Genomic DNA, 254,603 nt, shown 5'->3' on the forward strand with positions numbered 1-254,603 from the left:
AATAATATGCCTCACTGAATTAAGCATATGTAAATGGTTAAAAAGCGCTAGTGTATTCATTGTACTCGTATATAATCTACATAAATACAAATATTCCTACCACGCTTGAAGGTGTGAATCTATTTTTAAAAGAAAACTGGTGGTTTCAGTTATAGTTTTTTCCTTACTTTTCTAAGTTCTATATTATAATTTCAGTTTAATTATTCTTTTACTGAATTATTTTTCTTGCAGAAATTGATATTGATAATTCCAAATTTTTGTATATTTACATTTTGTGGTGAAACTGAAAGTTCGAATAAGATAAAATTATCGTTAAACAATGCCACGTGAATTTGAACTTTTGCAATCTGATAATATTTCAGGAAGTTATCAATATTTTTACTGAGAAATGAGTTTTTACACAAATCACATACTGAACCTTTCCATAACAAGGAAGGAAATTAATTCTTTAGAAAGTGTTCGTCTCCTTTCTTTTCTTAATCGAGTATTTTCAATTCTCTGTAACGAAACTGCGACTAAAAACATGTTAATCATTTTGGCCAAAAATCTAGTAAACTACTGTACTAAAATAAGTAATTTATCTTATCTCCTTTGCCACTCAATATACTGTATTTTAGGAGGTCGAAACGTATTGCTAATTACCGAATGCAATTAGCATAATTAAAAATCAATTAACACGCTTTTGTTAATTCATGTGTCATTAGACCTATCTCAAATTTTATTTTAAGCTTACTGCTTCGTATTAAGTGAGTAGAAATTAATTTGCTTTTTAAAATTCTGTACTTCAGAATACTTTCTAAATTTTCAAGTTTTTTCTTAAGTTATGCTTCAATGAACCGCAACTATCTGGCTATAATACTCTATATTATAAAAAGCAGTAGTAAAACTTAAACTATGATAAAAATATTTACCTTTTATCTTTTCTAATATATCTAGTTGTTAGTTATTGATTTAATAGAGCATAAATAATCAATAAATAGAACATATCAATTTTAATATAAATTTTAAAAATAAAATAAAATCTAATAAATTCAAAGGAGGAAATGACAAAATTAAAACTAAATATATTTAAGATCTTATATTCTAGCGAAACTTTCATCGATAAACAAGTTTTCAATGCGCTGATTCGTAAACACTGGCGATGACACATCGCTTTTGTTTACTACACGTTAGTAAACAAAATTAAGTATCATTAAAATATAAATAAATAATTCAAATAATATTTGATGGCGGCTTGAATAATAAATAATAAAAATTAAATAAATAAAATAACAGCATCCAATATTAATATCTAAGTGGCGTCAATTTGAAATATTTAGATAAGATTACTATCCCACGCTCACAAATTCCTGATAAAATAAAATATTTTCCATCGATTTAGATAAATAAATTGCATATTTTATGGCGTTAAATAATGTCCTTTTAAACGGAAATTAATCCACAATATCGTAGTCGTAGTTCTATTCAAGTAAAAATTTGAATATTAAAATATATAAGACTATATATATGATTTTATCAATTTTTTATGATTAATATTATTTTTCGTAATTATTATCGGTATTATAAAATGTTGCAGCTATACGAATGACAATAATTTATCAACAATTTCGAATCAGACCAATGTGAATCACATCTAGGGAAACTTATGATGATGATTCAACTTTCCGCTCGCTTCTCGCCCGGTTCTATTTGTCTTACAGTTATCTCGTCCGAACTGGTACGTACACGAAGAAAATAGATAAAAAGACTTCTATTTCTTAAAATCCTTAAAAGAAAATACAACTAACAGCCGTTGTGTCATATAACCTAAGGCGCTTCTGACAGTTCAATTTAGTGTACACCTATGGAGTGAGAATGAATCCACTTATATTCTAAATCTGCATAAATTCCTTAGTCATCTATTGACAGTTATTATGATGAATAATAGATTTACTGAAGAAACCACAAAAGGATATAAAATCCTCCCTGATTCGGTTATTTTCAATAACAGAAAAATATTAAATAAATAAATAAAAACCCCATCGTGAGATAGAATATTGCAAATTTAGGACGAATCAGCACTTTTTAAAAACCGCAAAATATTTCCTTAATATTTGTAAATAAAATGCCATTCAATAGAAAATTTGTTTAGGATTTACAGGTTATTCGTTTGCATTTTTAAAAATGGACAGAAATATTCCAAATTTTTTAAATAATTTAGGCTAAAACACGAAAACTAATACGTTACAACTCATTAAGCAATAGTGTATATATATATATACTATGCCATACTGTGATAATTATTAGTTCGTCATATGGTATATTTTTTATCATTACTTGTGAACCATAATTTAATAATTTATTTTAGTATTTAGATGTTAAACATATTTTATTTTGATAATATATCGTTCTTATCTGAGAAACATATTAAATAAACTTTTATCTGTAAACAATCTGTGTAGATATTACACATATTATCAACCTATGTAGTGCTATAAGTATTTATAGGCTTGCTCTGTTAGCGTTTCTGTGCTTAATCACCTGACTCGTCTGAGATGCTATACTCATTCGTAATGGGTTACAGAAGCCGTTACTATGATAAATTATGCGCATCGTGATAAGCAGAGATCTTATCGGATATAACACTATTTATTTACCGCTATTACGTGATAATAATACAAAATTGTCGATTGTGGAGGGGGGAAAGTATAAACTACGATACTATCGAAATTTAATGTTGTCCGAAGAGCGACGGTAGCATGAGTCAAGTATAAAAATCGATGTACTGATCCAGAAAATGTCACCAAGGTCGAGTGACGATCACGAGCTGCTCGGTGGGACTATGCGCATGACATCACACAAACGATAAGATCCAGTGTGAGGCAACTTGGTCGAGCCAGTCAGACGTCGTCATGAAGTGCTTCCTACTGGTGTTCTCCGTCCTCAGCAGCGTTTTGGCTCGGGACACGTGCCATCAAGACAGGACGCTAGATCCTATTTCTAAGACTTACCTGTCACCCGTCGTTTTTTTAGGTAAACTAACAAATGTTGTTCGACACGAAAATATGATGCGTACCAGGTTTCACGTGAAAAAAGTGCTAAAGAACGTTGGAATGCAGTCGAAACAGAAGAAGAGGGTACGCCTGGAATATAGGAACTCTACTTTCTGTGAACTGCCCAGAGATATGGAGTTGACGAAGGAGTATTTAGTATTTATACGCGTAAATTATTCCGAGGTTGAACCGTTGTTCCTACCGGAGCCGAGTAATCCCAAGATGATCAGAAATGTTAGGAAGATCGCATGCCGAAAGTGTGGTAAGCACGAGTTTATTTATATTTCATTTTTTCGACACAAATACTCATCTGCAACTCCAAAGATTCTTGAACATTCGTCAAAAGACACAAAACTTGTTCAAGAGCGTTTCGAGTTGTTACTTTTTAAAAGAACTTACAGAACAGTAATGGAGGGATCTTCAGAAATATTATTATGGAAGCTGATAATTCAATGAAAATAATTGTAACATATGAATTAAATCTGTATATAAATATGAAAGTAGTTTTAGAGATATTATAACTCTAAGCTATTAAAATACTGTATTATAGATATTCTATATATAATAATCCTTAATATTAAATTCGAATGAAACGAAGTGAAAAAACCTTCGCACTTTCAATATTAAAAGGCATTAAAGATAGTCAAGCCGGTATCTTCAAATGAAAAATTTTTGAAACACAAAACTGCGAACTGTGTCAAATAATTTAATTATTCACAAACAAGCATTCTGACATTGATTCTTAACCTCATTTAGATGTAACTAATTGCGATGTTATAATTACTCGACAAAATAAGGTCAGCCTATTATTAAAGAAACGTATTCTAACTGTATTCAAGGATTTTAACGGATATGGTACACGAGAAAACAGACAAGTACTATTATAAGTATTATGATACATGAGAATCTCGTCTATACACCCGAATTTCTGATGAGATCACTTAAGAAGTACATTTCACGTTCGCAAGCTTGGTTAAATTGCAGGAAAATCTAGGAATTTTATAAAACAAAACTGATAAATTCTTTATATCTCGGACTCTTAAATTCGAATCCCCTTTAACTCCTATTGCATCATTTCCCATACGGTGCCAGTTAGCTGCATTAGCAAAGCGCAAACAACCTTTAGAAAGGTTATAAGCTATCTTTAAACTTACATAAGCTATTTTTTGCTTCTCTCCTCATCCTCTGCATCTTTTTTAAATATCATTAACAGCGAAACTGACCACAAAACTTCTTCTCGTGAATAAGAACTGCCATTAACAAATTAGATTTTGTATCTCAAACTGTATTTTTCACGTTCCAATTTATAAAATGGAACATCAAAAATATAATTCGAGAATTCGTTTACTTCGATAATTTTCAGTTCGAGTGTCCACGTTGAAATTTGACTTGTCGTGAGTTTTAGATTATAAATTTTAGGACACGTTTTATGCATTTCCAGTCCTCATTCCAAAACGAGGACTGAAAATACATAAAATTAATGTTTTTCTTTCTGTATATTTTGATAACTGAATCGTTTGTTTTCTTTGGCAACTGAAAATACAATACACATGGGCAGCAGCGATATGTAACTTTAAATAGTTTCAGACAAAATTCAATATATGCGATGTAAATTCATTTCCGTTCTCCGGTCGTAATTATAGTAGTAAAAACTGTTCCTAAAACTTTCTGCACAGTAAAACTCTTCTCAAAACTCCGAAAAGTCTGCTGAACCATACAAAAAGATTCATTACAACTCGATAAGATCAGATTCACAAGATTCTATTAAAATCCTCTTAATTATTCCTAATCATTAGATCCGACTAAAAGGCAAGTTTTGTGAACAATTTGTTCATAAAACTTGTCGAATATCCTTTACAGAAAATAACTTTTCACATGTTAAATTAGTTAAAATTCATTTCCAGATGCAGAAATTATCCCTGCACAAACCCGAAACTCATATTTTTCCAGTATAAATATTCGAATCTCTTAGAAGGATGACCATTTACACGTCCTAAATATTAATGGGTTGCTATTAATTGTTGTTCTATTTATCAAGTTTCAACTGGGAGAGAGGTTAAAAAATTTAGGACATTCCGCATTATAAATATTAGCGAATATCAAAAATGGAAACGAAAATATCAGAGAGTAATTCTAGTATACAGATAAGATATTGTGTAATTCGTGGCATTCTAAACAAAACTATTAAACCGCATATTTGTTTAGCGCCGAATTTGGTCCACGTGACTAAACGAGACAAAAAATTAATTAGAGATTTAATTAGCATCAGTGTGTAGTGGTTCTAATGTGAAACGGTTGACTGCTCTCTACTCACGGTCACTAACAATATTTGGCCTTGCACTTTACACTACTATTTTTTTAGGCCTATGAGAGCGAAAGTTCGATCGTCTGCAACGCAATAAAACTTACTTAAGGAGGTTAAGCATCCTCAATTAATCGAAGGATCGTCTCCCCATCTTCTCTTCGAACTCAAAACAAACTGTTTATTCGATTTCCCTGATAGTAATGTGAAAGAATTTATTTGAGAACGTTACATAATGAAATTTTAAACCAACGATTATCGGTACTCACTGAGTCTGATGATAAACTTATCATTAGCGAAATTTCCACCTAAAAATATAATTTTAAAGGCTCGCTATTATTGTTTTCAGTAAAATGATCTCGACACCTGGGACGAGACGAGATAAATTTTTAACGAGATATATACCTGGGATGCTTTGTCGATCGGTATCTTTGCCAAACCGTCTAAGAATTTTGGAAGTAGTTCAAGGGAACGTGTCTGGCCACATACCAATATGGCTCCTATACAAAAATAGATTTTTAAAAACGCCATTATGATTCCGACTTCCGTCTTTTCTCCGATCACTGTTTTCCTTTTATCGGGAATCCTCCTCGTTATCTTCTACTGATCCAAATTTTTATACGACTTCTTACGTCCTACAACATGGAAATTTCCGTTTCCTAACCAAAACCTAACGTTTTAAATATAAAATAAGCAAAAAAAAAATCAGATATCGACTCGACTGTTTCGTTTATTTTTATATAGGTTAATTGCATATAAACTAGCAATATTGTCATTAAAGCGAGACATTTTCTGAACCATTAGTGATCTATTCCACGTGACAAAGACATTCATCGTTGCATCATATCCTTCGATATGTCACATTCTGCTAAATGAAAGTGACCTCGAAAGAAGTCTTTTCCCTTTACAACTAATTGATTAAGTCTACTAGTTTTATTGTCTTTCGAAATGGCGACGAATGGCAGAGTGATTTTTTTAAATCAAATCGACTTCGCGCAACATACATTACTATCATCTTACAAACTTCAAACTTTATAGTATACGATTGTAAAATGCTTCGTGAGTAAACGTTACAAGATAGGTAAATGCTCCGACACACCTTACTCGGAGTCACGCAGTCTGCAGTTATGACGAACTATAAATATACTGGTTGCGAAGTGTCTGGACTGGAACAAAAATAGATTTGTCAGCCACTGACATCTGTTGTCTCAATGGTGCCGACAGCACTGTCGACTAACCAAAAAAAAAAAATGCCAGAAGTTAAGACAGCATTTGTTGACCCACGTGGTCTGGACGAGTTCTGCAACTCCAACTTTTATCGACAGCGATATAAAGAGGTCGTAAGAGCAATAAACATCGTCGCGACCATCCGAGAGGAAAATATCACAGTCTAGGAATCACTGTATCATCATCCCTCCAAAGTATCGCGAGTAATAATGGCGAATCGCGCTTTAATTACAGTTTAAGCAGTCGATTCGCGCTTAAATGAAGCGTGAACCTTATTAGAAAGAGAGACAGACAGAGAGAGAGAGAGAGAGAGAGAGAGCACTGCGAGTGGGAATGGGGTTCTTCACCTTCTCGAAAGATTTATTTAGTAAATGTGATATAAGCTAGGCGGCACCCAAATAAGGTGAACCCAGAAAATAAATATCGTCTTTCGCTTTAATGGGAATTGTGTCATACGATAGTCGATAAGAAAAATATAGAAGCTCGCTTATAAATGCTCATATATAGGTTGCAGATGTGCACTAACGTGTTTCCCAATTGCAATGTTTTCCATTATTAGAAGATCTTAAACTAACAATTTTACTTTAAAGTTAACGTCAATAACAGGCTAATTTAATGATCGAAATTTATAAAGATGGATCATTCGTGTTAAAATGATCGAAGTAGTCGCTTAAGTGCAAAATATTTATTTATAACAGCAATAAAAAAAAGGTTATATTTTAATAATATATAATAGCTTTATATCTCGTTTAATTAAAAGAGTTACACAAGTTCGAAGACCTGCAATGGTTAAATGCAATGTAACAAAAAAACAGGGGAAAAAATGATCCGTAAGCCAATTTTTCAAAACTTGTTTTTAAATAGAATTATAATTTTTTCCACTTTAATATTTAAATATTGCGAAATTATAATTCAAATCTAAATGTACTATAAGCAATAATTATCTATAATAATTCTTTACTTACCTGTATTGTTAATCATGTACAGTAGTTTACTAGTTGATAATTATAAGAAAAGTATAAAAATATTACACACAATGTAATTCAATGCTATATTTATCTAATAGTATTGTATTTTACGAGTTTATTATTGTTTTCGTCTGCAATTCTCGGTAAGTGCGGTAGTTTTATTACACTTAGCTAGCAAAATAATAAATCTTTTATTTGCATTCACTGATTTCTTTTTAATAAGAAAAATTTACACTTTAACATATATATTACGTATTTTTTCTTGAAACTTTAATGCTTTTTTTTCAAAATTTTAATTAATGAATATTACAAGATACATTTCTGTACAGAAATGTCTTAGTTTTTAATTCATTTTATGGTAAATTTTCAGAATTTTTTGTGTTTTTTGTTTGTTTTTTTTATGCGCAAGTGGCTTAAATCAAACACTTCCTGCTTAAATAGTGTTATTTAAAACTTTTTGAGAATTTCTTTTTCTCTCCCTCTTTACCCATTACGTCCTGTGTTTTTATATAACACTGGTTGAAAACTTCTAGGACAAAATGGAAATGAATATTTCCTGCAACTTGCGGTGTTTTTATTTAGTCATATTGTCCTAAAAATTTATCTGATATGAATTTCCAACCAATTTTTCGGGTTTTTCTATTATTTCTTTATCTACAAGGCAATTTTCTATTTTCTGAGCTTTGACAGTCCAAACAACTTTTTTCTTTCTACGCCGATTTGTGCTAAAAATTTATCTAATACCTTTGATTTTTTTTAAATTTTATCATAATTTTCATCTTTTGTCCTAAATGTTTATTAGATTTATTATTATTATTAAAAACATATTTCCCTTAAATTTAATTGTTTAAGGGATTTTTCGATACTCCCATTAAAGTTATTTCCCTAAAATTACATTTAAAAAAATAAATTTCCCTAAAATGTAATTTTCAGGGAAATAACTTTAAAGAGAGTATCGAAAATCCCTTAAACCAGCGATTCCCAACTCGGGGTACGCGATAGGTTGTTTAGGGTACAGGAAAAAGTTAGTTATTATGGCAGAAAAAATAATATATTATGTACCACAAATTAATAGTATTAAAAAATTATTAGGTAAAAAATGTTCCTTGCAACAATCACAAACTTTATTATACATTTCAAAATGCAAAAATAGAAATAAAAACTTATGCCGCCGATTATACAATGCAACAGATGAATAAATGTTGCGCAGTCGGTCATTGATAGTGGGGATACCATTATGCATGATTAGTGATTATGCTACGGACTTTTGACGGTGGGGTGTGTTGTTGTTATTATTATTATCTCTCAACAATATCCCCACGTGTTGTTTGAAAAAAGTATTTTTTTTTCTTGTTTATAAAAAGTATTTTATATTGTTAGCAAGGACGTTGCTAGTTTCTCCAGATTTTCTCTACAAGCGGTAATTTTTTTCATTATTTATTCAGTATTTTTATTAATTTTTTCTTCACAAGACTATGTCTTGTTTATAAAATCGTACTGCCTGCTGTGTTACCAGCTTAGAGATATGAAGGAGTACATGCCAGAAGTTGCAATTTGGCACAGAGTATTAGGTGCCCAAATCATGCGCGAATAAAAAAAAACCAGACTTGTAGGTACTCAAGGGACCGAGAACCGAGTCAAAATAAAATTCAAAATTGCGACACTTTCTACAAACAGGCAGTGCGAGATTTGCGCATGCGTTGTTCATTGGGAAATTGGAAATGCCCTGGGTAAGCTAATGAAAAAAAGGAACCGTTCCTTAGACTATTAAATTTAAGAAAAATATGTTTCTAATGATAATAATAATAATAATAATAACATTTCACATTTTAAGGAAATTTATTTTTTTAAATGTAATTTTTAGGGAAATAAACTTAAGAGAATACCAATGTTTATAATTAAAAATAATAATTTTTTTCATTATTTTTCATCTATTTTGTTATAATAATATATAAGTTTTAAATAATGAAAACCGATATTTTCATTAATTTCGGAAAGAATTATAAATCTTAACCCTAACATCCATAGAGTTAAGCTTACAAAATATTGTTCAGATGTTTACGTTTTAGTTTATTTTCTGTATTTTCTCAAATAGGTATAGTTTTACTTTTCTTTCTTATTTAAGTGGAAAAAAATGTTTTGAATTTTATTTGCATTCTCCTGTAATTCAAAACTTTTTTTTTTCAATGTCCGTCTGCAGCGAAACCCCCGACTGTCGGACGCTTAAATGACGTCACTCTAAAACCGGGCGGACGTCTAAAGCTGAACTGTAAAATCGGCGGAAATCCTTTGCCGAGAGTCGAATGGTACAAAAACGGGAAAATAATCGAAGGAAGAAGCAGGATTAAAATAAAAAATAAAAGGTAAGCCTCTTTGTAAACTTCCATTTTCAAATTCTACGAAAATAAACGTTATTAAATAAGATGACGTCATTATCTACGGAAATGACGTTGCCAGTAGAAATACTAGCAATATTTTTTTTTTTTTTAATTACTTTGACGAGATCGAAATAATAATAAAAGTAATCTAAAATTATTATATTAAGAACGAAACTCATTAACTAGCGTTTGGTATAACGAACTTTTTTAATTAAAATTAATTTAATTTGGTGAGTCATACGCCCGAAAACGTTTATATCCTGTTTAATTGAGGTGTATAACTTTTAATAATTTTCTATAATTTAATTAATAAACTACAGTAAATTAACCAGTCATTAGATAACATATTTTAAGAAATTATTTCGAATTAACCAATCGGCGTTAAAGTCGGCGATTCTGATTGGCGGATATTTTTTCAAAAAAATATATATATACGTATGACGTAATCGAGTCTGGCATCACATTTATATTCTCGATAAGGTGTGTAACTTCAGTGTGATGTCATATCTTATTACAAAATAGCGTTAACTATTGTTTAATAGGAAATTTGAATAAATTATGCAAATATTAGCATTCTTTGTGTGTATATAAATATATTTCTAGTTATTTTGAATGTGTTAAAATCTACAAAATATTTAAAATATGTAAACTTTACACAATTTGAATTTCTTTTTAAAAAATAAAAAAATAATAATAATAAAATCTATTTGAAAACTTTCAAAATTTTCTATCTTTAACATCTTTATATAATAAAACTTCTCTTTCTTTCACTAGTAACATGAATCAGCCATGATTTATGATGGAAAAATATTTATAAATTCTGTAATCAGGATAAATATTGTTATTTTTATCTATGATAATCATTAAAATAAATCACATTAAACAAACACCTTGTTAGTGTTAACCTTAATTTATGTATAAATATACACTACATTTCTCTTTTGTTAGTATTGCGAAACGTTTAAAAATACATTAGCACGAAAGATTTTCAGAGTTATAAAAGAGAATAAGATTTTAAAAAGAAACTTTTCTAAATAAATATTAATAAAAATAAAACTTTTCGGCTGTTTCTCGACCTTTAAACAGTCTTCTAGAAGAGATTTTATATATATAACCCCAAACAATTTTTTACACTCACTTTTAGCCTATAAAAAGTCTTCAAAGAACTGCCTCCGTATATTCAACAAGCAATAATTATAAAAAAATAAACACATCTTCAGTCACAGTTTGATTTTTAAACGCAAAAAAGTAAAGAAAATTTCTCAAGAACTCTTTCGAAACTCTAAAAAATAAGAGAAAAACCAAAAGGATTATTTATAGATGAGTCAATAATATAAATTTTATAATAAAGTTTGTATATAATAAAGTTATATAATGTAATATAAAGTTGCTTCTGCAGCCTTTGAAATGGTGTGTAAACTAAAACCGAATTAAAAAAGAAAATCACGATAATTTACAAGGATTTTCTATTATATAAAGTATTTATTATGATTATTAATTATTAAGCACTTAGTTTATTTTTCCAACTGTCTCTCATCACTTTTTAACAAGCAACGTATCATTGTACTTAAACTCCTGCACATTAATGAATAATAATTACAGTGTAATAAACCAACGAATTATTCAATATATCCTAACGAATTTAAAGCAAGTAATTTAAATTTCAATTATATATTTAATTACTTTTTCAGGAAACAGTCAAACTTGATTATTAAGTCGGTAAATTATAAAGACATTGGTGAATATGAATGTCGAGTGAGTAACATCGTTCAACAGGAAGCGGTTTCCTCCAAAGCAAAAGTGATGATTAAAGCTTTTCAGACGACTACCTCCTCCTCAAGTAAGCTTCCAAATATTTGTTTAAAGCAATAATTTAGTATTGTAAATACTTTTAAAGCATTTTAATATATATATTTTTCTTCTTTTTTAGCAGAAAGTATCTTCGAGTTTGAAGGCTCTCCGTGTCCTATGGACACGTTTTGTTTAAATGGAGGCAACTGTACTTTTTACGAAATATTTGGAGAATATGTTTGCAAGTAAGTAATAATTTTACTGTCCTAAAGATACTTTTTATTTTAACAATTTATTTAGCTTTAAATTCTATAAGTAAATTAAATGAATAAATATTTTAAATGTATTATTTTAACATTTTTCTTGCATGTTGCATTATTAGTTTTTATTTATTTATTTGTTTGTACAGATATCTTTCCGTATATAAAATATGTGTTCTAACAGTATTTTTCAGCATGTAAACCTTTACTAATCTTTAATAATCTCTTTTAAAATTAACTTAGTTTCTATGTACAAATGCGAATTTTTGCCACTTTAACAAATTCTGGGTATATGAGCACTCCTTTTTGGTATCGATCATATTCTGACTTTGTTTGTTTAAATAATATTAATTCTTAAATAAATAATGTAAAAAAAAGCGTAAATTATGAGCTGCTGCAAGCTTTAGTTACTGGCTGCTCTGGCTCATTAATATCATTAATTTGTGGTCCTTGAAGGATATAGTAGTGTTAACATGTAGTTCAGTAAGGTGATGGCCTATGAATGCATGCAAGCAACATTCTTTAACTTGGTCTAACTACAAGCGGTAAGAGAAAGACGGTAAATGGTTGAAAGTGTATTCCTTGTCTCTATAGATGTTCCGAAGGTTATAGGGGTCGACGATGTGCAAGTAAAGACATCTCAGCAGCTTCCAGTACGTATGAAAATTGCATTAGTTTGGTATTGGTAGCTTAGCGACCTTTGCCACTGATGGTCACTTTGCTGCTACACATCAGAGTTAGTAGGAGATGCTATTTTTACAGTAAATAAAATAATTTATTAATTTATCGATGTATAATTTATCTAGTCTTATACTTCAAACAGGTATGTAACGTTTTTCAGGTATTTTTTTTTAACTTTTTACTGTCTTTCAATATTGCTTTCCACGTTTTATTCCAATAGATTGAAGTATTTTATTATAATTTCTGATTATATATTTTTTATTTTGCATGAAAATGCATTTGCTATTTTTTAAAATAGGTCTAACAATTTAACAGTTTGTATCAACTGCGGTTATTGAACTTAAGACTGTCTGGATTTGTTCCAAAAAACATAAACTAGATTATGAAGTACTAAAAATCCTGGCTTGGTTTTAGCTGAATAAGCAAACAGAATTAATTAATAAGTAGAGTTATAAGTTTTACATGTAATATTTTGTAATTTTTACGCTAGCCAAAATTCGACTTTAAGCTGTTGTGTCAAAGGAATTATGTGACAGTTCGTGTTAAACAAGAAATTTTGGAGCAGCAAGGACTCTATAATTCAGCAATGAGTTATATTTTTGTCATCTATACGAATAAAAGTCCAACGGCGGTCATCTTTTTTTTTTCATTTCTCAGGCTGACATTAATGCCACTACAGGCGCGCTCTTTACATTCTCGAATAGTCTCATGTTTATTTATTTATTTATCGATTTATTATCTTTTTTTATATAAACAGAATTTAATATTTAAAAAACCTAAAACATATGAATATTAAAAATTTCGAATGCTATCTTGAAACCTTTAATCGCCGAAGGCCCATGGCCGAGGCGGTTATGCTCTGGGGTCATCGAATCCGGGCGAACAATCCATCCCAGGAATTTTTCGGGAGATGGTTTGTTCCGGATGTGTCAGGGCTCGTCTCTTACGCCCAGGCCACCTACAATGCGAGCATGACCGAACTCGTGATGATATAATTTTAAAAAGGGCATAGTGCCCAGAAGGCGCAAAGAATATTTAAAAAAAGCACTTATTTGCTATTGAATAGCTTCAAGTTTAGCAGATTTTTATTTAATAAGAATGTAAAGGTAAGAATGTAACTTTAAGGCATAGTTAATCTTTTTCTAAATGCAATAAGGTCTAAATAATTTTTCATTTATTCAATGGCATCGAACTGGATAAGATTTATAGCTAAAGTAATTTTTAAATTCATATAGATTTTTCAAATAAAATTGAATAACTTGTTACTATTCAATATAACTAGTCCAAAACATATTTTGAAACAACATCACAGGCTGCCTGAAACCACTAAATTGGATAGTAAAATTCAATTTAATTCGATCTAACTTATTTCCACTACTATATTGTACAGTACCTCCTGATTCTTCGATTTGTTTAAATCTAAACGTAATTATTTAATTCCCATCATCGTGATGGGCTGATCATCTACATTACAAGTTCTGATGATATTAAATCTGACAACGCAATGTTTTTAAAAAAATTGCAATTGGATGCTGGTGATTCAAGAATCCCGTCGTATACTTTCCTGCCTATATTTACATAAACTAGAATATCACTCTAGGTTCCGATTTCCTTTCAAAGTAATGTAATTAGAAGTATGCAGCGAAGACTAAATTTCATACTTTAGTCAGTCATTCTTTTTTTTCATTTGTTTATTTAGTTCTGTTGGCTTTCATTCATATATTTATTAATAAATGGATTGGTATTTATATAATGCGGAGTTTCTTGTCATTTTACGACGGGCCAATACACCAGTATATAATAGTTGAAAATAGTTCTTGATTGAAACAAACATGGCAGCCTCTCAGAACTGTTTATTTACACATTGTTATTTATCGAAAGGTTGAGTTTTCAATGTCCAAAATTGGTTTATTCTAGCTAATAAACATTAGAAACAGTTTCGCCTTTTCTAATAAAATATTCAACGAAATTTTACCACATATTGAGGATTCGTTTAGAATAATTATTGTTATACAAATATAATTGAAATGCTTTAAATTTTATTTGCTTATATCTAATTAAATTTTTTGTAGATGTGCAGAAGGATACATTGGACAAAGATGCGACCACAAGAGTGTTTCAGTCATTTTGGGGCAGGTAATGAACCGTAAGTAAATAATTCTTTACTTTAACATTGTGTAAATCCTTTGTAATCTTTTGCAATAAAAAAGCATTAATTTCAGCCCATCTTAGGCATGTTACAGGATCCGTACCTTGGTAAGTTTGAGTAAAGAAAAAAGTGAATATGCGTACTAACACTACTAACACTGCATGCTGTCAACGTGGTCTTTGAATTAACCATTTCATTTAATATACTTTAGCGTAAAATAAGTACGCATGTTTTAAAATATTAGTTACTGCTTGCCCGTTCAATTGCATGCTATTATTATTTTATATTCTGTAAATTGTTAATAATTATGTTCTATTTTTATTTGTTTATTTATTTATTTATTTTATATATGTGTACTAGAGAGTGAGGGGAAGCAAGGAAGTTTGTCTTACGTTATCACTGCCCTTTTTGGGGCCTCGATATGGATAATAGTGATTCTGATGGTGATCATCGTCTTTTCTTGCAGGTAAACATACGAATTAATATATGATGATTATGTTGTATTGTCTATATTCAATTTTAATATTTAGTGAGTATTAAATTAAAAAAACAAGTTCTCACCGAATATGTTCTTTAGCTAATTTTATAACGTAAAATGAAGTGTAATTAAATTATTAAAATAATAATAATAAATGTCTTAATTATTGTATTATTTTTTAATTTAATAATTTAAAATTTATAAATATAAAAATGCATTCTTTAACGGCTAAAACTTAAAATTTTGGTATGGTTTGATGGAATAAGGCAACGAGACACAAGACCAAGAATGATGCTTCTCGAGAGAACCTTCTATGAGAAAATGGCCTCTGTTTAGGTTTTAGACTCGTTCGGAAAACCCGAAAAATTCCACGCAGTTATCCCATTGGTCAAGTGCGAACCCATCACTAACTTCCAGTGTTCAAGGCATCGCTGTATTCGTGCCAGGGCGGGTCCGATACTTTTTTAAGAAGGATGAAACCCTTCTACTTTGTGAACATCTAGATTGGACTTTAGACTTTGTACGGCAAAAAAATAGAAAATTACTTCTTGCACAATTTTTTACGCTGATTATTAATATTTAAGTCATTTTTGGCACATTTAAGCCGTTTTGCACCCTAATTCAAGGGTTTTATTCATTTGGTCCCGTTAAAATTTTGGGTATGTTTTCTATTCACTGATATATTATCAGTATATACAGTATATATATTTTTTCCAAATTTTCTTCACATTGAAAATTTCAAAAAAATAAAACAAATTGGTTGTTGTTATATGAAAGAACATTTGTCTTTTTAATATATTTTTTTCTTTTTTGGAATTCGTAATTATCTTTAAACTTAGAACGTATGTATCTGAATCAAAGGAATTTGTATATACAGCTCAATAATAATATATCAGAGCATAGAGCTTGGAAAGCTTGGAAAGCACCACCATTCACTACAAACTCAAATTCACCAAAAGCATAACGAATTTGAGTTTGTCATGTGGCCTGGCTGAGGACATTAGTGACGTAACTCCGAAAATGCCGTTTTGAGATAATTACATTCATAGCTTTGTCGAAACTTTAATCTTTCATTCCTATTCAACTATTCGAGTAATTTAGTTGATTTTTTTCCTTTGTAGTTAGAACACCTTCAAGTAACACAGGATGGCTTTTTTCCACTTTCAAGTTAGTACCTAATTTTTTATTTTAGTTTCGGCACTAAAGCGTTAACATTTGGATAAGTTTTGAAGATTTGTGGCAAGACACTGATATGACACATACTTTTAACTATAAATGATTCGGGGTCTCGTGATGCATGTAACTGAAAACTGGCAATTTCGGAGTCATGTCACTAATGTTCTCAGCTGGCAATATTTGCTTCTCGCAATAAAAATAAAAGTAAACTATTTTCCTAATTGCCTTTGTCGATTTCAAATCGATATCCGAATGACCTATTGATGTACGTTGTTAAGTAACTCTCCTTTTCCTCTCTGTCTTCGAGTATATACCAAATCTTCAAAAGATATTATTTAGAAAATTTCATATAATTTTCAAAGCATAGTGGGGGAAAAAAGACAGATCGACCGGACAAACATTTATGAAGACCACTAGCATGTCGAGTAATTTAGCATGTAAATCAGACCGACCGAAATCGAACCCATATCCATCAGGGCAATAGACACGTTGTTTTAGCCGCACTGGTATAGATTCCCCGTCCCTGTTCCTTAAAGTTATGTAAATAAGATTAAGCATTTCGTTAAACAATATATACTGTATAATTTAAGACAAGAATCAGTATCTTTGTTTTTCTATGTTTTATAGATATTAATCAATGTTTTTTTCTACCTTCAGAAAACTCTTAAGGTCCCGAAAAATTTTAAACTTTCTCAAACAGTTCAGTTAGTGAAAAAGAAGAGTGATAACGAAAATAAAGTTTACGTAAGTCATCCTTACAATTAACAATATAAAACAAATACCAAAAAAAAAGAAAGAAAAAAAACAAGAAACGTTTAAAATATTTCATGCTTATTTTAGAATGAAGATAAAACTTAACATATCAAGTATCTACCTCATTTAAAGCATTTTGAACTGTCTAACAAGTTCTCGTTGTCCAAAAGTGTCTTGGACCAAATTTGTGAGATGTGTATTTATTATTTTTTATAATCAATTAAAAGTATTGGCAGCTTTGCACTTTATTTCTGTAGCTTTTAGATTGTAAATATCATCAAATGCTACTTTTCCTTTTAATTTGTATTTATTTGAGAATAAAAATGAATTTTATAATATAAATGTTGATAATTATTTAATTCATACAATAGTAAAGTACGGTTATCAAAATAACATTTATTTTTTAATATATATTCTGTAGAATAAATCTTTGTTTCTTATAGGAAACTGGCTAAAAAATAAAACTTGTTATTATCAACTTAGCAATATGTGTCACTAGATGTTTTCTTCCTGAAAGAGTTATCTTCTTTTCAAGTTATTTCCTTTCTTTCAAGGATGTTCTGAACAGAAATATATATATCTCATGTTTACTTCTTATCAACTAGTGATGATAACTTATGCATGGCTCTCTACAACAAGATAAAACATTCATTACAAAAACTGTGTTCACAGAAGTTTACAATATAATCATATCCCATTATAAATATATATATATAATATATAATTTTCTATAATATTCATTTTTATGCCTTTCTATTAAAAAGAAAATTATCTTTCTACATCAAACTAATCAAGAACTGATAAAAGATCTCTGCAGATTTTTAAATAATATAAACACACAAAAATATTTTAAACAATTTATGGTGGTTTTCTAATGCATTTCTACTCCATTTCAGACTTTAATTTATAAGCAAATTATAAATTGAAAAATAATTACAACCAACAATTATTTATTGAGATTGTCACAATACTGGGCTGCAATTTTTAATGATATTTTTAATTTAAAATATATGCTCTCTTCCTCAGATTAGAAGTATCTTGCCCCTGTACATCATACTTTTCCTTTAACAATGGAGCCCTGCCAATCATCTATTAACTGCTTTCAGGGAAAACTTTTAAATTGAAATAACATGGTTTCTGGTGCAAATCCTAAGTTCTTATATAGTCAATCAGGGCCTCCTGTCCCTAAGGTTTCCACATCTGGTCTCGGATTTCATCTATCTAAATCCGTTCTGGAGATTAAGGAAAGACGGATGGACGGACCATACAATTTTTTTCAAATTGCAACAAAATAGACAAATTAACATGTAGATGGCTATTTTGTGTGGCAATCTTAGAGCTTCCATCATTGTTTTATATAGCAAGATATATTTTCATTTTTTTTCATTCAACAAAAATATTGAATTTGAAGGAATACTTCATCATGAATTAAGCTGTATAAGAATCAAAATGCTTAATTATATTTTGGCTGATTATACGATAAAGTTTATTTCATAATTTATCATTCAAACTTTACAGATGTTGAGGGATATTGAGTGGCTAAGATTTATTCACATTCAAGTTCAGTCTGTATATTTATCTTACGATGGAGTTTTTCATAACAGCAGGAATATCTTTAATATCAAGTCAGATGTACTAATGAAGTGACTGATTTATTGTGCCAATCAATCTCCTATGGAAGTGTGTATACTTACATATATATACTCCTCTTAAAATGTAAAAGTGTAAACTTAAATAATGCAATTTAAAAAAGAATAATCTAATCAACAACATGGCTATTTTTGACTTGTATATATATTTTATGAGTATTACTTCATTAGAATTGAAGGAAGCCATACTTTTTCCTTCTACGTAATCTTTCGCTATAGTATTACTGTCTGGTGAAGAAATAATTCCACTTAATTCTATAATATAAATAACAAGTTTATTTCACAGAGATAGAGAATCATTGCCCACAATTACTGTATAAATGAGAAAAAAGACTTGTACTGACTCAATGGTTCTCACAACAAAGAAAAAACAACCCATTCCTTGTATTCAGTGTCCTGGGGTCCTGAACCTTGAACCCTCCTTAAAAAACGTCATATGGGCCAAGCCAGTGGTGCACTCACAATATACTACTTACTCTTTAATTAAATGTAAATATACTTTTGAGGGGAACCGAGTTGAATGGATAAAAAAATTTTTTATGTAAATTTAATAAAATTCCCACCTTATGTGACTGCTAATTCATTAATAGTATAGAAATAGAAGATAGCAACAAGCCTAACAGTTTGAAAACATTAGTGATAAACTGTATTATTCACAGAACACACCAGAAACAGGTTCTGGATAAGATGTTGAAATAGAAGACACCACAGAATATAAATAAAAAAATAAATTTTGATTGCAAAAAAATTTCTGGAAAATTTTCTACTGTTTGTTTTATTTTTTCTTTGGAGGGGGTCAAGCCATATACCCATCTGATAGTAGTGGACCCCTCAAATTAAATTTATAAACAATCTTTATCATATTATATTTTCATATTCACAAAACCTTTTTCTCTCTTCTATCTTCTTTAAAGAAAATTATTCTTGTAAATTACAAACTTACTACAACACCTAAACATTTGCTGAGAGAATTTTTATTAACAAACTCTTGTAAAGTTTTGTCTACAATGAAATCACTAATTTTTTTTATTAATGTATTTAATTAATATTGAAATATATAGATAGGTCATAGGATGCTTTTAAAATAATTTTTAACAAACTTAACAGAAATTATGAAAGATACAGAGAAATACTAAGAAATAAATTCAAAAAGGAATAATACACAACATTTAATAAAATTGTGATAACTTTTTTAATGCTAATTAATAAATTTAAATTGCTCTTTTAATTTCAGGTGAATTATTTCAGTTACAATTACAAAATAATCATCATCAGATTGTAGTAAAATAAATAGATCTGTTAATTGATAGAATGCTGTTAATTGTTTGAAAGCAGTTTCTGTATTAGAAATAAAGAAAACATTAAACCATTATTTTTTTTTATTATAGAAAATAGCAATTTTAACCTGTGTTCAGACAGCACTGAGGTAGAGTCATTATCATTGAAAATATACAGAAAATTGTTTAAATTTATTCATTTGTTTTTTCATCAAACATTTTATGAAATAATTGGATATTTTACTCTGATTCTAATTATATATGATGTGATTTTATGTTATCTGTCTTGAAGATTTGGATTAGGTTGATTCAAGATAGTTGAGCTTCTGACTGCTATGCAATGCAGTTAGTTCTTATAGTGTTGGATTTTCCTTTATACAACTTACAATCTTCACTTACTCTGACATTCACTCAACTCTTTTCAAATAATTATCTGGAGATAGCTGTTGAACCAGACCCTTCTACTCTTTCTTGTCAATGACTGTATATTAGTGGGATTTTATATACTGTCCACTCTAAGTACTGTAGTTCTGATAAATGAATTTGTACTGTACTTCATTTTTATTTTATCTGAACAATTTTAAAATATTCATTTTGAAGACTATACAAGTATATGCAACATGAACTGGAACATAAGCTTGTTTTATATTGCAAAAATTTTAATTATTATTTCATTAATACTCTATGTATGTAATATATATATAATCATACCCTAAATATACATGTGTACTGGCCATAAAACAAAGCTGCAAAGTTGTATGAAGATTCAGATCATAAATAATCTGGCCTGAATAGGTTAAACCTCATTTAGTACTGCCTTAATTAATAATAGAATATTTTTTAAAAATTTAGAAAACACATATAACAACAATAAATAATCATATAATAAAATAATCATTTACTATTATACTGTCAAATTTTTTAAACTCTTTTTGTCCTGTAGGCACTAAAGAGGGCTTTTTTAAGTGAACCCACTATGAGTTCAATCAAGCCCACAATGGGGTGCAGGTGGTGAGGGATTGTGCCTAAGACATCCAGACCGACCATCCCCTAAAAATTTCTTGGGGCTTTTCAACCCATCTAGGTTTGATCCAGATCCTCCAGAATGATAGGCTATCACCTTAACTGCTTGGCCATGCAACTGCAACCTGTCAAGTTTAAGTTGTACCATAATCTTAAGCAGTCATAAACTGGGCATTAGATGTAATTTATTTTCTTGAATGTACCTCCACGTCATTATGACAAAAGACACCTCACAGCATGCAGTGCTGTATGGGCCCACCATCAAAGTGTTTTAGCATGGGGTAGTATTTGCAGAGATTCATCCATCATGGCACAAGATGCAATTGGAATTTGCCCAAAAATATAATGTAATGCCAATCATCTTAAGGACATTATCAGTAGCAGGATGTTTGTTTGCTTGTTTGTTTGAAGTTATGGCAATGCAACACTTGGGCAATCTGCCTAGGGAGGATGCCTTCTGGGAGGCCTTTTTAAGGAAACTGGCCCCTATTTAGGTGTTACAAACATGGAGAAAACCCAGGGGGAAAAACTCCACTTGGCCAGCCCATCCAAGCAAGGCACAATCCCCATGACCAAACTCCCAGTGTTCAGGGAACAAAGACCGCTTGGCCACTGGTGGGCCATCAGTAGCAGAATGGCGACTTGAATTAACAATAGCTAAAGCAACAAGCAGCAAGTGAGAAGGCCTACTGCAAACAGCATCAAACAGGGTGCATTTACACCCACTGATACATAACAAACCCACCACTGTTAGACTAGGATCAATAATATGATATGGTTCAGTCCATCACTGTCACATGCATGAGATGTCTGTCCTATTTGTTTGTTCATTAGGGAGCCCTGATTTCAATAGATCTGACTCTTCTATCCACAAATGCCATATTCTCATCACTGTGCTCACATTCCAACATGAACAATGTCCCAAATGGATAATCCACATTCGTTTGCTCAAAGTCAAAAGTTAAACATATGGCACTCTTCCTCATCACCAGGACACGTTTAGTTCCTAACAGTAGATCACAGTATCCTATAGTACTGGGACTGCTAGAAGTCATTGAATATAAAGTCTAGAAATCTGCTCTTTGCAATTGTCTTTTGTACCCAGTGTGGAGAGTCCAGATAAATCTGATTGTACCTAATGCAATTATATAATTTAATTTACTTATCTTTTTGATTTGTTTTTTGTGTATTGTCCTGTTTGTGTTTGTGTATGTGTATAGCCTTGGGATGGATTTTTGGGAGAGGCAGTAGCTTCTATATAGATAGGTACAATTATTTCCATAAGATTTTTATTGCAAACAGAAGCTTCATTATTTCTTTAAAATACTATTCATGTTTTAAAACTTTTATAATTTCTATTCAATTTTTTTACATTTTTTGTTAACTTTATATAGTTTATTTTAAGAAATTATTAAAGCTATTTTATACATTTATTTTATTACAAGAATTAAAAATTTCTACCTAAGATTTGCTCTTGGATCAATCTTTGATCACATTATATATAATCAATTTTTCATATTTATAGATGTTTATAAATGTGAAAAATTTTGCAACTAATAATTTAATATATTCTAACAAGTAAAACAGGCAAGGCTGATTTTTGGGACAAGACTATGTCTCAGAAACTCAGTGCTCGATGCAATCGTTCAAACTTCAGCAGCCTTGGCCATGATGCATTTTCGGTGGAATCAACCTATCCAATGTTGAAATTTCTGTCCATTGCATGTCGCACTGGGTTGAATTTTTGTCGACGCCTAATGAAAATTTCCTGTTTTTGAAAAAGATAATCATGGCTATTGTAGCATTCAAAATTATTTTTTTATTTTGCACAAACAAAATAAATATATTAGTAAATGTAAAACAAAAAAAAAATTATATTTCGGAAGTTACTTTTAATATAAAATTATAATGACTAGTGCCACCTAGTTTCAAAAACGTTCCGATGCTGAAACGAGATATCTCGGGTCAACTAGTCAAGGTCAGCAGGTCGTGACCAGATAGGTAAATTGATTTTTTCAAAGATTCGTTTATCAAAATTCGATTTTACAATGTTTGCATTTCCAACTTCCCAACAATATATGCATGCGCAAATCTCGCACTCTTGCCTGTTTGTAGAAAGATGTTGTCATTTTGTAATTTATTTTGACTTGGTTCTCAGTCCCCTGAGTACCTACAAGTCTGATTATTTTATGTGCACATGACTTGGGACCTAATACTCTGTGCCAAATTGCAACTCCTGACATGTTCCCCTTATACCTCTAAGGTGTGTACCTGTAACGGCACTGCAATTTTATAAACAAGACATAGTCTTGACAATAATATAAACAGGGATGGGCCAAATCTTATCATGACAGAAACCATATATTGACTATTACACTACATAACAGTCAGCAAACTTACAGAATTATTACATATAGGTTATGGTATAAAAAAATACAGGTTAATAATATGTTTATAAAAAAAATTATAAGTTTATGTAAACCACAATAAGGTCTAAAAGAGCCATATCGCACCCAGGCAAGAAAAGTGACATAACTCAAAGATCTCATCTATATTCACCTGATAACACCTCACATTCGATGAGAGCAGAGCTACAGATCCATAATTACTATACTATAGAATATAATAGAATTTACCGCCATAAATTCTTACCAGAAATTTAAAAGAAGCATATACTATTTCAATATAAATTTTAAAGTATTCTTTAAGTAGATTTTTCTCAAATACTGCATTTTTGAGTTGTGTCACTTTTCTAGCAGAGGTGCGATATGTGGCTTCTATGCAGGACCACTAAATATATTTTAAAAAATTAATTACTATCTACTGTTTTTCAAAAATGCAAACTTAACACCCAAAAAAAGCATTTTGTCTTAATTTCAAATTAAAATGTTTTTTGTTTTCTTTCTTTGTTATATTTGAATTTGTGATTTGAAAATCACTTTTTCAGATTTACAAAGTCTAATGCTCTTTTAATTTTTGAAAACTTTGTTTTTCAAATATATTAATATATTTATTTAAATATGTTAGGGAAATGATTATTTTAAAATGCAAAGAAAATCAACTTTATTATAAGATATTAATAATTTATTCAAATCTATTATACAGAGAAAAAATAATTATATACACCAAATAAAATAAAATGAAATATTTATAATTTTATTATAACTGAGAAGGTAATTTTAACTAATTATAAACATACAGACTATTATTAGTGATATCAAATTTAACCACGTCAATGTTTTCTAAGAAAACTTCAGGAAAATAAAAAATTGTTTATCTTGTTATACAATACAGAAAATTCACTACTACCAGTAACAGAATTCTACTTCAAGAAAATATTGATCCTATACATAGTTTGAAATGTTAAATTTACAAAAATTCTAAATTTAAAATAGTATTTTCTAAACATTTGCCAAAAGAAGGAAATAGTAATTGAGCATAAATGCATTCTATTATTACTAATTATTAAAGTTAATAAGAAGAAAAAGTTATATTTGCTACATTTAATTTATAAAATATTTTATATGAATTAAAATATGTAGTTCCCAAATTCACATATATAAAACACCAATTTAGTTAATGACATGTTGAAGTATTTAACAAATATTTCATATAAGAAATTCCATCTTATCTTTTCTGTAGAAGTTTAAACCTGGCTTCTGTAATAAAAAATATAAACATAAGTCTTAATAAGCAATTTATAAATAATAAATGCACTAAATACTGGATAATATTCAAAACACACAACCAAATATCCAGCTCACAAAATACAACAATGGAGCAAAATTAAGGATGATTGCTAAAAGCAATTGAAAACATCGTTTTTCTCCGTTGTTATGTTTCACAAGCTGGATTTTTGTTGTAATTTTTAACAAAAGTAATGTAAAAATTCCAATGACAAAGTTAAAAAAAGCATCATTTAATTTGTCTAAAACCATTTTCTGTATTCAAATAAATACATTTAGGACTATATAATTTTCAAATTTAAATTTATGTTGCAAAAGTGATTTGGTCTTAGGTGACTTTTCAACATCACATAAGAGGGAGACATCACACTTTTCAACACGCATCAACTTTATATATATATAGCCAATTCTGGCTATTAACCTGGTCGGTTAGTAGAACATGCTGTGTATGTATTAGGACAAAACATTCAAGAACAGAATCAAATCCTATAACGCAAAGCATAATTTACTTTACCTATTGGCCCCGAAATGCCACTTAGTAGCCCTATTGGCAAAGTATTTTTTTTTTTAGAAAACTAAACAAAAGAGACACAAATTTGGATACTTTTGGCTTTTCCATATGCGACCTCAGTCTGGTTTTCTTTATCAGCTGTCAATCATGGAAAGAGAATCTTTCCATTTTCTAGATTGTAATGCAATGAGTTTTTTTGTACAGAAATAATTTCTCGTCATTAAAACGGTTTTATTGCACTCAGATGTTTGTTTTATTGGTGAGAACACACATTGATATAGCTTTTTAACATAACTTGTTATATCATATATCAATTGCATAACTTATTGGGATGTTTGTATATATATAAAGTTTGTGTGTGTGTGTGTGTGTGTGTGTGTGTGTGTGTGTGTGTTTTTTCTCTCAATGGATTAATAAATGTTGTCCAACTAGGCCCTGTTGTCTATCGTAATAAACATAAATTAAGCTTTATCCACTTTAATATTTTGTTATATCTATCCATTTTACAGTAAAAAAATTGTTGGCAAGTAACAGCTTTTCAATGCAAATTTAATTTGAATAAAAGGTTATAACCTACAAAAATGTACTATCTCTAATCTCTTTTGAAATGATCAGAAGTATCAATTTATGTTCATAAAGGAAAGAAAAGTCAGTCAGAAATTACTGTAATTTTGCCTTTTAAAGTACAAACAATAAGTGAATCTTTATTGCATTTTCCTTAGAACTAAGTTTATATGGATTACCATTCAAATGCTTTAAAGGGTTCAAGTGTAAAAAGTGGTGTTGTCTTGCATATATATATATATATATATGTGTGCAAAAAAACAAAACAAAACACAGTTCAATTCAATAATTTATTGGTCTAGTTATTAGTTATTAAAACATTAGTCTAAACATCTCTGTGTTACTTAATTGGCAACATCAGTAATGTATTACCCTATAGACTATTGCATTTAATATACAGCATTAACTTTATTAAACAAGTTGTTGTCAAATATATTATATGATTGTGTGTGTGAATAAATAATCTATTTGTGTTATTTTAAACCATGTAGTCCATACATTTGTTTGTTTAATCACAATTCTAGATATTTACAATTCTAATATAATTGACTCAGTTTGGGGCTAAATTATTAGATGCTAGATCCAAAATGAATGAATATTAAATAAATAAATATGAAAAATTTTATTATTTTTGTAAACTCAGTATTGATTTTTAAATATTAAAAAAAACATTAAAATATAAATATATTATAAAATATTTAAGCTAATATAAATATCTTAGGTATTTTATGCTATTTACATTTTGCTGTTACATTAATGTTAAGCTGAAAATGATAAAAAGACTGATAAGAAGTATCTTTTGTGTTTGGAATCATTGTATACACAAATAAATTATAGTAAATTTTAAACAGAAATGTATATATTTTATGATAAGAACTACTGATAAAATGATGTTTTATTTATCTTTTAAAGTCTTATTAATATTTTTCATTTCCTTAATCTAATATCAATTTAAATGAAGTCAGAAGAGTGTTTTGCTTTGTTTACATAACCTGTTTTATTTAATGAAATAGTGTAAAAAGAGATGATTCAATAAGAGTTGACATAGTCATATTAACATTCCTTTTTTTTAATATGATACTGCTATGGCTCTGCTATCCCTTATTAAATCAATGTGAGAAACATTATTCCAGTGTGCAATATTGCAACTAAACTTTATCTCTAAATTTGCAACTAAAGTTAAACATTTTTTAAAGGCTAGAATAAGTGACAAAGAATTTTTGTGCTAATAGGATGGTGCATTTAGAAAGCACTGGATTATGCATGCTTTCATTCATTCTTTTCTCTAAATCATTTTTTGCACAATTTGAGTTTTTTAAATGCATTCCCCTTTTATATTTCAGTTGCAGTACAAAACTGTTCTTTATAAATATCATAATTAACAATTTTAATGGTAATGAGATTAAAAATGAAAGTAATCACAATAATGAAAAACTTGGCTTTAAGAAAATGGAACACATTGTTCAAATAGTTAACTGCTTTATCTGTTCGAACTGAAGTTGTACGAGGTAATAACTAATGTCTTTATTTTTTTAAAAGACTATAAAATACAATTTATATTCCTTTATATATTGGGTCAGATTATTTACACTATATATAACATTTAAGATAAAACAATTGCTATCTATTTTTTCTTTCCAACTCTTTGTCTGAAGTTAAGCTTATTAAGATCAACAGTAAACAATTTTTTAAATAAAATATAAAAAAATCATTACTTATACTATTATCTTTACTGCTCTTATAAATGCATTTCGAATTTAAGATCCTCTTCAATATAATATCACACTTAATAAGACAATTTTTCTAAAAAATACAAAAAAAAACAAAAAATAAACAATATTACAGTAAATTAAAATCAAACAATGTACAGAAAATGTATAGTTATCGGCCTATGAGCTTTGAACATTCAAAGTTCTAATTCTAATTCAAGACATTAAAAATAATGACAGTGATAAATCAAACATCAAGAATGAAATTATTAAAAATTTACATAAGGTAAAACAAAAAAAGAAAGGTGAGACATATATACTGCAAATCATATAATCAAGAAGTATGAATATTTAGATGAAAAAATAGTTAATAAGTTTTTAATAAAAATAATTTATCAATTATTCAAGCAGATAAAATGAAACAATTAATAATTGTTACTAACCAATGGTTAAAACGAAAAAAAAAAAAACAAATGAGAAGTTGTAGAAACAGGTAACTGTGAGATGTTAATGAAAGATCCTGCAGAAAAGATTAAAAAGAAAATAACAAAGAAGATTATGGAAATTTACAAAAAAGAAAATATAACAGTAAATAAAAAAAGTAAGATTTTAGATCTGAATAATAAAATCCCTAAATTAAATTTAAAAAGAAAAACATGTAAGTCAGGAGATAAAGTAAGACCTTTAATAAACAGTAAATTTAATTCGTTTTATAATTTAGAAAAAATTTTAAAATAAAATGTATTAAAAAGGTTACAGTATTCAAAATATAGTATAGAAAGTATAGATATGTTAATTAATAAATTAAGTAAATATCAACAATGTTTCAATTTGAATTCATAGGACTTGATATAACTGTCAAGTCCTATGAATCCTTCAATAATGAGAATGATGATTTACGAAGCAATAAAAAAAGAAAAAAATGGAAGAATGGGAAATAAACCTAATAAAATTGGTCTTGGAAAATAATTATTTTCAAGATGGTTATTTATAGTAATTTCTACACCCAAACAGATGGAATAAACATGGGCATTATCATAGGATCAAAATTGGAAGAGATAGTTACAAAACTGATTAACGAAGAAATAAATAAAATTAAAGATATTATCCATTATTCAAACTATGTACATGATATAATAATACTACTGTATGATAGTGAATTAATTAAAGAGATAAATATATTAAAAAAGGTAAATAAAATAAATTAGAATATTAAATCTGAACTTGAAAAAAAAAAAGGATGTTTCAATAAATTATTTGGATATTAATATAAAAAGACAAGATTTTAGTTTAATATTTAAAACATATAAAAAAAGATTGCAATCTAGAAATAACTATAAATTATTATTTATATTATCCAATATGAATAATTTTTTTATTTTTATAATAATAATAATATTTTTAATTTAATAATAATTTTTATTAAAAAAAACTTTTTAATTTAATAATAATTTTTATTAAAAAAAACTTTTTATATTTTTAACTATTATAAAATGGTAAGAAGCTTCATTTTGAGGGTATGGATGAATTTTACAAAAAACTGTAAACACTAATAAGTAAAATCATCATTAAGTCTGACCCTAATGGAGATATACATGACCCCATTTATCTTCCCACCCCTTGACCTTTAATCACCAAGATTTAATAGCATCAATCTATCTAATAAACAAACCTCTCTGAAAAATTTCAAGAATTTTTGACAAAAAGAACAAGTTATTAAGCTTCAAAAAAAGCAAACAAAACTAACACACTAACTCTAAACTTACAGAAAAAAAACAAACTTTTTTGCATTTCCTGACATTTCAAGGTTTTAAATCAAGATATAGCAAAAGATATTAAAAGAATATATAATTAAGTATTTACTTAATAATTATCCTAAAATTATCCTTAAAAATGGCACAAGGAATATGAAAATAATAAATAGGATATTAAAATAGATATATAGATATTAAAAAATAAATAAATAAAAACTTATTAAAGATAAATTTTACAGATTCCCATATATTAAAGGTTTATTTGAAATACAAAAAGTTTAAACAGGTAGGACTTCAGTACCAATATTTATCAATAAATTAAAATTTACAGCTAATAAAACTAATAAAAAGGAAAAACAAAGGAAAGAAAATGAATTTGACAAAAATGGTATATGAATTAGGATGTAGTTTATAATAATAAAAGATTTTATGTAGGCAAAATGGGATGACAACTGAAAACCAGAGTAAAAGAACATGTGACAGCATGAATGTTAAAACATCAGTGATGTTACTCGTGAAAGAGAACTTTGTTCAAAGCCTGTAAGCCAATAATTGTAAGCTTACCGTACATTATCAGATTTTAATCTTAATTTACTGTAATAATTTTTTTGTATTTTTTAGAAAAATTATCTTATTAAGTGTAATAATATTATACTTAAGAAGATCTTAAGGTCAAAATGCATATGTAAGAGCAATAAAGACAATAGTATAAGTAATGATATTTTATATTTTATATAAGCTAGCATCGGTACAAGAGTTGGAAAAAATAAGTAAATAGTAATTGTTTTATTCTAAAAGTTATATATATAGTGTAACTAATGCCTGTTGAAAGCTAAAATTTGTTTCAAGAATCAAGGAAATACCATTCCATTTTAAAAGAAATAAGATGGCTACTTTGAATTAAAAAGAAAAAATTAAAACATTTGCTAAATTAAAGATAATAGTAATTTCAATGCAAGATGATAGATAAATAATAAAACCTAATACAACTTAACATTTCTCTTCAAATTTAAAATAATCAAGAATTATTCAGCAAAATATTTTATTTTATTATATTTTTTCATTAAAACATTCAAATTATTATTAAATGCAACGTGACCTCAATTTACAATATATCCCATCCTTGAAAATCTCTTAAATATGGCAAGCTTTTATAAAAATTATTTTTAGTCAAAATCTTATTTTAACATAACCTAATCAACTTAATTACATTTCCCAAAGAGCAACAAAATGCTCCAAAAAATAAGTTTATACGCCACCCAATAATTCTAAATAAATAAAATGTAACTGTTAATTAGGTTATTCACCAATATGAAATAAGAGAAGCAAATATAACATAGGAGAACAAATGTGTAAGTTACCATTAAATAAAAAAATCTGATAAGAAAATAGTTAGTTAGGCAAGTAGAAAACAAAATAAAGTTGTTGTTTAATTAATGACATTGTAAATGCCAATAGAAAATGAGATAATTGTTTAGAGTAGCAAAATGGTTGTTACAAGTCTTTGTTAAAGGTAAGTAATCTATTATTCTGTGAACAAAGACACAATATGAATGAAACAAAGAAAATTAAGACTAGAATCTACAAGTCATCTGATTGGAGAGTATAAGAATTTCAAATCTTGTCACACTCATAATTAGAATATTTTTTTTTTCATTAGTATCAGTTGGGGCTTGTATGAATGTTTCTTCTAAATGAGAGAGATATAAAAGAAAACAACTTGTATCAATTCTTTTCAATAAAATACTTGTAAATCAATGACCTATTGTATTCTAAAGTAGCATACTTTATATTTGTATTATAATTTGAAGAAATAAGTATTGTTAATTTGATTATTTTAATGTTTAATATTTTGTACTATACAAGTTAGTGTAAGAATATTATAACTACACTAATATTAATGGAATAGTATTTTTAAATAAATAGGACAATTATTACAGAAACAAATGTTAAAGCTGATTAATTATATTTAAATACTTTTATTTAACATGTTTTGAATGTTCTCAAATCTTGGAACTCAAATTTCACCCACTTCCAATTAAGAGAGAGGGCTTTGAAAACATACAAGTCCAATGACAATACATTTTAATGATGTTTTAGGAATGATCCCATCCACAGTACCCTTCCTTTTCCACAACCTGATAAATATAACCAAATGCAGAATTTAGTTGTGTGTGTATATGAGAAGCTTTATAGTGATGTAAATAGTAGGGTTTGGGCCACTCTATACCAAAAACAATGACCAATAAAAGCAAAAATTTTTTAACATAAATTAAAAGTTTATTTTCTAAATTTGATTGTTGGAAGATGATTTCTAGACATTTTGTATGAGATATTTAGTTTTTAAAGATCTCTTGCAAAATCTAAAAATTATCAAATGAATCTAGAATACTGCTAAAGTCAAAACTCTAAACTATGCTAACTAAAAACTTATAGCTACGATAAAATCTAGTAAAAATTCTTAAGTCTATAAACTATATATAATAAAAAGCTAAACTGTTACTCGGATTATAAGATAGGAGAGTCATGGAGTCAAGTATCTAGGCAAGGGCTAGAAGGTGATAGATTGGTCATGATGGGTAGATATTGTCAGCTGAGATGAGAATGTGAACTATGAGTGAGAGTTGCTGGTTAGATATTTTGGAGGCATGTGATCATCGAGCCTGTGTTGTGGGGTAGATGGGGAGGCAGGTGCTTGTTTGCATAAGGGTGTGGAGATTATAAGAAGAAGCATGGGAATTGTGATCTAAGAGAGTAAATCTAACTGAAAAAAAAGAACTACTAAATCTATAAATAACTATCTATCCTAACTTCAAAACACCAAAGAGCCTTGGGATTCTATCTTTCACAGTAAGTCTAACTATCCTTTGTTTTTCCCCCCTTCTGACCCTAATAATCTCTACTAAAGTTTAGTCGAGTGGCTAAAAACTGACAACTTTTGATAGAAGAGTCTACCTTATGGGTCATATGCATATATAATATAGGTTTGAATTGGGAAAAAACTAAATAAAAAATCTACGAACCTCAAAAGAATCATCTGACGATCTAAACTGATATTAATTACTTATCTACCTCTTAAATCTATCTAAACTAAAAAAAATAGAGAATTAATATCAGAACTAACTACTACTTAAAAAAAAATCTATCTCTTATCTATCATATACTACTAGTATAATAACTAACTATCTATGGCTAAAAAAAGGCAGTGAACAATGTTAAGAGAGCAGGGCATCTAACTAATAATCTAATAAATCTACTGGCTAAGTAGTAAACTCTTCTTAGAATCACTAACTACTAAAAAACTAGCTCTAAAATAAATAAAGTAAAACAACTATTACTCTAAAAAACTAACTACTAAATACTATAGCTTAACTCACTTGTCTCAAATATACTATTACTACTTAACTAAATCTCTTCTTAAGATCTTAAAAAATCTAGTCTCTACTCTTGAATCTAGAATCTATACTAGAAGCTTTAAAAACTTCTTTATAAAATCTAAACTCTAAAAAAAAGGATAAACTAATCTACTAAATATTAAACTATAAAATAATTCTATAAATCTTAATCTAAAAAGGCTATTAAAAAAAAAGAAAAAAAAAAAAAAAAAAAAAAAAAAAATTATTTTCTAAATTTGATTGTTGGAAGATGATTTCTAGACATTTTGTATGAGATATTTAGTTTTTAAAGATCTCTTGCAAAATCTAAAAATTATCAAATGAATCTAGAATTACATCATAAAATTTATATATTTGTAGAAAATTATTTAAGTTGTTATAATTAAATGTTTTAATATAATAACTACCATTTTCAATTGATAAAAATTCAAGTTCCAGGCTTACAAGGAAAAAATTCTTTAAAACATTCAAATAATAAATAAGCATCATTTAAAATATAACATTTTTTAAAGCATTGAAAATATTGGTTTTGGCATCATATGCATACATTGAATTTAAATTTAAAATTTTAAAAATTTGATTTACATAATTACATAACTATTTAATTAGAAATATAATAAGAAAATTTTATATTTGACTTTATTATGTAAATAACAAATTTACTTAAAAAAATCATACTAGCAACAAGAATTTCTCTAACTTTCCACACCTATGGACAATAAGTAGTCATTCCTGGTGGTAGTATGGCTAATTTTTTACTTTCTCTATTTCTTGAAAAATAACAAATTCGGAATTATAATGCATGGAAAATCTGTTAATTAAAAGAGTAAAGAGCATAATGTTTTTGGCACTCTACTACATGAGAATCTAGCATAAGCTGTAAGAATTTTTTGAGAAATAACTTTAAATTTTGTATTGTTGTTATGGATTAAGTGATTAATATGAACATTATTCATAATGCCCAGTCATTATAAATAATGACAAACAAAACCAGACATTAATAAATTTCAGGTTTATCATCATAATTTATCAGATTGACTGGTCACTCTGAATGCTGCTATCACCTGGTCGGGCAAAGTGATGATAATACCTTGAGGAGTAATCATCCTTACACTAGCCAATCAGCACTCGCGATTGATTTGCAAGTGCAAATTACATTTACTATCAAATTTTAAAATTCATGCAAGACTTTAATTTTACTTTTGCCTCTTAAAACAGTGTTTTCTTCTTTGAAAAAGTGACGATCATGAAGCAATCCTTAAATGATAAGAATAACTGCTTCAACAACTGAATAAAAGTTAATAGTATCAAAAGGTCAGAACAGTCAAATTCTGAACAAAATCAGCATATTTAACAATCATACAAAAAATGAAAGTGACTTTGAAGTTACCAGAAGCATATGCATTTACATAGATATGATGTATCTATCAGAAAAATAGGAAAATTAATTGTGTCTGATTAAATATTACATTCACACTGAAGAAATATTTCAGACATTGAAAAATTGGGCAATTTTTCAATGTCTGAAATTACTATTGGCTATGGCAAATAAATGAAATATAAAAATATTACAAAGGAGATGATCATAATTTACTTGAACTTATGCAAAATCAGTCAGAAAAAAACAGAATGTTCCTTTCTTGTGAAAAAATCTAACTATGCTGATTTCCAAAAACCAGTATGTGATTAGTACTACAGAGTCAATGAAGAAGGAATAACAGTTGATTCAAAAATAGAAGAAAAAATAAGAAATTTGTCTAAAACAAGGGAAATGACATTGTCTAATCTTAAAAAGCAAGCAGAAAAAAATTATTGATACATGGAATCCCAAATACCCAATAACTAATGTTGGTGGCAGAGTAAGGATTTGTGTACCAGATATACAGGATGTCCACCATGAACCTGACACATTTGAAACTGTAGTAAAAAATCTACTGTTCAGGAAGGATGTAAAGTAATGCACATTTTATGATGAAAAACTCAAAAAGTTTTATTAAAAAAATCAGTGAACCTCTACATGAGCTCCTTTTATTGCACGTAGAACATTGAGTCTATACTCCATTTCCTGCCAGGTTCTTTCAAGCATCTCAGGTGTGATGGCAGCAACAGCATCTTGAATGCACACACAAAGATGTTGAAGGTCACGAATTTTGACACCGGTGTAAACCTTGTCCTTGACAAATCCCTAAAAGAAAAAGTCTAAGGGCGTAATATCCAGCAATCGAGGAGGCCACTTCTTGGCCTCCTTGATCGCCACTTCTTGACAATCCCTTCGTCAAGAAGTGTTGTTTCCATAACTTGAGAGTGGTTCTTCAAGGATGGCTCCTTGCCAAATACACAACGAAAGTTCCGTTGCACTTGAATCACAGAATTTGTTTCAGCATACCACCACACAGCTTTTGAGAAGCCATTTTGCATTTGACTACTGCCACGCCACATACAGTCACTTTGGCAAGTTTTCAAAATTACCTATACAACTTCCACAGTTTCTCCACCTAATAGAATGCATGACATTTGATTACTGCCTTGCACTTCAATGTGGCAGTCGAAACAAATGTGTCAGGTTCATGGTGAACACCCTGTATATGGAGACTGCGGTGATGGTAAAAATATTTTAGGTGTCATTGTTGCAGTTGAAGATAAAAACCTTTACAAACTGGATACCAAACATGGCATATTAAATCTATTATATTCCAGAAACCAATTTACTGTTTGTAAAGAAAACTTCATTTCTGTTGGAGATGTACCAAGTGCAGAAACTTTTCTTAGAGAATGTGCAAGAATGTCATCACTTTCTAAAAGCCATGGCTATAGTTGATGCTGCTGAAAAATTGGCTACAAATCTAATAGATACAAATTCTATACAGAAAAATATATTATGTATATCCAAGTGTCATCAAAATCTTAACTGCTCGAATAAATAAATTTAAACATAATTAATTTTTTACATAATTTATACCAAAACCTGACATTTCAAAAGTTTCCTTTAAGTTGATTTTTTAAATTGAAGTATAAATTTGTTAGTAATACCTTTTGTTGACACTAGTTTAACTGATACTAATAACAGTTATTTTTAAAAGATTCCATGTTGTTTTTAAAATACATTAAAATAATTTGCAAAAAATAAATAATTTTTAATGAAAAAGTGGTTTTTTTTTAAAATCAAATTGCACAAAGGGAATGTAACTGTATTTATAATGTCTGGTCAATTTAATAAATTAATCAATATTTAACAGGCTGCATGGCCATTTTATCATTATTCATAATGACTGGGCATTATAAATAATGCCCTATTAGTCACTTGGTCCATAATATTGTAATTCAAATTCTCTACTGTATAGTTAATTTCTTCAAATATTGAATTAATAAACAAATAAACCAATTATTCACCCCTTCTCAAATTAAGTCATTAATAATTTATCTAAAATTCTTGCCTGTATCTTATAGCATGTGTTATTTATTTCATTATTTTATGACATGCGTGATGAATGAGTTTGAATCCATACTAAACTTTGATGAAATTTGATTTCAGACATTGCTTAACATGATCATTTTTGAAATACAAGTCTGGTTGATTGAACTGCATCATTAACCACTTATTCATTAAGCATGAAGAATTCTGTGCCCAATGCTTTCAGAAATATCACTTTTATCAAGTTCTATGCACTCTTTATCAACTAATTTAATTCTAGAATTCTGAATCTTCACAATTCTAGAATTATTAGAGTTTTTATTTTTTGCTCTAACACCATACAATAAAGAAGTTTTAGATTATTTCTCATCATTAGTACTTAACAGCCAGATGTCAGTTACCTTAAGAATTTTTCAAGAATGGACTGTCCCAAATATGTTGGGTCCCATTCTTCACTACCACCTACCTGCTCCATTGTGCACCTGCACATGATGAGTGTGAAAAAAACTCTCTTATTGCCCACAAATGGTAATAATAAAACAATCATTAATAATTAATAGATATTGTTAGAATTTGGTAAAATTACATCTTTTAAATTTGTAAACATTTTTGTGTTTTTTTTAAATATATAACATAAAGCATTTATTTTCACATTTAGTCTCACAACAGCATTTGAATAAGATGGGTTTGAAGAGAATTTGAATCAATGAGTTGGATAGAATCTATATTTTGGATATTATAAAAGTTCTTTTAAAAATTAATGTCAAAAATGCTCCTCAAGCAGTGTTCATTTTGTTTAGTCCTACATGAAGTGATATAAACTGCAGATATGTTGAGAACTCTAGTACATTAGTTTGTAGAATAAACTGTTGTTTTGTGTTTTTATACAATTAACTTACATAAATCAGAATAGAACTTGTTGAAGTTTATCAGAACTGGAAGACAAAGTAACCTAGAAAAGAACATCCAAACTTAACTGATATCTAAAACATTAAAAAAAAGAGAGAAAAACAATTTATTCAATTCACAAACTGTTTTTAATTGTCATATTTTTCTGTGAAAACAGAACATATCAGTCCAAAATATTAAACTCTGCAAATCTCTTATATGATAAGAGCTGCTCATTATGAGGCCAAACAAAGAATTAAGTATAATTTTTCAAAATAAACTATCTTAATAATTGAGGAAATGTTTTGTATTTCGTAACTATCATTAAAAAATATCTGTAAATAGTAAACTCAGTAAAATAAAACATTATTATTATTATTATCCAACTCCTCCTACTTTTTGTTTCCATTATATCTGTTGGAAACAAAAAGTATGGAGAAAGAGTTCAATAATAATAATAACAACAATGTTTTAATCAAATCCACTAACATTTCTAGCTAATAACTCCTAATGTATGGTTAGCTTACTAAACAAGTTCTTTTCTACATTCTGCTCTTATACCATGTAAAAAAGAGAGATTCTAGAGTATTTATTGATATTTAAAAACTTTTAAAAATAAAATATAGTAGTAATAATTTATTTTAAAATGTTTTATTGAATATCAAACATCTTATTTTTCAACAGCAGATTAAAATAAAATTAATATTGAATCATCTCTTTGAAACATTTTTTATTGTTTGTACTTCTGGTAATATTTGGCTTTTTATATAGGTGTGTAAATAAATATGTATATATATGCAATTTTATTATATTAAATGAATAAAATTCAGATTATTTACTTCAATCATACAGATAAGATTTTCATATAAAATTAACAGGCTATTTGAATTTCTGTAATTTTCTTTTAACCAATAAAAATTAAAATTCTGTTTTTATGTTATTGTCAAAAGAAATATCTTGTTTAAATTTATTGAATTTATTTGAGTTTGATGCTTCCTAAAAGCATTAGCTTTTGTTTGTAATCAAACCGAAATCACTATATTAAAAAATGTTTTTAAAATTAAAGGTATAACAAAATATTAAAAATATGTACTGATAATTGTGTGTGTGTGTGTGTGTGTGTGTGTGTGTGTGTATTTCATATAAAAGCTCTCTAAATGAATAGTAAAAAGTTTGTTTGGCAAGATATTAATTAATCAGCAGTGTTTCATTTGAATCCAATTCTTTAATAATAGACATTTCAGTTTGTTTTATCAGGCTTTTCTTATAAGACTCTAAAGACAAATTTCAATTTAGTACAGAATTTATACATATTATATGATATAAAAATTCACAATTTCATATAATAAATTAATGCTTTTAAAAAATGTTTGAATAATGCCAATTTTAAAAATGTACAAAGGCAACTAATTACAGTTCAAAAAAAAATTTTAAACTAATTTGTTTACAAAAATTTCTTTCAAATTAACTTTCTCAATGTTCAAATAATTTGGCTTTTATAAAAGCCAAATTATTTCTGAATTATATTGGGCTATATTACTGCTATTATTATTAATTAATTAAATGCTAAGTAATTTGGCATTAGATGCAGACATTAGGTGCCATCTCTTGCTAAATTTAATAATTATAATTAAGTTAATATTTTAATAATTAATTTAGAAGGTTCTGAAAAAAAAGAATTGGCCTGAGCAGAACTTGAACCCACAACCCAGTGCTGCCAGTTGTACTAGCAGACCTTCATCCAATCCTCACTTCCAGACCTAATTTAGTCTAAATTTAGGGCCCTGCTTCAGGCTGAATCTTTTCTTCCAGAACCTTCTTTATTATTAAAATATTAATTTAATTACACTTATTACATTTAGCAAGAAATGGTGTCTAATGTCTGCCTCTAATGCCAAATTACTTAGCATTTAATTAATAATAGTAGTAATATAGCCCAATATAATTTGCAGTCATTTGGCTTTAATATATAAGTATCAGGTTTGGATGTTTATATTTGTTAAATTGTATTTTGACAGAAAAAAATATTCAGCAATTTCAGTTCATAAATTCTGAAATTTTATAATACTTACCTAATCTTTTGGAATAAGCATCTAGCTTATATGCAACTTGTTCTAATTTAGTAACACTTTCTTCCACTTGATCTATTTGTTCTAAATAAGGCTTCAAACATTTATCTAAAATTTATATGATAATATTTTTTAAAATAAAGTTATTTCATTTTATTAAATATTTATTCAAATACTATAAAATATACTTATTATTATTTACATTTTTAAAACTAAGATTAATCTGAAATATAACTATTGATAACTGTATAATTATAACACCTTGAATATGAGTTGCAGCACATTTTTAAATACAATATCAATAATTAAAATATTAAGAAAAACTTTCTAACTATTTGTAAAACAATATCAACAAAGTTGTTTTTGAGTATTTTATTTATTCTGAAATTTGATAAATTTTAAACTTTCATATAAACAACCACATTTCTACAGTATAAAATTTAAAAACAAAAATGTCTTTTAAAATCTCATTATCAGTTCACAATATTTACACTAAAAGAAATTTAGTTTAAAATTTTTTCAATATAAATTTTAATTTATTGCATACGTACTACAAAAAGTAATAATGAAATGAATTTTAAAAATTAATAAAATAAAAATCATAATATAATATAAATGTTTTTCAACTTATTTTCACTTATAAGTAATCTCTATTATAATAATTTCAACTAACAGACATTCTGCTATTTTAAAAGAATAAAATAAGAATAAACTTCACACAATTTCCATTTATAACTTTGTCATTAAAACAATGTCATCGTAACCCAAGAAATATCTGTGTTTTAAATTAAAATTCAATATTAAATATATGTAATGTACAAATACAAACATTTTATTTGAATTGTAAACTTCTAAATTTAAAATGTCAAAACAAATACAAAGCAGATCAAAGAACAAGACTCAGTAATTTATAATATCGGAAATATTTTTGAATCTCTTATTGCATCAATAACTGCTTTCTTATAGGACAGTTTTCTAATCAGATAAAACACTTAATTTGCTTAGTTTGAAATCTGTCCTGTTGGAAAGCAGATGATGCTGTATTGGAAAGTTTAAAAATGCAGTGTAATATGCATTCTGCAATCTTAGTCATGCTTATTGCTGCCATTCATTTAATGTTATCAGAATTAGTATTTTTCCAAAATATATAATGTAAAATATACTTACAATATTTTGTTTACTGTAATCACAGTTTGGTTATTACCATTAGAGAGGTTGCAGCCAAAGTTTTCATCGTGAAAACGCAAATGTCGAATGTTCGGTGGCGCCATCCTGTAAGCCTAGAAGTTTGACAATGGTGTTTGAAACATCAGTGGAATCAAGCTCAACATTCCAAATGCTATTGTCAAACTTCTAGGCTTACAGTATGGCGGTGCTAAACGCCCGACGTTCACGTTTTCACGATAGAAACTTCGGCCACCACCTCTCTATTATCTTCAAGTAAAGGAGCAAAAGTTTTTTGCATTATATGCCTCCACACAACTAATAACACAATCACTATGTGAGGTAGCAAGAGGGAAATTTTTATTTATATGGTTCTTATATTTAGTTACTTATATTAATTATTTTTCATTTTGTTTCAGTTAGTTTGAGTTATGGAATTATGTTAAACCTCAACTGCTATCTCAACACTTCTAAGCTAGAGCCTATCTGTACATTTTCATAGTAACATTTGAATAACCAATGGAATTCCATCTCACTAATTAAGAATCTAAATATGACTAAAATATTGAACAACATTTTTACTACATTTTTGTAACCAGACACACAGATTAAGCTAAGCTAAATTTCTTTTTTTTTTATCAGCATGTTCAGTACCTTACAAAATTTAATGCATAGAAGTATCACAAAAGTGTCTTCTTTTTAATTAATGTTTTAATTGTATAGCATGTCAGTATGGAAGTCACAATGTATAAAAGACCATTATCAAACTGACATAGCAAGCTATCCTTAATTTCTACTGGTCAATTTACAGTTGTTAAATTGTAAGATTGATTAGTACTAATTTAAGAATTTTTTTCTGTTGGGTTCTTTTCCCTAATCAAATTGTTTGAAATTTTGAGTAATTGTAATTTTATAAATTATATTAATAGACAATTTTATTGTTGTAAATACTGAACTGAAATTTGTAATATTCAAGTTTTATACTAATTATTGTTGTTGTAATATATTTGATTTTGTAGTCTACGTCCAGTACTGACATAATATCTTCTAGTACCAATGAACACCATTACTTAACCTTTAATTGTGATAAGGCACAGATACAGAAGGGACCTAATTTCTGGTTTAGCAGGTGTCTTCTCCAACCAACAGGCCAGACACAGCACCAGCACCCCTACTACCCAAAGGACTACCAAAGGAACTTGGAATCACAACCCTAACTATAGACACATCGTAATAAAATACAACCAACACTTACATACCTTGTATAAGAAAATAGCAGGCAGAACAGGTACAAAAGATCCCAATTGACATACACTTTATTAAGAAATTTCAAGATCATCTAAGATCATCAGGTTTGTCAAAGGACAAACCAGATGATGTTAGAGCCCCTGGTGTGTACAGTGTTCCGGTGTGGGATGACAGATTCCAGAGGGATTTGGTGTACATTGGTTCCACAAACATTCCATTCAAAATAGGGTGCAGGAACACAAGTATGATATTGACAACAAAAGGCACACCACCACCCTATCCACTTATGCCACGGACCCAGAAGTGCGTGTAGACTTACCTAACACTAGGCTAATAAAACGGTCCTTTCATACTGACCACATTAACCCCCTGGAGGCCCTAGAAATATACAAGGTCAGCCTGACAGGCAAGTGCATCAATTTTAAGGACAGTAATATGATATCGTATGCCTGACAACACTTGTGTGAGGACCGCAACAACACTAACAATTAAACAACTCATATCATTTACAGTTATGCAAGATCCTCAAATAATAAGTACATATGGGTGGCCTTATATGTATATATTGAATTTGCATAAATGCCATCATTAGGTTTAATTTTGATTTATATGTTCCAAAATTTTAAAAATTTAATGTATTTAAAAAACATTCAATTCTAAGCATTCTGTTTTTGGAATACAATTGGTTTAAGAACCTGAAGCAGACCTTAGGTATGGTCAAAAGCTTTAGTTCAATATTGCATTAAACACTATGTATGTTACTGGAATTAAAGGTTAAGTAATTGTATCCAGTACTGACATTTATACTTTATTAAATTATTATTATTTTTTATGAACTCTTTGCAATGGTTGTTTATACACTTTACAAGTAACTTATATAAGAATATTTGTATGAGAAGTCTTATGTTTACATATATTATTACTCATATGAGTAAAGTATTCTTAAATGAGAAAAAGACTTACTCCTAGAGAAAAATAGAATTTATATTAACATTATCAATCTTAACAAATACTTTACACATTAAACATTAATTTTTCGCAACACAATAATTTAAATTGTTTGGCATTTCTTATTTCAGTTATACCATAGCTATTTTTAAAAACACAATATTGCAAAAATTACCAAGCAAAAACAAATCATGAAGCCTGCAATTTGATTAACCTGATTATAGGTTAATCATGTCAAGGTCATCAAAAAATTTATGTATTACAATGCAATTTAAATTTGCATATTTGAAAAGGCTAGCTGTGCATTCTTTTATTTTAGCTTTTAAAGTAGATTTCTACTGTTTCTTTATCACTCTTTTCAGCATTTTTTGGATTTCTTCTTTCTATTTTACTTATTAAATTTCGTAAATTATATAAATCATTGAATTAGAATTCTTTATTTTGAATGTTTTAAGAATATTTTTCTTTTATAGTAAACGTCTGATTTGCTATAAAATGTTTACTACTGTAGTTAAAATATAGTTTTGTCCATAATTTAACTTTGACTAAGTTTTATCACAAAATTTATAAGAATAATGATAAAAATCCATTAATTTTTAAAATGCATCTATTTAAGAAAAAAAATATAATAATATTTTGTATGTAGAATTCAAATTTTTTTAAGTACAAATTTTTGGAAGGTTACTATACAAGACGGTATCACATTGCATATGGTAGTGGTCTTTCGTGGCTTCAAATTTTCAACATGTTCTTAATAAACCACACATTTAAATGTTCTCAAAACCACATGGATTAAGATCCTAAGAATGAAGTGGCCAGCAGGAAACCACTAATATTATTGGTGAAATCTTGTCACAAAAACTGCTGTACACAACATCCAATTTTATATATATATATATATAGACAGTCCATCTTGCATGAAAGTGGTTGATTCAAGGGTGTTGCAATTGCATTTCAAGTGTGACAAAAGCACTGAGCATCTCTGAGTATCTCTGGGCTGATATAGATCCACAGCAATATAAATATGGCTGTGGATCTATATCAGTCTAATTTTAAATGAATGCAGTGGAATCTGTTAGAAAGGAGACTTTTTTTGTGGTCCAAATGTGACAGTTATCAGTGTTCACTGTCCTACAGGATCTTCCATGGTCACAACATATCCTCTTACATCATGGTGAAAATGATCAACACAAGTCAGTTGGGTTTTCCTATCAACAGCAAGCAACTGCTGATTGTGGCTTATTTCATAAAAATAAGAATTAACCAATTTTCTCAGTATCTTCCACACTGTGCCATATGATTCACTCAACTACAATGACATTGCACATGCAGTATTGAAACCTGCAACATTATTCATTGACTGTTCAACAATAGCTGCAGTAACAACAACTTGTGAAGTGATAGGTTTATGCTCTCAACCAGGCTGAACTTTGAGATCTCCAATTTCCTCAAATCAATTGATCATTCTTCTGAGTTAGTGGAGTTAATGGTCCTTCATGTAAATTCTTACAGTGGCAAAATTTCCAAAGTGCAGCTACAACATTACTATTATTTTCTTAAAACAGCCTCATAATGCACATTTTTGTAAGATGATAGCCATTGTAGCTGATAGGAATGACATCCAATAATTGAAGTTATTTTTATATCCTAAACTTGGCTGCAATATGTGTGCTTACATATTTTCATTCATTTACAGCAAAAAAACTTTTTCATTGCTTGCAGCACCAAAACTGCCATAGCAGTAAGTTTTGGTATTAATTCTTTTTATAGAAGTGTCTTCCATATGTTCTAAAATGTCATCATACCTGTTGAATATCTGCTAAACTACTAAATATCTCTCCAGGCAGCACTAAATAGAGATACTTTAATTATGATCGTTCAATACATATGTTATGGTAAAAGTGATTAATCCAGTGATTATGCAGAAATTTGGTAAATGTGATAAATTTCTTTCATATATTTCAAATTAATCACATTTACCAGTCATTATGCATATTTGCCAGTTCTTAGTGGTAAATACAATAAGCTCTACTTAATTAACCAAATTTACAAGACATTAGACATAACCACCAGTCTAGGATGGTAAATTTGAAAAATAATGCATTCTGGTTGAGTAACTCTTGATTAAAAAGTAACCAAACCCAGCACTGAACTGAAAGATTATGATATAGGTATCTTGTGAAGAATAGATCATATCATCAAGGCATTAAATGTAGTCCTTATGAAGCCATATGTGGTTCATCATTAAAAGTTAGGCTGAAGACATCATCCCTTCATAATGATGCTGTAACAGATATTTGCACCAAAGAGGTGCTACAAGAAATAATTGAATCACTACTTAAAATCAATAACAATTAGAAGAATCCAATGAAAAACTTTCAGAAAAATATTGAAAATGAACAGCCATCACTTAACCAACCTAATGTGAATATCCCTAATTCTTCAAAGTACAGTCTACTATGGAAGTGATCAGTTTTTCTACAATCAAAAACAAAAAGAAAGAAGTTAAGAAGAAGCGAGCGAGTGCAAAGGCAGGTTTAGAAGCTCAAGCAAAGAAGATTTTAAAAAATATCAGAGCTAAAGTTTGCTGTAGCCAAAGCAGGAGATACAGGCAAGCTAAGAATACCAGATGTGGACAGGGCAAGAAGTGATCCATGGAACATGGCAGTAACATTAGCTACTGAAGATAAAAAAAATACTATCACTTAGAAACAAAGGAAAACGTTTATCATAATTGTATACCAGAAACTAGTTTGTTTTGTGATGAATAATTTCTTAGACTGTTAGGCTTAGAGAATGTACCAAATATCATTTTGACTCTTATGAATTGCACAAGGAAAACATCAATTTTGGGAGGTGAGGGGTACCGAAGGTGCTCTTGCAAAGGAAAGTGTAATTCAACTAAATGCAAATGCAAGAAAACTGAAAAATCATGTAACTCAAAATGTCATTATAGTTTGCCATGTTTGAATAACCAGTAACAATTATTAGAATTCTATAGTTTTTTGATATTTTTGTGGTAATTACATAATTACACCCATAATTACAATATTAATTAAGATGAAATACATTTTTTAGTTTCTTCATATTCACTATATCATTCTAATATTAATAAAACAAAAAAAATGCATTTTTGATTCAGTTTATTAAAATTTGTTTAAATCCATGAGTTACTTTATTAAAGCAACGAGGAAATTTCATGATATTTATAAAATTTATGAACTACATTTTGGAAATTGTGCAAAAATCACTTTAAAAGTAATATATTCAATGATATCTATCAAATTTACCATATTCACTTCAGAATTATACATAATCACTGGTAAAATTTATCAAACTGCACCAAGATGATTGGTGATTATGCATAACTAGCAGGTAGGCCCGGCGTTGCTCGGGCAGAAGTAACGATAACGAAGATTAAGATTATTACGTTATAGTCACAAAAGAAAGAGAGTAATTTCATCAACAAACTAAGTATTTCTAAAGAAAGATCGAATTTGAAAATCGAATATTGTAATATTGTTCGATTTTCACGAAGTGTTCTCATTATATCGTTCGATTTTCATCAAATGTTCTAAAGAAGAAAAGTCGAGAAAAACCGAACTAATCTGTTTAAATTTGAAAATAGAATATGTTCTAACATATTACTCTTTTTCTTTTTTTTTCTCCAGCGCCCGTTTTTTCTCCATCTGCGTCTTGCACGTCGCTTTCTCTTAACACTTTTATTGTTACTTAACACTTCCATTGTTGATGGAAGTGTTAAGCTTTAATCCTGTCCCTCTCCCCCGTGGAGAAGAATTTCGAAAAATCCCTTCTTAGTGTGCGTTTTCGTGATGTACCCTAACTGTGTACCAAATTTCAACTTTCAACTCCTAACTGTTTGGGCTCTGCGTTGATGATGATGATGATTATTATTATTATTATTATTATTATTATCAACTCGTCTCGATTATATATATAGATAAGCAGCTATGATGTATAATTGCCAGTTAATCACTTTTACCGTAATTTTGATGTGATATATTATAGTATGTATTTATGAATATATACTATAATAAATCACATTGAAATTAAATATGGTAATCATGTTTAGTATATTTTAAAATATATGTAAAATTAGTCTTTATTGAAGTGATCTTGATTTTCTAGTATGCTAATACAGTTTGATAAATCCCATATATCTCCACCAATTAGTAGTTTCAGATAATTACTTAATTAATTTTTCATTCATATATAAGATATTTCAAGTTAATGGAGAAAGTTAGAATGACTACATATATCATAAAAATGTTTTTAAATGATACAATCTAGTTTAGAAACACTAATAACTTTTTATATATAGTTTTATTTAAAATATAATTTATCATAGAGTTTAAGCATTGAGTATTCAAATAAAATAAGATTAACATATTTTATTTATAAGTTAACTGTTAGGCTTATTAATATTTCATGTAATTTCAAAAACAATTTATCATAAAATATTTATCAACTTACATTTTTCATTCAGATCTTTTAATGCCTTACTAACATTTGCAGCAATCTGTTTCATGTCTGAATATTTAGTTATGGTCACTCGATTCATTTCTTCTAATAATCTGTAGTCATCAAGTGTAGCTTAATAAGGAAAATAAAGAAAATAATAAAGTTAATGCTTCTCCAAAATAAATTGCATGATAAATTTTAATCGAAACTCTGTAATTGAAGAGTTCAAATCTGGAGAGCCATCAAATCCAGAAACTATACATTAAACCAGGGATGGGCAACCCGCAGCCCGTGTGGCATAAAATATGAATAAATATATCAATTTCCCAGCTTAATGAGATATTCAACAAAAATTCAAATGTTATTTTCTACAACTTATATTTGTGAATAGTTTTTTCACAATGAATTTAGTAAAAATTAAAACAAGAAACCGGCTAACGGACACATCGAAACTAATTTAAAACTAGCAGTGACTAATATTTAACCAAATATTTCCGATATATTACGTTTAAATTGGTGCCAGAAGCTATATTAAGTATACCTATGCTAATTTATAATTATATATGAATAAAGAATTGTGATTTACCGACAGTTCCCCCTCTTTTCTCTCGTGTGCGGCCCGTGTTGGTTCAAAAGTTTTGAAATGCGGCCCTTACGTAGAAAAAGGTTGCCCATCCCTGCACTAAACCAGTGGTGTGGTCTGAAGACCACGTGTTCTGTTGCCTAACCGGCTCGTAACCAACCCCTTGGGTGGTTCACGGTGTAAAGAAGGGAGAAGTCCTCATAGCATAAAAGCTTCCTGTTGTAAAAGTTAATGGGAGAAGGGGAGATATGTGGTCCAGAGATCATGTGTTCTATTGTGTGATCCTTGGGTGGGCCGCAGGGTAAAGAAAGGATGGGCCGCATTTTCGGAAGAAAAAGAGAGGGGGAGGGAGATCGCGCATGCTCAACGGAAGAAGAGAAACTTTTTCGGAAGAAAGAATAGAGAGTAGACGTGTAGACGATAGAGTCGCGAGATTGTTTTTTTGTGTGTGTTGTTTCTTTTGTTTTAGTGTCTGTTATAGCAAAGGGACAGAGTAGTGATTGGAAGGACTAAAATAAACTTTAAGTTCCTTGCATTGGAGTCATAGAGTGTGTGATTTATTTCATTGAAGTTTCTTTTTGTTTTGTTCCTGCATGGGGAATACTCTAAAGATCGAGTACTTCTCCACAGTGGTATTCAATCTATGGGTTGTGACCCCAAATGCGGTCATGGAAAATTACCTTAGGGTTGCACTGTTAAAATGTTTGAATACCATTGCCCTACACCATTGGTTCCCAAAGTGGGTGTTACCACCCCATGGGTGGTAAATCTAAGGGGACAAAAAGAGGGCACTGCAGACAAATTACTGAACAGTAACCATAGAAAGTTGGATCACTGACAACCTTTCCCTTTCCTCCGTTAAAACAAGTAAGATGAAACAATGTTCAAAGTAAACCTGATGAAAAACACAAAATAATTTGAAAATTAAAATATTCTAAAATCTATGGGCAAATTTAAGACATGCATGCATGCTTACTTGAATAAAAAGTATCAAATAACAAAGTTTACACTTGAAAATTGTGAAATTTTGTATGGAGTATTTCCAAAATGATGTTAGAGCAAAACAGGAAGTCGTGTTGTACATGTAGATATCTCCAATTTTCAAACCGTGTTAGAATGAAACAGTGTTGTACAAGGGATACCTGTAATTATTATTAATACTGTATAAGATGATACAAAATAATTTAAATATTTTTTTATACTTATTAGAAATAGTTTTTAAATTAATATAGGAATATCTAGAGAGAAGATTAAATGTGAGATAAAAGCATTTAATAATTATAATCCAGGCAAATATTCCATCAAATTATATTAATGAATTAAAATTTCTAAAAAAAGCCAAGTCAGAAAAATCTAGCAGCATTTGATTACTGTATATCTGCAGTTAATGCTCAAATTACAAAATCCCATAAATAATTATGATTTTATTCTGGTTAAATGTATTTCAATTTTTTAATGAACATTGATTCTATTCATTTACGAAATACTTGACAAACATTATATAGATTATAATCTATATACGTGACATTAATAATTATTATTATTATTTATATAGAAATAAATTTTAGCTTTCCAAATAATAATGATAAATGATTTAAATATTAATAAATACGTGCATAGATAAAATACAGAAAAAAATATAAAAAACTTCAGAATTTCCTATATTACTACTAAGCCACATACATGCATATAAGATCTGTATTAAACATTTAATAGGATTCAGTACAGTAGTCCAATTACAGTTATGTATGTAAATGTTTTCATAATTCTACTTAAATAACCACCTCACTTGGATGGCCATAAATTATATATCCTCTAAACTGGCTACATAAATGAGGTTTTACTATATTTTTTCCCTCTAATTTACATTATATTATTAATGTAATTATTCTTTATCCTTATTTGTAAAATTTTTGATATAAAATTACATCATAAAGTTTATATTTAAATAGAAATTTTCAAATATAATGTAATTATCTGATATAACAACATTCAAAACAAAAAATCCTACAAAATATTTGATGAAATCATTTGGTATACATATACCACCACAATCCCTAGATTACAGTCTGCTTTTACTATCTACAAAAATGTTATATACAGCAGAAAAAAATTGATTTTAATAAATAATACAGGTATAATTTCCCATTTTTAGATAAATATATTAGCCACAATCATCTAGTATGTTCTGCACAACAACTGCACAAGTAAACTGAAACTATACATGAACAGAATAATACCCAAACAAATTTCCAGCAAAAAAAACCACCACCTAAAGCAAATTTTCAATGACCGAAAACATTCGAACATTAAATATTTGTGTATTTATTTGCTGGAAATTTGTGTTTAGGTGTTATTCTGTTCTAGTGTATTCTATATGATGATTATCAAATGGTTGGGTTCAATGAAATATTAGGAACAGCCCTGTTTTTATTATTTGATTATAGAATCAATGTTTGAATAGAGTAATTTTATTAACATAGCAATAAAATATCACCAATTTATAGATCAATTAATAAATTTTAAAAAGTAACTGAATTCTAATCAGTTTTAGATCCCAATTTCACTCATTCTATTGGATTGTAAATGATATGGTCTGCTTGCTGATGATTCAAGATACAACAGATATATAATCTATAAAATATGATTTATTTTTACTAACAAAAGAAGCTAACGCTCAGTAAGTAATAAAATTAGCTATATTTTGACTATTGTTTACTATCACATGTATAATTTGTAATATGCTATCTTTGATTATTCAACAGTATCTATTATTGTTTAACAGTCTCTTCTTGTTGAAGTTTACAAGTGTTGCTTTCATGTTAAGTAAACTTATTACAAAAACCAATGATAAAACCAAAATTTAATACATGCTACTCTTAAATTCTTAAAATGAAAACTTCAGTTAATGTCTAGTTATTTTTGAGAAATCGAAAAGCATTTGTCTACTAGAAAAATTTTTTGCGTGTACACGCAATTCGAAAAACGTAGATTCATATTTAACACGCAATTTTTATACCTTCCACGTGGTAGTTTTTCAGTTTCGAAATTAAGTATTCAATTACTTCTTGTTTCCTATTAAAATTTAACCATGCTTGAATAATATATTTCTTTCGAGAGATTTTGACTTAAATTCGCGACGCCTTTGTTTCAACTCTTCGTTCATTTCGGCAAATTTACCTGCTAATTCTTCGTGAAGATATTCTCCTGTTCTCTCGAACATTATAGTTGCTAATTCGTTCAAATTAGCTTGTTCCGAAGCACATTCTGTACTCTCCATCTTGTATAAAATTCTCTACTAATACCTCACAGCAGCTTGTTACTCTACATTTCATACAGCGCCCTCTCACCGAAACGACTTTCGAAAATATTTTCACGAATAAATTTTTCATAAAATTTTATTACGAATTCATTTCTATTTACATTTGAAACAACTTTTTTGGAACACTTACACGATTAATTTCAACAGCATTCGAGATTTAACCTCTCTCACTACTTTCATCGTTAACACCAGTAGGTGGCGTTGCTCCAATCTACGTTGCATCATCGGAATTCACCTTATATCGATTATATCCATTGCATTAAATATTGGCTCAATCGTAATGGTAGCACTAAATACCATTTTATATTCCAGGAAGTTCTGGAAGACGACGCGAACACATTTATGCAAAAATAACCTTTAAATCTTAAATACATTTCGACATACGGTTTTTATTTTAAACCGATAGTGAACATCTTTTCCATTTAAAACAATGGTTATTTTTACATTGGTAATTTATTCGAAACTGTGCAAAAACTATTCTACAACTACTCTCTTGCATGTGTATAATTTTTTTTGGTGAATTTTTATATAAATTTGCGTAAAATAAAAAATCGGGGAAAGAATGCCTCCCTGAATATCCAGATTGAAATAATAGATATTGAGGGGGAAAACTAAATTTCCTATTTCATAATGCAAAATCTAAAATTATCTGACAGTAGAAACCTAGATCAACATTTTTAATTTTGGACAAGTTAATAAACCCTACATCAATTTAAAATATGCAGTGAAAGTAACATTTATCAGTAGTAATGATTTTTAAATGATTTGGAGGTTATTCAAAAACCATCCAAACAATCGACAGTACAAACCATGATGCCACGGACCACAAAACCAATCTCACAATATATTTTTTTAAGCTGAATAGTGTAGAGTATACGTTACAATGGTGTTTCGTCACAATTTTTTTTTATCTCCTCATTTATCTGGTTATGTAGAATGTTATCTGTTATATAAACATTGTTCCAGACTTCTCTTCAGAAAAACATGAATAAAAGAAAGTCACAACATAGAAATAAAAAGTTTTTTGACATTTCAAATACTATATACATGAAATTGAATTTGAGATGATGATACAGAAATGTTTATGATAAATGTGGACTTTCACATTTACACACACGCACTGCGAGAATCACAATGACTTAACGATTATATGGATGATATCCGGCTGCTGCACTGGCAGCGGTGCCTCCTCTTCTGGTTTTCCCGTAATTGCTCTGTTGTTGACTGTAGCCTCCACTTCCGTACCCACTTTGGCCATAGTTCCAGCCGCTGTAGTCGTATCCGTAGCCGGCACCGTATCCGGCTCCGTAACCGCTGTAGTCGTAGCCGCTGTAGTTACCGTAACCGTAGCCTTGGTTGTACCCTCCGTAACCTTGGTTGTAACCACTGTATCCTTGTGTTCCCCATCCTCCTTGGCTCTGTCCATAGCCACCTGGAAGCAAAACAAAAACTGTGATATAATATAGGTATCTTACCTAATGAAGAATAGCATAACTTAACTGTATCTGTCACTTCCGTCTTTACGTGACGAGCTGTTTAAATAAAGTTCAAACCCACCCCTCATAGATCTCGGATCAGGCTTTGGCGTGGCCTTTTTGATGTCGCATTCCTTATTTCCAATCTTCTGCTTTGCCTGCTTGCATACTTCTTCGACAGCATCTTCCGATTCGAATGTTATAAAACAGAACTGACGTCTCTGATTTTTCACTTTGTCAAATGGCAATTCAATTGTTTCAATCTGTTTAATATAGCACACGTGAAATTGGGCAAACATTTGTAAATACAAATATAAAAAAGAATTTAATTTACCTTCCCAAATTTTTCAAAATAAGACCTGATATCTGCTTCTGGAATGTCAGCTTCTAATCCTCCTACAAATATTTTTTTAATACCAGGTCTTGCCTTGGCTCTTTTAGGATCAACTTGTTTGCCTTTGACAGTATGTGGTCCATCTTTAAGTACCTGAAAACAATTTATAAATTTTGCACTGTTGAAATTAAGATCATTGAATTCTAAAATTTTATATCAAATAATTTTGCTTGTAACACTTATTAAATATGATTATAATAAAGTTACAAAAGGAAAAAAAACTATTGTACAATCAAGATCCAATTATTACAGCTAAGCTTAATATTTTGCAAACTGGAATCTAAACTTCTCAATATATATGATCAGACTTATTCTCTACACATGAAGAAAAATGCTGAACATACTTCTAAAACTGCACAATGGAAAAATTACTACCAATAATTTTAACACAATATTTTCATTGTTAAAAAGGTAGTCATGATGAAATTATTCTCTTATCAGCTGATAACTAAAATACCAATACTTATTGAACTGTCAAGGTACCATATGTTTTTACATAAGTTAACAAATTATAAACACATTCATTTTAGTTTTCTGAGGTGAGCAGATTTAAATATTGTATCAGAACATTTTTAACAAATTTGCCTATTATTTATAATCAAATGTTCATCGTGATTTTTATACTAAATATTAATTTAACAGTTCTTAAAAAATTTTAAATTTAGATTTTTCTTAAGTGTATTATAAAATGCCAAAAATTTAGTAGATAGATCAATCTTTTTACTTGCTATAGCAAGTAAAATTGATAACATTTCTTAAAAATATTTACCAGGACAGAAAATTGGATTCTCCTAGAAAGTTTTATTCTATAAATTCTTTAAGGAGTCCAGATACATAAAGATTTAGTAACAATTTTATATGATATATGAATTTTCACAAAGAAATATTGGCACATAGTATACATTTAACAACGTTAAAACTTCAGATAATAGAATACAGTAGAGCGTCGTTTATCCGAAAGCCGGTCAACTGAAACGTTGATTAACCAAAAGCTTTCCAGTCGAACTGTGCCGTGCTGAATCGAACGTTTTTGATACTAGATTAACTTCTAAGGTATAATTTTTTTGTTTTTATATTTTTCAATATATTTATTTTGTGTACAAAATAAAGAAATAATTTTTAATGATACAATAGCCTCGATTATTATTATAAAAATTTTCGTTAGGCTTAAAATTGACGAAAATTCAACATGAAGCAACATGTGATGGAGAAAAATTTCTACATCAGATAGGTTAATATATTTTTTTGTACATAATCGGTTATCTGAACAACCCCAGTCCCCAATTGATTCAGACAAACGACACTCTACTGTATTTGATTCTGAAAATATAATACAAATGATGTCAAGATATCAAATAAAACTAATTTGTGATTTTTTAATTAAAAAAATTTTTTATTTAGAAAGCTCAAATTACTTTTTTCATTAATGATAATTTTCTTCACCTTCCATATCTACTATAAACCATTATCCACAAAGTTTAAAGTTTAAGCCAGATTTAGTTTTCTGCAATTATTAGATTATTCAGAAACAAATGAAATCAGTATTCAGCTTATGATTTAAATTAAAATGTATTTAATTTACATTATATGTAAAATCACATTTCAATCATCATATTAAATACTTAATTTCTTACATTATGGCTGTCAAGTTCTTAATTTTTATATTTAGTTTAATAAAATTTTGTGCACTTGCTTAACAAGATCAAGACTAAATATGAATGGATTAAGACTTTCTAAGCTGTTACATCAGCTATTAGAGAGAATCATTCTTCTTGCAATAAAATACATACAATCTGTGTTCAAATTCACAGTTAACTTAGAATTCTTATAATTTTAATAAACTTTGTAAAAATATCTTTTTATGTAAAACTCTATTTTAATTTATAGTTTTCAGATATATTGTTTAATATTGCTTTGTTAGTATATAAATATACTTTTAAAAAACTTACAGCTTCAACAGCATCTTGTGTACTGAAGGTTATAAATCCAAATCCTCTACATTTCCCAGTATTAGGATCAGTTTTAATATTAACATCAGTTACTTCACCAAATTTACCAAAATATTCCTTAAGATCCTCTGAAAAATTACAAAGCAAAAGTTTTACAAACTGATCTCAAAATTTTATCTTTAGCTTTTAGTAAAGTAAATTAGTAAGAATTAACATTTGTGAAACTGTTGTGATGTGCTTTTCTCTGATTTGAGATCCTCTTCTTCCTCATATTTATATCTATAATCATGTAAATTTGTTGATTTAGCGATCATTTTTGACAATAGATTGATTGACCTTTAAAGGTCATAGAAAAAAATTGCTAAATCTATTGCAATATGATGAGGAATTTTATGGCATTTTTGTAGGCCAATATCCTCAAAAACTATACTAACATCAATTTTCTTGACTAAAGACAAAGTTTGTAAACTACTGCTTATCAATTTGGACAATGACTGCCCTCCTCCATACTAAACAAAGTACATTTCCTTCCAAACAAATTTTGCCATCTACCATATACTAATAATGCTGAAAACATCCTAAGACTGGACATTGTAATGTTTAGGATTAGGATGCTAATCCTAAACATTGCAAGAGTCAGACAGATTACATGATTTCAAAGAAAGAGTCAAATACTTCCATCATATTTTAACTTTTATTTTAATAACATAATATCCAATTATTGGCTCAAACTGAAAGTTCCTTCCAGGAAAACAATCACTATCATGTCTACATACTCCTTTTTATTGATTATTGCTATCTCATAGATCTCTCACCATTCCATCGATTACACATCTCCCATTGAACATCACCTTTATCACGACTTTACCAAATACAAACATTTATGCCAACAATTTCTATGTAATATGTGATTTTGTTTTGTCCTTAATCATTTTGCCTCTCTCTTTTTTTTTTATATATTTCTTCTTATTGTATAATTTTTGTTGTTTTTATTTCTGTTCTTAATTTTAATAGTATTTTATCATAATCTTGAGTAATTTTGTTATATGTGGGGTTGAAATCTATTGTCATCAACAGTTCCAATTAAATGTAAAATAAAATAATAAAGTAAAAGAATGTTCAAGCACACGATTTCAATTTTAGAGAGGTTTTTAAATTTACTTACTAGATTCGGTATCCCAGCTGATTCCTCCAACAAACAGTTTTCTGAAAATACATACTTGATCTTATTTGTAGTATTCAAGACAAGACTTCACTACATACTAAGCCCTACGGTTCCACTTTACTTACGTTACCAATTATAATAATCAAACAATTTATAATGAAATGACACCATTTAATACTAAGATGACCTCTTAAAAATTATTAAGATGACCACTGAAAATTAAAATATCTTGGGAGAAAAATCTTATTAGTATAACGAAGCGATCACTGAAAACCCAATAACATTAATTAATTAAAGCAGGGATAGCTTTTAAATTTAGGAATAAAAATTTATCTCCATTATTTTTATGTACTACGGTTAATAAGTAGTACACTATGGTCACAAAAATCCCCTCACATGTATTTTTGCTTTCAGCTTGACGGAGATCCTATGGGGGAGAGCATGATCGGAAAACCTGTTGGAAATAAAGTCAAGATTAGACATTGCATTACATCTAGACTTATTAACAGGACTAATGATAGGATTTAGTCCGCTTCCACTATGGTAATTATGTCATTATTCGACTTGACATTATCAGCTTACGGCGGAGAACATGCTGCACTGATTCCGGAGGCCTATATCTGCAAAAATCATTAATGTAGAAGTTAATCGGCAAAAAAATTTACTTTATCCTTGGTGTTTAACGGTTAATTTTAATTTAAACTTCAGTCAGTTACCTTTAATGCACAATGGCCTCTGAAATTTAAATAAACAAAGTGTATGACATAGCATACTTTGCAGCCAAACAAACTCCAGCCAATAGTCTTTACTACATTAATCTTATTCTTTAACTTTAAGAGACTACATTTACCTTAAACTAACTTACTTCACTACCCAACCAACTGTTTGTTTTAAAATAACTTGTTTACTGCTTGTGCAAACTATTAAAAATGCTTCATAATTAAAAAAAACTATAGAAAAAGTTAAACAAAACCATTGAAATACTATAAAATTATTTCATCAAATTTGAAATCAAAACATGTTAATAAAAAGAAAACTACATATGATTCATCTCCAACAGTTATAATTACTTGAAAAATTATACTAAATAATTCCAACTCAAAAGAAATGTAAATGTATTTATTAATGTAACTTTTGATTATACTCACTGTTAAAACTTACATAAATTTTTATCTGTAAAGTTTACGGAAGGAAGTTACACCTATGAAGAGACATTAGTCCATAGTTTTGAAATAATTCATATTTACCTGTTACTCTGCTTATTTAATTGCAAGTAATACTAAATTAGAATTCAGTTACATTTTCAAATCATTGCAATATTTAAATTACACACAATTACCCATATCCTCTAAATTTAATTATAAAAACAAACAATACAGTCTTGTCCCAGACATTACACATTGCTAAAAAATGTTAATTGCTTTTTCTTGCAGCTGAACATCATTTCACACCAGATAACAGCAACAATATAAAAAAATTGGCATTATTTACATATAACAACTCAAAGGGTAGCAAGAAGTAATTTTATCATTAACTTTTCAATGTAATGAACTAAAATTTTTAATTTTGTCAATGTTTTATATGATATTAAATATAAAAACAAAACTAATTACATAATTTTAAGTTATCTGTGACCAATTTCAATGAACAGATATATCTGATATATTTAAAATAATGATGTAGCACATTGAATATCTTAATGATTAAAAATAACAGATAAAAAAATTACTTAGAATTATTTTATAATTTTAAAGTGTTTATTAAATACAGATTTAATGAATTATATTAAAATTTTAGATATAAATCCTTAATTTATTTTGTAATCTACTCCTATCATTTGTATAATGTAAAAAGTATATTGTTTGATTCAAACAAATTTGAATAGTACCAACAAAATGCAATAATAAAATATACAATTCATTAGTGTAGCAATTCTAATATTACTTGCAAAATGTCTAGCAATATTGGAAAACCAAATTTCAATAAGTTATCCCAGACTAATTTTAGCTAGTCTGATTGTCAAACATTTCTTTTGATTAGTTAAAAAATGTTAATTTTATTTCACAGTTTTAAAGATAATCATACTACAAAAAAGTATACAATTTAAGTGTTTACAGCAGTGTTTCTCAACTCTTTTTTTGGCCATGCCCAACTGAGTAGAAAATCACCAAGGAATTGCTAAATAATAATATGAAGTGATATGAAAAAACAGCAAATAAAGTTTCAGAATATATATATATATAGAACTGAAGTGCATAAATTAATACAAAATAATTTTGATTGGAGTTTTTCATGAAGTTTTAGTTTTCTGATTTTTTTTTCCATTTTATAAGTGAACCCCCACTTCAACGCTTCAAAAATCTCCATGCTCCTATCAATTTTTATAGTTGACAAATTCTGAAAAAAATTGATGGCAGCTTCAAATAAAAAATGCACATAATCAATACTATTTTAAATTTATTATTACATAAGTAAATATGTATGTCATGTTACACGTACAACTCTAAAGAAAACATGTAAATTAGTATGATCCTTGTGCTTGATGTGTGCTGCAAAGTTTTTGTGAGAGGTAATAATTTGGTCAATTTTAGTCTTAAATCTCCATAGTTTGTGATATCCAGACAATTTCTTTTTTCAATAACAAATCATTTAGTGCTAAACCCACATTCAACTAAATATGACAACGGGAATGGCAACAGTAATTTTCATGCTAAACTTGTTGGGTATTTTGTTTGTCTCGATACATAGCCATGCCATTGTATTTTTTACGTTGAATAGTGTTTTAAAAGATTCATCATTTTGCAATTCTAAGAGTTGTTCTTGATACTGCATGGACATATCAGTTATATCTACTAACATAAGTTGAGTTATCGAAGGTGAGAAAGCAATTTCTTTTAAATCTATCATTTAAGTCATCCAAATGATCAACAATAACAAGCATAGCAGAATCAATCACCTCACACTTATTTACCCAATAAAATTGTTCAAATTTTTGTCTAAAACATTTTTTTTAATACAATTTCAGAAGTCCAATGAAGCCAAATATCTTGAATTTAGCGTCAATAAGGGTCTTGTTTGCTCCTTGCAATTGTTTATTTAATATATTTAATTTTTCAAAGATGTCTGTCAAATAACTCAGAAATGCTTGACCAGTAACTGATTTTAAGTGTGTCATTTCAGGTGTCATTCAAAAACTCACCAAGAATATCAAATAGCTCCACTAATCTCTTCAGACAATTCCTGTTACAACCATCTTATATCGATATGAAGCAATAGCCTGTTGTGTTCAGCATTTTTATCCTCACAAAACTGTTTGAAGAGACATTGACATTCACTTTGATAAAGCCGATACATTTTATAACTGAATATATTATTTCATTTAGGGCAGGTGAAAGCTTTTTAGAAACTAAATTTTCTCTGTGAATAACACAATGTACAAGCAACATCTCTGAGTTGTCATCTTTCCATTAATTTTAAATAATAACATTTCTTGCCCATCATAGCAGAAGCACCATCTACAGCACATGGTATTATATTTTTCATTGGTATTTGAGTTTTATCTAAATATATTTTTAGCTTATTGTATATATCAATGGCAGTAGTTGTGGCTTTCAATATTTCACAGATCATCTCCTCTTCATTGAATTCATCACTGTCAATATATCTTACACAAGTCATCAATACAGCCTCACTCTCTCTTAAAGTTGATTCATCCATCTGTATTGAAAATTTTCTTGCTCTCAACTTTTCAATTAGTCGCATTTCTACATCCTTAGCCATCTTATCTATTCTCTTACTAACAGTGCTATTGCTTAGTGACATTTCTTTCACAACTTTGTCATCTTTTTCCAGAACTTTGAGAAAAACTGATATAGCTGGCTTAATTAAATCCTCCCCTACATTATGACTTTTTCCAGTATTCCAGTCAGTATTCTCAATCTTTTTTCAAATTTCTCCTTTAAATTCTTAAATTGATTCAAATCATAGTTAACACAAGTACTGTGTTTCGTCTTCAAATCTGCTTCAAGACAACCGTTTTTCATAGATTTGTTGGTCAAACAGTGTTTGCACAACAGACAAAATGGTAAATGAGCATCCTGAGTAGCTGGTATGAAACCAAGAAATTCAAATACTCATCTGAATACTGATAAACCTTTTTCTTGCTTTCACTACTCACATAAATCAAACGAAACCAAATATCATAAGCAAATACACCAATAACTGCCGTAAATGATTGGGCTAATTTTGGATAAATGATTAGATTAGAAATAAATTTGGTACTAGAGTTAGGCATTAGATGCCACCTCTTATTAAAATTAATAATTATAATATTTAATTAATTTAGATTAAACTGGAAGATTAATTTTAATAAGATATAGCACCTAACGCCAGTGCCGAATTTATTTCTAATCTATAATCATTTATCCAAAATTTTGCCCAATCATTTACAGCAGTTGTTGGTGTATTTCACTACTCATTTTATGCACAGGATTGGGAACAAAATTAAAATAAATTTATAAACATGAATTTAAATGAACACCCACAAACACACGAATTAACTGTAACCTTAACATGCACATGTTGGCATTTGCACTAGTTGCAAGCAGAGTTTAAAATCTGCTATTCATTAGCACCCCTTCCCATTAACTCCACATCTGAAATTGTTAAGAATTCAGAGAACTGAGGGGTCACGAAGGGGAAGGAATTGGAATAGCTTGGCCTGAGGATAGAGGAGAGAAAGGTTGCCACCTTTCACCCGAGACACATTTCTGGGAATGGACATAAAATTCATTTGCTTGTGTGGTCACCTTCCTTTTTAGTTTAGTCATTGTATTCCTAACTTTTGGTGATATTACACTAGTGTTGCTATCATTCTCTCAGAAAGTCAGAGTTGACATATCAAAAAAATATTTTCAACAAATGCAAGTTTTTAACAAAAAAAAATTTAACAAATATTAATCATTTGTGCTTTGCCCTCTGGTGGGACGAGTGCTCCACATTGAGAAATTTACAGTAAAAGTATTGTTTTTGCCAACTAAAGTTTGCAAGGAAATCTGCAGCAGCTGCCAGATATTGGAGACTGACCATTAAAATTTTTTTTACTGAGATATATTAATCATTTTTATAATAATAATGTTATATTCATCTAAGCAAGCCATAAATCTCATGAGCAAATTCTGGACCATTAAGCTTATATGTATTACACACAACTTTACAATTGTCAAGCTGCATAGCATACTTTCTTCAGATATTTTAATTAAACATTAAATACTACACACTGCACTACTGTCCACTATTAGGATGTTTATAATTCTTGAAGATTTAATTACCTTTCAGCTTTATGTCCCCTCTTTAAATAATCCAAATGGCATCTTACAAATGCAAAAACACAATCATGACTCTTATGTACATATTGATGATAATTCTGGAATCCCAGAGACCCTGATCAATTATAAATCCTAAACTCATCAGCTTAATCCCTGATACACGAAAAGCCTAATTCATCATATTTAAATAGAAATCTTTTTTTCACTCATGTTTTATTTCTGAATTAACAAGAATTCACTAGAATTCTCAAAATAAAAATTCAATTTTATAAATATATAAAAGTTTGCAAAGATTTAAGATCAAAGGCCCCTCCCTCTAATCCATATTAGTTTGATAATTTATGGCAACACATTCTGCTAAGAGAATGCCTCTTAGAACTTTGTGGGAAACTGGCCTCACTCTAGATTTTTTACACAAAAAACTCCATGTGACCAGCCCACTGTCAGGCTCAAATCTGTGTTCAGCAGTTTTATCCAGTTAATTCTAATTAATCTATTTATATGATCATAATTTGTATTAGAAACTGATGGAGTATTTCATGTAAATTAAATTTTTTATTGTTTGATTTGCCCATGAAATGTTAACCAAATCATTTACATTAACACAATACTGAAAATAACTTTATAAATGTAAATGAAATTAAAAACAAGACATTCATTTTTTAAACAATGTTAAATTTAAACATTTTTATTTCCTTAGATTTATTCATTAACAAATTAAAACTTTGAAATTCTATAAGTGACATAAATTCCAATATATATATATATATATATATTGGAATTTATATTATTGAATATATATATATATATTCAATTCTTTTATATGTAAAAGTTCACAGAATTCTTATATATTTCTGGAGTAAATATTTTAATTTCACTTTATTATACCCAATTACTTCAATGTATCTAAAAAAGGAAGTATATTTTCAGATAGAATTTTAATCTACAAATGTTCAAAAACAAGTTGAAAATTTGGAAAAAGATAAATTTTAAAAGTAATTACTTCACAGAATAGAATCAAAAATTCAATTTATAGGAGTCAAATTTCATAAACAGTAATTAATTTTAGAAAAAATTTGTCATACAACTAAATCTCTCATGATTTTCCCCTCCTTTACAAATTAAACTGAATAAATTGTATCTATTGAAATAAAATCCATCTGTAAGTCTTCAAATAATTTTCTATATTGGCATTTAAAATATTCATTCATTTAAAATTTTCTAGACAAGTTCATGAATGATGCCGTGTATAGACACTAATTTTAAGGAGTTCAGTTATCTTAATTTTATTTTTTTTCCTATCAATTAACTTTGCATCTGTGTAACTAAAATAACTTCCATAGAACTTTAAATTGCAAATTAATTAATACATAAAAATCAATGATCATAGAACATCTGTTGTAAACTTTAAATTGAAAATAGAATGTTGTCATATATACATTCAGGATATGAAGTTTTCATGAAAACAGGGATTTCAAAGGTTGAAAATCACAACTATGTTAACATTGATTGTTTAATTAATTGCCACTTTTACTATATGTATTTATTATAAATATTCTATCAACAACATTTTAATAAAATTATTAAAATGACTTTAGTGAAATGATCAGTTTATAATTTCAACCTTCTTAAAGAATAGTCAAAAACAAAATATTCCTTATTTTTACATTGAATTTCTCTGGTGTTCAAGAAAAATAAATAAATTCTCACCAAAACACATGCACATACATTATTTATATATATAAATAATCAGATAAATATTCCAATTACAATCAAAATATAAATTTCAGTAATCTTAGTAGTTTAAATCAGTAAAATTTGAATTAAAAAATCCTATTTAAAAAATTTTTACTAAAAAATTATTAATAATTAATAGTGTAGGATCAAGCAAAAAACACTTTCAATTTTATAAATATTTATATTTTTTAGAAATCAAATTTAAATCTAAATTAAAGACTATTTTGAGGTTTTGAAATTTCTGACACAAACATTAAAGAAAATTTTAATAAGAAAAAAAATCATCTATTATTAATAAACACCAAGTACAGATAAATCCTTTCACAACTAAGCAATTTACAATTTCTATATTAGACTTTAGGCATTATTTCTCTATTCAGCTTCAAACAAAATTACTTTTTGAAAGTAATTAGTAAGCAATTTTGCAAAAATAAATCAAAGCAGTATAGTAATTTTGTAAAAATAACCATACTGCCTTGATTTTATATGATTAATCCACTTTTATTTTTCCAAAGAATGGATGCATTTTGAATCAACAGCTACAGTTGCACTCTAATAATTGAGTCACTGCAAATAAGGTACTACTGTATAAGGTGCATTATGTCTAAATAGACATTTTCAAATATATTGATCAACATTTGTCAGTTCAAGTGTATAAAAGAATTCAAAATGAACTCTAATTTTTAAAATTCTTTCAAGACCTTACAATGTTGTATTAAAATGAGGTGTAGCAGAATAATATATAAAATTAAGCTACTGCATATTGGCATTTTTATTCTTGGGCAGAGTAATACATAACTATAAATTTGGTTATAACTTAAATAGATAATGGGAGATTAATAATTTATTATTTATATATAAAATAGAACAGTCATCCATCTTCTATAGCACTTGACTGATATACATCCATATTTTACCAACCTTCTTAGGTAAAATACAAATTGAATGTCTGTTGCATTTGAACCAAACAAAAATTTTGAAAACATACTAGAATAAATATTCAAATGTTGATAACAAGACTTTTAAAATTACAAATAAATGAAAATATAAAGATACATGTGTAAAATACTGAAAAAATAAAAATATAAAAACATAACTGGTATAAAAGTTACCCCCAAAATGACACGCTACAAGTCATAAGTTTCAATTTAGGTTACATCAGTTCTCATCTTGTCCTGCAAGACCAAGGTTCAAGTCTGATGTTTATTTCAAATTTTTAAATGAGGTATGTGGAGGTGTTACACATCTATAAAACACTACTATTACCTATTACAATATCTTATTCTTTATAAATTTTTTGTAGTAAGTGATCTAATGGGTCAAGGGTGGTATAATTTATAAATAATTTTAAGTGTTAACTTTTCTATTTTGTTTTGTCGAAACCATGTCCTCTTTTTCTTGTTTTGTTTGGTGTCACGACTTGGTGAATTTATACACACTTGGCAAATTCATCTATTTAATCCATAATGTTTACAGAGACGTTAACTTTTCATTTTAACAAATATAAATGATTATATTTAAAAATTATATTTGGCACTTTGTCTAATATTTCAAATTATTCATATAAAAATAGTATTAAAAAATCATCAGAAATGGTAATACTTAATTCCATCATTGCAATTTATTTATATATATATTCTGTATGTTAGGATAGTACTAAAAGCTGTTGCTACAATTCTTTAATTTCTGACATGAATTAACTTAACCCTGTTTAACTTCAAATTCAAAATGCACAGCCAAATAATTGTTACTAAATATTTCTACAATTAAAATTATTTAATCCAATTTCAAACAAATTAATACAACTTATTTTCAACTGTTAATGTAACTGACATAACAGTATAGTGCATATAAATATTTCAATTCACTGATTGATTAGGCTTCCTTACTCTACACATCCAAAAAAAATCTTGAATCCTAATTTAGTGGGGAATTCAATTATTCTCAACTTGCTATTTGACTAACACTTTTCTTTAGAAAGTCCCATTCTTTATATCAATATTTAATCTCAATAGAAAACAATAGAAATTTTTATGGTCAATCCAAAAAAGAATGATCTTTCAAAAAGCAAAGCATAACAATATACCATATTTCTTCATTCTAAAATGCATTGTTACTTCTACAAAATAAAGATGCATCTTAACATATTCTGTTCAAAAATGACATTCAGCAGTCAAGAGTGAATGTTTGGTGCCTAATGCATTGACTTTATGCAATAATAGATAATTTTGGCTGAACTATAGTCATGTTAGTTTAAATAAGCATCATTGGTAACAATATTTAAACTCCTTTTGTAAAGTTTAAAACATCTTCAGGATTCTGTTGTAATTCGGCATTAAAAGTTATATTATATGCAAGCAGAAGAGCATTGAAATACATCTGTCAATTATATTGTTAATTATTGCCAAATATTGTTTCAGTATACTTATGTTATATTTAACAAAATGATTTTAAAATGTTTCCATCCATAAAAAAAATTTAAAATTGATTTCAAAATCATAATGCATCTTAAGCACTTACTATATTACATGATAAATCTAAAAAATATAGTACATCAATAATTTAACTGTTGACTGGTTAACTTACATTAATAAGTGTTCTGTCATATCATTTGATCAAAACCATGTTTTCAAATAAATTCTCAAACAAAGTTATTATTAAATATAGTTAAGAATACTATATAGTCAATTTAATAACTAATGAAATTTAATTTTAAAAAAATAAATCAAAATACTTTTCATCTTAAAGAACACTTTCCATCTAAAACAGTCCTACTTGTCTGTTAAGCCACACAGAATGTTCAATATTGAGCACAAAATGCCACTATGGAGAAAATCTTGCACAGTCTGACATACAGGATATGTTTTTGTTGACAAATTACATATACAAATTAGGAAACTAATGCAAAATCTAGAGCAAGAAAACATTTTTCTAAAAGACTATTAGAAAATTGTTGTTGCAGACATCTGCAACTGAATTTAGTAGAGGACTCTATATTTTACATTTATACATATATCATTTATTTCTTGTTTTATATTAGTCTAAAACATTTCATTCATACATTTAAACTCATTACTGAGTTTGATTTGTGTATGTCATTTCCTTTGTGATAGTTATCACAATATTCTTTTGAAAAACACTCAATTTCTAAAATTCTTAGTTCTATTCTTAAACTCTTCATACATCTAGAAAGAAATGGTGTAAAATTCACTGCCATTTGTACTCTCTCTTAGAGAAAAGATTAGTTTTAGCTTATTGGTTGTGTGATCACAATAAGAAAAATTTATGAAGGCATTTCAGTTTTGAATAGGCACTTTGGAATTTTACTATTTATAAGATATGTGAATCATGTCTACTGAACCACTGAGACTATGAAATAATATCTGCAAGTAAAAACACAGTAATATTTTATATGATAAAAAGCTAAACATTGAAACTATTCATTAAAAGCTGCAAAACTAAGTTTGTCATAAAAATTAAATTTTGTTGTTTTTCCTGATGTATCTTGATTTATATTTCAATTTTACATTATTTTAGTAAAATCCCTTGAGATATGACCGAACACAGAGAAGCATCAATCTCGTGTTGTGTGCATACAATTCTTTCAATATTGTGTGCAAAGCCACCACATAACTAAATACTACATCATACAATAATACAAGGATATCAATGCTATGTAAACAATTGTTGATATTATTAAATAACTTTTGTGAAAGCATTTCAAAAATATACCATGAAATATACTGGACTTTCAAAAACTACTTTTAAAATCTTTTTTTAATGCTTTTCAATCTCATATTCATACATACAGCTATGTTTTAATTCAATTGGTTATTATAAAATTTGTCATGCATCATCCACTTTTATATAATTCCTATACACTGCCATGAATGTAAATTTGTCTTTGATATTAAAATCACATTATTAAACAACAATTTTGCATTCTTGTCTAAGATACATTACTTTTTACGATTATAATTTGAAACTAAACTATATTTGGATAATCATTTTTCATCTTATCACATTTCCTATTAGAGAATCCATTTTTCAACATAACATTTTTAATAAATAAAATGTTTGGTGTACAAAGCATCTTCAAGGGTTGTTCTTACTAGGAGCAAACTAAGTCGAAAATTTATTATCTTGTTTAATTAGTTTTAAAAATTTTTGGTAAGTATTCTTAGGTCATTTATAATTTTAAATACAAAAACTTGCTGTTTTAATTATGACAATTTTATAAATTCTGAATATTGATGGTTAAATATGCTAAAACCAATTATTACTGTATATTTAAAATAAGTGCGTAAATGTTAACACAATGTGTATACATTTGTAATTGTCTGCATCTATACATTGACTTAAAAATCAGTACAAAAATTATATAAATATTTAGCTTAATTGCAACAGTATTTTTTAAATTAATGAAAAATCCTTTTACAAAGTAACAAAGGGTGACACACAATATGAATATTTTGTACTTTAATTGTACATTATATTCATTTATTTTTAATTGTGTTGAATTTTATATTTTCATTTTAAAAATTGTTATAAAACTTGATGGTGCCTAAAAACGTTTCAGAATTAAACCAAAACTTCTTATATAAGGGATCTGTTATAGTTCTAAAAAAATTGTTTTAAAATGATTAGTAATTATGAAAAATTTCAGTTGGAAGTCTCCACATTTTCTCAATTTAATCAGCTTTTGAACAAACTGAATTTGTTTTAATTAAAAAAAGAAAAACCAAAGTGTAACCAATAATATATAACAGCCAATTTAGCATATATTTCGAATGAACGAACAAAGAAAAAACTGATCTCAATCAGTTTTTAAGCAGAAACTGACTCAAGGTGAACCACTTTCCACTCAAGACAAGTCTACCTTTTTCCTTCATCTAAAGTTCTACTTTCTAACCTATTATATAAAACCTAAAATTAACAGTTTATTTAGAAATTTATATTCAAATTTAATTACAAAGTGACCAAAACCAGAAATATTGCTTACATTTAATAAGCACAATTTAAATAATTTAAGCCAAAACACAAAGGCGATCATTTTAAATTCGAAAAAACAACTTTTCAAATTAATAAATTTGAATCTCAAACCTTTTCGGAGCAAAAACGTTAAAATTTCTGCCAATCCGCCGTATGAGCAATTACACCGTAGAGCATTGCTAATGGTTGGCACAAAGTAAACAAGAATGGTTATTTAAGCCAAACTATAAATAACGTTCGCGTAATCCATCGAAATTAAACGCGAATCTTTCATTTCGGCACGTTTTTAATCGTTTAGTTTGTAGATGTGAACGGATTAAAAACGTACCGCGTTTCATCAAACAAAGAAGCCGCCATTTTGCCCGCCATCTTTTTAATGGAGATCACCCTCCCCAGGTAAACGAAACCCGAGCTTTGTTTGAATGTATCTCACCGTGTTCAGCGGATATTACGTTCCCAACGACATGCTTTAAACTATACCTTTCATCATCACTACTTTTAGTTGTTTGACCATTTGTAGTTTCCGAGGTTTGCATTTCGTTTCCGCCATGTTGGTTAGAATCCACTCCTTCCATTCCTTCTGTCATCTCTCCATCTTGTTGAAACTGTTCTTGATTATAATTTCCTTCGTTAAATTCTTCGTACTGCTGTTGATTTTGTTGGTTTTGTTGCTGTTGATTTTGTTGATTCTGCTGTTGCTGTTGGTTTTGCTGCTGCTGTTGTTGAGGTTGTTCAGTGTAACCACCGTCTACATACTGTTGCTGTTCTTCCGTCATTTTTTCGGCTAAATTTTAGATTATAAGCACAACTCACGTTGGAACGTCTATGGCGAAAGGTTAGCGGCTACTGATGACGACATTTATATACATCTACGTCATGTGACTAAACCTGCTCTATTATTGGCTATTCCAACTGAAATTTCACGCTTCTTCGCTATGATTGGTGAAAATTTTACTAAAGATTTGCGCTCCCTACAATTTTAGAATATTTTTAAAAATAGCCAAATTTCCACGTTATTTAAAATAATTTTTGTAAATTTTTATACAGAGATTATTATAAACTTTATGAAAATTTTATGGAAAAAATTTACAGAAATTCCTTATCAATTTTTTTAAAATTTCATATACTAACGATTGCCGTGTCAAATAAGCGGTTTTTGTAAAAATTAAAAATCGTTAAAAAAATCACTAGACATGAAAGTGCTATCAAATGAACTGAATCTTCCTTTAGAAACATTTTAAAATAATAGCACAATTAATCAAATAGTAATTAAATAGTAGAATTAATTTTGTATTAATCAAAGCGAGTATAGCCGTGCAATAAAAATTTTATGTCACGGGTTTCGCAAACACTGTGTTTATACATGATTTTGAGTTCCATAAGTATACTATTTTATATGTAGTCAACCACAAATATTATTATAAATATATAAAACAAGCAAAAGAAGAAATAAATGATGTAACGGATAACTGAAAATTTCTTTTTCCACTATGGCATAGGTTAAAATACTACTCACTTTTATTAACTACACTAACTTACCAATGTTTCGACATTTTTCTCCATTCATGCTTAGCTCTTTTAAAATTTATTTTTATATATTTTATATACATCCTACTAAGTTGCCCATTAAGAATGACGGATTATATAATACGAAGTATATATATATATATTTTTTTTAAACTTTTGCAAGCATTAAGAGGGCCATTTTAGCAAGTCTATTATGGGTTCAGCCAGGCCCACAATAGTGCGGCGGATGGGAGGGATGCGGCCGACATATACAGAGTGACCACCAGGTTCGATTGGATTCCGAGTTCCCCGAGCAGTAGGCTACCGCCTTATCCGCTCCTGATTATCCTGAATCCAAGAATAGTTTATCATGATTAGTTTTCTTAATGGCTCGTCCAAAATTCTTTACAGTTCTTTCAGGCCGACAATTTAATGTAAGAGAAAGACTTGAAAGATCACTTGTTAAATGCAAAGAAAACAATTTAAATGTTTATCTAAAGTAGCTATTTAACAAAGTACTAAACCATATGGGTCACTGTTGTTACAACAATGTAGATATTATAGATATTGTAGATCGCATATCGTGCTAGCAAGAGTCCATTCAAATATGACGTTCACCCTGGAGAGTGAAGATATAAACTGTACAAGGGAGAGACTATCCGCTGTTTCGACGTGATAATTAAATTTTCTTTTGTTTTTAGGTGGGTGTAGTTTATATACAGGGTGATTCAAAACTCACAGAAATTTTAAAAAATTAATAACTCAGAAACTATTTATAGTAAGATGATGCGGTTTTCACGGAAATGCTTAGAAAGAAGCGCGATTTTTTTAGGTGTAATAAAAATGTTAGTACCAAAATAGTTACATTTTTTGCCATAGATGGCGCCGTAGGAAACAGAGCATTTGTAATTTGTTAAAATAAGAATAAAAAATAAAAATATTCTTAGTGTAAACTCTAGTAATAACTACAAAAATTATGTAATCTTATCAAACGCCATCTATGGCAAGAAATGTAACTATTTTGATACTAAACTTCGTTTGGGAAACGGAGGGTTTTTTTTTTTTTTTTTTTTTTTTTTTTTTAACTCTTTCCGCCCTGTGGGCACTAAGAGGGCCTCTTTTAGTAGGCCCATTATGGGTTCGGCCAGGCCCACAATGGGGCGACCGGGTGGTGAGGGACGGGGCCCGACATATCCGAACGGACCACCCCCCGAAAAATTCCTGGGGATTATTCGACCCGTTCGGATTCGATCCCGGGTCCCCCAGAGCGGTAGGCTGCCACCTTTACCGCTCGGCCATCCGGCCGTCGGAAACGGAGGGTTATAGTCACGTAACAAAAGACAATGTTAACTAAATTGTGATTGGTTAAAGCGTAAGAGCTATCGATAGCATGGAACCCAGACCATCTCAATCGATTACCCGTGTGAAACCCACGTAACGTGAGCAGAGAACACTGATCCGTCTAAGGTTCGTTAACTGCCTTTCGCTAAAGAAACTTATGATAACTCAACGAATACATTCGATAAGGGTGCGACTATGCAGCGCGATAAATATCAAAACCTGTCAGATATGTGCGAGAACTAGAAATTCGCTCTCGCCAGCGTTATATCTCGCTTCTCGCTTGTTCATGGTGTTCCTTTGCGAAAACTAAAAAATCGTTCGCAACCTCTCGTTCGTTCTAAATTCGCGTCTGCATAGTCGCATCCTTATTGAATGTCACGTATATCGTATTCGTTGAGTTATCGGAAGAGCTCAGAATAGGTTGCCTATTCTTCAAGATGTTCTGTCTGGGTCATAGTGTTAGACTTAATGTTGCTTGACGGAGATTGGTAAAAACTGGTCGGACTCGCGTAACTGGTTATGTAACAAAGAAACAAAGAATACACAAAGATTACACTGTCTTGACTCACGGAAGGTCAGCGCTTAAAAGGGGGAAAGTGAAACGAGGTCACCGTCACCAACGGCTCCCCGAGAGGTCAACAGCACCATCAACCTTTTATTACGTAACGGAAAAATGTTTACAAAACATCACCGCGACACAATGCGTTGTACAGTACGTAACGGTCTCATATACCATTTAACAATAGTGGCCGGATGGCCGAGCGGTCAAGGTTAGCAGCCTGCCGCCTGGAGGACGGGTCGAAAAATCCCCAGGAATTTTTCGGGGGTGGTGCATCCGGATATGTCGGTACCCGTCCTTCACCACCCGGCCGTCCCATTATGGGGCTGGCCGAACCCATAATGGCCTTGCTATTAGAGGCCCTCTTAGTGCCCACAGGGCGAAAAGAGTTTAAAAAAAAAAAAAACATTTAACAATAATTTCAATCCCTAATTCCAGCACATGGAATTTTAAACGTCCCGTTCGAATGTCATTTCATAGCATATGGCGATCGACGTGATTTGGAATATATGCGCTTTTAAAGACAGCCAATTAATTCATATAATTTCTTATACCAATTCGAACTTTTTATACCAGCAAATATTGACGGTCGAGCGGTCGAGGTGTAGCCTACAGCTCTGGGGACTCGGAATCGGATCAGGACAGATCGAAAAATCCCCAGGGAATTCCTTTTTGGGGGGGGTGATCCGACCTGATATATCGGCCCTCTTCCTCGCCATTCAGCTGCCTTGCTAAAAGAGGTCTTAGTGCCCATAGGGTGGAGAGAGCGAAGAAGAAGAAAAAAACAGTAAATATTGCGCTGGATGCCTGAGTGGTTAACTCTTTCCGCCCTGTGGGCACTAAGAGGGCCTCTTTTAGTAAGCCCATTATGGGTTTGGCCAGGCCCACAATGGGGCGACCGGGTGGTGAGGGACGGGGCCCGACACATCCGAACGGACCACCCCCCGAAAAATTCCTGGGGATTTCTCGACCCGTTCGGATTTGATCCCGGGTCCCCCAGAGCGGTAGGCTGCCACCTTGACCGCTCGGCCATCCGGCCGCTACCGAAAAAGGACCTCTTAGTGGCCACAATTCGGAAAGAGTTAAAAGTATTTGGCCTGTATATTGTAGTGATGAACGGAGTTAAAAATAAAAAACTTTCGGTACCCATTAAATAAAATGTTGACATCAATCAATTCAATTGGTTAATTGGTGAATAAACTATAGAATTAATAATTTCTGTTTTTAAATTCAATGAAATGAATATAAGATTCCGAGATTCATTTTCTTCCTTGCATCTGAATGGAATAGTAAATTTATTAAAGATTAAATTTCACATTCATTTAAATTATATTTTATTTTTATCTAATATAAATCTATAATAATAATAATAGGATGTAAATATTAAACTTCATAAAATATAGACGATCTTAACATATTCTAAACCGTCAAAATCAATTAGTTAAGAAATACAGGGTGGGCCAACGAAAACGAAACGGTAGAATTATCGTGTTCGTCCAAGCAAATCGCTCGGACAGGTCGATTTTATTCTCAAGGGGGACATCTTTTTAAATAAAGTTTTTGCGATTCTGAATACAACAGACAACAAAAAATTTTAAAAACTCATTTATTTTTTATTAACTAAACAAACATTTATTTCAAATAAAGTAACAAACATAAGAAAGAGTTATCAAGTATTCAATAAATGTTCGAATTGAGCACCACTAGCCTTCATACAATAATACAAACTGTACTCAAAACCAGTGGCGTGCCGTCATTGGAAGCGGTGGAAGCGCCGCTTCCACCTTCCAATGACCTTCCCTTTTATTTTCTAAAATTAAATTTTCATATTCTAACGTACTTTGAATTAATTAAAATTAATATTTTATTATAACCGCATTATGTATCTTATTAAAAAATACTATACTATATGTGAAAAAAAACGATAAGATTGCTATTGTATATTCGAATGTCAGTGGCGGAATGGAAGCGCTTACGAGACAGCTTTCACGGCCAGAATAACTGAATGGTGTAAAGCAGCCAGAGGGCATTGGCGCATGCGCTTTACAGAGCACCAACCTCGGCCGGTTTAGCTGGTGGAAACTACACACGTGTAACGCTTCCAACGGTTCTATTCCTTAGCCACTGTGTAGGGAGTTATCTGACTAAGTGAATTGTTTAAGATTTAAAAAGTAAAGAGTATTCAATGTTATTTCTATGTACGTTTTTTTGCAAAGTTATATTTAATTACAGTATAGTTAAAAGAAAATTATAATTATATTGACAGATTTTCAGACATAAAATCTTTAGAATTTTTATTACTTTTAGATGTTTTTCATAATGTTAAAATTATTAACAATGTTTCCAAGCGTGTTTTTAATTCTTTAAATTAAGTAAATTTTATGGGAAATTTTTTGATTTATCTAAATTACGTAGCGAATCGCAATATTTATATTTGTGTCAGGACTATATTGACAAGTAACTCTTAGACATAGAAAGTAGTATTATAATTAATGTCGATCCGAACGAAGACGTAATAAAAGAATTATATGATTTAATATCGTTAATTTTTGCGGTACCATCTACCAGTGGGTCTTATGAGTGCAGTTTTTCGACTACGGAGCGAATTCATACATTGGCCAGGAACACTCGGTCGGAGGAAAGATTGTCGTCGCTAGCGTTGCTTGATAGAAAAAGTTCTTTTAAATACGTTGATGGAGTCGACGACCAGCGACTTTTATGATAAAGTAATTAACGACTTTGCGGAAAAATCGCCTAATAGAATTAGTTTATAAAAAATTAAAAAAACAAGTTTTTCTATCATTGTTTGTATCGTATCAATTTGTATTATGTATGTATTATTTGTATTTTAGATTTAAAATACATAAATTGTTTATTTTTGTCATTTCCAGTATTTGTTTAAAACTTTTATGGAAATGTCTTTCGTGGCGGGTCAAACCCGTCCGTATCGGACGGGTCTGACCCGCCACGAAAGACTCGAAAAAACGGTTAATTTAGAGAAAAATGTATTAGTTTAAAAAAACATAGGTAAAAGTCGTTTATAGTCGGATACCCATTGTTTATATCAAACTGCCAGGCAGAAACCATAAATCGTGGAAGAAAGTCGTCCTAGGATCGGTGGAAGATCGAATTCGTCTTCGATTTTGATTTTTCTCACTCTCCAGGTAAGATTCTCGTTACGTTTAGTAACGAGGGATCAACCACTCGGGAAGCGTGATTGAGGGAGAACGACCAATCAAAATGGATGAAAAAAAAACGGAGATTGATATAATCTCCGACAATCGAGGATACCTGGCACTCGGTTAACGTTCCGAATAACCAAAACACCGTGTGTCGACGCGCAAAAAAACAGTTCCTCGTCTATTGTGCCAACCTGTAACCCGTGCCACTTCGGACTTAGACCGCGTCCCCGACGCCAACGGACGAAGTCTCCCCGTACCTTACGGACTTGTCAACGCCACTGTCCCGGAGCCACCTTCGATCGACCATCGAAGAACCACATCGACTCTCAGGACGTCTGAACGGCTGATTGTTCTAAAGCAAACTATTTTGTACATAGTATATGTTTATTTTATGTTAAAATAAACGTTTTTTGTCAGATACTTGTCGTCTTTGTCTCTACAGCCACCACCCATGTACGAATGGACCCTAGACCATTACTGACGCGCAGTTAACTGATTGCCCCTGGAAGTCGGCTTCTTACAGAAACACAGCTTCCCTATTATCAAATGTCACGGCACGCCACTGCTCAAAACGGTTTCTTACACTTCGAAAAGTTTCGGGTGTTATTTGACAACACTCATCTATAATTCGTTGTCGTAATTCTTCAAGAGATACTGGTTCGGTTGCATAGATCTTACTTTATAAATGTCCCCAAAGAAAAAAATTAAGAGGACTAAGATCCGGGGATCTAGCCGGCCATTCTCTAAAGGACCTCTACGTCCGATCCAATGCCCATAAAAATCCGTGTTCAAAAACTCTGTAACTGGTCTTGCATAATGCGGGGGGCTCCATCCAGTGGCGTAGCGTAGTGGGGCGGCACTTTTAGGGAGGCATTTTTTCACAATAAATAATAATATCTTGTAAAAATTTGAACCATTTCATTTCATTTTTATCGCACCTACGACCGATTGAAATGGGCCGTTCGGATATGTCGGGCCACGTCCCTCACCACCCGGTCGCCCCATTGTGGGCCTGGCCGAACCCATAATGGGCCTTCTAAAAGAGGCCCTCTTAGTGCCCCAGGGCGGAAAGAGTTTTAAAAAAATGACCGATTGAAATGAGCGCGGAATTTTTCATTACTTATTCTGTGACGAAACTGGGGAATCCTCTTTCTTTAAATGAATGTATAATAACGACATCTTGCTCGATGTAGCGACTGACAACACCGTCTGTACTGACTTGTAGGGATTCCCCGTATTTTATTTAAGAGGGGGGCGAAATTTTTCTCCGCCCCGGGCGGCTGACACCCACGCTACGCCACTGGCTCCATCTTGTTGGAAAGTAAGGCGGTCTTCTAAGTATCGGTCGTCAACAAGTAATGGATGTACAGTACAGTACAACACTTCCAAGTAAATCTAAATAACTTTCTCCCGTGTGATTACCATCTAGGAAAATGGGGCGATTTCCAAAGATTCCGCCCCACACATTTAGCCTTTGCGGAGTTTGGCTATGAACTTCATGAAATATGCTTGGGTTATTATCTGACCAATATCGACAATTATGACGATTGAGTTTAAAAAAACTATTACTAATTTTTTTTGCTTGCATATGCGGTCTAGCTTAAAAGATTTTTTTAATGTTTGTTAATAGTTTGTGTTACTTTATTTGAAATGTTTGTTTAGTTAATAAAAAATAAATGAGTTTTTAAAATTTTTTGTTGTCTGTTGTATTCAGAGTCCCAAAAACTTTGTTGCAAAAGATGAGAATAAAATCGACATCAACCTGTCCGAGCGATTTGCTTGGACGAACACGATAACTCTACCGTTTCGTTTTCGTTGGCCCACTCTGTATAGAAAATTTTAAATTCAACAAATTGGAACAATCCAACGATTGATTCCATCTAAGAATGGCTTGAAATCAGCAAAGGGACAACAAATCGTGTAAATAATGAAAATTAAAGATGTTTTCAGAGGATTTCAAGAGCGTGTAAAGTAAATTTAAAACATTTTTATCATTAATTATCGATTTTCTTTCAATAAAATATATCCATAAAAACAAAATATCTAATTTATAATATTTTTATCTTATGTTTATTTGTTTGTTTGGTTGGTTGCTGTTTTTTGGCGCGCGAGCCAAAAAATGCATTAGTATTTACATGATAAAATTTAAATTATAAATATCAGAATAAAGTAATACTGTATAAGATTTGATTTTGTTTAATGGAAGAACAAAAGGCGTCAAGACAATTGAGACAAAAGTGTGATTTTGTATTATTACTGTTATATTTATTTATTAAATACGCGAAACAAAGTGAACTGTTTTAATCTTGGTCTCTGTTATTTATGCCTAATTAAGAAAGACATGATAGATATTACTAGTCTCACTATTGGAAGAAGAAACCTTATAACATTTTATAGTTTTAATTATTATTGAATGGCAAAAAGCTTAATTTTGAAAATAGTGATGAATTCAAAAAAAAAAAAAAAAAAATTTTAAGTGTTAGTAACGAATGACATCATTCTTCTACATCTCTCGAGATATGGCACATGACAACTTTCTATCTCCTCACCTCTTTAACAGTGACGGCCGGTGGCCGAACGGTCAAGGTAGTAGCCTACTGCTCTTGGGGACCAGGGATCTAATCCGTACGGGTCGAAAGATCCACAGGAATTATCCGAGAGATGGCCCGACCAGATATGTCGGCCCCGTCCTTCACCAATCGGCCGCCCCACTGTGGGCCTGGCTAAACCCATAATGGGCTTGCTAAAAGAGGCAGTCTTAGTGCCCACAGGGCAGAAAAAGCAAAAATTCCGCTTTAATATTAATGAGCTATGATACTTTTTCTTACTTACTATTTCTGGGGCTGACATGTCTTGTCGGACCACCCCCCAAAAAATTACTGGGGCTTTTTCGACCCGTCCGAATTCGATCCCAGTAGTCGGCTGTTTTACCTTGATCGCTCGGCCATTCGGCCAGAGCTATAATGCTATTAAATAATAAGCATCAATTCTCCTTATACACACGCTATTATGTTAAATTTCGTTTCTTAGACCCCAACACACACAAACATGGAATATTTTCTCCTTTTTGGGGGAGATTTAGGAAGTCTCAAAACGTGGAGATTTTCTAAAAACTATGAAGGTCAAATTTGACATGATTCAAATGTTTTCCCTTGTTATGTATATACAACAGCGGGGAAAGTAAAATTAAGAATGTTTAGAAATGCATTTAACTTATCGCTACAGAATATTTTGTCTTGTTTAGAAACGTCTAAATAAAGGGTTAAAGAAAGAAATGTCTTCTTATTTACTTTCAAAATTTAAAAAAAAAATAAGTAGGGTCATTTCGTCTTGCGCCATCTTAGTTAAGGGTTAAAACTCTTTCCTTTGCACACTTTAACACAAGTTTGAATATTATATCTCGTTCCCTTTACACAAATGCCACGCTTCTTGACTAAAAGGAAAATGACGGATTTTCCTCAAACATGGCGTCCACTCTATGTAGTATATTCTAGCTCGTCCTATTCTGTATGAAGAATAGTAAATATCTCCAGTTTAAAATTGAACTGCATTAATGAAATTATGATCCACAAAATGTATCTGTGCTTGATAATGATAGATATTGCTATATTACTAATGGCTAATTCTGGTGAATGCTCTAGAGCAGCGGTCGGCAACCTTTCTGACCTCACGGACCACTAAATTCAAAACTTTGACCATTATCATGAATTTTTTTAAACGATGCAAAATCTGTAAAATAATGACCATAAAAGTTCAATTTTATTAATACTATAATAATATGAAACTCGCGTGTTTAATTATAACAAATTAATGCAAGCATAAAGTTCATTGCTGCTTGTTTGAAATAAGTTTATGGATTCTTAGCGCTTTTCCACAAAGGACGACAACCGCACTCACAATATTGTTTATTGTTCATTATTTATTGATAACAATCACTTCGTATTTGGTTTTAGTTGTTGTTGTTTGTTAAGTTATGGCAACGCAACACTTAGGCGATCTGCCTAGGGGGGATGCCTTCCGGGAGGTCACTTAAAAGGGAAACTGACCCCTATTTAGGCGTTACACACGTGGAGAAAACCCGGAAAACTCCACTGGCCAGCCCGTCCGAGCGAGGCGCGAACCTACGACCGAAAATCCAGAACCCGAAATCCCAGTGTTCGGGGTACGAAGACCGCTTGGCCACTGGAGGGCCATTTGGTTTTAGATTCGAATAAAAACCCCTAATAAGTGAAAAAAAACCAACTACGCGTTTTCCATTTCTTTCGTAATACTTCGCGTAACCTTCAGTTGATCAATGTCTAAATTTCTCCACGGACCACCCAAATTTTCTCGCGGACCACGGACTACCGGTTGCCAACCGCTGCTCTAGAGCAGTGATTCTTAACAGGGGGGCGGCGGCCCCCTGGGGGTCCGTAAGAAGTTTGCCGGGAGCCGCCAAATTATGCAAAATTTCCTTCAGAATATAATAAAAAGAAAATTGATGTATAACCGAATATCGTATTGAAAAGTGAAATAAGAAAGATAAAGTTTTCCAATTTAGTTTTTTTTTATTTACTTTGTATTTCTTCCTACAAACAACTTTGTTAGTACAGAAGAAATAAATGCAAATATGCTACTTAACCCCAGTATTTACTTCTTTTATTCCAAACAATTCTAAGAAACTATTAAGGCTTGGAATTTTAAAGATAATTAGGAAAAATAGTAGGCTTTGAAAATTTAAATATTTTTTCAAAAGATATGCAAAATCTTTATCACAAGTTTAGTTTTAGCATCGACTTTGGATCGATTTATCGACATGTTTCTTATTTTATTTTCTGTTAAAAATTAATGAGTTTTTATGTTTAATTGTGAAGAGTTTGAATGTTATTTAAACGGATAATGAAATAATAAAGTTATGATTTACATTTATTATATAAAAAATAAAGCAATAATAAAAAAATCAATTTATTATAGATAATTTAACAAATATAAATTATTATTAAAAAAATGGGGGTCACAAAAAAATATGAAATATTTAGTGGGCCGCGAGTATAAAAAAGTTAAGAACCACTGCTCTAGAGCATTCATGGAGTGCTCTGCTTGCTTTCAGAGTTTGACTGGTCAGAGTAGAACAGCAAAGTATTCTACTCTTTATTCGAATCGTTGAGAGTAATTGCACTCGGAGTACTTTTTCTCTTATGGCAGAAAAACAGAAGTAGCCACTGCTCTAAATATGGCGTCGCTCATTGAAGAATGTTTGGGGAGAACATAAAACTCTTGTGTTGCTATTAGATTTTCTCAATTCATCTGAAGAATCATCTTCAAATGACAAGAAAGACTGTTGATTTATTTCAATAACTCAACAATGATCCAAACTCATTGATAGTCTTGTCGGCGTCAGAGATTAAAAGATTTAACGACCATTTAATTACCGATCATAATTTTCATTGGTTCTAATTGATTCCATTTCTGTAAGTCAATAAAATTGTTAAGAAAAATAAATTATAACAATAATACGTAAAATACTCGTATGATTAATTACGACAGTCGGTAACAAAGAAAGTTTGCCACGTGGTAAACTGACCTTAATTATATTCGGAAGAAAAGATTTAATCTTAATTTTTGGAAGATTTTAAACCACGATAAGAAGATAAATCGTAAATTCCAAAGAAACGAATTTTTCTGTACAATATGAAAATGCATATTATGCATTTTTAAAATAACTGTGTCTATTTTATACCTGCATCTAGTTAAACTGACATAAAAAATGACAAATGCCTAATTTTTGTTTATTGTCCTCAGATCCGTCGTATAAAACACGTCTCGCTAAATCGGCTAGAAGGACATTTCCCTGTTACGTCATTCTGAAGGATCCAGGTTATTACAACTATTTCAAAAGAAATCCATTTCTTGTTTACAATTGGATAATACGATCAGCTGATTTCACGTCGTAAATGACGTAGAAATTAGTTGTCGGTTTCAACATCCACATTGACTGAGGTATGGCACGTAAGATAGACACGATTCATCCTATACGTTTATAGATTTTTTTTATTATTATTAATATAATTAATTTCGATCTACTTAAATTGATTTTTCTATTAAATAAGTAATGTCAATCAATGTTACATATATATATTTTTTAGATAAATGATGCTATCCTTTTCCTATATCTTGAACGAAATCATGTCAAGATTATATATAGCAGTTGCTACTGCAGTGGCTGGCTTTGCTGTTTATTGTAACCTACCTGCTACCTGGTTACTTCCTGCAGAAAAAGCTACTTTGGAATATTTATCGGGTGCAAAACTTCAGAAATTAGATGGATCCAAGAAAACCTTTCCGGTTAGTATATGATTACGTAATCTTGAAAGTTCTGCATTAACAATAGTTTCTTGATGTTTTTGTTTATTATTAGTCATCCGAACTGTGGAAAGATAATGGAGCAGTTATTATGGCAGTTCGAAGACCAGGATGCTTCTTCTGTAGAGAGGTATTATGTCGTAGAAAAATATTGATATTTTTTGGTTATTGAGTATTATATAACGTACGTTGGATTAATTGTATATATTTGTGCTCTTGATGTAGTTATATTCTGGATTCATTTTTCTCCATTGTAGAACTATCATATAAGAGATTTTTATAATTTTTTAATCTTTATTTAAGAGAAGTGGATTGCACTGAACAGAATAAAACAGTAAGAAGATTTACTGTTCTAATCTTTTTCTGATTCATATGATTTTAATAATCTAGCAGGTTTATTATTAATAACTAAGAATTAATATTTTTTACATAATAAATAAGTATCATAAAATATAGCTCAAAGTTATTTGGGATGGAATAAGCTGCGAATAAAAAAATGTTAACTGAAACAACTCAAACTAACTAAAACTATCCCACTAGGCAAGTTGATATATCTGTGATGCATGTTGATGCGACTCTTAATAACTTGACATATTAACATGACACTGAATAGAAAACTGTTATCGGTCAAAACATATTATTTTAGTTCTGTTGATCTACAGAGGAAAATTAATACAGTTGAAACATAGAACATTTTTTATTTGGATCTTGGATACTTGGTCTTATTACTTCAATTTCTACATGAAACATTAAAGAATTAATCACTTTCACTGTTACAGCAAGACAAACTCTGAGTAGTAATTAATGCAGACATAATAAACAGTTGAGACTGGCATTTAAACATTGAACTGTTTGAATGCCAGTTTTATCTATATTCCAGATATCTTTGTTAGAAAATCCATTTTTGTGTATAGATGTTCTTATAAATTTAGCATCAACCTTGGTAAAATTTAGCATCAATCTTGTTAAAACTTGTTGTATGGCCCAAGCTGGATGATTCAAGAGACCTTAAGGAGAGTGTAAGGTATCTTTCCGTATAACCACTAAACCACCCAGCTAATGCAATTTTAGAATTCTTCAAAATGATCAGAACCAGAACATGGTTGGCAGCAGCAAATTTTATGCTAGACTTCAGACATTTTTAGGAGTTAAGCCATAATAGATTTTTGAAGAATGAAGAATTTATTCCTTTAGTTGACATTCTAAATTGTTGTTTAGGATTTGACAATATTTCTTCAAATGCATACTTTTTGTTAATAAATTTTAGCAAATCCATTTTATCAATATTGTACAAATTTGCAGTTTGTCTCAACAACAATGAACCTTTTTTCATTACAGCATAAGCATTTCCAAACACATCTTATGAGATTTTACCTCATCTTGTTTATATATATATATATATATATATATATATATATATATATATATATATATATATATAATTTCTGACCATTTTAGTGCAAAGAACAGAAAATTCAGTTAAAAATAGTCTATAGCATTATATCCATTATATCAATGTGCCCAAAAGAAAACATGTCAACTTACTCCACATGACACTATTATAAAAAAGCAATTTCGCAAAGAAAAGTTAAATATATAAACAGTCTAAAACAGTATGGTTGCCTTACCTTTAATTGCATTAACATAAAATTAAGCTAATTCAGAATTCAAAGTTTCATACAGCATCTCCAAACAACTTCAACAACCAACATAAAGATTTACTTTTCACTATAGAAAACTGAAATAATTTAATAACTTCTGCTAATTCATAAGCTTGCACATATGCTCACAGTTGTATTGAAGACTTCAGCAAGTAAATACACAGCTGGACCAAAATGCCTCAATGCCTTTTGCAAAATGCAAAAAGCAGAGTGAGCCTCCTTCAATAGACAGGGATAGTTCAGCCACTCCTATCTATTGAATGATGAAATTCTGTTTGTAAATTTAAGTAAAAAATATAAACAATGAATTTTTTAACATCTAAATTTTGAATACTTTTTTCTATTTTGTACATGTACATACATTATTTAATTGTACTATATTATATTATGTTTCAAAAGTTTTCTGATAGTGAGCCCATGACTCACTTTTTTTTTCTGTGCCTCCAGACCCTCCCAGTAAGGACATCCATTATGTACTAGAACCACCCCTATTTTATTTGGTCTAGTTATGCCCTCCCTCATTCTGGTCAAGCTGTGCATATACAGTGCCAAATAAATGTCTGTATCAAGCTGTTCCTGTAACAACTTGTGCTGGTCTTCCCTTTGTATTGAATAGTGCTTGAATGATATAGTTTTCTGTTTATTAAAATCATTCTGTTATTAATTAAAGCAAACAGTTTTACTTTATTTTTATTATTATTAAAGATCGTAAAGTATAATCTATGAGTACATTTAATGGTCTAAAGCAATGTTTTTCAACTGCTGGTCCATAAAAAAATCTTACTGGTCACAGAAAAATATTTGACTGTACAGTTGATTTCAGATGATATTTAAATAAAAATTTAGTGTTACTGTACATTCTTTGTTATGTACAGTAACTCTAAATAAGCATATGTAAGCTTCATAAATACAGTAAGCATAATTTAAAATTGCATATAATTACTTGGTCCATATAAAATCATCCATAATTTTATCAGTCTGCAACAAGAAAGAGGTTGAAAACACTGATCTAAAGTATCTGATCTAAAAGAGTTGAAAGTATTTGGATTTTGTCTGTCTTTTCTCTATTATCATTCTTTGGCTTGCTATCATAATAATTGAAAGACAGGCAATATAATGTCTTCAGCAAACTGTCAAGTATATAATAGTTTTCTAATCTCTAATTCCTCTTAAAAAAGATAAAAAAAAATATCCATCTAATAAATACATATTTTAAATTAAGATGAATAGTTATTTACTAATGAATTGACAAAAAATTTCTTTAATCAAGGAAGCTGCCAAAATATCTACCCTGCATCCAGAGTTAAAAGACATGGGCATTCCACTTTATGCTGTGGTACATGAAGAACTTGGAGTAAAGAAATTTCAGCCATATTTCAAAGGAGAAGTATTTTTGGATGTAAATGTAAGTAAACAGATTTTCATAAAATTAGATCCTTTAACCACTCAGCAGTGAGGGACGTATATATACGTCGAGGGCGATCGTGTGGCAGTGGTGAGGGACGTATATATACGTTAAATTCTTTTGGGGGTATCACCAAAATCTAGCCAAAATCTACCGCAAAAAAAAAATTCACATAAAAAATGAATTATGTAACAATAAAAAAAGACTTTTCTTTACTAGACATAACTGTTTACAAATACTTTTTCTAAAACGGAAACGAGAAAAATTGCGTGAAAAAATACTTTAAAAATTTTTCGGGTATATTCTCCACTACTAAGGGATAGAACCATACCTGACTCTCCCACTGCTGAAAGGTTAATAAAAAGTTGTCTAATTCTTAAGTTTTTTAGTATTTTTTTTTTTTTTAATGGAAAGAACTGTTGAGTTAAAATCTTTAAAGTTAATAAATTCTAATCAAAATAAACAAGAATAAAGTTGTTTTCCGAGTTAAATATGTCCTGTTAAAATTGGTTATAGATAAGGTTCTGATTAAATGAGTATAACTTAAAAGAATTTTAAAAAGTTAATAAACTTCAACAAATTTATTATTGTATTTTCTATTATTTGTTCATATAGTTGTTAAGAATATACATTGCTCTTCTAAAAAAAGTACTGTTGATATGCATGTAAGGTGACTGAACATATAACATTGTTTTTACTAAGCAACTACTAGTACTACATACAAAATACTGATATTTTTTCACACTATCTATCAATATGACATATTGGTTCATTCTGGCTGAAAAATAGACCATGAGAAATGTATATATTATTGACCCTAAAAATGTATATATTATACAGTAACTGTATAATATATACATTTTCCCCTCATTTCCAAATGTTGCTGAAGTTTATACGAGGTGCTAAGCAGTCGCATGCCATCCATGGAAGCTGTGGAAGCATTGTTTCCCTTGTATTTTCTAAAATATAAATATATATTGTGCAATTATTTTTATATTTTAACATACTTTGAATTAATTAAAATTAATATTTTATTATAATCACATTATGTATCTTATTACAAATTTCTGTACTATATATGAAAAACAATGATAAGATTGCTATTGTATATTTGAATATAAATTTGTATATGCATATTCCCAATGGAAGCGCTGTCAAATACAGGACAGCTTTCTCGGTGAAAATATCTGAATCTTGTAAAGCAGTCAGATTTCTATTCACGCATGTGCTTTACAGAGTACCAACCTCTGGCAATTTAGCTGGAAGATGCTACACACCAAAATATAATGCTTCCAATGATTCTATCCAAGACTGTACAGTTTCCCTATCATCAAATGTCATTGCATGCCACTTGTGCTAAAAAAGCATTTGGCATTTATGAGGTAGATAGTGCATTAGTTAAAACCTTAGTAAATAGGTCAAAACTCAACTGTTTTTAAAATAAATAACCTAATTAAGTACAGTAGTACCTCTGTACTTGACCAAACAATCACCACTCACTTAAACAAATTTTCCATTAATAACAAATAAATTTTAATAAATGAAAATAGCAAATTCACTGATACCATATTTGCTGAGAAAACATCTATGTTAAGTAAAGATGGCTGTTAAAGCTGCATTAATTAAAACTTCTGCCACATATAAAAAAAGGATTGCCACAATTTATTTCACACCTTACTCTATTCCCATATTAAGCAAGGGATACCTGTATTAACATGTGCATAACAATTGTACAGGTATACCTCACTTACATTGATAATTGGTTCCAGGAGAGGTGACTTAAGTTGAATTTACTTGTCACTAGGCTAAACCACAAATAACTATTCCCAGTTCTGTATTTAATTTATAAATGCATTTTTAATAATATATGGTTAATAAGAATCTATTTTAAGCTTACAAACAAATTACTTTTTTTTTCTGTGCTATATTAAAAACTAAAATTTATCTAAATTTACAAATACATGTACAGTACATACATACTTGTAAATGTACATGTTTACAATTTGTCGATGTTTACAGTACATCGTGGACTCTATTTGTTAATGTGGTTCGCTCTAAGACATTATAAAATAAAATGATCTTGTAAGGTTAAATATCAAATACAGTTATTAAAATTATTTTGCGATAGTAGAAAATAAGCTTATTTATGTTATATTTACCAATAAAGACCGCTAAATAAGACGACAACACAGAGTCACAGATGTTTTTATATTTCATTCTCTAGGATTTATGATGTACAGTATTAACATTTACTGTAAATGTATGTATTTTAATATGATTTTATATACTTTTATTCTTATTTATTGTATAGTAACATGATTTTATGTGCTTCTGACGCTTTTCTAGTGATATTACGACTTCAATATTTGTGGTGTACAGACATAAAGTTGAATAAAATGACTTAAACTTGATTTTTATATGTTCATATATATTTTTTGACAAACGGCATATAAACAAGAATGACTTAACTCAAAACGACGTAACCTGAGATTTACCTGTATTGCATATAGCCTGATAAACCATATTTGCCATCATAAATGTTTTTAAAAACTACACTTTGAAGTTTGAACAAATAAATTTTATTTTACTTTTTTGTATCAGTGGTTCCCAAGGTTTTGTGACTTGTGCCTTGTCCTTAATCTGCTATCATCTGGTGGTGGCTTTCAATATATTTGGAGGGGTAAACCCAGCTTAGATACTGCTCTTTCTGTCTAAGAGTAATTGGTATGTTGCTATTATAATTAAATGATATAAACAAATGGTTAATGTAACCCTTGGTGCCAAGATGGCAGCTTATCATTGATTTCAGCAAAGAAACAGTGAGATACATGTTCTAACCTAACCTAATCTATTTTAATAATTTGGTTGCTAATAATTATGGTAATTTATTAGAATAGGTTAGGTTAGGTTAGAATGTGCGTCCCACTGTTTCCTTGCTGGAATCAATGACGAGCCGCCATCTTGGCACCAGGGGTTACATTAACCAAACATACAAAGGAAAATAATAGGCCTTGAGCAAAGAATAAATACTGTATTTATATTATATAAAATGTATTTAATACATTTTTTTCATATTAGGTGGTTTTGCTCCCTCAGTCACTCGACAGACTTTATTCACTTATTCAAAAATTCTGTGATGATTTATTAATTCTCAATGTCACTGTTTCTATTTATTTTATTTTAGATAAGAAAACTGTTACGATGATTTTAAGCTAAGTATTTTATATATTATGAGTATAGCTAGATAAGCAGCTAATTCTAAATTTTTTGGTTTTTCAGTAATAGACATGTTCAATTTGGTACCATAAGCAGATATGTAAAATTCCAAATGATTACGTAAAATAGCAGCAAAGTTTTGGTTGGTCCAATTTTCAAATTCTGTTTCCTGAAAATTACAGTTTTACAAGAACATAACATAATTTTAAAAAAAAGCTTGTATTTGTTAAAGTTCCAGTGAGACCAATCTCAAGATACACAATTAAGCAGACATAAAAAACTGCACTGTATAATTGCTGTCAAAGCATAACTAATAACTAAAATAGTGGCTAATCTGGCACAGTTTGAGAACCATTGGTTTAAACCCAAATAGCTCTCTTTGGATCTACCCTTTTTTAGAATCAAAAAATTTCGAATGTAAATTATGGAAAGACATAAATATCTTAATGATTCCTAATAAATCATCCATAAAATGTCTATCTATAGTAAATGATAAAACTTTTTAATTAATGTTACATCATTGTTATAATTCTTTCATCATATGGAACACAGATATTCACTTGCATTTTTTGTGTGAGATTCTAGTGCATTTAAAATTAAATGTTTAAAAACTCTATTAAAAGAATATCTAAAATTGAACATTATGTGGAAAATTTCAGTTGTTAAAGTTTTTGACTGATCTCTAAGTGGTGAATTTTATTTAATACTGAGGGCTTTTTTCCCTATGTGAGCTGAAGCCTGAAAACACTTAGGAATTAATATTTGTTTTAGGTTTTGCAATTTTTGTATATTTTTTGGGAATGTTAATAAATAAAATATGGTTTTGTCTTTTAAAGAAAAATTTACAACTACCAGTGGTGTAACTATCATTTGTGCAACCTGTGTGATTGCACAGGGGCCCAAAGCAGCTATGGCCTTTGGCATCTCTCATTACCAACATAGTTGTTATATCATAGATGAGAATCATTCTTGCAATGATGTGATGCATGATTGACCAATGCTCAGAGTAGAGTGCTTTAAGGAGGGGGAGACTTACAGTGTGCAGCTCAAAGAACTTTATAAAAGAATGAGTATTTTCACTAATTGTCCACAATAAAAGGAGATTATGTATGGTGTTCGGACTCTAATGGTTTCCATGTGATCAAAATAATATGCAAATTATATAAATTCTGAGCAAATTTGAATTTCTTATTTATTTTGTTGCTGTTATGTATAGTAAAATAAAAACACTAATTTTTTTAGTAGGTACTGTACGTTTATCTTTTATAAATAGGAAAATTATTTTTCAGTAATTTGTATGTATTTTTTTAATGATTTAGTAGGAAATACTTCTCATTGTGAGAGTTTGAAAAATGAATGTAAAATATGGTTAATATGTCACAACATTAATGTTGACATGCTTAAGAAATATACACTAAAATGTTCTTGTCGAAAGTAAAATTTGCAATGATAATTTCACAAGCATTGTCTGAAAATATATTTTCTCAAAATATTGGATATTTTCATTATATCCAATTTTCAGATAATTTTTGTGCTTAATGGTCAAAGAGACGAAGCAGTTTACTATTACATTATATCAAAAATTTAGAAACAAGAAAACTGGACTATATTTGTTGCAGTAGTCCAGGAAAAATCTAGAAGGCCAATGTTCATTGCAAAGTAAATAGGCCCATAGTGTACTAATGTGTTCATGTATTCTTAAGATATCTTCTTAATTACTTATCACTATACTTTTATGTATATTAGGCTGTATTGCAAAAATATTACAGGAAGTCCATGGGGCCTGTTTTGGAAATGTTGCACAGGACTCATTCATTTGTAGTTATGCCATTGACAAGTACTGTATGTTTCCATGTAATAATACACAAATTATAATTTTCAGGTGTTTAGAATAAAATGGAAAAGGAACATATGCAATGTCTACTGTATTTAAATTTATATTTGATTTTTATATATAATTTTGTATAGAGAGTAAGCTGGACTTGAATAATAGACAGAACACTTCACAGACAATTTGGAAAAGATTCAAAGACAAGTTTAGAGTTATCTTATTTGTTTTGCATTTTAAGAGGAAGACTTACTGCATTGTGATCCTATTCAGTGATGAAATTCAAAAATTTCAGCAGCGTTTCTCATCATTCCTATCATTTAAAAAATAAAAAGAATATGTTTTGGAATAATTTATTTTAACTTTAATTTAACTTTAAATATTTCCAGATTGAAAGTTGTTTATTATCATAATTTTTTAATTTTTTCTTGATTTAACCTGGTATCATCAATTGTGTGTTTGTTTCTATGCCAACCAGGAAGCTAATATTGATTGTTATTAAACTTAATATATTCTGAATTGTATTTCTTTTAATATAATATATAATATTCATGCAAGAAAACCTCTTTCTGATTTCACAGAACTAAGAACAATAGTGTTATTTGTTGTCTTCTCTATAACTTCTGAAATTTCATGACATTGGGACTACGTAAAACATTTTCTACATAGCAACAAGAAACGTTGTTGATTTTGTGGTAAAAACTTTTAGAAATCAATCAGTTTTTCTTTGGCATACTTTCAAGGATCAGTATTCCATGAATCTGGTTTGAGTATTTACAATTCATGAATTCTAATTTAACTATTTTGTACATTTTTCCTCAACTTTAGTGGTTACAACTCATCAGTCTGGTTTTCATATTTTTTATGATTACACCCAGTAGTTTTGACAAAGAAGGTCATTGTATTTTTTCTACAAATTCAATTGTGAAGCTTCGGAAATGGGTGTAGACTTTGTGCGAAAAGAGGAAAAGAAATTTTTTTCCCATTGTTTTGGAGTAGAAGCCAATAATAATATAATAAATTTATGTTGAAAAAAACCCTCAACAAGAAAAAACGGGAAAACGAAAAATGAATGTTTTATGTCCATAAAAGGGCATGTCTGTAGAGATTTCCAAGAAAGTCGGACTTCTCAGGTTAAAACAATAGATGAATTTGAGTACTTAGATGAAACATCTTCGATAGGAATCGAATTGTCAGTCGATGTTGACTCATCCAACGACCTGGGTTCCGATCTCGTTACAATTCGTAGCGAAGGGGGGGACCAATTAGAGAGCGGAGGCAAGTCGGCATTGGCCTATCGGAATGTTCGATCTGGGACTCAAGGAAAAGTTATAAAACCCGAAGAAAAAGAGGAGATGACGTTCTCGGTTATTAGTTCTCTCAGTTCTTGGTTCGTCCTATCTTGGACGTGTGTACTTCCGTAAAATTAGGAGGAACTTTTCGGACATTGTGGAAACAACCCCTCTGTCGTGTCGCCTAGTGCCATCCAGGTTCCTGGGAGAAAAATCACCTGAAGTCGTGCCCAACGCCTTCGGGGTCTACGATCATTTCACCGTCCACGCCGAACTGTAGGAAAAGAAATCCCGAACATTCGAACTTTATTTGGACTTAATTCTCGTGCTTTGTGCTGTGTTACCCCTTTGTTCAAGGAAATATTGTAAGAAATTTTTATTTTATTAAACGGTTGTGAGATGGAAAACCTGTCTCCGTGAAATCCTTCCACTCTCACACGGCAGTGTTGACCGCTCGACTGTCGCGACATCTTTTCACCCAATCGGCTAACCTCACACAATATTTTTAACGCATCAGAAATTATTGGTGAAAACTTGAGTTAATTTTATCCAGAATGTCTTTGTTCATCCATTTTATTTCCATGAAAACATCACTTAAAGCAAGTTTCAGACGATGATTTAAATAATACCAAAATTATGATGTTAGAAAAATCTTTGGAAAATCTAGTGTTCATCCCAGATTCACAATCAAGCATGACACTTGCTCCATCAGAAAAAAATACAGCTAAATTTTTCTTTTAGTAGTTATCAAATCCAACATCACACAAACTTTTTAATAATCCTTTATGCTTCTTTGCATCTTGTGCTTCCAACCTGACTAAATTACAAAAAATCATTGGTGATAGATAAAAATCTTCAGTTTTTTTAAAAGATTACAATAACTGATTTCTTTTAGATATGATTGAAGCTTCATCAATAATCACAGCAATTTTTACAGTTTTTTTTTTTATTACTTCAATAAATATTTCGTAGTTTGATTATGGATAGATAAACAGATATCAGAAACAAGCCACATACATGGAGGACTCCAAAAATAACAGAAATAATTTTGTGGCACATGGTAGATTTGTAGTACATGTATCTGCCGCTAGATGTCAGTAGACAGAATTCTTTGGAGTCAGTATGCGAAGCAGTGTCGACATGTCAAGACTTGTTGACCGCCAATCAGAAAAGCAATCACTTGGCAGCTTGTCAGGCTTTGAAAGAACATTTGGAAAATGATCCAGACTTGTTTTCTAAGGTGATAACTGGTGATGAATCGTGGTGTTATGTTTACGATTCAGAAACTAGATGTCAATCCAGTCAATGGTAAACATTGGGATCTCCCATCCCAAAAAGCAAGACAAGTGAAGTCGTGAGTAAAAACCGTGTGAATCTGTTTTTTTTGATATGAAAGGAATTGTTCATTTTAAATTCATCCATTCAGGCCAAACAGTTAATTGACATTTTTACCTGGAAGTCCTCAAAAAACTTTGATGCTGTGAGAAGGAAAATAAGGGACTTGTGGTGAATGGGGGATTGGTTTTTCTTAAAAAGTAGTATGGTCAATATTTGTTCAAATTGTGGTGTTAAGTTTTGTGAATCATAAAGCTTGCCCTGATTATTTTGGATAATTAATACTCATGTCTGTATTTAAAAATTTTAATTTCTTAAGTAATTCAATTGTTAAATTTTTAATTCTGAATCAACAGTGTTTATTGCTCTACTGTATTTGATTCTGAGACACGTGTTTTGAAATCAAAATAAGATTTTCCTATTCCCATAGAGATAAGAATTTAAAATAATCAGCTTTATTAAGTTTTGTTAGATAAACAAGTTAGAAAACAATACAAATTCCATAAAATAGGTAATGCTTTGCAGTTCTTTCCAAGCCCTTCTATTTATACAAAAACTATTTGTTTACATTCTGCATCATAATGTCATTTTGAAGTCTTTTTCAATATTAAAAAGTTTAAATGTTATTTATTATCAGCAAATTTTATTTGAGTTTATGTGATCATTTAATGGTAGAGCCAAAAAGGTCTACTGGTGAATAATAAATGTACCATGCCTGTTTTTGATAACTTTTGATTTTTGCTTTGGACAGCCAAAAATAGGTTTAACAATGCATATTGAAATTGAAGAAATTTGATAATTTTTTTCATATACAACACAGACAGGTGAAAATTTTTGTATAATACAGTAAAACTTCATTTTGTGGCACCTTGCTTATGTGTCACTCCTGAAATTTTCCTGTAAAACTGCTTAAGTTTTAATATAGATCAAATTCCATCCTGGTGGCCAAGATAGGTGTGTCCTAAAGTGACATTTATTCCTTTTTAAGTGGCCATATGAAAATCCCCACATTCCTATGTATTATTTAAACAGTTTTACATGGAATTTAGTTTTGTTGCTATAGTTTTGCAATAGTCTGCCAATATCCTTCTGATAGACAGTGTTCAAATAAAATAACTCTTTACACTCAACAAATTAAAGTTATCTCCAGAATTTGATAAGAAAAAAGACAATTACATATTTTTCAACAATTTTATACAAAATCTGATTGTATTTATAAAAATATAACTATAAATCAGCAATGATCTGTCTACATCACTGATAAGTCACTCATAACATTCAATTAAGAAAAATAACAATGAGCCTGATTAAAATTTGGTTTAATTATTAACATTTTTTTCCCAACACTTCACTTACTCATTAGACCCTTCTGTATATTTAGTGATTCCCAATAACTTTTTCTGAATTCTGTTAAAATACAGGGTTTATATAAAACCTTTATCATCATTTTATAAACATATTGATCTCTATGGAGTATTGATTTTATATATGGATATTAAAAAATTCTGTTTATTATTTTACTGTACAATATTTGAATGAACCTTACTGCAAACAGCTTGTGTTCACTTTACATGTAATCTGTATTTTAATATTTTATTATTTAGTGTTAATATACTGCTCTCTATGAAAGTTTGAATTATTGTATATTACAAATGATGTACAGTATAGTTCAGTCAGGTTACACCTGCCTATTGCTAGCATTTTGCCAACTCCCTTGGATTCATCTTGGAGGAGAAGTAGGCATGGACAAATGGGACTTGTTCAAGCAGTGCCTGGAATGTAAGGACCAGTGTCTCTGGAAATTTTTTGATTTTCCTATGGTGCCACTTGCAGTAAGCAGATTTTTACCATGTTATTGGTTACTGAAATTAGTGAGTCTTAACTGTAGCAGCAAATATTCAACATGTTTGAATTTTCCTTAGTGATATAGTGAGCAGCTGTAGAATGGTTTGTGGAATTGTTTTCATAGTAACTGTCACCAATTCTTACCACTGCTGATTACTAATATGTTTAATGTTTTTAATGTAAGATTTTGCATATATTAATATCATGTTTTTTCTTGTAATAAATTTTAATTCTTTTTCTTTCTGTTAACAATATCAATTTTAAATATTTCATTACAATAAATGAAAGTATAAAAAGATTTTTGCGCTCAAGATTTATTTCTTGTTGTTGTTATTACTGAAGAAGTTTGTTATTAATAATTTGTAAACATTTTATCTCGTTAAAGATACATCAAATATCATTTAATCAAACTTTTTCTTCTGTAACAAAATGATTTACTTGATTACTCTAATATTTTTAAAATTAAAGCTTAATCTTCTGCAGTTAAATCACAGCAAATATTTAGAAAAATTTGCTTTTAAAACTATGTATTTCAATACTTAAAAGAAATTGTTAAACCAGTTTTTTCCTGAATGGTTAGTGCCAATTTGATTTTGCATAGAAGGCATCATGTCCAGCCCAGTTATGTCGAGTCAAATCAAGGCTGACTGTGACTTATCTTAGTCAAGATTTTTAGATCAGTCTTGGTCAGTCAGTCAGGAAAAGGTGTATTTTGTGTTCTTTTAAAACTAGAGTTACCATATGTCATGTTTAGCCTGGACAGTCCTGGAATCATGCAACATCTGGGATTATGTCCAGAAATGAAAAAGTCCAAGATTTTTTTTGTTTGTGGAAGGAACAAAAAATAAATAAATTATTTATAGCTGCAGCAATAATTTGATTTTCAGTGTGTCTCACAAGAGCTCAATATATGTAAAGTAATCAAAGTAACATATTACAGTACAGATAGAATTTTAAAATACTTAAAAATGTGTTTGCAAAAGGATTTTTAAGCAGCTTAGTGCAAGCTTATAAAACTTTAGTATAATTGTTCTGGCAATGTTGCTCTTTCCGGTAATAGTAGTAGTAGCATGAAAAACATTGTTAATTGAATTTGATGTGTTTACTCGAGACATCAGCTATTAGACAGGATCTTTCCATTATGAACAATATTTTTTGCTTATGAAAGGTGTTGGTTACAAATGTCAACAGTAAAATACCTATTAAATTGAATTTTAAATATTCTTGCAGTGACTTTTATGACCATATAATCTAATAAACAATTTTTAAAAAAGTATTATCTAGTAAAAAATGCAATGTAATTGATCTAAAACAAGAACAATCATTTTCATCACTTACATAGTATGCCTAATTTTTTAAATTTTTCTTTAATCTGTAGATTAAATGTGCCTTTTTCTATAATTTGTATTTTGATCTTTCATCTTACACTTTTATAATTATAAACACCAACCAAAACCTAATGCATAGCAAATAGACACCCACAACTGCTGTAAATAATTGGGCTATAATTTGGAAATAATAATTATTTCCAAATTATAGCCTAACCCGATTATTTACGGCAGTTGCGGGTGTCTATACACTTTTATAGGAAAGGATTAAAGCATATATATTCATAACATTAAATTTTATTCATTTTTCTAAAGAATAAGTGTTCATAAGTGTCCCAGATGTACTGTATTCTTATCCATAATTAATGTAAATGTCCAGGATTGCTCTTCCAAACTTATGGTAATCCTATTGAAAACAGGAGTATGGAAGATTTAATTTTAATAGTGGAGGATAATGAAGTAATGTATCTATACTCTTAAGCTATTCAGCTTCCAAATTTATTCACACAAGATTTCTTAATTTAAGAAATAAATGTAGGATCATTTGAAACTATTGTAGTTGAAAAATTTGTTTGGATCCTTTAATAAATCCAGAAATAAATGACTGAAAGACCCAAAACAAGTCTTCTGGTATTTATAGGATGAATACAAAATAATTCTCTTTGTTGCCTTTTTTTTTTATATCTTTTCTCTTCTCTTTTCTTCTTTCTAATCTTTCTCTTCTTAAATTTTTTAAGAATTATCATCATAAAGTAGATTAAAGAACTTTAGAAAGAGATATGTATTTCATAAAACTGTTAACGATGGTAAAAAAATTGAATTATAAAGATGTTTTAACTGATAAAAGTGAAATTATTTAAAATAGTATTATTCTAGAATGAGCAAAAATGGAATAAAATAATCCAAATTATACATTTTACTTTTTAGCGAATATTTTATGGACCCAAAGAAAGAAGGACCTTATTGCTAGGATTACTTCGTATTTCTGTTTGGCAAAATGCATACAGAACTTGGAAGAACGGTTACAAAGGCAATTTGAAAGGCGACGGATCACTTTTAGGAGGTAAATTTATATTTTAAATACTTTTCAGGAATATGTAAAGTATTTTAACGTAATAAAGATAGAATAATTACATTTTAATATTTTCAATGAATAATTGAATGAACGAAATATTTTATCTTCAAGAGAAAAATAGACAATTTGAATTAAACACAATTTTATTTTATGATGTAAGCTGAAATCTTGTTATAGAATCAAATGTCATATCTTACATTCTCACATACATTTCTTATATTATTTTCCTTCTGTAAATGAGTGAATATCTGTTGAAAATGTTAGTCATTTTTTATACAGTGTTTTGTGTTTGATTTTTTTAATTTTCTGATTATATATATATTTTTAAATCTCATAAAATATGTGTTAGCTGATAAGAAATATATTAAAACAGTACAAGGAACTAAATATTATTTGAAAAACTTAATTACAAAGAAAATAAATTATCACAAAGTTTTAGAAGTAATTTGAATTTTTTTATATTCATCTTTTGATATTAATGAAGTGTCAAATAATAATTTTCATATAGTTTATATAGAAAGCAATTCTTTTATTATTTATTTTTTACATGCCACTAACTTTAATTATGTATATTTATTCTTGATATGGATTATATCAATACAATTAAATAAATAAAAACTGTACACTGTAATAATCTTTACAAAATATTATTATAATATATATACCATCATAAAATTAATTATTGATAGTGCAAAGCATTCAACAGATTGACTTTTATTCCTGTCATAAATGAAGTTTTTATGACATCTTGTTTCATAAATCATATTGTAATTTGTTCATGTAAGTTGATAGCAGTTCTAATTTCACATTCAAACTGTTATGAATAAAATGTAATATGGCTCTCTCTCTCAACCTATAGGAATGTGGGAAAAAACAAAACAAAAAAAAACAATTGAGTTATAAAGCTTTCCTGTCTTAGGCAAGCAGTTTTACCACTTGGTAAGGTCTCTTTTTTAACAGTCCATTAGGCTATTCAATTCTTGGTCTTCCATGGCTCTTTTCTCCCTCTACCTACCTTCCAGTAATGTGTTCATCCAAGAAGAATTTCTGATGAGGTGTCCAATCAAATTGTTCCTTCTCCTTTCTATTGTTGCCAAAAATAGTCTTTCTTCTCATGACATCATCAAAATGTCTTCGTTTCTCCTCTGATCTGTCCATGATATGTGTAGCATTCGTCTCCGGCACCAGAACTCGGATGCCACCGATGCCACCAGTTTGTTTTTCTACCTCCTGAAGTGTCCGGGTTTCCGAGCCAAACAATGCTATACTCTGCACGAAGCTTTTCATAAAACAATAATATTGCTATAGAATATAATTATCAATACAATCAAACCCAAACCATAGCAAAATATTAAGGAGTTTTTACATTGTGTAATTATTCACATTAAGCAGCATGATAAAACTTTGTTTATTTTAAAACTATTAACGTGAAAACTAAAAAGAAGTACACAGAAATAAAAATTCAAATCACGAGAGAATGAGAAATTCACTTCTGTTTAAGATTGCTGAGTACAAATTATTGTTTACCAAGCACAAGATAGGCAAGCTGTTAAACATGGTAAAAGATAGATTATATTGAATGTTTATAACACTTTCTGTATTGCTTATCGTGAATAACTTCATAATGTAATGACTCCTGTAAATGAACTTTTTGATGGAACTATGTTGTGTTTAAGAATATTAGTGTTCTTCAGTAGTTTCACAGTGATATTTGTGACATCATTTCGTCTCCAGTACATACATCACTATCAACTTGGTTAAGATAGAGTATGGATTTAACTTAGATCTTCTTGACCATTTTGTATGCTGTTTTTGACAATAGAAAGTTTGAATCAGCTAAAAACAGAATGTATTCAAATATAAATTTCTGAAAAGAAAATCAATAGTGATTAGGATATGCAAAGAAAAATCATGAAGTATGAAATCATCAGAAAATAATATCTGGCATTACAGGAGTTCATCTAATTTAAGACAGGATCTATGTACTCCTAAGGAGTGTTAACACTGCTACTAGGTGCATAATATACAATACATAAGAAAAATCAGGAGTCAAGTCAGTCCATTTTTACTGACTCCTCTAGCAAATTTGTTTCTGACTCAGACTCCACATTCTTTTATTTAATAAAACTGTTGCAATATGATCAGTCTGAAATAATTAAGTAGCGGTAGCAATTCGTGTATCTAATATGGAGGTACTGTCGCAGGAGGGTGCATAGCATACAACAGCAATAAAATTGTTATTTTGTATAATGTTTTTATCAAAATCAACACAGATCAAAATTTTACACAAAATCAAAACAGTACCATTAGAATTTGTGCTGTATAGCCTCCTGCTACAACACCCAGTTATAATGCCACAAGCCACTATGTTCCTTAGTCTACATATTGGATACACAAAGATATGACAAATGTCTCGATCTTCACAGTGATTATGTCGAAAAGTAATCTTGTTTGTACCTAACTTGTGGTAATAAATTCATTTTGTTATTTACATTTGTCTTTGTTTGATGGACCATTGGAAGTTGAAAAAGAAACAGCCTTCATAATTTAAATTAAAAATATAGTAAATAATATATGATAAGCATTGTCAGGAAAAGTTATCTGAATAAAAATAAATTCAGAATTCTCTTGATATTTCATTTTTGAAAATTGTATAAAATTTTTGAATATATTATAATTAATTAATTTGTTAATATGTATTTATATACATGATAATACATATTTTTAGTTCTTTTAATGCTTTATATTTATTATCATCATCATTTAGTACCTTTCATTATTTACATAAACTTATTTATTCCAATTAAGTGTATATAAATAAATAGAAAATCAATGTAAATTAATTGTGCAATGTGATACTAAGAGATTCTCAAGATTTTAAATGAATAATTGCCAGCCAACAATGTTGAATGAATCATTTATATTGTTTCTTATAAATAGGAAGAGCAGATCAACACAAAATTAGTTTTATCATTACTCCATGTTGAAGTATAATTCTCAAGTACTGTCATTAAAACTCAGTTCCGTCTTTCTAGATTATACGTAAATGATAAGATTGATCAAATATATTCTGTTTAAGGTTTATTCCATTCTATTATAGCAACATGAGTTTCTTCAAGTGTCTAACACGTAAATAGGTGCCAGTTTTGCAAAGGATTATCTCGGAATCATCACTCGGGTTACATATTTATCATTATTGCATCATTTAGAATACCTATCATTCTGACTGAATTGGTCAAACTGGTCATTCCTTATAGATGTTTACATTATGAAGTAAACTTTTTGTTCATGTTTTGATTTGTGATTCATATTTATCCGGAAAACAGTCAAAACTCTCAATATCTTATAAATTTAGATATTATGATCTCAAGAATTCTTAATGCTTTGATCTGTTTAAAATCTGATTTCTTAAAAACATTCTGGCCTGATTTTATAGCAATTTTTGCTTAGCAGAGTTGTATTTGTTAATATTAGCTTACTTAATTTAATTGTTTAGATTTAGCGTTTTTACTTTAAAATATCTATAATAATATGAAAATGTTATGGCTATGTAAGGACACTGATATCTTAAAGCTTACATATTTTTAAAATATTCATTATTTTTTTATTCCTTATATTCTACATTCAGTTTTCTTGATAAATTACAGTAGAGTGTCGTTTATCCGAATCGATTGGGGACCGGGGTTGTTCGGATAACTGATTATGTACGAAAAAATATATTAACCTATCCCACATTGAAATTTTTCTCCGTTACGTGTTGCTACACGTCGAATTTTTGTCGATGTTAAGCCTAACATAAATTTTTTTAAATAATAATCGTGGCTATTGTATTGTTAAAAATTATTTCTTTATTTTGTACAAACAAAATAAATATATTAATCTAGTATCAAAAACGTTCGATTCAGCACGACACAATCCGACTCGAACGCTTTCGGATAAATGACGCTGTACTGTACTGATTTCTTAGTATCAATTTCCAAGAAAAAATTAGATATTCAAATGTCAAATGTCGGAATTATGTAGCAATGACGTTTCTAAAATTTGGTGTATAAATTGAACAAGAACTGCTTTCAGTACTAATATTCAATATTCAATATATATATACATACATACACATACATATATATTTGTATGTTTTTCTTAAACTTGTACCGGTATTATCATTAAAAAGTACTTACAAATATAACAAAACAAGAATTAAATTTATTTGCATTTAATGAAATTTTAGCATAAGATCATGTATATGTTAATGTTTTATTTCGAATTATTTTTATACCAAATCTTTAAATCTTACTATATTTATAATTTACATATTTTTAGTTACTACTTTGGTGTAGTGTATGGTACAGTTCATTCTCATCACTAATGGATGCTGTCAATTGCTATATAAATAAATGCATTTTAACAAGTGATACAAAACTTTTTGAAATGCTAAATTTCAGAGATTATCATCTTACATAAATTTCTTCATTCATATAACTTTTCATAATAATTAAATTCTAAGAAATAATATCGAAGAATTTCTTATTTTTAATCTTTTCTAATTCTTGTTTTTTAGATTCGTCAAGCTTTTAACATTATTTTGTAGTTTGAATTTAAATATTTATTTTTCTAAAACACAAAATTAATCAATTAAATAGAATAAACAATGTCTTTATATTTTATTGAATATTTTTCATTACCGTCGTCCTGGCCATTTTTGAATTTTGATTTACATCCGATTTGAAGCCGTTTTTACTTTTTTAATCAAAGTATTTATTAATTTTTGATTTCTTTGAATAATTTTAACAAAAAAGAATGCCAATAAATCTGTAAATGCACAATATCATTCTACATAACAAATTTGAATGTATTTTATCATTAATAAATCTCAATCTTCATACTCATTCAATTACCTCTGGATTTCTTTAAAACAATATCATTAAAGTCATTATAAAGGATAAAAAAATGTTCTATGACTCATGTACAATTTCTTTAGCCTAGAAAGTTACCTCAATACTGAAATTAATATTTTAGTTGTGTGTGTGAAGTCAACATTTATTTTAGTTAAACTAATTGAAAATCATTTAATTTAGTCTCTCTAATTAAAGGTGATCAGATTTGTTTGTTCTGACTTTAGGATTTAATAAGGTCTTCGTGTTTTTATATATTCATAAAATAAAAAAATTGGAAGAAAATGGTAACGAAAATAAATTTAATATTTTATGGTATAATAATTTTTCAATGTCTGAAATATGATGTAATTATGCTCGAGTAGTAATCCTGTAAAATAAGTTAATTATAATTTAAACTTGCACGATTGGTAAAGAAATGTCATAGTAAGAAAATTTGCTTTGTAATTTTCTGCTAAAAATTTATATTAATCATTGCATATTTTGTTCTATTCTTAGAATTAGATTTAATTATTACTGTAACTTGTAGTATGTACAAGTAAATGAAATTGTAATAATTTCAATTCACAGATATTATGTTATTCCTTCATTTAGAAACTTTTTCCAAGTTCAGAAAGACTACAGACATAATTTTGGCCTGTGAAGTTTTGTAATTAGAGGAGTATTAGATTTGGTTTATTACGTTCGGAATGAAAATCAAATTTGCAATGTGGAAAATTATATATTTGTTCACGCAATGAAAGATAGATAAAATGCCATTTTTGTTCTACTTTTTTAACTCTTAAAAATTTCAGAAGCATTTGCCTGTTTTAATCCAGCATTTTTATGAGTTTAATTTTAAAAAGATGAACTATCCAAAGTTTTAAAAATGTATTTCACTAATAAACATATTTTGCATTTTTATTTTGTATTAATTGTTATTTATTTTAAAGGAAAGCTGACTTCACAACAATTTAAAAACTTATTACTTTGCTTGCTTTTTTGATATTTATATTGAGTAGATTTGACAACGTTAGGAATAATCCAATTATGCAAAGCATAGAGTGTTATTTATTGCAGGTAGTAAATTATTGCTTGGAATATAGAATATTGTTTGTTGTTTTGTGCAGGTTTTATGTATAATTTAATCTTAACATTTTCGCTGTTGACATTGAATCAACATACTTTGTGCAACTTTTTCATTTTTTTTTAAATGTCTCACTATTTACTCAAAATGAAAAAAATTTTATTCTTGTGTATATCTTTATGGAATTATGAGATGCACCTATCTAAGGACATATTTAATTATAATAAATAATGATAAATCATTTCCAGGAAAAACAATAAAATATAATCTTTAAAATATTTATTATTAATTTGAAGTGTCTGAGAATCTGAAAAATGATGTATGCACATTACTAAAAACTTCTGAATGATGCAAAATCATACAATTGGCGGCGAAAGTGCTATACATTAAAAAAAATTTCTTTGAATAATGTTATCGGTAATATTTTCTTTGGACATTTTTGTATATTACTGGCAATTATGGTGCTTTTTAAGTAATTTAGTAGTAGTTTGAATCATATTTAATTTATTATTTGATTATTTATATATAAATTTATATACAACCAATTTTCATATTCAATATAATCTTTATATGAGAATAAAACATTTTCTGATTAGTTTAATATGTTGGAGTTTAACTAAAAGTTTTTCATAATAGTGAGAAAATAATTTTAATATTTCTATGAAAATTTCAAGTAAATATTTGGTAATAATTCTGCATTTTTTTTTAAAAAATAGGTGTCTTTGTTTTGGGAAAAGGAAACCAAGGCATATTATATGAATATAGAGAAAAAGAATTTGGAGATCATGCTAATATCACTGAAATATTAGCTGCTGCTAAGACAATTGCATAGATAATGGAAACTTTTTTGTTGCTGCTAATGTTTATTACAAAAATAAGGTGAAAGGCTGTAAATATGTTAATGATACTCTTACAAAAAAAAATTGTAAATTGACTCTTTTTATACATTTGAAAATTAATGTGATACTGTTTATAGATCATATTTCAAATTTGTATGCAGAAATATCTGAAATATACAATAAAATAAATTAACATTGTTGATTTAAATAAGTTAATGTTTAATCTCTTCTTATTTTTCCTGATGTGCTGGACTAGAATTAAATTGTAATGTGTTAAATATATATTTAAGAAATAACACTTAATTTGTCAAGTAAATGTAAGATTCACATTTATTTGTGACAGCAAATCTGTACAGCAGTGAAAGAAAGTGTGTGAATCATGTAAATATCTCGAATACTGTGAATAATGTGTTTGACGAAGGCACAAAACTGTTACTCAAAAATATACTCTAGTTTGCTTCATAAACAAATCTGTCAACAATATATTTCCTTAAAAGCACACTACAACAGAAACAATGCACAATCTGAATAACTTCTATAGGAGAATAAAATTAAGAGACAACCTGATTAAGTTCTAAACAGCGTAACAGTGTGATAAGAGCCAACCATAAAAAAATCTCATCTTCCGTATCCCCACATCTAATTTCAATATACGTACCCATTTTTTAAACATCTTTTTTTTTGGAACTAACATATATATATATAATAATTGACTCGATTCCACAGATGAATATTGGGTAAGTTTGCTGATATCACATGAATCTCTGAATAAAAAAAAATAATTCAACTAAAAAACGAAAATAAAATACTGATTTGTAAAATGTATCAAATATTTGATTTTTTTGTACCAAAAATAAAATCAAAAAAAAAAAAAAGAAAACATCTTAGAGAGTGCCAAATATTTATTAGTTGATGCCTTTCGTTCCAATAAATCATTCATTTACACTGCATAGCAAAATATGTACATGGCTGGCAAGCAACAACCCATCACACACATACTAATGCAAAGACTGTGGGCAAAGCAACATCTACAGCTTATTTACAATGGCATACTTACATAAATTTTTTTTTGGAGCAAAGCTCAAATTAGCACTCTGACTTCACATAATTGATATTTACAATGGGACTCATGGACAAAAAGATACAACATGAAGTAGTAAATCATAGCTGCTACCAATATACAAGTTTTGGCAATATAGTCTTTTCACAGTTGTGTCCAGCACCCATATTCTCTTCGTGTTTGAAGTATCAAAGGGCCCAAGAAATTTTCACAGCATTTTCTTCAGACTTTTTTTTGTGTTAGTTTTTACTTTTTGAAATTGTGAAAATTTGTGCCTCTGCCGGTATGTCGTCCCGTTTCTTTCAGAATTGGGAAGTGCCGACAAGTAACGTTAATTTATAAATTTACTCATTTTAAGGCCAAATCGGAATCTGACATTATATATATATATATAATAATCTCTATATCTGTATATGTATATATATATATGTATATGTATATGTATATATAGAATACAATTCTTTCTTGGTCCTCTAGGCCCAAAACTAATGACTTGACTCCCAAGGATGTTACCGCCTCATTACGGAATTTAAAGCTTGTGGTGTGAGACCGCTGTTTATATGATAACTGTATGTTGTATACATTGCATTCTGTGGCCGGACAGTTTCCTGATACTGAGCCTGAGGATGCATGTTTACGTTAACCATTCCCATCTGTACAGCTGCGGCAGGTAATTGGGCTTGGTTGATAAAGCCGGTGTTTGTGATGTATCCAGCTGTATTTAACATAGCTGCTCCGGGAGGAGCGGCCTGTTGTACTCTGTATCCCATCCCATTTAATGTCTGATAGCTGGCTGCAGCTACCAAATTTGGATTGAGAGCAACATTTGGGTTGCGCTGAACCTGCCTAGAATATCGATGGCTATATTTATTGTAATTATGAGGATGATTGGAAGATAGAGATACTTGTGGTTGTAAATGGGCGAGGGCTGGTGCAATGGCACGAGGAATCTGTGGTGGGGGAGTGATGTTAATTTGTGGAGAAGGTGGAGTGAGGTTTGGTGGTGGTGTCATGGTATTGCACGTGACAGAAGTAGGCACGATATCCATTATTCCATTAGTTAGTTGTTGTAATTTTGCTAAACTACAACTTGTACTGACTTGTGAAGATGGAGGGTTTGGAGTAGGAGTAGGAGTGGGAGTGTAAGTGTAACTAGGTGATTGTATGTGGAAAGTTGTTGGTACACTGGAAGTAACGGGACATGACGATCCGGCAGAACCTGGCAAATTAACTATGTGAGTTAGTCTTTGCATGGCACCTGTCATTGAAGCAGCAGAATGACTTGCCATTGCCAAATGCTGTGGAGTCTGTTGTAACTGCTGATGATGATGATGATGATGATCGTGAACTTGGGTAGCCGCAAACGTTGGACCTGCCGGTTGCGACTGAATCATTGTTGCCACAGGTACACCAACCATATATGATGCCGGAGCCATAGGAGTAGCAGGTGCTGGAGGGTTGTTACATTGTACAGCCATGTTCATGTAATTTCCTGTGGAACCAACTGTTGAACCTGGCCCAACAAACAAAGCGTTAACAGCTGTGGCATTAACACTAACCATACTTGACTGAACCATGCTTGACTGAACTATACTGGAAGCTGTTACAGGAATACGACCTTGAGAAAGAACAGATGCTGTAATTGTGTGCTGTTTATGAATCGTACTACTAGCACAGCCTCCTATAATTGGAGCACTTGGAGTTCGAGCCTGAGCATGAGCCTGTGCGACAGCGGCCTGTGCCGCTACCACTGCGGCTGTCATCACAATGGGTTGCTGTGGAGTAGAACTAGATGAAATATTATTACAAAAGTTATTACTTTGTGTATTATTTTGTATTTGTGCACAGTCCATATATGGTTGTGGAGTTGGTGCATGCTGTAAAGGTTCAACAGAATTTTGAGCCATTTCATTGCTACTAATAGAAGTTGGAGATTCCAATCCTAGCTGTGCGGCATCAATTTCCACAGAATTAAATCCTCCATTTGAGATTACGCTGTTTGTAGAAGAATCAGGTGTATACACGCCCATATTAGCCATTTCTTGGGGAGTTGGTGTATGTTTAGATATCACAGTACCAGGTGTACAAGGAGATGAAACAGGAGGTTGTGGAATTTGATTTTCATCTGTGAGACTGTCTGTTCTATGAGTTATATTTCTTGTTGATATCAGCTCATGATCTATAGTTGTCTCATCTACAGTTTCTGCATTTTGATTTAATTCAGGAAGTCCTTCCTGATAATTAGAATCCATAGTATCCTGAATCACAATTGTAGAATCTTCTGGTACAGAATCAGCAACTGATGACATTAATGGATCATTATGATCCAAGATGCTTTCATTTCCTAAAGAATTCATTTTACATTGGTCTTGATGCTGCATGCTTTGAATACTTTGGGGAGGATTTGAACATGGAGTCTGTGGAGTTACTGGTGTAGGTGGCATCTGCACAGAAGGTATTTCAAAATGTTCATTAATTATATTCGATTCGTGAGATTGTAAAATTTCATTCTGTTTTGGACTATCTTCCTTTGAACTTTTCACTTTGTCATTTAGTTCAGTAGGAGAAAATGATTCTTGATTAACTGAATTAAGAGAAATAAGGTCATTTTTGTTTTCAAAATTATTCAAGCTTGTCTGTTCTAAATCTTGATCATTATTGACTGATTCACTGATTGAAGTAACAATATTCATGTTGTGATCTGAATATTCTTCAGGTGTTTTGTGTACATCAAGTGGACTGACTTGATTAGAATGTGAAGTATCATCTGTATTCATATCTTCATTAGGAATATCTGTTACCATTGAACTTTCATTTTCATTAATATTGCTGTTTTCAATTTCTGAGCTTTGCTCATTTTCTTTACAAGGACTATTTAATGTTTCTAAAGAAAGCTCTTCTTTCTGTATTTCAGTTTCATTACTTACTGGTTCATTTTCTACCAAAGCACTAACATCACAGGAAATAGTTTCTGCAGAAACTGTAGATTCTGTTGATTCTGGTAATGGTTCTTCTGATGGTATTTGTTCTTCCTGCTAAAAATAAAAATCAATTAATATATATTAAATTCCTTTTTGGTTAAGAATAAATCAATATTTTTGGCTTTTTCAGTTTTAGATAACTGATTAATTAATTAATTGGGTAACTATATCAATGTAATGGAGTAATATTAACTAATTATTTATAAATACTTTAATCCTAACAGAATTTTAACTTAAATTTATTTTTACCATTAGTATCCCTTTAGAGTGTAAAATAAAGACCAGAGTATGGTTTATATTCATATCCTGTAAGTTAATATTTGGTTTTAACATACAGGATATGAACTTTTTAAAATTCTATAGATTTCTGATTTGGAACCAGGTAATGTTTTTATATACTTAGAGCACATGTAAAAAGTAAAACATAGTAAATGATAACTGACGTCCTATTGTACTATTGTCCATTTTTATGTCCTACCCATCTTTGCACAAGATGTAATCAATATCTGCTGGTGTGCAAACTTCTTTGCATTTGACTTTGAACGTTTTCTAAAATATTTGTTCAGAAGACATTTTTAAACAGTTAATACACTAATAATAAACAGCAAAAATATGATAATAAATTTAAATTTTATTTTCATTTTATCTCAAAAGTCAAGGTTTGTTTAAGTAAAAATTTGTAAACAAGCCAAAGGAGAAAATCAAGAAAAGGATAGATTCACTTGGACACAAGTAGAGAAATGTGGAAACTGAAGAATATAGAAGTAGCAGTGATACAGTAAAATCTCTGTCTACAAGGAAAAACTTTAGAATGGAACAATTTTCTATGTTAATTTTTACTACAAGCTACTATTTAATTATATTTTAAAATAATAATTATAATTAATATTAATATCCTCTGTATAACACGGTAGTTAGGTTCCGAAAAAGTCCAGTGTTATGCAAATCTATGCGAATCCATGTGATACAAAACAAAGGACTAGTACAAAACATAGCATTAAAAGTTCCAAAAGTTAGCAAAAGTGTGTTATTCTTTTTCATAATTAAGAGAAACATGTTTATTAAGAAATCAATAATTAACTTATGACAATCAAAGTATTGCATGTTAATATAAATTTTTTCTTCACTGCTAAACACCATTAAATGAGAATGTTTTCTGTTCAGCAAATTATCATCTTCTGAATTTTCCTATATGAAATGTCGGTAACATCTTGATTTTTCTCTACTTTTTCATAAAATCTGATATTTTCATTTGTTTGCATTTGCCTAAAAGATCTTTAAAAATTTAGTATTTTTCATAGTAACTTTTAATTTAATCTATAAAAACAAAACACAACAACAGTCTTTCGGGTACATTTAGAGCACTATCACCAACGATAGCAACACTTAGTTTACAAGAAAGCTAGGACAAGGAAAAAGAATAACTGTACAGTCGGTTCTCACTAAAGTAAACTACGCAAAAGGCACAAAATAACATTGACAATTTAAATATTCTAAAATCAATGGGTAAATATGAGACAACATGCATGCTTGCTTAAATAAAAAACTATTAAATGACAGTGTTTGCACTTAAAAACTGTGATGTTTTGTATGGGAATGCCTCCAATTTTTGAATTGTGTTAGAGTGAAATTGTGTTGTATGAGGGATATCTGTACTATTATTTTTTATCATCATATATTTAAATTATTAAAGTAAAACACATTCTTATAATGTTTAATATAAATCAAACTTTATGAGTAATTCTTATCTGAGTTTATATTTCATCTTACAGGGGTTCCTCCTTTAACGTGGCTAACTAGGACCATAAAAGTTACCCCTTTAAGTGAATCTATGTACTGTACAGCATGTATCATAATAAATTCATAGAAAATCATATGAACAATGTTTAACTGGGACTTCAGTAAAGAAAAACCAAATGAAAAACATGAAAGAAATCTTTATTATTCCTGAAAAATATATATTTCTTAAGACTATACATACTAAATGAGACAATTCCATTCTGTTCTTTCACACACTGTTTGAGGTAATAATAATTCCACAGAGGAGTCTACCTTTTTTTGTAGGCTACTCGGCTACCATACAATGCAAAAGAGTTAAAATAGTCCTCTACTGCTCTATACTTTTTTGCATTGTATGGCGGACCAGTAGCCAACAATAAAAGGTCAACTCCATTGTGGAATTGTTATTACCTCAAACAGCATGTGAAAGGACAGAATGGAATTGGCTCATTTAGTATGTATAGACTTAAGAAATATATATTTTTCTGTAAATTCATCCTGGCAATTTTATTTAATTACTTTATTACTCCTATTTACACATATGTAAAATATTTATTATTAATATACTTGAATATCAGAAATTATTTATAACTGAATTTTAGAAGAGCCTAGTTGTGTTTTATCATTTTCACTGACTGCTGAGTTTTGATATATGAAAAATGAATCTAAAGTTAGCTGTTTTCTGCAGTTTATTTTTTCATTTAATATTGTTTTATAACAAAATAATAAGTCTTTCACCCTGTGCTCAAATTTTTCTGCCCATTCATAAACTGGATCATTTTTAAGAAAATAATTGATGATTTCATCACATTTCACAAATGTGTCATGTAAACCATCAATGGACAGCCTGTTTTCATTGGCAATTTTATCTGTCCTCATCACAGTCTTAGATTTCTTCAATTGATTTCTTATAATATATAATATATTCTGCTATTATATTACATTCTAGACTGTATGAAGCATGTTTTAGGAACTCCATCATCAGTTTTGCTATGCTTCATTGACATAATTTTGATAAGAAAATCAGAAAATGAAAGAAAAAAACCAGCCAGAACCAAAATGACAAATGCATGTGCAATAATGCATCCTGTGTACAGTGATATGTATCTATGCACACATAACTCACATGATGCAGGTTTACCCAGCAGATGGTAAGTGTGGGGAATTTTTAAGTGGTGTTCCACAATTTTTTAATCACGTAACTATAGAAACTTGGATAACGAATACTTGTTAAACGAGGACCCCCTGTATTTGTAAGTTACAGGGGGTCCTTGTAAATCACAGGGTTTATTCATATTTTCTATCGGTATAGAAAAGAATCAGCAAATCAAACTTAGTTTTGAAAAGGCTCTATCAGTAAATACGATTGCAAGAGAATGGGAAATCATTTTTGATAACGCTTTTATATATCTTACACATGACCTTAAGGATCATTTTTCATTTAAATTTGATTTCATCATTTTCAAAATAAATATATTGAGTTTTTAACTCAAAACAAATTAAATAAAAAAATAACAATTTTAATTTTTAAAATTTTTTAAAATGACTTTTGATAGAAATGAGATGAAAATATCAAAATTTTGAAATAATTTCTTAAACTAATTATGTTTTAGTTATAATTTAATTGTTCAATTATTTTAGATCTTTAATAAAATAACACATTATATTTTATGGGATAATTGCATAACAAAATAAATTTTTACATTGTGCAACAGTAATAATTACAAATAAATGTAATGTTGACTTACAGAATATCAAAACTGTTATTTGCCATTTAATCTACTTAATATTGTATGTATATATGTTAATAATATATGTACAATATTATAATATCATTAAATGTATATATTATTAACATAATATATACAATACTAAATACATTTAATGATATCTAAAATTATAAACAAAATCTAAATACTATATTATAAACTAATTAATTCAAAATACATTACTGTTTTGGATTTTCGTGAATAATATTAATACTAAAAGGAAATAATTACCAAACTGATTAGAATTAACTACACCTACATTCCACAATCATTAGATTTTTAAAATAAATTATAAAGTCTAGTAAAATCATAATAATGTCCTTTAAATAAATAATCAAAAAACTATTATGATGAATATTAATTATTATTTACCGTGATGATATTTTCTTGTACTACTACTGGTTTCTTAATCAATTTCTTTCTTCTGCTCCTTCGTAAACCTTTCTGCCAGCTCTTCTTTTTGGTTTTCTTTGTTGCAACATTTGAGGGTTCAACAGATACTAATGCCTGTAATACTGGAGGAGAAGAATCAACATCATCAGGAGAAGGTGGGTTATCTAATAGAGCAGTGTCATTATCCATTGTGGCTATTGGAAGTAAAACAGGTGGGGTAGATCCTCCTTCTATGTCTCCCAATGAAGTAATTGTTTCTGATGATTCTTGTATATTATCCTTATTTATAGTTACAGCATCTGTTTCAATTTTCTCTTTTTTAGTTTTCTTTCTTGTAGCTTTCTTAATTTTTCTTTTTACTTTTGCAACAGGTTTAGTACTACATTTATCAGACTTTTCATCAAGATTTGTTGCATCATTGTTCTCTGTCATATTTATAACTTCAGATAAATTATTTGCATCTTCGATAGTTTCCACTTCAGATGCTGGTTTTTCTGAAATTAGAACAATGTTTTAAGTCTAATCATACATCTTTTTACTAAAATAACATTAAATAAATAGTAAATACTATAAGTTATCTTAGTTTTTTTCAAAATTAAAATTTATCACATATTCGTAATCATTTTCTAAAAGTGATTAAATGATAAACATAAAAATTAATAATGTAAACAATGCTTCAGAAAAATAGAAAAAAATTAAATAAATATAAGCTTAAATGTCAAAATATTTCCAGTTTTTTTAAATAAATATGTATTTTTATAAGAAAATATACATCAGAAAAACAAAATTAATTTTATTTTTGTATGAAAATATTTTAATTCTTTGTCTAGTTAAAACAAACATTAGTTTTAAACTGAATTAAAGAGTTTAATTTAGAAGAATATATATAACCATTTCAGTTATATGAATTTATGATCATTAAAAATTAAAAATGACTCTGAATTTTTGCAATTTTGTGATGTATTTAATTATTACTATATTAAAATTTAAACAGCATGTAAGAAAATTTGAACTTCAATATGTAAATAAAAGCTATTACATAGGCTTTCTGTGATATATTAATTCACGCCTGTAATACTTACATGTGAATTAAACAATCACACTGGAATTTACATAACCTGAACATTTTGAAAAAAATTATTGATTAATGTAGCAAAATACAATATATTTCTATGTATCTTGTAATTTTACAATATACTGCATTTTGTTATGTTTATAACAAAAATTTAAAAATTTATTTTTGTAATAAACATTATTTAAAAAAAAAATTGATTATTTTTTGAAGAAAAAAAAAATTTTGATTGCAATTATGTAATTAGTATCATATTACAATACAATTAATACTACATAATATTATTTTTTATTCATGCTGCTTATTACTCTAAATGTTACTGAAGTTTATAATAAATATAGAGAGAAAAATATTTTTTAAATTATGGAAATGATTAGAATACATGAAATGACAAATAAATTAATTTGAAATACATAATAAACATTTATAAATATTGAGATACAATGCAAGTCAATTTAAGCGATTATCAAAGTTAATCTTCATATCATCGGTGAAAAAAAATTAATTTGATAAAATCAGAAAACTTAATTTAAAATGGTAATTAAATATATTCTAAGATAAAGTGTAGTAAAAGTTGTGTTTTATAACAATTGTAAGCTGTTTGTAAGTACCTAAATTATATCTCAATGTAAATGAGATGTCTGAATAAAGAAGAAAACAAATTAAAAACTTATCTCTAATTAATTTCCATCATTTAATTAGAAAAAATATATAGAAATTTTAATAAATAACAATAAATAATAAAAATCAGATAATAAAACAGAAATAATTAAGTATATCCAGAAACATTAATTTATTCAGTTAGCCTTTTAAATCTATTTGAAATGTCTGATTAATATTTGCTTAGCTCTTATATGTGTAGGGTATTAAATTATAGAATTTTATTTCATATTTTAGATACGTAAGAAAGTTAAATCTGTTACATGATTCAATTAGACTCATTTTTTTCTTACAACGTAAATACTTTTTTTAGACTTTTGGAATATCTCATAAAATAATCCAAATATATTCTAAATATAAATAAAATTTATTTAGCAACCGTAAACAATTTTTAAATTGTGTATCCTAATAATAATGGTGCTTAATAATAAATAATGGAACAAAATTTTAGTTAAAACTTTTTTTGTTCTGTTTATGAGAAAAAAATCAAACATAGTTCAAGATTTTCAATGTGCTTTTAAGCACACTGAAAATCTTTTACTATAATTTTCAAAAATATAAAGTAATTTAAAAAATATATTAATGTAACTACTCAATTTGTATAAGGCTTTATTACAAAATTCATTTTTTATTTTGTATTTAATCAAATTATTAATATTAAAGCAAGAAAATCAGATGAAATGAATTGTTTTGGTTTACTCAAGTGATTTGTATCAAAACTTTCAATGTATAGTTTATTTGTTTTAGTAAGATTAACATGTTTTATATGTTATTTTCATAGCTAAAAATAAAATAAACTATTTAATTAATACTTATGATCATTTATGACAACAAATTTTTAAAGAATTAAATTTGATTTTATGTAATTATTAAAATATCAATCAATAGTTTGTAGTGTTATTTAAAAATATCTAGTAATATAAATAAAAAATACAATAAAAACTTAAATTGATTGATTTATTATAAATTTGCCATAATATTAATTTTTTATTATCCTCAACTATTATTGTTATTATAATGTTATTTATTTACTACTTAAATATGCTTTAGAAAATCATTCTATATATAATAATTTCTATTTTCAAATCACTTAATTATGAATTTAATGAATTTTATTCAAACAACAGAAAATTTAGCAAGCAAACTGAAGTTGTAATTGCGAACAAGAAAAATTCATTTCAAATAAAACAGAAAACCATGTAAAATCAACTGAATTGCAAGAAAATAAAAAATTACAGATAGTTACAATTAACTTTGATTTCGATTAATGACGTTGCTTAATTAATTACATTATTCAATTTGTAGCTAATGGATTGACAACCTAAGTACTGTTTTTAGTGTTGACTGTATTTTACAAATCACAAATTTTAGTAAATAATTAATAAGATTATTGAATTTTTTTCTTACCATCATTTTCCTTTACTTGTTTTTTGTCTAGAGTTTTCACTTTCATTCTCTTTGTACTAATCTTATTCTTAATATTATTTTTTGGCTTGTTTTCCTCTTGGACTGCAGATGCATCAGAAATTCCAATACTGTTCTGTCTCTTTCTTTTATCATTTATGATATCTTCCTGAACCAATTCTGTTTTACTACATTTACTGCCTGCAAATCTTTCTTTGTGTTTTCTTTTACGTTTCAAGTAATTTTCAGTGCATTTCTGTGATTTTACATCATACTGATCTGAAGCTTCCAAGTTAACGCTTGATGAAATGGTTAGGCGACTATCTTCTTTTAATTCTGCTGGAGATTCTTGTTGCTTAGGATCTTTGTTTTCAGATAACATTTGATTAATGATGACTTCATCTGCTTTTTCTTCCATCTACATAAAAAAAACATAGTTTTTTTTGTAAATTTAGTTGACTTACAGTCCTTAATTATACTTTATTAAATACTTTATTACTTTATTTAATAAAGTAATAAAAACATAGTTTATCTTTTATCTAATTAACAATTTTTAATTTTGTAATTAAAATTAGTTCATATGCTCTCTAAATATAAACATTACTAAATCCAATACATTGCAATAACACACCATCAACTGCTGTAAATCATTGGGCTATAATTTGGCAATAATAATAAATTACAAATAGATTTGGCCCTAGAGGGAGGCGTTAGGTGCCATCTTATATTAAATTTAATAATTATAATTTAATTAAATAATTTTAGACTAAACTGGAAGAAAAGAATCGACCCAGAGTAAGACTTGAACCCGCACTGCCGCTTACCGAAGGATGCATTGCCTGTTACGCTACCCGGACCTCTGGTCAGATCTCCTCTTCTAACATATTTAATATTAAGATATAACCATCATCAGTTACTATATCTTAATGTTAAATATGCTGAAAGAAGAGATTGGACCAGAGGTCCAGGTAGCGTAACTGGCAATGCATCCACACGGTAAGCAGCAATGCAGGTTCAAGTCTCGCTCCGGGCCAATTCTTTTCTTCCAGTTTAGTCTAAAATTATTTAATTAAATTTAATATGAGATAATGCCTAATGCCTCTCTCTTGGGCCAAATTTTTTTGTAATTTATTATAGCTTGATGATTTATATTTATGGCAGTTGATGGTGTGTTATTGTTCTCCAAATATAAAAATGATCATAAAATATGTTATTTCTAATATATATATATATATATATATATATAACAAAATTTCAACTTACAGCTGATGCATTTTGTGCTTTTTCATTGAAATTTGGAGTCCAAGTAAGATAGGATGAATCCAAAAAAATGCGCTTTGTATGACTCATAGACATTTTTAACATTTGTTGTTTCAATAACATTTTATTAACACACACCGTAAATCTGAAAAAAAATTTTATAAATTAAAAAATATTTAAATGAATATAATAGTAATGCAAATAATAATAATTTCTCCACTTAATTTGTTTCTTCTTTTAACTTAAAATTACTCTAAATTAACTAGATTTTATTCTTATTAAACTGTAATCTTTGTTTGACAGAAAAATTTATCAAAATATAAACATTTTTGGCTATTCAGACATCCATTTTAGAAATATTCTTTTAAAATATAGATAACATATTCAAGGAATAACTTAAATATAGCGTGAATAAAATTTAAATAATAAATATACAATAAAACATAAAAATGGAAAAAAAATTGTTTATTAAAATAATAATATACTAAAATTACAATGATAACTGAGAGAAGAATGAAAAATACAAACAAAAATAAATTTCATAAACTTAAAATTTTTATAAAATTTTATAAAAATTACAAGTTAATTGTAGTTAATAATGGTTTCAATTTATAGTGAAACTGAAAATTCTATCAAAATAATAATGAAATTTATTATTTTGACAATCATACTTAACACCTCTTTTTCGGAAATAAATGGAAATTCTAAAGTTTATAAACTTGTTTACAAGAATATATTAACGAATCAATTTATAAGAAATAAAACTGTAAACTTCTTACATCAAACATTTTATATTGATTTAATATTTAATTTATAATGAAGTAAAACATATAAAATAATAAGTATTTCCTTGAGTTAGTAAACACAGTAGCCAATAAATTATGCCATACTTTTTAACTTTTTGCTTTATATCTTTGAAGAAATAATTGATTCTTTGTTTTAAATTAATATTTTAAATATTATTTTTATGATATACTTTATTTATAGTGTATAAAATGAAATATTTAATATTATTCTTATAACCAATTAAAGAAGGTAATCATGTAAATTTTACATTATACTTAAGTAATGTAATTATGTATATTAAAAAAATTATTTACATTAACCATCAATCTTAGTGTTTAACAAAGAAATAGTCATTATTATTATTAGTTTCTTCAATTTTTAAATTTTTGGAATATATATCATTGCATTTAACATCAAATTTGATTTTTTCCTGTCTATTCTAAACCTTTTCTAAAGCATAATTAATTAAATTATACATTTATGTATAGCATAATTTGTATTTTCATGAAAGCTTATCAAATTTAATTAAACAAATTAAAAATTACTGATTTGCTTTGAATTTTTGATGAAATTATCAAAATTTTTAAATTTTATTTGATTGATTACTTACAATAATTTTATCTTTAAATGCTCATCTCTTCTTGCAGAACTTTTAGAAAATTCATATTTCATACTTAAAATTAAAAAATCTGATGAATATAAATTCTGAATCAATACTTCTCTATTCTGTACATTTTTTAATCATTAGTTTTGTAATTTTTTAAAGAGAATAACAGTTCTCCCATAAATATTTGTCAATAATACACATATATAAATATGCACACACACATACAGACAAAACAAAAATTATTGAAAATTGAATTTTAGATAGGATCATAAAAATAAGATTATGTGAAAAAGCCTACTAAAACTACATCATATAAAAAAATCTCATTATGTATGTTTAATCTTCTCATTAAGACAGTTCAGCAAATTGCTATTGTTACTTTTGTTAGTCATTTGATAGGATTTGCTAAAAACATAACAACTATCAGTGTTAAAACTGGAATATATCCAGTCTGTTCTATTATTACTTTGGCAAGATTCCATTTTATTTTAACTTTCTTTTCAAAGTTTTTTCTAATAATACAGTTTTTCAGATAATTCTTATGACATTCGAGTTCTATTCATGCTTTCTATGTATAGGTTTTTCAGTACATTGAACGCAGGTATAAGTTCCAACTTTTGGAAAGTGCGATTTAGGTTTTTCAGTTTTCTATTTCTTTAATACTGTACATTCTTTTATTTCTTAGTAGCTTTTAATGTTATGTGTATGTAAAAATTATTTTCATTTTTATTATTTTATTTATCATTAATATTATTATTATTAATGTTTATATTTAAAATTCCCCTCTTATTTAATTAATCTAAAACTAAAACATTTATAAGTTTTACATATTTTTTTTTTATAGAAAATTTACAAAATTTAAAAAAATAATATGTAAAATACAGAATAATTATTTGAGCCTACTCAATATATCATATTGGGATTTCTATAAAATTATTTGATTTTAACTACAGAAATTTTACAAAGTTTTAAGTTTTGAGAATGGAATTAAAATACCATAAAAATATTTAAATTTAAAAATATTTTAAACGATTTCTACAAATATTTAATATATTTTATTTATCATTATCATTAATCGTTATCAACAAAGATTACGTCACGGATTCCCAATCTTTTTCATGTATTGATCCCTTTTCAAAATTTTTTTTCATCAACCCCTTCAATATATATTGAATGGGATTCATGGGAATAAATGTCTTAATATTTGTATAACCTTCTTCCCAAAGAATAATTTTTGGGTGCTCACCTAACTGAAACAAACTTTAGTTTGCCCTTCACTCATTTATTGAACAAAAAATTTTGAAACAAAATTAAAAATCAGAAAACAAATTATAAAACAATTTAAAATTGAATTATTGTTTTGCATTGCATGTAATTTTAAACAAGATGTAAGATTGTTACTTATTTGAAATTTATATTCATATAAAAATATGATTAAACAATATTGAAATATATTTGCATGTACATATTAACTAATTTGATCATTGACCCTTAGAGGATCAATATGACCTTGTTGGAAACTCCTAGATTAGACCATTTGCTGATCTTCTCACCACATTTTAGAGTGTCCTAAAATGTCTTTTTCTAATTGGCTTATATTGTATTATATCAGGGAATTCCAACAAAGGATTTATTATTTCTTACTTTTAAAGGAAATCCTAAATTCAAATGACTGTTTTTCAACTTGCACTTTGATTTATATAACAATAAACAACAATTTTATCATTTAATTTTTCATTAATTTTATTTTTAATTCTATATAGATCATAAGATTGTTTTCATTGTTATATTTAAATACAGTAGGCTCTACATATTGCAATGATGGATAACATAATCAAAATCAGCAGGTATTAGCAAGTTATAATAAATTATAAATTTATTATAACTTATTGTAATCAGAATCTGGTTATTCTTACCATTCTTACCAACAGGCATTTTTATATTTTATTTTTGTGCTAGTAGCCTCAGCATATAGTTAATAACTTGAAATCATTATAAGTTATTAATATTAATTTTAACTAAAGTATTAAATTAACCAATTGAATTGTTATTTGCTCACAATACAACAGTTTAAATTACAGGCATTATGCTAGCTATTATTGAAGATGGTAGCATCAGACAATATTGGATGAATTGTTAATTAATCATAATAATTATAATTACTAAGCCTTCAAGTTATATATTCTTAAACTGCTTTAACATGCCCTTTTCATATTAAAGTCAATAAAACCAGTCTTATTTACTTAAAGTGATAACATTATGTGAAGTAAGTAAATCATAAAGTGATTACTATTATTGGAGTCTACTGTATTTAATTTTCATAATTAATATTTACAATTTGAATTTTATTGTTTATGTTCAATATTTTCCTGAAAATAACTTATATAAAGAAAACTGAAAGTTCTAGAATAAAAAATTCAAAAAAAAAAAAAATATATATATATATATATTTATTTATTTAACTATTATATGCTAGTAATATTGGTTATGCTGTGCTATTTGAGGTTAGTATCAATCTGAATATTTTAAAAATTAATAACAAAAACAAGTAAGTGAAATTTTCTTTTAATACAGAAATGATAAACCAATTTTAAAAGTTTTCAATTTAATAGTTTAATATAAATTATATATTTTTTTTACAATGAAATTATAATTATATAAATTATAATTATAATTTAAATTATATGTAATGATTTTAAAGAAATTTCAATTCTTCAATATTTTTTCCTCTTTATAATTATACTAATTAAACAGAATTAGTATAATTATTTCATATAATTATACTAATTCTTTTTGATATGCATATTTGCATAACTCTCTCGCTCAATAAGCTGACGATATGCCTGACATTTCACATATTAAATGAATAGTTGCTAGAGTGTAAATGAATATATTTTCCATTCAGTGAATACTTTAAACATTTATACTGTTTAAGTAGTTTTCAATTTGTATAATTTTTTATATGAGATTATGGGTTTATTTTTCTTATAAATGCCATATAATATTAAATGTAACTACAGTCTAATATTTTCTAAATTATAATTACATCATAATCTAAAATAAAGTGAATAAATTTAGTTTTACTGGTCCTGATTAGTGACTTACTGTACAAAATTTATTAATTATGTATTTAAAAATATTTATGTCTTTATAATTCCTGCTTATTGTTTCTTTTTAATTTATAATTAATTAGATTTATTTCTTTACTTCATGTAAGTAAAAATTAAGACATTTTATTTGAATTACAACTGAACATATCAGTGAAGACAATGCTGCATATTTAAAAGAGTATGATACTGTATAAATGATGCTAATATTTTCTTGTATGGTAACTATATCATCATTTTTCATTCTCCTCTCTCTCATAGTACAAGTTGTAGAAGTAATGAAGAATTCTAAGAGTATAACAAGAAAAAATAAGGATTGATTTAGTATTTTAATAATTTTCCTTATATCTAATCTGAAAAAATATTATGTATTCATATCAAAATGTTTGGAACCAAGATAAAGTGTAAAATGTAGTTGCAACTCTGATTACAATTAAACTTGGTATGTAATGATTATAAATTGTTTTTATTCTAAATCATAAAATAATAAAAATTTTGCATGACAGCAAACATATGATAACAAAACAGCTAATGTATCATTTTTGGTTTTCAAATGAGATATATGATTACATTATTCATGCATCAACACCTTTTCTTCCCACAAAAGTTTAATTGAACATATGTATATTCAATTAAAGTGTTGCTGGGAAGAAAAGGTGTTTATGTGTTTTACATGTTAGTGACATATTTCTCAGTTTTGATTTATACTTTAAATGATTACATTAGATAGATAAATAGTATTTAATGGATATTATACATATACATTTGACATTCTGCAATCTTTTATTCTTATGGTAATGACTAATGGGTTAAGTATGACGACCAGATGGCCAAGTGACTAAGGTATCAACTTATTACTCTGTAGACCAGGGATCAAAAACCCCAGAAATTTTCCATGGATGATCCATCCTGGATAGATCAAGGCCATCCCATTGTGGGCCTGGTTAAACTCATAATGAGTTTGTAAAAAAGTGTTTTAGTGTCCACAGTGAATATATAGTGCTCAATAGAAAGGGTTCATATTTTTTTCAAGTAATATTTATTTATTATTGGAGTAATAACTTCCATTAATTCCCATGACAGCATAAATTATGTGAAAATTAATAGTAAAAATAATTTTTTAAATTTCAGGTTTTAGTTTCCTTTACTTTTAATGTTTAAGTTAAAGTTAAAATATTTTTTAAGTTTATGATAAAATTAATAATTTTTATGGAAAGAAGTTAATATTTAAAAAAAAATAGATTATTATTAAATCCTACATAAAAATTTAGAGAATTTAACAGATTTTTAGAAGAAACTAGATCATGACAAATTTCCAGTTTGTAAAAATAATTTTATAAATCACATATGAAAATTAATTTTTTTAATGTTAATTTTACAACGAGTGAGATTTTAAAAACAAAATCTATTTATATTCATTCAAAATATGATTTAAAAAAAATTAAAATAATGAAAACAGAAAAGTCAAAATAAGATAAATTTTCTAAAACTCAGCATTGTTTATGTAGAAATACATTAAATTATGATATGTAAAAGATAAAAATTCAACCTTGTCCTCTTGATTTATGGTCATTGAAATAATTGTAAAATAAAATAAAAAACAATAATAGTACGTAATTTGATACATTCTTAAATTATTAGCAAAATTAATGAAAAAATATAAGAAATGATGATATAAAAATTATGACCAAATAGCAATTTATCAATGACTAATGCTCATATAAATTAAAACTTGTTTTATAAGAACACTTTATAAATTTTATAAGTCATGCTAACTGTTAACTATTTGATTCAGTTTTTTGAAAAATTTCTTGTTTTTCTATTTAAAACATAACACAAAAGCAAATCTGAATTTCATTAAAATAAAATTCAGGTTTAATTCATTTCCATATTATCAAAACTGATATTGATTTAGAAATTAATCTTATAGATATTAATGAGAAATAAAAAGAAATTGTGCAGATGGTAAAATGTTTGTTTGTGAACTTTTGATAAATACTTCCAATATAAAAATTTGTTTAAAGCCAGCTGATACAATTTTAATCTATCAGATTTGAACACTTTTTTGTTTAAGATAAAAATTAATACTACAATCAATATGCAAAAATAGCAATTAAGTAAGAAATATAAGTTTAATAAATGTATAAAATCAAGGTGGAAACACCATTATAAAAGTTGGTAGTTTTAAACAGTTTAAATAAGACATAATAATAGAAGTAATTAGTTGCATTAATAATAGAATAATAGAAACAATTCAACATTTGTAAAAAAAAAGAATTCCATAATATTATGATATTGATTTGACAAGCATCAAATTAAAATTTTATAGCATTTGAGTTATATCTCAAATGCTATAAAATAATCAAAAAATCAGAATTATTACCCAAAATTATCTATTGTACTGTACAATATGAATAGTAGTTTCTACTTAAATTGGGAAAGAATCGACCTTATATATCCACTTTTGTATTTTTAAAATTTTAATACTGATAATGCATTAGATAAAATTTTATATACTTTGTTTATTAATATTAATTTTCATTTCATTTCCTTATATTTTTTAAATTACCTTCAAAAATAAAAACACATAATTCTGCAGTAATCTTTCTATTAAAAAATATAACTAGTCTGTTAATAATTTAATTCATTAAATGACATATTTAATAAATTACTTCCAAAAAAACTGATTTGTATAGCAAACCATACACCTAGAATGATGGATTATTTTTGGGTATATTTTAAAGCAATTAATTAAATAATTAGCTTGAAGTATAGTGTAAAAATAATTCAGCAATTTAGATTTATAATTGATCTCCCACAGTTACATTAATCAATCACCAATGATAGATTAATTAATAATTTCTTAATGATTACATATCACCTGTATCAATCAGTAACTCATTCACATGTTCATTTACAATGCTGCTATGTTTAATAAATATAATTTTGAATGCTCAGTGTGTCCCGAATCATTATATATTTTTATAGAAAAGCACTTTCTATCCTAACAGTAAATTTTCAGAATTTATTTATTTATATTTTTTTTAAACTTCAAAATATTTTCAATTCTTTTAATTTAATATTCTTTTACTCAATGAATGCCTAATTGCATACAACTAGTCACTGATTATAGCTACTCAAATAAATATTGAAATTTAACAAGTCAGAATAAAAAAGTTTACTTATCTTTGCTTATATAGTCATTAAATCTATCATCAAATTAATAACTGATCTATTTACAACAATAATAATTTCCCTAAAATCATTACTATCATTAACCAAAATCATTATTTAGTGATATTTATAAAATTTAAATTAAAAAAAAGTACTTTAAGAAAAAAATTAACATAAATATTATTTTAGTTGTTTAAGTTTATCTTTTTAATGTTAAAATATGATGTAAGAATAAACTACAACCTGACTATATTTTACCCTTGAATATTTTAAAAACATTTATAAATATTATAAAATAAGGAAATACATAAATTCTGTTCATTTATAAATATTTGTATATTATATATTCTTAAAGATATATACATTCTTTTTAAAGCTTTTTCTTTTATTTCTCAACTTTTGCCATTCCTAGTTATCAAGTTAACCTCTTCTATAATCTAAGATTTGCAAGTATGCTATATCATAATTAGAACAGTTTACAAAAAACTATCAAATATTTGTTTAAATATTTTTAGATGATAAAATTACATTGCATAATAATTAGCAATTAACAACTAAACAAACATGTATTAAGATAAATCACAGATAATAATTGTACGCATACAGATAACCTTTTGGAATGAATTATTTTATTACGAAAGTATTCTTTTTCATCTGTATAAAATGTATATTCAGCTTTAAAGAATAATTAACAATAAAATCACTTTTTTAAAATTATTCTATTGTTAATTATAATCACATGATAAGCCAGATTTTTATTTCAGCTATAATAGAAATAAACAGAAATTAAAATTTTATAGAAGATAGCAACTTGCCCATCTAATTTTAGTTCAAATTATGTAATTTTCTTATAATTAGATATATTATAGTCTGAATAAACATCTGGCAATATCATATGATTATTACTAAACACTGAACTTGGTTTTATATGTAATTATTGTTCATTATTATCAATTTCATAACATATATATAAACTATTATATCAATAATAAATAAAACAAATTCTTATAATAAATAATTTTTTAAATATCTACTTTAAACTTTTCAAGATTTTTACATTTTCTCTAATGATATTATTATAATGTGAGATTTAATAGATATACAAATGCAAACTGTTAGATCTATTATAATGTTTGTATATTTTTTTATTTTTCCAAACTGCAATTTGATGATTTCATATGCATATTACAGAAATGTCTTATGGTTTCAATTTTTAAATATAAGATAACTAACTTAAATTTGTTAAATAAAATATATATTCTTTGCTAGTATTTTTTATAACACTACAGTATCGTCATTAGGCATTTATAATAAAACAATGAAACAAAATTATTTAAGTTTTCTTTAATATTTTCTCATTTCATTAAATATTTTAAATCAAATTAAATATTTTAAATCACAAATGTAATACATGTATTTTTATATGATACTCTATATGAGTAAAGTGCTAATTTACTCATATAAAGTGCTAATGAGTAATTTAAATTTTCAGGTTTAAATGTTTTCCATATTTTTTAATTGAGTTTATTGCTTTGATTTAATTATTATTTTTTAAGCATATTTCATAAAAAGTACATTAGATTGTATTAAGCAAAATAATACTATATGTAATGAACTTACTTTCCCTCATCATTCTTCTCTATCATACTTAACAGCTGTAAAGTACAAGCAATATCATATGGAGTCATTCCAGTAGCTTTAGATATTTCTGTAAGCAAATAATTAAAATTATTTTATATTTAATCATGGATTCTTAAAATGTATTATTTCTAATAATAAAAAATATTTAATTTCTGAGTACCTGTTATTGTTATTTTTTTATCCTGAAAAGTATGCAAATATTCTAAAATGACAGATTTCCAATAAGAAGTATAGCTAATGCGTCCAAGATCTGACAGAGGTTTCTCAGGTGTTCCAGGTATGCCTTCTTTTTGTGACAATAAATAACCTAATAAATTTAAAATTTACACTTAAATATAAATTATTTTAAAAATATAAAAAACAGTAATGATTCAATATTTATAACAATTCTGTCTGCAATTTCACACAAATTCATAAATTCTTAAGAAAACACAACTAAAAAAATAAAACATTAAAAATTTTTAATATCTAAATGTTTTTTGAAATGTTTGTATAATTATATTATAAATTAATACAGTAAATAATACACCAAATAATAAACTGGTGTCCAAAACTATTTTAAGCTTTATAATTTCACTGATTTTCATATAATGCCTTCAAAGTTTTTCCTGCTTAGTCTGGTGATCTGGAATCAGTAATTGTCTTATACAGTTGTTATTCTGCAGAAAACCATTCTTAAAGTGCGACTTAACACAATCCTTATTTATTTTTGCCAAAAAGTAATTGACTTTTTGCCTTAGAAAGTAGCAACAATTATTAAAGCCAAAGTTGGATCAATAATTGTATCTACAATAAGAACCTATGTAAAGTTTCCTATCAAGTAAGAAAGCATTCTTCCATTTTTCTCCCCTGTTTTATATGTACTAAGACTCCTTTTAACAGAACACTGGATTGTAGAGCAATCCATTTAAATAAGCATTATGTCAGCAACTTTTTAGAGCAGCAACCTGCATAAAGGAGCACTATTCTAAGGACAATTTATACAGGCCTATCTTTAAACATGTAGTATATTACTGCCCAGGACACATGACAACAGAGCTGTTTACACTACAGTATTTGTTGATATTTGTTGAAATATGCAATATGATTAAAAAAAAGAAGAGTGGAGAAAGATAAAGGATTGAACAAGATGAAAATCAAATTACTCATGAATCAATAAAACCTGTTTTTCATGAAGATGCACTGTTTTATTTAAGCATAGTGAGAAAATATTTAGAATAAATTTTTACTCACTGTAATGCATTGTACAAGGTCAAGGAAATGACTGAAAAAGAAAGCTGCAAGTAAACATATCCAAAAAAAGATTATGAACTTATTTAATAGCAGTAGTAGTTCACATCCATACTTGTAAACTATTGCAAGAAAATCTGATAAAGAAATAAATACAGTACTGCAAAAATAAAGTTACTTTATATACCATTAGAAAAGCATTCAGAAATTTTGGAGCAGGAGTGTTCACATCTTTTCACCTAGGTCTTCTACCATACTTCAGGAAAGAAGTGAAAGTAATCTTACTGATAAATATATTGTACTTACTGATTAATCAATAAAGTGATGCAATTGATAATATAAGAATAGAAGCCAAAATGCAAGTACGATGAACTTATGTGGTTACAATAACAATTTTAACATTTCCAAGTGTCTCTTCAGTATGATGAAGTGCAATTGATTAGACACAAGGTAGTTTTTTACATTCTTTATTTATCCAATCATTCCATACATATATATATACATACATATCATATCGACCAATGAATAAATAAAAAATGTGAAAAACTGCCTTGTGTCTAATCAATTAAATTTCCAAGTGTGTTATAAGTTAAATAGAGCTCCTAAGATACGAGTAACTGGAGAGAATCAAATACCCATTAACAACTCTCTGGATTACATTGTTGCTTCAGATAAGAAAGCATGACACAATGATCCTGAGGTTGCTCTCTTTTAAGCAGACTCAATTGTAATATATTTTTAAAAACTGATAAATCTCTTCAAATTAAAAACAATAAAATGAATAATTGAAAATGAAGCTATGATTAAAATGATAATCTTTCTCAGATAAAAAATAAATTCTTAAATTAAATAGTATTTTATTGAAAAAATATTATATTATAAACTTAAAAATAATGCTTTAATAATTTTTAAAATTTTCATTTTATAAATATAAGATGTAGAACTTGAAATAAAATATAATAATTTGTTATGAAGCTAAATCAAATTGCTATATTTGTGGCATCAAAGTAGAATATTAAAATATTAAGTTCTATTAAAATGAATATGGCATATTATTTGATAACATTAAGGAAAAACACTTAATTTTTTATTAATTGTTAATATGGGTTAACTGCATTAGGTTACAACTGTCTAGTCATATAAAATGAGAAATCATTCTATATTATAATTTTGCTGAAATATGAAGTTTTAATAAATATAAAATTAAAACACTGACATACTTGAGACATTAGATATGAGTCAATAGAGAGGTTGAAACCGAAGTTCAAACATTAAACTTGTACTGCAAGCAGAAGTACATGTTTGACATTTGAACTCCAAGTAAAACATGTTGCGTCACACATTCCCGTTGCGCACTGACTCATGGGATATTGAAAAATGGCGGAAATGTTGAACAACAATGAATGTTACCAGCAAAGGTAAATAAACAAATTAAGCTATTTTAAAGTATTTATAAGATGTCTAATAACACTAAATAATTATTTTTAATTAGCGTCGTGTCTCCTATCATACGATAGGACTACCTGATACTTTTGTTGAGGGAAGTAGTGGCTTATGTAAATCCAAAAGCAGCTTGAAAAATTATTTTTAGAAAATTTACAAATATATTATGCTGTTGATGGTAGAAGATGCCATGAAAGAACAAACCTACTCATACAGAATTATGATAAGCTATTATGAACACAAATATATGTAAATTCTATAGGAACTTCACATCACTTGCAAAAAATTTTAATAATTAAATAATTTCTGGATTAAAATCATCTGTTTCTTTACAAAATTATTCATAAATGCTTAAATAATCATTATTTTAATAAAACACATCATAATTTTAACCCAAAACACACAAAAAATGAAGTTTAAGCCAAACTCGCCAAGCTAGATGTAGTGAATGCATTATCAACCTTCTAGAATTGCCAGATGGCGGCGCTTGACGTCCAACATTCACGTTTTGGGCTGAAAATGTCAGTCACAAGCTCTCTATTGCCTAAATATATCAATGTTTTAACTTTGTATCTGCATTGATATATTGTGTAACTTAACATACACCGATGAAGATTATCGAGTCAAAATGAAATGTAAAAAAATACATACGAATAAACTGCTAAAGTATCTAGTGATTCCTAATTGAGTATGGCAGGATGATTTAATTCAATACAATTAATATATTAATTAACAATATACCATACTCAAAGAATAGCTTAATTTCTGTAAAATATATTTGATAACTTTTTGTCATTTGTTAATTATTACAGCAGACATATATTTATGATTCCAGTAGTATTCTGGTTCATCACTACATCAGCACAGTGTTGAATCATCTTATTAAGTTATAGTTTCTGAAAACAGAAATGAAACTTAAATTTTAGATCATAAATTATTAATTTCAATAATATACAATTATTCCTTGGTCTCTCAAAATTAAAATTAATACCAATAATAATATAAATTGTAATAAAAACAAAGAATTTGGTTTTCTTTCTCATCAGATTAAATAATTTGTTATAATTACAACACTTAATGATGCATTACAATATAAATAGACAAAACAGTATTTTTGTTTAGTATTATTTTTTTACTAAAGAAAATATTCTCCAAGCAAAATTTCATAAACAATTACAACAAAAGACTCTGTGGATCAAGATATTTGTTTTCAACCAAAAATTTTGAAATACAAATTAAAATTAAAAATAACATTAATGTGAGCAAGAAATGATAAATATTCATTTGATTAATGTAAGAAAATTGTGATCAATGGTGATTACTCTAACTATTGCATTCTAGATTATTTGCTTTTTCCAGATTGCTTAACAGAGATTGACATATAGTGAAAACTTAATGATTATGTACATACGAAAAATGTTTGCATAATCATTTAAAGTTTTGTTTTGTTTAAAGATTTAAAGAATTCCTCTGATTTTAAGAGATTTTAATAAACGAAAAAATACATTAAATTTTAGTACTTTTCATATTAACAATTTTTGATGTTAAAAAATAAGAATTTATTAATTGTTCAAATTTATATTTTAACATATGCATAATATAAATTATAAACCCAAGAAAACATTGTCAATTTTTGAATAAATTTTCTTATTAAACACTAATTAAAATTATGTTTCATTATGTTGAAAATTTTAATATCTAAAATTAAAAATTTTGCTTTTAATAATAATCATCAAGATAAATATTGCTTTATTTCTAACTTATATATGTAAATAATTTATTTTATTTTATTTTTTAATACATATAATTTTTCTTTTCATTAATTTCATTTAATTTTATAATTTATATAATAAGTTATTGAATTAATACAATAAAATACAGCATATAATCATTTCCATTTTCTTATCTCAATAGTAGTAAATGACTCTATAAACTTGTTATTTTGATAAAAGCATCTAATATCATTAATTAATAACAACAAAAGTTCCTTACATTGTTATGGAATATAAATTAAGAATATTTCATTCAAGATATTTTTCTTTGAAATTACTTTATAAGAAATTAACATAGCTAGTATTGTGTTTACAAAAGGCATTTATATTTAGTTTTATTTAAAATGAAATATAAGTGTCTTTTTGCAAATACAATACTAGCTATGTTAATTTCTTAAAATAATTTCAAATAATATGAGACAGATAATATACAAATATAAGAAAGCATTTACTGTATAAGCAAACTTACATGTTCATATAAATCTAAGGCAACTTCAATATAAACACAATTCAATCACAAAAAAAATCAATAATATACATTTCAGAGATTTTTTCAGAAAAAACAAATAAATTGCTTTTAGATATATCTATGCAATTTATAAATTAATTCTTCATAATGCTTTTATGTTTATTTGTAGTAATAAAGTAATTTATTGTTATTTTATAGACTTTACACTTGAATAATATAAAAATTTTAACAGATGATAATTATTATCAGTGTGATGTTCAAAGACAATTCCAAAATAATTTTTAAAAAACTTATAACATATTTAATGCTAAAAATGAATAATATATTTCCAAAAAATTTCAGTAATTATTATTTTCAATAAATTAATTTATCTAGTTACAATTCATTTATTCAAACTAAAAAAAGTGAGTTAATAAAAAATTAAGGGAGATCATCTTTTTCTGATATTAAAGTACTTAATTAATATTTTATAGTTGTAGATTTTCTCTAGAATATTCTGTATGACCAGGAAATTAATTATAATTTTCACAATTATTTAGAATTTTAAAATTTAAAAATATTTTAACAATTCTAAATTTAAACACCAGGTGGAGACACTAATGGATACTCTTAAAAATTATTTTAGAATATTTCTGTACTAAAATAAAAATCATTTAAATTACATAATCTCAACAAGTACACATGTTAAATGAAGCGCAAATTATTTTTCATAATACAAAACAAAAATTTATTTTAAAGAGATGATGAATTTTGACACAAATGTAACAATATATATAGTTGCTGAATATTTGATTTGATAATGTTTGATAAGCTATGAAGATGAGCTATAAGGATTGTTTTTGACAATTTTAAATTAAAAACAATTCTTATAACAGATTACTTTGATAAAACATACATATAAAAGTGAAACAAGTGAACAATCACTGCTCCTAAATAGCAAACAATTTATTATTTAATTGCCATTTTAGAAAATTTATAAAACTTTTCTGATTAAAAATATAAAATTAATTTCTCATTAAATATAATCTGATATTAATGTGAATGTAGTAACAATTATTTTATAATTAATTAATTATTTTAAAATATAAAAATCAAATATTTTTTCTTTGCACAAAAAATTTATCTTTCCAAATATTTCTAGTTCTTCCTCAAAGATAGTATGAATCAAAATAAAAGCTAGCTCTTCAAAAGTATTAATTTTTCTATAAATATATTCTTAATAGTTAGGTCTAAGAATGTTAACTAGTTAACTGTAGTTTTAAAGCAACCAGAAAGCAAAATATAATTAATGACTAATTAATTTTATTTAACTAACTTCGAAAAATATTAAAAAAACACATTTTAAATTGAATATGAATCTGCAACTCTTGAAAAGTAAGTATACTAACATCAACCATACACTCAGAATTTGGTTATACACTTATAATAATTCTTAGACTAACAATTAGCCATTATGACTATTTATTATGTTGACCAATAGTAGTTCATATTTCAATATTTTTAAAAAATTCAAAACTATGAATTAGAATAAAATTTCAGGACGTGGGAAGAGTAACATAGTAATAAATTATTAGAAATTTTTAAAAATGTCCAACAAATTTTTAAGAAATTATTAATTGAATAACTTTGATGATGTGCCTATTTAAGTTATTATAACCATAATAATTATTATATCATTAAGATCAAATTATTATAATCATTAATAAACTTTCTAAGCAAATTAATTATTAATCAAATATAAAGCAGCTTATTTCATTAATCTGAAAACATCATTATTTATTTATTTACATCATTCTATAAAATTCTTTGATATTGTTATGGAGTTATTTACATTTGAAGATTGCAATTTTTAATTAGAATTGCAAATTTAATTATTATTTTAAAACCACATTTATGATATTTAACTTAATTAATAAATTTAATTATGTATTGAAACATATATCAATACAAAACAATTATTATTTAATTAAAATAAAATACATTTGATTTTAATATTATTTCATTATTTATTCATATCACTGTATCAGAAACTGTTAAACAAAATTGACTTAGAAGAAATCATAAACTCAAATGAGAATATTATGATAACTTATAAAATTATCAAAACTTGTAAATAGATGAGAGTTACAAATACTTAAAATTTTATGCCACACTTGTATCATTTAATTGCCACAAATTATTTAATCAAAATACAATTTCTATCTAAATAAATTCCAGTATATGCTCTGTGCTGTATAATATAAATTACATATAGTCAAATATAAAGTTCACTACTGTATATGTAATTTATATTGTTTGATTGGATGTAAGGATTTGAATAATCATATAAGTATGTCAAACAAACTGTTAAGTTGTAATATTATATTAATAATATTTTGTAGTGCATTGTATTTTCAATGTAATGTATTAAAATACATATTATGACATGAAATATAATAATAATAATTGAAATTATTACTCACTGAATTCAATAAGAAATCTTCCAAAACCTTGTCTTTGATACTGAGGAAGAGTCATTATACAAGACACATTGTATTTTTGTTGACAATGTTTTTCCTATAAATATAAAACAAATAAAATTTATTTATATTTATAATACTTGTGTTTTAATTAAATATAAATTAATCAAAATTATTTGATATGTTTACTAAATCTTTTTATCTTAAAATACAAAATATAAAATAAATTTTAAATATAATTTTTGATTTAAAACAATATCATTTAAGTTAATATAATTCAGAATATTTCTGCATTTTATTGTCACTAGAATTTACTTATTTTGAAATATATGTATATATAAATTCATTTAAAAACTATCAACATATATTTCACATATGAAGTAAGATAAGTAATATTTTTTATAACGTTAAAAAATTTTATAATTTAAGAAAAGTAATAATTTAAAAATTATTTTTCTGTATAAAAATGGTAAGCTTATTTTCTAAGTAATAATAATAATAAAATATAAATGAACAAATGTGGTAATTATAATCTCATGGACTGAATTCCTAACTTCTTTCAGCAGTTCAAATTTAATAACAAAAAAATAATAATACACATTAATCTATAGTCATATAATCAAATTCATTTCAGGCTAATATCAAACATTTAATAACTTTCCATAATTTAATGGGATATTTATATCATATATTATTTTACAGTTTTATTCTTTTTTCCGTTAAAATTTTTGTTAAATTATTATATTTATTATTTTCAAAAAAACATATTCAAATATTATTTCTTTTGTTTTTTAGTTCATTTATTTCACAATTAGTGTAATTTTACAGAATTGAAATAGTTTAAAAATTAAGATAAATGTTTCATTTTAGTTTTCTAAATTAATTTAATAACTTCAAAAACATTATACGAGATGACAACGATATCGAGGTTGACGAGGCTTATACGCGAGTAAGAGGAGGAGAGGCGTGAGATATGGGGTCAGGCGGGGGCATAGATGGGAAGGCTGGGAGGGAGAAGAGGAGATGAGGGGAGAGGGAAGGGGAGCGGATGAGCTGGGGGGAGGCAGAAGCGTATGGGCAGGGCAGGCTAGAGCGGGGCAGAACGCAGGCGGGATGAATGCGGGGGAGTTAAGTCGGGAGGGGACGAAGCGGAGTGAGCGGGAGCGGGAGGAGGAGGGGAGGGTGGGGGGGGGGCAGGAGCGGAGGGAGTGGGGAGGGCGGTGCGGAGGGAGGGAGCGGACGGCGGGGGGAGGAGTGGGTGAGGGGAGAGGGGGAGTGGAGAAGAGGGTAGAGTCGGGGGACGGGGCGGGACGGGAGTACGGGAGGAAGGTGAGGAGAAGAGGGGGAAGGAGAAGAGGAGTGCAAGAGTACTAGGGGATGAACGAGGAGATGCGAAAGGGTGTGGGAGGGGCGGGGGAGGGGGGGGGTGATAGCAGGCGCAGGGAGGGGGTGCAGGAAGGTAGAGTGGACGGGGAGGGGGGAGGGAGAGGATAGGGGAAGGGGGGGTAGGGTGTAATGACGTGGGACGTGGAGCGAAAGACAGGACGAATGTGAAGAGCCTAGAGATCGAAGGAGAATAAGGGGAAGGGGAGTCTGAGAGGACGAAGGAGAGGTACATAGTAGATCGCGGATGGTGTACAGAGTGGGTACAGAAGGTGAATGGAGGAAGGAAGAGAGCAGGCGAATAGGAAGGAGCGGCGCTCTGAGTTCAAGGAGTCCACAGCGAACGAAGGCGGGAGAGGGGAACCACGGCGCGGCGACGCGCAGGATATAGTAGTGCAGGCACACCGGAAGGTGATAGGGAAGGGCAGGATGGCGCGGGGACGGGGGATGCTGCAGAGGAGATAGGAGAGATGGGCGTTGTGATTAGGGACGTGCCTCGTACTGGGTGATCGGCCGCTGGCAAGCTAGGATATGTTGAGTTGCATGTGTCTATATAGGCGCCGCTTCCGCAGGCGCACGCTAGGAGGCCTGATGACTGCGCCCCGCGAGGGCACATGGTAAAAAAAAAACATATTCAAATATTATTTCTTTTGTTTTTTAGTTCATTTATTTCACAATTAGTGTAATTTTACAGAATTGAAATAGTTTAAAAATTAAGATAAATGTTTCATTTTAGTTTTCTAAATTAATTTAATAACTTCAAAAACATTATTAATTATGATTCTGATTGTTTTTATGCAATCTGAATCTGCGAGGCTATTAAAAATACTATATTTAATTTTAAATACCTTCTTTATACTTATGAATATTATATCAAGTTCAAAAATCATTCATTAAACTTATACTGAAATGCTTCTAAATATATAGTTTAAGAAAACTTAATACATCAATATATATAAGAATTTATATTAATTTTTAGTTTTTAATTTACTAATTTCATATTTTTATATTATTTTTATCTAAAAATAAAATTAAATGTATGAATTAATTAAGTGTTGATATATGCATGCCAGTTTAACTAGTTTAACAATCATGTTAGTGTTTATACAAATTTAACTTAAAAATTCAGTAAAATTCAAAAATAACATTTTAAATGTTTGATGTTTCATTTTTTCCTATAATTTTATATATATATACACACACTTTACAACTTGAAAGCATACAGAATTTTAATCAGAAAACTTACAAAACTTGAGACATTAATCTATAGCAAAACACATCAAGTTTGTCTTCATAATACAAGATGTTGCATCAAATTGAACAAGACAAGATATTCCTAGATAACATTATCTTCAGTGATAATTCAACATTTTATCTTAGCAGTAAAATCAACACTCACAATTGCAGGATTTGGAACATCAACAATCCACTAGCAACAGTGCAGCATGTTCATGACTGTTCAAAAGTGGTTTGGTGTGTGTACCATATCACCAATGGCAAGCACACCAAACCAAAATGATTGTTCAAGATAAAACTTATTGTGTTTTTCTAAAAATTAATGCCTCAGCTAATTCTATATATTTCCAAAGTTGAAGAACCCCTTTTGAATTGTTCTTCGTAATGCAGTTTATTTTCACTCTTTCTCTTATATATTCATATAAAGCAACCAATTCTATCTGACAGATTCTTTTATATTAACAAATGTATATGATAGATCAAATGAAAAAATGTTAAAAGTGTAAGAAATGTTTAGAAACTAATATTTTCAATTACTGTATTGAATTTTGATGTCAAAGAATTTTTTAAGCATTAATAAAACATTAAGGTTGAAATTACTGACATATTTAATTCATAAATTGTATACAAATTCAAACACAATATTTATATTTATTTAATAGTATAAACACAGTACTGAATTAAATAATTTATTGATATATTCATTTTTATAGACAAATTTAAAAAAAAATATTTTATTAAAATTTTAAAAGTGAATAAGTATTTTATGAATGATATCTAAATAAAATAGAAAATGTCAGTTATATAAGCAATTTTGTTTAAAATTTATGCTCAAAATAATCCAAAACAATATTAAATTATTTTTAAAAATCTTTATATAAATTTTCCTGACAAATGTAATTTTGTAACTAATAAAATACTTCCTTCCAATGTCGTTAACTTTTTGCACTTTGAATTCCCTACAAAACTATTATTCAGTATAGAATATAATTTCTGAAGAATTATTTAGGTTTGCATCTTTTCATTTTATAACGTAGAAATTTCATGCAAATTGATGAAGAAAACAAGAAAAAAAGGAGAAATGTACTTTTAAGACATTAAACATGTTTAATTCTGTTGGTTATTTTAGCATTTTCATACACTAAAAGAAATATATTTTTTAATATTTATGAAGTAACTTAAAACTTCAGGTCATGAAAGATTAATGTGATTCTCATCTATCTATAATATATTTTTAATCATCAGAACATCAACATCATCATCATAACAATTGCTTAGATTTCATATATTTAAGCAATTTTTGAAATTTTATATTGAATAAATCACAGAATTAATATAATTTATTTCTGTAGAATTATTACAGATATTGTAATTTGTCATAATACATCATAACAATATAATATCGTATTGTATTGTAAAATTTATTATAAAATATATATAATTTTCATAATAAAACTTAAATATCATCATCAAAATTATGTAATAAAATGTTCTAAATAAAAACTTAAAAATAATCTATATAAAGAACATGGATATCATCACGAAATAATGAAATACTTTCTTTTTTTATAATTTCCTAATTGTTATAAATGAATAAAAAATAAAATTTTTCAGTTAATGTTTAACTGAAAAAATACCATTTTTCTGTAAATTTGACCATTGACCATTTCTTCTAGTAATATTAAAAATGTATATATATATATATATATATATATATATATATATAGCATTCATAGTAACTAAGATACCATTGTGATTCTTATATTGAAGATCATTTACAAAAATTCTTGTGATTGATGCACTGGGATGATTTGCTTGACTGATCAAAATGACATGAGAAATGTGATTGATTGAATCATCAATCATATATAATAATATAAGAAATGCAAGAAATTTTGAGCATTGAAGAATGACAAATAGTCTTTTATATTTTGACAGGATTTGATAATCTTACACAGCTTGACATTGAGTTGAAATTCTTCAAATGTTGATTTGAAACTAGAAAAATCTGTACAATGAAAACTTTTCATATATAAGATATTTTTCCTGATAGCATTAGTAGTTTGGACTTATATATCATTCAAAAATACAATTGTTGAAATAACATTACTTTTTCATATAAAATTTTCTATGTTACATGAATTTGCACTTAACATATAAAAAATCATAGTATAAATTTTCTGGAAAAAATGTGTGTTGAAATTGGAGCTTCTGAATTATTATACACAAAGAACTATCTCAAATGCAATTTACAAAATATTTATCATCTATCAAACTTGCAGTTTATACCAATTTTAAGATACCATTGCACGCAATAAAAAAAAAATATATTGCTTAAAATAGTTGCTGTATGAAAAATGAGTGGTAGTTTGTAATACTGTAAAAGAATGTAAATAAAACAAATATATAATTTTACATGCACAATTTTTATGTATATAGAAATTTAGCTGAAATTCAGTTTTAAAAATTAATTAGGATTAGGGATTATTCTAAATGAGATAATCCCTAATCCATCTAAATAAATTCAATGCAAAATATCAATTTAAGAATTTTTTAAGTTAAATCTTTATTATTTTAATTCTTGAATTTATGGCTACAATTAAAAATGATAGCTAATATATCAATAGTTCTACATCTGCTAGTTGAAAATACTAATAAATTAAAATTCATTTTAACTTCATCTTCATAGATGAAATTATTAAATATATCTATGTGCTTGATGAAATAAGTTAAAATATAAGATTTAAAAAATTTTTAAGTTGCATAATTACTTTGTTTAATAATTTTTATTTAAATATGCCTGAAAAATTCAAGATAATAAGATATAAATGTACTAAAAGTAATAAGTAATTATATAGGCATATTTGAAGCATTAAGTGTTAATTAAAAAAACAGAAAGGTATGTGATTTGTCTAAAAACTTGTAGCAGCAATGCAAATATGCTTATATAGTTACTTATTATTCTTAGATTGTAGACGGAAAGCTTATAACATATAAAATGTACATTTATCAAGTTATAATTCTAATATCTTAACAACTATATCACAGAATCTGACATTTTAATAATTTTTAAATTTTCTTCAATATAAGATTCATCATTATAAAGCAATGAAAAGTCATTGTTTGATTTGAAAGAACATCATATTAGTGGGATCAATATTATTTCAATTAAAATTAATTTTTAATCTGTTTATATTTAACAGGATGAGTTTAAATTGTGAAGATTAAAAAGACAACATTTTAAAATAAGTGACTAGTAGTTATTTTTGAATTTGAATTATATTCAATATGAAAATAATATTAAAGTTTAAAATATTTATTTGCAGCACAAACATGATTATATATTTATATTTATGTATATTGTTTTCGTTTTATATACTTGTTATATTATATTTCAAATATTTATTTCTTTCAAGTTCTTAAAATAAAATAATATTACCTTTGAAAAATAACCAACAAGATGACATCCTTTTTGATCATTTTTGGTTAGAACATAGAATAAAAATGGCTCCACATCATAATAAAGAGTTTTATGATCCAGAAAAAGTTTTGCTAACAAGCACAAATTTTGACAATAAATTTTGTTCACGTTACCATCCACTTCAAACACTGAGAGATCATTTTGACGATAAATTTCTGTTGCAGGAGGATGAGTCCAATCACATTTTTGCTAGAAAAAAATTTAATTAAAATATTATTATATAAAAAATTATATTTACAACAACAAAATAATTATATTTAATTAAATAATAGATAGAAAATTTAATAAAACAAAAAAAGTAAATACCCAGATATGTATTCTAACACTGTCTTTTGGTATAATAGTTTTTTCAAGAAAAATAACAAACTTGTTAAAAACAAATCATATATATTTCACAAGTATTTTCCATAATATTAAAATTATCATCATCAGCATATTTTAATAGAAGAATGAAATAAAAAAATTTAAAATACACATCTGAAACAATTGGTATTTGTCGTTATTGTCGAATAAAAATCCATACTCTAATTATAATAATATCTATAATAAATGAGAAAACAATGCAATTTTATCATCACATCTGATATGATAAATTGAAAAAACTGTTAAATTATTAAAAATTTAAGAAAGTTCTTAAATAGACAATACAAAAAAGTGTCTTCTCACTTGTCCTTTCATTTTTTTACATCATTTTTGTCCTGGTAAATTTTATCAAAGGTATTTATTTTTAATATTGTGTCATTGCTAGAGGGATTTTGTAATGTTACATATTGAGGCAGATGAGTAGCCTCAAATAAAAGGTTGACTCTGCTGTGGAACTGTTATTTTTTTCAAGTGCATATGAAAGGACAAGTGAGAAGACACTTTCTGTATTGTCTATTTAAGAATTTTCTTAAATTTTTTACAAATATTGAATTATCATCAATCGTAAGTATACAAATGCAAAATATTAGTATGTATTTCCTACATTGTAGAAAAACTGCCGTAAATAAATCATCCAGATGTAATAAGTATAAATATTTTAGTGTTGAAAACATTTACAAACTAATAAAATTTATCTTCAATTTGAAATATGAGATAACATAAAAATATATTTTTCTTGTAATTCTATATCTGTGCTAAATTTTCTTATTATATATTCATATATTATATATTGTAAATCTAATTATCTGAATTTTGTATGTAATTTTATTTTGATGTATTTCTATTATTTTATTCCACATATAAAGGGTTGAAAATTTTGTATTAATTTAAATAAATATGTATGTATACAAGTAAAATAACTAATAAATTCTAATTTAAAAAATTATTTTTACTAAAATACAAGTTTGAACGATGCTACATTTGGGAATCTTGATTATTCTTATTTTTATTTATAAGAATAGAACAACAAATATAAAATCCACGTACAAAGAGGACCTCTCTATACAAATATCATGTACAGAGAGGTACTCCTAATTTCAGAAATATTAAATCATCTTCATTTGATAAAATTCAAAAATTAAAGTAAAATCAATTTTAAATGGATATTATATACTGAATTTTATATATTTCTTTCAAAATATTCTCTAAGTTTAAAAGCTGTAAAATTTTATGAATTTATAATATACTAATACTAATGTGACTGAGAATTTATTAAAAATATTAAATTAATGGTATATTAATATAATTATTGTTTGTTTTCATTTTCTTTCATATTTTTGTTATATCAAAATAAAAACAGGCGAAACATTATTTTAGCAAATCTTACAAGACATAAATAGTCATTCAACATCAGTACAAATTTAATGATTTTATTATTGTATTATTATAAAATATCTTATAAATTAAATAGTTTAATAATGCAATTTCATACGAAAATACATTTAACAAACTGAATATTAAATATTTTTATACTATAAAAAACATTTAAGATATAAAGTACATTTTTGTTAAATATAATATTATTCTAAAAAATAATGTCATCCCAACAGGTTTATCAAGGTCAATAGATTAATGTACAAATAAGTATTTTATCACTAGAAAATATTTGTTTATCCTTTCTTGTTTTAAATAAATTATTAGTGAAATTTTATTACTTCAATATATATAAAAAAAAAAAATTATTTATGTAAAGTAAATAACTTCAGAAATTTTTAACAAGCTATACAAACTTTTTCATCTTTCTAATTGAATAGAATGGTATAATGATTTTTTTATGATACCATTATTTTTTCAAATTTCTACAATTAAAATTTATAATATAAATTTAAATTTAAAAAAAATCTAATATAAATATTTATAAAGTCTCTTATTCCTCATAATCCTTATTTTTATGACTTATTAATAAAAAAAAATATCATTAAATTTAAATAACTGTAATTAATTTAATGTTTTAAACCATATATTAAGTGATATCGAGTATGACTTTTATTCAGATATATATTTTTATAATTTAAGTTATAAATGATAAATATTTTATAAATAAAATATAAGGAGAGAGAAATATCTTGAAACCAAAATAAATGAAATTCTAAGTAAATGATCTCAGTCTATTTTTATGCATTCTTAAACTCCAGTAAGTTCAAGGTTATATCAATTTTTTTGCTTTTATGTTATAAATCAGCTTTCTTTGAACAAAAATATTTTATTCACAGAAATCTAAATGTTAAAGACCTTGACTAAAATCTAGTATCTATTGAATTACTTAATTAAAAAACTGTAAAAAAATGTTAAATTATGAAAACTTTATTATTTGACTTGAGTCAATTCATCTAATAACTAAAGGTTTGATCTCTTAATTTAAAAAATTAACATAATAATCAAAAAATTATGCGGATTTTTTAAGAATATTAGAAAGCAACTTACATAAATAATTCAATACATAGTTTTAGTAAATTTAATTGGAATCATACTAACAAATTCTATTTTGATTTGAGTTGAAAATTTGCCAAATAAACTATTTTAAGTTAAAACAAATGACATATAGTTTCTTTAGAATGTAATAACTTACATTTATATTATTCTTAATTATATTCTATTAGATATCATAAATCAAAAAGATTAAAAAATGAAAAATATTTATTGTTTAAAGCATTGGTCCTCAAACTTTTTCGATCCACCGCCCCCTTTGTTCCATGAAGTTATACCCAATGCCCCCTAATCCATCAGTGACCCCAACTTTTGCCTTTGGTCACCGTTCATACCCTGCTTCCAGCGACCCCTAGATTTACTCACCGCCCAACTAAAAGCAATATTAATGTGTAATACAGTACTTTTAACTGTGATTTTTGGTCAATTGCTTTAATAAACATATTTCTCTTAGTGATGGAAAAGAATAGTATACTTTTGCTAACTTTTAGAACCTAATCCTATGTTTTGCATTAGTCCTTTGGAGCACACATACAATGCTTTTTTGGAATGTAACTACCGTATTATATAAGGGATACCTGAATTTGTTTTTGTAGGCAAAACATATACAAAAAATGAAAAAAAAAAAATATTGCTATATTAGATTAGATAGATTTATAGATAATTTTCACAAAACAATAAATACAAATATTTTATGAAAATAATTTTAAGAAAAAACATTTATATGTAAAAATCAAATTGTTAGGAGAATATCAATAAATTTTTTCAAAAATACTACTTATATCATCATTCAAAGACAGATGGAATTTTTTTCTTAAAATTTTTATACACACCTTCAATTCTCACAATAGACTAGTTTACAAAAGTATCATGTAAATTACAATCATGTAAGATGAAACTAACATTTATATGAAATATGAAATCTTGGAAACTACCACCCATCTTGCTAACCTAGTATACAAAGAATTCAAACTGTAATGTTTTTAAGAATTTTATTTTTTATTGGCTCAAAAACATATCAATTTTATACATCAATATTCTTAATGTATATTGGCATATAAAAGAGTGGCAGGACACAGAGACACAAGAAAATAACAACTCAGTAAGGACCATTACGAGACTGTAAATATATTTTAATTTAAAATAGATTTTATTTGTTTTTAATCAATTAGAAATCATTTACTAATATGCATTTCATATTTATTGACAGTCCTAATTATTATGATATGTTTATAAACAATAGTTCTATTTGCATTTAATTTTAAACAAGCTATTCAAAAAATTATTTACTTCAGTCAGAAATGTTTTCAATTTATATTACTTTCATTCATTTTCTGGTAGAAAAATTTAGCTTTCAACCATACATATTCCTGAAATCACTTTACATCAGTGATAATGATACAAAAATATGGGTCATAAGCCCGAGAAAAATTTTTAAAATAATAGAATACAATATAAAACCAGGAAAAAGGTGTACTAACCAAGTCTCAGACTAAGCTACAATTGGATAATTAGAAATAAAAAAAATACTAAACATAAAAAATTGTAGTTGTATCAACTTTCTATCTAAAAAGAACAGTTGCTGGTAAAAATAACTGTCCTTTTTAGATGGACAAATTTAATCTTCTTTTAAGAGTTTTATTTACATAAATAAAAAGTCTCATAGCAAAATAGAATCAGTATGCATATGATGAGATGTCCTCCTAGGTTCTACTTAAAGTTGTGTGCAGAATCTGTATTTGGAAGACTCCATATATTTTTAAAGTATTTATAGTTTTCTCTTGTAATATATACATACAAGAAAAAACTTTCTTTTTAAGAAAGAGTTTATTACAAGGAATGCAATGTTTCTAGATTACACAAAATGATCTTATGATGGGAAAAACAATAAATTTTTTAAAAATATGAATTTCTTCATCAAATTTTGACTTTAAAATCAATAATAAAACACATTCATCTTGTTTTAAAAATCAAAAGTATCTACTTAGAACTTAAATGTTTTGAGCGCTGTGCAGTTCAGCTTCAGAATACAACTTCAAATAAAGGAATGAATTATTCTTAATATTTTTTAAAAGTTTACTCTCTATCTCCAACAACAACAATAATAAAACAATTTATTTTATAAAAAACAACAAATCATACATTAATTATTAAAAATCTACAAAATTAATTAGAAGAATATTTCCTCTATTCTATAATTTGTGTTAACTAACTTTTAATAAATTAAAAAGACGAATAACCACCATTGGCAGGATACTTTCAATTAATTATGAAACTTGTGAAAAAAATAATTATTACTTAAACAATGCAAAAATTAAATTGCAAAAACTAAAATAAGAAGTATGACTACTTTCAAATGGGCTACGCAGTCACACTACTAAGTGATGCTAACTTAGTCCTGTCCATTCATCTCGCCATTGAAATTCTTGTATTTTGAAAATATGCTTTCACACTGGTTTTAGTGGTACACATCTGTGGCAGAGATGCAAATCTCCACTACAAAACACCATCTTTGCATGGGTGTGGAGTTTTTCACACAAACTACTTTTGGTGGCCATGTCAAATAATTGAATTAACCATATGTTCAGGGTGGAAAACAAGACCAAATTTGTGGAAAATTTTTATACAGATAAATTTATTATTAAAATTGATCAATGAAAAGTTAATGCTGCATAGTACTATTCAACTATCAAAAGTTCAGGGCCCTGCTATATAAAAATTATAAGTTACAAGACTTATAATACTTTTAACTTGTTGATGTATTTGCAACGTTATGCAATCAAAATTGATTACAACTAATGATTGTAAAAAAGTTGTAGTTTATTACTCAACTTTTTATTCAATGTATTTTGTTTGTAATTTGTAACTTGTATAGCTCATAGCATCTATAATTATTTTATGCAATATTATGTCATTGGATTTTTGTCATTGTGGTAGACATCATCATCACAGGTGAGAAAAAAAGAAAAGTTTACCTTCAGAGTCCATAATGAGCAGAAATATATATAGCATAACAGTAAGTAGCATGTCTTTTTCGCATATACCACCAAGAAGTGCAACTTAGTGAAGCTTATGAGTTTCTGGTACACATAACCAATTTGCCTGTCTGATAACAGCCTATAAGTTTGCAATATTGAAAGATTTTTCCAGCGTCCTAAACTAAGTTTAGCCAGTATTTAAATTGCTTCAATTTATTGAAATGTTGACTATAAAGAAAAAATTTTAGTAACTAAAAGATGAAAATGTTTCAGACTAATCCAAAACAGATGAAAGATATGCAACAAATTTTATCTTAAATCACAGAGGATTTATTACAGTATCTGGCAGGACTTCATCATGTTTATTCAATGCTGATTGTCAAAAGTTCACATAAATAATACCTTTCCTACTTCAAAACATACAAACAATAATTTGTCTGGTAAGGAAATGACAGAATTTATTTGTTGTAAGGTAATGACAGATCCAGATTTCACAACAACAAATAATTTGGTTCAGGAAATTTTTGACAATTTTTATGAAAACACTGTTGTTCTTTGTCATAAAAAGTCAAAAATTTTGGCATCCATCTTTATAAATAAATAAATAAGCAATGTTTTGATTTATTTAGTTGTTTTTAGTAAAAGTGTAGTTGTTCATTACATTGGAAAATAATAAACTGTTTTGATACTCAATGTGTAAACACTTTCTGGATAAAATAATGTTCATAAATAAATGATAAGATTAATTACTGCCAATATTTAATCACATTCCTTCATTAAATTCTTAGCAAATAATGTACTTATTAGTAAAATTCAAATTTCTTTACTGACAGATACTGATTTACAAATGATGAACAAAACATTGATTAAAAAAAAACAAGAAACTCAATTTTTCTGCCACTATTTTTAAGTTTATCTGCTAGTAATGATTTATTTGTCCATCAAGTTTTACTGATGTATTTCCTCTTCCAAAATCTGCTGTTGAGTTTTGTTATCATATCTTCTAAGATCAAAAATTTGCGATTATGTACTATGTACTATGTACTTTTATGTATATTTATATTAAAATAGTAACATAATTTATAATTTGATCTATCAGTCTTCTACAATCTGGTATTAGTTATAATTAACACATTTCTAAAAACTTCTGAGCAATTATATACTAATCTGTTAAATAAAGCCATAGTCTCATTTGAATGTCTTGCATATTTATCAAAGAATGTTTTATTTTGATTCTAGAGGAAATATTTTCTTTATCTCAAATATTTAAAGTATTTGATGTTGAATTCCAAGAAAAGAATTTATACTTTTTTCTTTCTTTTTTGTGTTTAAAAAATTATTTTATATTTAAAATAAAACTCAAAAATAGCAACAGATAATTACTTAACTACAGCATAATTTTTGAATCAGGTTTAAAATTTAAAAATTATCTGCAAGATAGGTAAATTTTTTCTTTGAAACCAGATTCAAAATATAATATATATATAAATTTAATATATTTATATTGCTATAAACATGCTATAATTTCATTATTTGTCACAACTTTAACAGCTTTTTTAGGGTCAAGTACTTTCTCTGACCATGATAATTTTATTCCTATCAATTCTCTGGTTATTCCTGTCCATATTAGCCCAAATAATATAGTAAAATAAAATAATAATTTTCATATTTATTCATAATTAGACAAAACTTTAGCTTAAACTAGAAGATTGTTACACTATAACATAATTTTTTAGCTTAAATAAATGAATAAATAAATAGATTTAATGTACTATCTTGAGGAAACCGTGTTTTGTATTTTCGTTTCTTTCCTTTCTTTTCTTTCGAAGACACAATGTAGTGACGTAAACTTAAACACTGGGCGAATTTTTCATCCTTTTTATTCGGTTGGACTTGCACCGCGGTTCGCAACGTGGAGGGAGGTCGGTTTCCATCGTTGCAAACCGCGGTGCAAGTCCAACCGAATAAAAAGGATGAAAAATTCGCCCAGTGTTTAAGTTTACGTCACTACATTGTGTCTTCGAAAGAAAAGAAAAGAGATTTAATGTAGCTTAATTTTCAACTTAAAGACAATACAATGTAAGGCCTTTTTTTAAAATTCTTTTTTACTGATCAATAAAAAAACTTCAGTTATCTATTGCAAAACACATTTGCCTTGTTAAATTCCAATAGACATTTATTAAAATTATTTCTAATTTAACTTTTTTAATTTAATATAACGAAAGAATTTTTAATATTATTTTTTGTTATGCCATGTCATATCCAATCAAGGTTTACTATATAGGATATATATCAAATAACTAAAATACCTCAAAAAATATTTTCTTAAATATTCATTTTAAATAACTCACTAAAAAGGTTTCCATTTTTCAAAAAATACTTTTAAAAATTAATTCTTAAAATTTATAAAATGCTCTATAACATATTCAATCAAGGTTTACTACATGAAATATACAAAATATTAAAATATTTTGAATAATTTCTAAAAAAATGTGTTTTATAACAAACCCACCAAAGGATATTTCATTTTGTCAAGTGTGAGATATTTTATTAATTTGATTTATATCCCATATAGTAAATCTTGGTTGGATATGAGATGGCATGACCAAAAAACACTGAAATCCTTTTGTTATATTAAATAAATATAATACAACTGAAAGCCCGAAGTTATATTAAATAAACCAACCAATGCATAAATAATCAGGCTAATAAATAACTATAATTAAATAATAAATATAAACGAATTTGGTATAGAGGTAAGCATTAGGCACCATCTCATATCTAAATTAATAATTATAATTTTAATAATTTAATAAATAATTTAGAACATTCTGGAAGAAAATAACTGACTCGGGGCGGGGATTTAAATACGTCTGGAAGGGATGATTGACTTGGGGTCCGGGTGGCACAATTGGTAGAGCACCGGATGGCAAGCGGAGGTTGTGGGTTCAATCCCTGCCCCGGGTCAGTTATTTTCTTCCAGAATGTTCTAAATTATTTATTAAATTATTAAAATTATAATCATTAATTTAGATATGAGATGGTGCCTAATGCTTACCTCTATACCAAATTCGTTTATATTTATTAATTAATTATAGCCATTTATTAGCCCGATTATTTAGGCGTTGGTTGGTTTATCGTTATATTAAATTTAAAAAGTTAAATTAGAAGTGATTTTAATAAATGTCTCTTGGAGTTTAACAAGGCAAATGTGTTTTGCAATCTTTACAATAAAAAAAACTTTTGTAAAATATTGTAAATCAATTTGAAATTTATATGCAACTGAAAAAGAGCAAAATGCTCTAAATGTGTCCTACATGTAAATGGAGAACTCAAGTTTGTTTATTGATCAATAAAAGAGGGTTTAAAAAAACCATACATCGCTTAATCTTTAACATTAACACAACAGAACATAGTGTAGAACTGTGTCGCACCTTATTCTATCAGAAAATAAATTTAATATACCAAGTAATCAAATGAAAAGAATACAAGACTTCTTAGGAATCTATTTTTAATTTGATCAACTGATATAATATATATATAACAAACTTGATATTTGATGTTAATATTTGTCTTGATTGTAATATATAAAATGACATGAAATGTTTGATACATTTGTGGCTTGACACAGAAATGGCAGAGTAATTGTTCTATTTTTTTGGCATTTTAATAAGAACATGCAAAATTTTAATCTTCTGTCCAGTATTTTTTATTTGGTTGTCTACCAAAGTGTGTTGAGTATATTTTTTAAAACTAGAAAATTGTGCTGTCACAAAGCATTTCATCAAGAAAAGTCTATGATTTCAAATGAAATTTACACTATCATGGATAATATTTTATGTGAATCTGAAGAGGTATATTTTATATTTACTTAACTAAATATTATATAATATTGTATCCAACTAAAGAGGGATGAATGTATATGTCCAAGATGCATATTGGCATCAATAAAATTGAAATGATAAAACAGTTACCTTAAAGTCATTTGTGGTCATTATGATAAGTTTAGTTTTGAGGCATATTAATAGCCATTTGAAAATTTAACATAGTTATTCAAACAAGAAGCCTTTTATACTACAATATTAATTTTATTTCAAATTCTCTATTTAGTATCAATATTAGAGAGTTTGAAAAGGCCAAATTTAAAATGACACACCTTGGTAAAGTGACAACAGACTTCATTATTAAAGCTAAAACTTCAGTATGGAAATATAGAAAAAAATAAAACAGCTACAAAAGTCCCAATCGCACACCTTTCTCTTCCAATAATACTTTTTTATTAAACAAATGTTTTCAGCCTAATTTATAAGCCTTCATCAGGTCAGGTTTTTATGTAAGAATATTCCAAAAAGAATTTGTAGGTTTTAAATCTTTAATTACATTGAGTTACGTCGTTCTCGATTATACGTCGTTTGTCAAACAAGTACATGGAAAAATAAAAATCAAGTTTAAATCATTTTATTTGACTTTACATCCGTCTGCCACAAATATTGAAGTCATAATATCACTAGAAAAGTGTTAAAAGCACATAAAATCATATTAAAATATGTACATTTACAGTAAATGTTAATATAATCATCATAAATCCTAGAAAACGAAACATGAAAACATCTGTGTTTGCGTTGTCGTCTTATTTAGTGGTCTTTAAGTGCTCATTATTGGCGTTTTCCACCATAGTTACGATGTGTCATAACTACACAAGTAAACTTGACTTATGTCGCCTCTCCTGGAACCAATTACTGATGTAAGGCAAGGTATACCTGTATATTCAAATCTTATACTCCACAAGAGGAAACAAATAAAAATACATAAATAAAAGAATAAACACAAACTCATATAAGTAGTGAGTGAATGAATATAAAAAATATAAATAAAAAAATAAAAACACCAAAGTATATGTAATATGAACTAAAGTTTTCAGTTGTTTAAAAATTGCTATTGGAAGAGAAAGGTGCATGATTTGACTTGCCAGTATGAAACTAATATTTAAATTCAATCTCAAACTAAAAATAAATATATATATATATTATATATAGGTAATAAAATATGCAGATTGGTAATAAATATTATATATATATAATATTTATTACCAATCTACATATTTTAATTTAAATTATAATTTTCAACTGTAATAAATTGCTTCATTCAAAAATAATTTCATATCATTAGGAAAATTATATCAAATTGGATATAAAATATTCAGTTTATTTTGTAAAAATACTGATAAAATGGTTTGATAAATAGACTACAAGCCTGACAATAATCAATATTAGTATTTATCGTTGTCATATTTTTTGATATGTAGGTTAATGCTTTGATTAATGTTAGCATTGATCAAAACATTAACCTATATATAAAAAAATTGATTTTACTGTTTTTAGATTATAATACTTTCATTTATATATTAACTAATATTTTTGTATAATTACCAGGTCTTTCACCAGAGAACACTTTAACATACTAAAATAATAATTAGAATAAATAGAAGAATAATAAGAGAAAATAAATACTTATTTTGATATTTTGAATGTTAACTTCTTAATTTTCTTCAAATGCAATATAAAGATAAATTAATTGTTATAATTCCTCTAACTGTTCTGTGACATGTAAAAATGTTTGAAATCATGTAACTGTTATGATAAATCTTCATACAATTAAATGATGCAATATAATACAAGTAGATATCATATATTTAATAGTAATTTTAAATTAATTAGTGTTTAATACATTTTAAAGTATTGTATATATAAGAATATTTAAATAACTTTTAAAAAATATCCAGTATTAGTCTGGATAAACTTTCAGATAAATATATAACAAGAACTTTTTATAGATATCATTTTGATTTACTACAGTAAAAGTAACTTTACTGATAAAAAAAATAAAACGGTCTACTCTATGAATATTTAAATTTTTGTTTACAATATCTATTACAAAAAATTTATTTTAAACATATTTCCAAATTTTAAAATATTTAAATATTTTACTACATTTTTATTCTAAACTTAATTTAAAATTCATTGTTCTAATTTTAAAATATACCATATGATACATTATGACGAAGCCAAAAGTTTGTTTTCAAACTGAAAATAAATTTAAAGATAACAAGTTAAAATGAGTAAAGTCTAATCAAATTTAGAACATCTAAATTTAGCTAAGCTAACAAGAAATTTTCTCATGATCTCATGCCAATTTTAATGAATCTTACTGAATGCTCAAGTGTGATATTTCCTTGTTGGCACCATGATATAATTTAGTTTACTTGGATGAACTAACATGATAAAAAGTCACCAATAAAATTTGCTGTACACTTTATATATATATATATATATCACTTTATTTAAATATTTGATTTTCTACTATATCAATTTTGGATTAAATAAAATAATATATATATATATTAATTACAATATAAAATATTTTATTATATGATATATAACTTCATATTCTCCAAAACACAAAATGCAATTGTGAAAAATACTTGATAAGATAATGAATTAGCAAATAAATTATACAATGTAAAAAATACATAAAATGATATCTTACAGATATATAATTCATGTGAAAATTAGAAACTTTCATAATATTCAATATAATACAAAATTTATATTATTGTGTTAAAAACTAATACATAAAATTCAAAATTTATCACTAATTTTTCAGCAGTTCTTATATACAGTAAACCCCCCTATAACATGGGTTCATATAAGACAGATTCATATAACACAGCGGAAAAATTGCGATTGTGTTCATGTAACACGCTAAAAGAAGCTCACATAACAAGACAAAACATTTATTATTTAATGGCCATAAAAATTATATTTCTATTAATGATGTCTCCAAAGTTCAGCAAATTTTTCGCAGAAAGAATAACTTATCAGGAAACGCGTCCGCCATTTGATGAGCCACTCCACAACGAAAACAAGCTTAAGCAATGGTGTCTTTGAACGGTGCGCACTTGGTAAGTATTCCTATTTGTTTATAACATAGTTTATATGGATTATTCCCAAAAAATTATACATGTTTTGGAAATGTTTGAGTCAAATTAGGTCTAGAATCGGTTAATTTTATGGAAGAAAACCTTTCAAACAGCCGTCCCCCCTAAACTGCACAAGTGCCAAGCTGTGAACGGCTTGTGTATTTGTAAAATCTAAGTGGCTCGTACAACATGGAATTCATATAACACGAAACATATCTACTGTGTTATAGGGAGGGTCTACTGTATATATATATATATATAGAACTTCTAAACAATATTCACAAAAAGTTTTAAATTTAATATGACATTAATAATAAATTAAAAACTTTTAATTGCTACATGAATTTATATTTATATACTAAATGATCAAACAAAAAGGGGACTTTTGAGAAAGTGGGTGTTGGTTGAATCTGACTGACTTATATCACTGACTCCCAAGTATAGCATTAGTTCATTATTGCTATTTAAATTAAGTGTTATAACTGGAAATACCTTATGCTATTAAAAAAATGTTTAGTAGAAAATTACAAAAAATTAAGGTGACAGCATTCATTTTAAAAGATTGGTTCATCTAACGGTACAGTTCTATTCATGAAAATACAAACAGAATCAAATTTTGGCTTTATAAAGTAAGAAATTTTATGAACTTTTCATTGATTTATTTAGAATTTTAAATATTATCTCTCAAGTGCATAATAAATGTGTTCAAAATTTAAGTGCTTTTCTTGACATGTAGCAGATATGAACAGTAAGAATTAAAGTTGACTTATGGCATCACCAAGTCTGACTTGCAGTGTCATCAAAACTCCTTTATATTTGATCACTCACATTTCAGAACATTCAACATAAAACTTTCTATACAAATTCTGCTATTACATTTCATAGAAGATAATTACTATATAACAGAACACAGAAATGAAATGTGTGTAAGAAGATGATAGGAAAATATCATCTTTTTACACACATTTCATTTCTGTGTTCTATTATATAGTAATTAATATGAAAACTGAAAGTTTTGTAATAGTATACTACAGTGGTCAAAGATATTAGAAATAATATTTTGAAATAATTAAACTATAATATTAATATGAAATATACTGAATATAATATTTTATATTGAAATATAAATCAGAAATTCAAAAATCTTAAACAAACACCTAAGAGATTGTTCATTGTTTTAAATTAAGAAACTATTTAAACTGTACAAAGACTATTCATAAATTTTTATTATTTGACGAACAAATTTTAGTCAAATAATCCAACATACCATCAACAAATTCTCAGATTATCAGAGGTGTAACACAGCAAGTGGTATCACACGTCCTGTTTCTTATTAAAAGACAACATCAACCCACAGAAAAAAGGGGTTTCCATGGATAGTCCATTATATGGGGACCTATGTAAAATGGTGAATCAACTCTTGGAGGCTAAAGTTCTACCTAAATTCCTCCAGCACATCTGCATATATAAAAGATATATTGATGATATTTGTATAGTTTGAAATACTAAACCAAACATAGATGAATTCCTCCAATCCATATGACTTGCTTCTACAATTAGACCAAATGAACAACACCAGCACCTACTTTTCAGATATTTCAATTTATTTTAATGATAATGGCTTTGATATGAATGTATACTATAAGTCAAATTTTGTCCATTATACATATTAGCTGATTCTAATGATCTATTTAAATACAAAATCATTGTCTTTAAAGCCTTCATAAGGCGAACTTACACCCATTGTAATAAAACAGAAGATACAAAGGCAGAACAAAAACACATAGTGGTCATAGCTACAACATACGGCTTTCCCAGGAACTAATTGGAATGTCCAAATAGCACTACTCATAGACAAAAAAATCAACCTAGACTTGGTTTATCAACATAAAATTATCACTTAAGAAAGGTGCATGCAAAATATATTCAAGAAAGCTGGATCTTATACAATAGCTATCATCAAAAGAAACCTACACATTTTTAAGCTTCTCTGCAATGGAAAGGACCCTATTGACTACCAGAGCCCCTGGAATTTATAAAATACCAATTAAGGATAAAAAGTTCAGTTTATTTGGTTATGGCAACGTGATGTGGGCAATCTGCCAAAGGAAAGAATGCCTCTGGGGAGGACTTTTATGGGAAACTCACCTCTATTCAGGTGTTACAAATATGAAGAAAACCAGGAAAACTCCATATGATCAGTCTGTTGGAAAGGTGTGAACCAATAACTAACTACTAGTGTTCAATGGTTTTATCCACTTGCCACTGGTGGGCCAACAAAAAGTCCCAAAAGGACATAATATAGATATGTTCGACCAAGAGATCAGTTAAAAAAATACATAACAGAACACAAATCATATATAGACAATAAAAGTTAATCCACCACACTGTTGATATATGCTAGTGAAAACAATATTCATGTGAATTTACAACTTACAAGTAAGATTGTAAATTGGCTTGAATATTAGTTCAAATTATAAAAACAAAATAGAACATATCAGGATTTTGGAGATGCTAAAAATCTTTAAAGAAAATTATTATTTCTTTCAATCTTAATTATTTGTTTATTGTAATAATATAATTATGTATTTTAAAAGCTTTTGTTCATACATATCAAATTAGCATTTTACTTTTTTATGAAAAATATTTTATGAATAATTCAACAAACTGTATAAAAAGAAAAATGTTATGTACCAAAGCTAATAAAAATTTCTGAAACAAAGCAATATGATAAATGTTTTATAATTTAAATGATATTTTAATGCATTATATTAATAATTCTCATTATCAAATTCATAATGAATATTTCATTTAGTCAATATATTATGTATGCAAATTTTAAAATGTTAATTTTGATTCAAATGTTATTTATTACTCAAAGTTAATATATATTTAAATAATTAGCTTTTCAAAATCTACATCACAATCTCATTAGTAGTAAATTAGTTAATTTATAATTTGAAATGTTTAGTGCAAATTACATATTGAGAATATAGCCTTTCATGAGAGAAACTTATTTGCCTTTGTATATTTTAGTTATTGTTTTAAAATGTATCTTTAATTCTTTCCAATAACTCTTCTAGTTCACTCTATTAGATAAATTAATAAACAGAATAGAATTTTAAAATTTTACTAAATATAAACAATAAACAATCATTGGAATTTCATTGGTTTAAACTTTAACAAAGCACGATGCTCCAAAATCTATAAAACAATAAACTTTTGTTTCTAAAAAAAAGAATTTATTGAGAAATCTTTATTTATATTTTAAAATATAAATAAGTATTTTATTCTGCTTATAACTAACTGCTTATAATTAACTTTTAACTGCTCACTCTATCTTTAGAGAACAAATAATTTTTAATTTTTATGCTTATTTTTAATTGCATGTATATCTTACAATTCTATGCAATAATATAAAAGGAATAATTGCCTTTAAGAATAATGTTTGCAAATAGGATGGCCCTAAAGAAAGTACCCACTTTTCTCTGTTTTAAAATATGTTTTATTCCAAAATAAAATATATAGTTACTAGAAACATTTTAAAATCTTTTATATATAACTAAAGAATAAAAACGTTTAAAGATTCTCACATCACTATTACTTTCTCATGATGGCACCAGATCTTAGTTTCTTGGAAGAAGTTCATAGAAATAAGTATCATCTTACAAACCTGGTGATATCATCACTTTGAAACATTTTATCATTGATGTCTTTCAAGAAATGAATATTAACAAAGATCTTTGTTGGAAAGCTTGTATCAGTATTTTAAAAATGTAAGCAACAACGCAAAACAGTTTGAAACTTAGTATGTTTAAATTACTTGTTTACTTTTTAGCTATATGTAATCAAAAAGGTTTTTAATAATTTTCTAATAACTACGTGTAACTATAGACTTGGGAATGCGGGGAGAGTTCTTCCTGCCTAGAGAGGGAGAAATTGTGTTTTCCTTTTGGTGTGTCCAGTCAGTGTTGACCAGAGTGCGTAGCTGTGTGGATGGTAAAGAACCAATGTTGTGCTTTTATTAATTAATTGTCGGGTGCCTGAGTGTTACTCGCTTGTGGAGTGCCAGAGTGTTACTCACTAGTGTTGAAAATAAATTTCAAATAGTTTTGTTGTTGTGTTACAAAGAATCTGTGTACTGTGTTGAGAATGTGTAAATGGGAACATTTTAAAATATTTTACATCATTTTCTGATAATCACCCTTTATTAAAGAGAGATGTCTCTATTTCCTCAATTCTAAAATGTAATTTTTATCCATTTTTTACTTGCCCAAAATTAATAAAGGTATGTCTTAGAACCAATAGATCTTACATTCAAAGTCTAAAACAACAATCAAAAAGTTATCACAAGTAAACCATGTGCTGCATTATGACATTTTCAGATGTACTACCAAACAGTTACATCAATTCAATTGAGTTTTTCTGATAATGAGTATTTAATTTAAATTTCTCTTTTAACAATTAAAACACATTCAAGATGACATTATGATGTGGAATTATTAGAAAAGTTAATCTATATACATAATAGCATGAAAATAGAACTATCAAACATTATCTATTTCAAGACATTTCTATTGTTTTTCCATTTCTTAACAAAAGTTAATAAAACTGGTTATTTTAAAAGTTTTCCTTCCAGAAAATACTTACAATTTAAAGTCATGGTGTGTTTTAGAACTGAGTAATATAATCAATCTCTTCTTAATTGAAATCTGTATTTTTTTTTTTATGAAACTTTTCTAATAAAGTATTTAATCTGTGTTCAAAACCTAACTATTTTAAAGTAAAGCATTTTTGTTTTATACATTAAAATAATGTATAAAACAAAAAACGCTTTACTATGTTAAATAAAATGAAATGATTACGTATCATTTAAAGAAAAACTCTCCTTTTAAAAGATTATTTATTTTAAATAATTACTACTTTCAAGATTATTATCTTCAAAAGATTGAAAATTCTACTTTTGAAAACTTCTGGCAACTGAAGATATAAAGTCTGCAATAACATTCAGATCTAAAGTGTACATAATAGATCAAAAATGTTTGGTTATTTAAATAAACATATTATTAAGAAGCAGTGGTTTTTTCTCATTTTATAAGAAAGAACATGAGTTATTTTCTATCGTTTATTACTACTTAAGAAGTTTTTCTTCTAAAATGTTAACTACTCAACTTATTTGTTAGAAACAAAGTTGTGGCTTTTATTAAATTTACAATTCTGTTTCATTAATTTGAATATACTGGAATTACAAAAATTATCCCATGCTGACAGAGAAATCAATCTTTTTTTTTTTTTTCAGAATTATATTCAAAACTTTTTAATTAAAATTCTCTCTTTCTCAATATTTCAGAATAATTTTGGAAAAAACACATAATTGAAATTTTAAAAAATCCAGTTAGAAAAGACTGAAAAGCAGATTCATATTTGAAAATTCTTAAATGTTGACATAATAGAAGTATTGAAAGATCATTTTTATTATGTAAAATTTAATGTGCATTTTTCAATAATAAGTTAAACTACAATTAAACATATGATAAAATTAAAATATACCTATCTATATTTAAAAATCAAAAATCACTAAGACCTTTTTAAGGAGTAACTCTGTTTATTATTTGCCAAGCCCTTTTGGGTTCTTTAGAACCAGTTTCAGGACTCCTAATAGACAAAATATTCCTAAAATTTCTATAAAAATTTTCATGGTAATAGTCATGATATAATTAATTTCAGTTGCAACTTTTTCTTCATAAAACTGTGATAAAAACTCATTTTTCAACTATTTCTACTTATTCCTGACAAGAGATAAATTGTACAGAATAGCTTTGTACATTATCAATGGATTCATATTATTTCAGACTCAAAATGCATAAAAATGTAATATGATTACAAAAACTAAAAACTTGATTCTAATAAATATATTTAATAAAAGTTAAAAAAAATAATTCAATATTTCTAATTGCTTGAATTTTGGGTTTAGTTTGATGGTATGACTTAATTAATGGTGCAAGAGTCTCAGACTAAATTGTATCAAGAAAGCAAGTGGTAAATCTAAAATGCATATAAAACCAGACAGTTAACATATATACAAGTCTTCAATTTAATGAACTAATTGGGAAAGAGGTGTCCACTGTTGCCAAAAGTCCATTAAATCAAATGTGTTTTAAGAACATATACCAGGAGTTTCATAATGTTTTTCAGAGTTACAAAATGTCACTGCAAGGAAAGTAATGAACTCACCTCGATGAAACCAGCACTGGATGAGGTAGGAACTCAAACAATTTTTTTAACACTTTCAAATATTCAAAAACATATGTGTATAGGCCATTCTTTCTCACTGAAGAAACAGTAATGGATTAGACATACCTGGATATGTTACAGTTGTGACTTAAGTTGCTTGATGATTCAAATTTCATTTTTTAATAAGACAGCTGTACCATCCATTTTAATAAGACAGCTGTACCATCCATTTTTATAAGGAAGTCTGTTTCTACCTGAATATAGAGCTGCTAGGGCCTTGCATAGGACATGTGTCTGAAAATAATTAATACCTGATGCTGTGGCTCCCAGATCACCAGACTTCACACCATATGATTTCTTTTCGCGAAATTACGTAAAAGATAAAATTGTCCCACCATTGCTGCATGACATCACTGAGCCAAACAGCATGTTATCACAGCAGTGTCCACTATCGATGCACCCATTTTGCAAAATGTATGGCAAGAACTGGATTATCATATAAATGTATGCTGTGACACCCATGATGCACATACTGAACATTTGTAAGTGTTAAAAAATTGTTTGAGTTCCTGCCCTGTCCAGTGTTGGTTTCATTGAAGTGAGTTCAGTACTTCTCTTGCAGTGACTTTTTTGATTTCAACAAACATTATAAAATGCCCTATATTAATAATGAACTTACAATGTACTGTTACAAGTAATATTAAAATGTTATTATAATGTTTAAGTATGAATACGATATTATTATAATATACATTGATTAATTTAAATTCATTGACCCATCTTATAATGTGTTCTATTTGCAAGTTAAAAAAAATTCTAAATTTTTCCTTTACAACAAAAATTTTTTGTCCATTAATTCTGGAGTCTGCTAACTTGAGAGCCTACAATGGCCAAAAGTTTAGAAAAATTTATTTGAATGTGTTTCCAAACTTTTGAAATTAAAAACATCTCAGAATAAGAAAGAATAATATATTCAGGTGATGATGTGTATATACAGTACAATACTAGTACTATTTCCATTTCCTAGTACATTCCATATTTCCAAACTTTTGACCAGGACTGTATACATAATAGATCACTGTATATATGGCCATATACAACAATACTTAAAATGTAAAATACCTACACCATAATAAAGGCTACAAATATGCTTGAATTTTAAGCAGTTTATTTAGATGTATAGATAAGCATTTTTCAAACTATGGGTCACAATCCAATATTGGGTCACATTAGAATTTTAATAAGTCACGAAATGATACTACCTTCTGCAGAAATACTTGTAATACTTCCTAGTTCTTAGAGAATATTTCAGTAGTACTACTGCATCCATATATACAATAGATGAATGCAGAAAGTTACAAACAAAGAACTTTATAATAGGATATATATGAAAAAAAACCTCTTACAAAAAATTATACAATGAAAACTTCAACTGTTTGGACATATCACAAGAATGAATAAAAACAGAAAAATTAAGATTTTAGTCTATGGTATTATGGATGAATCCAACAAAAGGCAGACCATATAGAGAATGGGTTGATGACATGAAGAAGTGGTATGGACTGAATGTATGGGAATTGAGAAAATCAGCAATGGTTCGAGAGAAATGGAACAAAATAGTGGAAAAGGCATCAGAAACCAACAGGCAATGAGCCCAGGGTTAATGATGATGAATGATGATGACAATAGATGCATCTGTTAAGTACTGAAAATGTTTAACAACTTTTTCTTATAATTATTATTGTCATTTAGTAATAAAATTAAGATTATAGGATATGTGTATGGCATACACATATTCTATAATCTTAATTTTACACATACACATATTCATGCTGTGAGAATATAGTAGTAGTAGAATATGTGTATATGAAATTGATTTCTCTTTTCTATTTTGAATAACATCAAAGTAAATATTTTATGTAAGATCATAGTCATAAACCCATTTAAAATGTAATGGTTTTGGAAATATTTCTTGTTTATTCATACTTTTAGGTTTATTGTCATACATAACAATAAATAACGGATGAAATTTAGCAGAAGTGGATCAATAGATAATTTTAAAATAAATTTTTTTATGTATATACAAAATGAAATTGACAAAATCTTCTCACAGTTTGAAAAGTACATTTTAAAAAAAGGTTCATTAAGTTTATAAAAAAACAAAAAAAAACTTGTAATATTTTTCAAAGTAAAATAGATTTCTAGATAATTTTGAAACAGTATTATTTATCATCAGTCTTAAATTTTTTAATAGTTAAATATCAATAATAAAAACAAATAAATTATTTGTTACAAACTGAAATTGGGCTGAACTGCTCTAATAGAAATGTACTCAATGTTATATTTCACATGTAGAAGTTATCAATAATGCATAATTTTATTTCATTATATAATATAGTGACTCCAGTTTACCAGATTTTAAAAAATTTTATAAATATTTGGGTCACAGAACCATTACAAACAAATATTTTGGATCATGCAAGAAAAAAAGTTTGAGAAATGCTGGTCTAGGTCAATCTTTGAATATAGACAAAAAACAAATTACTTAATTCTTTTTAGAAGTCTACATGAAAAATTTTTAATTAAAAGCAATATTTCTATAACTTCACTGTTCCAGCATCAGACCCAACTCAAATAAATTTCAAATAAACAGTAGAATTTACTTAAAGCAGATTTATTGTTAATTTGAATCTTATTTAAGTTGGATCTGATGTTAAAATGACAAATTCCATAAATGTTTATTTTAATTTAAAATTTTTCATACACACTTCTAAAAGAATTAGGTTGTTTGCTTTCTGACAATTTGATTTTTCTTAACTGATGAATATTTCATAAAATGCACAAATCTTTACTTCATATTAAACTTAAAATAGAGATTTTATTTTAATTGACAATTATTTATATATTTATTTTCATAAAATATTAAATCAATCTTATTTGAAAATTCTGTAATTATCAGACTTGTAACTAATACATTAAAATTAGTTTTAATTACTAGATATCTAACTATTTCTAGTTGGTATCAATTCAAAATCAATACTCAAGTTAATAAATTCAAGTTATAATTTTAATCTCATATTCAAATATATTAAAACTGTTTTCGGAGAGAAATTAATCCAAATTAGTTTTGGTACATAATGTATAATTTTTAATGTATATGACAATTGAGAAATACAAAAGTAGTAGAAATTTTTTAATTTTGATAAAATAAGTTATGGGCATTTATTTGGGAATAGATTGGAATCTCATTGTAATATTTCAATAATGAATTTGTAAATCTGACAAACAAGACATGCAAACTAAAGTATTATTTACAGACAAAATTAATATCAGTTACATTATGCTACATATGAATAAACACAGTGAAATTAATTAACATTTATTAACATGTTATCTGCATATTTATAAACAAAATTGTAATTTAAACTAAATATATATAATTACTTTTGCATTTAAACATTTAAATGTAATCTCTTTAAACTGTTTACAAAGTACTTGTTGTTGCAATAAAAATTTAATTTACATTAAGTAAAATTTAAATAATTTGTATGTTGATGAAACAATTACATGTGTTAATTATATAACTTGATGTTATTCATTTGCAATTGCAATTAATTTGTAAGGAATTTGATATTCAGATATTTTAAAATATGAAAAAGATTTTAAAATTTAAAAATATTTTCTAACATATAATAAATATATTATTTTTACTGTAACTTTAAATCCAAAAAATATAATTAAAAAAACTTTTTTTATAAAGATTATAACTATATTAAATAATCATAACTTGTTTAATTTACTTTATTGCTATCTCTTCTTTTATCATTTAATTCAAGAATAATTCTCAAGTAAAATTAATAAACAAAAACTATGATTATAACTTATTGTAAACAAAGTTTTTGATTATATAATAAAATGCAATTATACATTCTGTTTCATTTTCTTATTATAAAAATTGTTCAATAAGTTTTTTTGGATACAAGTCCAACTACAATTATACAATATAATTTAAAAATTTATAGTAAAATTATCCCATATAGCATCAATTTCTTTAATTAAACAATTACAAACAGAAAAATATTTTATATAAAAATTTACCATGTGCCTGAAAAGCATGCGTTTACTCTTCATATATTTGAGACAAAACTCACAAAGAAAAAGTTTTGGCAATCTGAAAGTAAAAATTGAAACAAGCAAATAAATAATTATTATTGAATAGGGAAAAAAATTATTAAAATTTGATATTAAAATAACGATGAAAAGCAAGCATTAGGCCTACATGATCAAAAATATAAGTTTATAATATTTCAAATAACCAGATATTTTCACCAAATTATATTAAATAAAATGAATAGCAAATGAGTTTTCATTCAATATATTTATTCTCAAAATTAATAACCAGAGAATTGAATAGTATATATATTCAATTAATATATCAATTATAAAATATATGATGAAAATTAACAAAACCTAACATTAAATTTTTAAAATGATTTTTATACAAATACTACATGCAAAGCAATCAATTATTATTTATGGTTAATTTATTATATTTTATTTTCATTGATATGATCAATTTATTTAAGGATCCAAAAAGTTAATATGTTTTCCAATATTTTTCATTTATAATTATAAAAATAATACTATAATATCTCCTAAAAAGCAACAGTCTATTTTTATATATATAAAATGATAGAAATTTGGCATACTTTTATGTAGCAAAAATTACCTTCTACATGAAAAAAAGAATTATTCAAACACCTGATTTGATGAAAAAAGTTTAATATTTCATGAATATTTTCAACTTGCTCTACAATTCATCATCGAATGTAAAATAACAATTTTTCAGATACATTCATTTAATTTAAATTCATAATTTGATCTAAGATTTGCATCTAAACTTTGTTTCAATGTTTCAAAACATTTGTTTTGAGAATGTTCAATTTACAATGATTAACGTGTATTAATGCTTGAGACGACTTGTAAAGCAAGTAAAAAATGTTCATGAAGAATTAAAATTTTTCTCAGCAAATAAAGGTGTTGGAGAATTTGATATTGAAAAATTAATTGAATTATGTTTTCATTATTTATTATACAATCAGGAAAATATATATATTCATTCAAAAACCTAAAAAATTTTGCATTATAGACAATATTTGCAAGAAATAAAAAATTTAAGACATACTTTTAATAATTGTATCATCAATAGATAACTAGACAACTATTTTCTTGCAATTCAGCTTTCAAAATTTAATGATAATATCAAAGCAGAGATTTTTTGAGTTGAGATATAGTAATCTTAATTAGTATTTGGCTTTATTTCAAAGAAACAATAACTTCAAGTTGATTTTTTTTCTTGTCATTAAATAAAAATCTTTCATATAAAATATAGCATGTATAGCTATCAAGCATGATTTGAGATACCATTTGTCACAGATAAATAGCTGATATTCGTCCAGTAAGAAAATACACTCAACATAAATATTGTATTGTTCAAGTTTCTGAAAAACCTTTTTTTTTTCAATTATTTATGGGATATATTTATTTATAAATTTAATAATAACTGGTAACATTATAGATACAATTAGTCGTTGCATTTAGAATATTTTACATAATTCATTTTTTTCAATTAATTTTATTTACAAATTGAAATATTTTTAAATATTCAAACGTTTATTTAATTAAAATCTGACAAAATGTTCCAGATTATGTACAGATTTATAAACTTTATAATATATATATATATATATACACACACCACACATACATACAGTAGAGCATCGTTTATCCGAAAAACCGGTCAACCAAAACATCAGTTAACCGAAAGCATTCCAGTCGAACTGTGTTGAGCTGAGTCAAACGTTTTTGATACTACATTAACTTCTAAAGTATAATTTTTTTTTTGTTTTTATAGTTTTTAATATATTTATTTTGTTTGTACAAAATAAAGAAATAATTTTTAACGATACAATAGCCTCGATTATTATAAAAATTTTCGTTAAGCTTAAAATCGACGAAAATTCAACACGAAGCGACATGCAATGGAGAAAAATTTCAACATCGGATAGATTAATATATTTTTTCGTACATAATTGGTTATCCGAAAAAATCAGTTATACAAACAACCCCAGTCCCCAATTGATTCGGATAAACGATGTTCTACTGTAATTAACTAATATCTTAATTATAGATATCTTGCAAGAGGTGATAATCTCTCTCTGTCTTTCTGACTTTTGATGTCTAATTAAGTTCTGTTTAAAGTAAGACAAAATTTTCTATTAGACCACATACTTCACCTAGCAACAGTACATAAAATCCAATGGCTGTTTTATAGTTTACTCCTGGTGGAATTTCAGGACTTTGAATATACATCTGAACTCAGGGGATTGAGATGAGTTCAACGATACCCTACTTTTGGACTGGAGACGAAAAATAAGAAAGTTATCATATTTATGATTTCTTGCCTTTCACAATGCATTCTATGCCATTTTAAAATTTTCCACTAGGTGGTGTTTGTCTGTTTGGGTTCCCGACAAACTCCTCCCGGAGGGGAGCCGCCGGCAGGCCGCCTATTGTTTAACGTCACTAGTTATTGATTCACAGTAGTTCTTGAACAAAAGAAAAGAAAGGAAATGTATACTGAACTACAAGCAGTGCCACTTAGTGGAAAACTAACTCTAAAATGGTGTAGAATGCATTGTGAAAGGCAAGAAATCGTAAATATAATAACTTTCTTATTTTTCATCTCCGGTCCAAAAGTAGGGTACCATTGAACTCGTCTTGGTCCTGAGTTCAGATGTATATTCAAAGTCCCGAAATTCCACCAGGAGTAATCTATAAAACATCCAATCCAAGCATGAATGGCATAAGTGTTGTCTATGTACAATATGTAGGAGAAGATTGCATATTTCTTCTTTTTAAATGTATTGTGCAATTGCCAATTATCAAAAATCCTCTGTTGGTAAATTTTATTGGATCTCTTACTTCATATTTTAACAGGATCTTTTCATTATAAAAGCAAAACATCCAATTGCATGAAACATAATTCAACATGGTTTGTGAGTCATGTACATCCTGCCATATTTATTTACTTTTGTTCTTTTTCTCATTTCATTTACTAGCATATAAATTTAAAGGGGGAGCGTTTACAATGGTTTTTAATTAACAGTTGTAAATACAAATGTGGCAGTACAACTTCAATTCAAAATATTACAAAACAATTTTTTTTTATAAATTAGCTTTAACCATTTTTCAAAGACTAATGTAACAAATACTTAAAAGTTTAAAAAAAAAAAAGGAAAAAGTTTATTTTATTTCAAAACTTTAGTATTGCCTTGGCAACACTTGCATTAATTATTCATTGTGGTATGCAAATCACTATGACAAATGAGGTGGTAAAGTGATTGTGAGTAACTCTGTGTTTTTTTTTTATTGAAGTGTTTTTATTTTATAATTTTAAAAGTAAGCTTATTTTGAAAAATCACAATTATATTTCATAAACTTAGGTTAAAAATTATTTTGAAGTGTAACATGTTTGAATGACTAGACACTTTTGAATATGCTCCTCTCTATAAACTTAATAGCATATAATTTCTACAAAACATATAAAAAGCATACAAGTTAGCATGATGATGATAATTTACAGAAACATACTTCTGTAGAATAAGATAATTTGCATAAATTACTTTTGATTGAATCAATTATATTGGATATTCCAAATATAAAATTTTCTATTTATTAAATAATTAAATTTAAAAAATGGAATTCAAATAATAAACTATTTTTCCTGTTATTGTTTATGCAGTATTTTCATGTATTTTTATTCAGTGATGGTGAATTACGTAACTATTGGATCACATAATATATTCTTAATGATGTTGTGTGACATGACATTACATGACACATTGAAAACAGGCACGACCTTATTGAAACTAAATTGCTACTTGCTATCTCATAATCTGATACCTTTACATGGCTACTGAATATTTTGGAGTTTAGCTGTCTATGTAATGCAAAAAAAAAATTGGACATTTCTTTTTAACAATTTACATATATCATTGTAAAAAACTGCAAAGAAAACAGGTCACGCTTTCTTTGCAATTTGTCAAATCATGTTGTTAAGAATATATTATGTAGTCCAACACTCACATAATTCATCATTGCTGAATTTTTAATTATTAAATATATCTTAAAGTAATATGCCCTCATAAAGACAGCAATTTACAAATATAATTAAATTATAGGTGTAAGATTGAATAGATATAATTTCTGATAAAAGATAAAAACTATTTTATGCAATTTAAATTTGTTAACAAATATAAACAAAACAAAACTCATACTAAAATTTATTTCCAACTTGAAATCTACTGATTTTAATTATACTTTAGGAAAGCACTTTTTAATCTTTATACATCAAGGAAATAATAGATTTATAAACAATATAAAGAGTATTGATAATATGTAATTTGATCTTGTTCAATTAAAATGCTTATGAAGAAGCTATTGTTCTATTCATATTAAATATCAAAAAAGTAACCAATGCAATATTCAAAAATATACTGATAACTAGGACATCACATGACTTTGTTGTATCATGATAGAACTGAAGTGAAGCCAGAAATAAAAAGCAATCCCTGCATCTGTTAGGCACAGAAGAGGCAATCCATGTACAGTACCTGACAAATGCAGACAGGTGGACTTTGCACTTGCTTGCCACAAAAGAGACTATTCTTGCACCCACAGGCCACAGGAGACACTGGCCTGGGACAGAGAGATAATCCAAGAACAAAGCAATCAATGGCTATTGCTTTGTTCTTGTGTTTTTTCATTTTTGCACCAATTTTCCATTAGGTGCACGTTATGCTGTTTTTATTTTTGACCCCTAGGTCTAAATTCCATTAGGGTGTACTCATTGCATCAGAGAGCATGGACATTGTAATACCTTTATATATCAAAACAATGACAAAGTCATGGACTACTATTTTTACTTTCCTGGCTCTGTTATAGATAATAAAGGAAAGTGGACAATTGGTTAAAAAATGACTCCCTCCCCAAGATTTTAAAATTTTTGAACTTAGGGGACCCTTGAAACATCAAGAAATACAGAAAAACTCTGAATCTGTGTCTTCAAAATACACTATAGAGTTAGTGCATAATATGTCAAAAACTCTGAATGTTTTTGTACATGTGGATGTTAATATGTGTGTGTGGGACACAATTTTGTTTACCCTGTTTGAAGCTTAATAATTCCCGTGCTTTTGAAAATTTCTGAAATTTTACAGGAATGTTGTGTATTAGAAAGATTCATGCCATTAAATTTTGGTGGTTTAAGGCCAACAGAGTGGTCATGTATCATATCTCGAGTAGGATTGGACTTGATGACGATTTTACTCATTATTAGCATTTACAATTTTTTTATAAAACCCATTCCTACTCTCAAAATTATGCTTTTTGCCATTTTATGATTTTAAAAAAACTGTTTACATCTTTAATTAATAAAATATCATAACAGATAGCGCCATCAGAATTTTCAATGTTGACAGGAAAGTTCAGCTATTTGTTGCTGAATATTTTACATTTAAATGGACCCACATTACATTTCTAGATTGCTTGTCTCAATTAATAGAAAATGGCAAAGTTTTATCAAAATTGATCCATTAAATTTTGAGAATGAACTTGATTCCATAAGCCCATACGAGACATACTAGTGACTGTGAAACATCGCACAACACAGTCGCGCGATTAGTGCGATATTGCTTTGTCGCATGTGCTCACAAAACAATTTTATATCTCAAAAAACAAAGTCATGGCCCCCTATTTTTTATTGCATTTTTGGATTCCTCATCACAATTAATAGAAAATGGCAAAGTTTAATCAAAATCTATCCAATGGATTTTGAGAATGAACACAATTCTGTTATCCTCGTAGAAGAAGCTTCGCTAATGCTCCGCTTCAATAAAACATACTATCGTATAAATTATTCAAAGAACTAAAATCAAAAGTGCTTCTCCATAAACAATTGAAAGTATTTAAATTGTAATCTGGAAAACAAAAGACTTTTATTAGCACTCTTTGCCACCAATTTAGCCAGATGTTTAATTCAAAAGACTGTGTGAATTACTGAATCTTTTTAAAACATAAATTTATTGGATTAGATTTGTTACATTTTTTATGTCTAATTTAAAGAATTCTTTAATGAAGGATCACTTACTTTAAATTTTTAGGAATTTCTTATTTATAGTCAAGATTTTTTTTCTGTTTGTATAATAATACCATAAAACACTTGAAAATTTTGTATAATTTATAAATAACAAAAACTGCTGTTTTCTACAATGATATAAATTATTATATTATACTATAAAAACCTTAAAACTTTTTAAACTTTCTATAATTTAATAAATTTGCATTATTTTTTTATTATTAAATAAAACAAAATCATCTGAGTTACAAATTTAATTATAACTGATATATATGATGTATTAATATTAGATTTGTATAATTAAAGTACCAGAAAAACATAGAGAAACATATAAAAATATATTTTTTTTTATGATTTTTAATTATACTTTCTAATTTAGTAATATTAAATCATCTATGGAATTTAAATCTAAAAAATGAAATACTTTTAATTTTTTGAAATTCAGGATGCTATTCGTGCTGATCAGTAAATATATTATTATAATCACTATTATTATTACTTATAATATGATATAATTTAAAAATAAATGCTTATTTAATATAATTAGCAAACTTCTAAATGTGGAAAAATTATGCCTGTAACTATTTAGAGATCTAATTATCTATAAAATCCTGTATGATTATATAGCTTTAATTAGGCAGGCCGTATCACTTATAGTCCAACCTGGGACACATTTTAGAATCAGTGAAAATAGGGTCTACAAATGATTGAACATTAGTTATTTATTAAAATTTACTTATTTATTGATCTATAAATTGATGATGATATATTGAAGTGTTAATAAATTTGCTCTATTCAAAGATTAATTCTACAATCAAATATGAAAAACAGCAAAAACTGGGAAGAGTACCCAGAAAATGGGGATGTCTGGTCACCCTACTTTAATTAATATAGGTCTGAAAGTAAAGATGGAATGAAAAATTGATTGGCATAATTGGTACTAATCTGCATGGATACATAACATAGATTACTTAAATTAGGCAGACAAATTTTGCAGACAAATCTTACAATTAAATACTGAAATTAATATCTGTGAAAAATTTAATATTTAAAAATAAACAAATTTTATTTTCTTCACTTTACTCTATAGCAGCGGTTCTTAACCTTTTTAGTGGTCAGCACCCCCTTGAATATGAAAATAAGCAATTATTATGCCTTTGTGTCCTTAATTATAGCTTAAATTTATCTTTGTATACTAAGTACATTTATTAATTATCAGGACTTATTATACTGGAATTTATGGATGCAGATATTTAGTCTTACTGATCAGAAATAATATTTTTTATTTATTTCACCTGTACACATACACTTTAAGCTTGTGTTTCGGACTTGTTTGTCCCTTGTTTATCTGCATCCATAAATTCCAGTATAATAAGTCCTGATAATTAATAAATGTACTTAGTATGAAAATAAGCTCTTGCACCCCCTTAAAAAATGTGTGTATATTTTTTATTTAAGAAAAAACACAAATATAAACAAATGCTGTGTTTATTTACAATATATATTACTATATAACATAAAAAGCAATATTTAAATTTTAATGGCTAGGTTGTTGTTGTTTATTCATAATAATTCTATTAAAATGAGGCTCTTTTTTTGAAAGAGCCATGCATAAGTCATCAGATGCATTTAAGTGATTTCTGGCTTTTGTTTTGATGTGCAAAAGTGCTGAAAATCCCATTTCACAATGGTAGGTGGTGGCAAATGGTAAAAGTATCTCTAGTGCTGCTTTTGCCAGTTGTGGAAAAGCTTTAACTGTTTATGCCAGAACAGTTCTAAGTCTAGTTTTTCAAATTCCATTTCCATACGCTCATTAGTTTTTTTTTTCTTTAATTCTTGAAATTTCTCTTGCACCCGAGAGTGCACACACCCCAGGTTAAGAACCACTGCTCTATAGGAATGAATAAATTCTAAAAAAACAATCAGATTAACATTCATTTCCAAGCCATGTGAAAAAGTGTTGTATATATACAATCATCATATTATTTCAGAACAATGTATCAAGAATCCTACATTACATTAATATATTGATTAAATGTTCAAATCCATTTGAAACTAGAATTTACAAGAAGATAAAAATGTTTATTTTGAAATAAAAAATTTAAATGAACAAAGAATTTCAGTAACTGTTTATTCTTATATATGAATATATTCAATAAAACTTTCAAATTTATTTTAACAGATCACAATATAAACCTTACCACACACAAAGTAAACAATAGACAGATATATTGACAAAATGAAAACAAGAAACTTTCTCTGAAAACAGTGCTTAAAAATGAAAAATTGTTTGGCAACAAGAGAAACATAATACAGAAAATGGTTTGTCAGAAACTGGAAGAAGACTGCCATGAAAGAAAAATAAAATAAGGAAAAAATACATAAAACATGATAGAATAAATCATAAAAATTTGAGGATTAATGTATTGAAGTCACAAAAAAATCACTTTTTTGTAACTGAACTGTTGAAGAAAAAATATTGCACATATTTCATCAGATTAATAAAGAAGGAATATCACACTTCATCAGTTAACAAAAGAAAGTTTCTATCTTATGATCATGATAAGATGGAAACTTTGATATCAAAATACAAAAAAATATAAATAACCTATTAAATTAAATCAAAGAAATCAATACATTGTTTAAAAAAGTAAAAAAGTGCTTTGATGTAATTTTAAATCAACATCAACTTTCAATATATATATATATATATTATTTTTTTTAAATCTTCAATAAATATTTTCTATTTATTGAAGAAGATTAAAAAGATTATTCAGAAATAAATTTTTTGTTTTTATCCTAGCATTTCTTTCACTTTCATGTTTTCAATCTTATCTATCACAACTTTTAAATAAGAAACAAAATTTTTTTCTATATTGTTAAACCTGTAAATTATAATATATTCACTAATTAAAAGTATAGAATAAGTTATATTTGTTTCTTCTATGTATTTTTTACTATGCATCCTTATATTAACAAGTTTAGAATAAAACATTATATAATAAAAACACAGGTAAAAAATCTATCTACTTATACAGTAAAGCCTTGTTAAGTCAAAGTTGAAATTTGGATTTTTTTACCCTTTAAAGTTAACAAGTTTAATACCAGATTTTCTCAAATTTTTCTCTGGTTGTAGATTTCCTGTTATCAAACCACAATAATTACAAAGTTGTATATAGTTTATGGGCTTTTGAATGCATTGTTTACCCATTGTATAACAATCAGAACATTGGTAACATATTGTACAAGTAAAAGGATGTTGATGTGAGATTGTAATGGCATGATGTGTTCAGCAAGCAGCTGTAGTGTTTATCTTGATTGCCTATATTCATATGGAATATAAAAGAAAATGAAGATCATGAATTTATCAAAGGATGCAGAATACATGGAAAAATAGGTTTGAATCAAAAGTACCACTACAATTACATTTTCCATTCTTCAATTAAAAGTACCAGAAACTGGATTTAAAAAATTAGTATGTAACTAGTAATTAATAAACTAAAAAATATATTTAATTACTTATTTAAGATTTCCAACTATAAAAGTAAGAAATCTAACACATTTATTTAAGATGATTACATGATTTTATAAGAATATAAGAAAAAAAGTAAAATTCTTTCTTTCAGTATTGTACTTTCCTTCCTAGTACATTTAGGTTTGAATTTAATTTATTTTAATAAATAAATGTTGGATAAATGTTTTAAAGCCTTAAATAGTGTTTAGGTTCATGAGTAACTTGTATAAGAATGCTCGAGTAATATTATCTGTAAATATCATTTATACACACTATTTCTCATATGGAAGAACATTCTTATATAAGTTACTTGTGTAATGCCACTTTAAACTTCATCTTCAGATGTTCTCTATAATATTATTTTTAGTATACTGTAAGGTTCTTCAAAGACAATTTAAATTTTGAATCAAGGATCTGAAATCTTCTGTTTCAAAACAAAATATCTGTAAATAAGGCCTGTAAAGCTTGCAAACATAATAAATATGCTAGAGGCTTAAAATTAATAGAGTTAAATAAAAGTATTATAATAATTAATCCAAAATAATCTGAAACCGTGCCGTAATTCTTCTTTGTTGCTTAAACACTATGTAGTGTAATAAATTCAAATACTTGGCATTCTTTCATCTTTTATTTTAGTTCAGTTGATACGCATTTTAAATTACACATTTCAGGCATAACATGCCTCTCTTCAGCCAACTAAAAAATATGATAAAAATACATACAGTATATAAAAAGGTGTAAAAACTACATATAAATGGTTAAGATGTTTTTTCCAAGACATACCTTGGGATTTTTTACAAACTGGGCTCTATTGAATGAGATACAATAATAAATGTGTAAGCCATATATATATTATGTAATCTATTTGAACAAATATCATAAATATAATATTAATCATTAAAATACGTTTATCAATCTGCATAATATATATATCTACACTTTTAACCTACCCTTCGTTATTCTTATTTTTGGGCCAATACAATTAAAGTTTAATTTAATTGTGTTGGCCCAAAAAGAAGAATAATGAAGGTCCAGTAACAGTGTAGATATATGTATTTTGCAGATCGATCAATGTATTGTAATGATTAATATTACAGAAAAAAAATAATATTATTATTTTTTATTAAGTTTACAATTTTTTCAAATTGCAGTCCAATAATAATTATTGGACTGCAATTTGAAAAAATTGTAAACTTATAAATTCCCACTGTCGTCTGTCGATCTGTCTGTTCCTTAATCTCAAGAACAGTGTTAGGTAGATGAAAGTCAATACCAGATAAGTAGGTCCTCTTGCTAAGGTTTCCATAACTATACAGTCAAACCTGTTTTTATGCGGTCTTTTTTTGTGCGATTTTTTTATTTGTGCGGTATAGTTGGCGACTAGTCTCGTGCGATTTGTCATGTCTCACATTGACTTATTATAGCTAAATAAACTTATTATGGCATAAATGAACTTATTATAGTAATATTATTGCATGAATATGCGAAAAATGAAATAATTTATTTTTTAAGTCAACAAAACACCACCTGGACAAAAATATGTAAAACAGACGATAGACGAGACGATGCAGTCAAGTGCTGACATCTGTTGTCAATAAATTCTATTTCGTACGGTTTTGAGTTATTTTCTATGTGAGACTTTTTTATGCGGTTCCTATTGACCTAGGGACCGCATTAAAAAAAATATTTTTTTAATTGTATTGCGAAAACTATTTTTTAAAGCCACTTGTGAAGTTTTGTGCAATTTTTTTAATGCGTTTTTTTTATGCAGTCCCTATCCACCGCATAAAAACAGGTTTGACTGTATATAACAAACTTCTGATGCAAACCAGAAATAATGTGAATTCAATTCAAAAACTTCCCCTGAATGGAGTTAACATAGATGATTGGCATGACTGTTGTTATCAGGAAAAGTATGATATATAGGGGCAAGACACTACACATTTCAGATGGAAAACATATTCTTAATTTATTCAATTTAAAATGTATGATTAAAAATTGCAGCCAGGCATTGTGATAATGTCATAATAAATGATTTCCCATTATTATTTAAGTATTTAAATTATGCAGTTAAAAAACTGTTTAGATTTCATAAAAAACTTTTTTTGTTATTTAGTATTCATTCTGTTAAGTCAAATATACAAAATTATAACAATAGTAAGGTGCAATAAGATTTAGCATATGGTAAGTTCAACAAACTTACCATATGCTAAATCTTATTGCACCAAATGTTATTAATCATTACATTATAAATCTGGATAGGGAAAGAATGAAAATAATAATCTCACAAAAATAATTATTATTATTTATCCATTTTAAAGTGGATTTTTATCATTACATCATGTTAATTGAAAAATTACAGAATTAAATATAACATATAAGTATTTTAGATGTATTATGGTTGGTAAATATTGCAATATAATTAAGAAATCATGACATCATTAGCTTTACTACAAAAACAACTTCAATTATCTTTGCACTCAATTTTGGTAATGATTTTATATTGCATCTGAAATATAATAAAAGTATAATCTCGTTTATAATATCTGTAATATATATGTTAGGCTCAAAGACCAAAATCGCTCATTGAGTGAAAAAAACATGACACAAATTTCACTTTGTGGCTGTTTGTAAAAACACCGACAAAGCAAAATTCATGTCAAGGCTTTCATGATATTTGACCATGATGCATTTTGGTGATTAAGAAAAAAACCACAACGCGTTTTGAACGTTAGCTGATGCAACCAAGATAGAAGATCATACGATGCACAGTGGTTTGCAAGTTAAAATATGGATTCTAGCCTCGAAACATTTTTATTTACAATTTTTAATGCCAAACAACATTAGTTCTATAAGTTTTCCTAGAAATTTAATTTTCATACTTAAAAAAATTTCAAAGAAAAATGTATGGAAAAAAATACACATTTGTTTCGCTAAAAAGTGCTAAAGGTCTAACTATATATACTTATAGGTGCTTGATATACATGATGAAATAAAAATCAGCTGCAGAAGTTAAAAACCACTGTGCGACAGATTTATTATGGTTAAAAGCCATCATACGCTCTGGAATGTAACTAATAACGAGGTGATGATAAGAAAATAAAACTTTCTTTTTTATTATGATTTATTTATCTTCAATCATCTTATATAAGTAGGTAATAAAATTATTCATCACATTACAGAAATGCAACTTTGTTACTTTTCAACATTTAATCATTCAGGAAAATCTGTTACAGTGCTCAAGATGTCAACATTTTCTAACAACTAATTTACTGATTTATTAATTAATGACAAAGTAATTATTTTTAGTCATTTTTACAAGAATCAAGAATGTTGCAGAGTTATTTTTGCCATTTGTTTTCAAACGGATTATCAACAAAACCGAGGTATCACTGTACAGTGTACACCTGTGTACCTACATCAATCTGCATAATTTCTTTAGCTTCTGTTGTCCTATCCTAAAACCCTCCAGTTATAGGGAAAAACAGAATGGTTATAGGCTAAAGATTTTTTCAGCAAAACTTGGGGCATGATGACCACAGAACAGAGTAGTTTTACCCTAGATTTACCCTAAATATAAGACTATCTGAAACATTACTCTGAGAGATTGAACTTACTCTAGAAAAGGATAATTACCCTAGAAATGGCAGCACTGGTCAAGAATGAACACAATACAAACTCCGCAAATGTTTGCAATGCACCTGTTGACAAGTTACAACCCGCATTGGGGCCGTTTTTACAAATGCCATGACGTGAATTTTGCTTTATGGCTGTTTGTAAAAATGACCACAAAGCGAAATTCGCATCGTGTCTGTTTTGAATTAGCCACAATGCATTGTGGTGATTTTTTTTTTTCACTCAATGAGCGATTTCAGTCTTTGAGCCTAACAAATACATGTTATGTTATATACATATTACAAGTAATAACATGTCTGCACATGTTATTACTTATAACTTAGAGAGAAATTTGCTATTTGATGTTTAATCTTATAATGTTTTAAAAAATATATTTCAACATGAAGTATTTATTTTCCTATAATTTTACACAAATAATTTTCAATATGAATAGTTTAACAACTTCAACCAAGAGATTTTATCATAAACAAAAACATTAACCAGATTCTTATTATTTATGTGGTAAATTTTTGAATGGATTCAATTATATTTTACAGCATATGAGATGCAACTTTTGTCCAGAAGGCTCAAAAAACTCACTTTAGGTGCAATTTCCTATAGGCTAATGAATTCTTCAAGCAGCCTTCAGTAAGCTACAGGTAACTTTCCTTAGCCAAACTCTTGAAAATCATAATAATAGGTGTAATTAAACAATATTATTTTTTTTCTACAGCTAAACAGCTTTTGCATAAATTCATGTTAAATATTTTAATAGTAAATTTTAATTGTAAATAACTTCTTCTAAACTCTTTCTTTTCTGATAAATAAAACTGTAGAGTGGACAGTTTTTAACCAAAATACAGTATAAAAAATTTTGGGTTGAGTACTAGAGGTGTGGGACAGCTTAAGTACAACATAAATAATTTTTTTATAAATATTCTGTGCTGAAACAAAAGTATTTGTATAATTATATGCCATAAAATACAGTGGATTATTATGAATCCCATACTGATTGTCCATTACATTATAAGTAAAGAAAATGAACAAAAATAAGCAAATTCTCAATAAAATATAAAGTTTTAATTTATTATTATTTGTCAATTTCCAAATATGTTTCCAACATATATTTAATTAAAAATTAAATTTAAATTATTTTTACAGCCAGAAATGTTATATCAGTCAAATTTTGATTTTCTGGGTATTTTGCATTTCTCAACATTTTATGGTTCTGATTCCAAAAACAAAAAATTGAGAACAAAATTTTGTCCATGTGTGTAGGCCTATATTTTGCTTTATATTTCAAGAATACTTCTATATATATATAGAGCACTGATGCTATTATATTTTGGAGATAATAAATGAAAAGGGAGATAGAGACTGTCTGACACACTTGAGATATGAGCCCTTACTAAGTTTTTAAAAAATTAAAAACTTATCCTACCTCCAAAATAAGTTTTTTTTTTTCTTTTTTCTAACTTTTAGAAATTATAATTTGAAATTATTGGACTTCCTTCCTAATCCCATTAAACTCCTGTTTGAGTGCTGAGAAAGTCATGCAAAGAGCCCTTTCCAGTATTTTTTTTACAATTGGTAATGCTGTGATAAACAAGAAATTATTATCCCAAAACAATACAAAACCTGAATGCTGAATATTGTTTGATATTGTTACAGTAATATTTCATTATTATTGAATTTAATTGGGGTGCAATTTGAAAAAATTGTAGATCTATAAATTTCCACTATTGTCCATCCATCTTTCTTTAATCTCAAGAACAGTTAGATAGATGAATTCCAAGACCAGGTATGGAAACCTGGTTAACTATATATGAACTTCCAATGCAAACCAGAAGTCATGTTATATTCAATTCAAAACTTTCCCCTGAAAGCTGTTAATAGATGAATGGCATGACTTTACTGTTAAAGGAAAAGTATGATGGACAGGAGGAAGCTACTACTTATTTGAGGTGGAGAGCATATATTTTAAATTAAATTAAATTATGATTAATAATTGCAGTGTGGCATTGAGACAATGTCACAATAAATAATTGCTCATCATATTTATATTGCATCACCATAATTATTTATTTCATAGTATTATGTTTACTATGGTGAAATCAACATCAGCTTCACTACTATATATTAAGGTTGTTACATAGAAATTCTTTATTCTTTTACAATATTACTGGTGATGTCATTCAGACAATGGTTGCCACCCCCATATAACAATGAAGCAAAAGACCCTGTAAAATGAATAAAAAAAACATAAAAATAAATAAAACAATTAAATATAATAAAGAGTTTTTTGCAAACAAACTTTACATCGAATTCACTAAATTTATCTTATATTTTTACTGCAGCTTCCTGGTAGTGGTAAATTAAAGCACAGTTGAACATAAAATTATCAATGACTTCACACAATCATAAAACATTCAAAACTTAAGTTAAATTTAAATATTGTTGCTGTATATTTAATATTATTTTATATAAATTTTGTCTTGATTCAGGACTTCAGATATAAACAATTATTATTATTTAATTAAAGATTTGACTTCCTGAAATAAGTATTTTAATATCAGTAACATGAAATTAGCTTCAAATATTTTTTTTTAAATTTGTTGAAAATCATATTATATTTCATAACATTTTGTTTGGAATATCTTGGAACAAAATATTACTGAATTACCAGGAATCTATAGCATCTAGATAAAAACTATAACTTAATAAATTGTCAAGATCATTAAGCATGACTTAATTATATAAATATTGTAACAGCAATATTATGAAGAGATGAAATATGTCATCTTTCAAAACTAATAAAATAGGAAAACAGTCATTAATAGCTGAACATATATTTTACTTTATTATATTCAAAAATAAACAGAAAATAAAAATACATGAGCAACTTATATTAAATTTTCATTATTTTAATTATAAAAAGTTATTAATTGCTTCTTATTAAAAAATGCTAAAATCTTCATCTCAATAATAACTAAATATAAAAACTTATAAATTTCTTTGCCAACAGTTTCATTGATACGTAGACAATATTGTTACAAGGTGTCTTTTGTACAATAATATTTTTATTTGCTTTTGTTGTTCTCAAACTTTTATTAGTCAGTTTTGCTCTCAAGAAAAAAATTATTTATCATCATTTTCTCTACGATAGTACAGTACGGTATTATCTTTAAGATTCTTCTGAAATAAAAGCTTATTGGTAATGCCAAATCAGAATAAAAATTAGTCTATGTATTTTAAAAATATCCAGATTAAACTGGAAAATTGACATTAATTCTTTTCCTAACGTATTTTCTAATATATATCACATGTAATACTAATTTAATTATATTCAGATATTAAAATATATGTTCAGTACTACAATTTATATTAATTATTAATTTGATCTAAATATACATTAATACATTAAACAATTAATTTATTAATATATATTTTTGAATTACGAAAAAATTACTATATCAATTTTAAATATTTAACTTTGTCAAAAGAAATTTGATAAGCAAATTAGTTTAAATTTTAAAATATTTGTAGTTACATTTTTATATTATATAATCAGATACTACATCAAAATGATAAATCTTAGATGATTCATCCCTATTCATGAAATAGCATTCTATCATACAGCTCTGGTTTATCTTTGCTATGAACATGCTCTTTAGTCCAGAATTAGTAAAGTACTGTTGTTAATCAACTTTAACAAAGACTTCATACATAAAGTAGAATTTTCTTAGCAGTTTAAACTTATCTTGATCAAATGCCAAGATGTAATTTAAAGAGAGTATTTGTTCAATAATTAGATGGATTCATTAATTAATCACTATTTTTTGTACTGGTTAAGAATAAATGCTGTCAATAATGAGAATTAATAAATAAGTGTTATTAAATAAATTTATAATAAAATATAGTTATTATTTATCTGATTATTTAGTACGTTTTTCTATTTTTATTTTTCTCTTTCTACTTTTGTGAATTAAGTTTGACAATTCATTAATATTTTTATAACTCAATTAAATTATTCTGTCAATTTTCAGTTATAAAATCAAAATTATAATAGTTACAAATAAAATATTATTTACTCAGCCTAACAACTGCAGCTAAGTTTCCCATTTAGCTAAAATAAACAATGACTCACTCACACATTATTATTTTTGAAAATGTACATATATATATATATATATATATATATATATATAAAATTACAGATGTATGCACATTTTAAACAATTATATTATAAAATCATGAATTGAAATTGATGAGTATTTTTTTCAAAACAATAATGTTTTAATAAAAAAATATTTATGTATAATTAATATCAGCTATTTAACTATTTTCATTATTTTTATTCTTAAAAAAAAAACAAGATAACTTTTAATATCATAATATCCAATGCAACACAAACTAAAGAAAAATTGAAACTAACACTACTATTCTTAAATTAAGATAATAATTATTAAATTGAGATATTAATTAATATTAATATTAAATTGAGATATTATGAAAAAATATCTTTTATTGTTGTTATTAATTCATTTCACTTAAAAAAATAAAAGATATTTTTTTAAGTGAAATGAATTAATAATAAAATAACATTTTTGTAACTTTATTTGTATCTCTGAGATATATTGAGAATCAATTCAACTAAAAGGAATTACATTGAATATGAATACATCTTTTAATTAAAAAACAAGTAAAAGGCTAATATAAAAGTAAAAATTTATTAATGCAAAGTTCAAATCAATAAAATTATGAAAATAACTATTTTCATATAAAAGCTCAAATATTTATTAGCATTATTATAGTCAATTATTAACATTATATACACTATATTTAGAAGTGATATATCAAATTGTAATCTACATCTATATACTGAATATTTCTATATCCTACTATTTTTATGATTCTTAGCTATAATAAAATTAAAATTATCTTTCTTATATAATTTCTTGTGACAAAAAGAATTCTGATAAATTCAAAGTAAATAATATACTTTCTTCATGTTGACTTTATTACACTTGAATCAATACAACAAAATATAAAGAAAGGAAGTTCAGTCTGTTCAGACATAGAGAAAAGAAAATTTTCCAAAAACTCCTAACTGAAAAAATTAGAGTTTGTAATTATTGAATTCTAGTACATAAAAATCATCATTGTTTGGTTTGTACCATAGATGAAGTAATGTGTTCTTTATGAGCAAAGAAGGAAAATTTAAAAATTTAAAAAATAAAAAAAAAGAAAGCAATACAGAATATCCTCATTTATCACATAAAAACATTTTCAAACATTACTAAGTATGAAAATAAAATGACTATAGATTTATAATATTTTATAATTATGTATATTTTGTAACTTGTTTTTAAAATTAACTATCAAATTAAATATAGTATAAGAGATGTAACATATTGTTTAATAAATAATTAATAATTATTTAAATGTAAATTTATTTGATTGTTTAAACATGTTATTTCAATAAAAAGTCTTTATTGAATTAATTATTACTCATTTAGATAAAAGTAAAAACATTGCATTTTTGTTTTCATAAATGAAAAACCTTTTAGCAGAAACATCTCTTAATGAATATTTTAGTGAATCTCTTGGAATCTTTTAAATATTTGATATTTTACATCAAAAAATTCTTAATATTGAAAGATTAACAGATAAATATTTAAGTACCAATAATATTTACAAATTCAATTGCGATGCTGAGTAGTATGTACTGTACTCTTGTATTTCATACAGGTAAAAAAATAATTAAAGTGAAACACTAAAAGATGAATCAAAATAAAATAATCTAAAATACTGTACTAAAAATGATATATGCCTCCAGTAAATTTACAAAATTTGAAATAATTTTATCATTATTATCATTATTATTATTATTATTATTTTCAAAATTCATTTTTAGGAATTAATCAATTATTTTTATTTATGATGTTTTATTGCAGTTGGTTATTTTGTTTTTTTATTTTTTAATTCAGATAATTTCAGAAACTGAATATAGAAAGGAGAAAAGCAAATTTCTTACAAATCACAATTAAATTTTTTCAATCTTTATATGAATTAAAAGAGTTTTCATTGATTACTGTGTGATGATAAAATATAAAAAATATTCATTTTATGTGTATTACAGGCTTGCCATAAGTTTTAAATAAATCTTGGATATAATGTCAAGTATATAATATATTGTTTTTGGAGTTGTTGACCTTTTTATTTTTCCTATAAATGCTAAGCTGGAGTACAGTTTCTTTCATAAGCAATTACTAAACTTAATACCCTAACAATAGAACAATGGTATACAATTACAAAAAATTCAAATACTTTTTATTTTTTCCTCAACATGTCCCTTCTACAGTTGGTCCAAATGTGGTTGTCAAATGAAAAAAACCACATGATCATGCTTTTAAGTAACCTTAATGATAATTTTGGAATTCTGTATATTTAGAGACTAAAGAAAATTCTAGACAACCATATAAATCCTGAGCTGTCCAACTAATCCCAAATATTTAGCAATGGTATATACATTTCATATAGTAAAATTAATGAAAAATTCATAACTTGTCAAAACAGATTTTTGAAATAAAATTAAAATATTGTCTTTCTCAACAGTTTATTTCTACAAGAGTTTAAAAGTTTAAATACAATAAATAAATAAACATGTATATATATAAACACACACGTTATATATATATATATACACATACATACATACAAAACAACCTTACTTAAATCAACAAAACAACAATATTTTAATAAACCAGTTACTGTTTTCAGTTGTCTTCAACAGACATCATTAGGCTGTTGTAAACTTTAAAAACATAAAATGCTGTAGAACACATTTCTCGACCTGTGGGTCGCGAAACAATAATGAAATCATTTTATGAGAAAAATCATTTATTATAAACTTATAAACATTTTACTTACAATAAGTATACATGTAAAGAAAAGAAATTAATGTGATGGTTGCATTTGTTTTTCATTTAAAATTTTTTCCATATGTGGATCTACGTTAGAAACACACAAAAGCAAATTGTTTTTGAGTGATAAAAGACGATTCTTGTATTTAGTTTTTAGCGCAACCATAGATGAAAAACCCTTTTCACAGAGATAAGACGTGGCAAAAGGGATTAATATTTTCAATGCTTCTGTGACTAAATTTCCATATTCATGTCGACAAGCAAGCCAAAACGTATTTAAATCTTCAAATGTAAATTGCAGTTGTAACGTTTTGTCAGCAGACATTTCAATGAGCTAGTCGTGAATCTCAACTGGTAACTTAGCAGCAGCAACGACATTTCCACTAAATGGATTCCGTACCCATCTCTTCGAGAAATCATTTTTATCTTTCGGGAAATACTTTGTCAACTGAGTTTTTAGCTCATGCAAATGCACCTTCATGCAATCCAAACTGTGGTGAATAATAGTGTCTTGTTCATTCAAATATTTCTCAATATGATCTGAAGTGAGTGGAAACATATGCAAATTTTTGCTTTGAAGGAGAATAATCCAGATGTCAAGATTCTTAATGAACCCATGAACTTTGCCTGTCATTAATAAAATGTTTTTATCACGTCCTTGTAAATTCACATTCAAGTCATTTAAATGCAAAAATACATCAGCTAAGTAAGTCAACAACAACATACACTCATTATTCTGTAAAAACAATGAGAATGGCATTTGTTTATCCTGGAAAAATATTATTAATTCATCTCGCAATTCCAATACCTGGGTTAACACTTTCCCTTGTGATAACCATCTAACTTCTGCATGGAAAAGAAGAGATTTTTTATTTTTGCACATTTCATCACATAGTTTAGCAAACAGCCTGTTCTGTAACAGTCAGCTTTTTTTATTAAAAGCTGACTGACTGAATTAACCAACTTTACAGCTTCACAAAGAATTTGAGTGAGATTTTCCGACATATTTTTTGTGACAAGAGAATGTCTGTGAAGGAAGCAGTGCTTCCATTCTGCCCCTGGTATAAGACGATCTCTTAATATTTTCATTATATTAATATATAACAGTGGAAATATTAACAATATTTCATATTATTAATATTTCCACTGTTCTTTCCTGTTATCGCCTTTGCACCATCACTACATACTGCAATACATTTTGTCTAATCTATGTTAGTATAGTTTCTTGTAGCTTCATAAAAAACATCAAAAAGACATTGCCCTGTTGCATAACCCAGTACTGTTTTGCAAAACAACATATTTTCTTTGATTGATGTGTCCCTATCGCATTCATACCTCACAAAACATAAGAACTGAGACATGTTTGCTACAGCTGTTGATTCATCAAATTGAATACTAAAAAATTCACTTGAACTCACTTGCTGAATTATCTGATTGTGAACATTGGCAGCCATGTCATCGATTCACCTTGATATTGTGTCGTTAGAAAGCAGAATGTTTTTCAATTTTTTTGCTTCAAGTTTGTTGATTTCTCAAGGTATGTAACTTTCTTTCAAAAAATTCCAAGGGTTTGTTTTTACGAGCCGGATGTTTAGTTTCCAAGTGTCGAACTAATTTTGATGGCTTCATGCTTTCATCGGAGAGAACTTGAGAGCAAACAATGCTCTGTGGCTTTCCATCCAATGAAGTGAAACCATAATTTCAATAAATGTCATTGTACAACCTTGTCTTTTTACCAACCAATTCACTGGATGTAGATGGCTCACTTTGTTTTTTTAGAAATTTAAAAAAAAAATTCAGTTTCACGGTTGACCATATACTAAAATAAAAGCACCAGATGCACGCTTTGTATTCAAAACTTAACTGAAGGAATATTTCATTTCTCTGCGAGCGCTTTCGACACTGCTATGAATGTCGTCTTCAGGCACAAAAAATGTGCCTGAAGACTGTTCATAGCAGCATCAAAAGCACTTGCAGAGAAATAAAATATTCCTTAACTCCTTTTTATGTGAATTTTTCTCCTCATGTATGTACAATTGTCAGTGTGACGTCCACCCTACATATTTACATTACTTTATGATCTTAGAGTCAATGGCAATGCTGGTATATGATCAAATTTATATATTATATAAATTTGATCATATTATACTATAATACTATAATTACTATTTTTATATAAATGTCTACATAAGATCTCATTCCATCAAACCAATAATAATCACTCTGTTAATATACTGTTTTTCAAAAGATGTAAGATCATAACATCTTATATCTTTTGAAGATCAAAAGATAAATTTATGTTTCATCAAAACAATGAATTATTTTAAATTACAATATAATAATTTCTTACCTTTAAATCAATCATTAGAATTTAACGAATTTTAAGTTTATCAAGATATCAAACATATTAAGATCAATTAAAATATTACTACAATTTGAGTCAAGTGACATTATAAGGTTTATAAATCAATTAATTATATTTGGAAAACATTGTGATGACTATCAGCTTACAAATGTTAATCATATTTATTAATATCGGCAAATACATATCAAATATATTTTTATATTAAATTTAGAAATATAATAGTTCTTTTTTAATTTAAATCTTTTAATAAAAAAAAATTGTTTTTAATAATTCTACTTAATAAGTTTATTTCATTGAACATAATAAAAAGTAAAATAATATAATAATAATAAAATAGGGAGTAAATATAATAAAGGAAAGTAATAAAATAAAATCTTTAAACCAACAAATAATTTGATTATCCAGAAGTCTATATGCTGACTTTTGAATTAATTATATAGTAAAAAATCATAATTTATAATAAACTTTAAATGACCTAATTTTTCTATAGCTTTAAGTCTAAACAAATTTAACTAAATACCTTTAATTATACATATTTTAAACTTGTTAACAAATTATATAATAGAAGAATTAAAAATTTACTAATTATAGACATTAAAATTTATATTGTCTTGGTAATCTGCCAAGAGCATTCAAACATTTGGCAAGATCATATTATTCTTCAAATTAATAAACTAGTAATTTAATGCTGCTTTGTGCTTTGATTGCTCTCTGCTGTTAGAGAACATTCTGCAATTTTTGGTATTCAGTTCAAATGAATAGAAAAGAATACATATCATTATACAAAATTTTATTACAACAATATATTACAATTTTAAGTTGGAAATAAGTTGTAAGGTAGGATGACAATTTTAATTAAAATTGTCATTCTACCTTACAAACTATATTTATAGTTATATTTAGTTATTCATGTTTTTTGTTTTTTGTTTTATGTCTGTTACATTAAATTTTGCAAGTTGATTTTATTAAATCTCAATAACTATCTCAACATTGCCTAGTTTACTAGTTGTTGGCATAATGGAATTGCATTCCACAAAATCATTATTTGTAATCTTGATGATTTTAATAAATAATTGAATTCATAAATACTTTATTAAATGATGATATAATTATAAAAACATTTTGAATTTTTAAAATCTTTAGTGACATCATACACTAATTTACTTGTGTGTCTAAAAGACTATTATAAAGCTAGAAAAACATATTTTTAACTGGTTGAATGTGAATGAGATCTTGAAACTATTGTAGTGTAACTGCAACAATTCTTTTCTATTCATTACTGGGATATTGATTAAGGGTTTTTTCTATTAGTTTCTTCCCTTTCTTCTAATTTGGTTAAGACTAATTGTTTTTGAAATTACATTTTTTAGAAATTTAATAAAATACTACTTTACCAGTATTAGATTTTCTGTTAGTTCTAATAAAAGTTTTTTTTTTTTTTGCTTTAAAACTCTGTATGGATTTTTCTCCTTTTTTTAATTCACAGTATTCAGAAGACTTTTCAAATTTAAACCTTTATCTCCTTTTTTATCTAACACTAGAAATCCGAAATATAAAAATGTGAGATTCAAATATAAACTAGATTAAACTAAACTAAATCACTTATCTCTTCTATTGTTAACTGTTTACAATCCTATGTCAATATAACTATCATTAATAAAGAAAAAATTATTTGATATTTTTTTGCAACTTGTAAAATAATTGATTGTTGTAAGAAAATTACTTAAAAAGTTACTTATAAATACTTGCATATAGAAGTATGAAAAAGTCTCTTCAACTAGGGTTAATTCCAAAAAATTTAGCTTGATTTTAATTCAAAAAGTATATAATGTAGCTGTCTTTTATCTAATGTAAAAACAATTTCAAAATTTATTGTAAACTAAAGATTTTGCATGTAAATAACTTTGAATTGAAAAATAAAGTAATACATATAATTCTACAAGTTAAATATTAATTCAATTTATCCATTTTAAAATGCCAAGAATTTTGTTATAGAAAGAAATTAATAAATATTTGGATTAGTTTTTTAGTATCATAATTGTTTAATAAATTCTAATATTTACTAAAAATTATTGTTTATAAAAAATTTACTTTTCAGTAAACAAAAACCTTTAACCCTTGTAAAAATGAATATATAAAAGATGTTGATCAAAAAAGGAACATGTCTCAGATAACAAATGAATATAAGATGTTATTTATTTATTAATGTCTGATAATTATGTTGTTGATTAAGACATTTATCTAATAAATTTAGACATTAGACAAATGTCTGCATCAACATGGTTATAATCATACAACCAGCTTTTCCATTCCAAGTTGAAAAAAAATCATGTCCCTGCTATTGAAGCCATGTTTTTGTAGTTGTTTTCACATCATCATTGCAATGGAATTGGATGCCAGATAAATGTTCTTTTAGATGAGGAAACAGGTAAAAATCACTGGGGACCAGATCCAGACTGTGGGTAGGATGTGTCAACTTACAGTCCTTTTTTGATCAACCCTCATAATTTTCTTCATAAATAAAAATCAACTATGGTACTTCTTAAGTGCACTCTTGCACATAATTATTAATGAAAAATCTTTTATATTTTTACTTATGATTTTAATATAGATATTCATTTCATGAATCTATTATATAAATTTGGTAGTAAATAAAAGAGTGTATATATTTGCTTTTAGGAGCTGCTATATTAAAATTTATTGGTGTCTATGACTCTCTGGATCCTTTGTGAGTATAAATTGACACAAAGATACAAATTAAATTATAGTAAATGATGATAAACAACCTATTATAAAATGGCAACCATATTATAATATTGCATTCATTCTTTTTAAAATAAATAGTCTCAAAATAATAAACAGACTGATTACATATTACCAGGTATGAAGTATTGTACATCATATGACAATGCAAAAAACAGTATTTTTGGATGATATCCAAATTTTAAAGCATCCAATGTTTTAAAATGTTCATATTTCCACAATGTTGATCTTTTGGAAGAATAATTACTTTTTTCCAGTTCTTTCAAAACATACATACATCAAATCAATCAGAATGATAATTGGAAGCAAAATAGATAATGGTAACACAATAATTTGGTGGTTCCAATACTATAATTAGTAGTTTTTTAAAATGCATTAGAGTGCATTTTTAATTAACTTGCATCAAGCATCATTTAAATTGCATTTGGCATCATTGTATACTTACAAGTGCAAATTATAAACTAAAAATTAAATCTAGGATTGATAACCATCATTATTGGCATCTAATATATATATTCCAATAAAAATTTCTATTTTGTAAAATTTAATGCAAATATAAGTATGTAGTAATAATTTTATGCTCTGAGATCTTATACCAATCTTTCCTAAACTTTTCTAGCTAAGAACTGACAGTTTCCAATATTTTTATTTAAGGTTTTCCTCAAATATATAAATACATCACACATATATGATAATTTTCATCATAAACCATAGTTATGATTGCTGAATAATATTAAGTAGTACAATAATTTATTTACATATTTTTAAAATTTTATCATCATCAAATTTATTTTCATAAATTATATGTAAATGAAGTGATTGAGATATATAATATTACACCTTCAACCATGAGATGCTTTGATGCAATACTATATGTAGGATATAGTCTACTTGTAATTTTTTTAATGTTTTTTTTCACATCAATAAATTTTGATTTAATTATTTGTCTCCAAACTTTTCCCCGGAAAATTTCTGCAAACACCCATGATTAATACTAATATATTCTTTACAAAAATTACATAACAAACAACAATGTTTATATTTATTGATACATACTGTTTTATTGTATTTCTCAGTACAGAACAAGTTGAAGAGCTATATAACTAAAAACAAAATTTATATAGACTATAAATCTGTTAAAACAAAACTACTTCATTACTGTAAAATTGCTGTGCAAAGTAAAGCAACAAAGTGCTATGATTTTAAGTTCTTCAAGTAAAAACTTAGTTGACATTTTGTAATATTAGAAAAGTTTAATACATCAAGTGATTGTAATTATAGGCAATGCTGAATAGAGGTACTTTAGAGATAATTTGGTTGCATTTGGACTGCTAAATTAGTTTAATGACACTTCAGGACATGCAGAAGAATTTCCAAAATACAAAACACCACTATAGAACTTTTGGTGCTACAAGTAACAAACATTTTATTTGTAAAAGACATTCATGCTATATAAAGACCTTAGTGATGCAAAGGTACTGCTCAATGTAGTCCCAATTCTGAAGGTGTTGAACAGTGTGCTTAGTGACAACTGTAACTGATAATAACTGATTCTCTGTGATGCTTCTGACATGCAGTGTTATAAATTTTTAGCTTTAAAGACAGTATAACATATCCTCAATAAGTCACACTTTTTATCTCCACAACCAAAAATGATATATATTAAGATCCAAAGCACTAAAAATATTGTAGTGATGAGTTTTGGTACTTTTTTTTTATATTTAAGGAGATGTTTTCCATGTCATGAAATTTTAATCATCTTGTTTGACATTTAAATGTAGAGCCTTCCTGAATAATGCCACCTCATAAAGCACTAATGAATACTTGTGAACATACCTTTCCCATAAATATTAAATAGAAAACCCTTCAATGTTTGTGAATTACTAAATGAATGATTTTGCATCACAAACATTGTTGACACCAAATCACATAATTTTCAAATTTGATTTAATGCCAATTTTGAAGGCAAACAAATGGTAGTACTAAATCCAGATTGATTATATATAAAAAAAAAATATACAAATAACTCTCAACTTAATTAATTCTCATTATTTACACTTGTTTAGAAATTTGTCAATATAAAAATCAATAAGAAACAACTAGCCAATGATGACAAAATCTTGAATATTGAACAATTATATTAATGCTTAGTAATTTTTAAAAATGACATTTAATAGAACTAAGTATGTTAATCTAATTGGATCTTTAGTAATTCAAAAACTTGCAACTTACTTTCAAGCATCCTTTTGAAGAAAAACAATAAACAATTTTAACCTTGTAATAAAAATAAATGCAGTCATTTATAACATGCTTAATAAAATGCTTAGACCTTTTATAAATAAACTAAAGTTAATTTTAAATATAATGATAAACTAATGCCCGTCTTTAAAGCATTGTTTTTAATTAATGAAATTATACATTTTTTTAGTATAAAAAAATCTCCAAAACTTGTTTCTAATAATACAAAAATAATAATTGTTAAAGACTGGAAAAAAAATAATTAAAAACTAAACAATTTCACATAAAATTAATTAGAAGTTAAGACACTACTAAAATTAGTTAACTAAAAAAATTAGCATGTCATCATAGCAAAAAATGAACAATGAGTAAAACATAAAAGACAAGCAAGCTAGTTTAAAGAACCTAGAAATTTTATTGAGAATAACTTGATTTTTATAAATTAATTATTATTTCTCTTATTTTAATGTTAAAATAATATGAATTTAATGTAATAAATACTTTAACATTTTGTTAGTTTTTTTATTCTACCATTTAAGTAATTTCATGATTCTGAATCATTTATATTCAATTTTTTTTAATTTAAGAAAACTGCACAATTTATCATGAAACCTAGCAGATAAACATTGTATATATTATATTAAAGGATAAATTATTCAGTTATTTGGAAAGACCTAATTTGCTGTAACATCAAATTAAGACACAACAGCCACATTTAAAATATAAACTTTAATATACATAAATATTTTAACAAACAATTAAATGTAAACTGTTACTATATTTTTAATAGATATTATTTCTTAATTCAGTCTATTGTCTTTCCTGTATCAATCATTTCTATACCAAATCAAAATTTCATATAAATTCTCATCCATCATTATTTATAATGTATGTTGTTTATTTAATCATTGAAATTTATGCAATTTAGAGTTCATTCAGCAATTTCTAATATATTTAAAATTTAACAATGCAAAATTTTATAAAATTTTAACATTATTAGTATAAATATTAATAATTCTATTTAAGTTCTTTTACAAAACATTACAAAATGGATTATTTTGTAATGTTTTAATAAACTAATAAAGTTTTTTTACAATGCATTACAACATAATCCTTTTAGTTGTATCATTTAAAAATCTTTCTAAAAAAATATAAAAACAACATATATAACTTGAGCATAAATTCTTCTTTATTAAACAATAATAATTAATATTAATAATTAAATATTAAAATTTAATTTAATTTATTCTGAAATATTTAAGAAAAATTGATATTTTAACCTCTATAATTCGTATTGAAAATAACTCATTTGACAGGTTTACTTAAAATTTTCTTCTGAGAGTGACTGACCTGAGCTAATTTTATGGATTTTTCTTTTTACTGTTTACATCCATTTTATATTTTCAAACATTCATATGCAAAGTTTTATAGATATTATCATGTTTTTTGCATCTTAATATATTCAATTGCCAGATTGATCAAATATATTATGATAATGTTTCCATAGTTCACCAGATCGTAAGTTCAAATTCTGCTTTGAGTATAGATATGTGATTGTTAGATTTTAGAATGGATTGTTGAAGGAAAAATCAAACAAAATATGCAAAAAATATTCAACAGAAATTATTCATATACAGTATAATCTTGCATATGCAAAGAAATACTAAAATTTTCTATAGATTTTTTGTTATCTATCAAAATTTTACAATAAAATAAATTTGAAGTAATTATGAAACTGAAAGTTCATAATTAAGTAACTTGTATATAAAAATCATTAAAAATTAAATCAATTTAGAGGATAATTATGATTTTCATGAACTTAAATCAAAATATAGTTCACAAGCAGTTTTTGCTCAAATTATTTTAAGGAATTATTATACAATAAAATGATTTTATAAATTTAACAGCAAAAATTTCTTTTTCAATAGTTAAAAGTTTTACTTGAAAATGATAAAAAGAATGAATAAATGTATGCAGCCCTGTTGTAGACAAGAATTATTATATTGAAATGGAGAACTTGATTAGAAAATGAGATAAATTTATGAAAAATGCTAGATGTTAAAATAAGACTGTTCTGCATATTTTTGCATTAAATAATCAATTGAACAACATTCAATCCCCGATTTAAGACAATCTATAGTTATTAGGACTTCTATACTGAAAACAAAAATCATTTTCTAGCCCAAGCAATCAATCACACTTATGTTTAAAATTTAATTGTTATATATGTTGAGTTATTCTTATATAGTGTATATTTTCTGAACATTATTCAAATTTAATTACAACTTGGGTGATAATGATGAAAATGAAATACACAAAACTGAAACTAGCCTTCTGTAGGGAGATGAGTTCATAATTATTCATTCTAATCTTAATTTTATAATAAAGTTAAAATGAATTAATAATAAATTAAATAAGAAAAAATTTACAATCAAAAATAAAATCAAAGTAGTTCTCAGGATAATTTCTAATGATTTTGAATGTACTTGTCCTCCTGTGTATTGTCACAAATATTCGTTATAATAAAATATCATAGCAATAATTAATTAATTGAAATATCATCTCTGTGTAAATAAATAGATTAATATGGCCAATAAGCAACCTCTTAACCTAACAAGTAATACAAGGTATGAGTCAACCTCCAATTGTAGTATATATGCCACAAATAAATAGTATTATATAGATTTATGTACAAGGCTATTGAGAGTTTACATGGGACCTGAGAGTAGTGAGCACCTTTTGCCTCTTAGCAGGCCACTTTAACCTTTTATTTTTTTTTTGAAGAAATAAATACATAAAATGTTTCTTTATTAATAAAAACAGAAAGTAAAATCTTTAAGACTGCTTACTTTAGTAAAAATAATATTAATTTTACAATGTAGCAATCAGTACAGGCCCCTTCAGTTTTCTCTGGACCAAGGAGAAACCCCCAACTTCCCCTTCTCAACAATCCTACTTATGTATATAATCTTGGAAACTGTTCTTTATTATCATAATTTTTTGCATTTCACTTATGATCAATTTGACTTACAACAGACATCATAGAACAGAACTTGGAAATTGAAAATCTTTCTATTCATATTATAATTTCAATAAGGATAAACAATAATAGGAATTAATATTAGTTTTATGCTATCACATAAAATCATTCTGTGGGCTTATCATACTGACACAATTTTCTGTGGAGTTTTTTATTCAATAATATACACTATCATCATTAATATGTTCAAACTGCATTTCAGGCCCTTTTGCCCCCTTCAGTTATACCTTATTTGAAATTTTAATTGAGTTAAAGGGCAAGAAGCATTAATAATGGAGATGCCATGGGTAAAATCTTTCCTTTTAAACTACATGTTTCTACACAAATGAAAGTAGCTAGAGAAATAGATCAACTTGACAAGAACAAATTCTTAATGAAGTTGCTAATGGAAAGTAATGGAGCACCTAAATGAACACCATCTTTAATTTATTAAAACTACAGTGATCTTATGATACATTCAATGGTTATTTGAGCCTCTTGGGCCCTTAAGATTGTTTTGGAGATTGTCACAGTGGTTATGATAATATCAATAATTGTAATGTAAAAAAAAATCTTCATTACTAATTGAAAATTTTATTATAAGGACAATATAATAAAATTTATTTTTGATTTTGACTTCTAGAACACAATATTTTTGAGAGACAAATATATAAACATTAGGTAAGCATTATACTTAGATAAATTTGAAAAATCTTTTAAAAAATAGAATTAACATGATTTGGTAATAAAGATAAATTTAGTTCAAATTTAAACTGAATGCTTTTAATTTCCTCACAGAACTGTGAACTTTTTCATGGAATATATTTTAATAATGGGCTTTTCAAAACGATTGTCAGAAATTGACAAATTTATTATGGCTACTGTGTAATTCACTAATCTATTGTTTTTCCTCCAATGTATTCAGAAAATGCCCAGTTTTTGTGATTCTGTGATGCCTATATTTCTGTGCTGTCAGTAAAAAAAACCAGTTTATCGACCCTTTTTCTTTGCTTAACAAATAATAACTGAATTAACATTTCTTGATATGTTGTCCAAATGACTTATGCCTCAACTAAATGAGGACAGAGCTGATTAACATTATGCAGTTGGATGGGATTACATCCCATTTTCACATGGAAGTGCAATAATTCTTGAACAACAACTTGCTGTAGCAATGGATCAGATGTGCAAGTGATGCTGAGCAGAATCTATGGCAACAGCCAACTTGTTCTCGATTTCATACCGTGCAAATGTTTTCTAGGGTTACATGAAGAATGCAGTTTACATCTGTCCTCTACCCCAGACCACTGACAAACTAAAAGTACGTATTATCAATATTATCTTAACTGTCACCAGTAACATGCTACAGTGTATAAGGCAAGAATTGGAATGTTGGATTGATATCAACAGGGTGACAAGAGAGGAGCATATGGAATCTTTGTAACACACTGGAAAAAAAATGAGTGTAATGGCAAATCAATATAAAATTTATTTTCCTATCTTTATAAGCATAAGTCACAGTGAAATTTATTAACCCTGACAATCCTTTTGAAAAGTCTTATACTTTGTTTCTTATTTATTTATTAAAATGTTAGCTATTTATTTTTGCATATTCTAGATTTTTTCTTATAGAATTGAATTTAAAATTTAATATGAATATAATCACTAACAACTTCTAAATAAGGTTATTTTTTTGTCATGTATAATTAGAGTTTTAGCAGTTACAAAGTACCACATGTCTCACTCACTAGACCTACTTTTTTTTATGAAACCACACTAGTAAACTGTTTACAAATTTATTAAACTTTATAAAGGTTTTTTTCCCTGGCCATCAATTTCTATACAAAATACAACTACTAAATACAGGTATACCAAGTTTCCGGTAACTGATGGTCCACCCATCTCCTTTAATCTGGATAAAATTACAAGGAACTTGAAATTCCTGCAGCCAAGATGGTGTTGTGCATAGGATATACTTATTTACACTGTTTTACATTTGTTTAGTGATACCACAATTTTTTGATATTCTTAGTTTATGTTGTTTAAATTTAATTCTAGCTATAGCTTCTAAGAGAGAGACATTTAATTTACATTTAATATTTATTTAAGTTTCTATCAGTCCTTGGTATGCTTTAGACACATGGGAGTGTATAATTAGAGGTGTGTTGATAACGAGTTATTATTATATTTGATCACAGTTGGTCCAGCAAAATGGTTAATTCAGTAAGGCTTTGGAACCAAGTGTGCTGGAAATTTGATGGTGTACCTGTATATTGTAATACTAAGCTAATATTACATCTCTTTAATTATTCTAAATTTAATTCATAATCATAGCCACTTTAACATACTACACTTTACATTTCAGCACAAAATATTTAGTGTATTTAACTGTAGCCCACTGAAGATTCATTTGATAAATTCATTAGCCTTTGGGAGATTGTAACTTCACATATAAGACACAGAGTAATTTTTTTAGCCCTGTTTTTGGACCTAAGTTGCATCTTATAATCCATAATATTTTCAAAAGATATTACTGTATTTTTTCCTTAGAAAATTTAATTTAAAAAGTTTTTGAATTAAATCTCAAAAATATTATTATTATTATATATCATTACTGTTATTTAGTAAATAAAATAAACTAATATTCATACACTTTATTCTTGCAATAAAAGGCTTTAATATAAATCTATAGAGTCTACAGGAAATCTACAGTAAAAGTAATTTTAAGTTATTGAAATTCATAAATATCAGATAAATAGGTTTAATACAAAAGTAGTTAATTGCTATAGATATATAAAATTGTTAGTTATCTGTAAAAATTACATAAAAATAAAAAAATAACATATAAAAGTTTTTAAAAAATAATAATGATAATACATTGAAATTCCATGTATTATCCATGTAAAGTCATGTAATCAATATTCCATAAACAATTTTAAAATAACTAATTCAATAAAATGTATCTCCAAGAAAGATTAAAATATGACCACTGTAGAAGTTTTAATACAGAACCTTTCTTCATGGATCAATTGGCTACATGCCAATATAAATTTAAGAATACAGATTTGTTCTGTTGACACCTAGTAATAGAAAGTTTCTTTATTTTTTACAGAATTCAAAAATAACTTTTTGTCATCTATAAATTTCGGGATATAAATGTTTTAAATAAAGCAAATAATTTATAAGGATAAGACTACTTTTAAATATTTTAATTGTAAAATACTTCATAAAACTTGAATTCTCAGCAACTTACAATTCTTTAGTATGATGAAATCATCTGAATCAGAATTTAATAATATACAATATGCATATTTAAATGCTAATGCAGCTATTTAATTTTTAATACTGACATTAGAAAACAAAAAATCATTAGAAATTTTTTATAATCCAGATTCATTAATAAAACAGTTTGATCATCAGTTAATATACTGCAAATATTTTAATCATTACTGTATATCTGTAATAATTGCCTCTATGGTTTTTAGCTGTCAACTGTCAAATGTAAATATTCACACTTCAGACCTTACTATGTGTTTTCAAATTGAAATTAATGGTTTGAAAATTAAAGCATTAATGTTACCAAAAGTTTGAGAAACTTATTTGTTGTTATTTCCAAAATTTAACATTAAAATATTTATTTCTAAAAAGTTTTGAAAAAATAATTTTAAAAATTTTAAACAATTTTAGACGAGGCATTGCTTATAAATTATTTGAACTTATCTTTAATAGAAAAACCTAGAAATGTTGAATTTTTTTATCATAAAAATTTAAGTTACAAGAAAACAACTTATCAAAACCTAACTTCTTTTTGAATATTTAATATAAGTTGAATTTTTAAAAATTTTCTGTTAAATGCTCTTGAAATCTCATAGAAATGTAGACTTTTAAGTTTTTAACTTGTTAAAATTAATATTTATACAGAAGTACCTACCAACAACAAACTTTTTTTTTGAACCAATTGAGTATTGTAACAAAGAAATATCTAACGATATATTAATTAGTTGAATATGTATTTATATAGGATTTTTTAAATTTATTCATATGTAATAAATTATTTTTCATATTAGGTAAAGCATACATTCATTTAGAAACTAACAAGATTTTGTTTTGTTATAACAATCACACACTATAATGTTCTTTAAAATTTTCTTAACTATATCATCAGCAAACATTTTCCTCTATTTTAGTTTGCCAGACCTTAGCTATCTAGATTTTTGATTTTGGGATTATATCATCCAGCACAGTTTAAACAAATCAATTTCAGTTCAGCAATTAAAAGAATTATACAAATGTAATAACCATGAATAAAAATATTCAGAAAAGTGAACTGTAGCACTGAAGAAAAATTGTTCATTATTTAAGAACAAAATACATACAAGTTTACAATGAATATCAATTACTGAATAAATTCTATTTATTTTTTTCTTTTTTATAAAATAGTTGTTTATTTAGTTCTTAAACAGAATAATACCTAATACATATTTTAAGATATCTATAATTTCATTATGTTATATGTAATATGTAGGCCTATAATTTATACATCTGTAAATACATACATATTTACAGATTAAATCTGTATAATTTATATGTACATACATACATGATGATGATAAACAACTTAAAAAGTGATGCTAGAAATGTCTGATTATCTATATAAAATATTTTTAAGATGCTTATAATTTAGAATAAAATAAAACTAAATATAATAATAATAGTAACGGGTGTAATTATGTTAAATTTTGTTAAAATAATTATTCACTTAGGAAAAATCAAAATAATTATCTATTAAATGAAAAAACAAATAATTTCATTATGATACAATTCTTTACAAAATTAAATATTTTATTCTAAACAAGAAAACAATAACTCCATAACCTGTTATATAATACCGTAATGCTAACAACTTAAAAACCTTCTTCAAGAAGTCAAATAAACATTATTTGACTTCTTGAAAAAGGTTGTAAATTTTTCTAAGTTGTTAGTGTTATATAAGAATTTTATTAAATTTATTAGAGAATTATTTCTATTTTTACATTAAAGAGATGATGAATAATTTTGTAATTGGAAAAAGTAATTGACTGATTAAATTTAAAACTTTAAAATCATAACTTATGTTCAGTTTACATTTATACCATCATTTTTCCAAATCATCAGTTGTTAAATAATAACTAGACTTTTTAAAATTTTTTTGAAGACATATAATAAAATATCAATTAAGCTATTCTGAAACACTGTAAATACAGTATAACCCATTTATTGTAATTACATATATTATAATTAGTCATTTAATGTTATCAAAATTAACATATCCCAAATATGTAAGTTATATATTATTATTATACTATTTTTTAATTGCTTTAACATGTTTTGTCATCAGAGTCAATAAAACTTCTACTAATTATAGTTTTACTCAATTACATTGCTTAATGTTATTACTATGGATGAATATGAAAGTGATTACAATAAGCAGATTCTACTGTATAAGCTTCTGCAAATTCAACATTGTTACAGTATCTCATGATACAATAAATAATAATAATGTAATTAAAATCAAATACAAACTATTAAAAAGAAAGAAAAAAAATACATGTATATGAAATTATAAATATATTTAAGAATATTAAAATGTAATATTTAAGAATAAATTTATGTATAATTTTATTATCCGACATTTGAAAAATTAAAAATGTACAAATCTGTAGGTTTATATATTATCTTACATATTTATAATAATTTACATTTAAAGGCTAATAACATTTTTAACAAAATGAAAATTTTTACAGAAAATTCTCTTATAAATAATTATCCATATATTATATATTAATGTGTTTAATATGCAATACTATAAATAATTTAAATGTACTTATTAAAACTTATTAACTGGCCAAAAGTATTTAATAACTTCTTATTTATATATAAAGTTCCATATAATAAGTTTACTGTTTATTATAGATTAATGATATAAAAATATAAAAAAATTTATATATTAAATTAAGATTATATTTGATATTTATTTAAAATTATGATATGAAATATGAATTCTGTAAAAAATATTGAATCATTTTTATAAAATGTTTTGTTTATAAAGATTTTTATTCTTTCACATCTGGAAGATATTTGTTAACACTATTTAAGGTTATATTTTAATACATGTATATAAAAGTCAATATATCAGTATCTGAAATTTTTTAAAGCACATATAATTTTAAAATAAGATCATATAGATCTTTATTTATTATCAATTTAAGTATTATAAAATGTTTATTGACATTAAATATTTATTAAAATTTTATGATTTCATTCTATTTTATTAAAGAAAACTGACTGAGTGAAAAGTGAGTTATACTCAATAGAGAATTCTACATTCTCAGAATTATTATTTTATTCCAGTACAAGTTGGGGATTTAGATAGCTTGAATATACAATATTCTGGTCTATTAAAATTTATGCCATTTAAATTCAAAAGAAACTCTTGGTGTTTTGAGATTTAAAATATTTAAATTGTCAATCTATTAAATTATTCATTTGTTTTTGTTTTGAAATTTGAATAAACATGTTGCATTTTCATTTTTAAAGTATTATAAATTAAACTGTTTAAATATTAAAATCTTTCAACAAACCTAGAATATTCCTGAGGATAAGGAGACGAATACCACGTCTGAATTTCATATTTTCCAAATTCAATCACAGTTGGATGTCTTGTTTGAACATCTGTTGGCAATATATTTTGTCCGATTACCTAAAAAAATATTAAGAAGTATAAATAAAAACATTCATAATTTTGGTTTAGAAAAATTAAAAATTCAATAACACTCCACAAAGTTTTTAATATTAATTAAATTTTTGTAGAATTTTCAAAAATTAAAAAAAGTCAAGACTAATTAAATCCTTCCATAAATAAACTTACTTTCATAGCAGCTTCCTGAGCCTTTCTAAATAATAAAATATCTTTTTCACTCACTCCCCGTAATTGTTGTTTTGGTGGAAGAGAGAATAAATCATCTAATTAGAAAAATAAATCATACTTTATAATATTCTTCACATACAATTTACATGTTAATTTCAAAATAAAAATTTATTATCCTATTACCTATGATGTGAAATTTATTATTACTGATTAATAATTTAATATACAATTTTTTTTATTTCCTAAAATATAACAGACATTAGAAAATTAAGGAATATAAATTTAAATTACATTAACTCATAAAATTTACACATAATAGTGATAAATTACAATTACATAAATTAAGAGAAATCATTTATGTTTTAATAATCATTAAAAATTATATAATTAAAAAATTTTATATTAGTAGACTTATATTTAATAAATATAAATTTCTATTAACATTTTCGATAATCTATTGTACAGCTTTATAGAAACACCACACAAATAATACAAATTAAAATAAACTATAATTATAATATTAATGATAAATTAATACAATTAAGACAACTAAGAAGTATTTTCCATTCTAAAATTTTTGAATCCAGAATCAATTTAAAGCAATAAATACTATAACTTTATCTACTAAGTGTTGACAATTTTATGTTATTTGTTATTCTAGTCTATTTTCAAATCATAAATAAATCATTGGTTTACAAATGTGGGTCATAACCCCAGGGAATCACAAGATGATCCTTATTATGCCACAAAAGTGAGAGAAAGAACTTTCCAAGCATTCAATATAAAGAGTAAATAAACCTAAATGAGTGGATATATTTGTTCAGCACAGCATTTACATGATGAACATTTAATGTGCCTTTGATAGTTAAAACAACCAACACAGAAGGCAACAATGTAAATCATTTTATCTTTAAAATAAGAAACTTTTTTTATTTAAATATCAACAGTCAAATACTTGCATAATACTATATATACTTTAAAAATATTCTACAGCATTATAAGAGAAAATGATTTTTGATTATAATTATTATATTGACTATTAATTGAATTAACTTTAAATTACACAAAATATATACAGGTATATTATAATTAATTTCATAACTTCATTTCTGTATATCATTTCAGTTTGAAAAATACAAAAAATAAACTTTGTCCTTGAAATAATTCTGTTATATTCATTAAGTATTTTCTAACCTGTTAAATGAAAGAAGCAATAACCTAATTCAAGGTTTGCATAATCATAGATTTTTCTTTTTCACTTTATTATTCTGAACAAACAAAAACTGAATAACCTTAAAGAGAATGAAATATAAATTTATTAATCTTGTTTAGCTTGTAAAATTACACCAAAAACAATTAACTGATACAATAAATATTGTTGTTAATCATAATTTATTCTACAAATCACTGAGTAGTTTAAAATAAGTAATTTTGATTTGACACAACATAACAGCAATTTCTGCATTGAAACAGCAATTTTCTATATAACTAAATGTTATTGACTCTGCAAGTTGATCAGAGTTACACTTTATTGCAAAATAAAAAGAAATTTCTAGTATTATTAGAATTTCACATAAAAAATAAAATAATTTTATTGTTTTAATATTATTTCTACAATTAAATGTTTTATTGAAATAATATTGAGGTTATTATTTAACAATTCTTGTCATTAATATTTATCATGCATTTATATATATATAATTTTTTAAAAATAGGTCATATTCAAACAATTTATTTTACTTACTTTTAAATTAAAGGTTTTTTTAAATTTTCTTATGCAATTTTACATATAACTTGTTTGTTCGTTTATATTTTATTTTATGACTTATGAAATAAAAAAGGGATATATCTGTTAAATCAACTCAAGCCAACTACTATTCATTTCATGCTAAATGTAATGTGTAATCTAAATAAATACTTGATACTTAAAATAATGCTGTTCTATTATTTATCTTACTAATATATTTTTAGAAATTTTCTCTACCATTTTTCGAATGCAGAACTTTTTCACCTCATTATTATATATATTTTTTTAAATTTTATATATATATATCATATTTAAATTTGTCAATTCTTGCTAACCTTTCATTTAATTTAAACAATGTTCTTAAAATTATTCAGAAATTATTGCAAAAGGTATAATTTTCTGTAACAATACAACAAACTTTTTTTAACTCCTACAGGAAAACAATAACAATTATCTACACAATGCTGCATGACTTGTGCTTCTTCAACAGCTGCTTAACGAGTAATAAATTCTTTTAAAAGAAGACTAATAAAAATAATGTAATTAGTCTCAACTGAACTTTAGTGTTTCAGGAGTAGCATATCTTTTCAATGCATTAAACACATGACAAAGTTATTTTATGTAAACTGTGAATATTTTTATAATGACTCTTTCCTAGGATAATTTATTATTAATGAACGGAACATGTAATTCAATTAATAAAACTAATTTTAGTGCTATAAATTCTATTAAAAAAAACACATAAACACCTATTCTTGGAAAAGTAGAACAAATAAACCTATTGGAATGATGGAATACAGAAAATTAAGTAGCTTTCAGTTCTGATATTACCACATCAACTTACAGTAATTATTAATAAAGAATATTTATTAATATGAAATTCCATTTAAGTTTCTACAAAATCTCATTTCTTTTTTTTCTCTTTTTCTTATAAAATTGAAATAAAATTGTAAAATGGAATTTTTATATAAAGTAGATGAAATTTTGACAATTCAGAATACATAACAATCTTTTATTTTAATTTACAAAACTTCAAAAAAACTTCATAAATGCAAAATAGAGCATAATAAATTTAAATAGTACTGTACACATTCAAGTTAATATTTTTTTTTATAATGAAATTATATATAAGTAGTTATATAAATTTTGTATAGTATCTGATGTATCGAAATATAATAAAATTTAATGAGGCATTATAATGTTAAACAGGTCATTATAACTTCAAATAAAAAACTCATAACTCAACTCAAATCAGTTTTGAGTTTAAAACTTTTAAAAAGGTTAAATATAACTTCATACTGAATATTTTACATTAACGTAATACATTAAAATGAATTTTAATTTATATGCCTAAAAAAATTTAATTGAAAAATTGAAAATACAAATTGAATAAAAATTAATAATTCAAATTTGTTCTTAACATCTTATGAATATATTTAACAGCTAATATTATTTTTCTAAATATAATCAGATTTCAAATTTTTTGGATAATCAAGAAACTGAATTCTTGTAACAGTAAGATTTTATCTTGAACTTTTTAAAATATAAATTAAAATTATATAAATACAAATAGTATCCTATAAACTAGAGTACAACTTTATAAATAAGATGGTTTAAAAATATATACGGTTTTGATTGTGTAAAAAATGTTCATAAATCAAAACATATATAAATCGTATTTAAAATAAATTACATTATGATAACTAATATCTTATTGAAAAGTACATTTATAGTAAGTTAATGACGTGTACAAATTCAAATAAAATACTATTAATTACAAATGCAGTATTAAGATTTTATTTTATTCTCAGTTCTTTTTTTATTTGAACCTTTATGAATTCTGGATATATAAAATTTCAAATGAATTAAATAAAATGAAATTCTAAATTGCTTTTATTAGAGTTTATGAATATATGTGAGTTTAAATTGTTAAAAATAAATAAGAGTTTTCTATTCAAGTAAGGTTAATAACCTTAAATAGAATTTTAGAAATCAAAAATATATAAATGAACATTTTTTATAAAGTCAAATCTATAGTCATCCCATTTAAGTTAAAGTAATATTTAAAAGTAGAATAAATGTAAATTTCATAAGTTATTCAAAAACATCATTATTTTATTTTATATCTTTTAAAACTGGATGTATAATTAATTCTTTGTGATGTCAAGATATAAATTTTATTCGCACATAATCCCTCTAGATTTCTAAAAATAACCTTTTGCTAGAGTAATCAATAACGCCAAATGCTAAAACATCATATGTCTAATAATATTTTACAGTGAGAGGGAAAGATATAGACGGGAAAAAATCAACCTTATAATAAAAAAAATAAAAAATAAAAAAAAATATTCCAGATAGAATGAACTTGACACCAATGAATGTGGTCAACTTCAATAGAACGAACGATAACCGTTTTCGTGAGAGGGAACATTGGGGTGAGAAACAGCAAAATGAGGGCATAGTTTATAGCGCAGATGTCGCAATATCCCTTTTTTCGACCCCCCTTCCCTCGGGCACCTGGGGTTGTTAGTTGTGCTAGTTGAAGCCGATGTGCAGCTGCCCTGGCCAGACTGACTCATTGCCAATTCGGGGCACGCTTTTCTGTAAAGCGGCTGGAAGATCGTAATGATATGCTCCGTCGTGATTCTTGGCTGTTCCTCTACGGCGCAAACCCAACGCTAACGGAGATGTCACGATGCACGTGGCTTAAAAATACATCCGAACAGGAAGTGAAAATGATTTTTACTGAACGAAACTCTAACTCCTTCGTATAAACAAACCTCGTAAGTCGATAATAAAAAATTGCCACGTCCTTTTCGCCGACAAACATCTGCTCCGTGGCGAGTTTGAGCAACGTGACCGGTTCATCACCAGTTTATGGTACGAGAACCGAGTAATTTGTTGTAGATATCGTATCATCTAACGCTTCAACAGTAAGGAAAAAAAAAGTTTCCTAAACGGTATTTATCATTAAACATTGGCGAATATATTCGCTAAACGGGCGAAACACGTGTCCTATGATTTAGCAAAAGCTAGCCCGTTTCGTTAAAACATTTCTTACAAGATAAGGGATTATATACGTAATTTTTCTACTGCTGAGAATATGACAGATGCGCATCTGGAATACATTAAAAGTAAAAAATAAAAAATGAAAAAATGTAACATTTTTCTTCGTTTAGTACATGTACTTTTCCAATTGCGACTCGTCAACAAACAACAGTTGGCGTAGTACAGAGTGTACAGGGAGGTTTACCCACCGTAAAAAGACTACCCAGGGGACAAAGGAAACCCCGCGGACCCAGACAGCAGGTGGTGCCCACCGTTCACTAAACATCCGCAAACAGTATTCCCAATTATTCTGATACAACTACAGGGGTGGTACTAGGGGGCTGTCATATTTATGATCCCAGTAACAAATGTGTGAGTCAGGATTTCCGGATAGTCATCCAGCAAGCGTTAATGTTTGTCAGAGAGAGGGAGAGGGGGGAAAAATAATAATAAAAAAAATACTTCAACTATCCTACCGTATCTAAATATCGTGAAATAATGTTGTAAACCCACCTACAACTCATTGTAGATCGAGATTTAGGACAATGCCTGATAATTGGCAACCGTAGGACGGCCATAGAAAATTTTCTCACATTAACATTCAAGTACAGTACGAGCCGAGATTACGTGAGGAAGTAATACATTTCTCGAGTATAGTAATTATGACGATGACGATGATGATGATTTTCAAAAATTACTCAATTTGTCACTGCGTCTAGGTTATAAAAGTCTATTTAAGTACGTAAATAATTAATTAAAACATATAATATCAATAAACATATGTTTTTATTGCCCCCACACACATTAAATCTATCTAATTTGCAATAAAAATAACGGTTAAAATATTTAAAAATCGGAAGTTCTAGCGACGCGATTAAATTTGATAAGTAATTGTTTCATGGCAAAGTCACTAAAAAACAATATTGTTTAACTTCAAAAAAAAATAGTAAAAAGTAGAGAGAGAGAGGAGGAAAAAAAGGATTGAAAATCTTATTTTCCACTTAAATGTCTGCAAACCATCTCTGGATATAATGATGTTCTTCACAAAATTCATTTATCACGTATACTCATCTAAAAGTCGATGACTCAGCGAGAGTCGCATCGCTAAACTTTCAAGGATCTTTGCCTAAAAACATTTTCCTCTATTTGTTGTCATTTGATTATCTACTGATGTGTTGCTACCTTGCTAAAATTACCTCTTGCAATATCTCTGAATAATAATAATAATAATAATTGAAAATACTTATCAATAACAGATCTTAATTATCCTAATGGAATGAAAATTCGGTTGGGATGGTGATTTTATTAAATTTCTATCTGTTAAATGGCGACTCTGTTCTTTCTAGGTCTATACTAGACAATTCAATTGGCGAAGATCTGTTCTGAATATTATTGTCACCATTGCATGTCTCCAAATGGAAGATTAGAATTTTTACTTGTAAAAATGATTTTTTTCCCTCATTTTTTTTTTCTTAGAAAGTAACTACTTATTAAATTTAAATGTCTTAAGATATTATTTTATAAATTGAAAGGTATATTTAAGCACTTGCCAAATTAAAAAAAGCACAATTAATACAAATTATAGTAAAAATTAATTGTAAACTTAGCAAAATCTTTATTTAAATCAAATTCTAATTTAAGCCAAAATTCAGAATTTAAAATTACATAATGAAATATAATTTTACACTTTTTCTTAAATTTTCATGAAAAAATTGAAGTTTAAAAATAAAATTAATGATAACAAAAACAAAATAATTAACAATATCTATATTGTGAAAAACTATAAACAATTTACATGTTAATACTAATACTGCACTTTGTTTTTATGCATTAATAATTTTTAATTTTCCATTTCATATTGAAATTATTTTTGATGAACAATTTCTTTAATAACCAAAAACTCTACTTTAATTGTAAAATCCTTTAAAATGATGATAGCTTCTGTTAATGATTAATTTAATAAATTATTTACAAATTAAACAATTTTTTGCTTGTACCAAATGCATTTATTTTGAAAGCAGTCTTTAAGATATTGAAAATAAGTGTGAATGCATTTTTGTAGCACTTAAAATAATTACTTTTATCTTACCAAAAATTTCAAAATTACCAGACCAACTGTTTGAATTCATATGCTTTTTGAAATTTTCTAACTATTTTCTAAAACATATATTTAAACGTATTTAATAAATTAAATACATTTAAAGAAATTTATTTTCCGTAATATACTTTTTTTTTATCTAACAACAATAACAACACACACACACATCCTATACTAATGTTATAATGTTAATATTGATCTAATCAAGTATATGAAAATATAGATAAATGCATATTTACAAATAAATTTTTAACATTTTAAATTTTATTAATCTAATAATTAAACACTGATTAAATAAATTTTTTAAACCAGAATTTTAACTATAAATAAATTCATAGAAAATACTTACAATAAAACATTATATATACTTATCATATAATTTTACAATTTTAAAATTGGTTTTTTTCATTAATTCACACATAATGAAATGTTTCAGTAATAAATTATAATAACTTAAATAGCAAATAAAAGTGTAATTATGAACTTACCATAAAATCTATAACATTTTTTCATCTTTTTGTAGGATGTATCCATTGAAGGATTTGACAAAACAGAATCAGTATTTGCATTTGACACAGCTGGCAAATGATTTGATGATGAGTGTAATGGACTTAGATTCGAAGCTGCCTGAATAGGTGAAGAAGATTTCTTTTGTGGTCCTTGAGATGATGTTGGTGTAGCAGAAAACTGTGAGGAAGGATGCACATTAAGTTGTGTGGTGTTAATTGTATTTTCTTCTTTGGGAGGATTTCCTGACGTCATGGATTTTGTCTTTTCAGTCAAAGGCTGTACCATTGTTGTTTGAGGTATGCCTTTTTTGGCTCCTTGAGAAAGACCAGATGACACTGTAACTATATCACTAACACTGTCCGTGGACAGAGCTTTCCGCAACCGTTTTGGAGGAGCATAGTTGGGTGCAGTCGTTTTATCACGTTTTCGAGAATCACTAGGTGTAGTATAAAGATGAGAAAGTCCATCGAAAAGACTCTTTAACTGTCCACTACCTCCATGTTTCAATGAAGATTCTGATAATGACGTAGACGCTGATGAAGAAGAAGAAGTACTTGATGATGACATTGATGATATGAAAGAAGGTGGACTAAGCCTTAATAATGACTGATTATTTAATCCACATGATGAAGATATGGATAATTGGCACAGTTCTTGAGATTTATTGTTAGTTGTAGAGATTTTGATATTTGCAATATCTTTTTCTGGTAACAATTGTCCATTTTTTCGCCTTAATGTTTGATCTTCAGGTTTTTGGATAGATTGTTGATGATTGATACTGGCCACCGAAGTTGATGGTTCATCAGTGCTAACAACTCTACTCTTTCTTTTGTTAGATGGAGTGAAAAATTTACTGAGGCCATCAATTAGACCCTTTGGTTTGCAAGGAAGTGATGAATTATTTAATATTACTGATATTTGGTTTGGCATTTCATTATTGGATACATCATTTATGGAATCTTTACTATCAGAAAGTTTTATTCCATCATCAGTGGAAGATTGAGAAGATGAAGAAAATGGTGTAGTACCATTACAAGGAACATTTGATGATATTTGTTCTTCTTCTGATTTTCTTTTATCACCACTAACTTGCTTCTGTGAAATTCGGGAACCAGATGGTCTGAAAATAAGATAATTGAATTGAATAATTTTTCTTAACTGAACCTATAAAAATAATTTAAGAATATTTTCTTTTTACACAGTACTGGACCAAATGTCCAGCAAGCTTTGGACCAGAAGAGGTTGATTTCTAGATTTTCTGGTACTGTTGACAAAGTCTAAATTTATACTTAAAATATAAAATAAAAAGTAAAAACCTAAAGAACAAAACTATTTTTAACACATCATATGCCAGTAGCCACACCAGAACTGGTGTTGTGCAATATATACTGTACACCATGGAAAACAAAACAAAGTAGCCACATGGCAAACTACAGTGGTACTGCAGCCTGCCAAATTCAAAACAAGCCAATTTCTGGTCCAGTACTGAATGAATTTCAGTTCTTACTTTAAGCTGCTAATTATAAAATATAATTAATAAAAACACATTTAATCTTTTACAACTATATAATCTGAAACAAGTAAATTAAAACTTTGATATAAAAATATATGAATATGGTATTTTGAGATTAAAGTTTTAATTTCTGTGTCCAATGGGATTCTCTTAGAAATTATTGATCAATCAAAAATTTCTAAAAGAAATTAATCAGAATTACCATAATTTGTATATTTTACTATATCATAAAGATTTGATTTATTAAAATTGGGGCAATTTCTTAGAAAAGCTAACCTACTTTGAACTATTTATAAGTATATATTTTGCTAAAAATTTTAAATGAATTAAACAGCTTTTAAAAATAATTTCTCTCTTTGAAAATGTTTAATTTTTGTTTGATGTGTAAATTTTGACAAGCAAAAAATATATCTTTTTTTCAAGTTTAAAAATATAAACTTTTTCTTTAAATATTTACTTCAATTAGTAATATTTAAATGCAATTCACTTTTTTAATGGATAAATACTTATTAACTGTGGTTGTGAAATAATAATAATTATAATAATAATAATAACAACATAATAATAACAATTATAGACACTAAACATATCTACAATTAAAAACAGATTATTTATTGCAAATAAATTTTGTTATTTAATCATTATTAACCTGATTGAGTAAATTACTTTTGAATTAAAGAGATAATTTTAATCAATGAAATTTATTTTATTTCATTATAATTTTATCATTTTGTTTTAGTAATTTTTTTTAAATTTTGAATTAAATTTTAACTACCTTAAGAGTTTGTAATTTTTTTATTATCTAAATTAAATTATATTTGTTTAACATTTTAAACAAAATTTTAATCAATTTATATCCAATTCTAGCTTAACTATTTGAAAATTTTAAAATTAATTTTTGTATTTATTAATGTATCTATTCAATTTATTGTTAAACATTAACTTTTTAGATTTTTACATCTTTTTTTTTATTTACATATTTTTTAGTGAAAAAGAAATATTTTAAATATATTAAATAATTTGGTTTCTTAGTATTTGATTTTTATAATTGCTGAATTGTTTTTTCTTAGTTTTATACAAAAATTACATTTCTAATTTATATATATTATCCTATTTATTGTTCATTTGCTATTACACTTTACAAATTTCATTTACTTTTTAATTGTAAATTAGAATGTAGTCCAAATTATTAACGTTCCTTAACTGTTATTTATCCATTCAATTATTATGTAGATTAAATAGGCATATATTTATTTTTGATGTGTGATAATTAGCTTTATAACAAGGAATCTATTATTGAGTTTCTTGTTTACTTCAAAATTCAAGAATAATTCACAAAGATATTTTTTAAAAATTTCTTTAAATACATACAGAAATTGATTATAATTGTAAATAACAAAACTGAAGTTTTTATAGTCTTCATTTTGCATATTTATAAATAAATTTATTAGAAAGAGAGAATAATAATAGTATATATTCAACTGATTACAGTTTATAATTATCATTAGACATTTAATATCTATCTAAGAGTCCTGAATTAAACACACAAAAAAACTTAATTAAAATTGATTAAATAATTAAAATTTCACTTTTATTAGATATTCTATCAATTTAGTTAGAAATTATTTGTATTTCTTAAACACGATCATGCATAATTAGACATTATATTATCCTAATGAAATATTTCATCATTATATACATAAGTTTATACTGTGTAAAGTTAGCATGATAAATAAGTAAATTATCATTCTAACCTTTGGTGTGTGGAATTTTTGAAATCACTATGAGTTTGATCACAGATAGAGAGAGGATGTAATCTGTAAGAGTAAATTCAGGATTATTATTATTATTTTAAAGTTCTCTGAATATTTAATTTTAAAAATACAATTAAATTATCTACAACTAATAAACTCATACTAACCCTTTACATGAGGATGTTCCTAAATTTAGTTTGCTATTGCTGCGTTTTTTGTAGCGTTGCTTCACACTGACTGCCATTTCATGGACATATTTTGACCGTTTCTTTTTTAATCTATTTCTTTTCACACAAGACTTACAACTCCAATAACCTAAAATGTAAAATATACAAAAGTTATTTTCTAATATACTGGAAGTTAATTTCATATTTATTCCAAAATATATATATATATATATAATAAAAATAATCTATTCAGCACTAAAACAATTTTTAATATTAATTTTTAATATTAGAAGAATTCATTTGCATGTTTAAAAATAAATATATTCAAATATTTATATGTAAAATTTTATAAATCTTACAAATAAAAATTATTCAATTCAAATGTTAGATATTTAATATTTATATACTGTAACTAATATCCAGAAATTAAAACAAATGAGTAAAAGTTAATCTTCAGTCATTATCCATTAATTAAAAATTATTATTTACATAAATATTTTATAAAGAAATTAAAAATTTATTTTAATAAAACTATTATTTAATTTCTGAAAATGACATTTGAAGCTTTTGTTATAATACAGAAAGTAACAGTTTATAATTATGCTTTCTTTTATGTACTATTAAATGTATTTCTATAATGTTATGAGTCAAAATCTTTTGGAATGAAATCCTGATGGAAATAATATTAATTCTGAAACCAAATTTAATGCTAAAGTAATCTAATCTCTTATTTAACAATGTAACAGATTCTTTAGAATGAAAGCATAATGCTTTGCCCATCATCCAAATCCATGGATCAAAAGTTATCAATATGACATATTTCATTTGTAATATCTTATTCAGTTTGACTTATAAATTAATTACCTTTTGGCATTTTAGTCAAAGGTGGCTTTAAGCAACCCATATGAAACCCTTGATCACAGGCATCACAGAACAACAAGTTTTCCTATAATAAAGATATATAATATATTAATCAATCATGTTTAAAATACTACAATCAATAGGAAAATGGATGAAAGTGATTACTTCAAATTATTTACAAAACAGTTTATAATTTATTATTGATGAATGTATATTAATGTTTATGTGATAATTTGTTCAAAAATAAAATTTTATTTGTAACTTAAAAACAAAATATCTATTTTACATATTTTAGTAACATATAAATAGTATTTATAAATAACATTAAGAATAATTCTAAATTACTCACAGCTTGATCCCTTCTGTGACAAAATGTGCAAGTTTTGCATTCAATACATTGCCACCTTGTATTCTGTATCTGAGCTGTCAGCTCAGCTGAATATTTTAAACAGGAAGGATGGCCTAAAAAAAATAGTATTATTATTATTAGCAATTCTCAGAAAAAAAGAAACAAAATTTTAAAACATCAAGTACTAAAGATTTTATATAAATATATATGTATATATGTACTTATGATTATTGATTACACTTACATCTTTTTATACTTAGATACCATTTTTTTTTACATATAAACTTGCTTTTATATTATTGTTATTATTTTATTTAATACTCCATTCTGGATTAATATTTGAACAACCATTTTAGCCATATGTTACAGTTATGAATTATGTATTTATTGTATGCATCACATAACAGCAGATATTCATATAATCACTGAAGTAGAAAGATCACCTAGAACATTCATAATAAATACTTTTTGACATCTGCCTTTTAGAATAAGTGGTGTTAATTTTGCAAATCTCATGTAAATAAAAAATTTATAATGGATGTAAAATTTGAATTGTTAATATAAGCAATCAACAAATGCAGAATTCATTTAAAATATTTTAAAATAATCTATTTCTATCTTTACATTAAATTAATAAATAATTTAAAATTCTTTATTTTTTTTTCTTTTTTATTTACATATTTTATAATTTAGATATGATTAAAATTTTTGTGCATTCATTACTGTTCTACATTCTTTTGCTTAAACTAAAAAAAAATATGTAAAATTATATTATTTGTGTGTTTATTTTTTTTTCTTAATATGCACCATCATACAAAAACATTAATAATTAATAAAATCAATTAATTATCAAGTAATTACTCATTTATTTTAAAAAAATCCATTGAGATTCTGCTTTTTTTTATTTTTAATATATTTTCATAACATTTGCAAAAAAATTTATGTTATCTCATTTTTCTCTTTTTTTCTTTATTGAATTTATCATAACTTTTGTAAATATTAATCAGATTTTATCCTACAGGAAAAAAGATTAAATTTTAAATATTAAAAAATAAATAAATTTGTTTCTCAAACATGTACTTTTTTTACTTTTCCATTTTTAAATTTACTCTATTGCAGAATTTATTTTTAAACTACCTATTAAAAACATTTGTTTACAATCCTCAATGATTTTTATTAATTTGATAAACAATTCTCTGAAAGAAAAAGTAGCATGAAAAATCAATACATATAAACCCATCTTCTAAAATATCTCTATGAAAATTTATTTATAGATCCGAAAAGAATTAAAAAAAAAAAAAAAAAAAAGCAAGCTATCTTTCTTACCACTGTTGCCACAATCAACACAAGATAACAGTTCTTCAGAAACTCCATTTCTATTGCTACTAGCAGTACCTTGACAAAAACTACATATCGGAATTTGGGAAACCTTCTTCTGAAATATAAAACGCTTAATTTTATTTTATTTTTTTTAGATTTGTAAAGCTTCATAAAAACTTTAATACTTAACCTTTTTAATTTTCTTAAATAAATTAAATTTATTATTTATTAAAAAGAAAGAAAATTTTTCTTTTATATATATATCTTTTTTTTTCTTTTTTTCGAGCACAGTTACATAATATTTACTTTGATAACTGGATAAAGAATTAAACAGCGATAAAAATGTTACAAAATTCTAAAAATACATGGAGATAATATAGTGAAAATTCTACTCATTTCCTTTTTATTTTTATAATATTAATAGTGATCTTTGTTGGCAGTTTACGTTTATAACTGAAACCTTTCTATTCGGAAAACAATATAAAACATAATTTATTCATTAAACGTCCACTTATAAAATATTCTAGTTACTTAACTTTTTTGAGGGGGATTTTAGTATTCTTTTTTTTATTTTTAACGATCTTGTCACTCATTTATGAAATAATTTTTATGATGTATTCAAAATATATAGTCTTAATTGACTCATTAAATACTCCGTTACAAAGCATTTAAAGCTTATTGTTTAAAATAAAATATCCTTAAACATGATGCACGACATAAACAACTAGCCAATCTACAAAGCATACAAAAATGTACAGGAAGTTTATTGCAAAATCTTCCTTTATTATTACAGATCTTTGTACTCTCATAAAATAATTTTTACAAGTATTCACGATATAAAAATCTAACATACTTGTTAAAAATTCAGTTACAAATCTGTGATTTTTGTTGTTAAAAATATTCTCAACACGATAGTTAAGGGGAGATTTAAGTGGTTTTTAATAATAATAATAATAGTGATCGATAAAAATAATTTTTTTTTAATCATGAGACCTCGTAAATAGTTTTCAGTAATTATTCACAACTTAAAAGAATGAATCTATTATTAAACATGTTAATCTTAATGTTTTAAAATATCAGCACACGCGACAATTAGCCAATTTCCCAAATCCTAAAACGTATACAGGAAGTTTGTTGCAACACTCATTTTTTGTTGCTACTGATCTTTGTTCATTCTGCCATTTATAAATGATCTTCACGAGTCATTGGCAAGTAGAAAACACTTTTTTTAACATACGGATGTTTAACCAAAAAAAAAATAATAATAATAATAATGCACAATAAAATTTTTATTATTAAAAATTATCTTGAGACTTCAGAGGTAACGTTTAAAAAAATTTTTAAAAACTAATTTGTATCAAAATACAATAAAATTTAGACCGTTAAGTTAAAATAAAATTAATTTAACGAGTAACAAGACTCGTCTCTTCACCATTATAGTGGAGTTAAACGATTGATTTTTATTTTTTATTTTTTTTTTATTCTTATCGATCTTTGATTAAACAATAATTTTGGAAGATAGTAATATGTAATAATTTATTTATTAAATAAAAAGCTAAAATTGTAATTTTATTATATATATTATAATGTGAAAGTTTTTAAATGTATCTTATTATACGTTTCCGCATCGAGTTTTAAATAAGAAAAGTACAAACTTTATCGTTAACTAAGCTTAAAATGATTATATTATGCTTTTTTATTATATCATCAAGCATGTAGCTATTACTCAGTTAGAAAAAAAATTATCGAAAAAACAGAGCTTTAATAGAAAGTTTTGATCTTATTTGTCAGAGCGACCCTCCCTTTCAATCAATTTAAATCCACTAAATTCGTAATTGTTCCAATTGCTTAACCACCCAAAGCACAAAGGGGAGTGCCAGCGCTAATGTTCCTTCTCAAATCTCTGTAAATATGTCTGGCGAACTGTTGGAGCGTCAAACAAAAACACACAGGAAAAGAAGACGAAAAAAATTCCTCCTTCCATTCATTAATCCGCGGGCTCTTATACCAGTCGGGCCTCCGCCCAATCTTCGCCCCACACAGATAGCTTTAACGGTCAGCTCAATGATCCCCGCGGGAAGAATAAAAATAGTTTGTACAGTGACGACGTCATTAATTTCACTCCAGCAGACCGTGCCGAGTGCAGCGATACCCCACGTGGACGTAATTTACTGGTGTTTTTCCACGCACAAACGAAATCAACTACCAGATGTATGCAGAGCTAGAGGTCGGCATTCATCTCCCATCCCATCACACCGAGTCGAAAATGATATCCGGGAAGAATGGCTAAGGAAGAGAGGGGGAGGGGGAAAAAAGCGCTATTTATTCGTCAACTGGAGGGGTTTTAAACGGCGCGACTGCACTACACTCGCCGCATCATCCGGTGTATTATGCGCAGCAATCTGTACCACGGTGGGGGACACCCTCCACAAATCCTGCAACATATCCATTAGCCGAGCCAGTTCCTTCACGAAAATCAATAAAGGCCGGTGGTGGGACTGAAGTCAGTCGCTTTCCCTCCTCCCACAGACCGCAATGTAGCCTTGGCTATACTCGACCGGTAGCTACGGTATCTACGCTGCAACTTGTTTTATTTATTACGCAACTCGACTATCTTTTGCAGCACCGAGCGGGGACTTTTGAGGCCAACCAGGTACCGAGTCGACTCTCGCTTGTTGTCTGTCAACGCCAGAGCGAACGACCTTTATTGATTTTTCTCGCGCTCGCACACAGTTCAGAGAGAGACGGGGAAAGCGAGAGGGGTGAGACAGTGACTGGAACGCGTGTGCAATCTCGCCCGGCTAGTTGTCGCTAGACGCGGTTGAGAAGCAGCAGCAGCAGCAGCAGCAGCGGGGGAAAGAATGAAAGAAAGAAGAAAAAAAAATTCAATACTTTCCCTGCCCTCGCCGTTATGCAGAACGGTGGTCTCTCTAAACAGGCTTTGTCTGCTGGTGGCGAAAATTCTTGATTGTTATTATTGTAGAGCAACTGGCGAAAAATAAGGGGTGCCCTATAACACGTAATGGGATAAAATAGAAGTATCCTGTAACCCATAACATCAAAAACACAATGCTATACTACCATAATGATGGTAAACTGCGCATATTTCTAATAAATAGAATTTTTTTATACCTCATAACGGCAAAAAACGTATAAACTCTATAATGGAATAGTAAAAAAAAAATACGACATATAATGATTTATAATTTATAAAAGCATGGCCATGTTTACAGTTGCGAAAATAAAAAAACTGCATTTTCCGTAAGTATTGCTCGGAAGAGAATGTTGCCAAATAACAGTAAACTCAATGCCCAAATGACCAGCAATCTGGTGTAACGAATTTCATGACGTAGAAAAAAAAGACGAAATCGATGTGGCGAGGAGGACAAAATTTCTTCTTTCTATAAATACCCTCCTGTGGAGGAAGTCACGGTAGAAAGAGACCACGACTAGACTATCTGCGCCCAAGAGGCCGGCGAATTCCAAAAGTCGCCTTTAGGCACGGAAACATATCGCCATGGCAGAACCTTAACCGGTGTTGTCTTACACTCAATTACGATCGGTAACTGTAGATCATGCCGGAGGGAGGCCGTATTCGGTCTAGAATGCAAACTTTAAACAGAAAAGAAACGTGGAGAGAGGCGGACGGGGAATCATTGACATTTCATCAGTCCGGTAATACGGTCCACATCACGTGCACCACGCACACCCAACTTTTCTATGCAGCCTCATTCATCAATGCCACGTTCGTCTGTACACGCTAACATCCACCGGTGGGTGAGGAGACGTCGGTCGAAAATGAGACACATTTCCTAAATGCTAAGTTTGTTTAACCGCCATCACCCCCGAACGATGCGAACTGGAGGATTTTTTTTAATGTTATGATTTATGTTCCGCGTTTAGTACGATCGCCATTTTTTAACTATCAAAAAATAATGTTATTAAAAAAAAAAGTGAAGATTGTGTGACGTACGAGAATCGTTTCGATGGGAATGCAGCCAATATGTCTCCCGTTTAGAGAGCGTTGATTTCACGGAGATAAGGGAAAATCAATAGAGCTCGGGGTGAGTGGATAGGTAGGTAGGTGAGCTAGAGACATACGCATTCATCACAAAACGGGTTTCGAGAAGTGGAAAGCGGCAAATACTATCGATTCATCTGGGATTTGACCCCTAGTCTAGTCCAAACTCCCTCCTGACCGTCTTTCATCCCCTTAACAATAAGCAGTCACGTTAGGTCACTGTAATGGCGCGTCGTATTGAAGACGGACATGATCCATCATCGACCCAACGACGACGTATGAAGTGACTGGTTGCGTTAAATTGCTGCTTTTTTTTCGTGCCTCCTTCTAACTCCTCCCGGCAATTCGCAGTAATTACGAAGTAGCAGTTGATAAGTAAGCATGGATTTCGATTGAAAATGATTTGGAACACTGATTGGATTCATCTTCTTTAAACATTAAAATGGTCGAAACGTGTTCGCAATTCTTATTACGTATTAAGAAAATGACGATTCCCTTTACTTTTTAAATGGTAAAGGCAGACGTCGTTTCTCTTAATATTTATTTGATCCTTCTCTTTACTTTTTCAAATGGGGGATCATTTACTTCGTGTTTGCCTCCTTAAAAATAAAGGGGGTTTCATTTTCTTATTACTTCTTTGATATTTTACTCTTTAAAAAGGTAAAGGGGTTTCGTTTTCCTACGATCGATTTGGACTTTTCCCTTTTAAAAAATGGAAATTTTATATATTCTTATGGTGTTCTTAATATTTTTCTTTAAAGAAAAAAATAGAAAACAATGATGACCTAACTTTTAAAAAAGAAAATCCTACAATAAATAACAAGAAAATAATGCTCTTTAATTTTGAAGATTGGGATATCAAATTCACAGAGTTCCTTTATTTTTTAGAAAGAAATACCAAACTCTCTCTAAAAAAATGACACTTTTAAACAAGAAAATATTAATTATGTAAGAAAAAATGCTAAAAGGAATGCTATTAAACATATACTAACACATTGAAGGTATTTTTTAAATAGAATGATAAGAAACAAACGAAACCGTTTATTTATTTAAATAAGAACAAATAATAAAAAAATAATCATTTCTTTTAAAGCGATAATTTTATTTTTGCGATATTTTTTTATATATACAAATACCCATAAATGCTCTTATTTTTCAAAAAATAAAAGGATAGCATCATCTTATTATCGCAGTTTTCTTGATACTTTTAAAAAAGTAAGGGACATCATTTTCTTACTATCTCAACACTTAGTCGATATCCCTTTACAAAAAAGGGTATCAATTTTCTTACTATTACTATTTATTCGATTCCTCTCCACTTTCCCCTTCTAACAACCGTCAAGAAACTGATTGAAAATTTACCTAGTTGCTACCGTACAAAAAAATGACCCCCTCTCTAGTTCACACGACGCTTCTCTTTACACCCCGGCAGCTAAACAAATTCCCAATCGTATTGCGATGAGAGTAAATAGATATTTCATAAAATCGCGAAGACATTTTAATTCGTTAAAAATAAACGAGTTCGAAAAACGTTAAATTAATTTTACAAGTGCAGAAAGAAGATGAAGGCGGGAGGGAGAGGAGGGAAAGAAAGTGATTTAAATTTTTGAAAAACCGTCTGCAGCACCTGGTGAAAGACAGACATGGGCGGCGAGATTGTTATTCTCAGTAAAGTCGTAATAGCATTGTGCGATGAAACACGACCGCTTACAATATAATTGAACATCTTTCCAAACAAAGGAATACTGATTCTGTACATTTATTTCGCTGGTACTCTTGTCAAGACATTTGGACGTTGACCAACTACCGTAAGTGGTGCAACAAAAGAAAATGCAGGAATTCTATCATCGATTTGAATGTTCTTGTGATCTCGTTTCAACAAAGCAGTTTGACCTCAATCTAACCAGCCAATTGAGCCCTTTACCAGTTATTTCGACATTTTTCCGCGAAAGAGAATTAAATAATATTCACCTCTTTTAAATATGAAAAGAGATGTCGGAGGGCCGGATGGGGGGGTGGAACAGAGCAATTAGAGATCTGGTCGAGTCTGGAAATAAATCTCCGACGGCAAAACGGCAGTCAGAAAGAATGATTTTCGGTTAGTTTTGGCCACCCTACCAATGTCTGTTCATCGTCATTTCGGAACGAGCTTGTATAAAAGTTGATGGCTCGAGTCCAGAAAACATGCTATTTCCTGCAAACTCTTCCAAATTGTTGTCATGCACATACCATCGAAACGCTCACGCTCGTCGCTTCGTTTAACGGAATGAAAACAAAAATAAATTTTCCGACAGGGGATAGTAAAAAATAGAATATCCATATATGAATAAAGTATCTTGTTTAAGAAGGCATAAAAGGTAGCTAGCTAAAGAGCTGCTGCTAAACGTTAGGCAAGAGGGACAATGGAAGGGGGGACGAGATAGAGCAAATATACGGAGGCGATAGTAAAAATCGATTGTCCGGCACGGAAGCAACAATCACGATATGCATGTGAGTCACAGAGGGGGAGGAAACGGCGATTTACACGACACACCCAGTTACCCTAACACAGAGAGGTTTCGATTGGCGCTTGGGTGCCGACAAGACAAGCCAAGCGTCTACTAACCAAGGTCGTAAGGACAACAAGAATGAGGGGGAGAAAAACTAATAATGCTAGCATTAAAGGGAACGTTAGTGGGTGACATTCCGGGTATTCTTGTCAATGGCAGATACCTAATTAGTGGGGAGAGTTTTTGCACCGGTCGACGCGCCGTACAATGAACTCCAACCTTAGCATGCACGAGAATAGAAAACACTGCTGTTGTCTTGCCAAAGACGCACACTTTTATCTATTTGAAAGAACAGAAGAGGTGTAGATTATTTTTAAAAAACCGGGGGGTGCAAGTACGATAAAAAAAAAACAAACATTAAATACCTTGCTAAACTGCATTTATTAAAAAACAAAAGTAGAATTCCGTGAATCGCGCTCTCGAGTGGCATTACTAGGAATTGATGTCAGGCGAGTAACGAATTTCGCAACATCTAATCAGTGGCTTTTCTTTCTGATAAACCATCTCCAGTTACACAGTGACAAACAATGGAGTCTATCCTATAAGCGAGCGAATCGTTATCAGTTAATCTTCAGCGCTAAGTTTGGCAATACTCATTAATCCGTCTCTGTGCAGATGCTCATACAACAGGCTTATATCTCGTCTGCGTAGAAAAATAAAGTAGGGGAGAAAAAACTGACTCGGTATGATGATTTATTGCGCGACTAAAGTTTCAGGGTCGTCTAAACAGGAGGTCCCGCAGGTGAAAGTCATTCTGACGACCTTCATCACCTTTTTCTTCGGTTGAATGGCAATTTTCTTCTAAGACCGATCGACCTGACTTTTACTACGTATACACCGACAATAATTACAATAAAAATATTACAACAAAAAAATACAAAAAAAATTTTTAAACAGGAAAAAAATCTAATGACTCCTTTTAATGGCTCCGCTTCATTCATGCCAAACTGCATCATTTCCAATAACATCAAATTATTTCTACTTTTATTACTCTCATCCTATTTCAAGTCTATGCATATTTATTTATTTTAAAAAAATTAAATAATTATATATGCATATAAACATATACATATTATTTCTTTTTAAAAATGCTATATATAACTTTTCTGACTTTATTTAATTAACTAATTAATTTTAATTTTGCCACCTAATTTAAAAAAGAAAAAAATTAGTTGCAAAGTTAACATTTTTAAGTTCATTAAAAATATATTTATATATATACGAACACTCTCTATAAATTATAATTGCAACTAATGCAAATTATCTACTCAGCTGGATAAATATATTATGTCTACCATCCTCAAATTATTAATTTTTGGAAGAGCATGTTGCCTGGTTGTTAAAATGGCATTAAAATGACAACCTCAGTAAAATTTAAATGATTAACTGGGATTCTCTTTAAAATAATAAAAGGAACTACTATGTGATAAACTGGAAATTAATGTGTTTGAGTTCTTTGCACCTTTATATGATAGTAATCGCTCTAACTTCTAAGCAAAAATTCAGAGATTACTTTAAAAACCATCATTCATTTTTGTCAGTGAAAAATTATGGGTCTTGCCTAAATTATGTATTCACAAACCTGACTCAAATAAAGATTGTAAAATTTATATCAAATCTGATGTATTTCTGTAATATTTCATAAAATTTTTACTGATTTTTTTTTATTTAGTAGAAAAAAAATCATCTCATTTCATATTCAGTCTATTTCTTTGTCCCAAGAAACAATCAATATATAAATATATTTATACAAGGTAGATATACCATATACATACTCCATTTTTTATGTATAGAATAAAAAAAAATACATAAATATGGATTTAAGAAATTTTATTTGAATTTAACTTAATTAAATTTTGTAGAAAAGAAATGCTCATTTATTATTCAAATGATAAATTATAAACAAATCAAACTGTAAATTTATTCACTTTCTCATTTATAAACACGTAAAAAAAATATTGAAAATTATTAATTAAAATCTCCTTGCTTGATTTTTGTTTGATTCCTCTACCGGCTTTATTGATGACATCAGTTTAGAGTTAACCATCTGTAGGTTAATGCTTGTGGAATGACAATGATATACAAACAAAATATTTTCATTTTTTAAATTATTTAAAATCCAACAGAATTTAATTCTTTCTTTTTGAATAATAAGCTTAAAATTAATATTTTAATTGTTAAAATATTTTTAACTAGAGAGAATAATTAATTAGTTGAAAAATTTTAAAATTTATTCTGGCACATGCATGTTTATTATTTTATGATTAGATATTAAATGATTATTTTTTTTTTTGATCATCTTACTTACCTTATGATGCAAAAAATTAGAAGTTGCTCTATTTCCACTACAGGACTGAGTGTTATTAGATTCTGTTTTACATTTCTGCCCATTTTCTGCATTTTCTCCAATAAAATTTGCACCTTTTTTATTGCACCTATACCAGCGACCATCCTGAATTAAATGACCACTGGCAATAGCTTTCTTGGCAGCTATTTGGAGTTGTTTAGTGAAGTCTACACCTGATGCTATCTGAAGATTGTGGGTTTGTTTTATATATTTTTCTATTGAACGCAAAGTAGATCCACCGGATTCACCAAGCTCTCTTACAGCTTTCTGAAACAACTTGAACACATCTGTATTCCTTGTCACTTTAACAGTGCGGCTTTTCAGCTCGGACATCCGAGTGGGGTCTTTGTAGGAACACATTCCCTTGTTGAAAACCTATTTCAGGATTTTTTTTTTTAATATATTGACAGAATTGGCAAGGAAAATATTTAAGATCTATTAAATTTTATTTCTATTTTTAATTGAATTATTAAAATAGGATTATAAATAACATTTTTTATTTTATAAGAAATGTTAGAAGATTAATTTCTTTTTTCTTTTATTGTAATATAATTGCTGATGAAAATATAACAGGACAAATATTCTAGAATGCATATTAGTTAATGAATTCAAGGATAAAATTCATTTAAAATTGATTTAAAAATAAAGTGCTTTCTTTAAAACATGTTTCTAATGGCATAAAATTTTAAATATTACCAAAAGTAATGCAAGTAAATTATTTTAATAATGTATATATATATAAATTTCTAATAATGAAACTTTACTATTATAGTACAAATAAATAAATAAATAAATAATAAAATATGTATATAGTCTGATAACATCTCACTTTCCTGTCATTATATTTTTATATCTCTATTAATCAATTATCAATACAATACTTGAGTGCAATTTAAAATTAACCTTGTGTATATTTACATAAAAATAAAAGCTGTTTTGCTGGCTAAACATGCAATCAACTTATATTTAATAATAATGAATCATTACATGCTTGATACTAAATCAAACTGAGCTGTGTAATTGATAACTATGACACACATTATCTGCATTTATTGTATTGTAATTTTAATTTCTGATAAATATTCTATATATATTTATAGTAAAAACATGACAAAAGAAAGTAATCAATACATTTCTCAAACATTAAAAAGAAATAGTAATAATTTTGTTTTTAATGTAATAATTTATTTATTAATTAATATTAAAAAAAATCAATCAATTATAGTTTTTGTATAATTTAATTGTTACTAATTCCTGTAATAACTATTCTGAAAAAGTAGAACAACAAAATAAAAATAAAAAGACGGCGTTTATGTTGTAGCAATACGATAAAATTTTCAGTTCTAAATAATTGATGTCGAAATTAATTACATTATAATTTTTTATATTCATTAAAGCTTTAAATTAATTCACATTTTATATTCATTATTCTGATAATGCATAATTCTTTCATATTAAAATAATTCATTTTCCAGAAACTGAAACTTTAAATAATTATTTATGAAAAGAGTTGCCATGAGGCAATGGAAAAAAGAAAAAAAAATTTATTGATTACTTGATAGCTTAATCAATAATTAATAACCTTGGAATTATTGCTTCCTAAAAATAATTCTTAAATTGATATAATTATGCATTTATTATCATAGCTATGAATGATCAATATTTTTGTAAATGGAGATAGTTTCTAGTATCATTTAAACACAATGTATCTTGACACCAAATTAGAGGAAATAAACAGACATTGAATAAAACAAAACTAAAACAAAATAATTCGAGAACAGAAATAAATAAACATTGCATAAAATTCATAATCTTACCTTAAGGATTGCACCATCAGATACAGCCAATTCAAGCTGCTCCACAAGTAAATCCTTGGTAACTTTATGACACTGACGTACTGCATTGCATATTCTGTCAAGTGATGGTCTTTGTTTTTGATGTTTAATTTTTCTAATAGCATCCAAAAACCATTTAACATACACAGGATTTGCATGCACTTGACTGGCCATGATGGCATTGCTTCTTGGAACTGCATTATCACAAACACAGCTGCGTATTTCACATTCCTTCATGGCTGTTCCCTATTTGAGGTCCAGTTCTTAATAAACACATATTGAAAATCAACATTGACCACAGTCTACAGCATCGACGACATTTTACGGAAACAGAAAACAACAAAAAAAAGTGGCAATCCGTAAGTCTGATTATTCCTAGATAAAACTATTTAATCCTGAGATAAGCTCATCACATGACAACACATCCCTGTAAAGGAGAAAAAAATAATGAAAAATACAGTTATGTAATTCTATAAGTATGCTAAACTATAAAAATATAAAGAAATTATGCACCCATTAATTAAATACTTAATTAATTACTCAAAAAAACCTGTTTTACAACTTAATAAGTTTAATAACTAGTTCAATTATTGTATATCAAAACAATCAATCTTGAAAAAAATAAACAAATAATTTAAATAACTATGTACAGTACATACATATATATATCATTATTTATATTTATGTTTTTTTATTACTTAAATTTTTTAATGCTAAGTAACTGAAGTTAATAATACAAATATTTCAATTTATAAAAGTAAAGCGTGAGAAATATAATGCAAAATATATAATATTTGCATATGTAGTAAAAAATAACTATTTGGCAGCAAAATACTTTCTTTAAAATTTATAAAATTTAATAATAATAACATTATTGTTTTATAAAAATAATCATAATAAAGTACTCCATTAAAACTGCATTTAGTATTATTTAAATAAATAAAAACTTATATATAAATGAGTTTGTAATGTATATATGTAAATTAAATTTTACAAAAATATACAATACCATCTTCATTTAATGATACAATGAAAAAATAAAAATTGTTACAGTATTTTATTTTACTTCTTTATTCTGAAAATATTCATAAAAATAAAGTGGACAAACACATATGATTAAGTTACATTATTATTATTCAAATCTGTGGCTTTTAGATTTTCAAAACATTTTTTCTCCCTATATTTGAGAACTTCAACACATCAACAGGTTATAAAACCTTCTAAACACAGAAATTCATTTCAAAATATAACATTATATATATATAATGCATTTATGTATACACAAGTATATATTTATCTAGCATGTGCTTATGTATACATATACATACAGCTCCTATTTTAAAATTACAGTAATTTTCAAATATTTAAGCATGTTTGAAAAACAAATTTGGTTAAAAATTTTAATTATCTTATCCTATCTTAAAAGTTTCTGACCTTCATTTGTGAAATAAATACTTATTTACATTTTATAGTTTTTTTCTTACTAAACCAAAACTAACATGGTATTTTGGAATATTATTATTGACAAATATTCTGCTTCATAGAAAACCATTTCAAAATTTATCAGAAATTATCGTTTTCTAATATTTTTATTAATAATATTTCAACACGAATACTCTGCAATTTTTAAAAGTATTTTATTTATGTAACTGAAAACAAAAAAAACTTTAAAATTATCTGATGCAAACTCATTACATTAAGAAAGCAAAATAAACAAAAATAGAATTTTTTTCCTCTAAATATATAAAATTCAATTTAAAGTTTCCATAAAATTCTCAAATAATGAGAGAATTAAATAAACAAACAAAAATCTGGATTTAATAAATAATTCAATTCAATACAATTTAAATGAAGCTTAAACATTCTAAAAAAAATAAAAATAAAAAAAAATTTGTTCAGACTTAATCATGCTTAATCACGAGACAGTCATTCTAATTATCTCCCTTTTTTCCCCCATAAGTGAATCCTACTAAATGTAAAGAGGGGGGAAAAAACTAAAGATAAATTAATATTGAAGACTTCATAAATACCATTAAAAAGTGAAAGTACTGGAATACAACTCTGACATTACAATGATGTCAAAATTCACTCTGAACTAAAATAAAAATATTTATTTTGCAACAGGCATAAATTATCAAACAAGTTTTTCTGAGGATCATTCATTGATGGCTTGAAAATTATTATTCTAAACATGATAATCATTAAACGTCAAAACTGGATTTTTTATAAGCATAATAAATCTCAAAAACCAAGAATAGCTTATGAGAATCTTTATCACTTTAAATGATATATAAACCTACTGTCCATTATAATTTGTTATGAATCTAAGATTCTATTTAAATACCACAGATATTTACAATATTTCATTTTCAATTAAACGATTGAAAATAATTTATGTATATTTATTATTATTATTATTTTTATTTGCGTAATCATTCAAATATCTAAAAATACTTTTAAAATGCCACATCGAAAGAAAGATTAGAGTAATTAGTTTAAAATTAGTTTATACAGAGTAGAAATTTCTCTATTTTTAAGTTTCGGAAATTTCAAACTCGAAATGTTTACACTCCAAACAGAATCTGTTTCAGATTTTTAAAAAATATATACTCGATATGTATATTTTTCTTTTCAATGTAAAATACGTACATAGAAGTGTACTATATATTTATGTAATTTAATAGGATTTAAAACAAGTTAAACTTATATTTCTGCTTAATCATTATGACACATACAAACATGCACACATGTTTCTGGAATTTTTTAAAATTTTGAATACAATTTTATATATAAATTAACTGTGTTATCAATGGATAGACAGTTTAATTGATAAGGAATGTTTAAATCAAGCACACATTTACTTTCAAAAGCAAAAAAACTCATGTAAAACCTCATATGTATATGAATCTTTACCAATTTGAGTGACATATAAACCTACTTAGATGATAATCTGTAGAAACCTTGCAGTTTTTTCCTTTTGTTTTTCAACGTGTAATTACATAAGTAGCAGTTTTTTAACGTCCAAACCATTCGGGGAGTTTAAAATTAAAGGGAAAGTGTGTTGATGCCAAACTTAACCGGAAAACGTTCTACAACTTTTCTATCTTTAACGCCGTTTCGTGGTTTTCGAATGTCACGTGGTGAAAACGATTATTTTTCGACATTTAAATTTTAAATGTCGAAAAATAATCGTTTTCACCACGTGACATTCGAAAACCACGAAACGGCGTTAAAGATAGAAAAGTTGTAGAACGTTTTCTTAACGAAGAAAGCGAAAGAGATTCCGAAATCGGAACGAGAAAGCAATTTCGAGTCGAATCTAAACTGAAATTACCGAAAATGGCGGACAAAGAATAGGATTGGTTGACGTAAAGGAATCATCGTAAACATCTTCATATCGCCTTATGACTTGTTATACGAGATAGGTAAACGACAGGGAAGTTATTTACAGTTTTTAACGTATGGAATAATAAAATCGTGGTACTTACTTTAGTGGAAAAACAATTACTAAATATCCTTTTCTTAGTCAGACTATACGACTTGGAAATAGGTTGGTCACATTATAGTCTAGATCGACTGTTTTGATGGGCGAAAGGCGGCATTTATCCAACGTGCATTTGTTAACGATATTCACCCGTTGATAGATCACTAAAATCCTTGGGAATTAACTAGAAAAACAACGATTTTTGATCGTTTGATCTGCGGAACGATTCAAACATGGCCGATCACCGATCAGCATCGAAGTTGGGAGAATTTAGACTCGGACGTCATCGGTACGTCACACCTTACCAATTTCAAACAAAACCGTAATCCGGATTTAAGTCGAAAACGTCGGCGAAATCAATTATTTAATCCATACGTTGAAACAAATTGAATAATATTTAGATAAGGATGGAATAATTTCGTCTCAAAGTTCGACACGGGTTAGTAAGATCTCCCCGTCGCTACAAAGCTAAACGGTTTGATGCCATCTTATTGGTCTATTCGGTTGAGTGAGTAGGTACGATTGGTTGTTGCTAAGTAACGGAGAAACAAGTTCAGTTTTCAAATGACGATGACGGAGCTCCATCTTTTGACGACTTTTTCAGATCAGCTGGTACGTTCCTTGGGGATGTGTTGTTTCTGGATTATTGATTGGATTGTTTCGTCGAGGCGCGTAGCGAAGAGGTGAAAGAATGGAGATCTGAAAGATTGTAAAAATCATTAAACACTAAATTCACTTTATGTACTAGCCTACTCGCTTCTCTCCGCCGTTTTTTCTTCTTTTCTGCGACCACTCGACAAGTGGATGCTGCTGTTTCTTTTTTCCTTTTTTTTCTCCCCTGCTCTCCGGCATCACTAACGAAACACCATAAAAATCAAGTTTAAATACATCATTTTGTATAAACTTCTCTCCTCGGTTTGTATTTAGAAATGCAACGTGACGAGATTTTTCTGGTTCGTTAATGAATCTTGAATATTCATGTTTTTGTTAGAGTTACTCCAATGATTTGTAGTACGATACCACCGCAGAAAAAAATGCTAAACAAGATGGCTTATGCGAGATCCCGAAAGGTGTATAATGAGTTATATTATGTGAGAAAGCCACAAGTTGCATGAAGATTCAACTCGTATGAGAATACCATAAAAAGTACATACACGAGTTTGGCATATATGAGATAGTCTCACGTATGCATAATAACAAGATCGCTTGTGTGAGATAACCATAAAGATACATAACGAATTGTTTACGTCAGACGGTTAAAATATGTAACAAGTTGGGTCTGTGAGATTATCGTAAGTTGCATAACAAGTTGGAGAGTAATCACAAGTGGGTTTATGTAAGATAGCTTCAGAGATGCATAATAATTTAGTTTACGTAATATTGCCACAAGCTGCATAACGAGTTGTCTCGTGCAAGATTCAAAAGGTGGGATCGCCCATCAACACGTTTTATCATCCCAAAGGACAATCGATAGTCTTAAAATTAAACAATGGCTGCGAGTAAAAATGCCAACTTTCTGTTTTTAGTCTGATTAATGATATAAAGAAAGTAGTTTGTTACAGCAGAGTTAAAATTTTTTTTTCTCTTTCTTTTTACTGAGAAAAGAAAAAGAAAAACGAGACACTATCATTATTCAGCTCGTTAGCAATTATGACACTGCCTGACAAGTCTCGATCCGATCTCTGTAGTAACATGCTTCTGCAATGTTTGTTCGCTTGGATGATTATCCTTACTAATGTTAATAAAACTGGGTCAAGATTTACGATATAACATTGGAAATAAGTTTATTTTAAAACTCATAATAGTGAGAATTGCTTTCGTGTTCGGTGAACAGATTGGCATTTTACAGGTGAATTTGTAGATTGTTAGTTTTAAAGAACGGGCTAATGAGTCCCTATTGTTACACCTCTTATCAGACACCTGCTCTTGAAATTTTATTATATCAAGGATTACAATCAGAACTTGAAAATAAAGTCATTTATATTCTTTCCGAGTACATTTTAAAACAGTAATGCACTTTTTTACATAGCTTAAATAATAATTAATAGAGTAACGACTCCACAGCTCATCATAAAATTTGCATTGCTCACACCTTATTAAAACAAAATGCTTTTTTTTGATAAATTTTTTAAAAATAAATATGTCTTTCCTATCAGAAAGCATTAAAACTTACCTCTATATATATGTAAGTTGATGAACAGCGTATATTAGATCTTAGAAACTTTCAGAATCGCTTTATAAGAGGATCGCTTTTTTCTTTTCAGCTTGGAACATTGCCCCTATAAGGATTTAAACCATTCTGATAGTGGTTTTTTCTGAATCAAATATTCCTGTTTACTTTTGTAAAAAGCTATTTTATTGATGATATAAGAAGAAGCTAACCTTAAAAGCCATAGAAGAAGCTAATAAACAAGGCGGATACGTATCGTTTCATCCGGCCTCCCGTAACCTCCAAGCGACCTTGTTTCCACCTTCTCCGCCCAATCTCGGTATCTTTGAAGAGGCCAAGCTCCGTCTATTAAAATTAATAATATTATTTAGAAGGTAAATTTATATTATCTTCATAAAAAATAAACAAATTCATTTCATACAAATATATAATAATCTATTAAAGCAAGTCACGCTCTCTATAACCACGTTACTATTATATATATATATATATATTTTTTTTTTTTTTCTTATAGAAGAAATCGAACGTCGTTTAGGATCTAGATACGACTCGGTGTGAAAAATTGATGAATTTTTTATATCCACAGTCCGGTCGGTCAGACCTCACCATCGAGTGACATGTGGCCAGGGGAAAATGTTTTCTGTATAATAAAGTATCGAACTAGGTCGACACATGACCTCGATTTCTGTACGAAACAAAATAACGGTACACTCATACCATTCCCTGTATGTGACCTCTGCAAGTTTCGTATCCTTGTTCTTCAACAGTGTTGAGTTAATGTTAGATTTATTATCTGTCATTTTCTTTAACAACCATCGTTTTTATTTGACTTCCCCGAAAACCAGAAGAAAAAAAAATAAGTAACAAAAAAAAAATACATGATAGATCAAGATAAAAATGTCAGAATCACAAGGTAGATCGTCATAGCATGTCAATTAGTAAAGAGCACGTTTTTCTGGCATTCATTACTCGAAGACTGTTATCAATTTTAAAAGAGTCGTCTACTTTCACGTTGTAATCGCCTTGTTTAAAATCAGCTTCGGGGAGACTTGCTCGATCGTTATGGTTTTAAAAGGTAATCATCGTAGTGGTATGTCATATATTTATATCACTTAAGGAAAGTAGTTTATGTTATTGTTCGCTAAGCTAGTAATTTATGTCAATAAACAGGTTTGAAATTAAATTTTTTTAAAACTATTATTATTTTTGTTTGTATAAAATATAAAAGTTTTATTGTTATTATTATTATTTTTTATTTTTTTTAAATTTTTTTCTTGGAAGTGGTAAATTTATTTCTTTATTTTCTACCCATTTTCTGAAAGTGATTTATGATTAGTATAAATGTTAGTTTCGATTATAGCAATGAAATCAGACCAATAATAACAGATATGTGGACTTGCAGCAATCAACTTTTGCCATTAAATCGATCGTTTTTGAATAGATCTCTAATTTCTTACAAAGGGGTGCCTCAAAAATAATAATAATAATAATAATAAATTTTATTAGAATGCTTTAAAAAATTGCAATAAGATTTATTTAAAAAATTATACCTTTATCCTAAATTAGTACTTCAGAAATTTTAAGAATATTTTTGTTCTTTTTTTGGAGTTAAAACTCCGAAAATTTATGGTGATGCACTTTAAAATTATGGTAATGCGCTTTAAAAGGTTCTAAAAACAGATTAAGACCAGATTATATATAGCCGTTTAGCCTATATTTTATTGTATTTTTCCTGTATATATTTTTACTTCTGTTTTTTTGTAGCTGCAAAACGAATAAACGTCAGCTATTAAGGACGCTTTCGGTGATTAAATTTATCATATTAACACTGCCACTCGTATATATTAACGTCGCGGATTTTTGACAAGATAATGACGTTAATTGTATAGATTTATTTTATACTGTTGTATTTGTTTAGATGTATTTATCTTCTATTCTTTAACCGAAAGATAAAGATAAAATATTTATAAAAAGTTTATCTTTGTCGCTGTTTACCATTAAAATGTCTTTATGAGCTTCATGAAATTTTAAAAATGTGGATATCTTCAGCATGCTTGATTGTTAGAACCTAGTTTCAATATTTAAATTTATAAAACAATTGAGTCTATTCTCTATCGGGGTGTTGTAAAAACACACACAAACACACTGTATATTTCGTTGGAATAAGTTTCGATTACTTAAAATGAAAACCAGAAAGGATATTCCTTTGCCAATTTCTGTGATTTTATCGATTAGTTTTAACGTAGCTTTATACTCGTAAATTTTTAAATGTTTTGGAATATTTGTTAAAACCACAGGAAAAAAAAATAGAATATATAGAGCAAATATTTAACAGAGATAAAATTTATACCATATATTATTTATGTATTCAGAAGGAAAAGAAACGTAAAACATTATCATACACAAAATTTCGTGTCGACGAAGAATAAAACTTTCATGAAGTTACTAAATTGGGCGGGGTTTAGTGACATTTTCATTGACTACTCACGTGTTTAAAGACTTTGGGCGGAGTTTATTGACACGGAATGGCTAATATAGAATTTACTGAGCGCCTCTTTCTACTCTTTATTGAAAAATTCTTTCTCTTTTTTTGTTATTGTGCGTGTTTCAAAGTATTATTCTTCTATCTCGATATTTCGAATTTTAATGATAATTCTGATTTAAAGTAAATGTCAGAAATGCTTTAATTTCATAAATATAAAAAACTCTCAATATGAATTTCTCTTTTTTTCTGTAAGTGGATTGTTTCAAGGATGTAGTTAGAAGGGAGAAGAAAACGTCCTGTTAAAAACTGTGCATTGATTTTTTCATCAATTATTTCTTCAAGAGAAGGAAAAAGTTTGCTAGTGAATGAAAATAATGGAATATCGGCGTAAAAATCAAAGTGTAAACAGACTATAATAGATTAAAGAAAAGGAGGTTTAATCCAGCGTCTGTTGTCACCATTCAACTTGACACTGCGACTGAAGAAACAATTTAGATAGAAGGCCCAAGAGAATACTCTGAAAGGCAGGTTTCTTTTCTGTGAACAACAACAAAACCTCACTTGGTTGGTCACTCAAAAAAAAGAAGAAGAAACGTTTCCCGCGTGCTACAAAATACACCCGTCCCACTCTTTTCAGGAGAACATGCTCAGGAAGTTGGTTTAGCCCAATGGGCCAGGTTCACAGGGCCCTGTGCAAGTTATGAATGACTGCTCCATCTTTAAGTCTCTTCATTCATGCACGCTCACAAGTGTCCGGATAGGATCCATTATCAATAGCTGCATTGTCGTCCCGTGTAGTTCTGACCACGTCTTTACTTTGAGGTTCACCCCGACACGTCGCCATTGGGAGATTCTCAAGAGCACTCGCTACTTCATATATTTCTTGTTTTCACAATACCTTCTTGTTTAAGATTATTCTCTGTATTTAAAAGAATTGCGGCCTATTTTCTAATAGTTAAATATCATCAAATCTTAATAGAATGACGTGCATTTATGAGGAAGATAAAGTAGCCACGTGAAAATTATGTACAACTAAACAGGGTAAAATATCTTTCCGGATATTAATATTGATAGATCTTAACGTCGATCTGTCATTTTATATCATAATTTATAAAAATTAAAATTGGACGGTGGCTTTTTAATTATTAAACTCCATCAAAAATATACGCATCTGTCATTATACATCACGATTCCTTAATTAAATGGCAGCAAAATTCCCTTACCACACTACCTTTAGCTACTGTCCTTACCATCTTTATTTACAGGCGTACAAAAATCCATCTGGAAGATGCCGTTTATGTGAGCAAAACTTCATCAAATTAATGAGTTAGCAAATAAAACATGTTGTGTATTCGAGCCGATATAAAAAAAACAAGAAAATAAAAAGTGATTTTAAGTGATAAGTTATAGCACTCGAACACTCAAAGAAATTACATTTTATAGATCCTACGACTACCACTTGTCATTTTTCAAACGATTTTTTCTCTTCTTCCTCCCCCCTTCGAAAGGAGTGGGAGAGGATAAACTCTTTTGTCAATAATCATCTTTTATGAAACAAGATCCGCATTTCCATAAAGAACTGAAAGCTGCCAGGCTGTAATATATTTGTCATTTGGCTGTCATTGTCGACTCTGTACTTATCAATAAATAACTAACGACAGATTTGTGAATCTTTATGAACTTGTCTTCTATATGTTACGTTGTTTATCATCACTCCAACCAAAAAAAACAATATATATATATATATTTTATAAGATTATATAAAAAAGAACGTCAGAAACTATTAAGGACTTTCTGTAGTATATATTAAACGTCAAAATCTCATACACGTGGCCACCATCTGGAAAAATAAAAATTAAACATGGAAAAAAAATAAGGTTGCTCTAGAATAATAAATACATTTTAAATAAAAATTATTGATATTTATTAATCAATAACTGTCGCCTTATCTACTGGGTGAGATTTATATATACAACTTGAGCCGCTGTAAATAAAAATAACAGGTTAATAGCTATGCTGTTATGAACTACTTGGTGTGTAAATGTAGATCTGTAAGCGAATCAGATTTACGAGAATTTTATAGAGCTTGGTGAATCTGATACTGTACTGTACATTTAAATAGTTTAATTTCGGTAGTGTGGATGAGTAAAAACACGAGGCATTAAACAAAACACTAAAAAAAAAGATCGGATAGTGTTTTAAGTAACATAAACTTATCACAAGCATGGAGTTACATTTTAGCAACATTCGTAAAAGATTATATACGATTTGTACGGAAGCATTTTAAGAAGAACTAGAATTGATAATACGCGATGTCGTGACGTTTTATGATACTCGTATATAAATTGATCACATATGGAGGATTACGTAACGTTTTAGCAAACAGAACTGGTTATTTGCAATACGTAGTCTTTTGAAAGAATGTAAATAATACAACGTATAATATAACATTTCACAGAACGTAGAATTAAATCATATTTAAGAATAAATACGAAACATTAAAGCACAGAAATTGATGGCAAAACTCTAAGAATAGATCTAATAACAAAGAAATTGATGATATATGAGATGTAGCGTAATATTTGAAAGCACATAAAAATTGAGTAATATATTGTACTCAATTTTTATGTACTTTAAAACGTTCGTTTCTTATGCCATCAATTTTATACTAGCGTATTATTAAAAATATATAATTGATTAAACACACGAAGTCTAATGTAGGGTTTTATGGTGTATGATAATTATTCACATACAAAACTGTAACGTAACTTTTTAAATAACGTAGAAATCGATTGTTGAATGTTACGACACATTACGAAACATTGTGTAAAATTTTAACAAACACTTAATACTTCATATCGGGTGTTTAGCGTAACGTTTAACACGTGCGACTTCTGTTTAGAAGGGCGCGACATATCGCACCACCTGTCGCCACCGTCTTAACCTTAACGACGGAGAATAAACTTTGTGGTAACATATCCTCAGGCGAAGGCGAATAGAATTCGGTGTTCGGGCCAACCCCATACACATAAACACGCGCCATATCAATTATCAACCGAGCGATCTTTTAAAATGCAAATATATTCTTTAGTAAATTAATCATCACTTCACTAAATTTTTAATCTGGACTAGCGTAAACATTTATAATTTGGCTACCGTGCAAACAAATTAAAGTATTCTATAATTATACGTTGGTAGAAAATTAAATTACTGTTATATTTAGACTATTTCATTAAATATGCGTTAATAAGATAATATGATAATTCCGAGATATAGGCTAAACATACGATAACTTTCAAATTTTTTATATAAATTTCTTAAGTATAGAACTGGAAACTAGGAGAAAATCTTGATTTCTTACATTACATATATATATATATATATATATATAAAGTCTGAAGTATTTTATCAAGTGCAACCGTTGATAAAACAAACTCGCTATATCGTTCTATGTTATCGCTCATCTGCAGAGAGACGTGTTGTACACAGCCATTTATAAATATCCCCAATCTGATATCGATTTAAAAAAACAAAAAAAAGTGATACAATGCGAAATTGAAACTGATAACAGTTGCTTGTCTTCTTCTTCTTTTTTAAATTAATTATTTCTTTTACACGGCTCTATAGTCTAGAATGGGGACTTTGGAATGTTGCCTAATGGATTACAATCTGGTTTTCGAACATATGAAACTGTTTTTTCTTTCATTTCGATTAAAAGATTCGATTGAAAATAACAAATTGTAATTTTTAAAAATAATATAAGAATTTTTTAAAATATATTTAATGTTTAGTTAAATTATATTAGGTATAAATAATGATTAAGTCATATTTTTCTTCGGTTTTTTTTAATGTTTTCGTTATTTAATTATATATATATATATATATATATATATATATATATATATATATTTTTTTTTTTTAATGAAAAAATATAACAATTGTTATATATTTATTAATAATTAAGATATTTTTTTTTAATCAAAAATAAGGAAAAAAAGCATAAAAATTTACTCGTTCTAATTTAATTATTAAATTTATTTGTTTTCATTTAATGATAAATAATACTTCAACGAAAATTAAAATATATAATATAATTACCTAGCTTTGAAGTAACTTTTTATATTTTTTACCTTCAGATTTTAACATTAAATTATAATAAATGTGATTATATTTCCTACGAAGAAACTGTTAGGTTATGCAGAAATTCAAATGATTTATTGTTAAAATTTTATTGTTGATAACACTTACTTTTTATGGCTTATAATAGTCAAATAATAAAAGTATTATTTGAATATTATACACGACAAACACTTTTTTTACTACGTATAAAACGTAAAAGAAAATTTGAACGAACTCATTCTATTGTTTGTAAGATTTTTCTTTCTTTTTTTTTTATTCTCGCACATTGTTTATATCTTCGAATGTTGATGCCAAGTAAAAGCTTTACTCTTTTCTTACGTAACTCTTTCAGCATTTTTCATTTATTTTCATGCGACTAAGAGATAAATATAGTTTTAATCTTGCCTTTCCGAGTTGGCAAAACACGAAAAAGATATTAATACGGCTATGAAATTTTTACATTATTATTAGAGGGACGTTAAAAATAAAGGAAAACAAAACTAAATCCTAAAATCCCAACTGGAACTTTTCCATATTACTTAAATTATTCGACCGAAAACTCATTAAATATGCAGCTACTCGAGAGAATATTCGGTTAAATGCGTGCCGCGTTAAGCTATCAAACGTTTCTATCTGTCATCTATTGTCTTTATCTACGTATCACCATCTTTTTTTTCTAAATTTTTTTCTTTTCTTTTTTTTTGTCAACAGGATCTTGGATAGCGTGAAAGTCCACCCAATTACGGCACGAAAGGGGGAAAGAAAACAAACGTTCCCAAACTCTCTTAATTACTTGTCACTGGTAAGTAAGAAAACGTAAAAGAGATGTAGTAACAATTTCGAAGATGTAGAAAATTCTATCCGTTTCTATTTTCCACATCTGTAAATCAATGACACACCAGGTAGCGGTAGTCGTTTATCATTGTAACTTCCTCCCCACCCACGTTGTACTTTAAGGCAATTTATTGAGCACTTCGCCGAGATACAGACACATACACCCCGTTTGTAACCTTTCGACATTTAAAAGAAAGATATTTCTCGAGTGAACTCGTTCTTCTTCTATTGTTTATTGTTTTTTTTCTCCTAGTTTTATCACTTTGAACCTTCTCTCTTTCCCAATCTCACCTACATCACACCACCAAGGATAGATGTATTAACAGATAAGTGATGTATTTACACAATGAGAACCGTATCGAATAACGTCAATCTACTAGAAGAAAAAACAAGGTAATTAAGTAGCTCCGCCCGATTTTATGGTAATTTAATAGCTTAATAATAACCGTTATTAACACGTTCGTTCGTATATTGGGCGGAGTCCACGTATTTAGTGTAATTAATTAATCCAGAATCGCCGTAGAACAAGAAAAAATTCCAATATACAAACTCCGAATTTATAGCCAATCAAAAGTAAATTATTTATTAGAAGTGATTTATTTTAATTTATAAACGAACAGGAGTTGATATATAGAATTAACGACTCCGCCCAAAATTCGGTCAGTTAAATATTAATGAAAATATGGGGTGTTATTTATATTTTAACGTAGTTAATGGCACGAATAGGAATTATTTAAAGCTGTAAAAACAATTTTTTGAAGTAACACGTCTTCAGAAGCATTTGAAGTATAAACATCTCAAGATATATAACATTTTTGGAATAATTTACTTCACAAAAAACTATTTTAGAAAATGTTTTGCTCGAGAAAACAATTTAGAGACGTTTATAACACGAAAAAACTGTTTTAAGACGAATAGAACTTTAAAAATCATCGAGAAATTTAATATATTTTCAATTAATATCAAAAAATACATTTAGAGAATCCAATTTTTAGTGTTTTTTAATATCATAAGAAGATATTTTGAAGTATTTAATACCATAGAATTCCCATTCGGATTATTAAATTTACAAAAATACTTTTTTGGATATTCAATTCTGATATATTTAACGCTATAAAAAAATATTTTTAACATTTTTAATGCCGCAAAAATCTCTGTTTTGAAATATTTAATGTCACAAAAACATTTTTTGAATGCTTAAGAAGCGATTCAGTAATTTTTTATGGGATTTTTTAAGGTTGTTTATTGCTAAATAATCATGAATATTAAAATAAGTTCGGAAATAATTAATGTCATAAAAATATGTTAAAATTGTTTAACGCTGCAAATTTTTTTTTTCCATGGAGATTTTTATAACAGACACATCAAGAATTTTTCCCCCCTTTTTTTCTCTGTATCCCGCATTATTTTCGCCCAATTTTATATATTTCAATTAGTCTAATGCCACAGAAAACGATAGATAGAAGCGGAATAAATCATCGAAAATCTGCATATTTGCTCCGCCCAAATTATACACCATCAACGCTTAACAAACCTCAAACAACGAGCTTATAATCAGTCACGTGTCTCCGCCCAAAATTCCATTAAGGTTACGAATTCCGTAATTAATAAAGGCAAATTAATTAGGAAGTAAAAAGGATTTTAGAAAGAAAAAAAGAAAAGCTTTAAAAATTAAATTTTCTCAAAATTAAAAAAAGAAAGAAACGTCAGAGATTATAAATCATTATAATTTATGATATTTGAGTAAGATCATCATTCTAGAAAACGTGTTTTTGTTATTCATAAGAAGATTAATCTTCTCAATTTTCCGAAAATAATTCCTGTTTGACTAATTCCGTACAAGAAATTCCTCTTTTTTTGTGTTTAATGATGCCTTCCTCCATATTTTTGTTTACTTTTCTTTAACTAATGACGTATGTTTAGCTGCATTTTCCCCCTTTTTAATTTTATATATAGCTATAAAAGAGCTCCTGTGATTAAATATCTTGTCACACGTTTGTTAAATAAGTCGTTTCTGTCCTATCCAATATTTTCCTCCAATAATTCGATGTTTTTCATCTATAAAAGCAATATTCTTTTTCCATTTTTTCTCTTTCCCTCCCTTTCCCCAGTTAGACTTATCTATAAAATGTCTACCTTTTAAACGTTCAAATTTTCCTTTATCTCTCTCTCTCCCCCCTCTCTCTCTCTCTCTCTCTCTCTCTCTCTATATATATATATATATTATATATATATATATATATAAAATTTTTATTTAAAAAATTATTTCTTGGAGAGACTTTTTTAATTTAATTTAATTTTTTTTCCTTGTATAGTAATGCTTCGTGAACTGAATTTCTTTAATTCAATATTCTATAAATCTTCGTATAGAATGCATAAATAGAATTTCTATTAATGGAACGTTTCATATATCATACATTTTTTTCTCTTTTTTTGCATTTTCAGAAAGTTCTATCAGGTTTTTCGTGCAATTTTTACGCTCGAAACCTAATTTTTTCTCTCCCTTAACTCACACCGAAATTCCTGTTAATTCTACTACTTTATCAAATTTAAATTTTCGAAAATATTAAAAAAAAAAAAAATCAAATATAAAACATTCAAAATCTCATTTTGATATTAAAATAATAATAATAAAATATTAAGAATTAAAAAAAATGCAAATGCACGTTTCGTGATTCCCATTTTTTTTGCCACATAATTCTCGATTTAATCTTAATTTTTAATTATTAATATGGAAAAAATTTAGTTTAAAAACTTTAAAATTTTCAAATAAAATATAATAAATAAATAAATAACAATAGCATTTATCGGAATATAGGAAGAAAGGAAAAGTAAGTCTCCTGTTTTTATTTTTATTTTATTTATTCTAAGCGAAGAAACAGGCTCTAGTAAAAAGTTTTTCGTTTGAAACGAAAAAGCCTTTTTACCTTGTTACAGGCAGAATAAATGAAAGATCTTGTTAAACAATAGAAAAGAAAGCATCGGTTTTTCTATTATGAAAAAGAGAGATTCTTCTTCTATTCACGGATAATTTGTTTCTATTATTGAGCAACTTACAAAGTAACTAGATTCTACTTTTTCTTTGATTCTAGATAACCCATGCCTGGTTAAGAAACAGATAATAATAATAATAATAATAAAGGAAAACAAAAACAAAAAATATCTATATCTATCTGTTTATATATAAACAATTTAGCATTTTGTAACATATTTGTTTAGCCTTCGAGCGTTTCTTTTTATAGATTTTATTTGTGTTTAAATAATTCTTTACAGTAGAAGTATAGGGATTTATATTAGGGAAATTCTTTATGGATGAAATTTGTTCATTTTAAATATTCCATTAATTAAATCAGTCATATATTATGATCGAAATGGGACTATTTTTAGGGTTTATGAATTATACAAAATATTTTTGGCCCACCTACCTTATGCATAATTTGGCTTGCCAATAGAAATTGGGCACCACTCAATTAGATCATTTTGTGAATCTTCTCAGTTAAAATTAATTCATTTTGATCATATTTCTTGGTCTTTTGTAAATAAATTTTCTGTTAATTCTAATATTTTATGTATTTATTATATTTTTAATATGATATATTTGTGTATTTTCTAGCAAACTTATTTAAATTTAATAATTTTAACACTAAGATTTGAATGTTTTTACAGCAGAATTTAAGAAAAATTCTAATTTTCTTAATAATTTTATGTTATTGGTGTGTTTATATATATATATTTAAAGTAAAATAAACCATAAACTCAGATTAAAAAGCCATATTTTATACGCTTTTATACTAAGCAGAAACGAATCATATTTCTATACATTAAGCAAAAAATATATATATATAAAAAATTGTACACACGACAAAAGAAGCAATAAAAACCTTTACTTCAGGCAGAAATGCGTTGAATGTTTGTGATAGTTTTTTTTTTTTTTTTGCAGCGCACGGGGTCAAATGTTTCTAAATATAGATCACTGGTCAGGTTATGCATTGGCATCTCTCTCCTGCTTCATTCAGGGGTATCTCTGACATGTTTCCAGAGTTAATCTGAGAGATTTAAAGCCGCTGAACCTGTTCTAGAAAAGAAAATGCCACATTTTTACATTCTTATCTAACAGCGGATCGAGTTTTCTACCGTTTCTGTCAGCGATTTATTACCGGAATTGTTTCATTGTATTCGCAACAGGCATGAGTAAACTCAACAAAAGAGAACTCGAACGTTTCACTAAGAACAAAAATAAAGTCGAGGGTATAGAGGAAGGTCTTTCTGTAATCTTGTTGCGTGTGGGCCACACCTCCCAGGTTGACCGCTGGCAGCTAAAAAAGGGAATGCCAATGCCACATCCTGACATTCAACCTAAATGTGTAACTTGTTTCCTCAAGAGTGTCCTCGTTTCGGCCATCTTTCCTCTTCATTCCGGTAATACGGTTGATATTATCCGCAATTTGCTTCCCGTAAAACTATTCATACCGATATATTTTTAGTATTTTACGGGTGCATCGTCTCTTCGGTCACGTGATCCGCATCGTAGGCGGCAATAACACCCATTTCGGTTTTTATATCTAGTTGCCAACGCCAAACGGTGCTTAACTACTTATTCACGTGATCGAATCGATGATTGCGCCACGAAACAGCCAGGGTAGGACTATGATTCGTGTTTCACCAATTAAAATCACGTGACTGTTCATTTCTATTAGGTAATCAAACATGCGATATCATCTTGATCGATAACGAAATCACGAACTGAGGTGCGAGAATAGTCTGTTTTCCTTCCATTGGATCATGTGATTAATTCACTGTACAAGTTTTAAGTTTAGACCACGTGATCAGCGAGAGATAATGTTTAACTATCCAAAAACGTGATACTAACTCCATGACTCGAGAGGACACAATTCATTTTCATTCTACTAAAACCACGTGATCTTTATCGCCTCGTGTATAGCTTACTTATAAAGAAATGGGCCATGCTTAATCATAAAAGCATGTGATTTTATTCTAAGTGTTACTAACACCTTGAACGAGAATGCAAGAATAATCTAATTTTTCGTCTGTTGAAATCACATGATTATATTCTTTCTGGTTTCTACGACTGTTTTTGAATGTAGGCCATGTGATCAGGGACGTTTAGTATAAGAAATATTTATGCAATGACACGAATGCGAGTCTGATAATCGCGTAAAACACGACGATTCGTGTTACGTCTCACATGACTTAAATATAGATCAGGTGATCAAAGATCACCTGGTCGTAAAAGTAGATTAAAAAAAAGCAGTATGTCTCGATATTGTTTTATTAATTTAATATAAAATAGGTGATCCGGGTGACTGTTTCATTACGGGTTACGTTACAGCGAAGATAAGAGAGAAAAATCACAGTTTGTTAAGTGAATGAGATTAATGACATGCTACACTGAGTCACGTATTCTATCGCGCGCGTACATGCTAAAAAATAATAATAATGAAAAATTGCGTGAGTGTATAAATTTGTAAAAATTACGTGATCACATAATATTAACAAATTTTACATCACGCAATTTTGATTTAAACTCCAGCGATCGAATCATTTGTACAGTTATGTAGCCTACCGTATGTAAACAGGATAAGTGAACGTAGACAATCTCTCCGTTCACGTGACGAGAATCTAAAACGTGATTTGAAAAGAAAAAAAAATCAAAAAATGTATGATGCTTCCAGTCTTCTGGAACAACAAACTCGAAGAGGTTCAATGTTAAATGAAGGAAACACAATCACGTGGACGTATCGTACCACACGTGTGACAAATTGTAGCACAGAATAACATCTGTTACCCGCCCAATTTATTAGCTAGCGAAAGCGGATTCTTGATGGCTTTCCGTGCAAGAATCTCAATCACACGATGGCGTAATCACGCGACAAAACAAAAAAAAAAAAAAAAAAAATCCCGCTTATAACGAATAAAAAGCTCTCATCTCTTCAACCTACTTCTACTCACGCAAGCCTCAAGTTCAATGTTAAACAAAGAAAAATCTGTATTCTCTTCACGCGGTCGCGTATTACACGTTTAACGGATAATAAAATATCATTATTTATTTTAACTCGAACTTGGCGAGAGCGAGAGTGAGATTATTAATCACTAAAAAAAAGACTGAACTCCACACCAGGTGTTAAAAAAGCGCGCGTTACTCGCACCTATCGCTCCGTGTGAAAGTGCATTGTAGACTTCCAGTACGGTAGCATAGAAGAATGTAAAAAAAAGAATTGAATGTAACAAACGATCACGTCAAGTAATCAAAAATATGTTACGTAATTAAACGGAAACCGAGCACACGCGTTACTAATATAAAACAAACACATCACGAGATTGTCAAAAATCAACGCTACAACGCGACTAAGTATCGCATGTCGGCGACAAATTAGCCAAATCAGCAAATTAACAAACGTATCCCTCTTAACAAACCAACAAAGAAACATGGCGAATGACAGAGAAAGATATATAGTCGTTACTTCTAACGCGAGAGAGTGTACAAAAAAAATTAAATAAAAAAAACTTTAAAAAACGGGGGGCAGGGGTAAGATCCGGCTTTAACACGACACCGCCTCTTTCTCTATGTAACATCAATGATATAAAAATTTAACAGACATCCCGGGCAGGAACCAGTTTTTGTGAGCGAAACGATCACGTACAGTTGTGATGAAGTAGACAGAGTGGGAGGGCGCCACAGGACAACCGGTCACCCCTCCTTAATGACTAACACATAAAGAAACAACATCAACACGTAGATGTCACAGGTATAATACGGTATTCTCAATTTAAACGTGACATGCCGAGAACAGAGCGACCGGATTACTTTCCACCCCCCCTGGACGCTTCTGAGAAAACGAGCGGTTTTCAAGGTTGCTTCGACCGAGTTTACCATATTTTGGCGAGATGCGGGGTAATCGGAGAACACCCCCCCTCCCGGGACGAAGTGGTAAAGTCGTTTACACTTTACACAATCCTGTGACGCAATACCTAGTTGGGAAGGAGCCATGTAATTGTAGCAATGACTTGACCACGGTTGTTGCAATTATACAGTCTTTCAAGGACGCGCGCGCCAATGCTTCACCTCCTGGGAGAGAATGTAGCAGCTTAATAGATTTGTGACTAGAATCCGTCTGTTTGTTTGTTTACTCCGCACCATCTTCGCTTGTTTAGCCATTGTAATCAAACTATTATTTACACAAGACTATTATTACTTTTCTGTTTTTAGATAAGTGAAATTCTAATTTGAATGTAGGATATTAAAAAAAAAAAAATTAAAAAATTACCGGTTTTGTTTCTTTTTATCCGAGTAAAATTCTTAACAGGATGTCGAAATCTATTTAATTTAACGATTTTTATAACGAATTCTGAGAAACTAAAATACTTGTACCTCCTATTTAAACGTATAGGGCGTATCTATACATTTTTGCATATTTATTGTTTAATTTTGACGCTTTACATAATTGTAACTTGCATTTTTTTTTTATGTTTTCAATTTATAAATATGTCCTCTGTATGAACTACAAGCCCCATGCTGATGTACGAACATGTTGATTTATAGCTACATAGATGTTCTAACTTGATTTATCATGCCCTATAAACTAAGCGACAAATTCTGATCTACAGTTTTATTCTCTTTACAGATTTACAATACATATATTTATTCTCGAAATTAATCTATAACCTTAAACTCGCGCATTATATTTAATATAACTTATGTAAACTATAAATAATTAAATCATTTCCACTCAAATCAATATGGTGCGTTCAATATTGATTTATAAATATTGTACTGTACTTATGAATACTTTATAAATTCATGATGCACTCTATGATGATGTTACAGTATAGAGCTCATCATGGTTTATAGCACAGTTAAGAGTTTTATAATGATTTATTTACGTCGTATACAGTGTACGCCGATGTATAAATATGTACACAATGTGTTCCTGACATTCCAAAAATTTATGAATACTTTTAAGAACTACTTTAGAGTGTTTGCACTTAATGACGTTCGCAAAGTATTTTGTGTCCTATTTTTATCTAAATAATCCGCAAATGTCGTGCCCTATTTTTTTTTAAATATTCGTTCTTTATATCCATCCATGGATTTTATACCTTATTTAAAAAAAATATAAAAAATTATTTTTTGTCGATCCATAAATGTTTATTCTGTGTTCCTGTTTAAATGTTTGTTTTCTATGTCGATCCATAAATGTTTGTATTTTATGTTTCTCCCGAAAATACAATAAATTTCCTCCCTCCTTCTCCTTCTTCTTCTTCTTCTTCTTCTTCTTCCTTTCCTATTTTTTCGTTTAGAATTTCCATGTATTTACGTTTCGAAAGAGCTGTAATTTTTTTTAAAACGTTACTTATTTTTCCAGAACAGCGAGCTTTTACAGATAATAACGATTTGTGCAACATCTGTCAAGAGAAAGAGATAATATTAAGTACGTAATGATAATTTATCTTTAGAAAGGGAAGGGAAAAAAGGTTGCACAGAGCCTGTCAAAGTGAACAATTTAGTCAGAAAAATATTCATTAGACGTAATTTATAATAAATTGAGACGAAACTTTTATTGATGTTTCCTTATTTGTAGTAGAAAGTGTGTGGAAATGTCAATTAATGTTGGTCCGAAGTAATTGAATTGTCACTTAATTGGCAGCTCTGCCAAGTGCGTCATTGAACTACCGCAACTATTTTAACTGCTTCGGTTACACAACCGAGTTATGCACTTCCTCCTGTCCAACGGATAAATTTCGTTCCTAAGAAAATTGTAATTCGATATACGTTTTTCTCTAACTCAGCACGTGTGGATCTGTCTGCCTGTCTGTCAACCGTTTTATGGCTGTCTGTTTCTTTAAATTGCTACAGTAATCGAATAAACGATACAGTCATATTTAGTAAGAATCTCTTTTTTTTTTTTTCCTCTACAACTTATTTATCTTCTTCAATCTGTATTTTGGAGCTGCAAATTTAACGAGAGTTTTGGTGTTAAAAATACACAAGCATCGGCTAAATCTACATGAAAACAATAGAAAACGCTAATTATATATTAATTTTTCTAACTTTTAATAAAGATTTCGTGAAAAACAATCCAATTTTACATTTAAAATGATTCGTTGTAACCTATATCGGGCCCCTCATTGATTGCTCACACAATGGCGTATTTTTTAATCGGTGTACAAGGTTTTGAGACAAAAAAAATTTAATAAAGAGAGGTTTTTTTGTCTTAGTGAAATTGTATTATTAACTATAATTCTTGCAATCAGTATATTTAATATCTGATCACTTTCTACTGTAAAAACTAAAGACAAAGAACACATTTTAAAATTTCAGAAATAAATTCAGCCGTCAGCATGTTTAAATAAATTAAAATATAGTTTAGTTAGAATCTTCAATTAAAATTTGTTTTATTTTATTTTTTAAGTTGCTGACTGTAAGATACTGTAACAAGTTCTCGGCCTCCCTTCCTTTTCTCTATTTCTGCAATAACACTCTTCTTGGCACTCTGAAAAGATTACCCCCGGTTATTCATCGCCTGATAGTCACTCTACTCCGATCATATGTCACAGTTCCCATCAGATGCTGCACCATCGTGCAACCGTTGTTTCCCACGTGCAGATGTTGCGTCAAAACATTCACGTCTTACATTACATCTACCGCTTGCTGGGCGGAATTTTGTTTTTTTTTCTTTTTTCCTCCTCCTTCTTCTTCGCTTTTCCATTCTCAACTTCTCCTCGGGGGTCTTATGATTAGTTACAGTTTTCTGATACATTTCTTCCCTCTATATAAATACATTAAAAAAAATTAAATATAAATAGCACCATAACCTTTAATGGAGTTTCATTTACAGTCGACGGTGTTAACTGGGCCTGGGGGATGTGGGAAAAAAAGAGGAACGATAAAAAATTCTGCCAATTTGTACGGAATCCTAGCAAATGCTGTTGCTGCTAATCATTTTCTTCATATTTCTAACTGAGTTACGAGCATTTATGTTCTATTTTTAAACCGGAACAGAAAAGATTCGAAAATAATCTCTTTCGCAAATCGTTAATAGATGGAGACTTCGAGAGGAATTTATATACTTTACAGCGCGCGATCGATCTTGTTTAAAGTGACACGTCGATTTTTATCGTTATAAATTATTATTTTTTGAGATACTTTAAAAAGAAAAAAATTTTTTCCTTCCCTTAATGTAGGCCTATGAATCAATGAGCGATACGAATCTCCCTTTATTAAAAAAGAGGTGCCTACTGCAAACAAGTAAATTTACATTTTACTCATCTCGATGCTTTCTGATGATCGTTAGGAAAAATTTCTAGTTATAAAGATCAGAAAAAAGATTCGGGTATGGCGATTATGTCGCAATCTTCTGGCATATGTCGTTGTAGATGCCAAGCAAAGCGAGTAGCGAAGCGGTGGGGCGAGGTGGAGCGACAGAAAGAGCAACAAGACTTCATTAGAGTGTTAAGTTACACCAACCCATTGAAATATGTCAGTAAATTTAATAATAGTTGTTTAACAAGGTCCAGTTATTTTGTAGGTAAGAAAATCAAGGGTTTGGCCAAAGCACTGTAATTTTGTCTAGCAGTCGTTAAAACTGAAAACTGATGATGCATTAATAAGTATGGCGGAGAAGACGAGTACCTTACTGACCTTGAAGCTTTCATAATAGTCGGTCGATGGATCTTACTTGATTCGCAAGTTTTTATGCCTTGTGAAATTACTGAACGTCTGAGAACCTTTCTTTCTTTTTGTGTGCTGCTATCAAGTTATTAATCTCCACTACGAGGCAGATACGCCTCAATTCTGATGGTCTCCACTATTTTTTTTTCTCTAAAGTAGAAGCAGCTTAACGGTTCTCCATTTTAATAACCCTGTTAAAATATTCGTAATTATTGATTTAGAATGGAATCTTGAGAACGATCGTTATAGAGCGTTGCGCTTATTAGCCATTTTTTTAAATACACGGTAATTGTTTGGCAGTGATTGGAGCGAAATTTTATTGTTTGTCGTCTTCAAAAATGATCTTCTAGGAAAAAAAGCCACGATCCGGAAGATGCAAGAATACTTAATGAAGCTTGTTGAGGGAGATGAGAATAGAATAGAGGCAAAAGTAAAGAGGGGATCGGTAGTTTAGGGGTCAAGTTCACAGGAAGTTAAGCGTACTCGAAACGAATCGAGTCGCTTAAAGAGGGGATGCCATACGAAATAACACATTTTAATCTTTCTAACCTTATCTGATATAACTCTATAGCCTATTATCTTATGGTAATTGCCACCAGCATATTCCTTTCATGAATCGTTTCAGGTGTGTTCTGTTAATCACCCGAAGAAAAAGAAGATTGTTGGCATAAATGGTCGAGTCATACGCCAACGTACTGTTTTATGGATCGTGCAGCAACTCATCTTAAATGACGTTAATAACGTGCATTAGAGGTGGCTCCCGACTTCACTTGTAACCAATACTCTCGATCAAATTGCCGTGTTTCGCGCCTCATTGGAGATCGTTAAAGCTGTTTTCTTTCTAAAAGAGGAGGAAAATAATTTAATTTTTTTTCCTCTTTATAACGTTGTTGTTATTTTTGGTCACTTTATTATGATCTCTGCAGATAGTTTTTTTTAAATACTTATTTATTTACGTTTAGTGGATGACTGAGAACAATTACTCTCATTCTTTAAACATGGCGAATTTTTTTTTCTCTTTTCTTTTAATTTGCAATACTTAGAAATGGAAAACAAAGTCACAGTTTGTTTGCTTAATTTTACAAATTAAATGAGACGTTCGTTGTTTTTCCTTCTAGTTAAAAACTTATAAAATGGCCTGTATGTTTGTGTAAACGGCGCTCCGAAAGTTTTCGGAAATTATATAATTTATTATTGTTGACTCGTGAAGAATTGCAGGCACGAAAACTGTAGAAAAACTTTTAAAACATCAACTTCTTTATCTATTTTTCTGTTACTAAACTATGTATGGTATCAAGATAGAGGCGTGCGTCACACGAGCAGTTGGACAATATCTTTCATTCATTCATTTAATTATCGACAGAAGGACTGTAAAGGTGAGTGGCGTGCAAACAAGCCATGACGAACACTTAAACTAAAATCTTAAAATGCAAGGTCGTTTGTCACCTGACTGAAAGGACCACATGCAGCGTTGCTTGCACGAACGGTGCTGATTCAAACGTTTATTAATGAAGAGCTAAGCGCATTTGTTTATCTGTTATTGTTGGCAGTTGCAACCAGATAATAAAAGAAATTAAAGAAAGGGGAGGGAGGAAAAAGGAAAGTAAGCATTTTAAACTAATGTATTCATTTTGAGAAAACGTTAAAACCTAATACAACTTTCTAGTTACTCCATCTTTGATGTTGGTTTCAAAAAGAAGATCTCGAACACTTAAAACGTTTCGCAATCTTCAAAGAAGCTATGGAAATGTCTCTTAACAACAAGCCGATCCAGTGTAGAAACAAAAACAAAAATAAAAATTTATTGTCATTATTAACGTCATTCAGCGTGAATCTGATTACGGTTGTCACATAAGTTTTGTTAAGAGAGGGAAAAAAGACAATCTTTCTCTATAAGGATGTCTTCTATAGACAGTATGATTTATGTTCAGTATTTAATCTTCTTGGAAAAATATTTCCCCATAACTTGCACGCCAGCTATGTCTAAAGATATCTATCTGCTCTAACTCACCGGAAAATGTTTTCCATGCTAGGAATATACCGTGTGGCACTTGGCAGTAATGTTCTGCCATGTTATAAAAATTCTTACTGAAAATGGCCAGTCGAAATTTGCACCGTATAAATTTTTGTTTTTTTTTCTTTTCTTTCTCTTTATACATTTATATATATATTTATAGGAGTTTATTACGTAACTAATATCCTTTAATGTTTATTATGCAAGCCATTTCCTGTTTAAAAAATATCATTAACTCATTTTCTATAGAAGGATTTTAAAAATAGTTTATGCATTTCAAAATCGCAAAGGTTATTTATACGAATGATTTCTTTTTTTTTACTAAAAAACTCGATTTTTATACATTCTCAGCTTGTTTCGTAGTATAGAATTTCAGCGCTTTTTCAAGGTGTATCAAATTTTGCACCATTCAAGGATAGTTGCGTGATGCATAAACTGATAAATTTATATTATAGTATCGTTGAAAAAAAATACTATTTATCAGTCTTAATTGCTGTAAACTAGGTGCAAAATGCCCGATAACGCATTAAAATAAATTAAAAAATAAAAAAAAAAAAAAAAAAAAAAAAATTAAATAAAAAAATAAAAATAAAAAAAAAAAATATAAAAAAAAAAAAAAAAAAAAAAAAAAAAAATATAAAAAAAAAAAAAAAAAATAAAAATAAAAAAAAAGAAAAAATATACAAAAAAATTATAATTAATTGTAGCAGGTATACAAAAAATATAAAAAAAATAAATACAAATAAAAAAAAGTAAAGACATAAAAAAAAAAATAAAATAAATAAAAAAAAAAATAAAAAAAAATAAAAAATAAAATCAAAAAAAATATAATAATAAAAAAATTAAAAAAAAAAAAAAAATAAAAAAAAAAAAAAAAAAATAAAAAAAAAAAAAAAAAAAAAAAAAAAAAAAGAAAAAAAAAAAGAAAAAAAAATATATAAATAAAAAAAAAAAAAAAAAAAATAAAAAAAAAAAAAAAAAAAGAAAAATAATTTAAGATTTAGAAAAAAAAAATCAACTAAAACAATAAAAAAATAAAATATATAAAAATATAAAAAGAGAACGTAAAAATGTCTATGAAATGTCAGTATCTGCTTTTGAGAGAAAGTAAAAAAATACAATAATAATTAAATATAAAAAAAACATAATAATAAAGAAAATAAAATTAATAAAAAAAATAATAAAATATAAATAAACTATAAAGGAAAAAAATAATAAAAAATAAAAAAAGAGAAAAAATAGAGAGAATAAGAGAAAGATAAAGTAAATAAATTAAATGACAGTAAAAAAAAATAATAATAAATAAAAAATAATAATTAACTTGAAACTATAATTTTCGTTATAAAAATTTCAAATTTTGTTTAAGCTAATACAAAAAAAAATAAAAGAAAAAAAAATAAAATCGCAAAGGTTATTTATACGAATGATTTCTTTTTTTTTACTAAAAAACTCGATTTTTATACATTCTCAGCTTGTTTCGTAGTATAGAATTTCAGCGCTTTTTCAAGGTGTATCAAATTTTGCACCATTCAAGGATAGTTGCGTGATGCATAAACTGATAAATTTATATTATAGTATCGTTGAAAAAAAATACTATTTATCAGTCTTAATTGCTGTAAACTAGGTGCAAAATGCCCGATAACGCATTAAAATAAAAATTTGCGCAAGTATAACCTATTCAATATACAAACGTTTCGTGAACCTTCATATCCTTCGAATGGGTCCATTGGGTCTAATAAGATTTTTATCTAGTCACAAAAAGGGACGATTTGGCCAGTTTTTATATATTATTATTATTATTTTATCAGAAAGAAATAACCTTTAAACGTTAGATTGCGACATTCATCCGTAGCTTCTTTCTACCCTCCCCCCATGTTCTTCAGCAGTCGACTAGCTTGGCAAGTCAGTATAACTATCGAGATCTTAAATTCCAACCTGCCACTCGTCCTCTACTACTATATAAAGCAATTTAGTTTTTATGGACTGCCAATGCCATCTCTTGTCGGTAATGCGAAAATTCGCAGCAGTTTTACGCCCGTACATCTGTACGTGTGGTTCAATATCCTCTTTACACCAATGACGTTGTAGATGCAGATACAACGGCGCGTAAATAACCCGATAAGTTATTTACGTATATGTTAAACGCTCGGATAAACTGATATAGAAATGTTTATTGTCAGAAAAAAAAGAAAAATGATAAAATAAACATTTTGATATTTTATTCGAATAAAAAAAATATATATATTTATCACTATCGAGTTATGGCGTGTGAACGATATTATTCATCACTCGTTTTCTTCCGCGTGATATCGAATTCTTCTCTTGAGGAACGTGTTTAAAAAAACACAGAAACAATGATATAAAGACAAATACCACTTTGCAAATGTATTTCATAATTTAGTTTCCCAATTTTACGGTTTTATTATTTTAGTATTTTTGACACAATTCCTTAATGTTGCCTTGTGTATATATAATAAAAAAAACGGAAGAAATATATATATATAAATAAATAAATATGTGTATTGTTTTTTGATGTTTTTAATTATAGATTTATTTTAACACACAGATACATGCAGTTATATACAGGTTACACGTTAATAAATGCTTATTTTCTCTATACAAAATGTACTGTATGTCAATTTTTTTTTTCGTCTTCTTTCGGCTCTTTTCGAGTGAAAGAATATATAAAAGGTGAAAGAATAATGAGCATATAAATGTTTCTTATTTTTTGAGTTTTTATTTTTTATATAACTCCTTTTTTATTTTCTTTTTTTTGGCTGCCATTTATTGTTTCATCTTTTACATACTTTTACAATGCACATAGTTCTGTTACATATCTCCTACTATTTTTTTTTCTAAGCTATTGTATTTTTTATAAAGTTTTTCACACAAAAATACCTTTCTTAAAAGAAATAAGGAGATATTTAAAAATTCTATAAAAAATAGCAAAGGTCACATAAAAAGTTATATAGTAGGTTAGTTTGTAAAAGGCAAAACAATAAAAGGTATACAAAAACAAAAAACAGTGAGATATATAAATACACATAAATGAAAGTACAGTAGGAGGCAAGTAAAACAAAAAGAAAACGTTAATGTCTTGTAAAGAAGATATATAAAAGAATAATAATAATTATAAAATAAAAAAAAATAGTGGAAAGTATGTAAACATTCCTCCTACTATTTCCGTTTTCTCTTTTTCTTATTCTTTAAATATTATCTACTTTTGTATACTCCTCTTACGCATCTCTTGTTACATTTTACTTTACTTTTTTTAAATATGCTTCTCATTTTTCTATTTATGTATGCGTTTCACAGTTTTCTTTTCTTCATATTCTCTTCGCCTTTTTATACTATCGTTTATTCTTTTTTAAGCATTCTCTACTACTAACATTTTCATTATTATTTTAATATATTCTCTTTGAAATAATATAACGAATTATCGCTCATATTCTCGTACAATTGCTCTTATTACGACTTTTTTCGTGTTTTTGCTGTCTTCTCGTGAGTATACGTTTTCATAACTATTTAAGTTCTACTCTAGGAAACTACGGACGAAAATGATGTGGAACGGGGGGGAAAAAACTCTAAATTGGTCCCCACTCTATACCTTATCGGGGTAGGCGAAGAGGCAGAGATGAAGGCGTGACACATGTAGAAAATCATTTTGCTCACCCAACTGCTCGTGATATACGAGAGACGGGAATAGGATTTTTCCCCCTGATACCAATTTTATCCCCTAAATATTTATTCTATTCGGAGGCTCGATGCAATATTTATTCTCTGTTCTTATCCCTTGGACAGTTACCGGGAGGAGAACGATGACGTCATAATCCGGAGACTGTTCTCTTAGACAAAAGGGAAAGACGGGAGAAAAAAATATATCTAGCAACCCTATTAAGATGACCTTAATTAGGAGAGAAGTATATGTTGGAAAATGTTCTTTGATGTCTGTTAAAAGTTAGAGCTAATGAAAATAGGAAATTTAATGGATCTTTGAAGAACTGACAGGTTGACCAATGAATGTAGCAGCCTCGGAATTAGGGGGCTGGCAACGATTGTGAAGGTATGACTGAATCATCCCGGTAGGATGCCTCATCACTTATGTATGAGCTACCAAATTGCGTCATTGCAAACTGATATAATAAAATAATTCTCACGAATCATTTCCACTTCGCTGATCTGGAAACTCAATTTTAATTTACTGTGAGAATGGTCTGTCATAACTATACCAACTTTTCCGCTCATTAGTTTTTATTTTCATAGTTTTTTTTTTTTTTTTAATAAAACCAAGTAAAATATTACCTTCATTTCGAACTTAATAGAGAACGTTTATATTAGAAAAAAATCTGTTTTTTTTTGTTATTTGTTTAAAACGTTTAGACCTTCGTAAACGGTTTAATATAAAATAATCTTGAATAAATTTAAATCGTAAAAAATTTTTTAATTTAAAATTTAAATTATTTGTGAATGAATCAAGTTAAAATTACATAACTATTGTTTTGCAATTCAATTGAGAATTCGATTTAAAAAAAAAATTTAATTATAGATCTGTAATATTATATATAATATTGAGTAATTGATTTACAATTAAAATACAGAAAACTCGATTAAAATTTTGTTAATTCATATATATATGGTACTGTACTGTACAGTACATTCATTCTTGTATTGTATAGATGGTGCCTCCATCTAGTAACGTAAACGGAAAGATAAACAACGGCTAAATATTATATAGAAAAAACAGTCTAGATTTGATAAAGAAATTCGAAAGGAAAATATTTTAATTAATTATAATTTAACGTTTTAACATAAAGATAGAAAAACTTGTCTTTAAAGATTTTTTTTAAAAATCTACTTATTACAGAATTTAATGCAAATAAGAGTTATGAAATAAAAGAAAAAGAAATTTAATATTGTTCCGAAAATAATCCGTATAACCTGCTTCTCCTACGCAAATACCTCGCTTGCCTACTCAGCTCCGGATGAATAAACTCTATGCAAAAGTCAAACAGGACGATCGGTTAAGTAAAATTAAACTCATATCCATAAATAGTTACACTTGGTAGAAAAATCGTCTTATAAGCAGGTTTTTTTCTAATTCGAAAGAAAGTTTTTTCTTAGAAGTTATTAGTAAAAGTAGTAAAATTTTTTACGATAGGCGTTTTTCGGACACGACGTTAATGGGTTTATGCATCATTGTTAATGGCTTTACATAAAATCAATGTAAAAGCATAATATACTTGACAAAAAGAATTTTATGAAGACTTTATTATCATTAAAAATTTTACAGTAAATAAACGTAACATTAAATTCGTAACTTTGATCCTTTGAGCATAAAACAATTTTAACTCGAAGCTGTTATGGCGTGAGACATGACGACAATCATAAAATTACTTTTTCTTTAATATTAAATTGATCTAAATCATTGTTACTAGAATTAGGAAACATTAAATTGAACGAACATTAAATTTAATAAACACAATTTGTATATTTTTTTGCAATTATGTAAACAGATAGATAGACGAATGGCCTGAACCGGAGATGGGAAATTTGCGCATGATAATATAAAATAGTACAAGATTGTCGTGAATTTTGAGTTTTGAAAATATGTTAACTATTCTTTTTGAATAAAATCATCTATCTAAATGTAATTTATATATAGTCCCATATTTGGTGTAGCCTATGAATGATAAATATGCGCAACTTCCTATACACTTGTGCAACCTGCCATATTATGAAATTCCTCGGAAATGAGATGTAATCTTCCGATTATAAAAGGTTCCTATCTCTGGCCTAGATAGGATACCAGCCTTACTCTGAAAAACTCGGATTCGAGTTCAAGTCGGCTTAGAAATTTTCATGAATGGTCTGATTGGGACAACTTAGATCTTGTTCCTTATCACCAGGCTGTACTCATTAGGAGACGTGGATACAGCCTAGTGATAAGTCCCAATGATTATATACTTTGGATGTAAATGGAGAAAAGTCTTCTTAATACCCGCAAAGAAGATTAAATTAAGTTTGAAAATAATGTAAACGAATGTTAATGCATGGTACTAGTATGACTGGCACAATTTCACCCATTACGGGCGAACTTTATACGACATGAGTGAGAGATGAGAACGACAACACAAATATTAATACTAATCGTGGTAAATTGTAGAAACCGAGATCAGATTCTAATATGAATTTTATTACAACAGTTTGGCATCTTAGTCTTCTTAGCGCGTGTTTCCAGCCGACGTAAACAACTGATTCTAAAATTAAATTATAAGTAAAACAGATCCTAAATATCAGTACGTACCG

General features: G+C 27.6%; 5 protein-coding genes and 2 long non-coding RNA genes across 18 annotated transcripts; 3 read left to right on the forward strand and 4 right to left on the reverse strand.

Moving 5' to 3' along the window:
* The first annotated feature begins 2,609 nt into the window (after positions 1-2,609).
* LOC136986415 (pro-neuregulin-2, membrane-bound isoform-like) lies at positions 2,610-17,537 on the forward strand. Of its 6 annotated transcripts, none has more exons than XM_067283945.1 (8): positions 2,610-3,294; positions 9,730-9,892; positions 11,599-11,747; positions 11,841-11,943; positions 14,712-14,785; positions 15,149-15,254; positions 17,100-17,186; positions 17,283-17,537. In XM_067283945.1, exons 1-7 carry the CDS (start codon positions 2,892-2,894, stop codon positions 17,149-17,151), a joined length of 1,050 nt encoding a protein of 349 aa, XP_067140046.1. In that variant the 5' UTR covers positions 2,610-2,891; the 3' UTR covers positions 17,152-17,186; positions 17,283-17,537. The 6 variants fall into 6 exon arrangements, 4 of the variants coding, with proteins under 4 accessions (XP_067140046.1, XP_067140047.1, XP_067140045.1 ...); XR_010882477.1 differs by lacking the exon at positions 17,283-17,537 and adding an exon at positions 12,553-12,611 and having other exon boundaries at positions 2,616-3,294; positions 11,838-11,943; positions 17,100-17,115; XM_067283946.1 differs by lacking the exons at positions 17,100-17,186; positions 17,283-17,537 and adding exons at positions 12,553-12,611; positions 14,862-14,895 and having other exon boundaries at positions 2,619-3,294; positions 11,838-11,943.
* A 6,715-nt stretch (positions 17,538-24,252) lies between these two features.
* Positions 24,253-51,384, reverse strand: Blos2 (biogenesis of lysosome-related organelles complex 1 subunit 2). The gene is made up of 4 exons (XM_067283950.1): positions 50,738-51,384; positions 46,987-47,106; positions 39,136-39,240; positions 24,253-24,803 (listed from the first exon to the last, which is right to left on the reverse strand). Exons 1-4 carry the CDS (start codon positions 50,835-50,837, stop codon positions 24,772-24,774), a joined length of 357 nt encoding a protein of 118 aa, XP_067140051.1. The 5' UTR covers positions 50,838-51,384; the 3' UTR covers positions 24,253-24,771.
* Positions 51,385-51,539: 155 nt separating this feature from the next.
* LOC136986414 (heterogeneous nuclear ribonucleoprotein D-like) lies at positions 51,540-68,775 on the reverse strand. Of its 2 annotated transcripts, none has more exons than XM_067283943.1 (6): positions 68,399-68,775; positions 55,863-55,903; positions 54,698-54,825; positions 52,689-52,841; positions 52,437-52,617; positions 51,540-52,311 (listed from the first exon to the last, which is right to left on the reverse strand). In XM_067283943.1, the coding sequence occupies exons 1-6, from the start codon at positions 68,692-68,694 to the stop codon at positions 52,019-52,021; spliced, it is 1,092 nt and encodes a 363-aa protein (XP_067140044.1). In that variant the 5' UTR covers positions 68,695-68,775; the 3' UTR covers positions 51,540-52,018. The 2 variants fall into 2 exon arrangements, with proteins under 2 accessions (XP_067140044.1, XP_067140043.1); XM_067283942.1 differs by having other exon boundaries at positions 52,380-52,617.
* On the reverse strand, positions 64,089-64,712 carry LOC136986180 (uncharacterized). Its single transcript, XR_010882437.1, has 2 exons — positions 64,413-64,712; positions 64,089-64,284 (listed from the first exon to the last, which is right to left on the reverse strand). It is a non-coding gene; the product is annotated as an uncharacterized lncRNA (long non-coding RNA).
* An 11,563-nt stretch (positions 68,776-80,338) lies between the features above and the next one.
* LOC136986416 (peroxiredoxin-like 2A) lies at positions 80,339-102,846 on the forward strand. Of its 2 annotated transcripts, none has more exons than XM_067283949.1 (6): positions 80,339-80,485; positions 80,632-80,830; positions 80,904-80,978; positions 83,780-83,914; positions 95,686-95,821; positions 102,508-102,846. In XM_067283949.1, the coding sequence occupies exons 2-6, from the start codon at positions 80,636-80,638 to the stop codon at positions 102,621-102,623; spliced, it is 657 nt and encodes a 218-aa protein (XP_067140050.1). In that variant the 5' UTR covers positions 80,339-80,485; positions 80,632-80,635; the 3' UTR covers positions 102,624-102,846. The 2 variants fall into 2 exon arrangements, with proteins under 2 accessions (XP_067140050.1, XP_067140049.1); XM_067283948.1 differs by having other exon boundaries at positions 80,360-80,494.
* Positions 102,847-103,514: 668 nt separating this feature from the next.
* LOC136986413 (histone acetyltransferase KAT6B-like) lies at positions 103,515-226,432 on the reverse strand. Of its 3 annotated transcripts, none has more exons than XM_067283940.1 (20): positions 225,990-226,432; positions 222,484-222,928; positions 220,628-221,041; positions 211,756-211,861; positions 210,430-210,542; positions 210,084-210,165; positions 209,220-209,367; positions 209,053-209,115; positions 205,764-206,905; positions 198,383-198,477; positions 198,096-198,214; positions 160,936-161,008; positions 137,755-137,985; positions 131,700-131,793; positions 124,484-124,630; positions 124,303-124,390; positions 115,012-115,153; positions 113,752-114,166; positions 110,592-111,106; positions 103,515-106,725 (listed from the first exon to the last, which is right to left on the reverse strand). In XM_067283940.1, exons 2-20 carry the CDS (start codon positions 222,736-222,738, stop codon positions 104,200-104,202), a joined length of 6,768 nt encoding a protein of 2,255 aa, XP_067140041.1. In that variant the 5' UTR covers positions 222,739-222,928; positions 225,990-226,432; the 3' UTR covers positions 103,515-104,199. The 3 variants fall into 3 exon arrangements, with proteins under 3 accessions (XP_067140041.1, XP_067140040.1, XP_067140039.1); XM_067283939.1 differs by having other exon boundaries at positions 103,515-106,722; positions 211,756-211,864; XM_067283938.1 differs by having other exon boundaries at positions 211,756-211,864.
* On the forward strand, positions 225,672-230,046 carry LOC136986420 (uncharacterized). Of its 3 annotated transcripts, XR_010882481.1 has the most exons (4): positions 226,471-228,170; positions 228,250-228,529; positions 228,670-229,230; positions 229,920-230,046. It is a non-coding gene; the product is annotated as an uncharacterized lncRNA (long non-coding RNA). The 3 variants fall into 3 exon arrangements; XR_010882480.1 differs by lacking the exons at positions 226,471-228,170; positions 229,920-230,046 and adding an exon at positions 225,672-225,926 and having other exon boundaries at positions 228,670-229,295; XR_010882479.1 differs by lacking the exon at positions 229,920-230,046 and having other exon boundaries at positions 228,670-229,295.
* The last annotated feature ends 24,557 nt before the right edge of the window (positions 230,047-254,603 follow it).

Source organism: Centruroides vittatus, unplaced genomic scaffold (assembly GCF_030686945.1).
Source record: "Centruroides vittatus isolate TY-2023 unplaced genomic scaffold, ASM3068694v2 scaffold_1015, whole genome shotgun sequence".
Taxonomy (NCBI): Eukaryota; Metazoa; Arthropoda; class Arachnida; order Scorpiones; family Buthidae; genus Centruroides; species Centruroides vittatus.

What these genes read in the sequence shown, in the direction of transcription:
- LOC136986415 (XM_067283944.1), top strand. Translation starts at nt 2,892, where the DNA reads ATGAAGTGCTTCCTACTGGTGTTCTCCGTCCTCAGCAGCGTTTTGGCT. An exon ending in GACGACTACCTCCTCCTCAA is followed by an intron (nt 11,748 to 11,837) that starts GTAAGCTTCCAA and finishes CTTCTTTTTTAG; the next exon opens with CAGAAAGTATCTTCGAGTTT. An exon ending in TTTGGAGAATATGTTTGCAA is followed by an intron (nt 11,944 to 14,711) that starts GTAAGTAATAAT and finishes AATTTTTTGTAG; the next exon opens with ATGTGCAGAAGGATACATTG.
- Blos2 (XM_067283950.1), bottom strand. Translation starts at nt 50,837, where the DNA reads ATGGAGAGTACAGAATGTGCTTCGGAACAAGCTAATTTGAACGAATTA. An exon ending in AAAAGATCTGAATGAAAAAT is followed by an intron (nt 39,241 to 46,986) that starts GTAAGTTGATAA and finishes TATAAATTTTAG; the next exon opens with ATAAATGTTTGAAGCCTTAT. An exon ending in TGCTTATTCCAAAAGATTAG is followed by an intron (nt 24,804 to 39,135) that starts GTAAGTATTATA and finishes TTTTTATTACAG; the next exon opens with AAGCCAGGTTTAAACTTCTA.
- LOC136986414 (XM_067283942.1), bottom strand. Translation starts at nt 68,694, where the DNA reads ATGACGGAAGAACAGCAACAGTATGTAGACGGTGGTTACACTGAACAA. An exon ending in AAAAGTAGTGATGATGAAAG is followed by an intron (nt 55,904 to 68,398) that starts GTATAGTTTAAA and finishes ATGTATTTTCAG; the next exon opens with AAAACTGTTTGTTGGAGGAA. An exon ending in CACAAGATGCTGTTGAAGCT is followed by an intron (nt 52,842 to 54,697) that starts GTAAGTTTTTTA and finishes AATTGTTTTCAG; the next exon opens with GTACTTAAAGATGGACCACA.
- LOC136986416 (XM_067283949.1), top strand. Translation starts at nt 80,636, where the DNA reads ATGATGCTATCCTTTTCCTATATCTTGAACGAAATCATGTCAAGATTA. An exon ending in GATCCAAGAAAACCTTTCCG is followed by an intron (nt 80,831 to 80,903) that starts GTTAGTATATGA and finishes GTTTATTATTAG; the next exon opens with TCATCCGAACTGTGGAAAGA. An exon ending in AAGTATTTTTGGATGTAAAT is followed by an intron (nt 83,915 to 95,685) that starts GTAAGTAAACAG and finishes TTTACTTTTTAG; the next exon opens with CGAATATTTTATGGACCCAA.
- LOC136986413 (XM_067283938.1), bottom strand. Translation starts at nt 222,738, where the DNA reads ATGAAGGAATGTGAAATACGCAGCTGTGTTTGTGATAATGCAGTTCCA. An exon ending in CTGATGGTGCAATCCTTAAG is followed by an intron (nt 221,042 to 222,483) that starts GTAAGATTATGA and finishes ATCCTGAAATAG; the next exon opens with GTTTTCAACAAGGGAATGTG. An exon ending in AAGATTTCTTATTGAATTCA is followed by an intron (nt 124,631 to 131,699) that starts GTGAGTAATAAT and finishes TAAATTTATTAG; the next exon opens with GTTATTTATTGTCACAAAAA.